The sequence below is a fragment of the Pinus tabuliformis genome, chromosome X (genome assembly GCF_031772625.1).
Source record: "Pinus tabuliformis cultivar Carrire ecotype Pingquan chromosome X, CPIR1, whole genome shotgun sequence".
NCBI lineage: Eukaryota > Viridiplantae > Streptophyta > Pinopsida > Pinales > Pinaceae > Pinus > Pinus tabuliformis.
In genome coordinates this window covers 671,259,792-671,548,149 of record NC_142308.1, presented here as the reverse complement: position 1 = coordinate 671,548,149, position 288,358 = coordinate 671,259,792, and the positions used below count along the sequence as shown (strand labels likewise).

Genomic DNA, 288,358 nt, shown 5'->3' with positions numbered 1-288,358 from the left:
TAATTTTGACTTTATGTTTTCTTCCCAAAATCATTTTTTGACATCTCATTGAATATTTCATAATTGAAATTTCAAATCAATCTAGAACCAAAATTGAAACCCGCATGAGAAAAATAATATAAAACTAGAAGAATTCCAACCAAGTATAGAAGCTTTATGTCCATTTATAATTTTTATGAAACCATTTTTTCAAAGAAAACATATGCCCTTTTGTATATAACAATTTTCCTTATACAGTGGGAAAACCTACCATAACTCAGTTGTCAAACCAATGTGAGGATAGCCATCACTAGTTGTTATCCACTAATGTAGGTTGACTCATCACAATTATTCAAGGAAAACCACACCACCTATAATTACCCATTGGTGTTCTATAACAAGGTAGGCTTTCACTCCTGCTAGGTGCCTTTGGGCCTTGGGTCGTTAACATATTTCCTTGCATCCGAGGAAGATGATCTCTTAGCCAAAAAAATTTCATTTTAAGGCATACTCCAAACCAAACAATTTTAATTAACTATAGAAAATATATAATAATTTATGCATTATTAAAAGATTATTGATAATTTAAATATTTACTTTATTTAACTAACATAGATAACAACTAGTTTATTAGTCCCTTCCCTTCATTGACATAGAAGGACTATAGTAATTAGTTTATCATTTAACTATTAGTCTTGCACATAAACTAATAACTTTTCAATGTTTTAGCCTGAGGATTTGGAAAATTCATGCAATTTTTCCACACATTTCATTTTTTTAGCCTGGATTTTAAGTTTGAGGTTTTTTTTACCTCTTCTAGAGGCATAGCCCCACATTCTCCACCAACATATTAATTAATGCACACATTTTCATAGAAATTTTCCCAAATCACGGAATCTTAGTCCATATGCCACTTGCTCTTGAATTTCCACCTACACCACAATGAAAATATCGATGCATACATATGTAAGGGATAAGCAAAGCCCTACCTACATTCGTTTCGAGGACACCATATCTAGTCGATCACTTTGCCCCACCCTTCGTGAATTGATTGGCCTTCTTCTAGCATAAAGAGATGTCCCGACATCTCTCGCTTTGCGTTCAGTCCAATCTTTGTTCTAGTTTGATCAATTAAAGCCAGCAAGGTTAATCAATCCTTTATATTTGCATAATTTTTAAGCTATTGGTAAATTTAGGAGTACAAAGAATGTTAAATTTACTTTTCTTGTCTCATATTTCATTTCTATGCTTTGTAATCATGATAAGGAGTTACTAGTGACATTTTTAGTTTCCTATGGTTTTCCTAAGTAAGTTACACCATATTCATGAGTTGAGCTACTAGTTGAGGCATTTGTCCTTGATTTCTATCTCATTTCTCTCTAGCATACCATAATATTCAACTAGCTAAGTTCAAATAAATGAACCCTCCAATCCCCTAATCTCATGATGGAAAAAAATTGGATGAGAAATATTTGGGTAGTTAACTTTTTGGCAAGTTTTGTAAAAGGAATAGGATGACTGATTCTAAGGAAGGTGAGCCATTATTGAACAGAGAGGCCCATTCCACAACCCAATATGAGGGGGTGTGTAATTTTGTTTGTGCTCAATGTGGAGTTGACACATAAAATAATGTCAGTTATAATCAAAATAAAAAACAATATACAGATTTGGTTTGTTTTACTTGAGAGTATGGTAAAAAATAGTACCACTCTAACTGTGCTTGCTTTAGTGGTTGTTGATATTACAACCCAATACAAAGGAGATATGGTAAAAATATTTAATTCTTACCCTCAATTATAAATAAAATATTTCCATATCTATATGAAACAAGGGTTGCATTCAGCATAGTGCCAAATAATTTTGAATATAAAAAAGTTGAAATGCATGTTAATGATTTGAAAATATCTATAAACTTATTATGAAATATATATATATATCATTTAATAAGAAGTTAAGTATATATTAAATAATAGCAATTAATAATATTAATTGATAACAAAATAATGTATCATAATTAGTATTATTAATTAACAACAAAATATCTAGAAATTACCAATAAATATTAAAACAAATTATATCCAAAATCATAATAACATATTGAAATGGAAAAGTTATAAATATTATTCAATACACATTATTAACATAGACTAATAACAACTAAGCAATTCCATTGATAATATTCTAAATCCAAAATTATTTATATAACAACTATTTAATATTAACAAGAGGAAAATAAATATAATATTAATTAAAATAAATAAATAAAATTGGTTCATAAAACTTCACTCAACTATGGTAACAACTACATAGTATGTGGCTAAATGTCAAAATATGAATTATAGTTAGCTACATGATAGCATTTAGGGAAGCAACACGAAAATCATTAACAATCTATGGAAATTCCTTGGTTTTAAGAGCTCAAGGAGTAGTGTCGTTGCTCAAAAAAATATTTCTCTACATTTATCGATCTGATGATGAAATGGGAGACTTTTCATTAAATTGATAATCTACATTCCATAAACCAAATTAGAAATCTTCATTCAAATAAACAGAATGCAAATGTTTTTCAATCAGTGAAAAAAACATATAATAATAATATCTCTAAGTTCAAACGTTGGTGATTCATATTGTTTTGAGATAGTTCTTTAGGAATAATCACACCGTCAAAAATATCTCAAAATAATAATATTAGTTTAACCTAATTAATATAATAAAATGGTTTCCTTGGAAAATAAATAAAATGGTTTCCATACTAACAAATAAAATATTTTTTTAATAAAAAAATAATTTTATTCCAATACAAATTATCAATGTGGAAGGAATTTGCAAATACACAATCCAAATCTGATATACACAATCTGCATGGAAAGAATTTATAGATAGCAATGCATATGGGAAGCCCTTCTCGTATGCCAAATTTGATAGAAGAAAACACCTCCTTTCTCATGTACGACATGGACAATGGGCTTTCAGGATTTCACCTGCTACTCCTTCCATATTCCAAGTGTATTTGGATACCTGTCGATGCAGTTACACATTTCATCATCGAATAACTTAGAATCTTAGGCATATTTAAGATAAATAATATCAAGACTACGAACGTAAATTATATATTTGTAATTCTTTATATAATATCGGAAAAAAATCTAATTTTCCACTCTCTATATCAAGTCTATGAATGTACAGTATATACTTGTAATTCTTCATATAATCTTTGAAAAAATATAATATTTCACTCTCTATATGTGTTATATGCTCTACCCTTAAGCAGTATCTCATATGGCAACAACTTTTGCAATGAGAAAGCTTCTGATTCAACAAGTACAAAACCTAAAAGCAATGCTCAACATGCATGTTCTCGGCCTAATGGATAAGAACAACCATACTCTAACCTGTAGTTATTCCCATGTAGTCAGGTCAATTATGGGATAACCAGGAAACTATTACAATGTCTTGCTTCGATCCTAAAGCACACCCTGCATTGCCAACCTTTTCTCTTGTTGACTGCCCTACTCTGGCCAACAATTAGCCAATTCAAGGCCCCAACTTGTTCCTATTTCCTTGCACAATCCTCGAGGAAATTAACTCCTAAATGATAGGAATTTTCTCCTATTTTCTTACACAATTCCCAAGGAATGATTTACCTACTGAACGATCAAGCCTATACATTCAACTAGTATACAATTGATAATTACAATGTACCTTTTCCTGCACTCCAGCTAGGCAATTCGAATTTCATGCATGTTTGGGCTATTTTTAGTTGATTGACTCGTTTAACTAAGAGATCACTGAGTTAACAATAGTTCTACTACTCAACTGACACAACTAGTTACTTGAGCTCAGTTAATTGAGTCAAACTGAAACTAATTGAAATAGATTGCTAAATTTTAGCAATCACTACATGCACAACTCTACTTCTAGACTATAACTCAAATTTACAGAGTAAACTAGTAGACAAATCCATGTCACACAATTTAACTACAATCCAAATCATCCTACTGATTTGGAAAATCGAATTACTAAATTTTACTAAGGCACAAGTCAAATTTATCCTTTCTTGCTACAATTTCTGACACCCCCTCTTAGCAAGAAATGGATTTTGCGCCACCCCTATCCTGCACTTATGGAATTTTAATTTTCCTCTTCACAATGCCTTTGTCAAGATATATGCATCCTTATCGTTAGTTGGAATGTACTGTAGCATTATAATTCTCCTCTGAACAAAATCCCACAAGTGATGGTACCCGATATTAATGTGCTTGGACCTATAATGAAATACTGGATTCTCAGAGAGCTTGATACAACTCTGATTATCACAATAAATCATTGTTGGATCCATCTCCTCACTGAAAATACCATCAAGTATTTTCCTCATCCATATGGCCTCACATGTTGCTTGAATTGTAGCCCTGTATTCACCCGCTACTAAGTTGAGTGCCACAAACCTCTTTTTCCTACTATACCATGAAATAGCTACAAACCCAACACTGAAGATAGAACCTGAAGTACTTTTCTTGTTTGATGGACTCCCTACCTAATCTGCATCGGTGAAGCCTTGGAGCTTCACTTCCTTTATCCTCATGTACCATAACCTATAATCGCTTGTGCCTCTAAGGTATCTCAACACATGCTTTGCTTCCTTCCAATACAACTTGGTAGGATTCACTATGGCTTAACTCAACTGATTAACTGCATAGCATATTTCGGTCTTTGTGTTCACCAAATACATCAAGGATCCCACAAGTTATCTATAGACAGAAACATCTACTACCTCTCCTGAAGAAGCGCTCTACTTCCTCTAGTTTGTAGCTAGAGGTGTGTCCATAGGCTTGCAGTTCTCCATGTGAAACCTCTGAAGTATTTCAAAGAAGTAATTCCCTTGACTCACAAAAAACTCACCATCACCCAGCCATACTTCCGACCCAAGGAAGTAATGCGTCAAGCCCATGTCTTTCATCTCAAATTCTCTTGCAAGGTCCTACTTGCAAGAGTGGATAAACTGCTCATCCCCTGTAAGTATCAAGTCATCAACATAAAAAACCAAGATAAGAAATTTTCATCTACCACAATGTGATAGAGATTGGCATCTACTTTACTTTGGTGAATCCCAATCCACTAAGATATGTGTTGATCCAAGTGTACCATGCTTGTGGCACCTATTTGATACCATACAGGTCTATATTCAGACTACACACATGTTTCTCCCTATCATATGTCTCAAATCACTCTGGTTTCTTTATGTAAATTTCTTCCTCAACAACACCATTGAGAAAGGCAGCCTTCACATCCATCTGGTGGATCTTCCAACCCATCTATGCAGTTAATGCTAGAATGGTTCTGATCGAGGAATATCTTGACACTGGGTCAAATGTTTCCTCATAGTCCACTCCCTATACTTGAGAGAAGTATTTTGCCACAAATATGGCCTTATACTTCTTGATGCTCCCATCAGCTGCATGCTTCACTTTGTAGATCCATCTGGAACCAACCAGTGACTTGTTCTCTGGTCTCGACACCACCTCCCGTAGATTTTTCTTCATGATGGATTCATACTCCTCCAACATGGCATCAAGCCACACTAGTTAAGAAACTTCTTCCTCAATTGAAGAAGGCTCTAACTCAATGAGTATGCCATGAAAGCCATTTACCCAGTGTACCTATATGTTCAGAAATGGCAACAAGAAATTCCAGTTTAATTTGTCCTTGAATTAAACTGAGAATTAAAATTGGATTCTATTCTCACATCAACTTGTAAATAGCTAATTAAGTTTAATTAACTTAATTAGCTTAGGAATTTCAAGTTGGAAGTCTTTCTGAAGTCATGTATATGTTCTCCCTAAATTTTAGGGGTCCAGTATGAGTTTAAATTGAGTTGGAAATAAGATCACTCAGTTTGTTGAGTTAAGTTCAGTTAAACTAGTTCCAAATTGTTTGAGGAACTAATAGAGATCTAAAATTCAATTGGTGCACTAGTGCATCCACTAGTGCTACTCTAGTTAACTGAATATTCCCTCATGAGAAACTCATGCATGTCAGTTCAGAGAAAGACCCGGTTGAGACTAGAGTGTAGGGACAGTGTACAATCAATTGTATTATTTACTGGAGTGTAAATATCATGCATGCATCATAGATTGATCCTATGTTTGGATTGCACAATTTTGGAAGCATGAATTCCCTTTAAATACATGTCATTCATCCTAGGATTTACACAAGAGATTAGGGGCTTGGAAAGCTGCATAATTGGCTAAGTGTTGGCAAAGAGCTTGCTTGTGAGCTAAGAGAGTTGAGCATACTTGTTCCAGATTGTTCTAGTGAGAACAAGCTTTGTATATTCACTCATATTTCTAATATATGAAATACAAATAGCGAGGTTTTGAGCAGTGATTTTCCCCAGATACATCTTGTGTTATGTGCCATTGATTTATCTTCTTCTTGTTCATATTGTTTTCATCAATCTATTGGCTTCATCTAGTTGAAAGTAGAAGTAGATTCTTGTCATGTGCTTTAGTAAATTGCATGAGCTTGTGAATCTACAAGAAAATTCTACATGGTATCGGAGTTGAGAACAGTATACTAGAGGAGATTTCGAAGTTTTGAGTTTTGGGTTACAGGTGAAATTCGAATTTGCAATACATACTTCAAATGGCGTTCTACGGTTTGCGGCTCGAGTATGCCTTGGAAGGAAGCTCAAATTTTATAGCTTGGAGGGACAGAATGGAGGTTGTGCTAGAGGATAATGGCTTGAAGGAATTTGTTGATCTAGAAATTCCTAAGCCAACAACATCATATGCACAAAATTTGGCCGAATGGAAGAAGCATGTGGTGAAGGCGAGGCGGATAATCCTTGCGGGAGTTCTAGACCGCATTGTCTCAAGTCTCCATGGAAAGGAAACTCTGAATGCTATGTGGAAAACATTGATAGAATTGTATCAGAACAACAGTGAACAAAGGAAATTGGCACTGAAGGACAAACTTCAAAAAATCAAAATGGAGAAAGGCGAGACGATTCCAAAATACTTGACCAAGTTCACTCAATGTCGTGATGAACTTGGAAGTGTTGGAATCATGGTTTTTGAGGATGATATGGTGAGTCTTTCTCTTCTAGGACTCCTAAAGGGTTGGCATAGTTATCAGGATTCTGTTAATGGTCAGGAGAAGCTGCCAGATTGGGAACAACTGTGGTCAGATTTGATGCAAGAGGAGATCAGGAGGAACACCAAGGATGGCTCTTCATCAAAGGTTAATGATGAAGAGAATTGTGCCTTAGTGATTAAGGCGAAGAAGGGGAAGAGGAAATATTCCCATTCCAAATCGTATTCTTGTCATGGAGGTAAGAAGAAATACATGTCGAAAGTTAAGTGCTTTCATTGTCATGAACTAGGCCATTTTGCTACAAATTTTCCACTCAAGAAGTCCAAGAAGAAGTCCTCAGGAGGAGCGGTGAGTGAGGCTTTGGCCTCTCAATTCGAATTGGACTTTTCCCTCATTGCATGCATGGTGTCATAAATGATGGGAAGTGTATGGTACTTAGAAAATGGAGCTTCATTCCACATGACTAGCGACAAAGAGTTATTCAGTGACCTAGAGGAGAAAGATATCCATATGCATAACGAGATGGGTGACGACGGGAAGTATAGTGTTACTGGATTGGGCACGATTAATTTTCAGAGGGATCATGGGGCTCCACTCACCTTGAAGAATTTTATGTATGTGCTCAAGCTGAAGAAGAACTTGGTATCCATTGCCATGCTTGAGGATAGAGGCTACGATGTGATCTTCTCGAAAGGAAAGGCATTCCTTCGACACATAGCCACGAGTCAAGTAAAGAAGATAGGGATTCAAGTGAAGAATCTATATAAGTTGGAGGTAGAGGAGTGTGCTTCTTTGAGCACAAAAGTAGAAAGGGTGCAGAGCCGAGACATTGGAAACTTGTGGCACGGGCGATTGGGCCACTTGCATCATGGGGCTTTGAAGATATTGTAACAGATCTCTACCGGTCTTCCCAAAGGTACACTTGAGCAAGTTGATACATGCAAGGGGTGTACTTGGGAAAATACACCAAGTCTTACTTTCACAACAGAGAAAGTCGAGCAAATTCTATTATAGAGAGAGTCCATTTAGATGTGTGTGGACCATTCTCGACAGCATCCACTTCCAAACACGGGTATTATGTTATATTTGTTGATGGCTATTCTCGTAAATGTTGGATATTTTTCATGCAGAAAAAGGATAAAACTTTCACAAAGTTTTGTGAGTTTAAAGAATTAGTGGAGAAAGAATTAGGCAAGAAGGTTAAAGCTCTACTGAGTGATAATGGTGGTGAGTATGTCTCAAACGAGTTTAAGAACTTATGTGCAACGGAAGATATTAAACGGGAGTTGACAACACCCCGTAAAGCTCATCGGAATGGGGTGGCTGAGAGGAAGGACATAAGCATAGTAGGGGAAACAAGGGTGATGTTGCATGAGCAGGGCCTCCCACTACACTTGTGGGATGAGGCATGAAACACATAGGTTTATGTTCAGAACTATAGCCCACATCAGATACTTGATATGAAGACACCAGAGGAGGCTTATTCCGGTAAGAGGCCAGATGTTGGTCGCTTCAGGATTTTTGGGTCATCGGTATATTTCCATGTGACCAAAGATGAACGAAAGAAGCTTGAGCCTACGATAGAGTTGGGGATATTTGTGGGGTACACTAATACACCTCATAACTATCGGGTGTACTTGTCGACCAACAAGAAGACTGTGGTTCACAGGATGTCAGATTCGATGAGGAGAAGGCCATGCGAGTTTCCCTTGAGAGGGAGCTTGAGCTACATGCAGATGAGTAGCTTTTAGCTCCTAAGGTTGAGGAGCCTAAGACTGATGTGAAGCAGCCACATGTAGAGGATTCGGGAGTGTAGACATCCACTCAAGCAGAGTCTTCCAGAGAGGGAAGAGAGCACACCCGAGAGGCTAACAAATTGTTGGATGATGCATGGGACAATGTGGGAGTGCCCACTTCTCAACGCAGGCAGAGGAGGTCACCTGAGAGGTACACTGGATACATGGATCTTATGGGTGAATGTGTTATGACAAATCCATCTTCCTTTAAGGAAGTAGTGGAGGAGTATGACTCCATAGTTTGTAACAATGTTTGGGATGTGGTCCTGAGACCGGAGGACAAGTCAGTGGTGAGCTCTCATTGGCTTTACAAGGTAAAAAAAGCTACAGATGGTAGTGTGGAGAAGCATAAGGGTAGATTTGTGTCATGTGGATTTTCACAGGTAGAGGGGATTAAATATGATGATACCTTTGCTCCTGTTGCAAGGTACTCGTTGATCAGATCTATATTAGCACTATCAACTCAAATGGGTTGGAAGATACGTCAGATGGATGTAAATACAACCTTCCTTAATGGCATGATTGAGGAAGAGGTGTACATAGAGAAACTTGAAGGTTTTTAGACCTTTGACCATGAGTCGCATGTGTGCCAGCTCAAGGGAGCATTGTATGGGCTGAACCAAGCACCTCGTGCTTGGTACACCAGGATAGATAGCTACTTCACTGGGTTTGGCTTCACGAAGAGTGAAGCGGATTCGAACCGGTACCACATAGTGGTGGAAGGTAAGAAAATTTATCATTGTACTTTATGTTGATGATCTCATACTGACAAGTGATGATTAGTTGATCAAGTCTTGCAAGGAGGACCTTGCAAGAGAGTTTGAGATGAAGGAAATGGGGCTCATGCATTACTTTCTTGGCATGGAGGTATGTCAGGGAGATGGGGAGTTGTTTGTGTCTTAAGGCAAGTATGCCAACGAGATAATCAAGAGATTTCACATGGAGAGAAACAAACCCATGGAGACTCCTCTAACAGGTAACTGTAGGAAGGAGGATGCTACTTTAGGGAAAGTAGTGGAAGCTATTGTTTACAGGAAACTTGTTGGTTCACTCATGTACTTGGTGAACACATGACCATATATGTGTTATGCAGTTAACCAGCTTAGTCAAGTGATGGTTAGGCCTACCAAGATGTATTAGAAGGTGGCAAAGCATGTGTTGAGATACCTCGGGGACACTTCTCTGTATGGATTATGGTACAGACATACAAAGGGAGTGAAGCTTCAAGGCTTCATCGATGCAGATTGGGCAGGGAGTCCATCCGACCGGAAATCACATAAGGAGGGATCTTCAGTATTGGGCTAGTGATAGTTTCTTGGTACAACAAGAAATAGAGATCGGCTGCACTCAGTTCGGAAGAGGCAGAGTACATGGTTGCAAGTTAGGAAGCATGTGAGGCCATCTGGATGAGGAAAATCCTGGTTGGTTTGTTTGGTCAGCAGATGGATCTAACTGTGATTTATTACGATAATCAGAGTTGTATCAAACTCTCTGAAAATCCAGTTTTTCATGATCGGTCCAAGAATATTGATATCCGATATCATCATCTCAGAGATTGTGTATTGAGGCAGATTATGTTGTTAGAGTACATTCCCATGGAGGAGCAAGATGCTGACATTTTTACAAAGGCATTATCAAGATGTAAATTTGAGTTTCACAGAGATGGGATCGGGGTAGCTGATAATCCTTTTCTTGTTGAGAGGGAGTGTTGAGAAACGACAACAAGAAATTCTAGTTTAATTTGTCCTTGAATTAAATTGAGAATTAAAATCGGATTCTATTCTCATAGCAACTTGTAAATAGTTAATTAAGTTTAATTAACTTAATTATCTTAGGAATTTTGAGTTGGAAGTCTTTCTAAAGTCATGTATATGTTCTCCCTAAATTTTAGGGGTCCAGTATGATTTTAAATTGAGTTGGAAATTAGATCACTATGTTTACTGAGTTAAGTTCAGTTAAATTAGTTCCAAATTGTTTGAGGAACTAATAGAGGACTAACAGTCAATTGGTGCAATATTGCATCCACTAGTGCTACTCCAGTTAACTGAATATTCCCTCATGAGAAACTCATGCATGTCAGTTCAAAGAAAGACCCAGTTGAGACTAGAGTGCAAGGACAATGTACTATCAGTTGTATTAATTACTAGAGTGTAAATATCATGCATGCATCAAAGATTGATCCTATGTTTGGATTGTGCAATTTTGGAAGAATGAATTCCCTTTAAATACAGACTATTCATCCTAGGAATTACGCAAGAGATTAGGGGCTTTGAGAGCTACAGAATTGGCTAAGTGTTGGCCAAGAGCTTGCTTGTGAGCTGAGAGAGTTAAGCATACTTGTGTGGAATTGTTCTAGTGAGAACAAGCTTTGTATCTTCACTCATATTTCTAATATATGCAATACATATAGCGAGGTTTTGAGCAATGGCTTTCCCATGATACATCTTGTGTTATGTTTCATTGATTTATCTTCTTCTTGTTCATATTGTTTTCATCGATCTATTGGATTCTGCTGGTTGAAAGTAGAAATAGATTCTTGTCCTGTGCTTTAGTAAATTGCATGAGCTTTTGAAACTATAAGATTTTCTACATTATATAATGACCTCCTCTTCCTGCGTTGAGATGTAGGAGCTCCCACATGCTACCGTTCATCCTGTACCAATATGGCATCTTCTTTGGTTCTCTTCCTCCCCTCTCTGGAGGATTCTAGTTGAGTGGGTGCCTCCAGTCAGGCTCCTGTGTGCTCCTCCATTTGTGGCTACTCTACAACATCCTGAAGCTCTATCTGAGGCTCCTCCTTAGGAACTAGAAGCTCCTCCTCTGGTGGGATACTCAACTCACTCTAGAGAGAATCTCATAGCCTTCTCCTCATCAAAATTGACGTCTCTCTTCACAACTCTCACCCTGAGTGAGGGTAAATACACCATATAGTTATGAGGAGTCTCTGTGTATCCTACAAAGATACCCATATCATTTTTAGGCTCCTGTTTCTTCCTGTTATCCTTGGATACATGACAATACACAATAGCTCCAAAAATTCAAAAATGAGATACATCTGGCTTCCTCCTAGAGAAAGATTCTTCAGGTGTGATCATGCCAAGTATTCTATGAGGACTCTGGTTCTGTAAATAAATTGCGGTGGTGCATGCTTCTTCCCATAGATGCAATGAAAGCCCCTGATCATGCAACATGGATCTTATTGCTCCCACTACACTTCTATTCTTCCTTTCAATCACCCAATTTTATTGTGGGTTATGGGGTGTTATCAATTCTCTTCTAATCCCCTCTTTGGCACAAAAGTCCTTGAAGGTGTTAGAAACAAATTCTCCTCCATTATCACTTCTTAGGGCTTTCAATTTCTAACCAGACTCCTTTTCAACCAATGCTTTGAATTCAAAAAAATTTAGAAACTTCATCCTTCTTCCACATGAAGAAGATCTAGCATTTTCTTGAAAAGTCATAAGCAAAAATCACATAATACCTGTTTTTTGCTGTAGAGGTTGTAGAAAATGGTCCACATACATCAGAGTGGACTCTCTACAAGATTTCTCCAGCTTTTCTATCTCGTCCCTAAAAGGTAGATTTGACATATTTCCTGAATGTGCATCCCTTGTAGACATCATGTTGGTCAAGGGTGCATTTCAGGAGACCGATGGTAATCTGCTGAATGATTTTTAAGGCTCCGCGGTGTAAGTGTCCCATGCGCCTATGCCAGAGTTCTCCAACATCCTCACTCTGCACTTCTCCTACCTTGTTGCTTAGTGTAGCATAAGATTCCACCTCAAGTTTATAGAGATTATTCACTCGAACTTCAATTTTTTTTCACTTGCCCAGTAGCTACATGTCTCTAAAAGGATTTCCCATTACTGAAAATAATATCATAGCCATGATCCTCTAATACAACTATAGATATCAAGTTCTTCTTAAACCTAGGTACATACATGACATCTTTCAGATGAAGGTGGGAGTTTAACTCCCTCTTAAATTATATGGTACCAATTCCTTTGGTACTGTACCGCCAATCATCCCCAAGTTATATGTGCATCTAGAGATCCTTCTCCTTTAGGCTTCTGAAGAATTCTTTGCATCATGTCATATGGAATGAGGAACTTGAATCTAGATACCACACACTCCCCATTATAGTGTTGGCCATGCATGCAATCAAGGTGAAGTCTAATTCGAATTCTGAGGCAAGTTCTTCACCTCCTGCTCCTCCTGAAGGATTCTTGTTATACTTCTTGTGCAAACACTTTATTGTATAGTGCCTAAATTTGTGGCAATGAAAACATTTTATCTTGCTCAAATCCTTCTTCTTGACATTGTTCTAGCTAGACTTTGGTTTGCTTTGGGCCTTCTTGCCCTTGCCTTTCTTTCCCTTCCTAACCAAGGCAAAATACTCTTCCTCATCAGATTTGGATGTTACTCCATCTCTAGTGTTCTGCCATATTTTTTCTTGCACCAGATTGGACCAAAGTCCCTCCCAATTTAGCAATTTATCCCTTCCATTTACAGAGTCCTGGAAGTTATGCCAGGTTTTGGATAGCCTAGGAGAACTATGATCACTAATTCTGAAGATGGAATATTTTCTCCAATCCCTCTAAGCTCATCTCGACATGGAGTGAAACTGGAAAGGTAATGTGGAATGGTTTCTCCTATTTGCATGCAGATGTTTCTAAGCTTGTCCCTCAATGCCAATTTCTTGGCATCACTACCATTTTCGAATAGCTCAGTGAAGGTATTCCACATAGTAAAGGGAGTTTCATTGCCATGTAGATTTGAGACTATGTGGTCTCTCACACCCTCCAGGATGATCCTCTTCAATTTTGCAGTATCCTTCTTCCACTAGGCTAACTGTTTTGCATTTGATACTGTTGTTTTTGGAATGTTAGGTTTGGTGTGCTCCAACACACCATTATCATCAAGCATTGGTTCCATCATGTCCTTCCAGGCTATGAAAGTCAAGGTTACCTCACAGGCATACTACGACCTTAATCCTTTGAAATGCATTTTCAAGCACGGAAGAAAAACTGCTTCACTGAAATTGAAAATCAAAATCTTTGAAGGAGAGGATCTATAGACTAGTTTCTAGTGTGATTTCTGCTCTGATACCATGTAGAAATTAATAGAAATTTGTTACTACTAATGAAATCGAACTGAAATAAAGAGATTAAAAATTTCCTCTACTATTATGTGGAATGGAAATCACAATTTAGAAACAAATACAATGACATGCAACCATTAAAACACCAGAAGAAAATAATGATTTATAGGGGAACCCAACATGGAAAAACCCCTCCACTACTTTTCATTAATTAGATGAGAATGAGAAACTACTAAAATGTCTTGCTTCAATCCTGAAGCACACCCTGCACTGTACCTATTGACTGTCCTGCTTTGGCCAATAGTTAGTCAATTGAAGGTCCCATCTTGCTCCTATTTCCTTGCACAATCCTGAAGCAAATTAGCTCCTGAAAGATAGGAATTTTCTCCTATTTTCTTGCACAATTCCCAAGGAGTTATCCATCTGCTTAACTTCCAAGCATGTACACGCAACTAGTTTACAATTGATAATTACAATGTGCCTTTTCCTCCAATCTAGCTAGGCAATTAGAATTCCATGCATTTTTGGGTTATTTTTAGCTAATTGAGTAGTTTAACTGAGAGATCATTGAGTTAACAACAATTCTACTACCCAACTGACCTTCAAGTGACTCAACTAGTTACTTGAGCTTATTTGACTAAGTCAAACTGAAAATGACTAAGCTGGATTGCTAAATTTGGAGTTGTCTACGAAGGAGAAGGAATTGCCCGGACAGCCAAAAGTGGCCTGAATCCGGGCAAAAAATTTTCAAAAAATCTTGTAGATGCAATGATTGAATCATGTTTTTGATGGTGGAAATGGATTCAGCACCATCAAAAACTTCTAGGGCATCTAAAATTATGAATTTTGACAGCTTTTACTTGGATTTACAAAAATCCCTGCTGATTTTTTTTCAAAATATAGTCGGAATTTCCATAACTTGCAGGGCAAAAAAACATAATTTTTAGACTATGGCGCTAAATTTTAGCAATCACTACATGCACAACTCTACTTCTAGCTTATAACTCGAATTTATTGAGTAAACTAGTAGACAAAGCTATGTCACACAAGTTAACTACAATCTAAGTCATCCTGCTATGTGGAAAATCGAAATTTTACTAAAGCACAAGTCAAATTTAGCCTTTCTTGCTACAATTTCTAACAAGTCCCTGCCACTTAAGTGGAAATTATGTTGTCATAAAAATTGCAAATTGATATATAAAATGGAAAAAATAATTGTCAACTAAGGAGCAAGGAGTTGCATAAATTTTGGTGGGTAGTAACCACTAGTAAGTCGTCATATTTACATTTTTACTCCTACTTATTAATGTGCTAAAGAGACGTAAATAATGGTGTGTTGTATCTCCTCGTAAGTATATTTATTACATCTTGTTACTTTCCATTTTTTATGCAAATACTTGCTAAATTTTTCAAAGAATTTAATTTGGTTGGTTTTCCTACGAAGCTTAACAATGAAAAATCACTACACAAATATATGAGATTCATGGCATAAATATTGCAAGTGCATCCAAAATTATGGTAGAAAAATCTGAGTGAGTTGTCCACATGGCCCAAAGGCTACAATAAGACCTTCAAGTTTATAGTTCAATCAAAAATTTGAAAAGTAATTTTTGCAATAATATTGAAAAGTAAATATTTGCTTTTCAAAGTTAAACATTATAAGTTGTATTGGTCAATGCTAGATGATTTTATACCAACTTTTAAAATTATTGTAAAGTAATTAAAACGAAAAAAATAATGTTTATATTATTTATATTTTCATATTTCAATTGGATAAGTAAATAAACCATTTTAATATCCATGATAACTAATTTATTTTAATATCAACTTTAAAAAAATCATAAACATATATATGAATCGCAATAAAATATATTGAAAGTAACATTGAAATGTACTTGAAAATATATTAATAGGTAAAAAAAAAAAAAAAAAAAAAACAAACAAACAAACAAAGAAACAAACTTTACTGTGGACAATGTAATCCATAAATAAAATATCTCAATGCTAAATTATTTCAATTTCAACCCTTTACATATTATATATGAATTATAATAATAATATGTCTATATATTATATAAAATAATTGGAAAATTAAATTCTTATTGTTGTATCATTTCATGTATCATTATTTTACATTTTGACCCTTTTATTAAGTGTTAATTTTGAATGGAGCAAATATTTGTTGGAATTGGATGTTTAAGCCATTTATTCAAGGGGATTGAATTCATTTATGCATTCAAAAATGAATATATATATATATAAAGAAAAATTCATCTTAACCATCATCTGTCAAGTCTCTAGAGGGATGCAATCTTTGGAGGTATAATTTTTTTAAGTTTTGCATTATAAAAAGGGTTTTCACCTCAAGAGATTTGATCCCTCTCGACTTTTGCTAGTTCCGTTGTTGAGATGGATCTATACTGGTATGTTCAACAAAGTAAACATAGAGTTAGCATGCTTCACGCTTGTCGTACACTACACTAGAAGGACAACAAAAAATAGACTAGTAAACCTGTAATTCTTTGTAATTTTTTAGAAAACAATAATTTGCAAGTTGTAGAGAGATGCCACATGCAATGTGCAACCATCTTTTTTTTAGACTTGAACATGTTGCTTAGAATCTAGCTTAGATTAGTTAATCATGCAATAAATTGTGCATTCTCATGATTGATTTTTTGGAGTAATAATTCTCACTTGCAAGTGTTGAATGGTTGTTGTAGGCTCTCCCATCCTCCAAGTTAGGAGGAAATTTTATATATTTTTCTTATAACCTTTTTTATCACATTATGGTAGCTTTCACACACATTCTATGCTACAAAACAAAAAAAAATATTATTAATTGATAGGCATTATGATATATAAATCTTGAAAGAAAGAACAAATCTATAAACATGATATGTTGTCTCTTGTCAAAACACTTTCATAACCATCCTAAAATGTATTGTCATTGAAAGACAAAATATGTGCCAAAGATACCACTGCTCTTTTTCTTGCTTAAAATTGTAAATTCCAACTCTTTTTTCATATAGATGTATACAGGTTTTATAACATCAATTATGGTCATTGCAAATGGGTCAAGGAAGAGTAGCAAGGTAATTGCAAAATAGGCCTCTAATCCCTAAGAAATAAAGCAATGGAAACTCAAGAAAACTATGTTAGTTAATGTGGAAATCGAGATAAAGAAGAATAGGCAACAACAAAACCTTGTTCACAACACACCCACCCACCAAAATTTCAAATGAGAAAAATCCTAACTATTGTCTTCTAATATTTGTTTGTTTTCTTCCCAATTCTTAGTACATAAGCCTATTTGTTTTTTTTTTTAACTTTTTGTAAATGGCCATGAACGTCATTGATTTCCTAAAGAAGTGTATGGGTTTAAGTTACCATAATCTAACCTAGCTCGTGTATGGGTTTAAGTTACCATAATCTAACCTAGCTCTCTTACCATATTTCAGACTCTTTAAATATTAATCATATGGTATTCCCCAAGTTTATAACTATTGAGACCACAACCCTTCAATGATGAAGGTAAAGCTTCATGACATCTAGAGCAACCACTAATAAAAAATGGCAATAATAGTGGCCTATTGCAGTCTCTATGGCTAGGTTGGTATTTATGTACATACCATAAATTCAACAAATAACAATAATGTTACATTTCTTCCTCTATTGCAAAGTCAAAATTTACATATAACATGAATTGACCTCAATTGAATTTAACCCAAAAAAAAAAAATTGTTTTCCAACTATATGAGAATTATTTGTTATTGTCCTTGCCACAAGGTAAGGTATAGTACATTCAGAAATACGTCGACCCTCTATTAATTGAACTTGACCAAAAATTGAATAACAATTTATAAAGTTAACCTTACAAATGAAATTAAATATTTTTTTATTTTTATTTTTAATTTCATTTATTTGAATTTTGATGGGTGGAATAAGCTTCACTCTTATTTATTATGTAATGATGAGTTTACATCAGATGTCGTCCAAACTTTGTACTTGTAATACCACGGCAGATCTATTTTGTGCAGAAAATCTCAGAAAATCCTCAGTTTGCTCAACGTTTGCTTTCTTCACCTTGCAAATGACACACTCTCCCTCACGTATGTTGAGGAAGATTCAGATTTTCAACTTAGTAATGAAAATAAGTAAAAACAGGCTAAGGTAGACGACACCTTTAGAGTAATAGCCACTTAAAATTAGGTGAGCTTCTCATATCACCTCAACTTCATTACTTTTGCATTACCTTTGAGCTTGCCCAGCGGAGTCAAAGGTGCATGTGAAATCTCATTTTATTCAATTTACAATTTAAAAAGTATATGATATCGTTTGAACATCCCATTTGAATTGTTTCCCTTCTTCAAATGACTAATTCAAAATAAAAATAGAAACTTATATAATGTGGTGTCATTATTAAAGGGTTTTTATTTAAGTTTTATTTATTTTTTTAATGAAAATTTAATTTTGTTACAAAATAAAAAGGATTAAAAAAAAGTATTGTTTGATTTAAAAAAGGAAGGGGCGTTGTTTTTAAAGTGATTTTTTTAGTCTTGGAAAAAAGGCAATAAAAAAGGCACATGTTAGTCCTTATACTACTAGTGTAAACTCTTATTGTTATTAGTACAAACTTCTTTATTATATTGTTGTGCCCATGTAGTCCCCATATTGTTATTATTGTGCCCCATAGAAGCCCACTATTGTTATTATTGTGCCCTTACATTATTATTGTTATGTCGGCTCTGATTATATTATGAACCCTTAGACTCCTATATATAGAAAGAAGGTCTTGTCATTTGTATCATCAAAGAATTGTTCATTTGTGTAATGTAAAGGAGGTTGCCCCCTTGAAGAGGCTTATTTCTAAGGTGTTCATCTATCTTTTCTATCTTTTTGTGAGCCGGTTTCATAACATTTGGTATCAGAGCTTTGGATTCTAGGGTTTTGCTACTACAAACAGGTCATCGTGGCATTTTCGCAATAACGTTTTTTCCGTGAAGTTCCAGAAGCTAAAAAAAATCCATTTGAGACGAAATCTCGCTAAACCTCGGGTCCGAATTTCAGATCTTGTCTCGCTATATTTTAGGATATATGATCGAGGAAGTTAGGGTTTTTGCAAGCTCTAGAATTTCATCTAAAGCAGGTCATCGTGGAATTTTCGCTATAACTTTTTCGCTACGAAGTTTCAGAACATAAAATAAAAACCCATTTGTCAGAGACTGGTTTTTCCTTGTTTGCGTGGTCTGCTCCCTCTTCTTGGCATTCCCCTCATTTTCTTCTGGTCTCCCTTTCCATCTTTTCTATCCCCTCTCCCTGCTTCTGCTCTGCATCCCCTTCCCCAACAGCTCCCCAGATATGGCTGAGATCCCGGAAAACAGAGCGAATGATGAGAACCCGGAAAACAGAGAGCATCCCGAGAATCCGCTGGACAGAGTGATTGCAAACAGCAGCTGCACGTTATGTAAAGCCCATTGCTTTATGATAGCAAGGTTCGTCAAACATTTCAATGAGCTCAAAGAGGACTTCCAGGCAGATAGCAGATCAAAGAGAAAGAAGTTGGAAAAACAAAAAGCAGAGATAGAAAGCCTAAAGGAAAAATGCAACCACATGGAGGAGGCTATCGCCCACATTAAATCTATCACTCAGAGTATGCAAGCTGAGACCTCAACCAGAGCAAGTGTTAAGAAAGAACCACAGATCGATGACTCTGTCAATCAGCTTTAGTAATCTGCCTAATGACTAGTAAATTTTGTCTTCTCGCAGGTCTGTTTGTAAGGCTATACAGCCGATTTCTTTTTCAATCTGTGCTACTCAAGTTTACTTATAAGAAGTTAGGGTTTGCGAACCCATTTTGGACTTCTCCTTATCTATTTCTCCCAACATATGTAACAGGACTTGGCTCCTAGCAGGTTTTATAATATATAAGTACCCGATCATGTTAAAAAATAAAAATAAAAACCCATTTGAGAATAAATTTGTTGGAACCTCGGGTCCAAATTTCAGCTCTTGTTTCTCTATATTTTCGGAGATACCGTCCAAGACATTTAGGGTTTTTGCAGGCTCCCGAATTACATCCAAAACAGCTGACCTGGGGAAAATAGTCATAATTATCTGTCTGAGCATCAGATTGAAATTTTGTAAGAAGTTACAAAAAGAGGACGGACTGTAGTTTCCTGTGTATATTTTTCAGATCCGAAGGTCAAAACAGTGACACGTGGCACTTCATACAAGTTCTCTCTTCTGAAAAGGTCTATAATTAGGTCATCACGGGAGATTGGGAATAAATCTTTCTTCAGGAATCCAATTGCAATCAGACTTGCGGAGTTAGAAAGAGGACTCAGAGGGCTATTACAAACCCAAATTTCAGAACTTAAAGATCTGAAAGTACAGAGTTACAGTCATTTCAAGATCGAGCTCCTAAAATCAAGAAAAATCGAGATGAGGAAGTTTGATGGCAAGGATCCGGTAAATTGGATACTACAGATGGAGAAATATTTTGATCTACATGGTGTACCACTATTACAAAAGATATGTATTGCATCTTCATATTTAGAACAAGATCAATTTTTATGGTATAGAGGGCTTTGTTCTCGTAAACCACATGTTACGCGGTCAATTTTCACAGAGGAAATTATAGCACATTATGAGGATACAAAGAGCAACACCTTCTTTAGAGCAACACCACAACAATTGGAAGAAAAAAGAGCAAAAGAGCTTTGTTACAAAGTGGAAAGAAAAATTATGGCAACATGGAAGTCTACCCCTCAGAACTATAAAGATGGAAGTGTTGTTTCTCCTAGCCTTCCACAACCTACAAGGGTTACACCAAAACAATTGGAAGAAAAAAGAGAAAAAGGGCTTTGTTACAATTGTGATAGTAAATGCACTAAAGGTCATAAGTGTGCTGAGAAGAAATTATTTTACATAGATTATGAAGAGGAGGAAGAAAAGGATCAAGAAACATCAAAAGAAGAGGATATACACCAGGAACCTACCCCAGAGAAAGAAGAAATGAATCTGACCAAATCTTGTAAAGCATTAACAAGAATTACCACTCTTCAAACTCTCAAAATAGAAGGACATATCAAGAAGAAAAAGGTTCAAGAAGTGAGAGATCACGTTGAGAAAGAAGAAATGAATCCAACCATATCTTGTAATGCATTGGCCGGAATTACCACTCCTCAAACTATCAAGATAGAAGGACATATCAAGAAGAAAAAGGTTCAAGCAGTGAGAGATCACATCGAGCATCAACAACAATTTCTCCAATTTTTAAAGGATAACGTCACTTTGGTGCAGAATCGAATGAAGCAATAGGTAGATCAACATCGCAGTGAAAAAAGTTTTGATGTAGGTGATTGGGTATTTTTATGGCTACATCTCAAGCAAGATATTGATGAGAAGGAAACGTTGGCAATACTACATGCACTTAAGAAATGGCGACCTTACCTAATGGGAAGACACTTCAAGGTAAAACTGGATCATGATAGTCTAAAATAATTTTTAGAACAAAGATTATCTTTAGAAGAAAATAAAAAATAGGTCACAAATATGTTGGGTTATGATTTTGAAATCATCTACAAAAAAGGGAAGCAAAATGTTGTTGCATATGCACTCTCAAGAAAGGATGAGGATGTGGAAGCATTGCTTTGTGCTATTTCTATTATACAACCAGATTGGATAAACGAAGGAAGGGATGAATGGAAGAAGGACGAAGAAGTGTGGCCACTCATTCAAAAGTTGTAGAAGATCCCAGTTCAAACAATATTTCCAGAACTTGACGAGGAAGGAAAAATCATAATGGAGCCTAGAGCAGTCACAGAACCGAGAAATCAAAAGCTATGAAATAGATCAATTTCAGAGTATCTCATCAAGTAGAATAACTTACCCGCTGAAGATTCCACATGGGAGGACAAGAATTTATACAAAATCATCAAGAACTACTCAAGCATTGAGGACAACACTTTTTGAAGGAGAGGGGCATGTTAGGTCCCTATATTATTAGTGTAACCCTTATTGTTATTAGTACAACCCCCTTATTATATTGTTGTGCCCATGTAGTCCCCATATTGTTATTATTGTGCCCCATAGAAGCCCACTATTGTTATTATTGTGCCCTTACATTATTATTGTTATGTCGGCTCTGATTATATTATGAACCCTTAGACTCCTATATATAGAAAGGAGGTCTTGTCATTTGTATCATCCAAGAATTGTTCATTTATGTAATGTAAAGGAGGTTTCCCCCTCGAAGAGGCTTATTTCTTAGGTGTTCATTTATCTTTTCTATCTTTTTGTGAGCTGGTTTCATAACAACGCACATATCTGTGTTTGAAGAAATGGCTTTCTCTAACTCGTTGTCACAGACCCCTATTCTGCTTGGCAAAAAATACGAGTTTTGATCATTAAGAATGAATTCATTTCTGCAAGCCCAAGAGTGTTGGGATACACTTCAAAACGCCTATGTAGAGCCGACCCAAGAAGCATGGGCAACCATGACCAATAATTAGAGGAATGCAACTATTGAACTCAGAAAGAAAGAGCATAGAGCCAAATGTTGGATAAAAAACTCAGTCAATGAATCTATCTTCGACAAGATAACGAGTGCATCCACAACAAAAGAAGCTTGGGAAATCTTGAAATTTGCGTATCAAGGTAATGATACAGTGAAGATTGTTAAATTGAAAACATCGAGAGCTCGGTTTGAAACCATGTGGACCATTTCATGACTAGAGTCATGGGAATAGTCAATCAGATTAAACTCATTGGTGGAACCATTACAGATCAAAAGATTGTTGAAAAATTCCTTCGAAGCCTGCCCAAGAAAACTTGTGTGCATAGGCCCATTGTAATTGTTGACGTGGAAGACAATGAAATATTAGAGTGCCTTGCACTCATCTTTTTTGGGATATGTTCATTTACTCTCTTTTAATTAATTTAATTTAAAGTGATGTGTAATGTGAAACATTAGGTATAGAATAACATTGTTTTTAAGTTAAAAATAAAATAAAATGATATTTGATTGATGGATATAATAGTTAGAGGTAAAGATTCTCCATAACGAATCTTAATTCACAATTTGCAGATCCCAGTTCTGTTATTATAAATTTATGTTAGGTTACTTTATATAGTTTTTATTATAAACTAAATTAGCAAAAATAATTTATATATTAAATTATCATGATATAGAAAAAAATGATGAATACATAACACTTTAGCAAATATTTTTATCAAATTTCTTATTTCTTAGGTGATGTTTCATTTTAATTAACTAATTTATATTTGCAAAATGGAATTAAAATATTTATTAAATATTTTACAATGTTTTAATGGTCGTGATTTATTTTTTTAATTAATTCTTAAAACTCAAAAATATTGTTTTACGTTTTATAAAACTACAAGATTCTCAAATAAAAATAAAATAAATAAATAAAATAAAATAAAATTGATATTTGATTGATGGATATAGTAGTTAGAGGTAAAGATTCACAATTTGCAGATCCCAGTTCTGTTATTATAAATTTATGTTAGGTTACTTTATATAGTTTTTATTATAAACTAAATTAGCAAAAATAATTTATATACTAAATTATCATGATATAGAAAAAAATGATGAATACATAACACTTTAGTAAATATTTTGATCAAATTTCTTATTTCTTAGGTATGTTTCATTTTAATTAACTAATTTATATTTGCAAAATGGAATTAAAATATTTATTAAATATTTTACAATGTTTTAATGGTCGTGATTTATTTTTTTAATTAATTCTTAAAACTCAAAAATATTGTTCTATGTTTTATAAAACTACAAGATTCTCAAATATAACAAAAATAAAAACAAAAACAAAAAAAAACACTCAAATTTTGAGATTAGTATGTTTCCCAATTTATATTTTAAGTAAAATTTATATTGATCATCAAATAAGAAATAAACTTATAATTTATATTCAATCTTAAGAACATATATTCAATATTAAACGATTATACTAGAGTTGTGTATGGAAAATAAAGTTGTATTGATACCTCACATTTTTGGAAATGTAATAGAATTGAGTTAATAATGATTTTAATTTGAGATTTCCAAGTGTACCAAACACAAATAATAGACATCTAGAGGCTAATGTGATAGGAAACTTATAAATTCAATAATAAATATGCAAACAAATAAAACTATGCTCTTCATAACCTATTAATAAAAAAATTATTCCATTATTGTTTTTACTTTAATTTAACTATATTCAAATTAAGCAACGGTTTAAATATGGCAGTTGGTTTATACATTTCAAAATTCAATAATTAAACTAAGTGGCAGGGAATGCTAGCTATGTGGCCTTGTTTAATTTTTGTTTTCCAATTATATGAGAATTATTTTGTTATTTTTATTTCTAGATTTATTCATCCTACAAGGTTTGAATAAACATTTCATCTTCAAATGGTTAATGGTTAAAGTAATATACACTACAAATATTTACAATGGAATAGTTTTAAGTGCAATTTTTTGGAGTTTCTGAAGGATTTTTGACCTTAATCCAGCAAAAAAATTGTGGCCAAATCTAGACAAACTAGATTATAAAATAAACCAAAAAACTTTCCAAAAAAATCACACTCAAAGATACTCTATTCCCAAAAATTAGAATTAACTGCAATCTCCACCCAAAAATGAAATTAAGCACATTTTCTTTTAAAGTCACCCAAAAGATAAACGGAACAAAACGTGCATTGCACTTCTCCATCCAAAACACAATAGACTTGATAATAATCACAGTGTTGGATATGTAACCCCTACCAAGCAAACATGTATAACACCTGGGATCACAAGCACATAGTCCCACTTGGAAACGCTTTTAAAATTTCTTTAATAATTTTCAACTCAAGAAATTGTCAAAAGACAATTTTTTATAATATATTTCGATGTAGCCAATATTTTATATTATTATTATATTATTTAGATAGAAATAACGGCATCCAGGAATTATATTTATTTATTTTCAAGGGAATAAGAGAAATAAAGATTCGTATTATTTATTTTTATGTAAAAAAAATAATTTTGGAATCAATTGAATAAATATTTGTTATAGATAGTTTTCAAGCTCATAGTATTGGGTGGTACATAGTATTTGATGTGATAAAGTATATTTAAACGTTAAATTATAGATAGTTTTCAAGTTTATGACATTAGATTATCTATGGTATTTTCATCCATGGTATTTGATAAATTTGGAATCGGTTTATTTTTAAGCAAAGGGGACAGAATTATAGATAGTTTTCAAGTTTATGGCATTAGATTACATATGGTATTTTTATCCATGGTATTTGATAAATTTGGAATGGGTCTATTTTTAAGCAAAGGGGACATTTGTTTGCTATAGATAGTTTTCAAGCCCATGCTATTGGGTAGTCCATTGTATTTGATGTGATCAAGACTATTTAAAACTTTGATATACTCTATTGTAAGATGCTTCAAGTGGCAATATTGGTTTTTGAGAATGAAATTATCTTGTATGTTTTGTCATCACACTTTGTGTTAAAAGAGATTTACAAAATTGCTTTCCTTAAAATATCAAGGCATTAGCATTATATATTTTTTGTTCTTTAATAATTTAAAACAAAATTGAGGAAATATCATAATGGTATTACAGAGGTTATAAAAAATTATTAAAATATTTTAATATCTTAATAGTTCTAGAAAATAATAATAATATGGAGATATAATTTAAATGGTTCAATATATAATAAGAAATGCATTTTAACTTTAGGTTTTGTATTTGTTGTACCGAGTTAATTTTACTTGAAAAAATAATGTTATTTCTAATAGAAAAAATTTATTTTTAATTAGCTAATATCTAATATAAATAGATTTATATTTTTAAGATTTATAAATAGATATGGTGAAAATTAAATTTATATGAACTTTTATAATTTTAGTAGAGAGAAATTTAATCATTTAATATATCATGATTGTATTACAATAATTAATGGTTTTAGCATGTGGCTTTAATGATAAATTATCTAGTAAAATCTCAAATGCTTACAAAGAGGTTGGTAATGACTTTTTGTTTTACAAAGATTGTTATAAAATGAATTGAAGGATATGTGTTGTAGCTTCAAGAGTGAATGTGTTTATATACCAATATAGATCCATCTTAACTACGGATTTAGCAAGAGTCGAGAGAGATAAAATCTCTTGAGGTGCAAACCCTTTTTATAGTGCATGTAACATCCCCCGGTAAACTCACATGAAAACTCATGGAGTTAGAATTTTTTTACACAAGTTACCCCCAAGTAACTATCCAAATTACTATTCGAGATTCCTCATTAACTCTTAGAAAGAATCTTCATCATTACATACAGTAACTCTAATAAAGGAATGGTAAGTTGTATAACCATTAACAACAATTGTTGAAGCATATTAGCATAAATTGTATGATGTAATCTTGCATCATTTTCATGATTCCTATAACTAGATTAGTTAATCACATACTTGATATTATAAATGTCACATCATGCAAGGAATCAACATCATCAAACTGACACAATAAGAAATCACATCATTGAACACTGATATACCCTAGAAACCCCATAGGGTGAAAACCAACAAATGTTTAATTGTATTATTAAATGCTCGTGATGGTGTTCATCCCTCACTCAATGGCCTATAAGGGAGTCCATCCCTTAATCATTGTCATAAAATATTACAAGGAAATATCATTTAAATACAACATATCTAGTTACAATCATAATGATAACATTTACCCACAAATATTCAATATCTTTGTGGCTTCACGGTTCCTTCAGTGGACCATCTTGCAACTCGCACTCATGTGCAAGAACTATTAGTTTTTTTACCTGCCACAATATTAAACATAATCTATCTTTTACACAAGTCGTAATCCTTTCTTTCCATTGTTATCGTTAGCATACGTTGATAACATGATTACATAAAGTATTAATAACCAATAATCAATCTTTAATAGTGATTCTTTAACATCTACTCATGTGCATACATGAAATGTAAATATAATATCACAACATGCTTCTTCTAACAACATTGCTCATGCATTAATTATAAGCAAATAATTATCAAAGCATGTCAAAATAAATAATACCTTCACATAAACATACATTCCTTTTCAAAGGAAAACCACTATAATCATCCATTTTCATTTAAATGATACTAACAACTTAGTTTTGTTTTCCGTACATGTAATTAGATAAAAACTTATTCAAAGAAAGTTAGCCCCCCAACTTATTCTTTGTTCATGTAACTAAGTAATATTTTCAATACAATAGATATTATTATTACTATTACTATTATGCATGCAAATGCATGTCCCCTTCTAAGGGAAATCTAACATAATAGATACTATTATCATGCATGCAAATGCAAGCTCTTTTCCAAAAGAATATTTCCCAAAATAGAGCTATTTACAAAGTCTATTATACATGCAAATACATGCTCTCCTTTTCTTTTTTTGGCAAAAGAAAAGAAATGCATTTATTACATGCAATTACTTGTTTTCCTTTTCAAGGTCTACCATAATACTTATTATTTCCGTGCATATTTGTTTTCAAAGAATCCAACATCATAGTTGTACTTTTGATGGTTGCAAAGATCATGTTTCCTTTTAAGAGATCAAACACAACATTTCTATTTTTCGTGCAAGAAAATAACACATTTCCTCTTAAGAAATATCAAACACAATATTTCTATATCATGTAGGCAGATAAATTATTTCCTCTCAAGAAATATCAAGCATAGTAGTTCTATTTTGTGCACATAAATAACTTATTTCCTCTCAAGAAATATCCAACACAATAGTTCTATTTTGGTGCATGCAAGGAACTTATTCAAGAAATATCAAACATAATAATTACTTTTTGTGCAAACAATTAACTTATTCATTTCACCATAACTAAATACCAAACAACGCATTCCTTTTCAAATGATAACACAATAATTATCTATCTTTGCATGCAATACAAATTCTTATCCAAAGAATACTAGCATAATAGTTGCCTTTTTTGTTGTTGTATAAAAACACAAATTTCCTGCAACCTTTTCAAAATAACAACTTGGGTAACTTATGTTTTCCATGCATAAAGATTTATGGTTTATTTGCAAGAAATTAATCTAATTAATTTTCTTTGGTTCACAACCTATGAAAACTTATCAAAAGTTACATTGGTTAACTTATAGTTGAAGTCATGGAAGTATTGTCAAGAATTAATCTAAAAAGTTCAAATAGAATATTATTTTCTTTTCTCAAGAAACTTCTATATCATATTTTATAATTTATGTATATATGTAAGTATGTTTTCTGTCCACAAATATAGTGTAGGGAAACAATGCAAATACTAATAACATATCCCTAGCTTTCCACATAAATTATTTTATGTGTAAATTTCTCAAGCATTCTTTTCCCAAGAACATAACATCATTAAAATCCTCTATATGCATAATATATATAAACTCTCCTTTTTAGGAAAATAATGTAGTAACTTATATTTTCAAAAGACACACAAATACTCATATATTTTTCCACATTCCTCACTGCATGCGATTATGTATATATATTATATATATTTTCTAAGAAATATTTCCAAAGATACCCAATTAAACACATATTTTCCTTCAAGAAAATGGACAAATTACTTATCTTAACCATTGTTATAGTGAATTAGCCAATCCATAAATGACTCCATAAAAGCAATGTGAATGGTCTCTTGCTCTCTCCATATCTTTTTCAAGCCTGAAGCACGATTTTTATTCAACCATTGTGAGTGGAAATGGCAAGCACTCCTATTGCAGGAAGGAGTGATCTCGCTGGCAGCACACCAGAAAGTAGTAAACTCGCTCAAGGAGAAATGGGTTGAGAAGGATTTGGCATAAAAATGGGAAAGAAGAGGGAAAGAGGCAGCGATGAAAAGGAAAGAAGATCAGTTACAGTTGTTACGGGATCAGGTTCGGGATTTAACAAATGACAAACACAAGCTCCATGAAGTTGCCCTAAATCTATTAGGGTGTAGAAGACCCTCTCCGGCCTACCAAAATTTTTTGTGGGAATGATTTTTCTTGTTTCAATTGAATGTGGTCTATGAAAATAGACCTTATTTGGGTAATTCCACCCGAACTTTTTTGGATGTTTTTTGTGCTTGCAACTTCTAGAATCAAAGCTTGCTTTGTGAGATTTTTCTTCATAACATGATCTGTGAACATGTTAGTATGCACATGATTTCGAACATTATTTCTTACATGGGATATTTGCAGTTGCGTGCCTTCATTTCTTTTATGAAAAATTAGATAGATTGGCATATGGCTATGAAGTCGCTGGACACGAATGAAGAAAAGGCAACACTGATGATCCGAACCGAACCAGGCACGGTTGCAAAATTAAGACGACACTTTAGGAAATTTTTGAGTTTTTCATCTGTCAAGGAGCAGGCAGCTATCTACAAGAGGAGGATTGTGAAGATTTTCCTCAACCTTTTTGTGCAAATGAAGAGTCGTGCACTAACAGGGTGCTAAAAACGCACAGAGGTTAATAGTGCAGGATTGCAGGAAAGCGACCCGTTTGGTTTTCAAAATTTTGTGGTTGTTATTTCATGGGTCCCAGAATATGCCCAAATTGTAGACTTATTAGGTGCCTTTTGGATAGGACTTAGATTCAAATATCCTCTAATTTGGTTACCAATGGAGGAGTACCAACCTTAGTATCAACTCTGTGATTACGAGGAGGAATCTTAGCCACATCAATTGACAGTTAGTCAACGGTACAGGGTTGTTGAGGAAGATATCGCTAATGCTTATAATCTGACAGAGTTGCATATGAAGTATAACAGCAGACTTTGAAGTATTTTGCATGAGGACATGTAATTGCTTTAGCTTGGGGGATATGTTGGGTGCAAGATTTGTGCATATTTTGGATACATTTTTCCCCTATCCTTGACCATTTCAATTCCCTACTCTTGCGGTAAAGTTTATATAGGGGAAACAGGGAGATCCTTTGGAATAAGATTAAAAGAACACATTAATGATATTTCTAGAAATAGGTCAGATAAATCAGGTCTTGCAGAGCATGCTTGTTCCTCTTCTCACTATATATGTATGGAACAAGCTAAATTAATCCATAAAGAAGACCACTATTTAAAAAGAAGAATTAAAGAGGCAATCGAAATTGAGAAATCCTCTAATAACATGAATAGGGATGATGGTCTTAAACTAAGTAGCACCTGGAAACCCTTATTAAATAAAATGAAAAAAAATAAATCTTAAGCTAATCCATTTCATCCTTATGTCTACATTTGACAATTCATTATTTGGTTAATTAATTATATAAATTAATGCATACAATAATCCCTTCTTCTTAAATCATTTCTAAGTATAGATCTCACTTACACAGCATATCACATAATTTAAAAAAAAAAAAAAAAAAACATATAATATAATATATTGATGAAATTAATTAATTTAATCCAATTTTTATTAATTTAATTTTCTCCAATTAAAATTAGTTCAAAACAAACATCTCATTTATATCATATCTCACATAATATGGAGGAAAAAAAAAAAAAACAAAATAAATAATAAAAAACATTAAATAAAATTAGATATATATAAGTCTTTTAAATAAAAAAAAAAAAAAAATTATTAACTGCAATTTAATAAAATAAAATAAATAATAATATTAATAATAATAATAAATAAATAAATAAGTGGAATATAATAAATAAAAGAAAAATAAATAAATAAACAATATAAATAAAAATTAAATTAAATTAATTTATTAACTTATTCCATATTTTATGTTAGTTTAAATTTCTTCATTTGCAATTATTTCAAAACAATTAACATTATTAGGTATAACATAAAAACATGTACATATAAGTCTCTTAAATAATACTTAATTATTACTTATCTCAATTTTGAAATTTTAAAATAATATAAATATATAAATATATATAAACAAATAAAAATAAATTAATAAATGAATAAACAAATTAATAAATAAATAAATAATTTTCACATAACTTTTTAAAAATAAATAAAAATAAGATATAATATAATATATTGATGAAATTAATTAATTTATTAATTTAATCCAATTTTTATTAATTTAATTTTCTCCAATTAAAATTAGTTCAAAACAAACATCTCATTTATATTATATCTCACATAATATGAAAAAAACAAAATTAATAATATAAAACATTAAATAAAATTAGATATATATAAGTCTTTTAAATAAAAAATTATTTACTAAGTGCAATTTAATAAAATAAAATAAATAATAATTTTAATAATAATAATAAATAAATAAATAAATGGAATATAATAAGCAAAAGAAAAATAAATAAATAAACAATATAAATAAAAATTAAATTAAATTAATTTATTAACTTATTCCATATTTTATGTTAGTTTAAATTTTCTCATTTGCATTTATCTCAAAACAAATAACATTATTAGGTATAACATCAAAATATTTACATATAAGTCTGTTTAAATAAAACCTAATTATTAACTTATCTCAATTTTGAAATTTAAATTAAAATAAATATATAAATATATATAAACAAATAAAAATAAATTAATAAATGAATAAATGAAAAAAAAAAAAAAAAATTAAAAATTAAATTATTGAAATTAAATTGAATTAATTAATTTATAAATGTAAATCTTCCAGCCGACTGTACAAGCTAAGAGATATCTTTCGATTCTTCTATTAATAGCTTAGTTTCACGACTCTCTCTTCTCATAATTCAGATCTCATTGCCCTGATGATGGACTCACCTAGCTAGTCCGAAACGTCGGTTTCCTAAATTGCTCATAGGTTTTCCATTAACAAAAAAAAAAAAAAAAATACCTTTTTCTCGGTTATAAGTGTTCATTTTTGTTATGACATATTATTTTTCCATTTTTGTTAAATATGAATGAGATGATATCTTTTTTTATGGCTAACCAAGGCAATTGTGGACAAAAGGATCTATGGCTCTATTTATTTTAGGTGGTGCTTCCAAAACCACAAGCCAAAGGACGAACATCGGAATCTGAGCACTTGTTGTTACACCTTAGGTGTTGTTGTTACACCTCAACATTGTTGTTACACCTTAGGCGTTGTTGTTACACTATGAATTGTTGTTACACCGCGGGACATTGACCACTCCACAACTGTCTAAGGCTGTGGGTACTATTCCACAGGACAGTTGTCGTGAAGACTATATTGTTTATGGATGGCTACAGAATCAAGACAGTTGTGATTTTGAGAAATGATGTAACAACAATAAGCCTTGTATTTATAACTTGTTGTAACAATTTCTATTTTCTCTCGATATTGATCAACATGAGAATCGTGAGATTCTCATGACTGATCTGTTTCTTATTTTGGACATGTCAATCTTATAAATGGAACTCAGTTCCATGTAACAAAGGACAAGTATCGTTATTTTTCTCCTGTAATTCATAATCATTTCTTAATACAAAGAGTAGTGTTGTTGATGCTTTCACAACTGTGGTGTTGAAGTTTTATTAATTCGTAATTCATCCCTGCGCCCTGCTAGGGAGGAAGGGCCCTCCTCTTTAGCAGGGATTGCAGTAGCAGCAATAGCGTAGTGGTAGATAAATTATTGTTCCTTTCTGTAAGTGTGAAATTATTCCCGTCACCATGTAATTTGCAGAATGGGTTTATTTCTATTTCCAGATTTATGATATGTTGTCACACAGGATTGGGTTGAACATAATATTCAGTTAGTCAGCTTAGTTATTGGTGTGGTGTGTGGCACACCTTTCCTTTGGTAACATGAAGTGTGGTTTCATCTCTGTAGAATGTTTTTTTTATTTCTACATGAGTGTTACTTTCTGCGATTAGATTCAACGACACAGTTTTTCCTTTTAATTTTACTCTTGGCTAAAGTGTACCAACACAGACAGTGCATACTCCTTTGAAATAAATAGACCTACCCTGGTGTTGTAGCGGCAACCACCCTCCAAAATTTTCCCTTAGCTTCGTTTTGGAGCCTCCCTACCAACTTTTCACAGCAGCTTGTCTTGCTTTGCCAAGTTCACAAGCTTCAATGTTTTGCTTACACAAAGGTAGCCTGTCAATCACAGCTCGATGCATTCCCCTCATAGGCTGGTCACTCGAACTTAGTCCAGCTATAGGTTGAGCAGCTCCCTGAAGAAATTGCGCAATTTTGGAGGGCAACCAACCTTCCCTCCAAAAATAGCGCAATCCTGACTGGCAACCTGTTGGGCTCCAGAATTGCACAATTCTTCCAGTCAACACTCACAGTGAAAATTGCACAATTTTCCCCAGCAGGGCTGCTCAGCCCAGAATTTGCGCAAATTTAGGCAGTAGTCAGCTGCTCTGCCCAGAAATTGTGCAAATCTCCTGGGCAGCCAGTCCAACTCCCAGCCAGAAATGCGCATTTTCTCCAAGCAGTTGAACAACCTCTTGCATGTGCAGCTAAGTTGATTGATTCCCTCTGGGACCAAACAAAACAGACTTGCATGCATGGGTTGCTTCTCCCAAGGCAGCATGCAAAGGCATCCCTTGTTTCAGGGATCTATGTTTAGCAGTTGGAGGTTACATGCAAGGATCATTTCAGAAACCTCCCACCAAGTGTTGCTTTCCCTAGATTTGTGGCGCATCACAACCTTGATGTTATCAAAACTCATCAACCAGTCTCTGCAGAGCTCATTCCTCGCATCAACCTTGCAGCTTTGATATATACCACATCACATCTAGGAGCAGTCGGCACATTTAGCTCAGTTGTTTTGGGGTAAGCCCGCTTTCCATGCCTTGTGTTGCATTTTTATTGCTTTTTGTGTTTTCACTTGTGTGAGTATTGTTTGCTTGATTTCTTTGAAAACTTGCTGTCATTTACATGTATATTAGCTTTTCTTAGCACTGTTTCAGTTTTCGTTGCTATCTCACTACTGTTGCATGCATGAAGTTTTTTTTCATGAACGGTCGTCGATTCGACGACTTGCCTCACCCACATGCATTTTGTTTCATTTTCTGAATCTGTCATTTACCATTTTCATGTGTGATCTTTCACTTATGCTTACACTCAATATCACCATGCATTTTCACTCACATTCAAGTTCAGTTTCCCGTTGACGAGTCTGGGCAACCTCGGCTCAGACTCTGCCTTCATTGAGACAATATTGCGTAATCCGGGGAAGGAAGGCTCTATCTTCCTCCCCATAAATGTGCATTTCTACCTAGGCACTGTCCTCCAGGACCGTTTTGCGCATTTCTGAGGGACAGTGACTGCTGGCCCAGAAAATTACACAATGCAGTCACTGAGCCTGTAGTCATTGCCAGCTGAAATTGTGCATTACGCAATTCCAGCAGTTAGGCTGGACTATGCATTACGCAGTTCCAGCAGTCAGTCAGTCTCCCAGCAGCCCAGACTGTGCCTTGTGCATTCTTGGCAATCAGTCTCCCGACCTCCCAACCAAAATTACACAACCTTCATGATCAGTCACACAGGTATGTTGCAAGTCAATTCTCAAGTTCATTTTGGTTTTCGACTAACATATTGCTTTCCATGAGTGTTTCCATGTCTTCAGGTATTGCAGGTGTTCATCTGCCTCTCAGTAGTGCTGGTACAATTGTTTCCAAGAGAGCAGAGTTGAAGACATCGTTCATATCACACCTAGAGATGCAGTCGATCAAATGTCTATGAGCTTGCCTGATCACGAAGATATCAAGTTGTCCGTAGACAAGGACATCAAGATATGACAACAACAACATCACATCGAGCAGCAGCATGAATAGCAGCTGATGGAAGCATACCGAATGCAACAAATGCAAGAGGAATGTTGTTGGCAACATAGAGGTGGACCAAAGTTGCAAGATCAAGAAAATCCACTGATGATGAAAGAAACTTTGGAGACTCAGTCTATGAGGTGACAGCGTGACATGAAGATCGCGCAAAGACAGAGAATGGAACAATGAAGGAGTTGCATGTGTTGAAGTAGCAACTCAAGAAAGAACATGAAGCTGCACAGATAGACAAAAGAGTTGCATCAAGAACAGGAACAATAGTGGGTGCAACATGCACTCACAGATGAAACTGCGCTTGCACAAGTTAGAGATCCATCCCAGCAGCTAGCACGGAGTATAAATGGTGAGAAATGTTGTTGATCACATGCAAGGGATTCAGCAGCATGCATGTCATTGTGCGCATGCATGCAATCCAACCCATTCATCACACTCACCAAGACGAAGACAAGAAGCAAGTCCAACTAGAGCTGAACATGTACTTCGGCAAGTTGATGCGCATGACCACCAACACACACTTAAAGATTAACACAGACACTATGCATCAGTGTGTTGTCGGTTCAGCTGCACCCAAGAAGACCATGTGCATGTTAGCAGACGAGTTGGATGAAAAATCCAAACCAATGCACCAGTTGCAACGGAGGCAAGAGTTCGCTTCAGCAAGATGTCACCATGAGGTGCATGCACACCATCATGGATGACCAAGCTTGGCATCAGATCACCACCTTCACCATCACAAGCATGCCAAAGATTTGGTCTCATCACAACGGACCAAGTGTCAGTGATGTCTTGCATTGCTTGCTCAAGCCATGTTGTCTCACATGAGTACATGTGCATTGTAATGTAATATCATGTCAAGTGTAAGTCAAGTGTCAATAGTTGGATGTACTAGTCATAGAGTAGATGAAGAGTCATGAGGGTAGATGAACTGTCACAAAGGGGAATGTCAAGGGTCACCCCAACCTTTGCTATAAATAGTCCCTCATAATTCATTGTATAGGCTTTTGGTCAGCTAACCTTCCGATAAGACTATCTTGGAGAGAGCTTGGATAGTATTGTAACGCGCCTTGGCTTCTCCACTATACGGAGCTAGTTCATCTCTTTGGAGGAGCAGGCAGATGTGGCTGTAACGTTCCACTATTGGGGCTAGCGGGTTTACATGGATGTATTGTATGATTGGAACTTACACTTCTTTATATAATAAGATCCAGCATGTTTTCATGCATATGTTGTTATTGTAGTTGGACTGTTCCGGTGTTGTAGCAATGTATGTTATTTAACTTACATAGTTGTGTATGAACTGTTTTGTATGCAATTATATGAATCTTATTGTAGATGTGTTGTTGGTTTAACCATCACTTTGGATTGCCGATTGACTTGCTTTCCATCTTGTGATGCATCTTCGCTCATGTGTTCCCTTCCCAACTGAGTATTGTTACAGGTTTCCAAGGGGCGCACTCACCACTTGTGTTAGAACCTCTCATGCACCTTCCTTGACTCACTGCAGCGGTCACACCCTTGCTACTGACAGAGTTATCTTACTTGCCTCTATGCGACATCACGGTCAAGGCATTGCCTTACGACCCACTATTGGGACTCCTACACCAAATGTTCTGAGGTCTAATTGGGACTTCTTACTGAGTAGATCCCCTTGACATGTTCGTGGGTCCAACACCATCAAGATTTCTGGCACTAGAAGGAGGGATAGATGACAAGATGTGTCCTCTCATCCAGTTTTGCACCTTTGTATACCTTTCATGGATTCTTGCACTCTTCTCCCTCTGCGATGTTTTTCGAATCGTGAAGATGTCTCCATGATGGGGGAGTTTTTCGATCTCTTGTCCAATTACATGTATGATGGTGAAGGCAAAGTGGCCTGGCCTGAGTACTTACATGACTTTCTTTCCATGCTTCATGAGGTAGATGGGTGTTCTAATGAGTAGGCTAGCTTGCTGCTTGCACACACACTTCATGAATCTCCACATTGTTGGTTGCTCAGCCTACTAGCTGACAACGTGCACTCACTTGAGCACTTCTGTGATCTCATTGAAGACACTTTCTATCATTTTTATCTAGACTATCTTGACCAAAAACTGTTACAGCAATGGAAGGCTCCGCATGAATCGGTTATTGATTTTTGGCAGTGCTTCCGTGACTTGCAGTTTCAAGCTTTGAGGAGCCAGATGAAATTTGCCTATCTTTGGGACCGGTTCGAGTATTGCCTTAAGAAATTTTCTTGTCCCAATAAGAAGCTTGAGATCAAGCCTCGCTCAACATTCTTCATTGATGGAGCTGCACAATCTCATGTGGATGCGGGCACTGTCTTGGCTGATTGTCCGCCTTCCCCTCATTCAACAGCTCCACCACTACCAAGTGATGCTGAGGATCATGCTCACACACCTGTTCATCTTTCACATCCTCCCAACATCACTTCACTTAATTTTCGCGTAGATTTGGTTGTGATTCCTTTGAGTTCTCATATGCATTATGTTCTACGACCTCCATCTTTGCACTCGAGTATTCTTTTGGATGATGTTGTCTTGTGTTTGTCCATTCTGGACTCTTCACTTGTTGTGAATGAGGAACAACCCATTGACGGAGTTGGTGTTACACAACCAACATGTGCTATCATTCATGAAGAGTATGAGTGGGAGCTTGAGCATCAACACTCGGCGAAGGATGACTCCCTTCCGTCCGAGCCCCCTCCGTTCCTTCCTAACATCTTCGATGAACCTATCATCCATGATTTTGCATGTGTGTCTTCATCCACGGATCCACCCATTGTTGATCACTTGCAGGATTCATTGGATGTTGGTCCATCATTCGACAACGGAGAGGATAAGTTATTCGTTGAAAATCCACTTGATCTTTCATCTATCTTTTCCAGAAGCACAGAGGATGAGTTTGTTCGCTTTTCATCTAACCCACTGTTTGATTCATCTGATCATGAGGATGTCGATGAAATCATTGATTTTTATGATCGTGGTGGTCATGATCCATTTACTGCCATATTTTATCATGATCATGAATCTATCACAGTTGATCTTTCGAAGCCACCGATTTATGATGATCTACCTGATGATGAAGTTGAAACACCTAAGACTGTCGAGGCAATTCAGTCCGAGCTAATGGTTATGTCAGGTCCTCACTCTCTTGGGGTTAGTCTCACTTCCGATCATGAAACTGTTCAATCACCCAAGGCTCCTCATCACTCATTTGTATGCATTGAAGATCAATCTCACACACAAATCATAATTCCTCCACTTGAACTGCATGATCCCATCGCTCTTGCATTGGAGGAATCTTACATTGCAAACACTCATGCGCGACGCAAGTTATATTTGATTCTTTCATTTTCTTGCATGTCACAATCAAGAGTGTGTGTATGCCTCAAAATTGCACGCAGTGTCACACATCACCATGATAAGTCCACGGACTGCTCGTCATGCACTTGCACTCACTTATGTCCCATGGGCATTGTCAAACACGAAGTGTGGTTGTCTTCATTGTTATATATTTCTTGTTTTCTGGTTCGCACAACTGGTTTGATCATGGACCAAGACTTCACCAACATGGGTCAATCAATGCGCCGATGGATGCATTGGAAATATCACTTCACGTGATCAGGCCCATGCACCGTTAGTGTACGAGTAGGAGTAGTGTTTTCTTTCAGTTGTTTGTTTGTGTGCTTGTTTTCTTACTCGCTTTATTTGTCTATTTGTTTGCTTACTTGCTTTGCTTTCGTTCTTTGATTCTGCTCTTGCTTTGCTTTGTTGTTTGTTAGTTTCACTTGTTTCGTTCGTAGGTTAGTTTCGCATGAAACCATGTATTACTCTTGAAACGAGTTGGGTGAAGTACAAAAGGGCTTGTGTGGCTATCACTACTTGGTTATCTATCATCTTGCCTATGTATGATGAGCTTGTTACTTTTAGTCCATGATACATCGAAGGAAAATATGTATTGTTCGAAGTGAACCTTGGTGAAAACACAACGCTTGCGCACTTATTAGTGTCACCTTCTATAGTCGGTTGTTTTTGGGTTAACCCTTGTCAGCTCAGTCATGTAGAGTAAGGTGAGGGGGAAAAACCTTAACAAGCACGCTGGAGATACAATAAACTACTTCTCTGTTGGAACAACCTCTTCTGCTCTCAATAAGTCGATATCCCTCTTCTGCCTCTAAAATGAATAAGTGTTATGCACAGTTGAAAAATAAATAAAAATTGAGAAGTGAAAGAATTCAAAACAAAAAATGAATAAGCAGAAAGAAGAGAAAGGCTTCCTGCGCAAGGAGGTGATGCAAGTAACTCTGTCAGGGTACTGACCAGGCTCGTTGGCAGTGGAGCCATGCTTGTGTTCCTATGTGACTCCGCTGGGGTATTGTCCAGGCTTGTTGGCAGCGAAACAACACCGAAGATGAAACCAAGACTCTGACGACTATACTGCATGTGCAACTATATACCCCTCAGCCCCAATCAAAACAATTGTGTTGCCTTGGCTTGGAATGTGTGTCAATCGACCAAGAGCTCGGCAGATGCTACATCTTACAATCAAGCTAGCATGAAACCAAGATGAGATGAGAACTGAACAATACTTCCGGAGGTGTTAGACTTGCTTTTCACGAACAAGGTTCATTCAAAGAGCTAGAGTTCTACCAGTGTGTCGCCAAGTGTTGTAGTGGCTACAACCACCCTCCAAAATTTTTCCTTAGCTTGGTTTTGGAGCCACCCTAACAACTTTTCACAACTACTTGTATTGCTTCATTAATTTCACAAGCTTCAGTGTTTTTCTTGCACAAAAGCAGCCTGTCGATCATAGCTCGATGCATTCCCCTCACAGGCTAATCACTCGGACTTGGTCCAGCTACAAGCTGAGAAACTTCCCCAAGAAATTGCGTAATTCTAGAGGGAAACCAACCTTCCCTCCAGAAATTGCACAATTCTAACTGGCAACTTGCTCAGCTCTAGAATTGTGCAATCTGCCAGTCAACACTCGCACTGAAAATTGTGCAATTTTCCCCAACAGGGCTACTCAATCCAGAATTTGTGCAAATCTGGGCAGCAGTCAGCTACTTTGCCCAGAAATTGCACAAATCTCCTAGGCAGCCAACCCAGCTCCCAGCCAGAAATGTGCATTTTCTCCCAGCAGTCGAACAACCTCTTGCATGTGCAGTTGAGTTGACCGGTTCCCTCCGGGACTGAGAAAAATAGACTTGCATGCATGGAATGCTTCTCCCAAGGCAGCTTGCAAAGACATCCCTTGTTTCAGGGATCTATGTTTAGCAGTTGGAGGTTACATGCAAGGATCATTTCAGAAACCTCCCACCAAGTGTCACATTCCCTAGATTTATGGCATGTGCATCACAACTTCGATGTTATCAAAACTCATCAATCGTACATGACAGAGATCATTCCTCACATCAATTTTACAGCTCTGACATCCCACATCACATCTAGGAGAAGTCGGCACATTCAACTCAGTTGTTTTGGGGTAAGCCCGCTTTCCATGCCCTGTGTTGCATTTTTGTCGCTTTTTGTGTTTTCTCTTGTGTGAGTATTGTTTGCTTGATTTCTTTTAACACTTGCTATCATTTGTATGTATACTAGCTTGTCCTAGCATTGTTTCAGTTTTCGTTGCTATCTCACTATTGTCGCATGCATGAAGTTGTTTTTCACGAACGATCACTGATTCAGCGACTCGCCTCACCCACATGCATGTTGTTCCATTTTCTGAATCTATCATTTAATATTTGCATGTGTGATCTTTCACGTATGCTTACACTCAGTATCACCATGCATTCACACTCACATTCATGTTTAGTTGCTCGTCAGTGAGTCTGGGCAACCTTGGCCCAAACTCTGTCTTCACTGAGACAACATTGCGCAATCCGGAGAAGGAAGACTCTGTCTTCCTCTCCAGAAATATGCATTTCTACCCAGGCACTGTCCTCCAAGACCGTTTTTCACATTTCTCAGGGACAGTGAGTATTGGCTCAAAAAATTGCACAATGCAATCACTGAGCCTGCAGTCATTTCCAGCTGTAATCGCACATTGTGCAATTCCAACAGTCAGCAGTCAAGCTGGACTGTGCATTGCGCAGTTCTAGCATTCAGTCAGTCTCCCAGCAACCCAGACTATGCCTTGCGCAGTCTTGGCAGTCATTTTCCCAACCTCCCGCCCGAAATTGCGCAACCTTCATGATTAGTCACACAAGTATGTTGCAAGTCAGTTCTCAAGTTCATTTTGGTTTTCGACTGAAAGATTGCTTGCCATGAGTGTTTCCATGTCTCCAGGTATTGCGGTTGTTCATCTGCCTCTCAGTAGTGTAGGTACAATGGTTTCCAACAAAGCAGAGTCAAAGACACCATTCGGAGCACACCTGGAGATGCAGTCGATCAAATGTCTATGAGCTTTCCAACTCACGAAGATATCAAGTTGTTCCTAGACAAGGACATCAAGATATGACAGCAGCATCATCATAGCGAACAGCATCATGAACAACAGCTGACGGTAGCATACCTAATGCACCAAATGCATCAAGTGCAACAAATGCAAGAGGAAGGTTGTTGGTAACACAAAGGTGGAACAAAGTTGCAAGATCAAGCAGATCCACTGATGATGAAAGAAACTTTGGAGACTCAGTCTATGAGGTGACAGCGCGACATGAAGATCGCATGAAGACAAAGAAGGAGTTGCATGTGCTGAAGCAGCAACTCAGGGAACAACATGAAGCTGCATAGACAGACGAATGAGTTGCAGCAGGAACAGGAACAGCAGTGGGCGCAACATGCACTCACAGATGAAACTACGCCTGTACAAGTTAGAGATCCATCCCATCAGTTGGCACAAAGCATACATGGTGAGTAGTGTTGTTGATCACATGCAAGGGATTCAGCAACATGCATGTCATTGTGCGCATGCATGCAATCCAACCCATTCAACACACTCACCAAGGCGAAGACAAGAAGCAAGTCCAACTAGAGCTGAACATGTACTTCAGCAAGTTGATGCGCATGACCACCAGCACACGCTTGAAGATCAGCACGGACACTATGCATTAGTGTGTTGCCGATTTAGCCGCACCCAAGAAGACCATGCGCATGTTAGCAGATGAGTTGGACGAAAAAGCCAAACCAATGCACCGGTTGTAACGGAGGCAAGAGTTCGCTTCAACAAGATGTCACCATGAGGTGCATCCACACCATCACAGACGACCAAGCTTGGCATCAGATCACCACCTTCACCATCACAAGCATGCCAAAGAGTTGGTCTCATCACAACGGACCAAGTGTCGGTGATGTCTTGCATGGCTTTCTCAAGCCATGTTGTCTCACATGAATATATGTGCATTTTAATGTAATGTCATGTCAAGTGTAAGTCAAGTGTCAATAGTTGGATGTAACAGTCATAGAGTAGATGAAGAGTCATGAGGGTAGATGAACTATCACAAAACGAAATGTCAAGGGTCACCCCACCCTTTGCTATAAATAGTCCCTCATAACTCATTGTATAGGATTTTGGTCAGCCAAGCTTCTGATAAGACTCTCTTGGAGAGAGCTTGGACAATATTGTAACGCAGCTTGGCTTCTCCACTGCACGGAGCTAGTTCATCTCTTTGGAGGAGTGTGGATGTAACGTTCCCCTATTGGGGCTAGCGGGTTTACATGGATGTATTGTATGATTGGAACTTACACTTATTTATTTAATAAGAGCCATCACGTTTTCATTCATATGTTGTTATCGTAGTTGGACTATTCCGATTGCTGTAGAAATGTATGTTGTTTAACTTACATAGTTGTGTATGAAATGTTTTGTATGCAATTATATGAATCTTGTTGTAGATGTGCTATTGGTTTAACCATCACTTTGGATTGTCGGCTGACTTGATTTCCATCTTGTGATGCATCTTCGCTCATGTGTTCCCTTCCCAGCTGAGTATTGTTACAGGTTGCCAAGGGGCACACTCACCTCAACCCACCTATGTTAGAACCTCTCATGCACCTTCCTTGACTCACTGCAGCGATCACACCCTTGTTGCTGATAGAGTTATCTTACTTGCCTCTATGTGACATCACAGTCAAGGCATTGCTTTACGACCCACTTCTAGGACTCCTACACCAAACGGTTTGAGGTCTATTTGGGACTTCTTATCGAGGAGATCCCCTTGACATGTTGGTGGGTCCAACACCATCAACACCTAGGTTGACAATTAATGGTTGTGATTCAGTCATATTTACAATGATTAAATCAGCTCAATGGTCAAGATGAACCTTGCAGTACCTTAGAGAAGGCTAAAGGGATTATTCCTAGGCTATACCCGCCAGAGGAAGGAGCAGGTATAGTATCAAGAAAGGGAAATGGCCAGGGACAAACATAGAGGATGACCCTAGATAAGTAGTGGTGGAAAGGATTTTTTTTGTGAGGGTGCCACCGCAGAGGGGGGAAATGTGGCAACCACCCTTTTGCTTGTTTTAAAATATCCAGATCAATTATACTCCTTGATCATCCATATGGATGTTGTACCAGAAGAATGAATGCAACCTCAGTAACAATGAAGGATTACCAAATCCATGGGGATAAAAGGTGGACTAAGTGGCTCAAGACGAACCACATTTTTTCATTGGGGGCATGTTGGAGCCCAAAATATTTTTTGTTTAGTTTTGTTAAGTGTGGGACCATGGCAGAGGATTGAAGAGTGTAGAAGGTATGGATGGTGCACAACATAGGGCTGGTGCACAACATAGGTCTGGTGCAGGAGGCAAGACATGGCGCAGGTGGATGACACGCATGAATGAAGTAGTGGTGCCTAAGCATAGGAGGAATATATAAGGAAATAGAAACGATTAGGATTTTGTAACAAGATGGAATTGACAAAGGATGGTGTGGAAAGAAGGAGGTTATAGATATTTTGTATGATAAGGAGGTATAGAAGAGTGGAGCATTTCGACAGGAATATATTTCAAAGTGTCATTAGTATGCATGGGCCAAATTAAATATGAGATCAAGAAATATCCCAATGGTTTGCAGGATATCTGGAGCGATCAAGAAAAGGGTCGAGAATATTCAAAAGGCTTCTATGCAAGGATAACAAGGAACGTTGAAGACAAAACGGGGATTGGACAAAGGAAAGAGCGGAACTGTTGAGCTTATTCTTGGTTATGTAATGTTTTTGTCTATATGTCTGTAAACATAGGAATGTTTGTTAGAGTCTAAAGTTATTGGGAAGCTCTATTGTAATATTCATGCTTATATATATATATCTGGGTTTTTCATTATGAGTTTTGCTCCATGTCTGTACATGGCGTGTATCTGAAAGGCTAGTGAACCTGTTGGTCCTGTGGTGGTATCACAACGTGTAATGTTTGTTTCCTTTATAATAATATAATATGATGGAAGGTTGAGTTTCCCCCTCTATGTTTCATGATGATATATGAATGTATGATGTTGATTATGTCATATGGGATTTTTGTATGCTAAGTAGTTTATTACAGTTTCGAATACTTGTGAATGTATTTAATGGTACGGATGTTTATAGGGCAGTTAATATTGTTAGATAGTGTTTTATGTCTATAAAGGGACCAATCTTCTATATTTTCATTATAACTATTAATGGTTGAAGGTGTGACTTACTGTGACCTCCCACACATTGTCACTTTTGACTTGTGTGTTTTTTGGTGAGTCGAGGGGCTTAAGGCACTGCACGACACACAATATTAGGGTGATGGTGAATTTCCTATATGGTGGGAGTCCATTGTATTAGGTCATAGATAGTCCTATCAGACTGCGGAAATATGGTTATGATAGTCACCCATTAGCATCTCAGGTGAGACTTCACCCACCTCATGGGTGTTTCTGAAAGGGTTGATGTTATGCGGGTTTTTGTTTGCCACTATGTAAAATATCTTCGGTCTGTAAGAATCTCGCATGCCAACACCTTCCTCTCTAGTTATGGATTTAGAAGACCTTCACAACAATTGGAAATAAGTTGGTTACTTTCATTGGAGCAGATGACATATGGCAAGATAAATAGGACTGAAGAATTACATGCATACAAGTGGACATAAACCTCAGACTAGGGATTTTAGAAGATGTGGAGCTTCATTTTTAGGGCAGTCAGTATGGAATAATAGGGTCAACTCTTGGAAGTTTCCCTTCAGGTGCCATCAATGTTAAGGCACTGGTAATTTACTCAAAGGTTGCACCAAGAGCGGTCCCCTCAGCCTTAACAAGGATTTTTCTGGATTCATAAAGGAAAAGGATGACTCATATAAGTCAAGGTCTCAAGTGGAGCTGCATGTTGAGGATTGTGCATAGTATCCCTCTTCAACTAGATTTGAGCCTAGCATATCCCTTTCTGGTGAGAACTCTTCTTCCCCCTATTTATATAAATTTCATCCTTCATCCCCCTCCCCCACCTTTTGTCACCCTCAAAATGATGAGCCTCCCCTATCTTTCCTGGTTGTTCTCATTGTTTCCCCTTCATCCTTTGGGATTTCCCCCCTAGCCAACTCTGGTCCTATTGTGCCTATGCCCCTTCCCCTTCATGCTAAGGTCTCTCCTCCCCCTTTGGCTCTTGTAGTGACCTAGGGTGAATCTAAAGGTTAGGCATTGATGCCTAGGAAATCTTCCCTTGATATCCCTCTTTCTATTGATGGCCTCACCATGAACACTCCCAATCCAAATTTGGTGGGTGGGAAATCAAAATTGCATAATTCTCAGGAAAAATCCAGAAGGAAATTAAGAGAGGAAGGAAAATTTTAATTGCTATGTCCCTTAGAGAAAATGAATCTCATCTGAAGTTGGCTTCATGACTATTCTCTCTTTTAATGCGAAGGGTTTAGAAAGTCCCCAAAAAACTTGCCCTAAAGCGATTGTTATATGTTTGTTGTCTAGATATCCTTATGTTTAGAGACAGTGTGTGCAAGCCTCAAGGATCATAAAATTCTATAAATAATTAAAAAATATTGGTCTTACTATCACTAAGATTTTGTTGGGTCTTAAAAGGGTCTTATTACTAAATGGATTAAGGAATGCAAAGCTCTTACTTCCTCTTTTTTCCCTTCTATGATCAAAGTTAAATTATCTTTCAAAGATCAAGTCAATTCTTTTTCATTACTTAATACCTATGGCCCTTACTTTGATAGAGAATTATATTGGGAAGGATTGGTTGATGAAGAAGCTTTTGAGGATCCATTCACCATTGTGGGAAAAGACCTAAATTTTACTCTGGGATTGTAGGAAGTGTGTGGATCTCATCCATGATTAGATCTGAAACATAGATTTTTTAGTGACAATATTATAAATAACCATCTCCTGGATGTGGAGCCAAAAAATATAATCCTAACATGGTTGAATGGGTGGTTGGAAGGGTTAGAAGTTTCAAAATGCCTAGAATGTTTTTTAAGCTCTAAACATTTTATAAATTTTGGGCTCTTATTCAAATAATTGGTGGGATTTGGAGGAGTCTCGAATCATCGACCAATTATTGCTAGTTTTGGACATAAAAATCCATAGAATAATTCCTTTTCATTTTCTCTCCTCTGGGTTCGAGGAGGAGGAGTATCATTCAATGGTGGCAGGCATATGGCATCATTTTCAACCCTTTGAATCCTCATCCTTTATGAATTAATTTTCTATCAATCTAGTGACTGTTAAGAAAGCAACCTATGAATGTGCCAAGGGATTCCAGTGGAGAAAAAGGATGAGGTTGATTGAAGTGGAGAATAATCTAGAGGAAATATTCTCTTTAACGGACCCAAATTGCATATTTGGGGAGCGATGGGAGTTGGTGAAGTCACTGGAGGTGGAGAGGCATGCTCTATTGGTAGAAGAAGATGAAAGATGGTGATTAAAATCCAGGAAATATGACTATCTTCGGGGAAAACAACACCATTTTTCCCATAATTATGCTAATTGGAGAAAACAAGCCAATATAATATGGAGTATTACAGGCCTGTCCAACAAAACAATGTTCTCCTTCAAGGACAAAGCCGAGGAGGGAGTAAGATATTTCTAGAATATTTTCTCAACTCCTTTAGGATGCCCTATTTAGGAGATCTTACAAGTGGTCTCAAAATTCCCCCATGTTGTTAATGAAGAGATGAATGCATATATGTCTGAGGAAGCTACATAGCATTAAACATGGGCAACATTATCCTCTATTCAGAGGGGTAATATTCCTATCCATGATGGCTTCCCCGTGGAATTTTACTTCGGTTTTTATGATCTAATAAAGAATATTTACTCAAGGTAATGCAAGAATCACAAGCTTCTGGAAAAATCCGTGCCTCTTTAATTCGACCTACTTATGCCTCATCCCGAATTCATGGGATAGTTCATCCTTCGTGGAATATAGTCCTATCACATGTTATACAAATTAATTTCCAAAACTATCACTAGAAAAATTAAGTTGGTGCTCAATTCTTTTATGTCGGAGGACCAATTAGGATTTATGCATCACAAAAATATTCACAATGAGGCATTTGTAGCCGAGGAAGTTTCCCATTCAGTTAAGCAAGATAAACTAAAAGAAATTATCATGAAGTGAGGCCTAGAAAAATATTATGACAAGATAAACTAGATTTTCTCCATTTGGTCCTTATTTAGATGGGTTTTAATATTGCTACTGTTAATTGGATCATGGGTTGCATACAAAATGCATCATTTGCAATTATGATCAATGGCACTTCAACCCCCTTCCTCAATGCCAATGAGTGACATCTTCTAGGGATGCCCTCTATTACCCCTCTTTCTAATAGTTGTCGATACATTTTATCATCGATTGGCTGAGTTGCGGGCAAGGGATATTTTTAGAGGGGTGAAAATCTTGGTTTCTATTGTAATCTCCTATCTTGTGTTTGGGGATGACTTGTTCGCTTGTTCTTCTAGGAATCACATGGATCTTATTTCCTTGAAAAATGATTTGGATCTAATCTATAGAGAAACTAGTATGGAGCTAAATAGTCACAAATATTGTATATTAAATAACAACCTGTTCAAGGAGGCAGTAGCTTGGGTGTTGGACTTATTCCCCTTCTCTATCAAAGCATTAGAAGATGGCTTCAAATACATGGGTTTTATTTAAATCCTAACAAATACAAAAAATAAGATTTGTTTTAGATGATAAAGAAAATATAAGGATGCATTCAAGGATGGTCGAATCACTTTCTATCAAGAGGGGGGCTTGGTTATGGTCAAAGTAGTTTTGGAAAGTATTCCAATGTACTGGAATTCTATTATGTTCATTCCTAAAGTAGCACTTTAAAATATTCATAGCACAAATTTAAGGTTTTTGTGGATGGGTGTTTGAAATCATAAAGGATTTATATTGGCCTAAGGGAAGTGGATCATGGCTCCAAATGAGCTTGGAGGTTGGGGACTCAAGGAGATTCACATTTTTACTAAGGCACTAGCGTGAAGAAATCTGGGGCGGTAATTAATTGGGGAATTGTCCCTCTAGTACAAATTCATGGAGGCTAAGTATTTTTTATTTATGTCGATTATAAAATGTCTTAGATCTTTCAACAAATACAACACATGATAAATAGTATGGAAATCCCTGGTAAAAACCTTTCCTTTGGTTAGTCATTAGTTGGCATGGAGAGTGGGGAATGGAAGATCCATTAGACTTGGAGTCTATCCTTAGTATGGCAACATGAATAGTTATAGGAACTTTGACCCTCTTCATTAAGTATTGATACAAACAAATCTTTTGTTTTTGGTTGATGCAACATCTTAGTTACCTAAGGATAGAGGCAGGGAGGGTTGGAAGTTAGCCATAGAACTAGGGCTCACGGATGATCTAGTGATAAAATTGGTAAGGTATGTCAATATGTTACTATAATGAAAGGCTTAGTTACAAGAAGAAGAAGAATATTCAATTTATTGGTTGAAGAATCCCCAATCTAAAGAATTCACAACAAAATTGGAGTATAACTCATGGTTTGAAGAAAATGCTCCTGAAGCAAGTTCTTGGTGGTGCAAGGTCATATAGCATACCAAGGATTAGCTAAAACCCAAAATTTTCTTTTTTATATATTTTAACAAAAAATTCCTTACATGGGACAAATTGCAAAGAAGGAGTTGGTGTGGCCCTAATTGATGTCCCCTCTACAAGCTCCATGAGGAAACTCATGAACATATATTTATGTATTTCTGTTATATTAAGCAGATATGTAGACATCCAGGGGCAAAGTTAAAGTTGAATTGCAAGTGGATGGGATCAACACTTACAAACGTATGCAAAATATTGTGGAAAAATAAAGTTGTGGAGGCAATTTTCTGTTTACCTTGTTAGTTAACATCACATGTATGGTGGGCTCGGAATCAAAGTACATTTCATTCCTTCGGAGCTATGTGCATAAAAAAAAAAGGGTGTTGGCACAAGATTACAAACTAAATCCAAAGCTGACTCGCCCCAAGAATTTGATTATGTTGATGATAAAATTTGGCTATCCTTGGGACTTCTTTGATGGGGCAATTCAAGGACATATGCCACGATGCAGAGTGGGGGTGTTTCTCTATGTTAGTTAAGTTAATATAATTCACTATAGATATGCACAAGGCAGAGGATCCAACAACAAAGATGATTTTGTAGCACTATGGATGTTGTTGGAGTTGGCCACAGAAAAGGGGTTAAAATCATACAAGTTATGGGAGAGTCAAAGCTTGTGATAGATTGGGAAAATCACAAGGCATAGGTAAGAATCCTTGGTATAGAAACTCTTCTTTCCAACATCCAAGAGTCTGCAAATTATTTTGAACTCATATCCTTCTATCACATCCTTCAGGAACTGAACGTTGAAGCAAATGCCTTGTCCAAAGAATCCCTTGAGTTACATATTGGTTCAGCTAATTACTATGTATTTCTGGTTCGAGAGGAGGTTGAGTCCATGGGGACAAACCTCTCTTACTATATTTTTCAGTATTAATTGTCTTTTTAGGTTTGTATGTATTTGATAACTCTTTTTTTTTCTTTAGTAAGGATAAGTATGAGGCCCCTCAAGGCTAGTAGATGCAGTCAAGATATTGACTCTAAGGTTGAAAAAGAATGGAAAATATGAAGTAGACAATATATGTATTATTTTTTCCTATAAATATATACGATTATTTTTTATGAAAAAAATAATTAGAAAATTTCACTAAACAATGTTTCCAATAAGGAATTATTTGCATAGTTGGTATATTTTTCCATGAAGATTGATGTTTCATCTGTCTTGAAATGGACATTAAATACAATAGTTGTCTCCCTTTATAAACTCTATGATAAATATCACACCCTTAAGTTTTTTTTTGTATAGTTCATATACACAAACTATAAAAATTAGATAGACTCATAAGAAGGTAAGACAGATGAATATTCGTTTCGAAAAAGACATGGGGGCATCTTCACCTACTAGGTTGGATTTGTTTCTAAGAAATCGGGTTGAAAATATTTAAAGCCATGAATTTTGTATATAAGTTGGAATTTTTTGTAAAGAATTGGATTAAAAATAAAGCATTTTAAAATTAAAATGAAAATGATTATTTTGAAAACTTTTTTTTGGTATATATATAGAGAGAGAGGGGGGGGAGGTAAATTTTGGAAAATATATGCCAAGAGAATTTGTATGTAGTTGTATAAAATTGAGTTAGATAATTGGATTAAAATTAATTAATTTGTTTAATATAAATCGAACTTTAAGTTTTGCATGTGGATCTAAAAGTCACATTGTAATGTCTCTTTTCTAGATATCTGCCAAAAAATTCACAAAATTCTTGCTTACACATTCAAACAGTTTAAAGTCAATCAAGAGAAACTTTTTTTCCATAAGAACATTTCATCAAACATGTTGTGTACAAATTGAATAGTATGCCCTCATATAATAAAATGAACAATGAAAATCCAAATGAGCATCAAATAATAACTCAACCAACTTATTATTAATTCTATGCAAGAATGTATGGGTTAATTTATTAATTGTTTGCTACAAAATAACTAGTGTTTAGAACTTGTAGTAGCTCTTCCAAATGGTGCAAATCTAGTTGTAGCTAAAGTGTTGAAATAAAGTAATGTTGGGAATGTAAATGTACAACCTTCTTAAGTGATATCCAACACCTTTATCATTAGTACTTTGGATTGCTAAATTAAAGTGAAGTTAGCCTCTTCACTGGTTGAATTTATTCCTGCAAAATAAGTGGAAGACAACTAGAAAAGGATGGATCTTAGTCTCAGAGGATACAAATATTGCCCTACTTTGTACTACGAAATAGATGGATACTTAACCTCTGTTTGAAATGAATAGGCCTATAAGAAAAGGCTAATTTTGGGTCTATGTAGAATGCTTATACAACTTGCAAAGATGTGGTTACATAGCTTGTAGATGTAACAACACTTTGTCTATCACTAAAGGGAAAATCGGTCTTCCAAAAGGTGAAGTCAATCCAATGTAATATGTTGCAGCCTATAGATCGATGCCCTCAAATGATATTGGCCCAAAGTACAAAATTCTAGTCCCAAACAATTGGTTTGACCTCCACAAAATGATGGATCTCTGCCTCAAACCAAAAAAAAAAAAACTTCTTCCCAACCTACAACAAATGATGAATTTGGCCCTTCATAAGAAATTACCTTGGCTTCCTTTCCAGCTCCCTTCAGTTATATCATGCAATATTTGTATTCCTCTACATGTCACAATAATGTTGTCACACACAATCCTTCAATTAAACTTAAACAAATACATTCCTCATTGAATGTATCAGTGAGGAATCTGAATGATCCCTCCAAATGACTAGCTAGGATGTATCGTTGCATCACTGAAACCAATATTGATCACTAGGGTGGATATTTTCACCACTGAAGATGATCCACACTCAAGGTTACAAACCCTCACACAAATCTCTACAAGCCCACAAATCAATTTACCAAAACATACAATCACATATCCAGTAATAATATCCTACTTTCTTTAATAGATATCGTTATCTGAATACCATGGGTCAATATCATGGATCACCATTTTCTCTTTTTAATAAGTGAAATTGTAATATTTTTTTTCTTAGCCACTTTTTTAATTAATTATTCCCTGATATTTCACAATTATTTTAATTTGTAGCATATGGGAATTGGCCAGGCTACAGAGATGGTCTCCATTCGGAAAAGGGGACATTACAATCCTCGCTTCTCAAAATTTCTTGTCCTCAAGCAATCCATAGTCCAATACCGAGATCCCAAAAAAGTTTGCAAAATGTTTTAGCACATAATTGTTGTTTCATCTTGGTGCTAGTAAACTCAACATCATTATCACACTCTGCCTTGTTTAAAAGAAATCTATAGAAATGAAACCCATCCCTTGTAAGAATTCCTCGTGATTTTGCAAAATACTCAATAGAATATTCCCCAACCTCCTGCGAGATAGAGTTGGTCAGAGATACCACTTCTATATCATGTTATGGAAGATAAATTTTTATGAGAAGCAAGATAATTGTTTCTAAATACTCACCCTTTTCTATTGAATATCCACAAGGTGATCTAAGCATCAGAATTGTATCAAAAATAAGTTTGGATACCTGTGAAAATAAAGTGTTAACACAATTAGCTTCTATGGGCCTAAGTTTCTACCACATGATTCTGCATACTCCATTGATATTAATAAGAGAAGGGATTATATAATGGTCCTTGAACCCCAAAGCATTAGCATGGCTCACATTTTTCTCCTTTCTTCCACCGATGCTATGACCCTACTAACCTTTTTGTTGTTGTATGATTGGACCAAGGTCACATTCAGGTGATGACACCATGGAAAAATACCTCATTCACCTAGAAAATTGGCTAGCAATGTAGATGGAAACAATATACCTCTATGTTTTGTCTGCCATCCAATGCTCCCTCCATGAATTAATCTTCTCTGAAAGCTCCTCCCATAAATCCTCCATTCGATAGGGTACCAACTCATAATATCCCTCCAATCTTCTCTAAAAGCTCCTCCCATAAATCCTCCATTCGATAGGGTACCAACTCATAATATCCTTCCAATCTAATTTCCATGTGTTTCTATCATAGGATATACAAATCGTAACAATAATACTCGTGGATTCCATGGTCTCCTGGAAAATGTTTCTCATGCTAGTCATCATCAATCTTTGGAAAAAACCATCATGCTAGTGTTGCACTACTCTAATCGAAAGTTAGATATTCTAATCTTGTATCCCAATATGCTTGTCCTCATGTACAAACAACCTACAAGATTATGTTCTTGCTTCCCCTTTGATCCCAATCTTATGTGTCATCCCTTCATCTTTATGAGGGTTGAAAAATCATTCATATGGATGTATGGTGTTGCAAGCCTTGTCTATGTATTTCTAAAGAGGGTTTCTCCACAAATAAAAAGTGGAGTTGTGTTGATTCCTCCTTAGAAATTTTATTTGTCCCTCAACCTTGGAAAGGTTAGTAGTTGTCCTCACATTTCTATCTCCTAAGGCTTCGAGTTGATTGTCTTGTTGTAATATTGTGTCCTTTAGAATCTTGGTTCTCCCTTCATTTCTAAACTCCCTTTGTAAGATTTTTAATATTTTCTTGAGTATGTTCCTGGTGAATATCATTTGAAATCCATATAGCCACGATGGATGTATCCATACTTTCTTGCACTTCATTGATGGTTGGTCCATAATGTGAATGGTCAACCATCTCATCCAGTATTTTCATTTGAGCCTTTAATGAGTTCTCTTGAAGAGGTAATTCATGAATATTTTGTTTGAAACTATACCTCTCCTCAAGTCCCTACAAATATGAATATTTTTCATACCTAATCACCATAATAGGCTCACCCAAAAAATCTTGAGTGTCAATACTACTATCATTCTCCTATGTTATGGCATATGTAGATGACAAGAAATTTGCTTCATCAACCCTTTATTCTTCTATTGGTTCTTCATTAACTAACATATTATCTTCTTGAAGTAAGGCATTATTTCCATGCTCCATAGTCACAATTTCTCCTTTTTCTTCAACATTGTTTGGCTGCTCTCCACCAAAGTGACTAGTTGTTCATATTTCTTGACATGATAGACAATTTTGCTTCCTTCTTATTTGGTTCTTACCCTTTTTGGAATATCTTGGGACCTACAACCTCATTGAAATTAGTTATTTTTCAGTCAGCTACCCTTTGAACCTTTTTATGTCTTTCTAGACCAATATTTTTGAGAATTCATGAGCAACATGCAAAACAACCTGCTCCTTCTTCCAAATAGCCAACAACTTTGGTCGCAACTACTTGCAAATGGCTAAAATAAAAAACAAAATAATTTCCATATTGGTTTTAACAATGTATGGATGATGCTCTCTAATGTTGGTGAAGAAGCATTGAAACATTTGAATAATCAAACCATCGCACTCTAGTTCAAGCATAGTGGCACACAATCTAATTCTTGCAATAATTTATAATATGTTGAGCCTCTTAACAAAGGTAAGGCTCTCAATATCACACAATCCATTAAATCTCTCTACAATTAGCTATGGAACATTTCTTAACATGTCATCATTGTAGGGGGTGCAAGAGTAGTTATCCTTATGATCTCACTGAGGCAAGAAGCAACTGCAAGCATTACCTCTTAACGAGGGTGTTCCAAAAACCTATGTTGGATCAAGGAAAGCATCGATGGTTTTAAATACCAACTTAAAATCTTCCAATCAGATTGGTCTACCTCAGACAAACATGAGTCTAACTCCTCCAATTTAGAGAGGACAACTCCTGACTTCAGTAACTTCAAATTTGATCCAAGCATGAAGAGCCAATTTCCCACTTCCTATTCTTTTTGTATATTCCTTCATTGTTTGTGTTGAAGAGTGGCATAGAATCCTTTTGAGAAATATTCGTTGTTTTGCTTTGTTCTTTTCTCCATGAAAACATTGTTGTCAATGAACCAACTTCCGTACTTTATAATGATTTAGGAAGAGTGTTGGTTGTTTGATAAAACTTCATCATTCATTGTTAATACCATCAAGCTGGTAGGATGCAGAGATCTGATACCACTGTAATCTCCCTTTTTAAAATATGTTCCGAAAATTCACAAAATTATCTCTTACACATTCAAACACTTTAAATGCAATCAATAGAAACGTTTTTCCATAGGAAAATGTCATCAAACATGTTGTATACAAATTGAATAGTAAACCCTCATACAATAAAATGCACAATAAAAATCCAAATGAGAAACAAATAATAACTCATCCAACTTATTATTAATTATGGGCAAGAAAGTATAAGCTAATTTATTAATTATTTGCTGCAAAATATCGTGTTTAGAACCTGTAGTAGCTATGCCAATTAGTGTAAATATGGCTATAGCTAAAGTGTTGAAATAAAGTATTGTTGGGAGTGTAATTGTACAACCTTATCAAGTGATATTTGACCCCTTTATCACCAACAATTAAGCCTGCTAAAGTCAAGTGAAGTCAACATCTTCACAGGTTGAATATTTCCTGCAAAATAAGTGGAACACAGCCAAAAAAAGGATGGGTCTCAATCTCATATGATAGAGATATTTCCCTTCTTTTTATTGTCAAATAGATGGATACTTGGACTCTATTTGAACTGAATTTTCCTATAAGAAAAGGTTGATTTTTGGTCAAGTATCGAATGCTTATGTGACTGCAAGGACATGGTTACAAAGCTTGTAGATATAAAAACACTCAATCTATCAATAAGGGGAAAATTGGACTTCTAGAAGGTGAAACCAATCCACTGTAATGGATTTTGCAACCAGTAGATCGATGCCATAAAATGATCTTGTCCCAAAGTAAAAAATTCTAGTCTAAAACATCAAGGTTCAACCTCCACGAAATGATGGATCTTGGCATCAATAAAAAATAAATAATAATAATAATTGTGCTCCTCGACCTCCAGTAAATGATGAATTCGGCCTTGCATAAGAAATAAACTTGGCCTCCTTGCCAAGTTCCATTTAGTTGTAACATGAAATATTCTTATTCATCACCTATCACAACAATGTTGTCACACACAATCTTCTAGTTAAACTCCAACAAATAAATTCCTCAGTGAATGTACCAGTGAGGATTCTGAAAGATCTCTCCAAATGAATAGCTAGGGTGTATTTTTGTGACACCAAAACCAATATCAATCACTGGGGTGGATATTTTCACCACCAAATATGATCCACACTCAAGGTTACAAACCATCTCGCAAAGATCTTGAGCCCACAAATAAATTTACCAAAACATCCAATCACATATCCATGAATTAGCTCCTGCTTTTTTTGATATAGATGGCTATCCGAATAACGTGGGTCGTCCGAATACCATGGGTCATTGTTTTCTCTTTTTAATAAGAGAATTTATAATATTATTTTTCCTTAGTCACTTTTTTAATTAATTATTCCCCGGCATTTCACAATTAATTTTAATTTGTAGCCTATGGGAATTGGATAGGCTACTGAGATGGTCTCCATTCCCTACATCCATAAAAATGGACATTAAACACATTACTATTGGAGATTATGTGAAGTTTTTCTCATTACTATTAGAGAATAGGCAAGCCAAAAAATTGGCAATCATAACTAGCTCTTGACTTCCTTTCATGATGTTCTATACGGAAAGTTGAGTAAAGTCATCAAATAGAATATCAAAGTAGTTATCATCCCAAAAACAACAAGTATTCATGTACCAGACATCACAAACATCATCTAAACCATACTAGGCATATCTTTCTTGGTTATACTCTTCACTGATAAAAGGATATGTGATATTGATAATATAAGTCTCCTCAAATTTACCAAGAGTATTTTTCATATGTTTGTATCCCTTATACAGATCCTAGAGATATTTTTTTCACCAATATTCATTCCTTCCATCGCATGTTCCACTACATTTTCATTCTTCACTTATGTTAGGATTTGAGAGAAAAAAATCACAAGGGTTGTAGCACACTTGATATTGATTGGAAGCATAAAATACTATATATCAAATAAAAGCCCCAAAATTCCTATTTCCAATAATGTTAGTATGGTGACAAGATGATCACCTTGTTAAAAAATATATGCTCAGTAGTCGACACAACCATTATAGAAAAGTCCTAAAATAAATTTTATTAAATTGACAATATCTTCAGCTCTTGAAATATGATTTAGACAATTTTTTGCTTTTTAAAATGGGTTATTTTTAGGAGGAGTTCATATAAATATATAATTGGTTTCTTTATATTTTTCTCATAAAGCTACATGAATTAATTTAAATGTTGTGGCCCTTTTTTCCCTTTGAAAACCTACAAAATCGGGGAAAAAAATCCTTTTGGCCCAAGAAAGAGCTTTAATACCACTCGTTATGTACCTTGGATTTGAAAATGCTATCTCACACTAGATATCTAAGAACATCATAAAAAACCAACTTTAATTTATTAATCAAAATACCCTGAAAGTAGATGAACACCTTATAGTTGATCCTTTTATGGAAGAAAACCAATTATGCTCACTTTCCTCTTAAGCTTGGGATACATCTTAATGATTTAAGCTCCAAATATAATAAGTTTGACATCTCACATAACAAAAACTTCATCCTTATTTATAACTAACAAGAGAATCATAATCATAATAACCTCCTAACTACTTAGTGGACCTTCCTTTTTTCGACAGAAACAAAATTTATATTACTTCAAAAGACAGTTACATTCAGGCTGACAACATTTACATTCACCATAATCTTGAAATTGCACCAAAACTATACATGTTTCCAGATAATCTACTGTATCTATTAATATTTGTTCCAAATAGGATCTCCAAGTATTTCTATGTATAGTTGGTTTCACAAATTGACACAAAATACAAACTATTTGAAAATACATTCAAAACAAGTCATGGTTGGGAATTGGATAAAGATTCCTACCTTTGTGTGATGGAAGCATTGATCCTCAATCTCCATTGGTTTTATGCTTTGATGAATAGATTCATCCTTTGTAAATTTATATGTAAGGAATTACCAATATCAAGGTCATTGGAAGCAAAAGAAAGAGAATCCATGTTGAGTGAGTATCAAGGATCTAAGACAATTCACTCAGCTTCCAAGGAATCAATTCACTACTTATGCATAAGAAAGAGGTTCGTGATATTCCCATTGTTAGTGGTGTTATCCTATTGAAGCTCTACAAGTTTGGAGGAAACTACCATTAAGGAACTACTATTGGCCTAGTTTATCTCCTCATGGCCTTTGAAGCACCTTGTGGACTTCCTTCAAATAAGGGCTATCCATTCCTATCCTTCAAGATTATTCACTCCAAGGAAAACAAAGCTAAAACTAGAAACACAACATATATTCACAACCACATAGAACCCAAATAATGAAATTTTCTCAGAGTTTAAAGATGAAAATAATTGTAGGGTAATTTAAATTGACACTAACAAATAAACCATTGGGAAAAATGGAAACCAAGGGAAAGTGCAAAGGAATTGGGAATTACCTAGCCAACATAATGGAATTTACATGCATGGAGGACCTAACTCGACCTGGGAGTATCTTAGTCAAATTCTTCTGCTCAAACAAATCAAGAGACTCAAAGTTTCAACTCTCAAGGACGAAAATCACCCTTGCACTACTGTAATACTCAATCCTTGTTACCAACCTCCATATAAGCCATGTCAATTCTACCAGTGAAAATAACTAGATGAGCCAAGGAGACAATGTTGTCCCATGTTTCTTGCATAAATTTGAATTGCCACATTGATTGACCGCAAGTGAGATAATCCAAAGCATTTGTGGGAGTTGGTAACCACATCCCATTAGTCATCTTGTATTTCCTCCAACTATTGGGTTGAATTGTGTGCCTGTTGATGTGAGGGATGTTTGATAATTCGATTGACATTATCTCAAGGGATTAAACTAATTCCATGGATCCCATTTTTAATTAATATACCAAGCTCAAGGAGGAAGCCACCTTGGCCCAATGATCCACTTTGTTGTTCAACTCTCATTTAATGTGGTAGAATGAGACCCACTCAAAACGTATGAGGATTTGCTTGATTCTACATATAATGGAGTTCAATTTATTTCCCCAAGGGTTGGTTATGTCAACCATAACTTTGATTACTAGGATCAAATCCCATAGAACTTCCTTAGCAACCAAACTACCTGCACCCAACAACAATAGCAAATGACTTGTTGTAATGAAAAACAAACCAGGAGAGAAAATATCTGTCAATTCCACACTCTAGCATAAAATAAAATCTAACACAATTTTCTCAAGAGTCACATAAAAAATAAAATGAACAAAACATGCTTGGCACTTTTTGATCCAAAATAAAATAAACTTCCCATTAGTCGAGAGTAGCTCTACACTTTGGCCAGGAATAAAACCTAGCAACATTTTTTTTTAATTTCTTAAAAAATAAATTGAACAAAATATATATGTTACATTTTAATCCAAAATAGAATAAACCAGACATTTTAATATATATGTTATATAGTATAACTCCGGTGTGAATTTCAGAACATAAACCAGACGCGCTTATATGTACACACCTGAGATCACAAACACCTAATTACACCCTCTTGGAAACACTTCAATAACTTTCCGCCCAAGAAATATCACAATATTCAATCTAATAAATAAATATTTGAAAATAGAAACATACTACCCTATGACTCTACTTATTATTTTAAAATTAATATTCACAACATACAAAAAAAAATGAAAGAGGGCATAAATTCAATGAAAATATATTTATCTATACATATAGGTCGTATAGACAAAATATAATTAGATATATACATAAGAAAGTTAAAAGGATGATTAACCGTTTGGGAAAAGGAATAAAGTCGTCTTCAACTACTATGTTGGGATTTGTTTCTAAGAAATTAGATTAAATTTCTTATATAAGTTGGAATTCTGGGTAAAGAATTGGATTAAAAATAATGATTTAGAGAATTAGAAAATATATTTTTGGATAATTTATATATTTATAAAGAAAGAGAAAATAATTTATATTTGAAATTAGATTTTGAAAATTATATATTAAAAAAATTGATATGAAATTATATACCATTAAATTAGATAATTGAATTTTTTTTTAAATACAAATTAAATTTTAAGTTTTAGATGTGAATTGGGAAGGTATATTATTATTTGAGAATAAACACACTAGTATTTATAATTGGATATTTATTTCCCTTCATGATGTGTTTTACATAAAGTAAATTAATGTCATTAAGGTGAAAGCAATTGTTATCTCATAAATAAAAATTATCGATGTATTAATCATCACAAGCACCCCCAAATTATATCTAGCATATCTTTCTTAGCTATACTCTTTATTGATGAAAGGATATGTGGAACTGATAATATCAGTCTCATATTTATTAAGTATATTTGTCATAGCGTGTCTCCCTTATACAAATCCTAGAGAGATTATTTTCACTAAAATTCATTCCTCCCATGACATGTTCCACTGCGTTGTCATTCTTCACTTACGTTATGGTTTAAGAGTGAAAATACACAACGGTTTTGGTGCACTATATATTGACTGGAAGTATAACATGAAATATCTCAAATAAAAGCCCTAAAAATCTTCTTTCCAATAATGTTGGTCTGGTGGAAATATGAACACCTTGAGGAAAAATATATGCTCAGTAATCCACATCATCATTATGATAAAACTGTAGAATAACTTATTGTAGAGCAACAATATCTTCACTTCTTTTTTCCTTCAAAAAAAATCGTGCTTCCTTTCATATTTGAAAGAAAATATGTTTAATATTTTCTTAATAGCTAGCCGTTACCTTAATAGCTGTTGGAGTCTCTGCACGCTCTATTTATTCAAGCTTTGCCAGTTTGGTTCTTCAACTTGTCCTGACGATGAACCACACTAGTTGGTTCGAAACGCGTCGACAAAAGTTTGATTATGTGATTTTGCCGAAGGTTTTCTAAACAGAAAATATGTTATTCATATACACACTAGATGTGTGCATAACTAGGAATCTACCTAGATCCTTATGTGGTGAACATAGAAAAATATCAAAATAACTAGTTTATATGTGCTTACATCTTTTGCACATCAAAACAAGTTTATATAATCATTGTATTGGCAACTAACAACAAACTCTAAAACCAGTCACAAAAAGAGCTAATATATACATATAAAATATGTTGAGAAGCATCCATAATATGAGTTTTTTAAGAGAACCAAAAAGAGGAAACTAAATAGGAACATCATAAGGAGGATCATCCATAAATGGCCTATGAAAATACTAGAAGTGATCAGTGCCCACCATCTCGGTCACTTGCCATAACCCTCAATCCAAAATCAGACCTTCCTTAGAAAGTATGTCAGTGACCCCATTCCTCTCCTTGTATACATGAAAACATGAAAAGGAAGTAAATAAATGTTTTATCCTTTGAATATCCTCCACTAATATGATCAAGTGTTATATTTTGGCACCATTGATTCTCATTGACTCAGTTAACTTACCAACAAAGGGTCACCATAACACTGAAGATGTTCACAATCATTTTCCTATGCAAAAGCAATAAGAGATTTGCATGCTAAAATTTGAACACATTTATTTGTGCCTCTACTCAAACCCATTTTAACATGAAAAGAATGATTAACTAATAAGTGTAGCACAAAACCACCCCCACAAAAGAATAATTCCCCTTGTGAAGCCCCATCGAAATAACCCCAAGGAATGTTGACATTTGGATTGCCCATGAGCACTATTATGCCACCCAAGGGAATCTTGGACTAGGGATAGTGGGAGAGAATGGCTAAACCTTTAGCTACAATATTTTTTAGATAGGATGAAGAGTTTTGAAAATTTTCCTTGTTTCTTGCCAACCATATACCCCAACTAAGAATGATTGGGAGAGCCGTGAAAGATTTTGTGGCCCTATTCTCATTCCAGACTTTCCAGATCTCTTCGAATGAGATACATTCCCACATACATTCCTAACTAAACTTTGAACAACAAGCCAACTAGACCTGTTTTGTGAAGGAACAATGAAAAAATAGATGTTTGGTTGCTTCCTTGTTACCCTTGAAAAACACACACCATCCAAGCCCTATTTTATTTCTTCATTGCATAACATCCCAAGTGGGGACTTTTCTCTCCATAATGCATCAGACAAGTAGATGATATTTGGAGGGGAAATATGACTCTCATAGGACCCTCCACCACCAAGCGACCTCCATATTTTGAACAAGAACAATGAGGTGGATGTATCCCAACTTAGGAGTATAACTACCATGTGGAGTGAGAGCCTAGACCAACTTATCGTCATTTCCATTAATTTTGATATGGATGGAATGTAGAGCATCTAAAAAACTAGACCATTCCTCCCAAAAAAAATTGGAAGGTTTAAGTCAGTAGCAGATAGTCAATTGTGTTGCCAGATTGTAGTTTGGAATGACTATTTATTGGGAAAACCAAGAGAAATCTTGGTCTCTCAAATGGTGAATAAGAGCTTGAGAGATTTTGCGTTTATCCCCACACCTTGGCCAAGGATCATACCCCAACCTATCCCTGATCCCATTCCCAATCTTCCATGCCAGACCTGAAGCCACCAACCCGAAATAATTTTGTACAACCCTCCAAACTACCGAGATGTTTTGTCTTGGTCGATTTGAAAGCCTCATCCAATATTCTAGGGAATATGGAACAATATACTTATGAACAACCATTGTTTTCCAGAGATTGTGCGAGGATAGAAGTCGCGGCCTGTTGGAGAATCAAGTAGGGAAGTTATTTAAACAATTCTCCTTATCCTTAATATTGCTTGTGAAAATTAGTTAGCTTCTTATTATTCTTTCTTAGATTCTTTAATCAAACAATTATCAATATCATAACCAGTAAAGACAATAGACACAAGAAGTAGGCTCAAAGCCAAGGGAAACCCCCTCCAAGTGGAAAACCCAATAATAATCTCTTCTCTTCTTATAGAATCAATTCAAATGAGAAATCCAAGACCCAAAGACCAAAGTCAAGACCTCCTCCAAGAACACCAAGCCAACCCTCCAAGAAATCCCCATTCAATGAGTCAAAGTCAACTTAAGTCAAACCCTTCAAATCTACTTCAAACTCAGATTTTTGGCCCCCAATAACATAATTTCAGACCTGTAGTGATTTTAGAAATTGCAACCCCTACATCAACTTCCAAGAAACCTTAATTTCATACGTGTGGGAGAGAAATAGATTAAAAACTCAAACTCTTAGTTATTCCTTAATTTTGACTTCCTTCTTTGACTTTCGCTCTCCTTTTCTCCCTTTTCTTGCTTGAGTTGAATTTTTGAAGTGTGTGCTATTCAGGTCGAAGCTCCTTCTATATATATGATTTTGATGAGGTCGAATAGCCCTTTATTAGGCCAAATTTTTATTGGTAGGGGTGACTTAGTTTTGGAGGTCATTTTGACTTTATAGACTCAAAAATAAATTATTTTACATGTTTCAATTTTCCCAAATGGGTCTTATACAAATGACATTGACTCTCTTGACTCATGATAATTAGTCTTGTGTTTTGGGGGTGGTAGGAGGGGGAGGGATTCTCATTAATCCCGAAGGAATAATTGTGGATCGTTATGCTTGGGGCTTGGGACGGAAGACCAATAATCAAGTGGAAGCCTATGGTTTATATATTGGCCTCATTTTAGATCATCAAAAAGGAATTAAGGAAATGAAAATTATGGGTGATTCATTCTTGGTCATAAAGCACATGAACTCCTGTTCTTCAGCCCTTAATAACAAGCTCAATTAGAGTCTACAAAGAGCCCTTGTCATGCTTCCTCCTTTTGAGAAATTGCAATTTTTTGATATTCTAAGAAGACTAAATGAAGAAGCGGATACACAAGCCAACAAGGCTTTCCGAATGACAGAAGGTCATAGCATGGGAAATGAAATTGAAGGATTTTTACCCATCCCTTAATGTTTACAAATGCAAGTCTCAAATTCTATGTTAAAGTTTTGCTCCTCCTCCAAGGTAATTGTCATAAAGTCACTAAGCATGATGAAAAGGGATTATATAATTCAACAGTCTTGCCCTCCTTCCCTTTGGGTGTGCTCCTCCGATTTTCTCATCATCCTCCCCCTCACTCCCCTTCGTGGTCTCCCCCTCACCTTCCCTCTCCCCCCTACCTCCACATCACCCTCCACCTCACCCCCCCTCCCAGCCTCCCCCTCACCTTCCCTCCACGCCTCCATCTTGTTGTAGCATGCATTTTTTGTTACCTTTAATATTGATGTTTCATTCAAAAATCACTTGAAAATATCTTTAAAAAGAGATAAAAGCAAGATGAAGAAGTGACATAGCAGAATCGAAACAAGAAAGAAATAAAGAAATATATCGGATTTACAAAGGAAACAAGCGTTGAAGTGTTAACACCGGACCCGAAATATATATGTTGCATTTAAAAGTTCGGCGAGTCTGCAATGATTATGGATGATTGGTTCGGCAGCGATTTGTGATTGGGTTTTGGACCCAATATTATATATGCCATGTTTTATAATGTCGGAAAGTCACTAAGCATGATGAAAAGGGATTATATAATTCAACAGTCTTGCCCTCCTTCCCTTTGGGTGTGATCCTTTGATTTTCTCATCATCCTCCCCCTCACTCCCCTTCGTGGTCTCCCCCTCACCTTCCCTCTCCCCCCCTGCCTCCACAGCACCCTCCACCTCACCCCCCCCAGCCTCCCCCTCACCTTCCCTCCAAGCCTCCATCTTGTTGTAGCATGCATTTTTTGTTACCATTAATATTCATGTTTCATTCAAAAATCACTTGAAAATATATTTAAAAAGAGATAAAAGCAAGATGAAGAAGTGACATAGCAGAATCGCTACAAGAATTGTAAAATAATTGGCCTCGAAGTAGCCAAAGTTGTTATACAAACAAAACAAGTCATTATATAAATGGTTATATGGAGCTAGACCCGATATATATATATATATACATACATACAGATATATATATATATATATATATATATATATATATATATATATATATATATATATATATATATATATATATATATAGATATATATATATACATACATACATACATATATATATATATATATATATATACACACACACACACACACACACACATATATATATAAGTGCATATCGAAACAAGAAAGAAATAAAGAAATATATCGGATTTACAAAGGAAACAAGCGTTAAAGTGTTAACACCGGACCCGAAATATATATGTTGTGTTTAAAAGTTCGGCGAGTCTGAAATGATTATGGACGATTGGTTTGGCGGCGATTTGCGATTGGGTTTTGGACCCAATATTATATATGCCATGTTTTATAATGTCGTCGAGTCCGAAATAACACAGAGCGCTTATTATATATGTATGTGATCCCGCTGATCGTGATTTGCGATAAGGGCCGGACCCGAATATATATATAATGTGTTTAATAACTCCGGCAGGTCCGCAAAGCCTTTTATGCATGTATGTTCGTTCCTTTGCCAATTGCGATGAGCAATGGGGATTCCGGACCCGATAGTTTATATGCTATATTTTATAACTCAGCGCGTCCGTCTTATCGCGGGTTGTAAAGGTTTTTATTGATATATCATTTGAAATGGGCCGATTACGATTTGTGATGGGAAGTCAGAAGGCTATTGAAAAGGCGGATTTATTAAACAAAGTTAATTCCTTTCAGTTCCGTTTGGCGTGTTTTGTGATGATTTCACTGTGTAAGCGGAAAAATTAGTGTTAAAGCCGAATTTGAAGAAAATGCAATTGGTCAGGTTTCTTGGTGTTTTGGCCAATTAAAATGCATCTGATACATGTGTAAGCCCAGGTTTATACAAGCCAAACAGAGTTCACTATGGTAAAAGCAGATTAATTATTATTAAAGCGTTTACAGAGGAACTCGGCAGCAGATTAACAGAGCAAGCCAGCAGTTATCATCCTCTTCCAAATTCAGTTATGTTCCTATTATTTTATGATCTTTGAAATGTTTTTACCCTTTGTGTAATATTTTGTAATAATTCTTACTTCAGATAGTTAGAGAAACAGTTTTAGTAGTTTCACCATTTTAGAGATCATCAACTGTTTCACAATGTATAAAAAGAGGAAAATTTACAGAGAAAGGGTTGGTGGTTCGAATTTTGGAGAACCCAGAGACTAGGCCACTGTATTCGTGATATAATTGTTGATTAATGAAAGAATCAGAAGTTTCCATGAATTTTTGGGTATAATTTTGTAACCCTCTCTGTTATGTGTCATCTTATGTTTTCTTCTTTCAAGTATAGTAACGAATCTGCAGGTATTTATTTGCTTATGTAGATAAAGTTAAAATTCCTTAAAAGACTGCTCCTATACTTGAAGTTTTCACCTTATTTTCTAAGTTATAGATAATAGTTTCTGTGAAAGATCAGCATATTATCTTTAACTTCTCCAAGAGTCATAGATAGTAGTTTCTGTGTTAAGCAGCATATTGTCTGTGATTCAGTTCTCATTTTCATAATTCTTATGTTACAGATAGTAGTTTCTGTGAAAGACCAGCATATTATCTTTAACTTCCCCTTCAATCTTTCTTCATTCATCATTTGTATCTAGCAATAAATGGAATTCTAAGATGTTATGGTCATACATGTATTAAGGGTTAAAGACCAAGTTTTCCAGGTCCTTCATTTGAGAACACAACAAACAATAAAGTGACAAATAAGTGACAACAAACAATAATCATTAATGTCTTAAGCACAACTTCTCCACAGCCAGGAAATTGGTTTCTTAAGGAACAACACATCTCACCATCCCTCCCCACCTCTTATATGTTCCCTCCCTCCCCTATCCCATCTGAAATCATTTGATTTCCTCCATCCCTCAGACTTTGACACAAGGCTGCAGGGCATGCAAAAACACTTGGCGTGGTGGATGGTTTAAGTGTGGGAATGCCTCAGTCTGTCCCTCATATCTGGTTCCATTACCTAAAACATCAAGAAAACTCCATGCGAAACCCCTCAGAGAACAAGCCGCATTTACTCATGGTTTAGAACAGATGGTTTGCTCGCTTGAAGGCTTGAATGTGTGAGGTAAAGCTTGTTTCAAATAACAGGATAATAATGAAAATTAATTGGGATCCTGGAGGCAAGTAAGCTGCCTCTCAGCATCACACAAGGCTCTTGTTCATCTTAGCCTATAAAATGTGGAATATATGTTTGAATCTATGCATGGCGAAGGTGTCTAGCCCTATCTAGAGGGTTGTAGGTGATAGGTTGTTTTGGCAGGGTCTGTGTGGCCAGTGGATGGTCTCAGTGGTTGGGGGAAGCTCCAACCCCTAGTCTAGTGAGAGTGACTCGTGGGTAATTATGGTAATTCCCATTTTGTCAATGGTCTATCTGTGTTGTATATTAAGCAAGAGGCAAGGTGTTTCACTGCGCCAATTGTCTCGTTGTGTCAATTATCTCACTGTGTCAAGTGACATGGTTAGTGGCTCTTTGGGATGGCATCACTCACACTCAAGCAAGATGGCAGGTTGAGCTCATCCTAAATGGGAAAATATCACTCCGCTGGCCTCTTTCTCCCCTCCCGCATGTGGAATTTGTGAAAGGGAACACACTTAATTGAGAGCTGGGATGGCTGAATTGCGAAAGTATCTTCAACAACAGAGGATTGAGGCATACAAAATTCAGGAGTGGAATGTTGAGAAGAGCAATAAAATTCAGCAGCTCAAAGACAAAGTCGATGCACCCATAATCAAGATTGATGAGCTCCAAATTTAGCATGTTATGGAGGACACCCAGCCAGCAGAAGAAAGCACGAGAATTGATCTCAACCATCCAATTGACCCAGATGATCAGTCTGCTTCAATGTTTGTTTGAATGAGTTTTAAATGCATTTTGTTACTATTGCAATACTGTAAAGTTTACACTATTATATCAGTGTCCGCTTAGTCAACTTTTGTAATTTTGAAGAAAAATTGGGCATAATTTGACAGTCTACCCTGGCAGTTTAGGAATCCCATCAATGACAATGTATTGAAAATGTAAATCTCTCATTTTTTAGCCATGAATGCGCGCAAATTAATATATATACAATACTCTTTCGTGTTAATATATCTATATATATATATATATATTCTTGTGTTTTGACAAACCCTAGGAGCATGAAATGCATCCTTGACCTAGTTGACCTTTTAAATGGATCATAAAACCCATGCTTGAAAATAATATTGTTCTTTCTTCTTTTTCTTGTTACATAAGATATACATAATGACATGAGTACAATGACAATTATGAACCTAAACTAGTTTCATTTTCCAACACTCCCTCTTAACTAGGGATGTATTCATAATTGTACAACTACTACAAGGATACTCTCAAACTGAAGAGTTCTCATAAGAAGAGTCGAAACGATAACCCATCTTTAAGCATAAACATCATAACCAACCATGTCAACATAGTAAGGCCTTTAAATGATAAGCTCATTTTATTTCATAGCATAATGTTGGGAGCCTTTATTGGAGACACCACACTACCTCTAAGGCACATATTGCTTCCCTAACTCTAAGGAACATACTGCATTCGAATATTCACTAGGTATGTCCTTTTAGGACTGTTCTTATCTTGGAATACACATCCTCAAATAATATTAGTCCTCTTTGATCACTCTTGTCTTGGATACCTATCCAATCCTCAAAGAGCTTCGTTCAACTTCCTATCTTGGATTCTTTATCCTTAAGGAGTATGAATCGCAAATGCTTATCCGATCATCCATTCTCCTTCCTAGTGCCTTCACTAATACTTATGTTTGTTAGTCCTGATCTAGTGCATGACACATGGAAAATATGATGTCTAATATCACTCCCTCTCATCGAGAGAGGAGATCCTCATTCCCTCTTGATTATGGAATAGATCCTTGCTCCTTCTTTAATAGTTAAGGAGAATCTTTACTCCCTCTTAAGAATTGAGTAGATTTCTATCTTCCTTTAAATTTTTGAACTTAACCTTTTAGTGTGTCTTCATCAATACATCAACTACTTCATGGATACCTCTAAGTAGCTACATGGCTTCTCCTTCCCTTTTTCATCTCATCATATTGATATCTTGTAATGGAGCCAAAATTTCTTGTGATAGGGCTTGGGCCATCAACCTTTCATATCACTTTTCTCTTGTCATCATAAAAAAAGGCATTAAGTGTGCTAATCAAAGTAGAGTTAATCATAGCTTCTTTTAATCATGAAAGTGATCTTCATTGTCATCAAAACATCAGGTTATCTTTTTGTATGGCTACCTTTCAATCCTTAGATGATGTAGACATCTTGATCACATAACCCTCTAAGGATTACCAAAACCATCCACTCAATCCATGTATTATTTGAATTGAGTTTAAAATAGTTGTAAATATGTATGCATTTATGCAACATCCTTCCAAGTAGCAAAACCATATCAACCAGATAACTAATACCAAAAGATCAATATTATAATTACCTTAACATGATGGCCTCTATTTGAAATATCATATATGCTTTGAGATCAACATCCTTCTACATGGTCCATCTTCATATGTACAAAAATCCTTCTCTATGCTTTCACTTCTAATCAAAGTACCTATGGAACGAACTAATCAGCAAGCTACAATGTTTATCAATATCATATTATGTCATCTTGTGGAAGAGTCTTTATCATTAACCATTCCAAATCATACTAAACTCCATCTTCCAAGTATCGAGTAACCTCATCGAAGACTTCTGAGCACATTCTTATGACCAACTCTTTCTGCAAGATTGTTGTAGATATGAGTTCTACCTTCTAGAGAATATTTACTAAAGACATGCATACCTTTTTCTTTCATATAACCATCTAACCATACTTCCTTTGAATGATATTTCTTCTTATCCTTATCAAAGATAGGTTTCCTTCTCTACGAGGATAAATACTTCAATTTTGTCTCTCAAACTGCAACTTAACCATCATCATCCCTTCATGCTTCAAGATCATTGATTACATACTTAAATGGAATATAATCAAGCCATAATGCTTCTAAATATTAAACAACCTTCCTTGAATGATGGTTCTTATTGGAGGATCTTGATTATCCTTTCTACAAGATGACTACCTCTAACATTATATTAGAAAATACTTGGATGAACTATGATGTGAAAAATGGTCCTTATCTTCTTATTCTTATCAGCTAGATGACTTCTTCCAAAGTGGTTTGATTATGTAGACTCTAAATATTCTACTATAATATGCTTCCTTTTATAATTCCATGCTTCACACAAACCAAGACTTCTTCTAGAGAATGCAACTATGCATGCTTACTCTAACTTCTACTTTCTAATAAAAGAAAGACAAACTGCAAATGAACCTGATAGAGATGGAGCTTTCTTCAATAGTATAGATTCTTGGGATCTTCTCCTTTTCGATTCTTCTCATGTTATTCCTTTTCTTCAAATATGTGAGCTCCACTTCTCTCCTTCCTTTTTTTGTTTTTCTTGTTTTGAGGATTGTTTGGATAATCCCTCTTAAAATGTCCATATGCAGTGCATTCATAGCATTGTATTTTGGACATATCTTGTTTTCCTTAGGACTTTTCAAACTTCCCTTTCTTCTTCTTGTATTTTACAATAAAGGATTGATACTTTTCATTTGATTCGGTGTCATCCTTTAACTTTATCCTTGTATCTTCCAAGATACATTGAGCCCATAGTTCATCAAAGGGAGTAGTATATTTTCTTGAGTAGACACTAGTTACAAAATTGTTCCATTTGAGTGGCAAATCATTTAGTAGACAAATAGTCATCTCTGAATCAGAAATGAATTCCCCAAACCCTTGCAACTAATCCCTCAATTGTGAGATCCTCATAATATATGAGGACATATCTTCATCCTTTGAAATCAATGTTTTATATATTTGATTCCTTAAGGATATTTTCTGACTTGATGCCCTTATAAAGTAAAATTTCACTAATTTATCATATATTTCTTTAGATATAGTCAAATTAGAAAAAAAGGGAATGAGATGATCCTTTATGGATTCAATAAGAGTATTTTGTGCCATCACCTATCCCTTCGTGTATTTAGCTAATTCTTGATTCTTCTCTTGATCTTGTTGAGTAACTTCTCCAAGAACATATTCCATGACATCATTTTCTGTGAGCACCAAATAAATCATCTTCTTCCATGCTAGGAAGTTTTCTAGTCCAACGAACTTGTTTCTTTCCTTGCAAATGAAGACATTTGATTTGTAGGTTGAGACACAAAGAATAATATGGTACTTACTTGTTAAACAAGTGTCCTTCTTGATGATGCCTTCAAGAACCTTTAAGAGACATCAAAGATGTCCTTTAACAACAAATAGTCTTTAAGAGCGATAAATATAGATGTCCTTTATTAAGATGATGAGACCTTCAATGAGATCTTGATGCAATAACCTTCCTTCCTTCAATGAGAGTTTGATCCTTCTTAAGATGATGAGGTCTTATTCTTTATGTACTTCCTTGTGTCTTTAGCAAATAATTCCCTTTGACAAGCAACCTTATGTTATGCCAACAATATGATCTCCAAGTTGCCTTCTCTTCACCTTAGCTTTGATACCATGTTGGAGAATCAAGTAGGGAAGATATTTAAACAATTCTCCTTTCCTTAATAATTGCTTGTGAATTTTAGTTCGACTTTTATTATTCTTTATTAGATTCTTTCATCAAACAATTATCAAGAGCATAAAAAATAAAAACAATAGACACAAGTAGGCTCCAAACCATGGCAAAACCGCTCTAAGAGGAATACCTACTAAGAATCTCTTCTCTTCTTATGGAATCAATTCATATGAAAAATCCAAGACCCAAAGACCAAAGTCAAGACCTCCTCCAAGCACCAAGTCAGCCCTCCAAGAAATCCTCGTTCAATGAGTCAAAGTCAACTTAAGTCAAACCTTTCAAATTTGCTTCAAACTCAAATTTTCAGCCCCCAACCACAGAATTTTAGACATGCAGTGAATTCAAAAATCTTGTCCCTTGCAGCAGCTTCCCATAAACCCTAATTTCGCACATATGAGAGATAAATAGATCAAAAACTCAAATTCTTGTTTCTTCCTTGATTTTGACTTTCACTCTTATTTTCTCCTTCTTGTTTGAGATCGAACTATTGAAGTGTGTATTAATGAGGTCGAAGCTACTTCTATATATATATGCTTCTGATGAGGCCAAATAACCCATTCTTAGGCCAACTTTTTACTAGTAAGCTTGACTTGGTCTTGGAGGTCATTTTGACTTTCTAAAATCAAAAATAAATTATTTTACATGTTACAATTTTCCCAAATGGTTCTTATACAAATGATATTGACTTCTTGACTCGTGACACTTATTCTTGAGACTTGAAAAACCCTAGGACCATGAAATACATGCTTGACCTAGATGACCATTTAAATGGAGCATGAAATCCATGCTTGAACATTATATTTTTCTTTCTTCTTTTACTTCTTACATAAGATATACATAATGGCATGAGTACAATGACAATTATGAATACTAAAACTAGTTACATTTTCCAACACCACCCACACTTGGAAATGAGTGCTTTGGAGAACATAAAAATATTTTTAAGTCCCCACCCTCCCATCATCTTTGGCACTTCCATGTGATTCCACCTTACCCATAGAAGGATAAAATGGTCCTGAGAACCTTCCCATGAAAACTCAAAACATATTCTTTTGCATTTCTCTAAAACACCCTTTGGAATACAGGCCAAAGACATCTAATAGACTGGAAAGGCTTCAAGGATTGATTTGATTAAGACCAATATGTCAGATCTAGAGAGCCACTTGAAGCTCCAGCATGATAGTATTTTTTCCAACTTAGACAACAACCACTACCAATCTTATCTTTTGTTGTAGTTTGGTTTCAGATGGGAACCCAAATATTTTAATCCAAATTTTAGATCAGAAATCAAAAAAGGAAAAATAAATTAAATATACCTGATATCCTGCTCTTTTTAGTTATGGATAGCTATGGTATATTTTCTTTCGTTTATAACCATACTTGTTTCTTTCTCGAACAAAGACAAAATATCAAACAAATTTTTCATACCTCTAGCCGATCCATTACATAAAATAACATGGTAATGCATGTGTAATCACCATGCCTTTAAAATCCCTTCTTCACTTTGCCTCCATTAGCATGCAGTTAAGGCCTTCAGCAACAAGCACAAAGAGGAGAGGAGACAAAGGACATCATTTTTTCAGTCCTCTCTTAGCATGAAAAAATGACAAAGATGATCCATTAATTAGAACAATGAAAGATAGAGATGTCAGACAAATCATAACCCAATTGAGGAACTAAATGCCAAATCCCACATGAGTGAGAAGAAGTTTGATAAATGGCCAATTGACATGATCATAAGCATTAGAAATGTCTATTTTAAACATTGTGCCCTTTATCTTCTGAGTTTTTATGCTATGTAACCCTTCCTTAACAACTCCAATAGCCTCATGGATATGTCTGTTGGCATTATGACACAGGTGTTGTCCTTGATGGCAACTCACTCAGATGACAGATCACAGTTCAGCAGGTTAATAGCACAGAGTTATAGATCAGATTTCACAGAATTAAGAAAGAGAGGTATACGCAGGTTCACCATTGGCCAAGCTGCGTATACACGCGGGTTCACTGTATACAAGTCGCGTATACGTACACACGCACTTTCACAGAAGGAAAGGTGTGTATACCTTGGAAAACTAAATTTTTGGTCCATGGTATTTTGATCCATGGTATTGGTCCAAGGTATCTGGTCCGAGGTATTGACCCTAGGTATTTGGTCCAAGGTATTGGTCCTAAATGGCTTTGGTCCATGGTATTGAGAAAGGCCTAAAACTATAAAAGGAGGAGAAGATCATTAGGCCAAGGTGTGCAAGTATTGAATATCTGATGAAGTGTAAGATCTAGTATGTAGGTTATTGGGTTATGGTGCATAGCTGGATCTGAACCAAGGATGAACCTTAGCTAATGATGAGGAATCAGATCTAATGATGAATCGGGATCTTAAGGTGTAAAATGAACTATCTTTTGTGTTGAAGCTCATGTATATTCTAGATCTGAACACTGACACATATTTTATTATGTAAATGATATGATCTGGGTGTAACAAAAGTCTGGAATAGCAATAGAACTCTAAATTTATGTTTGCAGATGCATACGTTGGTTGGCTTTGAGAAAAGCGTGTGTACATGCTAGTTTGACACATGGAAGTAGCATATACCTTATAAAATATGCTTTAGTTGCTGCTGTTTGTTATTGTAGAGTTCTGGGTTCTAGCTTGGGTTCTGGTTACAGCATTCTGAAATTGAAGGATTGTCAAAGTGATTGATTTATTCGGTTGTGGTTGGTTCAAAGGAGATTGGTTGATGCAGATATATTTGATGATTGAATGATGTTATTGATGGATCCAGTCTGAAAATTTATGAAACGTGGTCCCTGGAAGGAAAGAGAAGGTCGTAGCCTTCTGTAGGTCGACACATATGTACTAGTAAACATATCAACTAGTACAAGAGCTAGGGGGTTGTAGCTCCCTTCCAGTGAAGCTGGAGAACGAGAGAAGGTTGTAGCCTTCTGCAGGTAGAAGCCTGCGTACTAGTATAAGGCTGCACCAGTACAAAAATTGTAAATAGAATTCTCTTATTATTAAAAGAAGACAGAGACGATTGCAGTAGGTGGTTTTCACCCACATTGGGTTTCCACCTTATATCTTGGTGCCTATGTGTGTTGCTTATGTGTGATGCTTTATTCTTCTTTTACTGCACTGTCTAATGAATTTATGATATACTGATTAAAGTTCACTACATGATAATTCGGGTAAATCAAAAGATCTTTGCATATAAGCTGGTTTCATTAAGCATAGTTGCGTATACACACTAGTTCACTGAGCTGAAGTAGCGCATACAGATCAATTTTGAAAATTAAATTATTGATCTGATAATATTGATTCACCCCCCTCTTAGTATTATTTCCAACAAGTGGTATCAGAGCAGGTCCTTTAGAAGAAGCTTGATCACTTGAAGGAAGATCCATCATCATGAGTATTCAAGAAAGCGGGGGATCCATTAGACCGCGGAAGCAACTTTGTTTATTGGAAGGTAAGAACCACAACCTATCTTTAATCTCTTGGAATAGATGACTGGGAAATCCTGGAAGGAGGATATACATTTCCATCAGCAATTCCTACAGATACGATAGGTAAAAAGCAATATGAAACCAATGTCAAGGTTGTCAATACATTGTTGGGAAGTCTGTCACAATCAGAGTTTGTCAAAGTTCAACAGCTCAAATCTGCCAAAGAAATATGGGACAAAATCGTTCTAAGCTACAAAGGAGACTCTTAGGTAAAATGTGTTAAACTGCAAACTCTCAGAATTCAATATGAAACTCTCAAGATGCACAATGATGAAAGTGTAGCTAGATACTTCTTTCATATAGATGATATTGTTAATTTCATGAAGAATCTGGGTGAAGAGATAAAGGAAGTTACTTTAGTTGAAAAAGTTTTAAGATCCTTGTTTGCTAAGTTTGAATCAAAAGTATCTGCCATAGAAGAAAAGTAGGATCTACAGACTATTACTATGACACAGTTGCACGGAATCTTAACTGCCTTTGAGATGAGACAAGGAGGTCCATCAGATATGAGAGAAGCCACATTTAAAGCTTTAGCAAAAGGAAAAGAATAAATCAATGAATCAGGACATCTTTCAGAAGAAGAAGAGGAAGTAGACTTTGTCAAGAATCTTCAACGGGGTTCCGAAAGATTCAGAGGTAAACTACCTTTCAAATGTTTTTCTTATGGAAGAGTCGGTCATTATGTTGCCAAATGTCCTCATAAAGATAAATTTTATAAAGGGAAGGAATCTGCAAAATGGAATAGAGAACAAAGTGTAAGTAAGAAGAGCTGCTATACTCATGAAGATAGTGATGGTTTATCAATTAGTGATGAAGATGAAAATAATAATGACTATAGACCTCTGATGGCTTATGAAGATGATGATTTCTTGGATGCTTTAGATGAAGATGACCTTTATGAAGAAATCTCTAAACTCAAAATCTGTTCAGAAGAAAAGAATATGATTATAGATATTTTGACATTCCAACTTGCTGAAAGAGAAAAACACAATGAAAAACTAGAATGTGAAATTGTGGGTCTATGAAAGGATCTTGAGAAAACTAAAGCTCTCAATCTTAGATTTGCTAAAGGATCAGAAACCTTAAATGAAATTATCAAAGTGCAGCGTTCTCCTCTGATAAAGACATGTCTTGGATATACTAAAGAAGCATCTCAAGCACAGAAGTCATCAACCTCCACTAAAAGCTATCTTGATGCAGCAAAGAGCAGTGAACAGTTTGACAATCGTCAATAAAGGCATAAAGCAAATCACCAGGTAAATCAGGCTCAATTTACTTCAAGGATGAACAGAAGCCACAACCAACCTCAGGTAAATCATACTCAATCTGCTTCAAGGATGAATATCAATAGAAACTACAATCACCAGGTCAGTAGATTCGATAATTGCAGGAACTTCTTTAATGGCCAATGTTTTCATATCATAACTTTGGACACAAAGTTGCTCAATGCGTTGCTTACAAGACCATCATGACTAGAGAAGCACGAAATCAAAGGAATGTGACAGGGATCATGAAAAGGTCCTACAATAACTTTTCTCTTCTTGAAAATGAAATAGAATGCTCTATCTGCAACAACTTCGGTCATGAAGAATCTGAATGCAAGAGTAAATTTTGGAAAATATCTCGAAAGGAGAAAACTCCATTAATACCCAAAATATGAAGAAAGAAAGAAACACAAATAGAAAGATGTGGCATAGCCTTATATGCAAAAGGACAAGAAAATCAGTGGTACATCGACAGTGGATGCTCAAAACACATGATAGGTGACAAAGAAAAACTTCACTCATATAATGCCTTAGAAAAGGAAAAGAAGGTCTCATTTGGAAATGACACTCCCGCTATCATAAAAAGTAAATGCTCTGTTTTCTTAAAAGAAAAGGTTAAAGCTAGGAATGTTAGGTATGTTGATGGTCTAAAGCATAACCTGTTGAGTGTCAGTCAAATGTGTGATCAAGGAAATGAAGTAGTATTTCAATCAAACGGATGTGTTGTTCATGAGCTTGATACAGGAGAAACCGTGATCAAAGGTACAAGAACTCCAAACAACTTATACATACTCAAGGGAGGACAACAACAGTGCTATCTAAGAAAAAATGATGAACACTGGCTATGGCATAGAAGATTGGGGCATCTACATTTTCCTCAAATAAGAAAAGCATGCAGATTCCACGTTGTTCGTGATCTTCCTGATATCAGCATTCCTGAAAATACAGTATGCAAATCATGTCAATTCGGTAAGCAAACTAGATCGCACTTCCCTGAAAAGGAAGGATCAGCTAGGAAGCCTCTTGAAATTGTTCATACTGATTTATGTGGAACATCAAGGAAAAAGTCACCTCGTGGAGAAGAATACTTTATATTGTTCATTGATGATTTTTCCAGAATGTGTTGGATAGGTCTTCTAAAGCATAAAGATGAAGCATTTGAAAAGTTCAAAGCCTTCAAAGCTTTGGTTGAAAATGAATCAGATCGCAAAATCAAATGCCTCAGATCTGATCGAGGAGGGGAATTTACCTCGGATGAATTCTTTTACTTTTGTGAACAACATGGAATAAAAAGGCAATTCTCCACCGCAAGGACTTCTCAGCAAAATGGAGTGGTAGAAAGGATGAACAGAACTATTCAAAAAATGGCCCGTGCTATGTTAGCTGAGTCTGGAACTCCTGCAACCTTCTGGGGTGAAGCTGCATTTGTTGCCATCACTATTCTCAACCAAGCAAATATTCGAGTAAACAGCACTCAAACTCCACATGAACTTTGGTATGGTAAGACTCCTACTGTAAAATACTTCAAAGTTTTTGGAAGAAAATGTTACATCAAAAGGATTGATGAAAAACTTGGTAAGTTTGAACCCAGAGCAGATGAAGGTATTCTTCTTGGTTACTCTTCCCGAAGTAAAGGATATAAATGTTATAATAAAAGACTTGGGAAAATTATTTAAAGTATTGATGTTGTGGTTGATGAAGCATGCAAAAATCCAAAACAGATAAAAACTGAATACTGTGAAGAAGATGAGGATTATCTTCCCACATCAAATCACACCAATTCTAAAGAAGAAATCAATGAGGAACCAAAAGAAGAGATAACAGTAGAAGAAAAGACTCTGTCCAAGTATGTTTAGAAAAATCATCCAGAAACTCAAATTTTGGGACAGAAAGAGGCATGTGTGCAGACAAGAAGAACTATTACAGAAGCTTCAAGTTGTCTAGCATTACTATCTTCCTCCAAACCTCACAATGTAAATGAATCATGCAAAGATGAATGTTGGGTCAACGCCATGAATGAAGAACTTGAGCAAATTGAAAAGAATAATACTTGGGAATTAGTTCCTAGACCTCATGATAAGAATATCATAGGAACTAAATGGATATTCAAAAACAAGTTGAATGAAAATGGAGAAGTTATTAGAAACAAGGCCAGACTTGTTTGTAAAGGATATGCTCAACAAGAAGGTATATATTTTGAAGAAACTTTTGCACCTGTTGCTAGACTTGAAGCCATAAGAATGTTTCTTTCTCTTTCTAGTTTTCAGAAATTCAAAGTATACCAAATGGATGTAAAATCTGCCTTTCTTAATGGAGACTTAGAAGAAGAAGTCTATATTGAGCAACCAGACGGATTCATTCTTGGAAATGATGCAAAACTTGTATGCAGACTCAGAAAGGCTCTCTATGGTCTAAAACAAGCTCCAAGGGCCTGGTATTACCGTCTTGACAAATATCTCCACCAACAAGGTTTTTCAAAGGGATCAGTTGATAGCAATCTATATACAAAGATTGACAATAATAAATTGCTAATACTTGTTGTTTATGTTGATGATATCATTTTTGGTAGCAATGAAGAATCCATGAGTCGGAATTTTGCTTCAGTAATGCAGCAAGAATTTGAAATGTCCCTACTTGGTGAGCTTACATATTTTCTTGGTCTACAAGTTCAACAGAATAAAGATGGTATTTTTCTGTCACAAACCAAATATCTCAAACAAATCTTGAAAAAATACGACATGGAAGACTCTAAACCAGTATGCACCCCAATGGTAACAGGATGCAGTCTCAGCTCAAATGATGAATCAACAGCAGTACATCAACCAACTTACAGATCCATGATTGGCAGTCTGCTTTATCTAACAAGTAACCGACCGGACATCATGCATGCAGTAGGAATAGTTGGAAGATTCCAAGCAAATCCAAAGGAATCACACCTTCAAGCAGTCAAAAGGATTTTGAAATATCTTCAAGGAACACAGAACTTTGGTTTATGGTATCCTAGAAATACATATCTTACACTTCATGCATATACAGATGCAGATTGGGCAGGAAGCGTTGATGACAGAAAAAGCACTAGTGGTGGTGCATTCTATATGGGTTCCAGGTTAGTGTCTTGGTTCAGCACGAAACAAAGTTCAATTGCATTATCTACAGCTGAAACAGAATATGTGGCTACTGCATCTTGCTGCACACAACTACTGTGGATGATGCAAACATTGCAAGACATTCAAATCACATGTACTCCACCCATCTCCATTCTATGTGATAATACAAAAGCCATTAGTATTTAAAAGAATCCAGTCATGCATTCCAAGACCAAGCACATACCCATCAAATATCATTTTCTACGTGAACAAGTTCTTGAACAAAAGGTCAAAATTGGAGTATGTTCCCTCCAAAGAACAGGTTGTTGATATATTCACTAAACCACTGCCCAGAGAGACATTTGAATATCTCAGATAGAAGCTGGGAGTAATTGCTGCATCATCCTGTTGTTAAATCCTATCTTTTTCAGAGAAAGGTGGTTATACGCGAGTTTCATGAAGTGTAGTCACATACATACGCTGGTTTCTATGGGTACAATTGTGTATATGTTGGTTTGAGGAAAAGTAATGGGCCAGACTCCGGAAGAAAGGGGTCTGATATGGTTCAGTGAATTATCTGCTCTACTTGATGATGGTTACAATCTGTTGATGACATGTGGAAATATGTTAGCTCTTGTTGATAACTTGTGTATCGATGATGCTGTGATAACTCTTCTATTATATATGATCAGATCTGACAGTGAATGTCTGGCACAAGTTCAGGGGGAGCATATAATGCATTTGTTGGAATTATTTTAGAATATTTTGGTACAGATTCACATAGTTGTTTTTGTTTCAGGTGGAATAGGTTCAGGGGGAGAACATGGTTGTTGGTCCGGATGTTGATTGATAGATGTTGCTGATGATAGTTGTTGATGACTATTATGGTCTTGTTTAAGATATTTGGTCTCTGTTATATATGTCATGTATATCATTTAATGTAAAGGTCATGAAAAGACCTAATGTGTAACCCCACTATGCATGGGACGGATGATGTAATGTTTCTTGTATAAATAACTGGTATATCCCCATTTGATTGGGAGATGGATATATGTATGTGTCTTTAGTGATAGGAAGTTCATTCATGATGTATGTATAGAGTCATGTTATCTTTTTTCAGACCTTTCTTGTGCTCAGGGGGAGCATGGACTCAATCATAGGAGCTCAATCAGCACACTTCAGCATATCAGAGAATTCAACATGTACTCAGGGAGAGTATGACCCTTTGCCCTTAATGACAAAGGGGGAGAATGACTTGGTGTTTCCATAAAATCCAAAGGGGGAGATTATTGGCATTATGACACAGGTGTTGTCCTTGATGGCAACTCACTCAGATGACAGATCATAGTTTAGCAGGTTAACAGCACAGAGTTACAGATCAAATTTCGCAGGATGAAGAAAGAGAGGTATACGCAGGTTCACCATTGGCCAAGCCGCGTATACACGCGGGTTCACTATATACAAGTCGCGTATACGTACACATGCACTTTCACAGAAGGAAAGGCGCATATACCTTGTAAAACTAAATTTTTGGTCCAAAGTATTTGGTCCATGGTATTGGTCCAAGGTATCTGGTCTGAGGTATTAACCCTAGGTATTTGGTCCAAGGTATTGGTCCTAAGTGGCTTTGGTCCATGGTATTGAGAAAGGCCTAAAACTATAAAAGGAGGAGAAGATCATTAGGCCAAGGTGTGCAAGTATCGAATATCTGATGAAGTGTAAGGTCTAGTACGCAGGTTATTGGTTTATGGTGCATAGCTGGATCTGAACCAAGGATGAACCTTAGCTAATGATGAGGAATCAGATCTAATGATGAATCAGGATATTAAGGTGTAAAATGAACTATCTTTTGTGTTGTAGCTCATGTATATTCTAGATCTGAACACTGACGCATATTTTATTCTGTAAATGATATGATCTGGGTATAACAAAAGTCTAGAATAGCAGCAGAACTTTGAATTTATGTTTGCATATGTATACGCTGGTTGGATTTGAGAAAAGCTCGTGTACACACCGGTTTGACACATGGAAGTAGCATATACCTTATAAAATATGCTTTAGTTGTTGTTGTTTGTTATTGCAGAGTTCGGGGTTCTGGCTTGGGTTCTGGTTACTATTTTCTGGTTACAACATTCTAAAATTGAAGGATTGTCAAAGTGATTGATTGATTCGGTTGTGGTTGGTTCAAAGGAGATTGGTTGATGCAGATATATTTGATGATTGAATGATGTTATTGATGGATCCAGTCTGAAAATTTATGAAACGTGGTCCCTGGAAGAAAAGAGAAGTTCGTAGCCTTCTGTAGGCTGGCACCTACGTACTAGTAAACGTATCAGCTAGTACAAGAGCTAGGGGGTTGTAGCTCCCTTCCAGTAGAATCTGGAGAACGAGAGGAGGTTGTAGCCTTTTGTAGGTAGAAGCCTGCATACTGGTATAAGGTTGCACCAGTACAAAAATTGTAGACAGAATTCTCTTATTATTAAAAGAAGACAGAGATGATTGTAGTAGGTGGTTTTCACCCACATTGGGTTTCCACCTTATATCTTGGTGTCTATGTGTGTTGCTTATGTGTGATGCTTTATTATGCTTTTACTGCACTGTCTAATGAATTCCTAATATACTGATTAAAGTTCACTACACGATCATTTGGGTAAATCAAAAGATCTCTGCATATACGCTGGTTTCATTAAGCATAGTTGTGTATACACGCTAGTTCACTAAGCTGAAATAACGTATACAAATCAGTTTTGAAAATTAAATTATTGATCTAATAATATTGATTCAGCCCCCCTCTCAGTATTATTTCCAACAATGTCTCCCATCAAGAAACCTGAATTGTTCTTGATAAATGGCCTTTGAAATGATTGGCTTGATTCTTCAGGAAATCACCTTAGAGAAGACCTTGTACATAGTTTCAAAGAAATATCGACTGAAAGTCGTCAAAATAAATCGGGTTATCCACCTTAGGAATTAGGGCTACGAATGTAGAGTTGAAAGCTGGAAGAACTTTACCTTCACTGACTCATTAACAACCTTTAACAAATCTTTTCCAATAGGAAATATAGTGGAGAAAAATTCCACATCCCATCCATTAGGCCCCAGACTCTTATCTTGTTGAAAGCTAGAAAGAGCAACCTTTAATTCATATTCAATGTAATGCACCCCCTTATCTAACATGATAACCAGAGGTGATTACTAGGCTAACCCAAGCCTCAATGTGTAGTTATGAGAATAGGGTATACACTTTTTCACTCTTGTTCAAATTCCTCAATGTCAAAAACAGATGACACCATTGCCCTCATCTCGTTAATATGATTTCATTAACATAAAATATCGCCTAAATTGGGCTTTGGAAACAAAAGTTGTGACAATTTAAATTCATCTCATATCACTTTACGATGATGCCTCATCATGCCATGTGGATCCCACACAGTTTCCATGTGGCAAATTTCTTTAGCACCATCTCATCACAATGGCCCCCTTAACGGTACCATGGCATGCTTAAGCGGCATACAATTCCCCCTTGGTTCATATTGGCAAGTATCATGGTTGAGCTAGGTAATCCCCTTACTCCCTCCCCTTTGTATGGCACTTACACTATAGGGCTAAACCCTCCATGGTTCTTCCTAACTAACTATATAGCCCTATACTTATATAGGACAACCAATACGTATAAATTTGCATTGTAGTCCCTTTGTGGGACCCCCTACTTCCATCATATAAATATGCATATATTCACGTATCATATCTTACTACCACCATGGTCCCATTTTTACCACTTAAATACTTATGTATATATTATAGCATGGCACCTTTGTGGAGCTCTTATTGATGTAACTATAATGTTTCTAACTTTCCACGCATGGTCAACATTTTGTTGGTTCCTCATGGCTTACGACTATATACAGATGACATATATGTGCTTTATATCACGACTAATAAACCGATACTCCACAAGCCCCACATTCCATCTAAATGCAGTTATATAACTTGATCCAATGGCGGTGAGGAATGACCCACTTACCAATAGTTGTATGACATAGGGGTAACCCACTTTCCCAATATAGAAAGTGGGACCCCACTTTATAAGAACCGTATTATATAAATGTGATATATCTATATTACAAAATAACTTGCGTGAGTATATCTATCTATCTATCTATATATATATATATATATATATATATATATATATATATATATATATATATATATATATATATATATATATATATATATGAACCATGCTCATTATTTGGACCCTTATAACAAATTGATGGCGACAACAAATTGAAGGTATAAGCCAGCGGTCTTCCACCACCCGATGTAACACCGGTGAACACATATATATACAGTTATATAACTTGATCCAATGGTGGTGAGGAATTACCCACTTACCAATACCTGTATGACATAGGGGTAACCCACTTTCCCAATATAGAAAGTGGGACCCCACTTTATAAGAACCGTATTATATGAATGTTATATATCTATATTACAAAATAATGTGCGTGGGTATATATATATATGAACCATGCTCATTATTTGGACCCTTATAACAAATTGATGGCGACAACAAATTGAAGGTATAAGCCAACAGTCTTCCACCACCTGATGTAACACCGATGAACACATATACATATATATACATTGTAAGCTCTTGATGATACATCCCTACGCAGGGACATATATATATGAACTATCTATACATTACATGCCCAACGTGTATATTTGTGCTTACTTAAATAATCACAACCTTAGCGGAATTGTATTATAACGACCCACTAAACAAAAACATAGTTCTTGCACAAAACCTTAACTCCACAAAACCATTTTCAACATATGACTAAACTATAAACAACACATACCCAAAGTCCTTGTTGATGCACGTGGATACTAACACAGGTTTTTGGACCATAATTTAATCAAACAACAGATGGGTGGAGGATTGGTAGTCTACACATTCGATGGCTACCATACCATTGTGGACCCTATAAACCTATAAGAATGCATTCATCACATAGTTTGGAACTGCAAGCCCCTCCTTTCTCCCTACGGCAACAACGAAAAGAAAAAATCGACAAATTGGTTTTATTGCGTTGGTCTGCAGGCCTACATGCCCACCATATATTCATTAGTTGATCTCTGATGTTGATTTTTGCTCCATTATAACGCTGCACCCAATCATATGTTACATGCGAACTTTCCTCCCAATAATTGGAGCCGCAAGGGGTGCATCATTCCATTGAAATCATGTTTCCGATCATATGCACCATATGACCTTCCATTTGACATTTATGAATGGAAGGGTAAGCCCCTCTCACATTCAGCCCTTAAACCAAATGTGATAGCTCATTTCGACAAACTTGGGGAGCCTTTGATTTCCTCCCTCTTGGTCATATTATTCATCGTGTGACCGAGGCAATGAACTTAGGATGCCTATGCCCCATGCAAGTGCAACGTTGCTGGACTGTGCACGTTAAAAGTGCACTTTACCAATGACACGAGTTTCCCTAGATAAAACTTGAATATATATATATCTAGATATATATTCATTTCGTTATAATGGACAATTTCAATGCATGTTGATTGGTATATTGTTCTTTCATTCAACCTGTAGAACGAACTCAGACCTGTACACTACCTAGACAACATTTGGTCGAGTATTAAGACCGGTTTGGATAACTTACAAGGGTACTCACTCGATTAAACATATATACACTTGTAGTAAAGCATTTAGGATCTTTAATCTATATGTTGTACAAGGTATCTAGAAAACATTGAGGAGATCATGTCGGAGAATCGGAGGGAACCCTTGCACCTACAACAATCTCTTCAGTTATTTGATTCTTTTCAACCTAGTCATTTTGCAATTGTGATTGCTTTCATTACAACCTATAGGATTCCATATTTTGATGTATAAATGTGTTTATTAATATATGAATACTTCTTGAGAATACAGTGGTTCCATCGTTATTGCACAAGGGTCCCATTCACTCATCTCATCGCAAAAGGGCATAGACTATCCATGTAACCACCCCCCTCCCACATTTATCTAAGCTAACATGTCCACTGGGGTAAATATGTGATGAAAAGTTACTATGATATGATTCAAATCCCCATGTACAGTTAAGGAAGTGGAATTGACATGATAAGACCAATCTGACCTTCCTCGGAAGCTACATAACCTTCAGGAGCCAACCAACCCCTTTAGGTGTCCAACCCCTAATAGAACTTTCTTTTTCACTGACCTAGAGCCTCATTTTCTCCCATGACAAGGCATGTATGTGACTGGAACCCTCTAGTCACTTTCATAGCAAGGCATCCATTCGACTGTGGCCTTTTTCAAATAGTTCAGTGTCAGCGACCCCGAATTATATCCCACTTTTTCAAGGCCAGGACTTAGGCCACAACCCAAAACTTCAAGAAACTTCTAGAAATGATAAATAACATTGAAACAAGGTTACTAATGCAAACAATTTAACAAGGACTTGATCTGACCCCTATTAGCCACGATAGGAATTTTGCCAAACATATCATAAATAGGTAATCTACAAGTCACAACAACATATCTGAGCATAGGAATCTCATACTTATCTGAGAATCGTCAAAGAGGACTGGTATCTCCTCATAATAGTTGCATTGTTATCTTTTAGGTCATTCATTAATAAACATTTCATATACTAACCAAAACATGATGAGAGCCATACATCATAACTGTCATAAAACATGCTTATAACCAACAAATAATCAGACTCTATATCAATGAGGAAACATCCATTAAAGTCACATAATAGAAAGCACATTTACTCATAGAATACCAAAGGAAAAGGAGCTCTTATTAATATATGAAAATCCAACCAAGTCAAGGACTTCCATGTACCACCTGACCATAGATTGGGTTGAACCAAATCTCTCTTTCATCCAATCACCCTCGCGCCATATTCCAACCGTGAATGTGGGATCTCATGAAGCAAATCAAACAAAACCAAACGAGGGATTCCAGAGGCCAGACCACCTCAACCTTAAACTAGTGATTCCACCTCATGGTCATACATCACTAACCATCAGTAGATCAGTCTGTACCCAAGTTATTCAAGGCTCCAGAGTGTTTGTTCCAACCAAGGCTTCAAGGACTAGTAACTCAACCCATTGTTGTTGTTGGGCTCCATATCATTTGTCCAACTAAGGTTTCCATAACTAGTAAATCAACCCACCAAGGGCTCCAAAGAATTTTTCCAACCAAGGCTTCTAGGACTAGTAACTTAGCCCAAGTTGTTACAGGGCTTCTAGAGTGTTTGTCCAACCAAGGCTCCAAGAACTAGTAACTCAACCCACAACCAAAGGAACATGAGAACCAACCAGAAAATAAGAGGAAATAAACCCACAAAACCATGGCTATCCGGGAAATGGAAAGGTTATGCAAAACCACTATCAATCGAGGCAGTCCTCCATGCCAATGACAGATCATAACCAAGAAACCAAATGTGTGGTCCATGAATGCCAAAACTAGCAAGGAAACCATACATGTAACTCGTTACTTGCAACCAAAACCACTTGTAGTTGTTGATCCTAATGTCCTCTTGTGCTTTCCTAATATTCCTTTTCCTTCTTGCTCCAAATACCAAGTATGCTACACTCCTCCAAGAGTGCTCCAAGAAAACTCTAAGTGTCCAAGAGTATGAGAGAGAGAGAATAGAAAAAGGAGAGCTCCAAAATTGAACTGACAAAAAGCTACAAATTGATCCTCAGAATCCTTTTTATTAATGAGGCCTTTACTTTCTTCATTTTCCATTATTTTTCCTTCATTTTCCTCCTCACATGCAACTTGTGACCTTCCACCTCTCTTTTCTCCTATTTTCCATTATTTTCATAAATAAAGTTCCAAATAATGCCTCATGTTTTTCCAAAGCCTCTGCAATTTCCTTTTCCAATTTCCATAGCCATTAATTAATCACAAGTGATCCCCATCACTATGTTTTTGCTCAACATTCAGCTTGGAATACGTGTCCCATGACCTTGGTTATTATTTTTCCTTTATTAACTTTATTACATGGATTTTTTACCATGGTTGTTATAGAACCCTCCCCCCTAGGGGAACACTGTCCTTGGTGTTCAATGACACCTACAACCAACAAGGATATTGAAAAGAAAAACATACTTCCCATGGAGATTTAAAACTTAGCTCATTGTAGTGTTTACAATGATCATCCTAGTGAGAAGTAAACCAACATGAGAAACATAACAACATGACAACCATAACAACATGACACCCATACCGCTTATTGGACCTTTATAACACAGCTCATGGCAGTATTTACATCCATATACATATATACACATACCAAAACATCACACCAAAATATATGCCAAAATAATTCACTCAACCAGCAAATAGAGAATGACACATAGCCCGCATCTGATCAGCCATCTCCCATGTATATTCATCTGGCCCAAAGTGATTCAACTGCACTTTAACCTACTTGATTGCTTGGTTCTAGAGCATGAGAATATTTCTCTGCAAAATGCATTGAGGTTCCAATTGGAATTATCCTTCTGGCTCCACCTCCAATACAGACCATTCAATCACTCGATCAACATATTTAACATACTTCTTAAGCAATGAAACATGGAAAACATCATGGAATTTCACTTTTAGAAGCAATGCAAGTTGATAAGATACTGGTTCAATCCTCTCAAGGATCTTGAAAGGTCCACAAAAACCAAGGTGCCATCTTGGCACATGATCCAATCCTCAAGGAGCTCTTCTTGGGCTTGATGAGCAAGTACACTTGTTCCCCAACCTAAAACTCCTTAAACATCTTCTTCTGATCTTCATAACTTTTATGTATGTCTTTTCCTACCTTCAAATTCTTCTTGATTACATACATTTCTTGTTCCATCTCTACCAACATGTTTGGTCCTATCAACACCCTGTTAACTGGATCACTCCAAATGATGGAAGTATTACAAATCCGCCCATACAGTGCCTCGAATGGAATCATCCTCAATGACTCCTAAAACCCATTGTTGTAAGCAAACTTAACCAGTGGAAGATACTCTTCCCACCTCCGTTGATGATGCATCACATTCATCCTCAACATGTCCTCCAAAACCCTATTGACCCTCTCTATTTTTCCATCTGTCTACGGATGATAAGTTGTACTGAAGGCCAACACCATACCCAAACCTGTAAATAACTCTTTCCAGAATCTAGAAGTGAGCTTGGCATCCGTTTCTAGCACAATATTCTTTGGAACACCATGCAACCTCGCTATATCTTTAATGAAGACATGTGATACATCATTAGCTGAATAAGTAGACTTCACTGGAATGAAGTGAGCTACCTTAGTCTGCCTTTCCACTACAACCATAATAGAATCATGTTTTCTACATGTCCTCAACACACCTGTAATGAAATCCATGGAAATGACCTCCCATTTCCACTCTGGAATCGAAATTATTTGTAGTAATCCACCTGGAGTATTACAATCTACTTTTACTTGTTGACAATCCAAGCACCTAGCCACAAACTCTGCCAATTGCTTCTTCGAATTTAGCCAATGACAAAACTTCTTCACCATTGTAAATGTATTATGATATCCTAGGTGACATGAATATGGATTAGCTTGAAATTCCCTCAAGATAAGGTTCTTGAGCTCATTATTGTCCAACACATATATCTTGTCCCTAAATCTGACAAAACCCTATGTTCTGAAATGATAGTCCACATCCTGATCACCTGTACATGTCATCCTGCTATCCTGCCTACAAGATCTTATCCTTTAAATATGTCTCGTAGGAGCTCGTAGTTGCTATGTGATTTACTTATACTCTTCTTCTAAGAGAATCTGCAAACATGTTCTCTTTCCCCTCAATTTATTTGATCTCAAAGACAAATTCATTGATCGTGTCCAACCATATCGCTTGCCTGGAATTCAGATTCAATTGGTTAAATAGATACCTCATTCCACTGTGATCACTCATCAGTACAAACCTCCTACCAAGAAGATAGTGTCTCCACATATTCAATCCATGGACGATCATTGGCAACTCAAGATCATGTGTCAGATAATTTTTCTTGTGCTCATTTAGTTTCCTTGATTCATAGCATACTACCTATCCTTCCTCCATAAGAACTCCACCAAGTCTTCTCTTGCAAGCATTTGTACATACCACAAACTATTTGTCTAGATATGAAATCTTTAAAACTAGATCATTTGTCAACAACTGCTTCAAGTGCTCGAAAATGGATGCACATTCCTTCATCCATTCAATTTTCTTACATTTTCTTTGCAACGATTTAATAAGAATAAATTTGTGAGAAGTTCCTTATGAACCTCCTGTAATAAGCTTCTAATCCCATGAATGATCTTACCTCATCCACATTCCTAGGAGATTCCCACTCCATGATAGCCCTTATCTTTTTCAGATCCACTACTATGCCTTCCTTGCAAACCACATGTCCCAAGTAATGTACCTCTGTTTGAAAGAAACTGCATTTATTGAGCTTAGCATACAATTTATGCTTTCTTAGAAATTTCAATATTGTTGCTAAGTGTTTGGCATGTTCTTCCTCATTCCTATAATATACCAATATATCATAAATAAATACAATAACAAATTTGTCCAAATAAGGATGCAATACATTATTCATCAAGCACATAAAAGTAGTTGGATCATTATTCAAACCAAATGGAACTATAACTAACTCATAATTCCCATACCTAGTCCGGAAAACAATATTGTATATGTCCTCTTCCTTAATGCATACCTGATGGTATCCTGATCTCATATCAATATTTGAGAACACTGCTACTCCCTTCAATTGATCAAACAAGTCATCATCCTTCTTCTTCACAAACAACACTGGTTCACCCCAAGGCAATGCATTTGGCCTAATGTATCCCTTGTCAAGCATTTCCTTCAACTGCAACTTCAATTCCACTAACTCTGGTGTGCTCATCCTATATGGTGCTTTTCCCCTGGTACCAACTCAATAGAAAGTCCACTTCCTTGTGAGGCAGAAACTCTGAAATCTCTATCAAGAACACATCCTGGAACTGTTGTAAAATCGGATACCTCCTCAAGATATCCACATCCTCAACTTCTTTACCTTTTTCACTAGAAATATTCACTACAAATAACACACACCCTTTTTTTTCACTACTCTTTGCCTACATAGATGTCACCATTCTAAGTGATGTTTCCTTCTTTTTACCCTGCGAGATTATTTATTCCCCATTTTCATCCAAGCACTCAATATCATTGTCATAACAATCCACTTTGATCCTATGAAGATACAACCAGTCCATACCCAAAAGCATACTATATGATCCTAATGGAATTACATTCAAATGTGTTGATGTAGGAATACCATTCAACTCAAATACACAAGCTCTTACCCAATGATGAACTCTTTTCTTGGTACGTGTAGCCAATTGTACTAATAGATATTATGCATGAATTTCTTTATTCAAACCACACTTATCCACCAGGTCAGGATTAACATAACTATAATTAGATCTTGGTTCAATCAAAATAGAAACAACTTGATCACAAATCTTACCGTCCATCTCGATAATAGACGCCTAGTGATCTTCCTGCCTGTTATTGAGCGTTGCATAAATCCAATGAATACTCTTTCCAATATACCCAATTTTCCGTACATCTTATGCACTGTAAATCTAAGACCTACCACCCTAATTATATGAACAATATCTTCTACGATGCTCTCCTCCACAATTCCAACATTGCAAGGGCTTCCTGCCATCACCCTTGTTCTACTCGTCAGATTGAAATCCTTGTCCTCTATCAAATGCAATGAACTTATTAGGTGGTGCTGCATTCTCTTTGTTACATGTGTCATGAGGTCTTGTTTGCTTCTTATCCCATTTCCCTTTATTCTTATCATTACCTTTCTAGTCCCGCTTAGTCTCAGATCTACGCTTTGATTTCTCATAACAATGCTTAGCTTCTGGATGGCCTCCTCCAAACATCTAGGCTCATCAAATTCAATCATGTCCTTGAATTCTACCGACAACCCAGTGATGAATCTCTTAATATTTTCCTTCTCCTCCTTAAGATAGGGCATATACCTCAATAACTCCAAGAACATGCTAGTGTACTCCTCATCAGTCATAGATCCCATCTTCAGCTCTTAGAATTCTTTTGTTCTATTGTCATGGTATCTCTTTGATAGATACTTCCTCCTTAATAGTCTCTCGAACTCACTTCAGTTCAACTCCTCTTCATGAATACCTCTAACATTATTTACATCTTCCCACTAGATGTTTGCTTTGCCTTTAATATTGAATGTAGCTATTTTGGCCTTCATGTTCGTTGAGTAATCATGCAATCTAAAGAACGTATTCATCCCAAGCAACCATGTTTTGGAATCCTGTGACTTCTTCATTTCCCCATCAAATGTAGGTGGCTATTAGGCCCCTATACTACTAGTGTAACCCCTTATTGTTATTATTATAACCCACTTATTATATTGATGTACCCATGTAGTGCCCATATTGTTACTATTGTGCCCCATAGAAGCCCACTATTGTTATTATTGTGCCCTTACATTATTATTGTTATGTCGGCTCTGATTATGTTATGACCCCTTAGACTCCTATATATAGAAAGGAGGTCTTTTCATTTGTATCATCCAAGAATTGTTCATTTATGTAATGTAAAGGAGGTTGCCCCCTCGAAGAGGCTGAATTTTAAGGCGTTGATCTATATTTTCTATCTTTTTCTTGAGCTGGTTTCATAACATTTGGTATTAGAGCTTTGGATTCTAGGGTTTCGCTGCTCCAAACAGGTCATCGTGGAATTTTCTCTATAACTTTTTTTCTGTGATGTTTCAGAAGTTGCAAAAAAAACCCATTTGAGAAGAAATCGCGCTAAACCTCGGATCCGAATTTCAGAGCTTTTCACGCTATATTTGCGGAGATATGATATGAGGAAGTTGGTATTTTTGCAGACTCCTGAATTACATTCCAAACAGGTGACCTGGGGAAAATCGTCATAACTTTCTCTCTGGGGATCAGATTGAAATTTTGTAAGAAGGTACAGAAAGAAGACAGAATGTAGTTTCTTGTATGAATTTTTCAGATCCAAAGGTCTAAACAGTGATTGCATACATCAACAAAGTCATCATCATCAGAATGGTTGTTACCTAAGGCTATGGATTGATCAGAAGAATTGGTTGCATTTGATCCACTACCGAGAGTAGCAGATTGAAAATAATCCAAGAATGGAAGTGCATCATCTTGACATGAGGTACTTTGAAAAAGGGAAGAGATATCAAAAGTATCTTCACTTTCCTCTTCCTCTACCAGTGTAATGTGACTGCCTTGTATTTGATCACAATTTGAACTAGAAACTCAAAAATAAGCTTAGCGAGAAGGGCTAGTTGATGGAGCAGATAGATCACATGGATCATGATATGGAGACTCATGACATGTAGATGATAGAGGATGAAAGATGCCCCTGGAAGAAGTAACACTTTCATTGGAACCATATTTAAGATTGACATTAAGAGTGCCAATGTCATCTTCATGAATGAAGGGATTAACCTTCACCCTAGGCTCCATGAGCCATTTTGGGGTTTCTTTCATTAGATCTAAATTATGGGAAGCAAAAGGAGGATGAAGAGATGGATTAGGAATTTGATTTGTGGATTTCCCAACTTTATTATCATCGCAAGAAGACACCCACATCGGGACTGGAAAAGGAGAGGACAAGGAACAAAAGGATTAGTAGGTCCCTGCTCTAAAATTCAAGGTGTCCCATAATTTACAAGAGTCGAGGAGGTAAAAGCATCGGGGGTTCAGATTCACCGTGCAAATAGATATGAACAAAATGCTTAAAATTTTGTTTAAATAAATCCCAATCTGTGTCTTCTCCTGGAAATTCATAACAAAGGTGAAGGAATCCATCGAAAAAATACTCAACTGATTCATTATGACTCATTATTAGTTGATTAATTTCCTTAAGAACATTCTGATAATCATACCTGTCAAATGATTTATGAAGCTCCTTCGCAAGTTGGTCGAATGAATGGATAGAAGCAATGGATAATGTATGACACCATCGACTAATATGATCTTCAAATGTGAGGGTGAGTAATCTAGCCATGACATCCTTGCAATGTATTCCATTATAAAAGAAAAACAAACAACTTGAAATAGATGTTCATGAAGATTTAATTCACCCTCGCCATCAAACTTAAATTGGGATAGGTTATGGAAAACGTTTGTAGGGATGATAAGATTAAGCTCTTTACAAAAACATCCTAGGATTATGATTTGGGAAGAGCCATTTAGAAAAAGACATTCAAAGCAGGCTCACCGGGCACATCCTATTGTTTAGCCCTCCTTCTAACGCCATTTATTTACGGCGTTGGAAATTCAATGACCAAGGGGGTCTCCACAATGTGAAGTCCCAATTAGACCTCACACCATTTGGATTAGGAGCCCCATCCAGAATATCGGTTCGGTTGCTATGTATTCTTATATATTTTCCTTTGCTTTAGCTATCAGTAAGAGAGAGAAGCGTGTATGTGACTTTGCGGAAAGCAAGTAAGTGTGCCTAGTGAATGTTTGGTTGCAGATGTATCAAGGTTCTTCTACTGCAGAGGGAGGGGAATTGAGCCTCTTACAAGAGAGGTAATCTTACCACCCTAGTAGAGGCACACATAAGCAAAAAAGAGAATCGCTTAACATTAAGCAGAATAGTCGACATAGATTCGGAAATTGTTACAACCATTACAACACATTTTCAATAAGATAAGCACTAAAATAACCAAAATAGTTCAACTACTTTAGCACAGGTGAAAACAAACATGAATCATAAAAATTCACATAACAGTCTTACAAATATTCACAATCCATGCATGAAAACATGTTGGCCATCAGGTTTCAAGTATTAAGTAAAAGTCCTAAGATACATGTATACAATGAACATCACTAGCTCCAATAGTGGAGCATTGGAGCCATGACTTTCTCCCCAAAAGTATTGACTTTGTCTCTTTGATGCCTTATCGAAGAAGCCAAGGTGAAAAGTCCTTTTCTCATACAATGAGGGTGTATATATAACCAATGGGGTGTTGCTTCACCTCCCTTGTGACTCTTTGACTACCCTCATGACTATTTGACTTCCTATGGATTTTTTACTTTACATGACTCTTCATCTTTTGTACATGTCCTTTGGATTTCCACTTTATAATACATTTCCGAATAAGAAATTAGATAATCCACAAGAATGATGTGGCATATGACGACTCATGACATTACATAACATGACACTGTTGAAATGGACTTCTTGATGACATGGAAATGTTAAGCCATTCTTTGTTCTCCTTGTTATGTGTCTTCTTGGGGATTCTCTTTTGTCCACCTCCATATGGCTTAGAGGTAAGGAGTCTTTAGTGATATCAAGTCTTGAGTTGCAGTCACAAACTAGTGTTTTTTTTCTTTCTCTTGATTGATCATCTTGCATAATCAGTTACAAAGATGTCTTCCAACATGTTGCCCTTCTCCATCTCCTTCTTCATCATCCTTTCCTGGTATGATAGAGTACCTGCATCCGCAATTCACTCATGAAAAGACGACATCAGTCCGACAAACCCCTGGTCTAAGATGTTCCATGTTGATTCACTTTCTTAGCCAAAACTGGATGGCAGGCTGAGGGAGAGGCTTAGTGATTGCACAACTCAGGAAATCAAAGGTGAAGTTTGAGCCTTGAGACTGCACAACGCATAGTTCAGGTTTGACTGAGCAAGCAAATTGCACAATTTTGGAGCTTAGTGAACCAGGCTAAAGGGTTGAGGAGTAATTCTACCTATTGCTCAGTTCTGGAGGGCAAAGCAGGCTAGATGATTGTGCAATTGCACAGCTCAAGAGCTCAAGGGCTGAGCTTGAGGTCAGACACTGTGCAAGGCGCATTTGAGGCCAGGATGAAGGGATGAATTGCATAATTTTAGAGGCCGAGGTTTGGGCTTGAGCATTAAAACTACACAATGCACAATCTTGGGAGGAAAGAACTGCACATTGCATAGTGTCAAGAGGCAGGTTTGCAGCTAGAGGGTTGAGACTGTGCAATGTGCAATTCAAGAGGGCCGGATGAGGCTAAGTTTCTTTGTCAGAGAGATTTCAGAATTTGGCTAAGTGTGGGATCGATGAAGCTAATGTGAACAATGATAAGACTCGACTATGATCGCACGCTTAGAACACTTGACGACACAACGATATCGATCATCCAGGACACATGAACAACATACTTCCCTTAGTGCGACGACTCATGACAAGTGCGACACTAAAGATACACTTTGCGACGACCATGATGACCCTTGTGCGACAATGCTTACAACTTTGGAAATGAGTGTGAAAAATGTTTACATGGTAAGATCAACTCATTTACACCAAGGTAACCCCTTGAAACCACTAAAACAAGCTCATATAAATTGTGTGACACTTAACATGCCAAAAGACGACATTTTGCTTTTCTTGCAAAAGGGACCAAAATACTTAGAGAAAACACATATAATGGATTTCAATGTTTGCGACGACAATATGCAAGATCAAGGCAGGCTTCGAAATTTGGTGCAAGCCAAAATTTTGGAGGGTGTTGTAGCAGCGAAAACAGAAGGATTACATTTGGATTTGAGAGAAATCATTACATGCAGACTATAATATAATCGAATACCTAGATATAACTGCAATTCAAACATAAATTTGGATCTAGGAAAAACACAAGTGTGCAACGTTTTAACATCTCAAATGTTTGAATCCTATATGTGTTTCATGAGAACCTTATCCATATTGAGATCTTTATATAATACAATGGTATTCATAATACTCCAATAATGCATCATTTTATATTTTCAATATTTGCATCTAAACAAAACCTTAATATTCTATTTTGAAACCTTTGGGAATATCCAATATCATATGCATTTTTCCCATCAATCATATTAGTGTTTGGGTTAAACAACATTGATATTTTCTTTGCTTTGAATACACCTAGATATAAGATATGTTTCTATTCATCACACACGCTAAAGAGTTGCATGTGAATCAAACATCCACTATTAGCTTTCCTGGAAAATGCTGATGAATTTTGAAATTTTGCATCATTGCATCAATTCAAACATTAAACAAAATCTATAGCTATCAACTTAAAATAGTTCAACCATAAAAATTTATAATTTTTCGCATTTCTACATATTTTTCTGTTATCATTGAGGGGTTTTCTTTCACTTTATATAGTGGCTATTGACTTCGAAGATCTGTTTAAAAGATGAATTATTTTCTAGTTGAAATCTTTGGTCATAGTATATTCTAGTAAGAATGTCCTTTTGTTTGTTTCCTAACACTGGAAATTGTTGTGTAATTTCAAACAAGGCTTTATAATTTTGTTTAAACTTATTTTTTTGTAGAAATGATGTTGAGAAAAAGAAAATAAAAGCAATTTAAATCTCCTAAACCTAAATAAAAGTGAAAATAGTGTTGGTTATTCAATCAAGAAAGAAATGAAATGAAATTAGGAAACTGAATCAAACACACAATGTAACACAAATAATTTTATGTGGTAAAACCTTGACAGTGTGTCAAGGAAACCTCCACGGGGCAAGGGATTGGAAATCTTATTGCTCAAGAATGTTTCTCCAACTTACAATGAGGCTCTTAGGAAATCACCAATAAATATGAGCTATTTCGTTACATAACTTATTTTCATTACAAGAACTGACTGAACAGTAAAACATAGATTTACCCACAATTACATTATTTACATAATTGTTGTCATTAGTTCAATAATCTCCACCTTGACAACAATTTTCCTAATCCCTTGCCCATGCCCATTCATCATCTCTTCTGCAAGCCAAGAGAAGCCAAACACCATTGCAACTTCTCTACTGAAACTAGCTTCGTGAATATGTCTGCACGATTCTCTTGTGTATGGACCTTCTTGAGAGCTACTTTTCCACCATCGATCACATGTCTCACAAAATGGTACCTTACATCAATGTGCTTGGTCTTGTTGTGATAAGCTAGATTTGTATCCAAATGAATAACACTATGACTGTCACAGAATAAATTCACTTTCTCCTATGTCCTTCCAACCTCATCAAGTAGACCTTTCAACCTGATTGCTTCTTTACTGGCATCTAACGCAGTTATGTACTCTGCTTAAGTAGTGGACAAAGTAACTGTTTCTTGAAGCTTTGACATCGAGTTAATTGCTCCACCTGTAAGAGTAAAGACATATCCTGTAGTAGACCTCCTCTTGTCCAAATCACCTACATAATCATCATCCACATATCTGCAGACTGAAACTTCACTACAGTTAAAGGTGATGCAATGGTAACTTGTACCTTGCAAATATTGAAGCACCCATTTCACAACTCGCCAATGTTCTTCTCCTAGATTTTCCATGAACCTATTGACAACTCCAACTACATGTGAAATGGTAGGTATTGTAGATACAATCACATACATTAAGTTTCCTGCCACATTTTCATATGGTACACAAGACATATACTCATTTTCTTCATCAGTTCTAGGACTCAAAACCGAAGAAAGCTTAAAATGGGAAGCTAATGGAACATTAATAGGTTTCACATTATTCATACAAAACATTTTAAGTACTCTTTCCACATACTTCTATTGTGATAACCAAAGATTTCAATTTTTCCTGTCTCTGTGTATCTCCATGCCCAAGAAATATTTTGCCCCTCCAAGATCCTTCATATCAAACATACTACAGACTTGAGCCTTTGACCCATTGATATCTTCTATGCTTTTGCTCGTAATAATAATATCATCAACATACAAGACCGAGATAATGAATATTCCATTGAAACTTTTAAAGTACAAACAATGATCATACTCACTTCTAGTAAAGTTCTCGCTCATAATGAAGGAGCCAAACTTCTTGTACCATTGCCTAGGAGACTGCCTCAAGCCATACAATGATTTCGTGAGCTTCTAAACTAATCTTCTGTTGTAATCTTTTACAAAACCTTCTGGTTTTTCCATATAAATTTCTTCATCCAAATCTCCATGAAGAAAAGTTATTTTAACATCTAACTATCCTAACTCATGATCAAGTAATGCAGTTAGTGCAAACACAGTACAAATAGAAACAAGTTTTACGAATCGTGAAAAAATATCATGAAAGTCAATACCTTCAATCTAAGAATACCCTTTTGCTACCAACCTCGCCTTATACTTTCAGTACTTCCGTCAACATCTCACTTTAATTTGAAGGCCCATTTACATTTGAAAACACTTCTCCCTTCAGGAAGTTCTACAAGATCCCAGGTTTTGTTCTTGGCTAAGGAAGCCATTTCTTCGTCCATGCCCTTTTCCACTTTTTTCTATCTGCATCATCCATTGCCTCCTGATAACAAGAAGGTTCCCCATCTTCAGTAATCAATGCAATAGATGAAGCAGGAACTTCATACCTTTTGGGTGTTTTTCTTTCCCTTGTAGACCATCTTAGAGTGACTCGTTGTTGAACTGGTTCTGGAACTTCAACAGTTTCCTTTGCATCTTCTTCACCTTTTTCTTTAGAAGTCTCTCTTTCCTTTTGACTTTTTAAAAAATGTTTAGCCTCCAACTGAATTTGTTGATTCGAAGATACCTGTTCTTGTTCAACTTTTTCAACATCTGATTTTAAAAGAGAAGATTTATCAAATGTTACATCTCTACTAATGATTATATTGCATGAAGAAGGATCCCACAACCTGTATCCTCTCACTGCATAATCATACCCAACAAAGACATAACATTTTGTGTTTGGGTCTAACTTAGAACGTTGATTCTTTGGAATAAGAGCATAGGTATCACAACCAAAAATCCTTAAATGTGAATAATCACAATATTGACCCAACCAAACTTCTTCAGGAATTTTACAATTAATGGCAACTGAAGGTGATCTGTTAACTAAATAACAAGCAGTAGATATTGCTTCTGCCCACAACTCCTTTTGCATGTTAGCATTTTTTATCATGCTTTTGTTTCTTTCCATAAGAGTCTGATTCATACGTTCAACAATGCCATTTAGATGAGGAGTATAAACAACAGTTTTATGTCTAACAATCCGTTCATCCTTACAATATTATTCGAATTCTAGGGAAGTAAATTCACTGCCATTGTTAGTTCTTAAACATTTAATTGATTTGCCTATTTTCTTTTCCACCATAGCTTTAAATTGTTTAAAAACATTAAATACATCAGCTTTTCTTTTCAACATATAGACCCAAACTTTCCTGGAGAAATCATCAATAAATGTTAAGAAGTATAATGCACCTCCATAAGATATAATAGGAGATGGTCCCCAAAGATCAGAATGAATATAGTCTAAAATTTATTTACTATTATGACTTCTAGTTTTAAATTTGTTTACATGTTTTCCATACACACAATGTTTACAAAAATCCAACCTCAAGGATTTAAAATCAGGAAGCAACTTGCAATTCATTAGTACTTGAATACCCTTCTCGCTCATCTGACCCAGTCGCTGATGCCATAGGTGAGTACCTTCTTCTGCCTTCTCAGGTACAGTCGTTGCCTCACTAACCTGGGTACTTCCTTTGATTCTGTCAAGGTTTCTAATCTTCTCTGCCTTCATAACAACAAGAGCGCATTTTGAAACTTTCATCACTCCATTTCGACTTGTAAACTTATAACCTTCTGAGTCCAACACTCCCAAAAAAATCAAAAATTCCCTCAACTCAGGTATATGTCTAACATCAGTTAATGTTCTAACTGTATCATCATACATTTTAATTTTGATATTTCCCATCCCAACAGTCTAACAAGATACATTATTACCCATAAACACACAACTACCATTCACATCTTCATAAGAAGTGAACCAATTTCTGTGCAGACTAATGTGATGAGAAGCACCAGAATCTAACATCCAATTTTCATAATTATGAGTAGCATTGTAAACATGTAAAGCTTCATCTACCATACGTAATTTAGTAGATAAAAATTAATCAATCATACCTAAATCAACTTGATTTTCTTCCTTCTTTGGGTTTTCAGGCTCCTTTCGTTTCTAACAATCTTTCTTGAGGTGTCCTATTTTGTTGCAGTACCATCATTTGGCTTTACACTTATTTCCTTTTGATTTTGATCTAGAAGAACTCCTTTCTTTCTCCCCTCTTTCCTTTGACCGACCTTTGGTTACCATGGCTTCTAGGGTGGAAGTTTCAATGTTGGACCTCCTCAGTACTTCTTCAGATAAGAGAGCTCCCACAACTGAATCAACTTTCAAGGATTCGGTTGTGCTCAAAATGATATAAGTTATAAAGTGATCCCAAGACTCAGGCAAGGAACACAACAAGGTAATAACTTTGTCTTCTTCCTTTAATTTAACTTCCATATATGATAACTGGAAAATAAGTGTATTAAAAACATTTAAGTGTTCAGGAATTTTAGTACCCTCCTTCATCTGAAGGCTATACAGTTGCCTCTTCAAATAAACTATGTTGGTTAATGATTTGGTCATATAAAAAGTTTCTAATTTTACCCATAAACCAGATGTTGAGGTTTCTTCAACAATTTTGAAGAGAACTTAATCTACTAGGCACAACCTAATGGTACTAAGAGCTCGAGCATCCAATTCCTCCCAATCCAAAGTTTCCATGCCAACAAGTTTCTTTTTAACCCCATCTAATGCTCTGTGCAACCCTTGTTGCACCAACAGATCCCTAACTTTCAATTTCCACAATACAAAATTGTTCTTCGCGGTGAAATTATCCACCTCAAACTTAACATTCGTCATTTTTTTCCTTTTCTTCCTACAAGGTTAAAAAATTAGGTTTCTAAGTTTCCCTTATAATAGCTAGGGTTTTCAACTAGGGCTTTCTCTCTTTAAATTTCTGCTTCTTAATAATTTCAGAATTTTCAAATATTTTTCCTTCTTAAAACCCTTCTACAAAATCAAACCCAACAATTTTGATAAACCCCACTTCAATCTTTCAACAACTTCTTCTTTTTTTTCAATGGGAAAAAAATAAATTCTTCATAGAAAACCTTAGAAATAGTATTTGAACTCTGAATAATTTTCACCCAAAAGAAATAAATAAATAAATTACCCGGTGATGGCAACCTCTACAAAGATAAACCAGCAGTTCTGAAAAGATCGCATCCTTTCCCTTTTTCTTTTCGGCGGTTGCGGGCAGGGTCTCTTTCAACAATCCCTTAGCAACTTCCTCTGGTCTCAATTGCGACAGCTACTTCAACGACCTGGATTCCTGCTGCAGGTTACAGTCAACCAATGAGCAATTGCTTTTTCTTCAACTTCAGCTCCTTCTTTCTGGGCTCTGCATACTTTCCTTCAACTTTGGTTCCTTCTTCTCGGGCTCTGTAGATTCAGCATACCAAACTCACTGGTGTCGAGCGACTTTGTAACGACCCCTCAAAAAAAAATTGCTCTCTTAACTTCAACGAAAATGGCGGCCTTGATTCTTTCTCTCCTACGACGATGACTTGATTGGATTCCCCTTCTTTCCAGTGTTCTCTCGAGCTTGAACACCATCAATCGTTACACCTTGGTAACAACTCTGCAGGACTCGAATCGGTCCACGATGATGAGGAAAAACATGTATAAGCAAAAAAAAAAACTAATTTATTCGCAATAACCCAAGATGGGAAGAAACCCTCAAATCCAAAATCTGCCCCAATTTATTCAAAGTACAATGCGTAAGGAAAGTAATTAGCCTGGAAAACGATACAATCTTGGCCCTCTGATTCTTCCTCTATTCATAATAACCCAAGATGGGAAGAAACCCTCAAATCCAAAATCTGCCCCAATTTTTTCAAAGCACAATGTGTAAGGAAAGTAATTAGCTTGGAAAACGATACAATCTTGGCCCTCTGATTCTTCCTTTGGGCCGTCAAACATCAAATCTTCCATCACGGAGAGTCCACATATGTTGAGATTATTGATATGAACTTTCGAGCCAAAGGTTGGAAAGTTGCCATGGCTCAGTCAAAATAATTGGAGTGTTGTTCAAGCTCTGATACCGCTTGTTGGTTTTAGAGCCATTATCATTCAATCAATAAAGAAATGAAATGAAATTAGGAAACTAAATCAAACACATAATGTAACACAAAGAATTTTATGTGGTAAAACCTTGACAATGTGTCAAGGAAACCTCCACGGGGCAAGGGATTGGAAATCTTATTGCTCAAGAATGTTTCCCCAACTTACAATGAGCATCTCGGGCAATCACCAATAAATATGAGTTATTTCGTTACATAACTTCTTTTCATTACAAGAACTAACTGAACGGTAAAACATAGATTTACACACAATTACATTATTTACATAATTATTGTCATTAATTCAACAAATAGTTGAGAATTGAAGACCCATAAGATAAGGTTTTTAGTGAAGAATAGGATCCTAATGTGGAGTTTTACTCTGGTGCCACTTATAAAACTAGAATGAGTGGCTTTCCTTAGATGAAATATATCAATATGTAGAAGCAATAAATTTTCAAGAAGAATTTTAATAAGATGAAGATGATTTTAAAGACATTAAAAAGCATGATTTGCACAAAGCAGTGACAAGGACAACCATCCTTCCCTACTATGATATGGTATGATGGATTCTAACTCATATTGATCTCAATAATTTCCATCGTTCTCCACCATAGTAACAGATTCATAGGTTCTTTTAGACCTGAGGACCTTTCAAAGATGTAGAAATTTGATACTCTTAAAATGTACCTTAATAGATCAAGAAATTGAAGAAAATAAACTAAAATCCAAACAAAGTGAAATGGCAGTCTTGATCAAATATTTATGTCACGACCTAAATTCATTTGAAGTTAAACAACACATGCTTTACCGAATTCACTTATTCAAAAGACCACATATTATGGAGACCACCATGATATTTAGAATCTATGGAGAGAATAACCCTCAATAGTTTAAGCTTGAGTGGGTCCCTTTATTGCATTGAGTAGATAGAAAAGGGAAAAATTTCAACTGGGCACAAATACTTTCATCAAATATTCAGCATGTAATTAGGAAATCAATAGATAATTCTACTTGGTTTGAAGTGGAAATTTTCATGTTTTCATACTTAGTTGACCATATATGTGCTACAACTCCATTTCCTCTATTGATTTGATAATGGAGGAGGTGTTCACTTCCCTTTTCTCCACAATCAAACAATATAAAAATAGGACCGTTTTGACGCTTTGCAAGGTAAAATGGATCTTGTCGCAAATCAGGTTTTTCCAATGTCTCTTCAGGTTATGAGTTAGTATTGACATGTAAACTTATCATAAGCAACATAATAGCATATAACTCATACAAGCATAAGGAAGAGCATAACAAAATATTTTTTTACGGAGTTCACCCCTCTTGGGCTACATCTCCAAACCTGCCAACATAACTAGACCACTCATATATTCAGTAGAAAAAGGAAGTACATAAATGTTTGTTGATGGAAACATGTGGCTATTACCCCTAAAAGGTAATGTTCTCCTACAAAGAACTATCACATACAACAGAACACAAAACATCCCCTACAAAGATTCCATACTCCAACTAAAATGAGCTAAAATGAGCATGTGAGCACTTCAATTCCACATTGAAGTACATAAACAAAACTTCCCTCAACATAACATAATGATAAAAGTAAACCTGAGTTGAACCCTGCAAGTAACAGTTGTTGTAGTAGACTTCTAAAGGTGAGAAACCCCTACAAGCCCTTCTCCATGCTCAAACACCTTTCATAACTGCTTCCAAACCCTGATTGATCCATACACCCTTAGTCTCAAACCTGCAAAAAGGCTACTTAGATGTGCTCAAATAAGAAATTAGAGGTCACCAATGGATTCAAAACATCCAAAAACCCCTAAGTGGACTCTTTCTAAGCTCAATTTGGCCAAAAAATGAGAAATATATGGCTCTCCAAGCTCTCATATGAGTTTTATTGTTAACTATACTACAAATCAGACCAACAATCTAATTGTCCTACAAATATGGCCCTGTTTTTCGCTAACCGAGTGACAAATTCGCCCTCCACCGGTGCAATTTATTGGAACTTTAATTTCGCCAATAACCCTTAAGTCCATAAAATAGGGTCACATCGGCACATAAGGCTGTGGGCTGGACCTTAACGCTCACCCCTGTTGGCCTTGCGCCTAAATCTTCGGCGTGTGGTCACATATGGTGCCACGGGTCCAAGGGTTGGGCTAACTGTTCGCCCTTCCTGCCGATCCCCTTAAACATTGGTGCACGATCACCTTGGGGTCCAAAGGACTTGGGGCTAGGTCCTCTGTCGTAGCGCTCCCTGTGGTTATGTCGGTGGTCTCGTGATGCCTTGTGACTAGGGGTCGGGGCTGGCAGCCCAACCCTTTCCTCCATTGAGCACTAAAAAAAAACTTAAATATAAGTTTGGTTTGTTGTTTGTTAAGATCCAATGTTGCGCCTATCGATAGAGCGTTGGAGTTGTGGGCATGAGGTCCTCTGTTGGGGTGCCACGTGGCAGCCCATCACTGGGCCACAGGCACCACTTCATTGGTCCACCACACACCAATATGAACCAATCAAATGTGCCCACATTCGAATGAACCATAGGATGACACTTGGCAACCTATAATTGTTTCATAGCCTGCACAGTCACCCTGCTGACTCACTGTACAGTCAACCTAGTTAACAAACTTGCTCAAAAAATAGTTGTTGGGCCAAACGGTCAGCACACAATAACTTGAGCATATAGTTTCGGATTGAGGTGAAACAAATGTCGTTGGATTCAGAACAACAAGCACTTAGAATTGACATTGATTTCAAGACTTTCTAGGCACTTTCATTTTGGATCTAAAAATTGATCACCTGATCATTTATTGCGTTAGTGTTGGACACCAAAAAATAACCCATTCATCTCTATTGTTCCATTAAGTGGAACAAAATGATCAATAACCATTTTTATGATATATGTGATTTTTTTATGACTCCACTGTATGAAATGTTCTTTGATGAACCCACTCCAAGTGTTTCTAAAGGAATTCACAATGCTTTGAAAAACAAAGGAAACTATTTTACAACTGAATTATTTTCCTATTTTAGAAAATTTGGGTGTGGAGATGGTCTTCATCTACTTCCAAAATTTATACCAAATATATTGGCAATAAGGGAAATTGCTTATCAAATAGCCATCATAGGGATAATAAATAGTTAAGCCATAATTCTTAAGGCCCTCTTTTTCTATATAGCATATATTGTCTTCATTATTACATCTTAAAAATGCAAGAAATAAAGAAAAAATGTTGGAAGAAGTTTGGTTGTATAGTATATGTTTATATAAGCATGATTGTTATGATATAGTGAATGTGCATTTGAAATCAATGATGTATAACAAATTTTTTTGTTGTCAGGTTGTCTATGATCCTCTAGGCTTGACCTGTGGCTTGAGAAACTGCGAATCAAGGGCATCTAATCCGTCAAAGTCACCAGGGGATCGCACCCGGCCTAGGCCACACCAACCCTAAATTGATTGGATTTTTTCAGCATGTCTCCTCCCCCTAGCATAGGCACAACCACCTCCATGACGTTTTGATCTTGGTTGGCCTTGCTAATGAGGCCCATCCTTAACCGGTTTTACTAGTGGGACTTGACATAATGGTTTTTTTTTTGTCAAGTGGTTTGAGTTGATTACATTAGGCTTGACATGTGGCTTGAGAAACCCTGACCCATGGGCATCACACCTAGCCTGGGCCACAACAACTCTTAACATGAGTGTATTTTTTCCCACAGAGTTTCAAACCAGTGACCTTCACATAACGGAGTGACTTAACAATACACCCCATCACTGTCTATTCTACACCCCATGGGTTGTATAGAAAATTGTATATATATATATATATATATATATATATATATATATATCCTTTTGATTTTATATTTGAAAGAAAAGTTGATTATGAAGAGGCATCTTTTGAATGACATTCCAAACAAACAAGATATATATAAAATTATCATTTTCCAAAATGAAAGATCTAAAGCCTTCGTAGAAGAAAGATGTATTTTAATAGGTAGATGATCCGGATTTAAACAGGAACACAACAAATTACAAAGATAACAATAAACATAGAGATGTAGCAGAAATAATACTTCATTTCATTAATGTAAAATTCTGAAATATGCTTAAAAACAACAATGGAATTAAACCAGCTAGGGCGACGGTAGCTTATCTCTTAGAAGAGATGTGGCGGCTACATGCCTATGAACTGTGTTACAATGAGGCTAGAAGGCCTATTTATTGTTGAGAAACAATGGAAAACCCTAAACATCCAAAAACCTAACCCTAGAATATGAAACGCTAAACTATGGGCCCTGTTTAGGTAAATTGGTACATCAACTTCCCGGGGCCGTAACTTTGGCATACGATCTCTGTTTGACACGCAAAATATCTCGTTAGAAAGATCTATCCGAGAACTACAACTTTGGGAAGAGCAACATCAGTCCATGGACCCATGTTTCTCCAAGTTTTCCCAAAAAACGTCGTTTAGGGCCTCAAAACCGCTCCGGAAGTTCAGGACCTGAAAAATTGTGAAAAATAGTAAACTGTGCTACAATTAAGGAAACTGAAAAAAGCTGAAAGAGAAAGTTGTGGGGGTCCAGGTGGGATAGGTGGGTCTCCACCAACATCCACCTGGATCATTCCTCCCCCCTTATGAAGCAATGGTCCTCATTGCGTTGAGTTCCTCCATGAGATGAGGAAACTTCTGCTCAACTTGGTCCCTCGTGAACTGTTCTGCAACCTCTGATGTAACCAGTAATGGTGGGAAGCATGGTCGAGGGCAATCCACATTGAACACTCGGTGTAAGCGAAGGAATGGAGGAATGTTATTCTCTAGAGCAGTGTTTCCCATAGCCTTGGTAATGCTGTAAGGAACATGTCGGAGTGGTCTGAGCTTCTGATGGGCTCTTGTAAGGCGTTCTTTCTGCGGATGTAACCAAACTTTGTCGCCCACCTGAAACTTGTGTGGTACCCCTGTGGGTGAGGAGAAGTTGTTCCTGTGTTTTGTCATGACCATATCCCTTTGTTGTTGCTGCTGCGTGGAGGAACCCTTTGCGGGGGTCATGGATGTGGCGACAATCTTCCCCTTACTTTGGGAGCAGACCAGACAGAAAATAAATTTCCTAGTCTGGGAGACGATCTTGCTGCATTTCTTAGTAGAGATCAAAGAGGTGGCGATAGGTGGGGCTACCTCCGGTATCCTGTATAATGAATTACCCAAAGAAATAATGACAGCGTGAGGCCTTGACTCATACACAGCATGTTGCCTCCATAAGTATGGCTAGCCTAATCATACATCACAAACATCTAGTGGTGCAACATCACACGATACCTCGTTTGTGAAAGGTTTGATGTTGTAGGGAAGGCGACATTGCTGGCGGACTCAGAGATCTAGTCCTTCATGAAGCCACCCAATACTGTATAGCTGCGGGTGTGGTGTAGTCGGTAAGCCCAACCGCTTCATGACCTCTGCTGAAATGAGGTTCTTTTGGCTGCCACTGTCAACAATGAATTGCAGTGGCGAACCCTTCACCCACATCTGTGAGTGGAAAAGACGCTCTCCCTCCTCTGGATCTTTGGGTTCATTCTTCTAGACCTTGGTGGTGGCAACAGTGGCGCTGGGCTCCGCATCAATGATTTGCTTCCCTTTTTCATTCCCCTTGTCGGGTTCTGACTCAGGGTCGGAACATGCATCTGATTCTGAAGCCTTCAACTCGGCCACCAGCGACTGCTTGGTCTGACACTCACTTGTGTTGTGAGTGGGGCTCTTATGGAACTCACACCACTTTCCTGTGTCCTTCTTCGACTTCGTGGTGTTGTTCTTTTCTTGCGGCTTCGACAGGTTGTCTTAGGTCACCCTGTCTTGGCTTTGTCCTTTGGTCTTCGGATTTGCAGATCGAAAGTCTGACTTCTTCTGTTGAACTTCTGCTCAATTTTGACAGCGTATCGGTATGTCGTGCCAAGCGAGGAGATGTTCAAGAAGTCCATCTCTTCCTGGATGTATCTGTGTAGGCAGCCACGGTATTTGAGTACCAGATGCAACTCAAAATCTTGATACCCAACTGTGTGCAAAGGGTATGAAAAATATTGGTGAACTCCGGCATATCTTGGTCCCTTCCCTGCCGCAGCGTGGTCCACTTTATGTATTTGTCCTCATAGCTTTTGACAGGGTAATACTGCTCCTTAATGGCATCCCGGAATGAATTCTAAGTGGGTGCGGCTGAAAATAATGAGCTCGTACTTTCATCCTTTTGCTCGTAGTAGGTTTCCCACCTGTCCTTGACGTGGGGGGTTGCTTTGAGAAGAGCGAAAACAATCTCTTCCCAACTCGAAAATTCATGAACAGAAAAATGCCCTTCTAGCATATTTAACCATTTATCTACGACATCTGCATCAATCTAACCCTCGAATATGGGTATTTCAAAATTAATTTGTACCTTAAATGGTGTGGCGTTTCCAGAGTAGCTATTGGAAGCCAATGCATCGCCTCTGGGTAGCCACTAAAGGATCTGGGCAAATTTGTCCATCATCGCGTTCCTTTGCCGCTCGAGGGCTTCTTTGAGCAAGATTTTGATTGGATCTCCTACCCCCTCGTCTTTCTTTTCATCCGCCATGGGAGGCCATCGGGATTTTCGAGGCTAGTCTTGCAAAGGTTCGACCAGTTCAAGCCCTATCTCCTTATATCCCGACCTCGTTGGGGACATGCAAAGAAAAACAGAGAAAAAGCATACCACTCTGATACCACTGATCCGGAATTAAACAGGAACGCAAAAAATTACAGAGATAACCATAAACACAGAGATGCAGTGGAAATAATACTTCATTTCATTAATGTAAAATACTGAAATATGCTTACAAACAACAATGGAATTAAACCAGCTAGGGCGATGGTAGCTTATCTCTGAGAAGAGATGTGGCGGCTACATGCCCTTGAACTGTGTTACAATGAGGCTCGAACGCCTATTTCTTGTTGAGAAACAATGGAAAGCCCTAAACATCCAAAAACCTAACCCTAGAAGATGAAACACCAAACTGTGGGCCCCGTTTGGGTAAATTGGTACATCAACTTCCCAGGGTTGTAACTTTGGCATACGATCTTTGTTTGACACGCATAGTATCTCGTTAGAAATATTTATCCGAGAACTACAAATTTGGGAAGAGAAACATTGGTCCATGTTCCCATGTTGCTCTTAGTTTTCCAAAAAAATGTCATTTAGGGCCTCAAAACCGCTCTGGAAGTTCAGGACCCAAAAAACTGTGAAAAATAGTAAATTGTGCTACAATTAAGGAAACTGAAAAAAGTTGAAAGAGACAGTTGTGGGGGTCCAAGTGGGATAGGTGGGTGGCCACCAACATCCACCTAGATCATTCCTCCCCCCTTAGGAAGCAATGGTCCCCATTGCGTTGAATTCCTCCATGAGATGAGGAAACTTCTGCTGAACTTGGTCCCCAGTGAGCTGTCCCGCAACCTCTGATGTAACCAGTAATGGTGGGAAGCATGGTCGAGGGTGGTCCACATTGAACACTCGGTGTAAGCGAAGGAATGGAGGAATTTTTTTCTCCAGAGCATTGTTTCCCATAGCCTTGGTAATGTTGTAAGGACCATGTCGGAGTGGTCTGAGATTCTAATGGGCTCTTGTAAGGCGTTCTTTCTGTGGATGTAACCAAACTTTGTCGCCCACTTGAAACTTGTGTGGCACCCCTATGGGTGAAGAGAAGTTGTTCCTATGTTTTGTCATGACCGTATCCCTTTGTTGTTGCTGCTGCGTGGAGGAACCCTTTGCGGGGTTCATGGATGTGACGACGATCTTCCCCTTACTTTGGGAGCAGACATTATAGAAAATAAATTTCCTAGTCTAGGAGATGATCTTGCTGCATTTCTTAGCAAAGATCAAAGAGGTGGCGGTAGGTGGGGCTACCTCCGGTATCCTGTATAATGAATTACCCAAAGAAATAATGACAACGCGAGGCCTTGACTCATACATAACATGTCGCCTCCACAAGTATGGCTGGCCTAATAATACATTACAAACATCCAAAGATGCAACATCACACGATACCTCGTCTATGAAAGGTTTGATGTTGTAGGGAAGGTGGCATTGCTGGTGGACTCAGAGATCTCGTCCTTCGTGAAGCCACCAGATATTATATGGCTGCAGGTGTGGTGTAGTCGGTAGGCCCAACTGCTTCACTACCTCTACTGAAATGAGGTTCTTTTGGCTGCCACTGTCGACAATGAATTGCAGCGGCAAACCCTTTACCCACATCTGTGATTGGAAAAGATGCTCCCACTCCTCTAGATCTTCATGCTCATTCTTTTGGACCTTGGCAGTGGCAACAGCAGCGTTGGGATCCACATCAATAATCTAATTCCCTTTGCCATTCGCCTTGTCAGGTTTTGACTCAGGGTCGGAACATGCATCTGATTCTGAAGCCTTCAACTCGGCCACCAACGACTGCTTGGTCTGACACTCACTTATGTTGTGAGTAGGGCTCATATGGAACTCGCACCACTTTCCTGTGTCCTTCTTCGACTTCGTGGTGTTGTTATTTTCTTGCGACTTCGATGGGTTGTCTTGGGTCACCCCGCCTTGGCTTTGTCCTTTGGTCTTCGGATTCACAGATCCAAAGTCTCGCTTCTTCTGTTTGAACTTCTGCTCAATTTTGACAGCGTATTGGTATGCTGTGCCGAGCGAGGAGATGTTCAGGAACTCCATCTCTTCCTGGATGTATCTATGTAGGCAGCCGTGGTATTTGAGTACCAGATGCAACTCAAAATCTTTGATACCCAATTGTGTGTGAAGGGTATGAAAAATTTTGGTGAACTCTGACACATCTTGGTCCCTTCCTTGCCGCAGCGTGGTCCACTTTATGTATTTGTCCTCATAGCTTTTGACAGGGTAATACTGCTCCTTAATGGCATCCTGGAATGAATTCCAAGTGGTTGCGGCTAAAAATAGTGAGCCCGTACTTTCATCCTTCTGCTCACAGTAGGTTTCCCACCAATCCTTGACGTGGGGGGCTGCTTTGAGAAGAGCGAAAACAATCTTTTCCCGATTTGAAAATTCATGAATAGAAAAATACCCTTCTAGCAGATTTAACCATTTATCTATGACATCTGCATCTATCTGACCCTCAAATATGGGTATTTCAAAATTAACTTGTACCTTAAACGATGTGGCATTTCCAGAGTAGTTGTTGGAAGCCGATGTGTCGCCTATGGGTAGCTGCTGAAGGATCTTGGCAAAGTTGTCCATCATCGCATTTTACAGCTCGAGGGTTTATTCAAGCAAGATTTTGATAGGATCTCCTGCCCCCTCATCTTTCTTTTCATCCACCATGGGAGGCCGTCGGGATTTGCGAGGCCGGTCTTGCAAAGGTTCGACCAGTTCAAGCCCTAACTACTTATATCCGACCTCATTGGGGACATGCAAAGAAAAACAGAGAAAAAGCAGACCGCTATGATACCGTTGATCTAGATTTAAACAGGAACACAACAAATTACAGAGATAACCATAAAAACAGAGATGCAGCGGAAATAATACTTCATTTCATTAATGTAAAATATTGAAATATGCTTACAAACAACAATGTAATTAAACTAGCTAGGGCGATGGTAGCTTATCTCTGAGAAGAGATGTGGCGGCTACATGCCTCTGAACTGTGTTACAATGAGGCTAGAAGGCCTATTTATTGTTGAGAAACAATGGAAAACCCTAACCCTAGAAGATGAAACACCAAAATGTGGGCCCTGTTTGGGTAAATTGGTACATCAATTTCTTGGGGTCGTAACTTTGGTATACGATCTCCATTTGACATGCACAATATCTTGTTAGAAAGATCTATCTGAGAACTACAATTTTGGCAAGAGAAACAACAGTCCATGTACCCATATGATCTCCATTTGACGTGCACAATATCTTGTTAGAAAGATCTATCCGAGAACTACAACTTTGGAAAGAGAAACAACAGTCCATGGACCCATGTTGCTCCAAGTTTTCCCAAAAAACGTCGTTTAGGCCCTCAAAACGACTCCGGAAGTTCAGGACTCGGAAAACTGCTAAAAATAGTAAACTGTGCTACAATTAAGGAAACTGAAAAAAGCTGAAAGAGATAGTTGTGGGGGTCCAAGTGGGATAGGTGGGTGGCCACCAACATCCTAGATCAGTAGACTATTAGATAGTCTATTAAAAATGGGAAGGGATGAGGAGATCAAGAAGTACAAAGAGAAAAGGCAATTCATAGAGGAACATATTCAAGAAATAGGCATACAAGACACATTATTTCATCAAGAACAAACATCAGAAAAAAGATAAGTATATTCCCACAACATGGAAATCTAGAGAAGAAAATGTTGATTATGCAACACCAACCAATGAAGAAATTATTAATAACCAAGAAGTTCATAGTATTCAATAGATTCAATAAATAGATGGAAAAATTGAGTAGTATATGCATATATTAGTTAATATTGAAACTGAAGAAGCAAGTCAAAAAGTTGAACAAATTATTTATGAGCAAGAGAAAACTCCCCAACCTTGGTTGTTCAATCAGAGATCTCAACCAATCTTGATAATGTTATTTCATAGGGTATTTCCACTAAGATTATTGTTACTAAATTATTTGACATGGTGTTTCCCATAAGAATTACCATGAGTGGTAGCCCAACCCCTTTTGTTTTAAACTTGGATCAATTAGGTCATGTCAAAGAGATTGTGATTTCTTTGGGAGAATATTCCTTCAGTGAATAAAAGAAAGTAATAGTTAAGAGAAGATCCAGGAAAATAAAAATAGGTGCTCTACACGAGGAGTCATCTTAGCAATATTTGCTTTAGAATGCAGCTAATAGATTACCAGATGAAGTAAAGCAAGAAATTTCATCCACCCTAGGGGATTTTCCAAATGAAAATGCATGGTTTGTAAATGAATTAATCTCTAAATTGGAATAGTACAAATCTCATCTTGCAATGTCTTGGAAAGATTCAATTAGTCAAAAGGAAGAACTAGAAAAAGGATACTAAAGACAAATTGATTAATTAAAAAAAAAAAATTTCTCTTATTACCATGGAGGTAAAGCTCAAGCATAAACAAGAGATAGAGGCCAATAAAATAGAATATACTAAGGAAATGGAAATAAAGAAAATAGAAAATGAAATATATTTGGAAACGATATCTATTTTTTTCCAACAACAAATAAATACTCTCCAGGAATAAATAAGACAACTTCAAATTGAAAAAGGATATTAAGTTTTTCAAAAAGGAAGTTGTTGCAATTAATTCTCATTTGAAAATCATCCATGAGAAATTATTTTATAAGGTGAGTAAAATCCATCACCTTTATCATCAAATTTTGATATCTACAAATCAAACTGAACTACATGTTGATGACATGAAATCCACTTAGGAATAATTTGATCAAATCATCACATGGAAAATAAAAAGAAGTCTAGTTGAGATAAATAAAATTACCAAAGAAAAGAAATTTCAAATTTAGGTATTCTTATGGAGTTTATTAAATGCTCAAATGTGAATGATTAGGCAATTGAAGCAAATCATTGGTGTTAAAAATTATGGAAAATGGCTTTGGATCATGGAATATTACAATATTCCATATTTGGTCCTATTAGACAAGCCCTATCATTCCAATTGGCTTTGGCAGGGCTTGAAGACAAGTGAAATGAAAGTACATAAAAGATTCTAAAGATATATTAGTGGAACAGTGAGTTAACTAAGAAATCCTTATCTCAGCCTACAAAATGTTGTAAATCCATCACAACTTTCTATTTTGGATATAAGAAAAATAAGTCGAAAATCCATCACAACATTGGCAAATCTCAATCCGCTACATGTTGTCTTAATAATTGATCTCTATAATCAATGAGAGAGATATATCAAAAGAGAGAATGATGGAAAAAAATGGTAGCCTCTTATTGACAAACTTTTTTGGGACAAACACTCTTTCCTAGGAAACAAAGATAAAGGCAAATCACTTGAAGCAAGGAAGAGGAATCATCTATATAAACAAACTCTACAAAGTAAATAAGGGATGGACTCTTCGGCTAAAGAGATTAGAGTTTTTTGTGTATTTTTGAAGAGTCTTTCCAAAGACCATATTTCCTTAAACGAAGTAATATTCTTCTTGCTTTTGACTAGATTTTATTTTCTAATATTGTCTTTGTATGTTAATTTGGAATGATGTATTTTTATGAGGTTTTTAATTGAATTATGAAGTGAAACATCTTTTGAAGCATAAACTTGATATATATATATATATATATATATAGAGAGAGAGAGAGAGAGAGAGAGAGAGAGAGAGAGAGAGAGAGAGAGAGAGATCATGATATGGAGCCAAATCTAAATCGGTGGAGAGGACCCTCTCCTATGTTGCAATTGTGATGTAAAAAAGGCCCGGATCAACGACCCAGGTTAAATAAGCTCGGATCAACGACCTGGATCAACAACCCAGGTTAAATAAGCTCGGATCAATGGCCCAGATCAACAAACGTTAAAGTATCTATTCCGCTTCCGCTCCTTGAGAAAGCGGGGGTGTTTTTCGGTGTTTCTTCAATAGCATGGTCATTAAACAAAGCGCGAAGAATACGGGGCAACGAGACATAGAGACAGCGAGGCATTTTCAACACATTTCAACAACAAACAACAAAGCATATTCGAAGAGTCAGATGTTCGAGTTTCCACCAATACAGTGCCACACTTTAAATTATTGTAACAATTCATACGACTCCCATTTGTATTTGAACTTTGTTGTAACAGAAAATCCCTTAGAAGGCTCAAGGTTTTATTAGATCTCATAGTTGTTGATTGAATCTAGCCCAGGTGGCAGATTATGTAAAGAGATCTTTCTTTATAAATAGGTAGATTTTCGACTCTGCAAAAGGGGGGGTCGATGATGTGAGAACCACTGTTTGATTATTTTAAGTTAATAGAAATATCAGTTGCAACATCTTTTGTTTTTAGCTTGAGATTAATTTCGATTTTAGTCTTATTCTATCATGCTCCTTTGTTATTAGTTTTCTTAGTTTATTGATTACTTGGAAATTTGTCAAACAGCTCCAACTTCCTTCAATTTGCTACGATTACTGTGAATGACCTTATCCACCTTAGTAAACCAAAGATGCCTCAGTTTACATAAAACATCATTGATAATTGTTGTTTTTCTTTGACTAACTCCATGCCCAATGATGGTTGCCCTCACACTCTTTCACCCAAAAAGTTAACTAGAAAACCAGAGTTAGCCATCTGCATTCTTAAAAATATTGATAGATCCCTATCAGATTGGAAGGGCTAACCTCCAATTAAAAGTTGGTTTGAAATAGTTACGTTGGGCTGAAGGGTTGACACATCCCGACCCCCATCAACCCAATTGATAAAATTTTGGTGCGTCTGTCGGGAGCCGAAAAGCTCCTTTTCCCGGATTTTCTCAAGTCTCTTCTTTATGATTCCCAAGGGTAACAGGAAATCATAAGTTCTAAAGGTTGTGATATTACCCTAGCATCTCCACTCTTAAAGAATTTTGAAGATCGAAGTTTCATGGTGACTCCACTGCTTGCAGATCAATGGCTTGAAGATTTTCAAGATGAGTTCTACCGCAAGTCTATTCCAGTCATCGGTGAAGGTGAAGTCTCTTCCATTTACAAGCTCAGGTGATCATTTCAGTTTTTATTCTGAGTTTCCCATATATGATCCACTACTTATTTTGTTCAAGCATAGTCAAGCAACCCAAGTGTCGAATCTGCTGTTTAACTGACTATACTAGAGATTTTATAATACTTGAATTAAACAGGTGGATTTTCAGATGTTAGAGTAGGACATAAATAAGCTTGTTGGGAAAGTATTTCCTTCAGCTTTAGATTACATGTTGCAGTTTTCTTTTCAGTTTGGTGAAGTGGGTTTGAATGCAGTCTTCAGATGAGATCAGCCCAATGGTCAGGAAACTAGTCTGTTGGTTCTTTGTTGCACCACAGGGGCACAACATCCCCATTGGAGCCAATGTTATCCATGATAACTCACTAAAATAAATTTTAGTTTTATTAGTCAAGGTTTTCCACCAATGATCTTTATATCTATCTGTTGTTTTTCTGAAAGAGGTTGATGTGCTTCGCATTTGGAGATTAAAGAAGGAAGGACAGGTCTATTCTAATTGTTTTGGAGAAATTCCAATATTCCCATATTCTCATCCCATTTCATCTTGTCTTTCAACTCTAGCCATAACCCATTCCAACTCTAGTCGTAACGCATTTCTAACTCTAGCTGCATTTCCAACTCTAACCGTAATCCTTTTCCAAACTCTAGCCGTGACCCATCCCCTTCGAAATACTTTATAATATGTCGTATTCCTTTTATAAGGATGGACCCGCAAATCGTATCGCTATCGGCCCTTCCCTATTTCCTTTGCATATATCTCTGCCCATCCCACTTCCCAATTGCGATTGCAATATCGTATTATCGAAATATCCCTTCTCGCCGATTATCATATCCAAATCCTCCTCAGCTGGCTGATTGTGATATTACGTTCTCCACCGATATCGCAAAGCGCAAAACTTTCTCGCCTCTCATAATAAAGTTCTTCTCCCCCCCCCCCCCCCGCAAATTGTGATATCATAGTTCTCTGCCGATATCGCATATCGCAAAACCCTTTGCTGATATCACATATCACCACATCCCCACCGATTATGATATTGTTCCACTCATCGATTGCGATATTCCTCCTCTCCACTGATTGCGATAGCCCTTCTCCCGCCGATTGCGATATCACAATCGACGATTGCATAGTCAAAGTTCCTGCTCCTCGAAATCCTTTCCAACTTGCGATTGCGATTTGCGAGAACCCTCCCCGGATGCGATTTTTTATCCGATGTGTTTTATAAACCGTAATGTCCGGAAAATAGGGAAATTACTACGAATCAGTGTTAAGAGGACCCTCTCCTGTGTTGCGATTGCAATGTAAAAAAGGCCCGGATCAATGACCCAGGTTAAATCAACTCGGATCAACGAACGTTAAAGTATCTATTCGGCTTCCGCTTCCTGAGACAACGAGGGTGTTTTCCGGAATTCTTCAATAGCATGGTCATTCAACAGAGGTTGAAGAATATAGGGCAACAAGACACAGAGACGACGAGGCATTTTCAGCACGTTCCAACAACAAACATCACAACAGATTCGAAGAGCCAGATGTTCGAGTTTCCACTAATATAGTTTCGTGCTTTAAATTATTGTAACACTTCATACGACTCCCATTTGTATATGAACTCTGTTGTAACATACAATCCCTTAGAAGGCTCAAGATTTTATTAGATCTCATAGTTGTTGATTGAATCTAGCCCATGTGGCAGATTATGTAAAGAGATATTTCTCTATAAATAAGTAGATTTTCTACTCTGCAAAAGTGGGGATCGATGATGTGAGAACCACTGTTGTATTGTTTTCAGTTAATAGAAATATCAGTTGCAACATCTTCTGTTTTAACCTGAGATTCATTTCGGTTTCAGTCTTATTCTATCATGCTCCTTTGTTATTAGTTTTCATAGTTTATTGATTACTTGGAAATCTGTCAAACAACTCCAACTTCCTTCAATTTGTTGTGATTACTGTGAATGCCCTTATCCACCTTAGTAAACCAAAGATGCCTCAGTTTCCATAAAACACCATTGTTCATTGTTGTTTTTATTTGACTGAATCCATGCCCAATGGTGGCTGCCCTCACACTCTTTCACCCAAAAAATCAAATAGAAAACCAGAGTTAGCCATCTGCATTCTTAAAAATATTGAGAGAGCCCTCTCAGATTGGAAGGGCTAACTTCCAATTAAAAACTGGTTTCAAATAATTACGCTGGGTTGAAGGGTTGACACAACCTGACCCCCACCAGCCCGGTTGATAACATGAGCAAAGTCGAGGACAAATTCAGGTCAGTAAGTTGTAAGTCAGACATGACAAAGGCACATACTCGAAGTTGTAAATGACCTAGAAGAGAATAACAATGTTTGAATGTTATTGTAATTGGGTCACTATCACTGGTATGAGAGCCCAAGAGTCTTTGTTGTATATTTTTATTATAAAGGATAATAAGGTGATGCTAGGCAAGGAAGTTGTAGCTTCCTTTAGGAGGTTGTCACCTTCTTCCAGTGGGAGATGGTAAACCAGGGGTTGTAGCCCTTCTAGTTGTAGCTGGTAAAGCTAGAGGTTGTAAGGATTCCTTCATAAGTAAAATAATTTGTTAATATAAATCTTGTCTCCTTTTGATGTGATGTGATTGGTCAATGTTTTGTGATACTAAATAGTAAGAAAATTGAAACACGGATTCACCCTCCTCAGTATTTCCAACAACTACATTTTGGGCAGAAATTGCAACAATAGTAAGGAAAAGTCACAACATAGACATCATGTTTCATTGTTAGAGTGCAACAACGGTGTTGTGGACTGGAATTGCAACAACAGGTGTTGTAGCAATGAGAATTGCAACAATTGTGTTTGGTTTTCGAATTGCAATAAAAGTGCTAAGCATAGTTGTAGCTAATATAGTTCGTTGGTTGGAATTGAAACAACAAGCATTCGATAGAGTTATGACAACAAGAGTTGCAACAATTGGAAATCAACATCGCCCCTTCCTGCATATCCTAAAGATCAATTTATTAACTGAAAAAAGGAATGGAAACAGAAGGAACTTGACATAACCATCGCAAAGTCACAAAGTGCCCTTTTGATTTTATTCATCTTTATTTGTTTATTTTTTCTTTTATTTTTTCAACAAGTTGGTTTTCACATGAGATGTCCCAAGCACGCCCCTAAGGGTTTTCAAACATGGGATTTTATTCTTGATTTTTTTTTAATAGAAAGGAAATAACAACAAAATGAACTACCTAACATAAATTTCTCCTTCGTAATCTAGCTCCAGATCACTATCAGGTCATCCATTTGTAATATTTTAAAAAAAGGATTCCTTGGATAAAGTTGGTGATATAATTGAAGCTTATGCTCGTTGGCCATCAAAGAGGTTTTAACCTCTTATCTTATTTGTAATTTTATGGCTTCATTGTCATATAATGCGTCGATCTCATATGGACCAAGCCATCTGATATGGAAGTTCCCCCTAAAGCCTTTGAACTTGGAATAAAATAACAAAACCTAGTCTCTTTCTTTGAACTTCTTCTTCTTGATGAATTTGTCATGCCACCTAACCCTTTAATGTTGTATCATTGTGGCTTGATGTAGGGCAGCTTGACGTAACTCATTAATTTGATGAAGCCTCTATTTCTGAGCTTATGATAGATCCATCCCAAGTTGGATTATTGTGCACAGTGTATGGATTTCCATATATATTGGAAAAATCACCCTCTTTCCATACATCAATTCATAAGGTGTGCATCCAGTGGTAGTTCTCTAAGTTGTTATGTAGGCCCATAAATATTCGGGAGTCTATAGGCCAAATCCTTGATGTGCAACCTCACTATTTTAGTGATGATGGTCTTGAGGATTTTATTAATACCCTCTATTTTTCCATTTGTTTGTCGAGGATATGGTGTTGTTACTCTGTGTTAGATTTTGTATTTTCCATTAACTCTTCAACAAGCCTTTATGTGAATTGAATTCCTCTTTCAGTCACTATTTCTTGTAGGATCTCAAACCTTATGAAGATCTATTGGTGAAGAAATTCCACAACTTCTTGTTCGGTTGTCGCTGACAATGCTTTGGCTTCCATCCACTTCATCACATAGTCTATATAAATAATGATGTAGGAATTCCGATAGAAAAGGGGTATTTATTGGCCTCCCAAAGTTAATAGCCTATTTTTCGAAGGGTTCCAACACCATTTGTGGTTGTAGCGACATTTCATCTAACTGTACACACTTGTTGAAATAATCCTTAGTTGGTAGGCACTTCAATAAGCCATTGTACCTTACCTTTGAGCATTTCCCATCGATAACACTTGCTTGAGACCAACCTACCCATACATTGGAAACTTTCACGCCTCTTTACATATTCTTTGGCATCCTTGAAGAATGTGGGCCAATAGTACCCTTGATGAAGCACCTTATACCCAGGCCTTTTGTCGGCAAAATGCCCCCCCGCATGGACCATCATGACAAACCTTTAATTTCTCATAAACTTTGTCTTCTCGCACACATATTATAATAATGAGATTAAGCCCTATGCAGAAAAGGAAACCATCAATCCATGAGAATCTTTCAATCTGTCTGATGATTCTATATCGTTCTTTCAGAGTCATATGATGTGATAGCTTTCTTGTAGCCAAATAGTTAGCAATATTTGCAAACCTTGGTGAGTCAATAGATATTGCAAAAAGGTTCTCATTTATAAATGAATCTTCAACATGTGGCTCATTTTTGTTAGTTCTTATTATGGAAACAAAATCAACAACTACATTATCCTTTCGTGGTTTATTTAAGATGGTAATATCAAATTCTTACAATAAAAGCAACCATCTAGTAATCATGTGATTTATAGTAGAATCGTTCATCAAATACTTAATAGCAATATGATCTGTATGTAAAACAATTGGATACCATGTAATGTAATGTATAAACTTATTGATAGCGTGTATGATTGCGAGAAACTCTTTTCCTGTTACCATGTAATTTAATTCCTCTAGAGAGAGGTTTTTGCCTATAAAGTGGATTGTGTACGAGTTATTTCTCTTATTGTTTCCCTAATACAACTCTAATGGCAGTATCTGACGCATCCATAAATATATGGAAGAGAAGGGACCAATTAGGCCCTCTCAATATAAGAGCTTGTAACACTTGGGAACTAAGATATTCAAAGGCATGTTATCAACTATCTATCCACACAAACTCAATTTTCTTTATAAATAATGCAAACAATGGACGAGCTACATGTGAGAAATCTTCAATAAAATGGCAGTAATATCCAACATGTCCTGGGAAAATTTGCACATCCTTTAGTGATCAAGGAACAAGTAGGTCAAGTATCACCTTGATTTTAGACGGATCCACCTGTATCCATTTTTTCTAAGATATGGTGCCCTAGTACAATTTTATCAATTGGCATTAGAAAACATTTTTCATTACTAAGAGAAACATTATTTTATTTACATCATATTAAGGTTCTCTCCAAATTGGTGAGTGCTTCATCAAATTCACCACCATAGGTTGTGAAATCATCCATGTAGATTTCCACATATTTGTGAACAAGATAAAAAAGGTTCAATCACGGTTCTTTAGAATGTAGCTGGGGTGTTACAAAACCCAAATGGTAATAAAAGATAGGAAAATGTCCCTCATGGATAGGTAAATGTAATTTTGTCATGTTCCTCTGGAGCAATTTGGATTTGGTTATGTCCTTTGAATCCATCAAGGAAAGAAACATATTTTTTCCCTGCAAGTGAATCCAAGACTTGGACAATAAATGGGAGAGGAAAGTGGTCATTTTGCATGGATTTGTTCAACTCTATGTAGTCTACACAAATCCTCCACTTCCCATTCTTTTTCAGAACTAAAACTAAGGGTGAGAGCCACTGGTTGTCAAAAATTGGATATATGAAGTTAGTTGTAAGCAACTTATACCTCTTCTTTCACTATATCTCTCATTGTAGGGTTCATCCTACGTTGAGATTGTCTAATGGATTGTGATCCTTCCTTGATGTAAATATTATCTGTGCATATATCAGGATGGATCCCTTTCATATTCACATAGGTCCATGCAAAAACATCATTATGATTTTGCAACAATTTGACCAATTGATCCTTTTACTCTTATGTAGCCCTCAATTTGTTTTCAAGGTTTTCCCAGGGCTTATTTTGATAGCTTCTGAGTTGGGCACTTGGTCTTCCTCAGTTGAGAACTCATGTTTAGGTAATGAAGCACTAGTCGAAGCTAGATAGGCTTGTATAATGAGTTGCATAATAGTTTCAAGAGTGTGCGTTTTTATGTATGAGGAGAAGGAGGCATTGAAATCAATGATTTCTTCATCCTCCATCTTGTTTCTATGATCCAATTTATGTAGGAACGAAATGAAATACATATATGAACATAAACACAAAGATATAGGGAAAACAAAACTTCAATTAATTAATAACGAAGTACTAAAAATTGTTACATGTATAATGGAAACAAACTAGCTCAGGCGATGGTAGCTTATCTCTGAGAAGAGATGTGGTCGCTACATGCCTTCTGAATTGTGTTACAATGAGGCTCAGAGGCATTTTTATCAGTAATAAACAATGAGAAACCCTAAACATCCAAAAACCTAACCCTAGGAGATGAAGCACCAAAAGCTTGTGGGTCCCGTTGGGATTAGTTGGAACGTCAACTTCCTGGGGTTGTAACTTTGGCATATGATCTTTGTTTGGTTATCATAATACCTCGTTTCGAAGATCTCTAAGAAGAGATTGAAAAAAGCCCAAAAAATTGGTCTTTTACCATTTTTATCTCTCCATTTTCGCTAAAAATAAATAAATAAATAAAAATAAAATAAAAATCAAAAATAAAAATGTCATTTAGGCCCTCAAAACGACTCCAAAATTTTAGGACCCGAAAAACTGCCAAAAATAGTAAGTTGTGCTACAATTAAGGAAATTGAAAGAAGCAACGATGGGGGTCTAGGTGGAATAGGAGGGTGGCCACTAGTATCTGCCTAGATCATTCTAGTAGGAAGATACTGCTCTATGGTAAGAACTTGATGGGCGACTTCATATCCATCACTGTCCTCCCCATTGTCCAAAGATGTGCTTCAAAATCCACACTAGGTTTAGTGAGAGGATATAAAGTCAATTGTTTGGTGGAATTGCCATGGGAGATTGTCATACTCTTGTGTAGGGGTCCAAGTGGAATAGGAGGGTGGCCACTAGTATCCACCTAGATCATTCTAGTAGGAAGATACTGCTCTATGGTAAGGACTTGATGGGCGACTTCATATCCATCACTGTCCTCCCCATTGTCCAAAGATGTGCTTCAAAATCCACACTAGGTTTAGCGAGAGGATATAAAGTCAATTGTTTGGTGTAAGTGCCATGGGAGATTGTCATACTCTTGTACCTACACTCGATATATGCCTATGCAATGGCCAACCACGGTCGTCCAAGGATAAGAGGATACCCCCCCATAGATGATTTAGGCTGGAGGACCATCGACACCAAGTTAGGCCTTGAATGTTAAATCATCTACAAGAAGGGAAATAAGAATGTCTCAGTTGGTGCCTAATCTTAGAATTATGGGAAAGAAGTGTTCTCATTGGCTTTATCCTTGTTGATGTTGGATTTGACAATAGAGGTGTATAAGGGATGCTTGGTTATTGCCAAGGTCACTCAATTTCTTAAATAGTGATGACAAGTCCCAAAACCCCTATTAGCTAACTTGGCATAGTGACACATTATGATATAAATATATTTTTGGTGTAGAATTATGTTTTAAAATGAAGGGTATTAAAAGGATTTGCATTCATCTCTCACAACAAATCATTATGGAAGGGAATCAGAGGAAATGCATTCATCTACCACAAGAAGTCATTATGATTTTCAAGAAAACAAATGAATAGGCTAAACATTCAATCTTTTTGGGCGAAACATTTAATCCTTTTGGATGACACAAAGAATGGCATTGTTTCCCTTATGGACAAATGTGACATTTTTCAAAGAAACAAGGGTGAAATAGTGAAGCCACTCAATATGTTGCAGCCTCTACTAATACTTGTAACAATTTGGGCTGGAATTTCCATGAATTTTATCGCTGGACTGCCTAAAATAGGAAATACATATGCCATCATGGTGGTAGTTGATGACCTTTTCAAATATGCCCACCTTTGGGCCCTACAAGACCCAATTAAGCCATCCACAATAACACAAGTCTTCATGGATCACATTGTAGAATTATCCTTGTGATGGGTCATGGTCCTACATTCACCAATAATATCTAGCATGACTTGTTTAAACTACCACACACCTGATTGTAAATGAGCATGGAATATGACCCCCAAATAAATGGTCAGGGAGAGGTGGTCAATAAGTGCTTGGAAAAGTCTTATTTGTGATGTTTTGCTTCAAACTTATGGGGTTAGATGGTTACTTCCTATAAAATGATGGTACAATACCATTTATCATGGTGCTACCAAAATGTCCCACTTGTGAGGCTATCTATCGATAAAACCCCTCATATAACTTCTTACTTATCAAGCACATCCAAGGTTTAAGCAATGCACATAAATATTAACACAAGCATTGATAATTTATGTACACACAAGGATAATTTGGTCTTGGTGCAAAATTAAATGAAGTAATAGGCATATCAACATTACTTAAAGTGCCACATTATAGAAGGTGGTCATGTGTTTCTTCATCTCTAGCCCTAGAAGTAGACATCTCTTTAGTAGAAAAGGCACTCGAAGCTAGCACCCAAGTTATATGGCTCCTATTCAATACTAAAGTGAATTGGTTGAAGTTGCTTAGATATTGGTTTTCTTAGCCCACTCCAAGATCCACCTAGTGTTTCATATGCCACGTTTGAGGAAAGTGATCAAGCCAAATTTTAGATTTCATACCATCCTCCCCAAACTTCATGAAGATGGTTTCATTTGGTTACATCTCAAGGGAGTATTGGACAAAATAGAGCACTGTCTACATAGGCATGTTATCAAAAAGCCTTGATACAATGGAAATATATGCAGTCCAAAGATGCCACCTAGGAACCAATTTATAGTAGTTACCATATCTCTACCCTCAAAGTCAATCCTACTTTAAAGAGGAAAGGCATGTTAGGTTACTACCCTAACCCCTCTAGTTATAGCCACTTAAGTAGTTAAGAAGTTAGTTAATTAATGCACAATGGTCATTAATTACTTAATATATGGGCGCTGCCTTCTTTGAATAAGGCCCACTAAATGGTTAGTGTATGATTAGTGAACCTAAATGGCCATTCTTTTTGAATAAGGCTTGCTAGGTGGTTGCTGCTCATTAATGGATGTAATTTATTCATTAATGTAGGGGCCACTAGTTTTTAGAATTTGAGATAGATAAGAACTATTCATAATGGTAGACAACTATGTAATAATTTATTAAGAATAACTAATTATCTGTCAAGAATCATTATTGTATTAGAGCTCTGATCATTTGGATGTTGCACATGAATATTGTTGACCTTTTCAAATATCAATAAAGGGTTACTTATTCTAAACGGCCAATACTCTATTTTTGTTTTATTTACTTTCCATAATTTGAACTTTTTTAAGATATCATTCTCGATTCTTTGATTTTGCTATATAAGTGCATATTGTTTCGGATTCTTTGTTTTTGCTATATAAGTGCATTACCCTAACGATACACATTTCAAATCTTACCCCAAATTTTGTCCATAGCTCCCAGTGGTGGTTGCTCTAATGCCTTATTATAAGCTTGTATGATAGTAACATTTGCAATCAATAGCTCCCAATGGTGGTTGCCCTAATGCCTTATTATAAGCTTGTATAATAGTAACATTCGCAATAGATTAAGCTATGATAATTGTTGTGTGGGAGGGGTTAGTTTGGTTTTCTAAACTAGCCCAAATTTATTTAAGACAATGCTCTTCCATCTTACATGTGAGTTCTCAAAACAACATATCTAAATTTTTTTTTTTTATTAACTGCAACTTTGACTCCACCTAATTCCAATAATAAATTAAAAGAAGAATCTGGAGAAAATAAATTTCTATATTAAAAATAAAAATAAAAAATTCTCATATCCTTCTTTCATTACAAATTGTAATAGAATATCTACGCAAATCATAAAAGCTTTTTATTTATTTTGATAAACCAACCGTATACACTTTACAACTAATATTAAATATTATATAAGTTAAAATATATATTTTTATATTTGAAACCCAGTAAAACAAAATAATAAATAATGTACAGACTAAGATATAAACCACCATTGCTTCTGAATTTAGATCCAGCTACATTATCATTTTAAATTATTACAACTTAGTTTTAAGTATTTTCAAAAAGCATATTTATAAACAAATATTCCATGGGTGGAAACACATGGAAAATAGAATATACCATTGCATCTTTAGATCTAGCCATATAGAAGAAGAAGAAATTATTTTAACGTCCACGAGGCTAAAGATAGCCTATGGGACAGATTGCTTTTTCATCTGCTTGATGTATTCGGCCCTTTTTTTGTGAAGCTTCACAATAAATGCTCCCGTCTTCTCGACAAACCCCTCGTTAAATAGATTATCCCAAGAGTTAGCTGCCAGCGTATCTGCGTAACTTTCCTGTTGTCTTTGAAGGCCTCACATTCTAAAATAAAATGTTTTTCCATAAAGCACATTGATAAACAAAGTATTCCACAAATATTCCAACACATGGAAACATGATAAACAAAGTATTCCACAAATATGGAAACACATGGAAACATAATATTGGACTTGTTGAGACTCACTCACAACTAGAGTTGAGCTCGCAGATTAAATATTCCCATAGGCGATAAGTGATAAAAATAAAAACTCCATTTTTATAAAACTATTGACCATCTGAATTTGGGTCCCCATGCTTTATTTCTAGCAGCTAAATGCAAACATCACGAGTTACGACTGCCACGACTTGGGCAGTGTGCCGTTGATTCGCAGCAGCCTCAAACTGAAGTCATCTGTCTGTTCCTTGTTTTGCTCATAAAAATAGAGTAGTGTACTATTTTAACATTGTCTTTTTACAACATTAAGTCATCACAGGGCTGGATCCAGCGAGTGGAATGGACCGAGAAACACCTTGCAATATTTGATGCTGGCCCGGGCATAATTGGTTACTCCACTTAAAAAACTGGTGAGAGTTGAGAGATAAATTGATTGAAGGGGTTAAACCCATATTTGTGGCTTCTTGTTTTTATGAATACAGAGTAGCGTAGTACTTTTGATCACCCTTAAATTATTAAAAAAGGGACGAAGACAATCTACTGAGCGCTTTTGTCCGGAACTGTCCGGAACTCAACAGTTTGCAGGGTCCCTAGACAGTGTGAAGGGAGGAACGTGGGAGAAACGTAAACCGAACGCCGTGGTTCACAACTTTGCCAGCCCCTTTGGTTCACAACTTTGCATGGTTATCGCTGCAAAACCGCCCCTCCAAAACCAGACTGGTTTTGAATTTCCATCCATATAGGTAGATCTGCAAACAAAGTTCGAAGATGACAACTCAAAAAAGCTAACCTCGCCATTGTTTCTCCTATTATTACGGTGTCGGTGACCCCTTTGAGTTGAGAATTGAATCCCTTCTTTAAGTATTTTGTGCCATACAATCCTAATATTTCGGTTTATAATTTTTTCTATGGAATTTAGAGTTATCTTTTTCGAATTATGGATATTCTCAGAGCCGAATGTGTTTGTTTCAGGTGAAATCTAGTGATTTCGGCACTGTTACTTAAATTCAGCTTAATTCAAGTAGCTGACGGACTGTAAGTGAAATTTATTAAACATTATTGGCTCTGGGATTCGACCCTGGTGCAACAGGTGATGAAACTTTTCCAGATCTCTGTTTTCAGGTGGAGGAGATCCTTCGTTGAAATAGTAAGTCAATTTAGTATAAGAGATGTCGATTGGTGATAGAAAGTCCGTTGCTGTCATCATGGTTGGAGGTCCAACTAAAGGTAAGTTGTCAAAATCCATATGGTTTTAGACAAGGCAGAAGAAGAAGAAAGAAAGTAAAATCACTTGTGGATAGCAAGATCTCATTTCTCTGACTTAGATAGGAAGAGCTTTCAATGAATGAATTGCTATTGGCCATGGCATTCTGAATATCGTGGGCTTTTTTATGTTTTTAGGCACTCGCTTTCGGCCTTTGTCATTGAATCTGGCTAAACCTCTCTTTCCGTTAGCTGGACAGCCTATGGTGCATCATCCAATTCTGGCCTGCAAAAAGGTTGGAATTCCATTTTAGATTGACTCAATTGGTCGATTTTGTTTACAATGCAGGTTGCACTTTATAATAATTCATTTCATTCATCGTGTATCATAGTTCAAGTCTTCAAGATACCAAACAGGACAGTAGATAGGGATAAGGCAATTCTAGATCTGACTGGATCTAACTCACATAAACCTGCCCATTCTTTGTTGCAGATACCAAATTTGGCTCACATTTATCTTATAGGCTTTTACGAGGAGCGGGAATTTGCTCTCTATGTTTCATCGATTTCAAATGAACTCAAGATTCCTGTCAGGTAATTTTCAGTGCTCCTCCAGCTACGCTGTTCTAGGGTAACTAGGGGAATTGGGTGGGTAGAGAGGGACATTAGATCGGCTAAATGCGGTTCCAGGCTGGAAGGGCCATAGTTCATTTTACTTGTGATGAAGATTAGAATCAGTTCACTAAGAGTTCTGCTGGATTGAAGGGTTCCTATAAAATTTCTTGACATTGTGGATACCATAAATTATTGACTTGCATTCTTAATGTTCAGGTACCTGAGAGAAGATAAGCCACATGGTTCTGCAGGTGGACTTTACCATTTCAAAGACTTGATTATGGAGGACGATCCAGTCGGTTTATATTCTCTTAACTTTTACAACTCCATTTCGTTTCATCAATAGAACTTTGTAAAATATTAGTCAGCAAGTCGGAATAAGATTTTTTGTCCAGCAACTTAAAGTTTGAAGTTTATATCTACCCGTTTTTCTTTTATATATGACCCAAAGGGAACCATGTCTGCTGCAGGCAAATATATTTTTGCTGAATTGTGATGTTTGCTGCAGCTTTCCTCTTGCAGATATGCTTGGTGGGTGTTACTTGACTTTAATTCCATTTTTTGCTACTGCTGTATTTTCTGCTTTACGTTATTTTTAATGGTTTGGTGCTATTTAATTCGTTTTAATTTCAACTCAGTTACTGCCCCCTGCTTTCTAAGTTGTGTTTCTCGAGTAGTCCCACTATTAAGTAATCTGTGTTGATAAGCACCACAGTGAAAGACTCTAGGTGTTGTATTCACTGAGTTTGCTTATCTATTGGTTTGGTACTGATCATTTCGAAATTGACTAACATTTTTCAATCCACATTTTGGCAGAGGCCCATTGCAGATATGGTGGAATGGGAACAATCTTAGTGATTAAGGCAAGTGGCTATGAGTTGACAGAAATCATAACTTCATTTCAGCCAAGTTACTTCATAAGTAGTCCCTTTATAGAATGAGAATTACATATTCTTGAATTCTCTTTCTGTTATATGTCTGTTAATTTGGTCTGATAGTGGTCCTATAGTTGTCACAACTTTATATCATTCTTTGAACTTTCTAATCAGGCATCAATCTTTTGGGCTACACCATTACAAACTTCGTTTTCTGGATTAAGATACAAAATTTATGTAGGCAGTGCCATTGAGAGATTCTTGCTAGCTTCAAGTACCACTTCCTCAATCTTGTAACTTGTTCCTTCTGTCACAAGTGAAACGGGTGTAGTTTAGCTTTGCCATTGCCTGGGACTATTGCATCCATTTGCATTGATTGATGGCCATATGCTGTTATCTCACAGTCCAGCTCTTGGTTCAGTTTCTAAATATTGTGAACAGGCCAAGTCATTGATCTCATGATTGAGTGGAAGTGCTTATTGTGGTCTCCTGGTCATGGGTTCAACTATGCATAGATCCTATTGTCCTGTATGCTAATTTTTCTAAGTATATAATATAGAACCGTAGCCTCAATTACTTCATGCCCATTTGTATTTAATATATATGTTATATTAATCCCTGGGCTGCCTAATGTCATCTCTCTGTATCTGGACATTTACTGAAGACACAAGTATGAACAATTCATATTGTTTATTTTGATCTCCAACTACTGGGGTTACAATGGCCATGTCTTGTCTTAGAATTGTTGTTTGTTTCACAGGTGTCTGCTGAATCGGCCAACCAGTTTGGTGAATTGGTTGCAGATTCTGTCACTGGTGAACTACTGCACTATGCAGAGAAGCCAGAGACTTTTGTAAGTCTACAAAACTCTTTTACTTGCATATTACGTTGTTTATACATGAGAAAACCAAATGGCATGCCATTTGCATAAATCTGTTGCTTGGTCAATTTTCTAAAATTCCAATGATTTTGTAACGATCCTTAATTGTCTATTTTACTTATTGTGAAATTGCTGCTATCATCATCCTTTCTTTTGGAATTTCTGTAGGTAAGTGACCGAATCAACTGTGGTGTCTATGTTTTCACCCCGGACATATTTTTGGGAATACAGGATGTTTCAACCCAGCGAAAGGATAGAGGTTGGTATTTAATGTTATATGAATTTCAATGTTCCTGCTCAAAATATATGTTGATACTTATCTGGCAACTTCTTAAAGACAAAACAGGCTTGATCTATATGATAACAAGTAAATACTAAATAACATTTGTCCAGCTGAAACTAAAATAGTGTAACAATGGTCTGGCAAATCATAATGCAATGTCTAAATTCAAAAAGGTAACGTGTCATGTTGGTTGTCTCTGAGAGATATGATTTGGTCCAAAGAAACTTTATTGAGCCCAACTCTTCAACACTCAAACTTACATATATTTTCTGCTATTTCAGGGTCGTAAGTTGTTTGTTAATTGATAAAGCTAGTGGTTAGGTCTTTCTAGGACGGAAAATGTAAGCATCTTGTATGTACCACCCATTTGTAATTTGGTTCTCATTTTCATCTTCTGCAATCAATGAATGCATACTTCCTCCTAAATGGACAGATCCAATCCCTTATGCTCTATTGCTTTGTATTGTGGAATGTGTCCTTATTATGTTTGGGCCAGTCTATTTGATTAGAACTATGTGATATGTTTGTGAAACAATCCGTTGACAGTTCTATCTTTTACACTGCATCTTCCCATTTATAACACTTATTCTTGAAAGGGTCCAGGTTCTTAACAAGGAAAAACTTGAACCACATGCTTACATTTATAGGGTTTAATCCACTTTCTGTGTCTACCCCCATAGTCATATTGACAAAATGTTGATCTTGCTCTCCGTTTGCCTTATCTTTCTTGGAACTGTACCATCTACATGATGTTCCTATGCTTATTTTTTCCCACTTGAACTTTTGAAAGGTAGTCACAGAGGGCAAGATTCTTGTTAATAATGTTCTAATTACGAACCATTGCGTGGGAATTGCCAATTTTCTAATGTTCCACTTCACCAATTTAAGATATTTTTTAATGGTTTGGTGGCATTCTCCATTGGGACATCTCCTAAGAGGCGGTAGATAATCAGCATAATTCATCATTTTTTCACAACAACGGTTATAATTCATATTAGAAAATGCTGTGGCCAAACCAGACAACCTTGTAATACAAAAAAAGAATAAAGATGGTTGTGGCTGAATGTCCAAAATGCAAACCTGCTTATTCAATTTATGCAGATATGCTGGCAGCTAGCTCTTGGGATAATCTATTTAGCGAGGGGTTTGTCGAGAAGCTGGGAGCATTTATTTTGAAGCTTCACAGAAAAAGGGCCGAATACATCAAGTAGATGAAGAAGCAATCTGTCCCATAGGCTATCTTTAGCCTCGTGGACGTTAAAATAATTTCTTTCTTTCTTTCTATCTTTCTTATTCCAGTATTTTGTGGCTCGGGAGCTCTATTGCCTTACAAATTGATTAAGCAAAAGTATTTTATAACAAAATATAAAAAAAAGAACTTGTAAAGAAAAATACTATTTTCCAAGTCTATACTGGTGCCAACTTGCATATTCTCCTATGGCTCTGCCCCAGCGTCATCCAGGTGCTTCTCCTTCTTAAATTCAGCTGCAGGGTTGACCTCATCCGTGCCATAGTCTAGACTCTAGTTCCATGTCTTGAAAGCACAACATGAGCCAATTGGCCTCTGAGGTTTGAGGAGAAACCACAGGGATGGATACTCTTGATGACTTAGCATTGTTGCACACATTTTGTCACAAGTCCAAGGAAGCAGTTGTACCAAAATTTTCAAAGTTTAGAATCATCAACCAACACTTTCATATGTCATTGTAAATCCAAATTCTGCATTTTATAATGTAAATGATGCTAGTACAACCGTTTAATTATGTAACAACCTAGGTAAGCCTATTATTTTGGCAACAAATTTCATCCTAGGAGGTTTTTCATCTCACTGGATTATGTGTGTTTCTAAACACAAATAATCGACAGAGTTTTTCCCTTCAGCTTAAACCCCAAGGCTAGGGTGGAATTTATTGACAAAGGCTTAGGTGAGTCCTAATGTTTTTAGTCGAGTCTATTGTAAACGTGATTTGGGAATAATTTAAGCTATTTGGCTAAATTATTCTATTATAAGTCACTTGGTCTACTAGATCATATTGTGTCGTAGAATTTGGTAAAAATTATGAGGGTCTATAAGGAATGGGTATTCCCCCTTTGAGGGTTGACTTTGTAATTATCTGATGTAAAAAAATGTTTTGGTGCATGGTCCCAAGCAATCAGACACCATGGCTAATGTATTTGAGGGTGGAAAAAATAATTAATCCCCTCAAGTGTCAATTAATTAATTTTTCTGGCAAAATAACAATTAAATTTTAAGCTAGAAAATTAATTTATGTAGAGTCAAAAAATTAAATTTTAGAGAAATTAATTTTTCCAAGTAGAAAATGACCAAAAATTCATAGGCCAAAAAAACTAATTTTTGGAGGTCCCACACAAAGGCAAAAATGGATTTTTTAAGAAAAATAAACTCTTGGACCTTGGTGGTTAGGTCGAAGTCAAATTTTTGAGGAAATTAATCCAAAATACTCATTTTTGGATTAATAAAAAATGGTTTTAATGAGAAATTCGAAAATTCCTCAAAAATAAATATTTTCGATGGCAGAGATTAAAAATGATCGAGATCGAGATTAAAAGACGATCGGGATTATTTTGATGAGGATCAAGCCAACTAGCTGTATTTTTCATTTGGAGGGATTTCTCTATAAATAGAAGACATTTTGCTTTTAATGATGAAATCTTTGGCTGATGTAATTTTGTAAATGTTGGTGTGAAGCCACTGTTCTGCTGGGAACGTTTGAAACTCATAATCAAAGACATTGGGGTATAGTTCATGGTGTCTTTGTCTCATTGATTTGTGGTATGTGCTGGGTATGTGCTTGCGTATATTAGACTTAAATTTTTTATCAGCTTGTTTATTCATTAAATGGCGATAAGAACATTTTATTGGTAGATTTTGCGTCTATCTTAGGTGATCTAATTCGCCATATGTCTAACAAGTTTTCTTGAAGAAAATATATAGAGTTTGCAGTTTCCTCGACCCTTGGTGTAAGGACCTGCAGTCCGAGAACTCACCGCCGGTGCAAAGTGCGATGGAGAACGCACGAACGACTTGGAAGAATAATGTGAAAGTGTGAGCGGTCACCTATGTTTATATGATGATTGAGCGTGGGCGTTCATGGAGTAAAGTCGACGGTTGGAAGTGATGGTTGAGGGCGTTGGTCGACGGGTCGACCAAGCCACAAGCATGGACAAACGCGTTGGTTGATAAGTTAAACGGGTCGGCCAAGGGAATGGCATAATCGTGGACAGCGTATAAGTTAGTCATGCGATGGCTCATTTGAACCATCGCTCAACAAGCATCTTCGCTCATCTAACAAAAGGAGAAGTGCGTGGGAATAAGAGGTGGCCGCAACAATATAAGGAGGTCGCATAAGGTGATGCGCCCAACCTTGGGTGAGGCTACAAGAAGGAGAAATTTGCTGTCTTAATCTTGGGTGAGGGCGCGGGTAGAGGTCGCCCGCCGGACGAAGTGTAGGGCGTGCACGGGTGTGTGGCACCCGGGTTGTGCGAAGGAGCGCCCGACGGTGAACAAGGGCGTGGGTGCCCGGTTTGTGCGACGACTTGGCACGGGTTCTTGGGTGACTCGGGTGAGCGCCCGCCCATCGTGCAAGTGTGCATGGTGTGACTTGGTGAAGTGTTGAGATTGTGAACAAAGGTGTGTCTCGGGCAGAGGCGCCCGTGTGTGGCGACTTGGAGGCGCGCCCAAGTTGGGCAAACAACACAATCGTGCGACGAGGTGAACAAAGGGTTGGTGAGTCGTGCGGCGACCGTGCGGAGGTGCCGACGAGCTGGGCAACCGAGTTTGCTGAAGTTGAAAATTGGCTAAGTGTAAATTTGAGGTTTCCCAAGATTTAACTTGTAAAGCTTTGTAACATTGAATATTGTATAATATATTGATACGGGCAGACTCATATTGCAGGGAGTTGCCCCTCCCTTTATACTGTTGTGCATTTATCTTGTATGATGCTGTTTGTGTGAATGTTATGGGCTTCCACTTGTATAAAGGAACACATAATAATACTTGGTAACGAAAATAAGACGAAGTATGGAATGTTAGGCGTAGTCTACAATCGTAATTATTGGTGAAAAGAAAACGATTGGTAGTGCCGCACCTCGCTATAAGCGGTTGAAAGATTACCGCAGGTGTAGGGGCGTGACAGTTGGTATCAGAGCTAGTGCTGGGGAGCTGGTGCTGGTGGACTGAATCAAGGAGCTGATTCTACGAAGACCGAAGACTTGAAAGGGAGTTCAAGTTTTGCAGGTGACAGGTGGAATATCAGGGTGATTCAGTTAAATGGTGAAACAGGTTTAGTAGAGGTGAAGCATCGTGCTTGGACCAAGCTGAACGACAAGATATGGCAGGTTTGGAAGAATGCGAAGGGAAGCTCTTGCTTACCTTATGTAGGTTGAAGCGGATGAAAGAAGAGAATCCCCGGATTCGAGATAAGCTTGAGGTCTTGGAAAAGAATGTTGAAGACGAACTTCTTCAACTTGGTTGGACAATGGAGCAAGACGAAGTTGCAGATTGTGCTAACAAGGAAGACGAAGTCATGATGATTGAGGATGTTGCAGATGTGACAACAATGGAGGATGAACTTGAGATCGATCAAGTTGGACCAGGATCGTGCAGTTTGTAGACATGGATGGATGGGGATACTCACATGGAGGAGCCTCATGATGATGAAGTAAGTATTGATACTTGTGTTTCATTTGGGCATTTGATGGATGGACCATATGCAGGGAAGAGCAAAATCAGTTTGCTGATGCTAGGGAGGATCTTACCATGGATGTCTATGATGAGACCTTGTATGGAGAAGCAAGGATTGTTGACTGTTGCGGGACTTGTTGGAGTTGTTTGTGACCTGATGGTAGGAGGTACAAAGGCCTGCGACAAGGGAGGAACATGATGATCATTGCGAAGGATGGGTCGTGCTTTAGCCACATGGAGAATTGGCTAAGTGCCCGACATGACTCATGGGCAGATTGAGGAGGGCACACACTTAGATATGATGATACTTGGGTGGACTTCTCATGGCCGAGACCAAGAGATAGTCTTGGTGGAACCTTCAGTGGGGGAGCTATGATGGAAGGGACTCATGATGTGATGATGATATGGTTAGGTGACCAAGTTCACTAGACCGAAGATTGCAGACTTGGATGAGGATGACCGATTGTTGTGATGGGTCTACTTGGTTGGACTTCATGGGCAACTTAGTCATGGACATCAGGTTGGAGACATGGAGCATGGCAGTCTTATGCAGGTACATGATGCAGGAGCACTTATAGAGGTGTCATATGGGCATCCAATGGGGAGTGCCAAGGCAGGGATGTTGTGCAGATGGATTTGCTAGTGTGACATGGAGATGTTTTACTTATGAGCCGATGGAGAGGTTATGCACTCTTGTACAACAAGGCCATGGACTTGGATGGAGTTGTGAGCAGACTAAGGAGCATTCCTACTACATGGAGAGCTGAGGCATCTTGCAGAGACCTTTGTACCGAGACTTGCATGCTTGCTGAGATGTTGGTTGGAGATGACTCATGGAGCTCAGGATGACATGAGGTTGTGACTTTTAGGGACTTCATATATGGTGGACTTAGAGGATCTGATGCATTGAGGAGCTGAGGTTAGAGACTTTGATGCAGGATGGGGTGCATACTTTCGAGTACATGTATGGGAATGGCTTGAAAGAGTGACTTGATGTGGAGGATCGATATGAGACACTTTGGAGTGATGGAGTTACAACGATGATGATGCCTTGGTGGCAACACTTGGGCATGGGTTGAGCCGAGACTTAACCACTTTGGACACATGGGAGCTGATTGATCTATGATCATGGGCAGCACATGGGAGATGAGACAAGTGGATACTTGTTTCTATGGCAGACTTGAGGGATGGCACATTGCAGATATGATGGAGGTTGCTTCATGGACCTAGATGTGGCACATCGAGAGTCGAAGTTTGATGAGATGGTCTCTTCATATTGAGGAGGCACACATATGGATGATGATGTTGGGGTAGATGTGACTGATTTTATGCGGCACATTAGTACCAGACATCATGGACAACATGTTGCAGACGAGATGAGGACTACTTCATGGACCTAGGCATGGCTTACACTTGTATGGAGATGGATTCTTGATCGAGTTGAGGATGTGACAGGATGTTCTGAGAAACAGCTGATGATGGCATGAGGATGTGCATTCTCATGGTTTGAGCGTGACAGTTGGACTGATCACCCGACTAGTTCAAACATGGGGGAGCTCAATGTGCAGAGATGTGTTAGGATTTGTTGGAGTATCACGGCAGCAGTTCACATGAGGACGACACATGATGAGGTCCACACGAGATGTTGCAGGAAGCATGTAGCTTGAGATAGAGGGACTAGCCTTCCACGATGGGGAGCAGCATGTGGAGATAGCGATGAGATGGTCGATGGGATTGAGATGATTTCCGGTGTACGACATACCGATGGGGTGTATACCTTGGTATGGTGATCTTGGTGACAGATGGTTGCTGGGATGACACATGATGGAGACGGGAGTTCTAAATATGTTGCAGAGATGGTTGCAGTATGTGGAGGAGTTGACACCATGGGTGAGACAGTTGTTGATAATCTTGGTGGATGGCTACCAGGATGGTATGTTGTCGAGGACGACAACGACTTCAGGTGGAGGAGGATGTAAGGACCTGCGGTCCGAGAACTCACCGCCGGTGCAAAGTGCGATGGAGAACGCACGAACGACTTGGAAGAATAATGCGAAAGTGTGAGCGGTCACGTATGTTTATACGATGGTTGAGCGTGGGCGTTCATGGAGTAAAGCCGACGGTTGGAAGTGATGGTTGAGGGCGTTGGTCGACGGGCCGACCAAGCCACAAGCATGGACAAACGCGTTGGTTGATAAGTTAAACGGGTCGGCCAAGGGAATGGCATAACCGTGGACAGCGTATAAGTTAGTCATGCGATGGCTCATTTGAACCATCGCTCAACAAGCATCTTCGCTCATCCAACAAAAGGAGAAGTGCGTGGGAATAAGAGGTGGCTGCAGCAATATAAGGAGGTCGCATAAGGTGATGCACCCAACCTTGGGCGAGGCTACACGAAGGAGAAACGTGCTGTCTTAATCTTGGGTGAGGGCGCGGGCAGAGGTCGCCCGCCGGACGAAGTGTAGGGCATGCACGGGTGTGTGGCGCCCGGGTTGTGCGAAGGAGCGCCTGATGGTGAACAAGGGCGTGGGCGCCCGGTTTGTGTGACGACTTGGCACGGGTTCTTGGGTGACTCGGGTGAGCGCCTGCCCGTCGTGCAAGTGTGCACAGTGTGACTTGGTGAAGTGTTGAGATTGTGAACAAAGGTGTGTCTCGGGCAGAAGCACCTGTGTGTGGCGACTTGGAGGCGCTCCCAAGTTGGGCAAACAACACGATCGTGCGACGAGGTGAACAAAGGGTTGGTGAGTCGTGCGGCGACCGTGCGGAGGCGCCGACGAGCTGGGCAACCGAGTTTGCCGAAGTTGAAAATTGGCTAAGTGTAAATTTGAGGTTTCCTAAGATTTAACTTGTAAAGCTTTGTAACATTGAAGATTGTATAATATATTGATACGAGTAGACTCATATTGCAGGGAGTTGCCCCTCCCTTTATATTGTTGTGCATTTCTCTTGTATAACGCTGTTTGTGTGAATGTTATGGGCTTCCACTTGTATAAAGGAACACATAATAATACTTGGTAACGAAAATAAGACTAAGTATGGAATGTTAGGCGTAGTCTACAATCGTAAGTATTGGTGAAAAGAAAACGATTGGTAGTGCCGCACTTCGCTATAAGCGGTTGAAAGACTACCGCAGGTGTAGGGGCGTGACACTTGGCTTCGAAGTTCACAGATTGTGGGCACATGCTGACCTCGTTTGGACTTAAAGAAATTTATGTGATTTTCTTACTTTGCTAAGACTGTGGTTAAATATCTATCTTTTGAAATACATCAAGCCATTGTCATTATTATCAAAATTATTCTTCCAAAAATCTCTCAAGCATTGTATATTTGTATATATTTTGTAAATTATTTTTTGTAGAATAATTTTTTCGAACCCTGGTTTTGCAGCTATTTGAAGAAGATTTGTTGGGGTTTGAGCTAGATCTAGGCCCTTGAGGGTAACATCTAGTCTCCAATTTTTTTGCAGGACCAACATCAAATATTTTGCAGTGAAATTGAGCAATATTGAAGATCTGAAGCAATTCTGAAATTTTGGCAAGGGTTTCAAATTTTTTAGGGCCTCCAGGCCCAACGTCCTCTTCCTAGCCTATTCATTCCCCTAGGTTAGCCTAGCCGTAGCCTTTAAGGGCCATGACTCCCCTGATTTTTCCTTGTCGTGAGGCTTAGAGGCCTCGACCTCCCCTTCAAGCTTGAAAGTAGCCCTTTTAGGGCTTACCGTAGGCTTTTTCAGGCCCCTAAGGCTTGGTCACAAGCCTTTCCCTGCCTCTCCAGCCCTCTGCTGCCCCTTCTCTTCTGCGTCTTGCTTTCAGTCTGCCCTAATCCCCTCTCTATCCTCCTTTTCTACCCTCGACCTACCCTCTTTAGCCTTGCCACAGGCCAAAAGAGGTCTCGACCTCCTCTTTTCCTTGACGATAGCCCTTGAAGGGCTTGCCGTGAGCCCTTGTGGCTCCTTTCCTTGAGTCGCAGGCCCATTAGGGCCTCTTCCTCCTTGCCGTGAGCCCTTGGCATCCCTCTTTCTCTAGGTGCTAGCCTTATTAGGCTAGGCATTGCCTTGCCTTGGCTTCTAGCCCTCTTCCTTGGCCCTAGCCTTGCTTCATTTGCTCTTGTTTCATCTCTGCAGTTAGGCACTTGATTTCTAAAGCTAATTCATGGTGTGCTTTGCAGAGAAATGGGGTAAAAATTTGTGTTCTCAGGTGGCATAGATATTGGAGAAAATTTGGGCTAGAAGACTAGCCATCTCCAATCCCAAAGGGCTCAAGGGTTTGATCTCTAAACACTCTAATTCTCACTATTTTGCTATAGCAAGATTAAATCTTTCATAACAGTGGTAAAAGATACATTGGATCAACATAAAATTAACTCACACATGCTCTAAATACATTGGTAAATCATTGCATGAATTGGGTTTTCATTTGATTGGCTTATTTCATGATAATTGGGTGACTGTCATAAGTTCTCTGAAGTCTGATATAAACAGTGGCATTTGCATCATAAGAGGGCTAACTCATTCATAAATCTAGTCTTGGCAAAGTGCTTTTGGTAGTGGTTTGTTTCTCTTGCATTCGACATCTCATTTTGCATCTAAAAGTGCTTTAAAACACAAGTAAACAACTGCTGTCAAAAAGCTCCATTATTGCTCATTTGGATAACATCGGAACATAAGTAACATTCTATTGTTCATGCTCTAATAATTGATTGTGGGAAAGAATTGTTTCATTGTCTAAAGTGCTATTGGATAAGAACACTACTGTTTGTTGTCTTGTGAAAGTTCCATAATCCTAATTGTGCAATAATAAGCTTGCTCTTTGAAGCACTTTAATCTTTTGACATTGTTATTTGGGCATCTTGTGTTACATCACTTGTCTTTTGAGATCTAATTGTTTCTATCACTCTAATTGGCATTAAAATGTTTTGTTCCAATTGTGTTTAAAGAATATCATTGAATGTCCCTTGAGCAAAATTTATGATCTTCGCTAATCGAGAATCTAATTGGTAATCATTGTGATATTTAAGATCTAAGGATTGGTGCATCTAATTGCACATTTCTTACTAATTGTTTTGTTAACATTGAAGAGGCTAATCGTTGAGAAATATTGGCTAAGAGCATTTACAATCTCATAGTCTCTTTTGATAATTGTCATTGGCATCTCATATTGTCTCATTGGCTAATTGTTATAAGTGGATAAGTGCTCTATTGTTTATCTATTGTGGATCTTTGGTTATTGAACATTTGTATCGTGGATATATCTTGTATCTTGTTGGCACTATAATATTGAGCACATTTCATCTTGTGTTAAGATCATCATTAATTTGTTATTAAGTAATCTTCATCATAAGACAAAGTATAACTAAGTACTTAACATAAACAATCTTAACTCAAGAAGCACTCAATACTCTCGCATTACGCATCCTAAGATTAGTCTGGCATTAATAACTTACCTCAAAGCATAAGCTTGGTTGATAGAGAATAGGACCACTTTTCTCATCTAACTTGAGGAGCCTAGCACCTCTTTAGTGGTTAACACGGTGACCTTGCAGTCGTCAGAGCCACAGTCTCTGCAGCGCCGGAGGCATCGGGTGGTTAGTACCTAAGAGGAGGTATCATTAATCAAGCCTTTGCTTGCTTACCTTTGGCCTCTTTCTCACAACCTACTATAGAGACTAGCTTCGAAATAGTTAAGAGGAAGGATACACCTAGAATAGGCATATAATTAAAATAAACCAAGATCTTGCATCTCACCTAAGTCGTAGAATTTGCATCTCATCTAGTATAATTAAGTATTCATTAAGTAACAGTTGTTCATTCGGTCATTTGGTCCTTAATTTATATAAAGCAAGTTGATTCCATTAGGCACTGGTCTCATTAAGAATTGAATCTAATCTCTAAAAGCTTGCTAAATCAACCAAGTGGCTAGGCCATTCCATCGTGTCTCCTGGATTCGTTGGTTTCTAACTTGTCCTTGATTTCCATCTTCCATAGGGACTACCCCCCATAGCGTGTTGTTGGGAGACAATTAGAACAAAGAGGTCGGGGATCAGAGTGACAACCCTTGATTTGAGTCGTTTTCGCACCGTGCCTGTACCATTTGAGCGACAACAAGCATCATCAGCAGGGGATGATAATACAATATATAGAGGAAGGTCGTGGTGGGTCACTATTCTACCAACCCGTAGCTGCAAAGTTTTTACTTCACTAAGCCCCATGTACTTCTCTCGATGAATCTCCCTGAAGGCATCCACCTCTTTTTCCCATTCTTGAATTTCAAAGATATGTTTTGCTGTGTCGACTGCACAAGCATCCTTGGCAGAGTTTTCCCTTTGATTATTTTTCTCAAATTTCTTCCTTCCACTTATTCAAGCGGATGGTCCAGTTCATGATGCTACATTGTGCTTTTGCAGTGTCCTCACATTGCTTTAGGCCTCATTTCATAGCCCTAAGTTGACACAGCACACAAAGCCTCTTTTGTAATGGAAGTGAACCATTGGAGCCTCCTTGTTTGTTGACTATTTGAATGGAATATGACCCTACAACCTTCCAACTATGACTTATTTTTGTGAATATTTGCTCAACTTCTGGGAGCAGGGTAGCCTCAATACGAATTATACACTATATACCCATTTCCAATTACTAGTTGTTTGCCACTTCTACTTAGCAAATCCCTGGTTTGAGTTGATGGTAAGGGAGGCCGACCCAACAACAAATAATCCAAGCCAAGGCTTATTTTCCATACAAATGCATTGATACCATTGTCATCTGTGCCTGAAGAGAAAGCCATAGTTTGCAACTATGGCAAACAATTCATCCCAAACTGGAATTGAAAGCTAATTAAACCCACATGTATCCCTTGTCACCTTCAGCGTGCCATTCTTTAACTTTGGCACCAATCGATTGTGATATGAGATATGAGGATGATCCTGATCAAATAACTCTCCATCCTTTTGGTTTTATATGCTAGAATAGATGTTGGTGTTATAGAGTCCCGTCATTTATATCATAAGCATCATGGATGGGAGAAGATAGTAATCCCCCTATTTAAATCACATATGCCCGTTGTTAGTTTATGGTAGCATTGAACAGGTGTTCTATGTTGAAAATGATAGCGAGAAAGGGTTCCTTGATTTGTGCCTTAATCAAAGGGACCTCAACGAGTTCTTCCTTAGCATGCTCGAGTTCCTATAAGTTAGGAACCAATTCCTATAAGTTAGGAGCTAATTCCTATAAGTTAGGACAAATTCCTAAGATTTAGGATAAGTCCCTACAAATTAGGACAAGTTCCTATAATTTAGGATCAATTCCTAAAAGTTAGGAGGAGTTATGAAGCAGTTAACTAATGTGTTAAAGTGGAAGGCTGAGTTATTAGTCTTCTAGTGCGAGTTAATTGAGGAAAAGAACGTGTGTTTGAGTCTCAAGTCCTTGATTTGAGATAGGATGAGTTGCATGAGTAGTTAACTCATGCTAACTCAATCAATCACAAAAGAAAACTCCTTAATTAGAAGCTCACTAAGCTTGGCCATTCGAAATTCCTTTAAAAGGAGGAACAAAGGGACAAATTTGATCATTGTCTTGTGAGCACGAGTTGGTGAGACAAGACAATAGAGCTCACGGGTTTGTGAGAAGGTTGCACAGTTTTATGTGTGGAGTTTGTGAGAGAGATGTGCCAAGAGAAGCTTGTGTACATAAATTTAGGAGGCAAGGATCAACAATCTTGCAAGGGTTTCAACCTTGGTTCAAGGCAGGGAAACAAGGTTGTTTTTAGATTGAAACAAGTTGTATTTTTAAGAGATCTTCTAAAATTTCTTCGATAAAATTATCAAGCAAGCAAAGGGTTTTTCCAGTTGGGTTCCCTAGAAAAACAATGTGTTTTTATTATGTGATTGTCTTATTTTTGTTAAAATTATTTCGCTGCAAAATAACTAGATAAATTCTTTGTTTATATGAAAAGAAATTATATTTCAGATTGTTCATATTAGCAGTTGCAGGATTTCTTGGATTTTCTATATTCTAGTCTTAGAAGATGCTAAGAGGCTAAGGAACGCGAGATCTACAAAACTCAGAAAAGGTTTCACAATAAGCTTGTGAAACACCTTAATTAAATTAATTTGCCATAATTAAAATAATTCCCAAGTCTAACTTAGGAAAACTGGTAAATTAAAGCTAATTAATTAAGGATGTTCGAGATTGCTCTAGAGACTTCTATTGATGAAGTCTAATTGATCTTAGCCGTTGATGGAGATTTAATCATGGTCGTTGAAGATGCAATGAGAGATTATAAGAGCAGATCAAAGGGGTGGAGAGAGATACATTGAGCATCGGTTATCTTGGCAGATCGAGCCACCCAATTCGCAGATTTAATGAGGCCGCAGTTCGAGCTAGAGGGAGAACATTGAAGAGAGGGAGCAACAAATAATTTGGGAGCAGGATTACAGAGAGTTTCCTAGTTATTTTGCAGTGCTATAGTGGCAGGAAAAGGGAGGCCAAAATTCATCTGCAGGGAGGCCGTACAAGTAGTGTGAATAGCCAAAAACCCTTGAGCTAGTTGTCAGAAGAGGGTTGATTCAGTTGTTGGAGGCCAGATTAGCTTTCAGGAGACATAGTGAGTCACTTCTAGTGGCAGGATGACTCACTTTGAGCCAGTTTCAAGGTAATGTGAGTTATCCAGAGCCAACAATGCGAGTTCCAAGCTATAGTGCAAGTAGCCAGTTTGGGGTTTGGGCAAGCTAGAGAAGGCCAAGTTGATTAGCAGAGGAGATCCTTGATCTCCAGATTATTTGGACAATATATTTGCCGGAGGATAGCTAGTTGGGCATCTAGTTGTAATAATTCCCAAATTGTTGCATAATAAAATAAACCCTCTTCTGCTGCATTGGTTTTCCCTTCAGGGTTTTTCCGGGGATGTTTAGTCCAAAAAAATTGGTGTTTATTTTTTATGCGTTTGCATCTATTTTTCAGTTCCTGATTTTATATCCCACAACGCATTTTTTATTGTGAAGAATGCATTAGTGATTTATTCGTTATTTGTCGTAAACAAATAAACTGCTAATCAGTTAGAAGAATAAACTCCAGTTGATGCATTTAAGGAAATTTCACATGGTATCAGTGCACTGTTGATCAAATCGGAGGCTTAGAATCGAAGGAAGCAATTTTGTGCAGTTTCAGAGGGAGATTTGAATCACATTATGTCAGATCTACGCAGACTAGCCAGGTAGTGTGAATTGCTGGGGAGAAAAATCGATTTCAAGAATCAATGAGGAGGTAAAGTTCGATTTGTTCAGTAGCAGTTCCAGCTGATAGTGGATTTGTTGGAGAGAGGGTTCCAGTGAGCAGATTAGTTGAGTAGATCTGAGCGCAAATATTTGCAGCAAGGGTTTGTAGTTGCAGATCCATGTAGGGCAGGAAGAGAAAATCACATAGAGAGTGAATTTCCAGAATATTTCTTAGAGGATTTCCAGTTTCTAGTTTCCAGGAGGAGATTTGTGATTTCTAGTAGCAAAAGGCCATAGTAGACTTGCCAGTTGAGCCAGTGTGTGCCTCAGGAGCAACAATACGTGTGCTAGAATCTGGAGAAGGACTTCTTGAAGGTAGAGCGAGTTGCCCAATGGAGGAGTAGCAGGTAGTGCGAGTGTTAGAGAAGGATTTTCGGAGGCAAGTGAGAGCAGATTTGCACATTCTAGAGGGAGTGAGAGTAGTAGAAGGAACGCCGAGCAAGAAGGAGGAGGAGACTTCCAGCAGTGGTCTCCAGTTTATTTGTGTTTCGCAAAGATGGCCAGAACAAGAGTCAGAGATTAGGACATGTTGAGAAATCTATTAGGGCAACATATAAGGGTGATTTCTCTTTACTTTGATAACTGCTTGTGATTATTATTAGAATTTTTCTTCTTATTGCGTTCTTTTCATCAAACAATTATCAAACCATAAATAATGAAGATCACAAGAGAACAAATAGACACAAGATATAGGCTCCATGCTAGGGAAAAACCCCACTAAGGGGAAAAACCCATAAATAATTCTCTTCTTATAGAATTAGATCAAATTAGACATCCACGACCCTTGACCAAGACCCAAGACCTTCTCCAATCACTAAGCCAACCCTTCAATAATTCCTCCTTTAAGTCAACAAAAGTCAACAAAAGTCAAGCTTCTGCAATTTGGTTAAATCAGAATTTTGTCCTTTTGTAATTTTCAGTCCTACAACTTTCGGCCTCTAGCAGAATTCCAGAAACCCTAGCTTCGCATGTGTGAGAGATTCCAAGCATAAAAATTCAAGTTTTTTGCCCGCCCTTTGACTTTCATACTTTTTTCTTCTTATTGTAGATTGAATGGCTGAATTGATTGAGTGACAAGGAGGTCGAATTCATCATCTATATGTAGCCTTCTTCAATGGTTAAATAACCCTCTTCTAGGCCGACTTCTCTTGGGCAAGACCGACTTGGTTATGGAGGTCTTTTAGACTATCTTGACACAAAATACATTTTTATTTTATGATACAAATACCCAAGAAGGGTCTTATACATATAATAAGGACTCTTTTGACTCAAGTAAATCCTAGAAGCATGAAGAACATGCTTGACCTAGATGACAAATAAAAAAGAGCATGAAACCCATGCTTCAAAAATAATCTTCTTTTTCATTTTTACAATAAATATATAATGATACAAATATAATAGCAATTATGAAGACCGAGCATAATTACATTTCTCAACACTCCTCTTCACTACGAAGGTATTCATAATTGTACAAATGGTACAAGGATGACCTCAAGTTGAAATGTTCTAAGAAGAGTATCAACAAACACAATGCTAGAGATCTTGATGCCATCTAGGCTAACTGTCAAGGTATCAACCCATGAAGGGATCTAGGTGCCATCTGGGCGACTTGCCAATGCACCAAACCAACAGGAATCTAGGTGTCATCTAGGCTACCTGCCAAGACACCAACTCGACAAGGATCCAAGTGTCATCTAGGCAACTTGCCAAGACACCAACTTAATCAGGATCTAGGTGTCATCTAGGCTACCTACCAAGACACCAACTCAACAAGGATCTAGGTGTCATCTAGGCTACCTGCCAAGATGCTAACTCAATCAAGGATCTAGGTGTCATCTAGGCTACCTGCCAAGACACCAACTCAACAAGGATCCATATGTCATCTAAGCTACCTGCCATGGCACCAACTCAATCAATATCTAGGTGTCATCTAGGCTACCTGCCAAGACACCAACAAGGATCTTGGTACTATCTAGGCCACCTGCCAAGGTACCAACCCTAATAGGGATCTAGGTATCATCTAGGCTACCTACCAAGATACCAACCCTAACAGATCTTGGTACCATCTAGACCATTTGCCAAGGTACCAATATAGAGCTTTAGCTAAAGCTTCCCCTGTCCATGATTCTCGCATCCAACAATCCCTTGTGCCACATGTTACTTTAATGATAATGTCATCAATTTAATTCAAATATTATTCTATCATCTGCATTTCTACAATATTTCCTTTCAGATAGCAAAACTATGTTCTCCCAATATCTGTCCAACAATGTCAAGTCAATACGATAGCCTCTACTGCTGCTTGCCTCTTTGGAGGTCAACGATTCGAATAGAGCTCAACTTCACATCGATCTAGAGATCTTGATCCTGCATGAATTAATCATCATGTTCTTGGAACAAACTAGTTAGCAAGCTTCAAATACCTTAATCCAAGAGGGAATATATATCTTCTATGGAATGGTCTTTTCTTCCTCTCTTGAAGAATCTATAACCAATATCAACAAGCTTATTTTATAGCTCCCTCTTTTGATCATGCTTATTATCTTCCATAGAGTTATCAACAGGCATGAATACTTTTATTCTTCTTGTCTTGCTTCAGCCCTTTATTATGTACCTCAATTATTAGCACAACCAAGCATGATGTCAATTCTGTTAGTCTAGGATTTCTGCTTACAGTGGAAACATTTGGTCCTAGCGTCCTAAGATCCATCTTCATCCCAACCTTAGGTAGGGTTTAGTGCATACCTTAGAACCCTACTTTATTAGGGTTTCAAGATACTTATTAAAGAAACATTCAGTGAGCAAACCTTAGATACCATATCCCAAGAACTAGGGATTCATGGAGGTAACAATCAACTAGGGTTAGGATTTTTGTTTTCTAGGGTTTACTTCTACCTAGAATCCAGAAATACTAAATACCAGCAAACCATAAATTCAAGATTTACAAAATAGCTTCAAAAACCTCTACATAAATATTTTCAAATAATTGCAAAGTCATAATATAGAAAACAATTCCATTTTAGTGGTTGATTCTTGTGATCCTTATGATGCCATAATATTGCTACATAAAGTGATCTAGATGCCTTGCTAGATGATTGCTTCTAACAAAGATGCCATAACTTCTTTTATCGATGCATCTGCATGTGTAATTTTAATTGCTAATTTTAAAACTTGAGAGTTGAACTGCTCCCTTTGAATCTAGTCATAATCTTTTGACTTCATTTACCTGCAATCCTTTCCATGGGGATCATAAAAGAAAAGGTTATAATCAAGTGATAATAAAGTCAGATATACTTGAGTAAGTCAATAACAATGTAATGAAAGAAAAAAAAATAGAATACTTATCTTTTTGTGAATAGCAACGGCTCCCTTTTGATCTTGAATTGATCTAGATATGATTGAGGTATTTCTTTATTCATTCATTTTAATTAGAGTGCCCATGGATCGAGCTTGATTACCAAGCTATAGTATGTTCCTTGGAGTTGTCATTGTTAACTTCCTTTCTTTCTTCTGGAGATTTTGTTTTTCATACAATCATCAATGGACTTGTTAGAATCATTTTTCCTTTGGGGCCCTTACAGTTGCTTCCTAATCTTGCTTCCTTTATGTTCCTTCCTGCAGCCTTAACTCATCCTTTCTTGCAAAGGACTAGTCTCTAGTTGACTTCGATAGAAAGAGACTGCTTTTCAAGGATAGAGTCTTGATTTCATTGTTAAAGTTGTACTTCCTTCAAAATTGTCTTTAAGAGAGGTTTCTAAAGATGTCAAAACAAGATGCTCTTCTTAACTGTTGCTTCTCTTGAATTTTGGTTAGGGTAAGCTGTAGATGTTACTATAGATCCTCAAACTAGACTCCTACTATTGGTCCTTGTTTCAAATGAACTTTATCAACCCTTCCTTACTTCGCTATTCTTGATGATAGATCTGTAAATGAAACGTGTGCCATCATTCTGCAATTTCGGCCCTCTGGTTAGGGTTTATCACAGTCATTGTAAGAACTTTGAGACTAGGCTTAAAATGCCTCTCCAATCTGAGGTCTAGCATCTTCTTCAAGTTGTTTCACTTTGCTGGACTGAAGGGCTACTTCTATACCATTGTAGGCCTCCCAACCTGAAGTTTGCAAAACTCGCCTTTCTTGACAAGGAAGACATGCCTCTTTCAATATCTTAGAACCCACGACCTTCATGCTTTGTATTGCGGCCTTGAGATGGTCTCCTTATGATGACCTTTTCTGTTTTAGAACCCACAAATTTCTTATATAGGAATTTAGACTATTTCTAAGGGCTTATACTTACTGTAACAATGACCCATAATTGTTCTATTCTAACTCGGCTCTTCTTTGGTCCTCAAGGAGAACATAAACAATCCCTTCTTCTTGTCTTAGAAATCCTCAACAGTGGTCTTGCAGCTGCCTTTTGTTGAGAAATCAATGCTAGTAAAATTAGGGTTAGATTTATCTTTCTTGATAATTACGTTGGCTTCTTTTACTTCTTTGTTACATTATCTTTCATCACGCATTTACCAAATTATGTGCGTATGAAGATCACAAAAACACAAAAAACAAGATGTAGGCACTTTGCCAGGGAAAAACCCCTATCTAGGGGAAAAACCCAGTCAACAATTCTTCCGTCAATAGTTTCTTGAGATAATCCAAGACTATTGTCCTAGACAAAGACTTCCTTCACACCAAGTCAACCCTCAATCCTTCTTGCAGATGATAACCCTTCAATAGCACTTCGACCTAGCAACATCAACTTGTAGTAGCAACTTCGACCCAAAAACTGGTAGTAGCAGCAACAACAACAACTTCGACTAGACAAAGAAAAACTTTGATCTCCCTAGATACTCCTCCTGAGTGAGAGATATATGGCCCAAAATTTCAATCTTGATGACTTCTTCTTGCCTCAAAAATTTTGCACTATTTTACAGCCCTTTCCAGCTCTTCTTCAACTTCGCATTTCCCAGCGTCCAGCTTCAGGATATCTAACCATGTGAAAGAGAGTGAATTTGCTCCAAATGAATTCGAACTGCCTTGTATATGTATCCTTCTAGTGAGGTTGAATTACACTTCTTGAGGCCGACTTGGTGTGGAGGAGACTAAATTAATTTTTGACTAAAAAATAATTCTTTTTACATGATTCAAAAGCCCAAGAAGTGTCTCTTTTAATGGATAACGACTCTAATGACAAAATAAATCCTAGAAGTCCTCAATGGGGACTTTGACCTAAAACAAGATGACCCAAGCAAGAAACCCATGCTTTAATAAGTCATAATAATCATAAAAAAAATATTTTCTTCATTTTTTTGATAAGTACATTTCAAATACATTTATGAAGACCGAACCTAGTTACATATTTCAACATTCCCTCTTAACTAGGGAGGTATTCACAAGTACAAGGAAGATCTCAGAACACATGAACCCTGAAGAATTTAGGCACTGAAATGCCATGGACTAGATTCCTAACCAGAGCAATCTATCCAAGGTCCTCCAACAGTTTTAGGCACCATAATGCCATGGACTAGATTCTTGACTAGGGCAATCTATTCAATTGGGACTAAGATGGACTAAAGCTTTCAACCTCTCTAGGTACCATCAGGCTTACTTACTAACCATCAACCCAGGGATCTAGGTGCATATCCAAGGTCAGAGCTCCATGACCAACGCCACCCTCCCTACTTCGGGAACTAGACATCAACACAAAGTGCCAACCAGATGTCCTCCTAGGCAATGTGTCTTACACACAAAGCCTCAACACTCTTGATTATTCCAATCAGTAACAAATCCTCCCTGATCAAACAGATTGGTAACAAATCTCTCCAATCAAACTGAACGACAATAATAAGCATGTAAAACATCTATCAAATTTATGAGAGATTTACCTGTACAAACACAACCCCAATCAGTAACAAACTTTCAAATGCAAATAAATAAATGCAAACCTCTGGGGTCTTTCAACTAGATGTTGCTTCTCAATTTATCACAGTAGGAATTTCAAACGAATCTTGACAAAAGATTCCTTAATCATACATTTTCCATTCCTACTTCACATGCAACAACATATTCTATACATAGATCCAGATTTCTCATTTCAACAGCCCCTCAAAATACATTCTCCAATTTCTTCTTTCAAGGTGTCCATCATGACTATAGTATGCCCTCCCTCTCAAATCGGGACTTGTTTCCATGAAGACAAGAGTGATCTGTTCTTCTCTCAATTATGGCCTTCACTAAGACTTACAACTATTAGTCCTGGTCTAGTGCATGACACATGAAGTAGAGAACCATATCCACCACTTCCTCTTAACCAGGGAGGATCTAATCATTCCTATACAAGGAATATACCCAAGCTCCTTCTTAACCTAGGAAGATCAACTTTTCTACGACATCGGAGAACCTTTCATGGCTTCCATACTTCTCATTAGAGTTATCATGGCCATCATCATTCACGCTTATCATATCAACTTTACTTATGAACATCTTCACCATCTTGAAGATTATGTACCTGCGCAACTTAGATAACAAGTACAACCAAATCTATAGAAGCATGAAATTAACCATATCAGAGTCATATAAGAATGGAAGCATTTACTTTAGACATCAAATACCTGAACTTAGTTACAAACAAGAGATACATACTCTTCAAATTCTTGCTAGGGTTTTTGTCATAAACCCTAGACTATGTCATCAAGACTTTGAGCATTTCATAACAACGTTCATTACATCTAGGGTTTCAATGTTTCTTCTAGATGTATGACATACCCTACTACATCATATTGCAAACCCTAGAAGCAATTCAAACAAATATAGATTTACAATGTATCTAACAACTTTGGAATTCATATGTTAGACTTCCTACTAGGATTTAGTGCGAAACCCTAGATTTCATGATTTTTAACAATCAAAACTGATCATAGCTCAAAGTAACAACATGATTACCTTCCACTATTGTTTGTTGTAAACCCTATATTTTTCTTAACAACCATCAATCATAACTCAAATTCAGATTTCAACAATCTTACACAAATCTCACATTATCTTATTGTCATCATCTATCAGAGATTTGGAATTCTAGGTACAAAACCCTAGAATTCACAAATACTATCATCCTAGAGAATCAAACTTTGACTAGGGCTTAGTTCCAAACCCTAGGACTCATGACCATCAACAATTAGGTCAACTCATACATCTAGGATTCCATCATCATGCACAAGCATATCATAACATGTGTTAGTCAAACCCAAAGACACAAATATCAATAAAATTTAGACATATAACAAACTTGATCAGACTAGGGTTTGATCAGAGAAACACACACATGCCAAGGATTTCATTTTTAGGACATTATAAGGGTCTTGCTTATACACCCTACCAAACCCTAATGATTTAAGGTTTCAATATAAAACATAGCGAACCCTAAATTACCAGTACTTCAAAGGCTCGAGATTTCAGACATTATCATTCAAACCTAACAGGTTAGGATTTTCATACCCATACCAAAACCCCAAACATGACATCATCAAAGCATCAAACAATTTCTTTTGACTTCAACAATAACCCTAAGTAAGCTAGGGTTTCACACATTATCATCGACATACCCTTAAGTTAGGGTTTTCATAGAGAACCTTTCTAGGGTTCACAAGAGTAATCAAAGATATGAGGAGGGTAGATTTATCTAATGATGAATCACCCAATCAAGAATCCTTATGATTTAGGAGAGCTATACACAATGATGTTAGTAATAGTTTATAAAAAATGAATATCATGAAGAGAGCAAAAACTTATAGTTTAAGACATACCTTTGTTTCTTAACAAATCTTGTATTTCCAATGCTTTGTCTTGGGAAGCCTTCTTCCATGTTCCTTGAGTATTCAACAAGTCTTTCGTAAACAAGGAAAATATGAATATAAATGTGATTAGTATTTAATGCAAACAAACTTAGATAAGTAAGGAAAACTAAAAAATGAAAAGGTAATAAGATACTTATCTTTGGAAGTTGGTAAGGGCTCCCTCCAAGCTTGAGGGATACTTAGAGTAGAAGGATATGCAAGGGATAGAGTCCCTAAGAGTTCCTAGCAAATAGGTCCTTGACTTTAGGTCCTTCCATCATGTTCTTCTTTGGTTAAACTTTTTTTTTTTTTTTTTGTGGCAAAGTTTGCTTGATCCTTGTCCCTTATTTCTTGGCCCTTTAGACTTCTTGATTTTGTAGACTTCTTCACTTTTCCTTTTACTAGATCCAAGACTTTATTCTTTTCGAGGATGAGATCTATCCTCTTCTTCCAAGCATTGTAATTGGATGCTCCTTCTAATTTGTTCTCTCCCTTTATTGTGTTAGACATTGTCCTTGAAGATAGTAAGCTTCTTTCCTTATAAGGTCTCCTTATATGATCCTTTAATCAACTTCTTGAGGTTCCTTAGATTCCTTTCAATAGATCCTTAAACCGTCTTTTTCCTCTTTCTTCACCTTAGCTCCATTCTCCAGCTTCAATGATGTTGATCCCAGGCCTTTAATAGCATAGCTTTTGTTGTCTCCCAATTCCATTGCATGAGAAGATGATTCCTTTGATAGAGTGTGAAGTTGTTTACTCTTCCCTGTCATATGCCTAAACACTTCATTGTCAATAATCCATGCATTATCATTATTAAGTGAAACTATAAGTGCAGTCAAGAACCCTTGACTTTTGACTTTGTTGAATAAGTAGTAGAAGATCTTTTTGATACAACTTCCTGCAGTATTGAATCCCATTCTTATCATAGAGGGAGTAATCATTTTCCTTTAAGACAACGAAGTGATCTTCAATCTTCTTTGACCTTAGCTCTGATACCATGTTGAGAAATCAATGCTAGTAGAATTAGGGTTAGATTTCTCTTTCTTGATAATTACTTGTGAATTATGTTGGCTTCTTTTACTTCTTTGTTATATTATCTTTCATCAAACAATTACCAAATTATGTGTGTATGAAGATCACAAAAACACAAGACATAAGATGTAGGCACTTTGCGAGGGCAAAACCCCTATCTAAGGGAAAAAAGCTGTCAACAATTCTTCCTTCAATAGTTTCTCGAGATAATCCAAGACTCTTGACCTACACAAATACTTCCTCCACACCAAGTCAGCCCTCAATTCTTCTTGCAGATGATAACCCTTCAATAGAAACTTCGACCTAGCAGCATCAACTTGTAGTAGCAGCGTCGACCCAGCAACTGGTAGCACCAGCAACAACAACAACTTTGACTAGACAAAGAAAAACTCCGATCTCCCTAGATACTGCTCCTGAATGAGAGATAGATGGCCCAAAATTTCGATCTTGATAACTTCTTCTTACCTCCAAAATTTCACACTCTTTTACAACCCCTTTCTAGCTCTTTTTCAACTTCGCATTTCCCAACTTCGAGCTTTAGGATATCAAACTATGTGAGAGAGAGTGAACTTGCTCCAAATGAATTAAAATTGCCTTGTATATAGCCTTCTAGTGAGGTCAAATTACCCTTCTTGAGGCCGACTTGGTGTGGAGGAGACTAAATTCATTTTTGATTCAAAAATAATTCTTCTTACATGATGAAGCCCAAGAAGGGTCTCTTTTAATGGACAAGGACTCTAATGACTCAGAATAAATCCTAGAAGTCCTCAATGGAGACTTTGATCTAAAACAAGATGACCCAAGCATGAAACCCATGCTTTAATAAGTCATAATAATAGTAATATTTTTTTTTGATAAGTACATTTCAAATACATTTATGAAGACCGAACCTAGTTACATATTTCAACACCTTTTACCTTGTCCTTAGATTTGATACCATGTTGAGAAACCTATTAGGGCAACATATAAGGGTGATTTCTCTTTACTTTTATACCTGCTTGTGATTATTATTAGAGTTTTTCTTCTTATTATTATGTTCTGTTCATCAAACAATTTTCAAACCATAAATAATGAAGATCACAAGAGAACAAACAGACACAATATATAGGCTCCATGCCAGGGCAAAACCCCACCAAGGGGGAAAACCCAAAAATAATTCTTCTCTTATAGAATCAGATCAAATAAGACATCCAAGACCCTTGACCAAGACCTAAGGCCTTCTCCAATCACCAAGCCAGCCCTTCAACAATTCCTCCTTCATGTCAACAAAAGTCAACAAAATTCAAGTTGCTGCAAATTGGTCAAATAAGAATTTCAACCTTCTATAATTTTAGGTATTGCAATTTTCGGCCTCTAGAAGAATTTCAGAAACCCTATCTTCGCATGTGTGAGAGATTCTAACCATTAAAAATCAGGTTTTCATCCGTCCTTTGACTTTTCTTCTTCTTTGACTTTCACACTTCTTTCTTCTTCTTATTGCAGATCGAATAGGTGAATTGAGTGAGTGACAAGGAGGTTGAATTCATCATCTATATGTAGCCTTCTTCAATGGTCGAATAGGCCTCTTCTAGGCCGACTTCTCTTGGGCAAGGCCGACTTGGTGATGGAGGTCTTTTAGACTATCTTGACACAATAATTTTTTCTTTTATGATACAAATGCCCAAGAAGGGTCTTATACATATAATAAGGACTTTTTTGACTCAAGTAAATCCTAGAAGCATGAAGAACATGCTTGACCTAGATGACAAATAAAAAGGAGCATGAAACCCATGCTTCAAAAATAATCTTCTTTTTCATTTTTACAATAAATATATAATGATACAAATATAATAACAATTATGAAGACTAGGCATAGTTACTTTTCTCAATAGGACAGACTTGACGAAGCCTCTAATTTTGGCGTCTGGAAAGCCATAATGCAATTCCTATTAGATGAACATGGCTTGAAGGAGTTTGTGACAAATGTCATGGCAGAACCAACAAATCCATAATAGCTGGCAACCTTCAAGAAAGAGATGGTCAAAACTAAGAGGATGGTCCTAGACAGGGTCTAGGATGACATCCTCCCACATATTGCAGACAAGAATATGGCAAAGGACATGTGGGATGTCGTCTTGAAGCTGTACCAGGATGCATCAGAGAATTCAAAAATGATTCTCAAGGAGAAGATGAGGAGAGTTAAAATGCAGAAGGGCGAGGATGTTACTTCCTACCTCACCAAGATTCAAGCAATCAGAGATGAACTTGCAGTGGTAGGAGAGAAACCAATAGACAACGAGCTCATGCACACGAGTTTCAGTGGGTTCTCCAAGGAGTGGTGTACATTTGTCCAAGTCATTTCTGGGTGAGACACACTTTTAGGATGGGAGCGCCTATGGAGTGAATTCATTCAGGGGGAGCTAAGGATCAACCTCACAGAAGGTACTATCAACAATAGTAGTAAGGGACCTAAGGTGGAAAAGGAAGAGGAGAACGTAGCCCTTGTAGATAAAGGAATGGTGAAGAAGGGTCCCAGTTTGCGACATGACTCAAAACGAGGAGAGAAGAAGAAGGACCTGTCGAAGGTCAAATGCTTTGGATGTGGTGAATTTGGTCACTACGTCACCCAGTGTCCAAAGAGGAAGAAGAACAAGAAGGGGTAGCAACAGAAAACAGGTTCAACGAGATTGACGAGTTGACCTCTAGATTGGAGAAATTGACATTGATAGCAGCAATACCTCTAGATGGAGGAGGATCATGATGCCTCAAATGCTAGATCGGGCAGGGTCCATGGAAGAGCAGTAGTTGCTGTAAGTTATTCACATGGATCAGTACCTTTGCTACAGGAGCCCACAGTAAAGTAGCAGGAAGATCGAGGTGTCAGAAGGTGCAGTCAAATTGAGGGACAGTGCAAAGCTAGTTGTTGTCAAATATTCGTGCGACATTAGCAAAGCCAGTTGGGCGCAGTTAGGTTCTCAGTAGACAGTGCAAAGCTAGTTGTTGTCAGACTAGGTAGTAACTCCTCAAAAACAATTTATTCATATTCATTCAGGTTGGTCTTTATTATATACACGAGGGAGACACTGTTCACTTCATCTCCCGGTGACTATTCATATTTCTTATTATTTATTTACATCAGTTACACTTATTCACCCAATCCTAATGATTAGGTGTCAACATTCCCCCCCTTAATCTGAAGGGATGTTGGTGAGTCCAAGCATCGTTCTGAATCGTTCAAGCTTTTCTCTTCCAAGCGCTTTGGTGAAGATGCCTGCAATTTGCTCATTAGTGGAACAATGGCGGAGATGGATGGTTATGGCCTCAACATGATGTCGAATCAGATGATATTTAGTATTGATGTGCTTCATTCGATCATGGAACTTTGGGTTCTTGGCCAACTTTATTGCCGAGGTATTGTCAATCATGAGTGGAGTCGATTGTACTTGTTTTACCTGCAAATCTTCAAGAATTTTTTTGAGCCACACAATTTCTTTTGTTGCCTCAGCTGCTGCCACATATTATGCTTCTGTTGTGGAATCTGCTGGAACTGATTGTTTGCGTGATCTCCAGGAGACAGCTCCTGATCCAAGACTCATAGCATAACCTGAAGTAGATACCCCAGTTTCTTTGTCTCCATCGAAGTCTGAATCAGAGTATCCAATCAAGCTGAAGTCGTCCACCTGTGTATACTTGATTCCAAAGTCTTGAGTTCCCTCCAAGTACCTTAGAACTCTTCTTGCAGCAGACCAATGTCCCTCACGAGGCTTTTGCATAAACCTGGAGAGGATTCCAACAACAAACGAAATGTTTGGTCTGGTAGTAGTTAGGTAGTTGAGACTTCCTACAAGCTGTCTATACTTTGTTGCATCCTCAAATTCTTTTCCTTCAATGGATGTGAGCTTTAAGTTTTGTTCCATTGGAGTAGTAAGAGGATTGCATTATGTCATGCCAAACCTGTTCAACAGATCTCCAATGTACTTCTTTTGAGAAAGAAATATGGACTTCGGATGTTGAGTTAATTCAATACCAAGATAGTAATGAACATAGCCCAAATCAGTCATTTCAAAACCTTTCCTCAATTCCTTCTTTATGGATGCAATGTAGCTTTCATTGTTCCCTGTCATCAAAAGATCATCTACATATACCACAAGATATACAACTGTTTTGCCAACTTTCTTGACAAATAAAGTTGCATCATCAAGATCATAATGTTTGAAATTGAGTTTCAGAAGATGCTTAGTTCGTTTTTCATACCAGGCTTGTGGTGCTTGTTTGAGACCATAAAAGGATTTCACAAGTTTGCATACTTTATGTTCATGTCCTTTCACAGTAAATCCTTCAGGCCGGGACATAAAAACATTCTCTTTTAGATTTCCATTCAAGAAAGCAGTTTTTACATCCATTTGATGGACTTTCCAACCGTTCTGAGCTGCTAGGGCAAAGAGTGTCCGGATGGTAGCCCATTTTGCTGTGGGGGCAAAAGTCTCCTCATAATCGACCCCTTCCTTCTGTGCAAAACCTTTTGCCACAAGCCTGGCTTTGTGCTTGTCAAGTGAGCCATCAGCTTTATACTTGTTCTTGTAGACCCACTTGTAGCCAATTGGTTTGGTTCCTAATGGAGGATCAACCAGCTTCCAAGTGCCATTCTTTATCAGGGCATCATACTCCTTTTGCATCACTTCTTTCCATTCATCATGAGAAGCAGCTTCTTTGAAGGAAGTTGGTTCGAAATCTGTAGACAAATTCAATTCACAATCATAAGAAACATCCATATCAACAGGTGAATCAGAGTCATCTACATCACCTCCATTTTGTCGGTTTGAATTTCTAGTTCCTGTCTTTCCAACCTCATCAGGATGAACACTTTCAAGTGTCTTTGTCAGCCACTTTGGGGGACCTTTCTCAGATGGTCCAGGCTGCTCCGTTGATTGAGTTGGGACTGAATCAAGATTGAGTCTCCCAATTCTATCAATCACATCACTTAAAGTATCATCCGTTGTTGGAGTTTCATGCGGGGGAGAGAGTTCTTCAGAAGAAGATTCCACATGTTGATCTAGTATAGGAATCCCCCCTTCAAGATGTGGAATCTGATTATCAAATTCTTGAAATGATTTTGCATTTGCGAATCTATCCAAGCAATCAAGTTGCCGCTCAACAACATTGTCAGTTTTGGATGATTCAAGAAAGATTACATCTCTAGATACAACAAACTTTTTATTGACTTCATCATAGAGACGGTATGCTTTGGAGGAGTTTGAATACTCTAGGAAGATACACTTACGACTTCTTCTACCAAGTTTGTTTCTATGTACCTTTGGTATCAAGGCATAATTGGTGGAACCAAAGACCTTGAGATGCTTTACTGAAGAAATGTGCCCATACCACATTTCATATGGAGTCTTGTTTCTAATAGCATTAGATGGACATCTATTCTTTATATATACAACACATAGAACTGCATAAGCCCAAAACATCAATTTTACATTTTTGAAAAACATCATGGAGCGCACCATATTTAAGATTGTCCTATTCATTCTTTCAGCTACACCATTCTGTTGGGGATTATAAGGCACAATTGTTTGATGTTTGATCCCATGTTGGCGAAGATAGTTTTCAAATTCATTTGAAGTGTATTATTTTCCATTATCAGTGCGAATATAGCCAATATGAGTTTGTGCATCATTTTCAATCCATGTATGAAAGTTCTTGAATGTTTGAAAAACATCAGATTTGTTCTTCAATAAATAAACCCAACACATTCTGGTGTAGTCATCAATAAATGTCATCATATATTTGTTTCCATTTGCAGAAGGAACAGGCATTGGACCACATAAATCTGAATGAATGAGTTCAAGTTTTCTATGTGCTCTTGAATGTGAATCATGAAAAGACTGTTTGCTATGCTTTCCTAGAATACAAGCATCACATTGCTTAAGTTTCCTAGGAATTGTAGGCAAACCAGCAACACCATTTTTCTTCAACAAGCGAAGGCTGTCATAGTTCAAATGTCCAAATCTAGCATGCCATAATAAACTTGATGGAAGTGTACCTTCTTCATAATGAGAGTTGTATGAGAAATGTTGTGCACGAGCAGAGGTACCTTGCAGCTTGAGAAGCCTTTCTTCTTCTATCCCCCTCATGACAAGTGAGTGGTCAGATGCTTTTCTCACCTCAAGCTTGCCATCAAACATATGAATGGAGTGACCTTGCTGGCGGATGTGGACCAAGGACAACAAGTTTCTCTTCAGTTGTGGGAGATATAGAACATGATGCAGAAGAAAGTCTGGAAGACCAGGCAATTTGACCCTGATTGTGCCAAGCCCTGATGGCTTGAGTTTTGATTGGTCTGCAAAGTATACTGCTCCATCAACATTGTCAGTAAATTCTTCAAAAAAATATTTTCTATGAGTCATGTGGCAAGTTGCTCCTGAATCAAGCAACCAATCATTTTTCCAAGAAGCAAGTGAAGCATTAAATAAGTCTTCATTTACTCCAATATTACATTGTGCCACAACATAATGAGCGGATTCAGGTGCTTTAGCTTTGTCTGTGTCATTAGTTTTACCTTTGGGTTGGTTTCTTTGCTGCTCAATTTTGTCCCAAGGTAACTTGCATGTGGAGACATCATGTGATCCATTTCTTTTGTAGCGTATGCAGTGCAAATCTGCCTTTTCTCCTTGAGAGTGTCTGCCCCCCACCTCTGAAATATCTTCCTCTTCCTCTTCGACCACCTCTTCCTCTGGAAGAATCTTGGGCAAGATTCTTTTCTTTATGAGCAAGGCACACAACTTCTTCAGAAGATTCAGGGGCTGTCTTCTTTCCAAAAGCTTTCTCTCTTTCAACAAATTTTTTCACAAGAGAGTCAAAGGTAATATCTTTGAGATTTCCATTTGCTTGCAATGACTCAAGATAATTGGAGTAAGTAGGATAAAGTGCCTTGAGAAAAGCAATAAGAGGAATATCCAATTCAACCTTAGTGGCATTGATATCATGCATTATAGATTTTACTTCGGATGCAAGAGCAAGAGGATCATTCTTTTGTAATTCAAGAGTGAAGAGTTTAATCATGAGTTGAACAACTTCAAGTGCAGAATGTGAGTCATAGAGTTCTTTCAGCTTTTGTAAGGCTTCGAAAGCAGTTGAAAATGGTGAAATATGGCGACTCACCTCTTCACTTACAGATGCTGCAATTAATGCATAGGCTTTGCTGTTCTTATTTTCCCAGATGGCTAACTCTTTGTCTGAGGTAGGCTGTTCTGGCTCTTTGTCTCCGTCTCCAACACATACTCCTTTCCACAACTCATTGAAAATGAGGGTGTGTTTTATCATCCAGGACCACTCAGGATAGTTCTCCTTGCCAGTGAGAACTATTCCCACAATAGATATGATTGAATGCATTATAAAATCTGAGTGCTGTAAAAATACTTCTGCTCGTAAAAAAATGTGCTTTTGTGGAGGAAAAAAACTTCTGCTGCTAAAAGAAAACGATTCTGATAGAGGTATTAGAGCGGATATCAAAGTGCATTTGAATACCCACTGCGTTTCATTATAATACTATATTTCAATATAGTATTGTCATACCATGTCATAAAAACAATGTCAGAGAACTGGTGGTATGTGTAATATTACACCACAGTTATATTAAAAAAACACTCGTAGCATGGTAATATTCTAGACCAGCGTATATATGAAAACAACATTCAATTTACCAAATGAATCCCTTCAAAAATCCAATGTATTTGAGTTTACCAAATGAATCCCTTCAAAAAAATCCAATGTATTTGAGTTTACCAAATGAATCCCTTCAAAAAAAATTCTGCTGCTTCACGTCAGTGCACAGAGTTCAGAGTGGCACACCATTTCGCACCTCCCATTCCAGATTCAACATTGTAGGCCGTATGCGTTCATCTCCACATCTGTTATGATACCAACAACGTTACAACATTCAACATACCAGGAGTATTAAAACGAATGTGGACAGAGGATAGTGTAGTATTTTGGGAATGAGACAGCGTAGTATTTTGGGGAATGAGACCGCATAGCAGATAGGTGTGATGTCGCGCGAGGATGGTAGTATATGGGCAGTAACGCAAGGGAGCACTGTTACGCTGCAACATACCAGTCAAGACAGTATTGAACATAGTGAGCCATCGCTCTCAGTTTATCAGCACACCGAGGCAACATGGAATTGAGCACAGTTAGCCACCACTTAATGCTCATCGCACCACATTCTTTACCAAAATTTTCATGCTCAGACATCGTTCACTAGGACCACGACCATGTACAGGCTGGTTCTTTAAGTGCATCAAACGCTGGAGTTGAGTAAGGCAGCAAATGAAAGTGCGTATGAGAGCAGATAGCAGTGCGTATGGCGTATGGTGTGGAGCAGATAGCAGGAGGAGCAACGTTTTTATGAGAACGCATATGATACCATGTCAGAGCAGAGGTGTGAGTTCATCAAAATAGGTAGAACATAGGCAGAATAGGGAGTTACAAAGCAGGTGGAGGCCAAAATGGCGCTGGCTCTGATACCATGTCAGACCAGGGAGTAACTCCTCAAAAACAATTTATTCATATTCATTCAGGTTGGTCTTTGTTATATACATGAGGGAGAGACTGTTCACTTCATCTCCCAGTGACTATTCATATTTCTTATTATTTATTTACATCAGTTACACTTATTCACCCAATCCTGATGATTAGGTGTTAACAGTGGCAGTCAAAGGACTCAAGATACAGTTGTAGAGCTAGTTGCAGGGGCACAGTAGCTCAGCAAAGATCGATTTTCCAGTTGTAGTTGTAGGAAATTTGTGTGATTGGAGGAGGCAGTGTGAATTGCCCAATTGCAGGTTGCAGGTGCGGTTCCAGCCAGAGTGAGACACCATGTAGGAGTTGTCATCCAGGAGAGATTTCTTAGTTCTGTTTCATAAGGAGATCAAGTGAGATCTGACTCACTATTGCAGTAGTTGTAGCAACAATGTGAGGTGGATAAGAGTATGCACAGTGGTTGATGGACAATGTTTTCCAGATTGACTTCTTCATAGTGATTTCTAGTGATAGGGAATTAGATCGGTGTGAGATGTGAAGAAAGGAGGTGTAACAGATGTCAGGCATCAACAACGTGTTCATTCCTGCTACATGATATAGAGGAGTATGATGGAGAGAACACCTTCCTCGCTAAGAGCGAGTGTTAGTTTATGGTGGCATCGAATAGACGTTCTAGTCTCAAAAGATGCTAAGAGGCTAAGGAACACGAAATCTCCAAAACCCAAAAAAGGTTTTGCGAGATAAGCTTGGGAAACACCTTGATTAAATTAATTTGCCATAATTAAAATATTTCGTAAGTCTAACTTAGGAAAAGTGGTAAATTAAAGTTAATCAATAAAGGATGTTCGAAATTGCTCTAGAGACTTCTATTGATGAAGTCTTATTGATCTTAGTCGTTGATGGAGATTTAATCATGGCCATTTAAGACTCAAAAAGAGATTATAAGAGTAGCTTGATTCTTGAAGGGATGGAAAGAGATACATTGAGCATTAGTTATCTTGGCAGATTGAGCTACCCAGTTTACAGATTTAGTGAGGGCGTAGTTCGAGCTAGAGGGAGAGCATCGGAGAGAGGGAGTAACAAATAATTTGGGAGCAGGATTCTAGAGAGATTCCCAGTGATTTCCCATTGCCGGAGTGGCAGGAAAAGGGAGGCTGAAATTCACCTACAAGGAGGTTGTATAAGTAGTGCGAATAACTAGAAACTCTTAAGTGAGTTGCTGAAAGAGGGTTGATTCAGTTTCCAGAGGCCAAATTAACTTCTAAGAGGTAGAGCGAGTCACTTCCAGAGGCAAAGGGTGGCATGACAACTCACTTTGAGCCAGTTTCTAGGCAGGTTGAGTTATCCAGAGCTAGCAGTGCAAGTAGCCAGTGTGGGGTTTGAACAGGCTAGAGGAGGCTGGGTTGATTAGTAGAGGAGATCCTTGATCTCCAAATTATTTGGCCAATATATTTGTCGGAGGATAGCCAGTTTTGCATCCAATTGTTATAATTCCCAAATTTTTGCATCCAGTTTTGCCTCCTCTGCCACCTGCGTCCACTCAAAAGCTCCCCTCTTCGTCAAATCCGTGAGAGGTGTTGCAAGCTGTGAGAACCCTCTCACAAATCTCCTGTAATACGTACAAATGCCCAGGAACCCCCTCAACTCCGTCACGTTCCTGGGTGTGGGCCAATCCAGTATAGCCCGAATCTTCTCCTGATGCACCTTCACTCCATCCTCCCCAATCACATGCCCCAAGTACAACATCTCTGTTAGTCCAAACTCACATTTGGACAACTTTGCATACAATTGCTGCTCCTCAAGTATGCGAAGCACTTCCTCCAAGTGCTGAAGGTGCTCCTCCCATGTCCTGCTGTAAATGAGTATGTCATCAAAGAAAACCAAGACAAAGCGCCTCAGCTGCCCATGGAACACGTGGTTCATACAAGACTGGAAAGTAGCTGGAGCATTGGTTAGCCCAAAGGGCATCACCAAGAACTCAAAGTGTCCATAGTGGCAGCGAAAAGCAGTCTTTGGAATGTCCTGCTCCCTCATGCGAATCTGGTGATACCCCGAACACAGATCTATCTTAGAGAAGTATTTAGCTCCCCTAAGCTCATCCATCAACTCATCGATGCGTGGAATGGGATATCTGTTCTTCAAGGTCTTCTTATTGAGAGCTCAATAGTCAATACACATGCGCAACGTCCCATCTTTCTTCTTCACCAACACCATGGAAGAAGCAAATGGACTCGAGCTAGGCCTGATGTGTCCCAATCTCAACAACTCCTGAATGGCCTGCTCTATCTCATCCTTATAGGCCTTTGGGTGCCTATAAGGGGTGGTGATGACTGCGTTCACCCCCTCCTCCAGCTCGATGGTGTGCTCAAATCCACGGTTTGGCGGCCTACCTGGTGGAACATCCCCAAAAACCCCTTGGTGCCTCTCCAATAAGGCTAGTATGTCTGGATGTGTGGCCGTGGCTTGCGCCCATGTCCCCGACTCAGAAATCTGCAACTCAACTGCCCACTCCACATCCCCATGTCGTAAATCTGCCTCCATCTGGTGGGATGAAACTGTCTGAGGGGGATAAGAGTGCATTCCCCTCAGCATTACCGGCTTCCCATCCGGCCCCTTGAACTCCATCTCTAGCTTCTGCCAATCAATAGTGACCTTCCCCAATGCATACAACCACTGGACACCCAACACCACATTGGTGTCTGGGACATCAACCACGAAGAAATGGTCAATGAGTGAGTAGTTCCCCATCTTCAAGGTCAGCCCGGGTACATACTTAGTACACTGCATGGTCCAGTCTCCGGGTACCAAAACTGAGAACCCCTCAAATGTAGCTGTTTGGATGCCCCTACGCTCCACCATCTGGGCATCAATGAAATTGTGGGTGGCCCCATTATCAACTAGGACTGACACATGCTGTCCCTGTATAGTCCCCCTAATCTTGAGTGTCAAATACTTCGACACACCCTGAAGTGAAGCAAGGACTCCCCCGGTTGGGGCAAACATCCCTCCTCTAGGTGGTGGTGGTGGTGGTGGTGGCCCTCTTGATGATGGTCCTCCCTCATCTCCCGACTCCTCTACTGCCTTGGCCTCCTCCTCCTCAGGCTCACTATCTGAGAACACCTCGATGAAATGGGCTTTGCCCTTGGTGCACTTGTGCCCCGGTGCCCAAGGCTCCTGGCACGTGAAACACAACCTCCTCCTCCTGAGGTCCCTTTGGGTGTCATCATCCAACTAGCTACGTCCTCCATCTCTTTGTGGTGGCCTCACATCTTTGTTCCCCTGTGGGGCTGTGGGTCTCATGGGAACAAAGGCCTGGTTCTTGGGCACTGCATCGATCATGTCCCGGGTCCTAGAAATAGCATCCTGTAGTGATGTGGGCTTGTAAGCCCTCACCCATCCATGCAGAGGCTCAACAAGCGCCTCTACAAACAACATGATCAACCGTGCCTCCGAAATATCTGTCACCATCACTGCGAGTCTCTGGAACTTCGTAATGTAGGCCTCTGCGCTGCTAGTCTGTCTCAAGTGGGCTAGCTCTCTGAAGTGTAGCTCCGGGTCCTTCCTCTCAAATCTCTCCAACAATCTCCTAGTGAACTCTGTATAAGTGGTGATGTGAAGGTGCCCCAACATGATCAGTCCGTGGTACCACCACTCCTGTGCATCCCCTTCCAAGTGAAGGGTGGCGAAACGTATGGCATCAACTTCCCTCATGGGATTCAAGTGAAGATATGTATCAAGTTTTTGGATCCATGCCCTGGCTGAGCTCTTTGCTGACCCATCGAAGTTCGGAAGTGTGACCTTCCCTGCTAGCTTCTGCACATCTTTGTTGGATGCTCCTCCCCTATAGTGGCCTCCAGCCCCAGTAGTGCGCCTCTCCTTGAGGTGGATGTACTCTCCAAAGGACATCACCCTCTTGATCCGGCCATCCAACCCCTCATACTCATCAATGCCCGATGCAACAGAATGTACCAAGTCCGCAACCGGGTCCGGCTCTCTCTCTGGCTCAGCCTCCTCCATGAAATGAGGCATTGTGGGGCGACCAGCTTGCCCACGCTGTGGGGTGTGTGGAAGTTGATAGGTACGACTGCCTCCTCCCACTCTGGAACCCCCATCACCTTGAGGTTCTCCCTCCGGTCTTCCACCCATTTGCAAGCCCATCACCTGTTGCATCATGTCCATCATCAGTTGCCCTTGCCTCATCATCTGTCGGTTTGTCCTTAATAACTCTTCTAAGACTTGGTCTGTGTTCCTCTGCCTGGGCTGCTCATTCTCTTCTTGGTTCTCCATCCTGCCTCTAATATTTTCCACCTCAGTGTTTGAAAATGGGTCTGGCCCCTCTTCTCTACCTCGACTCTTGCCTCTGCCTCTACCACGGCTTCTCTGGAAAACCAGTCCTTGGTATCTCGGTGGCAGAACCCGCTCTTGTTCCCCACCTTAGCCGAGAACATATTCTGATACCACTGTAATATTTCTAATGGAAAATTTGTAGTGATAACAAAGACATGAAATAATTTTCAAAATAAAATGCCCTGGCCAAGCTCTTTGCTGACCCATCGAAGTTCGGAAGTGTGACCTTCCCTACTAACTTCTGTACATCTTTGTTGGATGCTCCTCCCCTATAGTGGCCTCCAACCCCAGTAGTGCGCCTCTCCTTGAGGTGGATGTACTCTCCAAAGGACATCACCCTCTTGATCCGGCCATCCAACCCCTCATACTCATCAATGCCTGATGCAACAGAATGTACCAAGTCCGCAACCGTGTCCGACTCTCTCTTTGGCTCAACCTCCTCCATGAAATGAGGCATTGTGGGGCGGCCAGCTTGCCCACGCTGTGGGGTGTGTGGAAGATGATAGGTACGACTACCTCCTCCCGCTCTGGAACCCCCGTCACCTTGAGGTTCTCCCTCCAGTCTTCCACCCATTTGCAGGCCCATCACCTGCTGCATCATGTCCATCATCAGCTGCCCTTGCCTCATCATCTGTTGGTTTGTCCTTAGCAGCTCTTCTAAGACCTGGTCCGTGTTCCTCTGCCTGGGCTGCTCATTCTCTTCTTGGTTCTCCATCTTGCCTTTGATATTTTCCACTTCAGTGTCTGAAAATGGGTCTGGCCCCTCTTCTCTACCTCGACCCTTGCCTCTGCCTCTACCACGACCTCTCTGGAAAACCAGTCCTTGGTATCTCGGTGGCATCACCCACTCTTGTTCCCCACCCTGGCCAAGAACATGCTCTGATACCACTGTAATATTCCTAATGGAAAATTTGCAGTGATAACAAAGACATGAAATAATTTTCAAAACAAAATGTACTCAACAATTGACACAAACAAAAATTTCTTCATCAAACACCTAACTGGCTCATTTTCATTAATAAATTATGCTGGAGTACAATAGAAGATGGATGAGGTGCACTTGGGCCTGCACAAGCCAAGCTACAAGCCACAGGTGATCAATACAAAAGAGCCCAATTGCTGTAGAAGTGCTGCTCTCCAGAAAACTTCGATGTCCCTCCAAATCTACACTGTTGGCTAACTTCAAGGTCTAATTTCTCCCCTCAAAACAACCCAGAAATTTCTGTAAATTTAGGAGTGTACTCCTTGCCAAAAACCTAGAAAAGCCTAGAAAGGGTTTTCCCTGGTTTTGACCCTTCAATTTCGGCCTCCTAAAGCTTGGCCCTCCTCCAACACTGGGAATCTACACTTGTAGTTGGAACTGCTGTATCCTGCTCCCAAAATATCAAGGAACCTCCCAAATCAGCGTCCCAACAAATCCCCCACAACCTAGCTCCTCAATCCTTTGAGTAAAACTCCCTCCAAACAACCCCCTGTAGTGACTGTGCAGTCTTGGGTGACGATGACGCAGTCCCTTGCACCAAAAACTCGACCTAGGTGATTGGCTCCTCCTCCTGCTGTAATATCGCTCCTCTGAGATGAAAACCTGATAAGAATGCCTCCAACAACCACTTCACTCCCAAATCCCGACTCTACTGCTCCACACAAACACGCAGTCTCTCCCACTGCGTCCCTGCTGCTCCCACTGCGTCCTTGCTGAGCCAAGGCAACACAATCCTCTGATGGTGGTCACTCTCTTTGTCTCCAACTGCAAGGAAAGGCCCTCCTAGGGTGGCACTCGAGGTCCACCGAAGAAAGGGGTGAGCTTCACTCCTTGGGAAGCTCTTGTGCTAAACAACACGTTGTAGCTTAGCTGAACAACCAAAGCGACAATGAATTCTCAAATCAGCAAAAGGCCCCAAATGTTGCTCCTCTCCTTCTATTTATGCTTGCTCCCTTGGGCCCCACGTGGGTCCCATCAAATATTTCGACCCCCAACTTAGGAAAATCGAGCTGCCTCCAAGGGGTGCGTATTTTTGGTGGGTGAGTGGCCCCCACAATCCACTAAAGGCATATCGACCCCCTTTTCTCCTAAGTTCTTCCACCAAAAATGCATTAAGCCAAAAATAACAAAATTGCCAAAATTGTTTTTCCTCTCCTTGGGAGAACAATTAGGAAGGGACATTACAGGTTCTTCAAAGAGGTCTTTAGGCTCCATGGGCTACAAATGAACATAGTCAGCGATCGCGATAGTAGATTTATGGGTGCATTTTGGCAGGAGATTTTCAGGTTAGCGAGAACATAATTGATCCCTAGCACTAGCTATCACCCACAAACTGACAGTCAAATAGAGATTGTGAATAAGTGGATTGAAATTTATCTGCGCAACTATGTGACAGGTCAAAAAAAGGCATGGATTAAGTGGTTGTATCTTAGGGAACATTGTTACAACACCACCTACCACTTATCCATTGGATGACACCCTTCAAAGCTCTATATGGATATGATGCACCATCCTTCATTGAAAGAGTTTTTGGCGACAACAAAGCGCCCCTTGCCAAAGACTGAATATAGGCGAGTTAGGACATTCTCAGGGTGTTGATTTTTTGTAGCTTGGGAGGTACTCCAAGCCATAGGGTTTGGGGTTTGGAGGTTGGAGCACCACAAAAGTGCTTTGTGGACTTGGAACCAAAGGTGTGGGATTTGCACCCAAGCTCGTGGGTGTGAATCCGTGAGGAGTTTTGGACATGTGATGATTTGAGATGATAGAGGATCCCGAGAGCAATCGGGAGCAACGAAAATCACTCAAATCTAAGTTGTCTATCATGAGATATAGATTTTTTATTGTTGTGGTGGGTTTTGTGGCACCTAGAGCAGGTTGGCCTAGTGTATTTGAGTGCCACAAGACAATTGTAGCACACCACATGAAGCCCTTGTATTTGTGTATAAATATAAGGTGATTTGCGATCATTTCCTCACATCCCATGTGCATTCAAGCATAGAAAATATACTTGTCAGAGATAGCGAAGCTACAAGAGGAAGAGGACAAGAGTTTGGGACTGTATTTGTGGTTTGTTTCCCTTACAGTTCCAAGTTTGGAGCAGAGGCTGTTGCTTTGCATGAGAGCTGATCTGATGGTGTTTTGGGCATGATCCTTGTGGTGAATCTCTCCTAGAAGCATGCCACACTAGATTGGGACACCTACAGCGAGGCCTCAAGCCTTGAATACCTTGTTCAGGAGGCTGAGAAGCGACAACTAGGAGGCCACAGTCTGTTCTGCTTGAACAAGATGTTGTGTGGTTCATTTTTGAGGCCTAAAAGAAGGCTAGAAGGTAGCGAGTTGTTGGAGGGACTGTTTGAAGGGAGGCTGTAGTCAATAGAAGGTATGACGGGTGTTGTAGCAGATTGTGTTTATTCCCTAACCAGTGACCTGAATTGCAGAGAAGGAGACACAAACCCTTGGAGCATGCAAAGGTATGTAATTTGGTATATTTGTGTTGTTTGGATGCTACGTGGATGTAGGTCCTAAATAGGACATTTGTAGGACTTTAGAAGCCAAGAGGTAAGGTTGACGTGGCATGTTAGAAGCCCTAACTAGTGGGAAGATGCTACAGTGGTGATTGGGTGCCTAGATTTGCGTAATAGCCCCTCTATTGCAGAGCAAAGGGCAGATCTTCAGAACTCTAGTTGGATGATGTTTGAGGAGATCTGAAGGATGTGTTTGTTAGTGTTGGATTGGGCATTTGAGGTCTTTTGGAGGGCAGCGTGAGAGTGATCAAGTGTGGAAGCCTAAGTAGCTCCTTGATGGACTAAGGAGGCTACTAGAGGAGGCAAATTGGAGCTCAAGGTTTGGCCAGCCAAAGGAGCAGATTGTTGTTGCATGTGTTTATCATTGGAGAAGCGACATTTGATGGTGATAGGTGGGAACCCTCCTGCCCTATGTTAGTCTTCATTGGAGCAACACGGAAGACTATAGTGGGAAGAAGTCTGTGAGTAGCTGAGGAGCAACATTGGGTAATTGCGAGTTGTTCACAAGCAGAGTTGTGAGAAACTCGATAGGAGTCTCGATATGTTGATGCATTGATGGATTAATGATCAATGAGAGAGAAGATTAGATAGTTGAGATTCAGTGGCCAGATGGACTTGGAGCATTGATAGAGGTAGATGTTGCAGAACAAAATCAAAGGACTTGCAGGGGTACAGGATATGACAAGGAAGCTGTGATCGTCGACTGCATCAGCTAGACCATCAGATTATCTTGTATTTTGTATTCTTGTACTTATGGATATTTGAGGGCCATTATCCCTGTTACGGGAGCTCTAGACTATTGTATTATTTAATTGGATTAATATAACAAAGATTGGGTTATTGTACAAAATAGTGTAAAAAGTTGTGTATATTTTGTGCACTAGTATATTTACCGTTGTATATTGTTCTGTTGTGCAAAGTAGCTTCATTGTGATTCTTGGTTTGGTAGCGTCAGTGATTTAAGATTCTATCCTGGACACCGGGATCATGGAAAAACAACACATGGTACTCAAAGCAAATATACAAGTTGCTTAGAATTGACAAAAGTTGTACGTAGACCAACATCGAACGAAATGCAACTTCGAGGTAGGAGATCTCATTTTCTTGCAATTGCAACCCAACAAACAATCTACACTCAAAAAGAGTGGCGCAGAAAAATTGAAGCCGAGGTTTAATGGGCCCTACAAAGTTCTTCGTAGGGTTGGCGAAGTGGCATATGAGTTGGAGCTACCTAGCGACAATAGAATCCACAACGTATTCCATGTATCATGCCTCAAGAAGGCTGTGGGGCAGTAGGTCACCACCTCCATCAAGTTACCACCATTAGATGAAGAGGGACAACTGGAATTGATTCTGGAGACGATCATGGCAGTACAGGAAAAGAAGTTAAGAGGAAGAGTAATTATGGAATACCTCATTAAATGGAAGAATTTACCGGAGGAGGATGCAATGTGGGAAGGAGAACGAATTTTGCAGCACTCGAATTTGCAATTGCTTGAGGGCAAGCAATTTCGGGTAGGGGGGAATATAATGTCCTCCACGAATTAAAGGCGAATGGACTTAGAGCCTATTTGTCCCTGTAGGCTATAGTCCTATATAAAGTGGATAAGAACCCAAAATACCCACCGTTGGGCAAGTTTTGGGTCAGCTGGGGTTTTGAGTAAGATACACTCAATCAATTAAGAAGATGAGGCCCTTCAAGGAAGTCTATAAATAAAGTAGGATTGAATTCATTTAGATCATGAAGTGTGGATCATTTTCATTCTGTTTTGAGCTTAGCTCTAAGGGTTTTAAGACCCCCTTTCTCCTTGCCAATTTTTGGTGGTGAAAGATTCTGCCCTAGTTGACCAATTTATTTGCATCTTCATTTTGTTTGGCACAAGAATATATCTAGAAAAGGAAGCGAATTCTTTGGTTCATGATTTTGTTTTGAAACATTATCTGGATTGGGTATGCGAATTCCTTGGGTTCTTTGACCTTGTTTGGCATAGGAAGTTTCATTTGAGAAGACAACACCTTTTTTTATTGGTTTATTGGACTGGCATCGAGATACATGTGAATAGGGCAGTGCGTTTGACGACCTTGGAATATAGTGCATTCCCCTATCGGTTGGTCCCTTGAGGACACGGGAGCATTATTTGAAAAATTCGCATGAGTTTCTATTGGGTCGTGGGGTTGGAACATGTTACGAAGGAAGCATTATCGACACCCTTCCAAAAAGACCAAATCGAATGCGAGTCCTTATTGTGGAGTGAGGTCTGTAAGAAAGAACAACGAAGACTCAACTATGCCATTGTGTTAAGCGTAGTCTACTCCAAAAATGGTCTCTAAGCAGGGTGGTTAAGCACACAAATTGCTTATGTCTAGGTCGAAATCTCTTTGGAACCTTGGAGTGAAATCCTTTGCAGGAGCGCGAACCTTTTTGTCGGCACAGGTTTCCCTAACCGTGAACAGGACACATCCAGAATTTGCCTGGCAAGGTTTCCTGTCAGTGATAATGATTGAACAAGTGCAAACTATTTTTGGGTTGCGGGGGTTAGTAATTGGTCAGACCTATGAAGTATATCACATCGGAATGACTTCAAGACCTTGACATGCAGTAGACAATTCATTGAGGGGCGACGTTAATCCAGAAAAATAGGCTAGAGACATCCTTGAATCCGAGACGGGCCTTTGCGTAGGTTAGTGCGTGGCTTGCGGTGTTGATTCCAGGAGATGACGTTCGTTTGAGCATGGTTTGTTCTTAGTCGATGCCTCAGATAAGTCGACCTTGGAACTTGATAAATATAAGAATTACGCTTCTTACTCTATAGTGAATGATCTAAGTATCAGTTGGTTGATGGTATATTGCCATCTGGCATATTCGGGAAATTGTATATTAGTGGGACAGTGCGTTGTCAATATAGCATGAATTGAATCTTGGATTTATAAAATATTATTTGCTTTGGTCACACTATTAAAAGGGTTGTCCAATTTGTCACATTGTTAAAGGAAGTTTTATTAATTACATTTGAAATAAGTTGTGCACTGGGAAAAGTATGGAATTTTGTGCAAATTAATTACCTTAACATATTACATGGAGGTTATGAAGCCAAAGTTGCTAAATTTGGAATCTTGCAAGTGCCAACAACAATAGTAAATGGTGGTGGCATCTCTATTGCATGATCATTGTCATGAATCCCATTAGCCAAAATTTCAACCTTCAAACTGAAGCTATGGATCCATCCTCCAAATTACCTTCCTTTGGATTATTGTCCCAAGTTGTATATGTTCTATCATTTTTCGCTGACTCACAACAATGGGACAACACCTCTAGTTGTAGTGTTCATAAACTGAGGTTTTTTGGTCTACATTTTATTGTTTTTTTCACACCGTGGATGAAATTGTAGGTGCTCCAACTCCTCTCTATGGAAGAAGTGTTCACAACTTTTGAAAGCACTCTCATCACTAGTTTATGCAAACCATTCTATAGGATTCTTCCTATCTTGATCTTAAATGCCTGAATAGATCCAAAGTTTCCATGGCCATTGATGTAAAAGCTTAATTTACTTCATACTTGGTCACTCTCAGCGTCTTCACATATTAGTTTGCTCAATGCACTCATATACCCATTTGGAACCTTAGATTCCTGTGTGGTTTCTGTTATCCCCACTCATAGATGTTGGTTGGGCCAACCACAATGCAAGATAATGTTTTGCTGTCAAGACATATGCTAAGGCATGGAGTGAAACATACAGATTATCCGAGCATTTGACCATCTATTGACAGTTATAATAATACAAGATTGCATCTTTTGGCTCTACATTGTCTTTGATCTGGCTTAGCATGTGGTCCATCTGCTTGTACAATTGCCAACCCCCTCGCCCCCCCAAAAAAATCATTCGCAAATCCGAATATGCAAAGCAAATAATATTGTAAATGAGATTGATGATCTGCAAAACATATCTAATCTGTGCACAGAATTGACCATCAAGTACAATTTCCTTCAACCCTTGAAATTCCTCTCTATCAAATGCAGTTGCCATACCTCATCCAAACCTTGCCTTGAATCACTCACCACAATAGTAGTCAGTGCCTCTCTTACCTTAAGAAAGTGCCTGAAGGTGAGGTACTAACTAGCAAATATGGTCTTTGCAAGCTTCAATGGTCGCAACTCAGTGATTGTGGAAAATGAAGTGGATGATTCTTGATAAATTTTACCATCTTCTCCCCTTTCTTGTACATGCCAGCAATACATCTATAATTAGGCTCCTCCAACTTAATAATATCTCGCCTCAAGAAGTTCAATGTGTGCACCAAACAAACAAACCAAAATATGTTAGGATTTACATCATTAATTAATAATTATTGCTCCCATTTCCTCACAATTAGTGACATTATCTATAATAAATGGAATGGCATTGTTAGATCCAATTTCCTAAATGGTTTTCAGTAAAGGATTTGCAAATTTAGTACCGATCTTGTAATGATTTGAGTAGTAATGGGCTGCAAGAAAGACCACACCACTAGCATATAACCAAGAACATTTATTAATGACTTGTCTTTAACATTTGTGTAGTCATTAGATACAATGGATACCCCATAATCAGTGCAATAATTTGTAAATTCTCCAGGAACATTATGGATTTTGGCTTTTCCCTGAAGAAATTTCAACCCCCTCTCCGGTTATCAGTTTTCCTTATCACTCCATGCATTTAGTTTTAGATCCAAGCATGATAAAAATTCTAAAATCTGGAAATGACAATATTTTTTGAAAACACAAATTTAGAGATTTCACAACTGCTGAAATTGCAGAAATAAAACACAACAAAATTATGACAACCACACAGAAAATAACACAGTTATTTTTGGTCAATGTGACCCTAGAAAAACCCCCTACAACTCTTGGGGAAAACCAGTTTGAGAGCTCTTATTTATTTCTGAAAATGATTTTACAGAGAAACTGAAATACACAGTAAAAATTCTAGCAACCACAAATTACAACTTATATTGATTTCCGTGCTTGAACTCCACCTCTAAAATCGTACCAATCAGAAAACAACCAAAACATAAATATTTCCAGCAATAAAACAACATTAAACGTTGTATGGCTTGCCTTGAAAAACATGCCCAGAACCTGTTGTACGGACTATATGGAATGTATGGATTTCAGCAGTACGGCTGCCTCGAAATTCATGCCCAAATTTGCCTCGAAAGTCAAGCCCTTGTTGCTGTCCCTCTTCCTCGATTTCTGTGCCTTTCTCCTGCTGTACGATTTTGCCTTGGGATGCGTGCCAATAAATGTTGCTACCCAGATTTGCCGAAATGTCTTCTTGCTGCCCTCCTTCACTTCCTCACTGCTCAAAAATTTTCTCCTTACTCTCTCTTCTCTTTCTCTCAAATGCTCATGAAAGAATGAATAATCTTTTCCTCTTCTCTTCTCCTTTTATTCGCTAAATGATCTTTTTGGTTACCCTAAGATCTAATGATTGAGATTCATTTATTTCTAGGGATGAGAATAAATGTGCATTTAAAAATTTCACTTTCTATTTTTTTAACTCACCCACTTAAATAAAGACCTACTTAGCGTTTTATTTCCATAGTCACTTTTTCACTTTCTAATTCTTCATTGACTTTAAGAAAGTCACCTTTAAATTAGAATGTAACTTTACCACTTATAAAGTCACTTTTGAATTAGAATGTAACTTTACCACTTATAAAGTCACTTTTAAATTAAACTGACTTTACCACTTATAAAGTCACTTTAGGAGAAAAGTACAAATAAATTTGGACACTTTTCCCTAGGCCAAAGATCAAAGCCTTAGGGAACCACTTGTCCTCCAGTACCCAAATTTTAACACTCCCTCTTATCGAGGAAAGTGTTCCTCACCACTCCCATCTTGTCTCTGAACTTGACATGCTTGCCCCATGGTAAGGCTTTGGTGAAAATGTCTGCTACCTGCTCATTTGTGGAAATGTACTCAAGCTTGACAACTCCCTTTTGGACATAGTCTCTAATGAAGTGATACTTGATCTCAATATGCTTTGACCTATCATGAAAAACTGGATTCTCCGTGAGTTTTATGCAACTCTGATTATCACAGTAAATTACTGAAGGTCTCAATGCCTGACCAAATAGACCAAACAACATCTTGCGAAGCCATATGGCCTCACAACTAGCCAAACTAGTAGCCATATACTCTGCCTCAGCTGAGCTCAATGCAACTGACTATTGTTTCCGGCTGATCCACGACACAACTGCCGAACCCAACCCAAAACAACACTCGGAAGTACTCTTCCTATCTAAAGCACAACCTGCCCAATTTGAATCCGTGTACCCTGCCAGTCTCTCTCCATCACCCTGTCTATAATACAGACCGAAATCCATAGTCCCTTGCAAGTAACGAAGAATGTGTTTTGCAGCCACCTAGTGCACTCTCCTGGGCTCACACATGAACTGACTCATAGTGTTAACTGCAAAACATATATCTGGTTGAGTGTTGACCAAACACATCAAACAACCAATGAGCTGTTTGTATAGAGTAGGATCCACCAACTCGGAATCAGAAGCGTGAAGCTTCTTCCAGTTAGTGATCATAGGTGTAGAAATGGGTTTGCAGTCCTCCATGTGAAATCTGCTAAGAATATCCACAATGTACTTCCCTTGTCCCAGGAAGAAGTGCCCCTCCTCCTGCCACACCTCCAATCCCAGAAAATAATGCATCAAGCCGATATCCTTCATCTCAAACTCTGAAGCAAGATCTCTCTTGTAGCCCTCAATGAGTCTCTCGGCACCAGTGATGATCAAGTCATCAACATACAACACCAAAATCAGAGGCTCCTCACCCACTACAATGAAGTATAGGTTCGGATCAGCCTCACTCTTTGTGAAACCCAACTGCTACAAGTATGTATAAATCCTTGAGTACCAAGCTCTCGGAGCTTGCTTCAGGCCATAGAGTGCTTTTTTCAATCTGCATACATGGGACTCCTTCCCATGCACCTCAAAGCCCTACGACTGCTCATTATAAACCTCCTCTTGAATGAAGCCATTGAGAAATGCGGTCTTCACATCCATCTGGTGGATCTTCCAACCCATCTTTGCTGCAATCGATATAATGGAGCGAATAGATGTATACCGAGCTACGGGAGTGAAGGTCTCCTCATTGTCAACTCCCTCTACCTGTGAGAACCCTATTGCCACAAATCGAGCTTTGAACTTCTCGATGCTGCCATCTGCAACATGCTTTATCTTGTAGAGCCATCTGGAAGTAACAACTGATTTACCTTCAGGCCTCGGCACTACCTCCCAAACATCGTTCTTCATAATAGAAGAATACTCCTCCATCATGGCCTCTCTCCAGACCTGCTGGCTGGCTGCCTCCTCATAATTAGAATGCTCGGAGTCAACAATGCTTGTTACCAATGCCATGTAACTACAGAACGCTCAGGTGGTTTACTCTCTCTAACCTGTCTCTTTGGCCTAGCAACTGATGTGGCCTCGTGCAAGGTATCTTGAAGCCACTTGGGCTTCCTCTTCCCTGAGCATACTTCTCCCACCGGAGTGAAAGAATCCTCATCATCATCAGAAGCCTGAACTCCTGAAGGCTTGCCAACTGATCTCATGCCTGAATCGGTGCCTGTAGATGCTGAAGTACCGTGCGAACTGTCCATTAGTGGACTACCCTGTGAAATGCTTTGCGGACTGCCCTGCATGTTGCCTGAAGAACCACCCACCTGACTCTGAGAGCCATTGCTCACTGATGGACTTGACACTGTAATCAATGTACCTCCTGATCCCTGACCACTGGATACCTGTGACTGACTCAGCTGCTCCTTAGGGTCTAGTGACTCTGGATAGTCTAACTCCCAGGACCTCCTGAAAGCTCTCTCCTCCTCGAACTTCACATCCCGCCTGACAACCACTTTCCTCTACATAGGAATATAAATTCGATAAGATTTCGAGGTCTCGCTGTAACCCACAAAGATGCCCTTGTCTGGAGTGGGCTCTAGCCTTGTCCTGTTCTCCTTGGGGACATAGGAATATGTAAGGCATCCAAAGATACGAAAGTGCCCAACATCAGGCTTCTTCCTAGAAAAAGCCTCCCCCAGAGTCACATTCCCTAAGGCACGATGTGGACTCCTGTTCTGCAAGTACACAGCAGTGTTGCAGGCCTTTGCCCACAAAAATAAAGGTAACCCCTGATCATGAAGCATGGGTTTGGCAGTCCCTGCAATGGATTTGTTCTTCCTCTCTGCAACCCCATTCTGCTGGGGGTTGTAAGGAACTGTGAACTCCCTTGTAATCCTTGCCTCAACACAAAAATCAACAAACTCACCAAGGGTATACTCCCCTCCATTGTTTGACCCGAGGACCTTGATCTTCCTACTTGTCTGGGTCTCCTCAAGAGCTTTGAACTCTTGAAACCGCTTGAAGACCTCACTCTTGGTCTTCACGAAATAAATCTAGGTCTTCCTCGAGTGGTCATCAATGAATAAAACATAGTACTCATAGCCACTCAAGGATACATGAGACATCCGACCACTCACATCGGTATGAATCAAGTCAAGGATCCCGGTCACTCTGTTGTCACTGCTGGGAAAAGGGGATCTGGCAAACTTCCCCATAGCACATCCTTTGCATACATCAAGGTGATCAAAACTGAAATCTGGCACACCAGTGGTGATCTCCCGCAATGTACTCAAGGCCCCATGATACATGTGCCCCATCCTGCGGTGCCAAATCTCACACAACTCTGAACTGCTAGATTTGTTGTCGGTCCTGTCTCGGGTGCTGCTACTCAATGCCATTAGGGGCTGGAATGAGAACTTGTACACCTTGGCATGGCGCACACCAATCTCTCTAGCTGAAGAAGCTGGAGTTCCCCTAGGATATATAAGCACCTGCCCTCTCCTGAACAACACATCATACCCTCTGTCCTCAAGTGCTGAGACGAATATCAGGTTCTTCCTCATTCCAGACACATATAGAACATCTAACACTTTCAAGGGAGGTTTGGGTCCCCTATCAAATGTCAATGTCCCCACACCGACTACTCTAACAATGTTGTCATCACCAAGTACTACCTCCATATCAGTATCACCCTCTGAAAGCTCTGAGAAGTACTCTCTGACTCCTGTCATGTGGCGGGAAGTGCCATTGTAAACATACCAAATGCTAGAAGATGCTCTGCTAGTAGCGGGGAATGCACACTACCTCTGAACTTGTATGGAAGGTGATCCTGCACTAGTGGCCTCACAAGCTATGAACCCAAACTCCCGATCAAAGCTCTCTGAGAAGCTCTCTATCTCTGCAGAAGCTGCCATGGGTTTGTCTTTCCCTTTCTTCTTCTTCTTCGGACACATAACAGCGTACTGTCCCAACTTTTGACAATTCCAACATTTGACTTTGGAATAGTCCTTCTCCTTGTTCTGCTGCTTGCCTTTACCTTTGCCTTTGCCTCCACTGTTGGAAGCTTGCTTCTTTGCTCTGCCCTTCTTGCCTCTTGCTAACAATGCCACATTGTCATCCTCCTCCACCTGTTTGGTTGCCCCAAGATAGTTTTTTCTGATCTCATTCTGAATGCAATCATTCCACAACCTCTCCTAATTGGGAAGGGTTTCCCGTGCAACAATGCCATCCACAAAATTCTCCCAAGTCTTGAGAAGTCCATTCAAAGCAATCCTCGCCAACTCAGTGGGTGCAATGATCTCACCTACGACTGCCAACTCATCTCTCATTGAAGTGATCTTTGTGAGGTATGCTGTAGCACTGTCAGTCTTAACCATTTCAATGGCCTTCAATTTCTCCTTTAGGACCATTTTTTTGTTTTCATTTGAGCTATGGTAAAGACTGGTCAAGGTTGTCCACATCTCATGTGCATAAGTCTTTCCTCTCACATGAGAAATGACATGGTCTTTGATTCCTTCCAGAATCAATCTTTTTGCCTTAGCATTCTTTTTGTTAAACTTTGCCAACTGTACAGGGTCAGCAGGTACTACTACTGGGTTCTGTGTGGTATTTACCATAATGCCCCAGACTTCTACTTCCTCAAAGATGCTCTGGATTCTCTCCTTCCATGCACTGTAGTTGTTTTGCCCATCCAACCTGTCTTCAACTCTCAAACCCAAAGACATGTTTCACTGTCCTACCAAACTGAAATTTTCAAATCTGTGGTAAAGGTTCTGTTTTTTGTGTAAAAATCAACTTGCTGTAATTTTCACTTTGCTGTCCCAAACTGCACTTTTCAGCCAACCAAGCTCCGATACCATGAAGAAATTTCAACCCCCACTCCGGTTATCAGTTTTCCTTATCACTCCATGCATTTAGTTTTAAATCCAAGCATGATAAAATTTCTAAAATCTGGAAATGACAATATTTTCTGAAAACACAAATTTAGAGATTTCACAACTGTTGAAATTGCAGAAATAAAACACAGCAAAATTATGATAGTCACACAAAAAATAACACAGGGATTTTTGGTCAATGTGATCCTCGAAAACCCCCCTACAACTATTGGGGAAAACCAGTTTGAGAGCTCTTCTTTATTTCTAAAAATGCTTTTACAGAGAAACTGAAATACACTGTAAAAATTCCAGCAACCACAAATTACAACTTATCTTGATTTCCGTGCTTGAACTCCACCTCGAAAATCGTGCCAATCCGTAAACAACCAAAACATAATTTTTTCTAGCAATAAAACAACATTAAATGTTGTACGACTTGCCTCGAAAAATGTTCCCAGAACCTGTTGTACAGACTGTATGGATTTCAGCAGTACGGTTGCCTCGAAAATCATGCCCAAATCTGCCTCGAAATTTGTGCCCTTGTTGCTGTCCCTCTTCCTCGATTTCTATGCCTTTCTCCCGCTGTATGATTTTGCCTTGGGATGCATGCCCATAAATGCTGCTGCCCAGATTTGCTGAAATGTCTTCTTGTTGCTCTCCTTCACTTTCTCATTGTTCAGAAATTTTCTACTTGCTCTCTCTTCTCTTTCTCTCAAATGCTCATGAAAGAATGAATGACCTTTTCCTCCTCTTCTCCTTTTATTCTCTAAATGACCTTTTGAGTTACCCTAAGATCTAATGATCGAGATTTATTTAGATCTAGGGATGAGAATAAATGTGTATTTATTTCTCACTTTCTATTTTTTCAACTCACCCACTTAAATAAAGACCCACTTAGCCTTTTATTTCCATAGTCACTTTTTCACTTTCTAATTCTTCATTGACTTTAATAAAGTCATCTTTAAATTAGAATGTAACTTTACCACTTATAAAGTCACTTTTAAATTAGAATGTAACTTTACCACTTATAAAGTCACTTTTAAATTAAATTGACTTTACCACTTATAAAGTCACTTTAGGAGAAAAGTACAAATAAATTTGGACACTTTTCCCTAGGCCAAAGATCAAAGCTTTAGGGAACCACTTGTCCTCTGGTACCCAAATTTTAACATTCCCTTGTTGACTGCTATGGTTATGGGTTTGTCATACCCAAGGCTCCTATATCATTTAGGGACATTGTTAATGATAGTGAGTCAGTGACTGTCATGCCAATATGGTGAATGAAGAACATTGAACCATACGTAGATAAAACTACTCACTTTTGCATTTACATTGCCCCTCCCACACTGTTCAAGGAAATTTGCTATTGTTCTGTGCCTCGTATGCATGGGTGTGAATCCACTAGCATGGGGTCTAGGGGATTGGCTGCTAAACATTCTATATGAGGCATTAGATTGAGTCTCTGTTTTTTATTATTTATTTAATGCTTCCAACTCTTCCCTGGTGTACTTTGGTGTAGGTTATGATTCCTATGTTCTTGGTATCATCACCTGACAATAACCTACAAAGATGTTTCTTCACACATGTATGTGAACTTTTGTTAGTTGTCTTATAATGTCTTACAAGGGTTCCTGCAAATTTAGTTGTTCCTCTTGCTTTGCCTCCCTCGAGCCTTACCACATGCTTCCACAAGGGTCGTAAATTATTTTTCTTATATTTTTACCAACACTTTCAAGTTTCAACATCATCCCCTTCTAGTTCTTCCTTTCCATAGTATGGGCCATACTCACCATGAAGATTCTCATATTCGAAACCCATCATTGATATTGCCCATCAACACCATAAAAAATGGAAGCATACACCACATAAACATCTTGCTTCTTGAGAAAACCTTGCAATAGAATGGGGCAAAAATATAAATGGAAAAGAGTAGGAGAAGAGAACTTTCAACCTTGAAAACATACAACACAAAGTGGAAAGAAAAACAAAGTGAGAATGGACGTATAGGTTACCTCTTTAGCTCTTGAGGAACTACTGAATCTTACTATGGCAATGTTTGATTCAATTATTCCTCCAAGCTCTGATAAATTTGCTCCTCCATAACTAGCAAGAAGCCCACTCAAAACTCTCCCAGACACGAATGAAATGAGTGATAGAATGAGAGAAAATGGAGTGAAACAGGGTTTTAATTTGCCTATAAACCCTAGCCATGAGTTGTGAGGCCTTCCCTTTGGTTCCATATGCATTAAAATATGATGGCCCAAGAAGTCAAATTCTGCTGGAGCATTTTGCTGGGACATGGGAGTGTTTTTAGATTTCCACGAATGCTAAGGATTTGAATTTGGAATCATTGAAGGTTGCATTTGGGGGTGAGTTAAGAGCTATTTAGGAGCGTGTTGGGGACAGGCAACAAGTGTTTTTATTTTCCCTAGAGCAGATTATGAAAAGTGATATTGGGCAGGGTTGATCTGGGAGTGTGCTTTCAAAGGAACTTTGGTGGTGTTCTTGCTCGAAGTGCACTTCAAGAGTAGGGGCATGATGGGGGGACAGGGGGTGGCGGGTTTCTTTTCCCTATAGCAGACTCTGGAAAATGATCTTGGTCAGGGTTGATCTGGGAGTGTGCTTTAGTGGTGTTCTTGCTTGAAGTGCACTTTGAGAGTAGGGGCATGATGGCAGGGGGGAGGTACTTCAAAGTTTGACGTAATCTTACTTCCCACTTATGCAAACTAAAATCCTCTTCACTTTCCTTTTCTTAAGTTGTATGACTTAATAATTGGTCTAAGGCCTTTAGTAGGAGCTTATCAGTGCCATAATGCCTAACAATGATTCTTGTGTTCATATAACCATGATATGAATTGTTCACAGTGAGACCTAAATGTCCTAGTGGCAAGTTATGTCTCTCCCATATGCTGATTTGCCTAAGATCTGATAGCATATCGAATTATAAACACACAGTACAAAGTTGTGCAGATAGAGAGAAAGAGAGTCATCTAGATTATTCAATACGAAGCTGGGATACAAAAGTCACATGTCTCATGTGTCTCATGAGAGAGACAATCCCATGCACAACCAGCTGGTATTTTGTTAAGACATAATTAAAGCCTAATGAACACATTGTATGTCACAACCTTATTACTGTGACATGTGATTTTATTACATTGTGTCCAAACCTACTTTATTATCCAATACTAACACCTAACAACATATTGATAGGACCATTAGACCATGCTAAGTCTTTGAAATGTTTAATAAGATTGAAACTTTTTCAGATCCGTTGAATGAAAAAATGCATAAGACAGTTTCATGGTACATCCTGCCAAAAAGAGTTGAAAATTGGCATTATTAATACATATAAACATTTTGGGCAACATATTTGTAAACTTTTGCTGACTTATTAATAGTTTATAACACATCCTCCACAATTCCAGTCTATGCTGTTGTTTTTTGGTGGACTAGTTAACTGTAGATGCTAATTGTTTATTTTTATCTACCTGTATAACAGCAACCATGCGGCGTGTATCTAGTTTTGAGGCTCTTCAGTCTGCAACAAAGTAAGTTCTCATTACCTATGGAAGGATGTATCTCATAATTCTTACTTAAGCAATGGTCCCCACTTCAAGCTTAGTCTGAGGCTATACAATTTCAAATTCTGATTAAGGTAACAGCTTGGGTTATCCTCCAAAAATCATGCTCAGTAATGCAATATATGACTTCATCCATTCTCAGGGCATCTTATCTCCTAGTTTTATGTTATTTCATATTGGATTCAAAACACTTGGATGAGATTAACAGTGAAGCTTCAGTAATGCAGTTTTAAAGTGTAATGTCATATTGTATATAATCTGTAACTCTATTACAATTGTTGATCTGTTGATTTCCAAGACGAACAGCATGGGAGATAAGGTAAAGAACACACTTTGGTTAGTGACCTCTTGTTAAAACTGACAAATATATCTCTTTCCTTCCGTGTGTGATTTTAAGCTCCGTAGGACTATAATATAAAATTTAATACAAGTTACGGCCTATTTTATCCCCACATATCCCTATATTAGGGAAAAATAATTTCAATTAAACATCAGGCCAATTGCAAATTATTAGTAGCTATTAACAACAAAAGTCAGTAATAAGGTAATTGGGTGGCTATCTTTCCCACAAATCATTTTATCCTGAAGATGAACCCAAGTGTGGTTCAAAATATTGATATAAAATTAATGAATGCAGCTTTCCCGAAACTTATCCCCCAAAAAAATCTTACTGTGGAAGCTGGAAATCACAGAAAATAACATTAGCTAGGCAGAAGTGGGAAAGAACATTACTTCTCAACTTGAGAAATGTGTCATTTCTAATTATAAATGTGGTGGAAATTAATGAACTGAAGGCGGTTGCTAAGCATTAAAAACCAACATCTATGATTGTAAACCTAATTAGTCAAAGGATTGAATCCATAAAACACCCTTCATGGGATCTTGGAAAAGGATTATTGGATGAACAGAAGTGGAGGAATATGATACCTACATTAAATCTTTGGAAGGTAAAAATTTAAAGCAAGGATTGCAAGAACTTGATGAAATATTGGAGGCCTTGACATTGGATTATTTTCAATAAAACCAAAGTTTCTGTTTTTTTGTGTTGTGTGGAAATCAGCATCTTCATAAGTTTGAAGGCTGTGTAAAAGACTATATAATGGAGTATTGGGATAAGCTCTAAGACAGGCGAGAAACAATGTTTCATATTTAGATGGATAAACTTCATCCAAACCTTTGTGTTATATAATATATTTGAAACGGTTCATATATTTTAGAGCTGCAATCATGTTTTTATAAAAGCTTCTAGCTTAATTGGCATCATTATGAGCGTTGTCATATACATTATTAGCAATATTGCTCAATCATACCGAAGTTGACTGGGCAGGGTGTAGAAGGGCATTTAACCATGGAAAAAATCTCAATATGAGAATGCTTGTAATTATATGCTGCAAAGTCTTGCTGCCCTCTCTAGGGCTAGACGTGTCTTACTAACCAAAAGGCCAATTTGGTCAACTCAGATTCAATATATAAGAGACTTGTTGGTGTCGTGCTCTTCCAGTACCCAAATATTGGTAACTGTATGCTCGAACATGGATATCCTAAGTGTTAAAAAATGTATAGTGGAGCTTGAGGTGTTGTTATGCATGTGTTTCTTGCTGTGACTGTCCTTTTTCTGCATCCACTAGCTGTCATCCACTAGCTGTCCCTTTGATTAGCTGGCATGTGCTGGTCAGTATTGGTGATGCTTCCTGCCACAGAGCCTCTTGAGGTGTACTGTGATATAATGAAAATGACCTTGATGAAATTTCTACTCATACTTTTGTTTCAATATGAGGTTTTGTTTTATGAGTACAAGCAACACACACTCGTAGGGTACTTTGGTCACAGCCCTTCAAAGGCCATGATTGATTGAAGCCTAGATGCAGTGGGGCTTGGGAGCCACATGGATGGAAATGCCAGAGTACTAGGAGCTTGACTAATGTATTTTTCCTATTTTCTTTTCTCAAAGAGATTGCATGTGGAGCTATTGCTTCTTGTGGCCCTCAGGTTTACAAAAATAGTTTTGTTTTCTCTCGTTAGTGTGAGAATTTTTCGTTTGAGCAGAGTGCACAACTTTTGTTGCCCTATGTCGGTATAGTTTACTAGCATGCCCATGCAATTATGGTTTTTCTCATTTCTCAAACAAGCCTCTCCGCGACTTCATTTGCCATGTGTAGATGTTCTTCAGTCACCTTAGGAGAAAATAGGCAAATCCAACCTACGGGGAAGGTGTAGGAAGACCACTTTCCAACCTAGGAGGCCAACCAACCCTATGACATGGGCAGGAAAGGGAAGAGGACAGCTCCTAGGGTAGCAAGCCATCTCCCTACCAAACAAAGTGAGCCTAGCTAGGATTTTATCTAGGTGAAGGTTGAGTAGAAACTTGGTTTTTCTGAAGGGAAAGGACTACTAAGTTACTTAGGATTTTAATAAACCTAATGCCCTATGGCTGTTAGGGTTTTATATTGGAGTTGTCTTAAAGTAATTTACAGCAGAAAAATATTCTAAAAGAACTAAAAAGGACAAGAAGTAAAAGAGATACAAAACAAAGAAAATTATCTTTAAACTTTCATTGATCTACTTAAGCTACGAGACTTGAAAAGTAAATATGAAAATCTGAAAATTAACCTTTAAATTACCCTCAGAGCCCAATGCAAACAACAAATAACAAGAATTAGGGTTGGTTACTAATAGGTTTTGGTGTTCAAGCAATTGAGCGGGAGAGAAAAGGGGGAATTGATTCCATTGGTGGGATAGAGCCCCAAATCATGTTCACTAAACTAACAATACTCTTGAATTCTTGTAAGAGAAAGTAAGCAAACAAGCATCAAATAAAGAGAGGTTTAGACTTCCTTGGTGTATTTGGTTTTCTATACTCCTCTTGCAAAACCAATCGGTTTCCCTGATCTCCACATATATATATATATATATATATATATATATATATATATATATATAAAGGAAATGAAACAAGCAAGCAATGCATAAACAATCTACATTGCCAACTATGTAAGAAAAGGAAAGATTGATGTGCGTGTGATCTTAATACACTTAATTCCCTATGGCTGTTAGGGGTTTATATTGGAGTTGTCTTAGAGTAATCTAGAGCAGAAAATTATTCTAAAACAAATAAAAAGGACAAGAAGTAAAAGAGATACAAAACAAAGAAAGTTATCTTTAAACTTTCATTGATCTACTTAAGCTATGAGACTTGAAAAGTAAATATGAAAATCTGAAAATGAACCTTTAAATTACCCTAAGAGTTCAATGCAAACAACAAATAGCAAGAATTAGGGTTGGTTGCTAATAGGTTTTGGTGTTCAAGCAATTGAGAGAGAGAGAAAAGGGTAAATTGATTCCATTGGTGGGATAGAGCCCCAAACCATGTTGTTAAAATTGACAACTAGGGCCAAACTTCGTGTGGGTCACCTTATTCATGGCTGATTATATTTTTATTAGATTCCTCTCGTCGAGAGGTGTAGGATTGATCTAAAGATCATCCGATTCCGATAAGTATTTATGGAGATATGAATTTATTTTGATTATGGATTAATTGTCAAAGTCGGCTAGCAACTTATGTAGGCTCAGAAGCCCAACAGACGCATCTATTCATCATCAAAATTTGCATATAAATACAGGACATCTCCTCATTTGGACATACACTTCTCATCATCTCTCTCTCTTCTGCGCAGAAAAGAGTCTCTTCTCTCTCCTGCGCAGAAAAGACTCTATCTCTCACACGTGTGGAAAAGGGACGCAGATTTTAGGGCTGCAACTGCAGATCGGAACTTTGACCAGCGTTGACCAGCATTCTCTCTCTCTGGACTGCGCAGTAGGTGAAGCTGACTCTCCTTGGAAGGCCGCATTTTTTGGCACATGAATCAAGGTGATCTGACCTCCGTTTTGACAGATATTGACTGCCCTAGTTTAGGGCTGATGCCGCTGATGCTGCTGATATAAATCAAACTTTTGTACTATTTCTCTCTGCTGAATTATTGAAGATAAAAGAAGATTTGATCAAAAGGGCTTCCCCATATTGGGGTTTGTCCCTGGCTAGCCGCCACATCTTGTGTCCCTTGTCTTGGCTTGTTTTCCGTTGATCATTTAAATGTTCTATCTGCACTTTACTTAATGTACATGTGATTGCTAATCTGTGGATAATAAAAAGAAAGATAAGTAAACTGCTCTAAGCATAGAACATACCATAATTTAACATGGTATCAGAGCTGAGGTGAAGACAAAGCCCAAGCAAGAGCAAGAGCAATCACCGAAGACAAGGCTATCTAAAAAGAACTATGGGGTCCTCAACACACTTCCCTGCTGAAGACAAACTCTGTGAGAAGTCTGACTACCACGGATGGAAGATGTCTCTCGATCTAACATTAGAAGAACAAGAAGTGTTGGACCATGTGAGAGGCGGAGTTGTCGAGCCTCCATCAAATGCATCCGCTGCTGCCAGGAACAAATGGACCAAGGGAGAAGTCAAAGCAAAGAAGATCATCCGGGACTCTATCGACAAGCGCTTGGTGGCCTATGTTTCTGAGCTGAACACCTCCAAGGAAATCTACGATAGATTGGTGAGTTTATTTAAAGTTAATGATGCAAATCATGTTTTGTTTCTTAGAAATAAGCTGAAGGAAATTAAGAAGGGCAAAGATGAAAATATGCAAGCATATTTCTTAAGGATCACCGAGATCAAGAACAATCTCCTATCTATTGGGGAAGTAATTCCTGACAGGGAAATGGCACTCACAACTCTTGGAGGATTACCATCTGAATGGTATATTTTCAGGACTACTCTCCTCAACAATAATGTAATTCCTGGATTTGAGGAATTAATGGCTAGATGCATTCAAGAAGAAGCAAGAATGGAAGAACAGGAAATGCCCACACTTAAAGGTCATCCCACTGCCTTTTCTTCTCATGCTAAAAGAAGAAACAATTCCGAGGCTAAATCCAAAAGGAACGCTGGACCAAAGGGCGGAAAAGGACGATGTTACCATTGCAATAAACCAGGTCATTATGCAAGGGAGTGTCCTGATAAAAGGAACTCACTCCGAGATGATGATCAAAATCCCTCTCAAGGCAATCAAAGAAGTGGTAGGTCAAATGGTCGACGTAAAAGGAGTGCTGGAAATCAAGGAAGAGGACAACCATTCAAGAAGGCAAGAAATTCCAGGTATGAATCTAACACTGTTGACAATAAGCAAGATGAGTACTGTCTACCAGCTACTCTATCTACCACTGCTCCCCCGGACTCGCTGGGAAATTGGCTTATTGATAGTGGTGCCTCTAGGCACTTCATTGGTTATAAAGAAGCTCTCTATAATATGGTAGAGAAAGAAACCAACCTGGAAATTGTTCTTGGAGACAATTCAAAATATCCCGTGAAAGGCATAGGAAATGTCACTCTTCAATTGAATCAGGGTAATACCATCCACTTACAAGATGTATTATATGTACCTGATCTAAAAAAGAACCTGGTGTCCATTTCAGCAATGGAAGACAAAGGCTACAAGGTGGCTTTCAGCGATGGCAAGGTACATGTATGGAAAAAGGACTATAAAGATGCTTTTACCCTTCGGTTTCGAGTTGATTCATTATATCAGGTCGGAGGAAGTCCACTGGGTGTCATGACTTGTGACACATCTCTTCAGTGCGAACTATGGCATTGGAGGTTTGCTCACCTTCATTATAAAGCTCTACCTGATGTAAGAAAAATGGTGATTGGGATGCCCGAGTTCAGATTAGAGCAAGAAGGTGTATGTCTAGGATGTGCCGAAGGAAAGCTAAAAAGGGGACCATTCCCCTCAATCCAAAGCAAGGCCTCTGATATATTGCAGTTAGTTCACTTAGACATATCCGGTATGATGCCTGTGAACTCCTTGGGAGGATATTTATATTACCTCACTTTTACAAATGATTATTCTCGCAAGACTTGGATATATTTCTTGAAAAAGAAGGATGAAGTGTTCTACTGGTTTCGACACTTCAAAGCCTTGATCGAGAATCAAACCAAAAAGAAGATCAAGATCCTAAGGACTTATAATGGGACTGAATATGAATCCAATGAATTTCATGACTTTTGCAAAGAGGCTGGCATTAAGAGGGAGACCACTACACCCTATACTCTTGAGCAAAATGGTGTGGCGGAAAGGAAGAACCATACGATTGTGGAAACTATCTGTGCTATGCTCCATGATCAAAGACTTCCGAAGTTTCTATGGGCCGCAGCTGCAAACACCGCCATATATGTACAAAACCGATGCCCTCATCAAGCATTGGGTTCCAAAACTTCTGAAGAAATGTTCATTGGTAAGAAACCTGACGTATCTCATTTTAGAATTTTTGGAAGCCCTGTATATTTTCATGTGTCGAAAGAGAAAATAAATAAATTGGGTGCATTTGGAAGGAAAGGAATCTTCGTGGGCTATAGCGAAAATACTAAGGGCTATAGAATCTATGTAGCTGGTCAAAGGGAAGTCGAGATTAGTCATGATGTCACCTTTGATGAAGATATGGCTCTTAGCAAAGTAGACAATCTTCCTACTTTAAGGGGATCTAAAGAAGCTGACACCAGGGAACCGAAGGAAAAGGAAGATGAGACAATGCCCGATGTAGAAGAACCTATGGATCCTATTGATCCTCCACCACCTGAGCCTTCCTCTTTAAGGAAGAGGCCTTCATGGCTTAGGGGGACACTTGATGATGCTAAAGGACACACAGCTCCCCGTGGAACCTTCTGTGAAAGTAAGAAGCCGAACAGGTATTAGGGATACCTGACTATCATGAGCACGATCATCCAAAATGAGCCTTCATCATTCACAGATGCCGTCAAGCATCAAGTATGGAAGGATGCTATGACCGAAGAATATGAGTCTATTATGAAGAATGATGTCTGGGATGTGGTCCCCAGACCCCAGGACAAGACAGTTGTCACTTCTAAATGGCTTTACAAGATAAAGCATGCAGTTGATGGAAGTACGGAAAAGTATAAGGCTCGTTTTGTCGCTCGAGGCTTCTCCCAGAAGGAAGGTATAGACTATGACGAGATATTTGCACCTGTTGCCCGATATACCACTATCCGCTCGATCATAGCCCTTGCTGCTTCGCAAGGATGGAACCTACATCAGATGGATGTCAAGACTGCATTCTTACATGGTTCGATCAAAGAGGAGGTCTATGTGGAGCAACCCAAAGGATTTGAGATTTATGATCGAGAATCTCATGTGTGCAGGTTGAAGAAGGCCCTCTATGGGCTAAAGCAAGCACCCCGAGCATGGTATGAGAGGATCGATAGCTACTTGATGAAGCTGGGATTCACTAGGAGTGAAGCCAACCTTAACCTTTACTTCAAGGTTATAGATGACAAGCCTCTCATACTGGTGCTTTATGTTGACGACCTATTCCTAACACGTGCAGACCCTCTCATTCACAAATGTAAGAGGGAGCTGGCTTCTGAATTCGAGATGAAAGATCTAGGACTCATGCATTATTTCCTAGGACTCGAAGTCTGGCAGAAACCAGGGGAGATTTTCCTATCTCAAGGAAAGTATGTGGTAAAGATACTAGAAAGATTCGGCATGGTGGACTGCAAGCCCGTAACTACCTCGATGGAGCTTAACTTTAAGAAGTTAAGTGGTAGTGCTGCCGGACCCGTTTTACGAAATGCTACTGAGTATCGACAACTCGTCGGAGCATTGATGTTCTTGGTGAACTCCCGTCCGGATATATGCTTTGCAGTCAACACTTTGAGCCAACATATGGTTGAGCCTCGTCACTCACATTGGATTGGTGCCAAGAATCTGCTGAGATATCTTCGTGGCACAATCACTCATGGATTAAGATACACTGCCGAAAATGTGAGACTACTTGGGTATACTGATGCTGATTGGGCAGGCAATGTGGAGGATCAAAAGAGCACATCTGGGTGCTGTTTCTCTTTGGGATCTGCCTCGATATCCTGGATGAGCAGGAAGCAGAAGTTGGTGGCTCTGAGCACCGCCGAGGCAGAATACATTGCTGCTAGCATGGCCTCCTGTGAGGCAGTCTGGTTGCGAAAGATCTTCAGTGAGCTGTTTGGATTTACATTGGATACCACCGTAATTCTATGTGACAGCCAGAGCGGGATCCGTTTATCAGAAAATCCCATATTTCATGACCACTCCAAGCATATCGATATCAGGTACCACTATATTCGAGATATGGTGCAGAGAGGAGTAATAAGGCTCCAACATATCGGTACAAATGAACAGGTCGCTGACATTCTAAAAACGCCCCTAGGAAAGATCAAATTCCTGATTTTCTGAGAACGACTTGGTGTTGTTCAGAGACCCTTTGATGAGGGTCAAGTATGATGTACTAAGCTTTGGGAGCTCCAGGGTGGCGCGGGGTACTTCTTGGAGTGACATATGACCAGAGGGTGACTCACCATCCCCTATTGGTGCACTTTGTACAGGGTAAAAGCTTCAACCTTCCCCTATGACACCCCATGGTGACTATGGAACAGGATGATTAGTTCTCCTGTGGGCCTGGATGATGTGTTCTCCATGGCGATTTGGAACAGGATGATTTGTTCTCCTGTAGGCCAGGATGATTAGTTCTCCGTGGCATCCACTGGACATGATGATTCGCTCTCCTGTGGACAGGATGATTAGTTCTCTTATCGAGGCATCCTACCCATGCAGTCTGAGACTCATGGGAAGTACCTCTCATCTGATCAATGAGCAAGGAAATGAGGATAGGGACCATAGTAGTACTGATGGACGCATCGTTGTATCTACCATACTCCCTATGCTAGGATGACCTTCATTGATCTGGGATCAATGATACTGGTTTGGGACCAGTGAGAGTGGTACACACTCTGAGACTGACTTCGGGTCAGTGGAGGATGGTATGATACATCCTCGATCATTTCTTCTTCTTCATAATTCGAGCAAAGCAGAGCAGAACCGAGCAGAGCAAAGCAAAGCAGAGCAGAAGGGTCAAGCCACACCGAACAATGCATTTGATGGATGGACAACAGTGACAGTTCGACAGATTGCAGATGAAGTTCTCCCTAGTTGAGAGGGAGTGTTAAAATTGGAAACTAGGGCCAAACTTCATGTGGGTCACCTTATTCATGGCTGATAATATTTTTATTAGATTCCTCTCGTTGAGAGGTGTAGGATTGATCTAAAGATCATCCGATTCCGATAAGTATTTATGGAGATATGAATTTATTTCGATTATGGACTAATTGTCAAAGTCGGCCAGCGACTTATCTAGGCTCAAAAGCCCAACAGACGCATCTGTTCATCATCAACATTTACATATAAATACAGGATGTCTCCTCATTTGGACACACACTTCTCATCATCATCTCTCTCTCCTGCGCAGAAAAGACTCTATCTCTCACACGTGTGGAAAAGGGACGCAAATTTTAGGGCTGCAACTGTAGGTCGGCACTTTGACCAGCGTTGACCAGCATTCTCTCTCTCTGGACTGCGCAGTAGGTGAAGCTGACTCTCCTTGGTAGGCCACATTTTCTGGAACAGGAATGAAGGTGATCCGACCTCCGGTTTGACAGATATTGACTGCCCTAGTTTAGGGCTGATGTTGCTGATATAAATCAGACTTTTGTACTATTTCTCTCTGCTGAATTATTGAAGATAAAAGAAGATTTGATCAAAGGGTTCCCCATATTGGGGTTTGTCCCTGGCTAGCCGCCACATCTTGTGTCTCTTATCTTGGCTTGTTTTCTGTTGATTGTTTAAATGTTCTATCTGCACTTTACTTAATGTACATGTGATTGCTAATCTGTGGATAATAAAAAGAAAGATAAGTAAACTTCTCTAAGCATAGAACATACCATAATTTAACACATGTTCTTTAGACTAACAATACTCTTCAATTCTTGTAAGAGAAAGTAAGCAAACAAGCATCAAATAAAGAGAGGTTTAGACTTCCTTGGTGTTTTTGGTTTGCTATACTCTTGCAAAACCAATCGGTTTCCCTGACCTCCACACACACACACACACACACACATATAAAGGAAATGAAACAAGCAAGCAATGCATAAACAATCAACATTACCAACTATGAAAGAAAAGGAAAGGTTGATGTGCGTGTGATCTGAATAAACTTAATGCCCTATGGCTGTTAGGGTTTTATATTGGAGTTGTCTTAAAGTAATCTACAACAGAAAATTATTCTAAAACAACTAAAAAGGACGAAGTAAAAGAGATACAAAAGAAAGAAAAATACCTTTAAACTTTCTTTGATCTACTTAAGCTATGAGACTTGAAAAGTAAATATGAAAATCGGAAAATCAACCTTTAAATTGTTTAAGGAAATGTAACTAGGCTAGGTCTTCATAAATGTAATTTTGATATTTGTATTTATTCAAGAAAAGAGAAATTATTTTTGTAATATTTGTCAATGAGTTTCTTGCTCATTGAAAATAGGTCAAGCACATTTTAAAGTGCTTCTAGAAAGTCAAAGTCAAAATGTAATTATGATAAGACCCTTTGAGGGCATGTTACATCAAGTATGTCAATGTACAAGGTCATGGGAACACCTCCAAGATAAGTCAAATCCTCTCCTAGCATCAACGAAGTCTCCAAGCAGCAAAACGATGAATAAAAGTTGAATTATAGTGCAAACTGTAAGTCGGCCTAATGGATAGTCATGTCGGCTTGAAGAGGAGGGACATACCTCTATTTATAGAGGTTGTCCACTCCTCAAAAGGACAAGGAACTCACTCTGAAATCCGCACACAAGAAGAGGTCTGGACAGGACGAAGAAAAGACAAGAGGGCTACAAGGGCAGCGTAATAAGAAGACAGAACAACGAAGTAAAGGAGGACATTTTTGAAGCAACTACAGTCACACGTTGAGGTCAAGGAAGGTTTGACTGCGGCCTTAGCAGCAGAAATGAATAGTTCAAGTATCATCACTATTTGGGTTGGAATTTAAGGTCTACAAGGCTTTCCTCTAAAGCGAAGGAGAGACCCTCACAAACGAAGGAAGAATAGAGAAAGCTGAGGAAGAAGAGGAGGTCTACAAGGCTTCCCTCTAAAGCGAAGGAGAGACCCTCACAAACGAAGGAAGAATAGAGAAAGCCGAGGAAGAAGAGGACTGTTTCTAGGGCTAGAAACAGTCACACGTGCGAGGTGCAGTAAGGGTATGACAACAACTAACAGTTCTTTGTTTGGGTGAGAGATCAAGCCTCCAAGGACTCACAAGCCTAGTGAAGGAGCCCATCATTCTAAAGTAAAAAGGACTCTAATTGGAAGATGAAGTGCTGAAAGACAAAGCGCCGGAAGATGTGCTGGAAGTGATAGTGCAAAAAAGGAAGGATTTGACTTATACTTGGAGGATATCCTAGTCAAGGCTCTAGGGTTTGGCAATTGTTCAAATAAGAAGCTTCAATAAGAGAAAACTTACCAGGGGTTTTCCTCTCAAGAGTGGAGAGGTTTTGTCCCTAGCAGAGAGCCAAACTTTGTGTTCTTGTTATTTTGTTTTGGTAGCAGTTTGATGAAGTACACACATATGCACTAATAATAATAAGAAGAAGCATAAGCTAACAAGAAAAGTAAAAAGACTCCACAAATTATTATCAAGTAACGAAGAATCACACTACACTACTTTGCCCTAGATTCTTCAACATGGTATCAGAGCGTTAGGTGACACATCAAGGAAAGGGAAACTCAAGAACACTCATCAAGGGGAAGCATCTACAAGGTTGAAGCATCAAGCCTAGAAGTCTCAATCACTTCAAGGACAAGAAGGGTCTACAATCCATCATTCATCAAGGAAGTCTACAAAGCTAGAAGAAGAGCCTTATATAAAGGCACCTACAAAGAAGAACAGATTGAAGCAGAACCTACATCAAGCTACAGGCAAACCTCATCACCAAGCAAGTCCACTTGACAGGGAAGACAAGCCATCAAGCTTTCAAGGAGGAAGAAAATCCATTACATCTCAAAATCTATCAAGTAAGTACATGCCCCTTTCTGAATATACATCAATGTCTTTTTGCAAGGAAAGCAATAAATTGGTAGGTACCAATAACTTTCTTGCATGGAAGAAGAGGACTGATCTACTACTTAAGGAGAATGAACTTCTAGAGCATGTCAAAGGGAATATCACTATCCTTGCTAAGGATCAGACTCAAGCCTTAGCCAAGTACAATAAGGATGAGACAAGAGCTCAAAGGATTCTGATAGAATCAATCAGAGACTCTCTCATTCCTTATGTCTCCAAGTTTGAGACATCCCAAGAAATTTATGATAAGCTAGTAAGCTATTCTCGGTATCCACAACTGGAGAGGTAATATCTCTAAGAAATGAGTTGTACAAGATGAAGATAACAAAGGAAGGAATAGCTCCCTACTTCATGAAAATCTCTGAAATGAGAGATCAACTTCAAGAGCTTGGGGAAGTCATGTCTGAAAGAGAAATGACAACTGTTGTACTCAGTGCTCTACTTGAAGAGTGGGAAACTTCACATCAAACATATATTCCAAGAAGGAAGCAACCACTCTCAGTGAAATGTGGTCTCTATGCAGAACATAGGAAACCAGAGTTAAGGCAAAAGAAGATGTGGGATCAAAGGAGCAAACATTTGCTAGCATGGCCAAAAGAAAGGGTAAATTTGGCAAGTTTGGTCCACGAAGAACAAACAACAAAGACATGTCCAAGATCCAATGTTTTGGATGCCAAGAATATGGACACTTCAAAAGGAATTGTCCTAAGCTTGAGGACAACAATAACAAAAGGAAGACAAAAGAAGCTCACATAACTCAAGAGATGAAAGAAGAAGGAAAGAAACAAAAGAAGGAAGATCCTCCAGATCTCTACTATGACTAGGTCAAACTCTTTACTTCTAGACTTCTTTCAAAGTTTTGAGTAGAATATAGGAGCATGTAGGAATAAATTAAATTGCATGGCTAGAATCACCCTCTAGAATCTAGCAACATGATAGAGTTCTAGACACTCATGTAGATGTAGCATTTATGAGAAGAACAAAAATGCATAAGTAGAAATATCTTCTAGAATATAGGAGCATGGCAGATATAGCTCAAGATATTCATGTAGAAGAAGCATACCTAGTATAGGACCTCATATATGATGAAAGAAAATTGATCATGATAAGAATCTTAGAAAACCTACTTCATCAAAAGAAAGGAAACATTTGTAAGGCAAGGATCTTTAAGATCCTATGATGGAATCTTCAAAAGAAGGTTCATGAACCAAGGCAGATGTCTCATTGGGAATCCCATTCATGGGATTCAAGAAAAGGGATGATATGCAGGGAAGCTAAGATGAAGCAAGAAGGGCCACACCAAGGTCAATCAAATGAAGCAAGGATGATCAAAGGAGAATCAAGATGAGGTATGTATGCATCAAAGTTTAAGTCATGTTATCATTTGTATATTATTGAGTCATGGGTATAACATGATCAAGCATGAAAGAATCTCTTTCACCAAGGACATGCTCGAAGGCATGCACTACAATGCGATGAAGGTCAACAAAAGAATATGCTCACATAAGGAGCATAAGATTGCTGACTAAGAAGCAAGAAGAAATGCTGACAAGTCCAGAAAGCAAGCAATGAAGGAATTCTCTCACAAGAAGCATTAGATGGTTGACCTATCTATTTGAGAAGCAAATGAAGAAAAGAGATCAAGCATGTGAAGAACACCATGATCACTGAGAATCACTATCTGACAAAGGCCTTTAAGATATCTCCCAAAAGAAGGCATGACAACTCTGATAAAGAAAGGACCCTTGACACCTATGAAGGTCTTGAAGATACAAAAGGTGCAGATAACTAATTCTACTCTATAGAGATGTCGTGATGAAGAAGTCATCCAACAAAAGAAAAAGCAATGTTGAAGCAATATCAGGATGAAGTCATGATGGGCTACTAGGTCAAGGCATGTAACCTGGCAGGTACTATGAAGCATCCATGAGAAGAGTATTCCAAAGCATGGACAAGATGACAAAGGAGTAGCCACGATGACAAGAAAACCTGATAGTCACTTTCCACGAAGCAATGACATGACAAACTAGGAAGAAAAGTGATTAATGGATGGTGCCCTACCTAGAAGAAGTTCGAACAAAGACTTAATGACATCAAGAAAGAAAGGAGATCAAGCAACTGAAGGACCAACGAAGAAGAAGTTGCTGATGAAGGAAAGAGTCTCCAGTTAAGAGGGAGCTCTGATAGGTCCCTGATCAAGAGGAGGTTTTTGGATCACCCCTAATTACAAAGGAGTGACAATTGTGTTTTCCATTTCATGGGTCATGCACTAGACCAGGACTAACAACTGTAAGTCTAGATGAAGGCCATGGATGGAAATGTAGACACAAGACAGACACAACATTCTTGTTTTCACTTGGGAAGAAAGAATGGGAGGATTAGGTAATCATCTGGCATCCGATAATCTTTGAGGATGTGTAGGGCATCCAAGACAAGAGTAGGTTGTTGACTTGGGTTAGCATCGGATCTTCTCTAGCCATGAAAATTGGTGGAGAGGCTAAAGAACATGAGATCTCCAAGACCCAGAAATGGTTTGGACAAATTGTACCCGGTTTGGGAGATATTAAAATACTTAATATTTTTAATGGAGTTCCTAAGTCTAAACTTAGGAAAAATAAAATATTAAAGGGTGTTAATATAAAATTGGGTTAGAAGGTTCCAAAAGTCACGGATCAAGCCAAATCTAATCTTAGCCGTTGATTAGAGATTTAATCTCGACTGTTGGAGGACCAACGAGAAAAGTATAAGAAGAGGCTTGAGGGTCAGTTGGAGGACACACCAAAGTGATCAGTCATTCGATTTACTAGAGCGGGGTTTGCTAAGTAAAGTCGAATTAGTGATCAGCAACGAGGGGCAATGAGCACTGGGCAGAGAGGCAGAGATAGTGCCGAGCAACCAGTGCAGAAGCAGAGAGGCAAACACAGAAGCTAGAGCAGACCATGCAAATCCCAGCAGAGACAGCGCAGAGGCCAGAGGGCCTGTGTCATCCACACAGAAGGCAGCAAGAGTGACGCAAAGGGTCCTAGAGGCTGCGTAATGCCTCAGAGGGCTGACGCAGAGGGTTTTGAGGCTGACGCAGAGGCCAGGTGGGCTGACGCAGTGCTTCAGTGTTGCTGGAGAGGATTTCGTGGGGAAGGTTTTCTGAATACCTGCTTCCGAATAGAGAGGTATTACTACCGGTTGTTTTTCTCTGTCGGGTGAGCCAGTTTGGCACCTAGTTGTACTCAAGGAAATACTGCATAGTAATAAACCCTCAGAATAGTTGCACCGGTTTTTCCGCATTGGGTTTTTTCGGGGACGAGTTGTCCAAAAATAACGGTGTCACTTGTGTGTTTTCTATGTCTTTCAGTTGTTGATCTGTAAATGGTTGAGACTGTATTGTGTTTATTTCGATGTTTATATGTTTAAATAACTTGTTCGTAATCAACAAGTAGGAGAAATAAACCAGAAGAATACAGATAAAATTTCTAACGGTTAGACTCAGAAATTTCGACATAGGCAAGAGGATCGATATTCTTTGAGGGCTGGGAACCCAAGATAAGAATAGTCCTAGAAGGTCATACTCGGAGAACACCCGGGTGGGTATGTACCTTGAGAGACAATGATGAAGGTGTCTATAAATCATTGGTCTTGCCAGCATTGTAGCTCATGGTCTCGTAAAGAGATGGAGCTGTTAGTCAAGGCCTTGCACTATGACAATGCTGATGGATATGATGCTATAACAGATGGATTGCAAATCTGGTTTCTCTTATGTGAATTCTTCAAGATTGAAAATTGCCAAACACCTTGTAATATTGTATGAATACCTCCCTAGTTAAGAGGGAGTGTTGAAGGAAATGTAACTAGGCTAGGTCTTCATAAATGTAATTTTGATATTTGTATTTATTCAAGAAAAGAAAAAATATTTTTGTAATATTTGTCAGTAAGTTTCTTGCTCATTGAAAATAGGTCAAACACATTTTAAAGTGCTTCTAGAAAGTCAAAGTCAAAATGTAATTATGATAAGACCCTTTGAGGGCATGTTACATCAAGTATGTCAATGTACAAGGTCATGGGAACACCTCCAAGATAAGTCAAATCCTCTCCTAGCATCAATGAAGTCTCCAATCAACAAAACGATGAACAAAAGTTGAATTGTAGTGCAAACTGTAAGTTGGCCTAATGGACAATCATGTTGGCTTGAAGAGGAGGGACATACCTCTATTTATAGAGGCTGTCCACTCCTCAAAAGGACAAGGAACTCACTCTGAAATCCAGACACAAGAAGAGGGCTGGACAGGACGAAGAAAAGACAAGGAAGAGGGCTACAAGGGCAGCGTAATATGAAGACAGAACAATGAAGTAAATGAGGACATTTCTTAAGCAACTATAGTCACATGTGCGAGGTCAAGGAATGTTTGACTACGACCATAGCAGCAGAAAAGAATAGTTCAAGTATCATCACTGTTTGGGTTGGAATTTAAGGTCTATAAGGCCTCCCTCTAAAGCGAAGGAGAGACCCTCACAAATGAAGGAAGAATAGAGAAAACTGAGGAAGAAGAGGACTGTTTCTAGGGCTAGAAATAGTCACACGTGCGAGGTGCAATAAGGGTATGACAACAACTAACAATTCTTTGTTTGGGTGAGAGATCAAGCCTCCAAGGACTCACAAGTCTAGTGAAGGAGCCGATCATTCTAAAGTAAAAAGGACTCTAAGTGGAAGACGAAGTGTTGGAAGACAAAGTGTCGGAAGAAGTGCCAGAAGATGTGCCAGAAGTGATAGTGCAGGAAAAAGAAGGATTTGACTTATACTTGGAGGATATCCTAGTCAAGGCTCTAGGGTTTGCCAGTTGTTCAAATAAGAAGCTTCAATAAGAGCAAACTTACCAAGGGTTTTCCTCTCAAGAGTGCAGAGGTTTTGTCCCTAGCAGAGAGCCAAACTTTGTGTTCTTGTTATTTTGTTTTGGTAGCAATTTGATGAAGTACACACATATGCACTAATAATAAGAAGAAGAAGCATGAGCTAACAAGAAAAGTAAAAAGACTCCACAAATTGTTATCAAGTAACGAAGAATCACACTAGACTACTTTGCCCTAGATTCTTCAACATAAATTACCCTCAAAGCCCAATGCAAACAACAAATAACAAGAATTAGGGTTGGTTGCTAATAGGTTTTGGTGTTCAAGCAATTGAGCGAGAGAAAAAAGGGCGAATTGATTCCATTGGTGGGATAGAGCCCCAAACCATGTTCTTTAAACTAACAATACTCTTCAATTCTTGTAAGAGAAAGTAAGAAAACAAGCATCAAATAAAGAAAGGTTTAGACTTCCTTGGTGTATTTGGTTTGCTATACTCCTCTTGCAAAACAATTGGTTTCCTTGATCTCCACAAATATATAAAGGAAATGGAACAAGCAAGCAATGCATAAACAATCTATATTACCAACTATGAAAGAAAAGGAAAGATTGATGTGCGTGTGCCCTTAGTAGAAGGAAGCTTCTTACCTCACAAGTGTTGGCATTATGAATTAGATTTGACACAGGTGTTGTCCTTGATGGCAACTCACTCAGATGTCAGAGTACAGTTCAACAGGTTAACAACGCAAAGTTACAGATCAGACTTCACAGAATGAGGAAAGAGAAGTATACATAGGTTCACCTTGACAAAGTAGCGTATACACGCGGGTTAACAGATCAAAAAGTTCGTATAACGTACACACGTAGTTTCACAAAAGGAAAGGCGCGTACATGTTGGAAATCCAAGTTTTGGTCCGTGGTATTTGGCCCATGGTATTTTGATCCATGGTATTGATCCGAAGTATTGATCCCAGATATTGGTCCTAAGTGGTTTTGGACCATGGTATTGAGAAAGGCCTAACACTATATAAGGAGGAGAAGATCATTAGGCCAAGGCACTCAAGTATTGAATATCTGATGATGAGCAAGATCTAGTGCACGGGTTATTGGGTTATGGTGCATAGCTGGATCTGAACCAAGGACGAACCTTAGTGCTTGATGAAGGATAAGATCTAATGAGGGGTCAAGACCTTAAGGCTTGAAATCTGTTAAACACACATGGACAGCACAAACATATGAAAGATAAATCAGTGAGTGTATTTTTATTAACATAAGATACACATTTATAGTACAATAGGTGACTCTTGGGATTCAGATCCCAAGGTCTCTTGGACTGCTTTTGTCCATTCGAATTCCACACTAACCCTTTAGGATTAGGTGTCCAACATTCCCCCCCTTAATCCGAAGGGTTATGTATGAGTCCAAGAAGAGAGCTGTAATACAAAATGTGCAAAAAATGCATGGCAGCACTAGGCTGAATGTGCTCTATGAAATGTTGGTAAAAAAAGGGCGGTGGTTTAAGGATGACCACCAACACTGGAACGCTTAGTGCAGTTCCCGGAACTCTTCCAAAACTGGCAAGAAACTGAAGTTTTCTGCTAGAGGAAGTGATCCTATTGTTTTAAAGAGGGAAACCTTCAACCATAAAAGGGAGGTCTCACCCCACATAAAAGGTAAAACTTCAACCTGAAAAGGGAAGTCTCAACCTGTGATGGTTTAAGGATAACCAACAACTCTGGAATGCTTAATGCAATTCCTGGAACTCTTCCAAAGCTGGCAAGAAGCTGGAGTCTTCTGCTAGAGGAAGTGTTCTCAATCTGTGTTCACGGGCATCTTTGTCTCTGGCTGCAACTCTGAAACTGGTGTGGCAGGTTGTGGCTCAGGCTCGCTTGATGTGACTTTGAAGCTTGTAGATGACCATCATTTCCCCCCTTGTCAGATACAAGGTGAGAAGATGGAGAAAACTCAACTGCAAGACTATTCAATATTCTGGAACAAGTTCTGATATGTGTTTGGAATATCTTCTTGGCTGTTGATGCCCATTGCCAAGAAGCGATCCATCCAAGATGAATCTTTGTTCTTGCAGGACATTTGTTTCTGAAGCATCTGTTTGAAGAATGGCTGGTTTTATGACAGTGCTCACATGGATGAAGACCAAAACAGTGATCTTTCAGATGGCCAACTCGGTCACAGTGTTGGCATTTCACGATCTGTTGTTTTTGTTGTTGTTGTTGTTGTTGCTGTAGAAGAGGGGCAGAGTCTGGAACAGCTGAAGCTGCACTGTCATGAGGAGCAGCTGAACTGTCATAAATGAATCCAACACTCTGAAACTGAATGGGCTTGGCATAGTCTGGAATATGAAAGGACAAGTCCTTGTCATATCCAAGACCAGTTCTGTGCTTGTTGTGGACAAGCTGTTCCCAAGGTCTGATGATGGGCTTGGGAAGTGCAGACTGAACCTCTGCATCTGCATGTAACTTTGCTGCTTTATCTGAATGAACTGTAACATTATTGACTTGCTGTTTATGGGAGTCTGCTTCATTGTTCTGAACAGAAACAGGTTCAGAATGATGACTCCACTGGTGTAATTCTTCCTGCTGTAGCTTTGTTTCAAGCTGCAAAAACTCAATATTCTCATGTGCAGTTTGCAGAGAGGTTTGGATGTCAAAGAGAGTTTCTTTGTTAACTTTGACCATCTCATCAACAGTGGAATGAATTAGGATATTCAATAACTTTAATGCATCTTCAAGTCTGGCCATTTTTCTTCAATGTCACTTAAAGAACACAACTGAGGCAACAGCAACAGAAAAATAATATTGTACTCTTACTACAAGATATTGTAAGGGCTTATCAAGTGGCAACAATGTCGCGAAAATGGTTGATGGAGCAGGACCTGAGTAAGCTGGATGTTACCAAGTTAAACTACAATAAACATTTCTCGTCAAGCTACAATAAACATTGGTACAATTGGGCACATGGTAAATCAACAGTGCACAGTTCGTTTCAAGAATGAACTGGAGCATAACATCACCAATGCAAAAAAAATATATAAATGTGAAGATGAGCGCTGTCCTCGACGTCAAACTTCAGAGCATCTAGCTGCTAAGGAAATCATGCAAAATCTCTACAAGAAACTGCTCCAAAATCTCTACAAGAAACTGCAAAAAAATGACTTCAAAAAATGTCTTCAAAAATGCTTCAAATTCACTTCACAATGCTGATCACTTCTCCACGAATCACTTCACTCAGAGGTTGTTTCAAATTGTTCCATGGACAACACCAAATCTGCTTCGAGGTGGCTTCAATACTGCTCTTAAAATCTGCTTGAGCATGTGCCAAGTCATAAAAAATTTGACTTACAAATCATCTATCAGTGTTAACTCCAGTTATACTACATTCACCATTCAACAATACAACTGCAACGAGGCACATCCATTTGTCTATAAGCGAAAGCTTGTACACAGTATCAAATTAAACAGACATGCATGTAGATAGCCAAATCCAGTGACTAGGAGTGACCTTTCAATCTGGAATTTCTGCTTCAATGCAACAACCTCTGAGTTGTGCAAGATGATGATGAGATCAGTTGGACCTTACACAAAGTTTTCAGGCCCAATAAATGCAACGAAACCACTGTTGACTGTGGAAATGGACCCACGCAGATCTGAACAAGTGACTATGAGAAGAATTCAGAATTAACCCTCGAAATTCTTGTGCCAATGAAACAGCCACGCTATCAGTGAAAAGCATTCCAGCATTCTAGCATCCACCTTCTGCGTTCAGCTCCAAACAATGTATCTCCCATCGATGCAGTACATTCTTTTATATATCACTGTCGGTAACCAAATAACACTATGAGAGTCGCTTCCACCACAAATCTGTAACGGACATCGTTCTATTTCCACCAAAGTGTATCAGTGCAGCTTCAGAAGAGCAGGGCGCAGGTACAGCGCATGGATGGCAGAATTAATGGAGCGTTACAGAAGACTAGGCCAGCTCTAGTCAGCACTATTCAAGGCAACTCAGACCAGTTGGTCAGGGAAAACAGGCCACTCATCATGGCTTTGATACCATGTTAAACACACATGGACAGCACAAACATATGAAAGATAAATCAGTGAGTGTATTTTTATTAACATAAGATACACATTTATAGTACAATAGGTGACTCTTGGGATTCAGATCCCAAGGTCTCTTCGACTGCTTTTGTCCATTCGAATTCCACACTAACCCTTTAGGATTAGGTGTCCAACAAAATCTATACGCAGGTTCACTTTAGAAAAGGTGCGTATACACGTTGGTTTTGCATATCAAAACAACGTATACATCTTAAGTTTGATTTACAGATCTGTACGCAGGTTCTTCTTGAGAAAGGTGCATACGCGTGCAAGTTCGACACAGGGAAGTAGCGTATAACTTGTAAAATATGTTTTAGCTGCTTCTGTTTGCTGTTGCAGTGTTCTGGGTTCTGGCTTGGGTTTCGGTTACTATGCTCTGGTTACAGTGTTCTGAAAGATCTGATTGAAGGGTTGTCAAAGTGGTTGATTGGTTTAGTTGCGAAAAGGAGATTGGTTGATGCTGATATATTTTGATTGAATGATGTTATTGATGGATCCAGTATGAAAATTTATGAAACATGGTCCCTAGAAGAAAAGAGAAGGTTACAGCCTTCTGTAGGCCGGCACCTACGTACTAGTAAACATATCAGCTAGTACAAGAGCTAGGGGGTTGTAGCTCCCTTCCAGGAGAAGCTGGAGAACGAGAGAAGGTTGTAGCCTTCTGTAGGTAGAAGCTTGCGTACTGGTATAAGTCTGCACCAGTACAAAAATTGTAAAAAGAAGTTTCTTATTATTAAAAAGATAGAGACGATTGCAGCAGGTGGTTTTCACCCACATTGGGTTTCCACCTTATATCTTGTGTTCATATGTGTGATTATCTGTTTTGTTTTTACTGCACCTGGTTACTGTTTATATGGCTCTGATGCATTGATTAAAGATCAACATTTGATGAATTAACTGAATCATAAGTTTGCAGGATATACGCTAGTTGCCTTAAACACAGTTGCGTATACACGCGAGTTCCATTAACTGAAGTAGCGTATATAAATCTGATTTTGGAAATGAAAAATAATTGACTTGCTAATACTGATTCACCCCCCCCCTCAGTATTATTTCCAACAATTGGTATCAAAGCAGGTCCTTCAGAAGAAGCTTGATCGCTTGAAGGAAGATCCACCATCATGAGTAATCAAGAAAGAGAGGGATCCATCAGACCACCGATCTTTGATGGAAGCAACTTTGTTTATTGGAAGGTAAGAACCACAACCTATCTTCAGTGTCTTGGAACAGATGTCTGGGAAATCATGGAAGGAGGATATACATTTCCATCAACAATTCCTATAGATGCGACAGGTAAAAAGCAATATGAAACCAATGCCAATGCTGTTACTACATTATTGGGAAGTCTGTCACAATCAAAATTTGTCAAAGTTATGCAACTCAAATCTGCCAAAGAAATATGGGACAAAATCGTTCTAAGCTATGAAGGAGACTCTCAGGTAAAACGTGCAAAACTTCAATCTCTCAGAATTCAATATGAAACTCTCAAAATGTACAATGATGAAAGTATAGCTAGTTTCTTCTTACGTATAGATGAGATTGTTAATTGCATGAAGAATTTGGGTGAAGAGATAAAAGAAGTTACTTGAGTTGAAAAGGTTTTAAGATCCTTGTCTACTAGGTTTGAATCAAAAGTATCTGCAATAGAAGAAAAGTAGGATCTTCAGACTATTATTATGACACAGTTGCACGGAATCTTAATTGCTTTCGAGATGAGAAAAGGAGGTCCATCAGATATGAGAGAAGCCGCATTCAAAGCTTCAAGAAAAGAAGAACTCAATGAATCAGAAGGAGAAGAAGAAGCAAACTTTGTCAAGAACCTTCAACAGGGTTCCAGAAGATTTAGAGGTAAACTACCTTTCAAATGTTTTGCTTGTGGAAGAGTCGGTCATTATGCTGCCAAATGTCCTCATAAAGATAAGGTTGATAAAGGTAAGGAATCTGCAAAATGGAATAGAAAACAAAGTGTAAGTAAGAAGAGCTACTATACGCATGAAGATAGTGATGGTTTATCAAATAGTGATGAAGATGAAAATAGTAATGACTATAGACTTCTGATGGCTTTTGAAGATGATGATTTCTTGGATGCTTTAGATGAAGATGACCTTTATGAAGAAATCTCTAAACTCAAAATCTATTTAGAAGAAAAGAATATGATTATAGATACTTTGACAGTCCAACTTGCTGAAAAAGAAAAACACAACGAAAAACTAGAATGTGAAATTGTGGGTCTAAGAAAGGATATTGAGAAAACAAAATCTCTCAATCTTAGATTTACTAAAGGATCAGAAACCTTAAATGAAATCATCAAAGTGCAATGTTCTCCTCTGATAAAGATAGGTCTTGGATATACTGAAGAAGCATCTCAAGCACAGAAGCCGTCAACCTCCACTAAAAGCTATCTTGATGCAGCAAAGAGCAGTGAACAGTTTGACAAGCAAAGGCATAAAGCAGATCACCAGGTAAATCGGGTTCAATCTACTTCAAGGATGAACAGAAGCTACAACCAACCTCAGGTAAATCATACTCAATCTGCTTCAAGAATGAATATCAATAGAAACTACAATCACCAGGTCAGTAGATTCGATAATCGCAGGAACTTCTTTAATGGCCAATGTTTTTCATGTCATAACTTTGGACACAAAGCTGCTCAATGTGTTGCTTACAAAACCATCATGACTAGAGAAGCACGAAATCAAAGGAATGTGACAGGGATCATGAAAAGGACCTACAATAACTTTTCTCTTCTTGAAAATGAAATAGAATGCTCTATTTGTAACAACTTCGGTCATGAAGAATCTGAATGTAGGAGTAAATTTCGGCAAACATCTCAGAAGGAGCAAACTTCATTAAGTCCCAAAATATGGAGAAAGAAAGAACCGCAAACAGAAAGATGTGGTATAGCATTATATGCAGAAGGACAAGAAAATTAGTGGTACATCGACAGTGGATGCTCAAAACACATGACAGGTGACAAAGAAAAACTTCATTCATATAATGCCTTAGAAAAGGAAAAGAAGGTCTCATTTGGAAATGACACTCCTGCTGTCATAAAAGGTAAAGGCTCTGTTCTCTTAAAAGAAAAAGTTAAAGCTGGGAATGTTATGTATGTTGATGGTCTAAAGCATAACCTGTTGAGTGTCAGTCAAATGTGTGATCAAGGAAATGAAGTAGTATTTCGATCAAATGGATGTGTTGTTCGTGAGCTTGATACAGGAGAAACAATGATCAAAGGTATAAGAACTCCAAACAACTTATACATACTCAAGGGAGGACAACAACAATGCTATCTAAGCAAAAATGATGAACATTGGCTATGGCATAGAAGATTGGGGCATATAAGCTTCCCTCAAATAAGAAAAGCATGCAGATTCCAGGTTGTTCGTGATCTTCCTGATATCGACATTCTAGAAAATACAATATGCAAATCATGTCAATTTGGTAAGCAAACCAGAACACATTTCCCTGAAAAGGAAGGATCAACTAGTAAGCCTCTTGAACTTGTTCATACTGATTTATGTGGACCATCAAGGAAAAAGTCACCTTGTGGAGAAGAATACTTTATATTGTTCATAGCCGATTTTTCCAGAATGTGTTGGATAGGACTTCTAAAGCATAAAGATGAAGCATTTGAAAAGTTCAAAGCCTTCAAAGCTTTGGTTGAAAATGAATCAGATCGCAAAATCAAATGCCTCAGATCTGATCGAGGAGGGGAATTTACCTCGGATGAATTCTTCGACTTTTGTGAAGAACATGGAATAAAAAGGGAATTCTCCACCGCAAGGACTCCTCAACAAAATGGAGTGGTAGAAAGGATGAACATAACTGTTCAACAAATGGCTCGTGCTATGCTAGATGAGTCTGGAACTCCTGCAACCTTCTGGGGTGAAGCTGCATTCGCTGCCATCACTATTCTCAACAAAGCAAATGTTTGGGTAAACAACACTCAAACTCCACATGAACTTTGGTATGGTAAGACTCCTATTGTAAAATACTTCAAAGTTTTTGGAAGCAAATGTTACATCAAAAGGACTGATGAAAAACTTGGTAAGTTTGAGCCTAGAGCAGATGAAGGTATTCTCCTTGGTTACTCTTCCCGAAGTAAAGGATATAAATGTTATAATAAAAGACTTGGGAAAATCATTGAAAGTATTGATGTTGTGGTTGATGAAGCATGCAAAAATCCAAAACAAATAAAAATCGAAGATTATGAAGAAGATGAGGATTATCCTCCCACATCAAATCAGACTAATTCTGAAGAAGAAACCAATGAAGCACCAGAAGAAGAGATAACGGTAGAAGAAAAGACTCCATCCAGGTATGTCTAGAAAAATCATCTAGAAGCTCAAATCTTAGGTGAAAAAGGGGCAGGTGTGCAGACTATAAGAACCATTGCCGAAGATTCAAGCTACCTAGCATTACTATCTTCCACTGCGTGTGCATACTAGAAGAACCATTGCCGAAGATTCAAGCTACCTAGCATTACTATCTTCCACTGAACCTCAAAATGTAAATGAAGCATGCAGAGATGAATGTTGGGTCAAAGCGATGAATGAAGAACTTGAACAAATTGAAAAGAATAATACTTGGGAATTAGTTCCTAGGCCTCATGATAAGAATATCATAGGAACTAAATGGATATTCAAAAACAAGTTGAAAGAAAATGGAGAAGTTATTAGAAACAAGGCTAGACTTGTTTGTAAAGGATATGCTCGACAAGAAGGTATAGACTTTGAAGAAACTTTTGCACCTGTTGCTAGACTTGAAGCTATCAGAATGTTCCTTGCTCTTTCTAGTTTTCAGAAATTCAAAGTATACCAAATGGATGTAAAATCTGCCTTTCTTAATGGAGACTTAGAAGAAGAAGTCTATATTGAGCAACCAGATGGATTCATTCTTGGAAATGATGCAAAACTTGTATGCAGACTCAGAAAGGCTCTCTATGGTCTAAAACAAACTCCAAGGGCCTGGTATTATCATCTTGAAAAATATATCCATCAACAAGGTTTTTCAAAGGGATCAGCTGATAGCAATTTATACACAAAGATTGACAATAATAAATTGCTAATACTTGTTGTGTATGTTGATGATATCATTTTTGGTAGCAATGAAGAAGCCATGAGTCGAAATTTTGCTTCAATAATGCAGCAAGAATTTGAAATGTCCCTACTTGGTGAGCTTACATATTTTCTTGGTCTACAAGTTCAACAAAACAAAGATGGTATTTTTCTGTCACAAACCAAATATCTCAAACAGATCCTGAAAAAGTACGGCATGGAAGATTCTAAACCAGTATGTACTCCAATGGTAACAGGATGCAGTCTCAGCTCAAATGATGAATCAACAATGGTTCATCAACCAACTTACAGATCCATGATTGGCAGCTTGCTTTATCTAACAGGTACCCGACCGGACATCATGCATGCAGTAGGAATAGTTGGAAGATTCCAAGCAAATCCAAAGGAATCACATCTTCAGGCAGTGAAAAGGATATTCAAATATCTTCAAGGAACACAGAACTTTGGTTTATGGTATCCTAGAGATACAGATCTTACACTTCATGCATATACAGATGCAGATTGGGCAGGAAGCGTTGATGACAGAAAAAGCACTAGTGGTGGTGCATTTTATATGGGTTCCAGATTAGTGTCTTGGTTCAGCAAGAAACAAAGCTCAATTGCATTATCTACAGTTGAAGTAGAATATGTGGCTGCCTGCATCTTGTTGCACACAACTCCTTTGGATGATGCAAACATTGCAAGACATACAGATCACATGTACTCCACCCATTCCCATTCTATGTGATAATACAAGTGCCATCAGTATTTCAAAGAATCTAGTCATGCATTCCAAGACCAAGCACATAACCATCAAATATCATTTTCTACGTGAACAAGTGCTTGAAAAAAAGGTCAAATTGGAGTATGTTCCCTCCAAAGAACAGGTTGTTGATATATTCACCAAACCACTGCCCAGAGAGACATTTGAATATCTCAGACAGAAGCTGGGAGTAGTTGATGCATCATCCTGTTGTTAAAACTTATATGTTTAAGAGAAAAGTGGTTATATGCGAGTTTCATGAAGCGTAGTCGTGTACATACGCGGGTTTCTGTGGAGACAGTCGCGTATCTGTTGGTTTGAAGAAATGGGCCAGACTCAGGTTGAAAGGAGTCTGATATGGGTCTGACAGTGATCATCTGGCACAAGTTCAGGGGGAGCATATACTTCTAATAATGCATTGTTAGCATTATCTTAGAAGATCTTGGTACAAATTCACAGTTGTTGTTGATTCAGGTGGAATAGGTTCAGGGGGAGAACATGGTTGCTGGTCTCGATGCTGATTGACAGATGTTGTTGATGATAGTTGCTGATGACTATCATGGTCTTGTTTCAGATTTTTGGTCTCTATTATATATGTCATGTATATCTTTTAATGTAAAGGTCATGAAACGACCTATTTTGTTACCCCACTATGCATGGGATGGATGATGTAATGTTCTTGTTTTGACATGTATAAACAATTGGTATATCCTCACTTGATTGGGTGGATGAGTCAAACCTGGTATATCCCCACTTGGTTGGGAGATGGATGTATGTATGAGCCATTGGTGATAGGAAGGTCATTTATGATGCACGTATAGAGTCTTGTTCTTCTTTTAGAACATCTTTTTGCAGACCTTGCTTATATTCAGGGGGAGCATGGAGCTCATTCAACACACTCCAGCATATCAGAGAATTCAACATGTACTCAGGGGGAGCATGACCCTTTGCCCTTGATGACAAAGGGGGAGAGTGACTTGGGGTTGCCATCAAGTCCAAAGGGGGAGATTGTTGGCATTATGACTCAAATTTGACACAGGTGTTGTCCTTGATGGCAACTCACTCAGATGTCAGAGTACAGTTCAACAGGTTAACAGCTCAGAGTTACAGATCAGACTTCACAGAATGAGGAAAGAGAAGTATACGCAGGTTCACCTTGACAAAGTAGCGTATACACGCGGGTTAACAGATCAAAAAGTGCGTATAACGTACACACGCAGTTTCACAGAAGGAAAGGCGCGTACATGTTGGAAATCCAAGTTTTGGTCCGTGGTATCTGGTCCAAAGTATTGATCCCAGGTATTGGTCCTAAGTGGTTTTGGACCATGGTATTGAGAAAGGCCTAACACTATATAAGGAGGAGAAGATCATTAGGCCAAGGCACTCAAGTATTGAATATCTGATGATGAGCAAGATCTAGTGCACGAGTTATTGGGTTATGGTGCATAGCTGGATCTAAACCAAGGACGGACCTTAGCGCTTGATGAAGGATAAGATCTAATGAGGGGTCAAGACCTTAAGGCTTGAAAGCTGTATGCAGGTTCACTTTAGAAAAGGTGCGTATACACGCTGGTTCTGCATATCAAAACAACGTATACATCTTAAGTTTGATTTGCAGATTTGTACGCAAGTTCGTCTTGAGAAAGGTGCGTATGCACGCAGGTTCGACACAGGGAAGTAGCGTATAACTTGTAAAATATGTTTTAGCTGCTTCTGTTTGCTGTTGCAGTGTTCTGGGTTCTGGCTTGGGTTCTGGTTACTGTGTTCTGGTTACAGTATTCTGAAAGATCTGATTGAAGGGTTGTCAAAGTGGTTGATTGGTTCAATTGTGAAAAGGAGATTGGTTGATGCAGATATATTTTGATTGAATGATGTTATTGATGGATCCAGTCTGAAAATTTATGAAACATGGTCCCTGGAAGAAAAGAGAAGGTTGTAGCCTTCTGTAGGCCGGCACCTACGTACTAGTAAACATATCAGCTAGTACAAGAGCTAAGGGATTGTAGCTCCCTTTTAGGAGAAGTTGGAGAATGAGAGAAGGTTATATCCTTCTGTAGGTAGAAGCCTGCGTACTGGTATAAGTCTGCACTAGTACAAAACTTGTAAAAAGAAGTTTCTTATTATTAAAAAGATAGAGACGATTGCAGCAGGTGGTTTTCACCCACATTGGGTTTCCACCTTATATCTTGTGTTCATATGTGTGATTGTCTGTTCTGTTTTTACTGCACCTGGTTACTGTTTATATGGCTCTGATGCACTGATTAAAGATCAACATTTGATGAATTAACTGAATCATAAGTTTGCAGGATATACGCTAGTTGCCTTAAACACAGTTGTGTATACACGCGAGTTCCATTAATTGAAGTAGCGTATATAAATCTGATTTTGGAAATGAAAAATAATTGACTTGCTAATACTGATTCACCTCCCCCCCCCCTCCTCTCAGTGTTATTTCCAACAACAAGATGACTATTGAAGAAACACGTTGAGGTGTAGGAAAGAGACCGAGTGAAGTGTGGGAAGAGGGATGCTCCAAACAATTGCAAGTCCCATTATCCGAGTCCAAAAGCACAAAAGAAGACTCAAATGAATGAGTGAAGGTTGTGGACAACAACTACACAAAGTCCTTGAGCAAGGAGGGTGACAATAACAAAGAATTGATGCAGATCAAAGAGCATGTAAGACATATTGCACTCTAATATACAAAGAGAGATTAGAGAGTTTTGAGAGCGAATTTTGAAGGAGCAAATGAGAAATAGGAGCAGCCTATTTATACACATCTACTCATTGGGATGTGATGTCATTGTGATCCATAATTCATGCATACAGAATAAATCTTATAATAGTTAAATGTGTGTGTTGACTCCTTGATTGTAGGGGAAAGAGAACCTCCTATTCATGTTAAGGGAAAAACGAGCCCTTTGTTTTGTAGTTATAATGGACAATCAACATAAATAGTAGGGACAAACACAATAAGAACATAACCACTCATGGTAATTAGGCCAAGACAAGAGACCAAAGAAAGCACCAAAGTTTTCCAAGTTTGAGTCATAATTAGAGTGTGCTTGCCAAAGATGGGGGTTTCTTGTGGTCCCAAAGGTGATTTTCTAACAAACTTGGGAAATATTATGGGTACAGGGAGGACCAACAATTCCCATATAAGTTAGAGACAACCCAAATGGGGATCTATGTGGTCAAAAGTGAACAAATTAGGGATTAGACCATGACAAAGACCATAAGAGACCACCTAATGAATTGAAAGTAATCAAGTAAGGCACTGAGGCTAGGCTTGGGACCCCAATCATCTATTTATATCATATGAGGGACATGGAAGAGGGCATACTTCAATGCTTATATGTTCACCATATCACAGTGTAGGAACTTTTATGGTCATCCTAGGGTTGATATTGGTATAGCTAATGCACAATGCAAAAAATCTATACTAGAGGACTTTCTGCATGGCTAATACACAACACAAATCTATAGAGGGATATGTGTTAGGTCTTTTGTTGCTTTATGCATGTTTTCAATTGATTTCCTTCATCTCCTAAAAATTAATGTTTCCTAGTTTTTAGGAGCTTCTATTTTTAGTCTATTGATGGATTATTGATTAGCCATCATTTCTTTCATTTCCTATTTTTTAAGAAATTTCAATTTTTAGACTATCTGTGTTTAGCAATGCTATTTTTAGAATGTAGTTGACAACTTGACTAGTGATTACTTATCAATCAATTATTTCCATTTAGTAATGAGTTGAGTCACAAGTGCTTTAATTCATGAGAATATTCTTTGCAAGCCTCTTTGGGATCTATATCAATGAGTTAGAGTCTTTACTCCATGAGCATATCTAGGAGGGGAATCATTGTATTCTACATCAGGTGTTGATTTCCTTGCTATTCATTGATGACTTGGTCTTGTTGGCCTCTACTCTTGGGGTTTTACAAAGATAGATCGATGCATTGGCTTGTTTTTGTGACCTCCGACAACTGACAATTAACTCGAGTAAAATCAAGGTTTTGAATCGTGATCTTCATTGCATCAAAGAACTCTCTTACAAACTTACATTTCTACTATCGAGGGACAAAGATTGAGATCACCACAACTTACAATTACTTGGGAGTATAGTTCATGGGACCTTGCTTTGGTTTGCAGTAGGTCCTCTAACTTCAACTCAATAAAGGGTAGGGTTCCTTGGTCCTCATTGAGAGATAGTGCTTCCAGGGGCAGTTTTAGAACATCTTGACTAAACCATATCTCATGGAGGAAATTATCAGACCAGCAGTTCTTTATGGCTCCATGATCTGGGGATTGTGGTTGTTGCAAACAAACTCGACTAGGCTGGAGAGAGTATAGACCTTGCTTCTAAGGCACATTATTTGATGTAAGAAGGCAATTTTGTGACCCATCATCTAGGAAGAGTTCGACATCCACCCTTGTTGCCTCAAGGTCATTTTCCTTTTGGTTTCTTTCCTTATAGAGTCCAATCTCTCATAAACTTTTCCACTGGGTTGAGAGATATCCCTACCTTGCATGTTGCTTCTTGGGGGTTCTCACTTCAAATCCTTCCTTAAGCTAGGCACAAAGTTGGTTCTCGTAGGCTTCTAAGCTTCTCCAGTTGATTACTGTCTCCCTAGAGTGCTTTCTCCCGTTAGGACTATCCCTTGACGCTCTAAGCCATCTCTTGCTAACTAGATAGGTACTAAATCAAGCTATAAAAGAGGATATCTACAGATTGTACATTTAGGTCACATGGACCTCATCTTCTATGAGCTTGAGCTCAAAGGTGTACATTAGGACACATTTTCAGAGCATTAGAGAGATCAAACCCAAATGGATTAAGAGTAGAGCACCTCTCACCTATCAAACTTACCTCCAAAACCTAGAGGAGCAACTAGAGATCCATTTAGAGTTTCCTTATTTCAACCTCGGATGCTAGGAATATACCTCGCTTGTATGTTGCCCCCAGGATCATACAGTTAAACTCCTAGATGATTCTAGAGGACTCTGATAGCGAGCTAGTACCCTATTCATCTCCCTTGTCCTCGACCGTGAAACTCAAGAGTGAAAATTCCTTGAAAAGCAACAATTGTAAATTTTTTCTTCAAACTGATTAATTATGCAGTTTATTTGCTATGGAAAACAACGAATAAATCATACTGCAATTCTTCACAATAAAATTACGCTGTGGAAAATAAACTGGAATTGAGAAAATAGATGCACACACAATAAAAATGACACCAATATTTTTGGACAAAGGTCCTCAGAAAAACCCAACTGGGAAAATCAGTGTAGCAGATGAGGGTTTATTTTATTAGCAACATCAAAATATGAGTACAATATATGGATGCCAATTTGGCAATCCTCTATCAAGATACTCTGGCCAAAAATAATAGCGAGACAATTTGTCTCACCCAACATTGATCCCAGCTCCAAATTTGGCTTTGTCTGGGCCACTCAAAAGCCCCTGCGTTAGCCTCTACACAGGCTCTACTCACACTACCCGAGGAACTGCTTCAAAACTGTCATTCTACCTGTCTCAATTTCTGGAGATGATTCGCTTGACCTTTTGGAAATTTTCTCAACCACCAACAACTGAATCAACCAACTCTCTAGCTGAATCGAACTCCCTTTGAAGCCGCCTACACTGCCTCTGTGCGACCTCACTGAGGAAATATGCAGCCCTCCTGTTGCTGAATCTCCAACACTGAAACTTCATCAGAAATCACTGCTTCTGCTCCCTTTTGCTTCTACTTCCTTTTGGGTTGAACTCTGCTTTTGGATAGGTCGATCTACAAGGAATTTTGCTCTACCCATGTTTCACTGCTATTGATCAAATGTGTCTTCTTCATCCCCATCGACCCACTCTTATAATCTCTCGTTGGATCACCAATGGCCATGATTAAATCGTAATCAACAACTAAGATCATATCAAACTCAATCCGTATGAGTTTCTAGTGTTTTCTCACCTTTCCTTAATTAATTACACTATTAATTAACCACTTTTCCTAAGTTAGACTTACACAAAATTTAAATGATGGCTAATTAATTTAATTAAGGCATTTTGTAAGTTTATCTTGCGAAACCTTTTATGGGTTTTGAAGATACCTGTGTTCCTTAGTCTCCTAGACACAAATCAAGACTAAAACACCTGCCTTATGCTACAAAAACTAACACTTCGTCTTAGCAAGGAAGGTGTTCTGTCTTCTCCCATAGCATCTTCCCTCACGCTGCTGATGTCTCACATTTGTAACACCTTGTCACTATCCACCAAGCCACTGCGCATACTCTGATTCATCTGCTAACCTTGTAGCTGAACCACCCTACATCTGCGTTGTCGTTGACACTGCGTTCTGCCATCCTACATTGCTGTCAACACTTCCCTACGCTGCAACTGATCTCATGTTGTTGTTGCTGCTGCAACTACTGCAACTGAGGAATAACCTACCGATCCGTTGTTTCTCTGTTCTGGCTTTGCAACTCTCTCCTAAGTCGCTAACTGCAACTAGCATCTGCACTATCTATTGAGTAACTGTTTGTGCCCCCGTAGTAACTGACTACAACTAGTCTCTGTACTGTTTCTCAAGATCTGACAACGCCTACTGATACTGATCCTATACTATGGGCCCCTATTGTAGGGGTAGTGATCCATGAGAAGAGTATACTGCAACTGTTGCTCCTCTTCTATGGACCCTGCCCAAACTTGCAACTTTGAAGCCTCAAGCTCCTCCTCCATATGGAGGCATAATTGCTACAATGCAAATTCCTCCATCATGGAGGTTAATTCATCTATCTCTGTCGAAGTTGCTGTCCACTGCTCTCCCTTGTCCTTCTTCTTCTTGGGACACTGGGTACTGTAATGACCAAACTCACCACTCTTGAACCATTTGATCTTCGACAGATCTTTCTTCTTCTTCTCTCCTCCCTTTGAGCCTTGTCCCTAACTGGGACCTTTCTTCTCCTTCCCTTTGGTTGCAAGGGCCACGTTTTCCTCATCCTTCTCTTCTTTCGATGTCTTGCTGTCATTGTTGGTACCATTTACAAGACTAAGTCTCATCTCTTCCTGAGTGAAATCACTCCATAGACGATCCCAACTAGGTAGCATATCTCGTCCAGAAATAACTTGGACAAAAGTATGCCACTCCTTGGTGAAACCATTGAGAGTTGTTCTGACTAGCTCATTATCTACTGGTTTTTCTCCAACGGTGGCAAGCTCATCTCTAACACTCTGAATCCTGAGGGATAGGATGTAATGCCTTCACCTTTATGCATTTTTGTAGTACTCAACTTCTCCTATAAAAACATTTTCTGGTTCTCAGAAGTATCCTGATAAAGCTTTGCGATGGCATCCCACATTTCCTTTGTCGTATTCTTATCTGCAACATGTGGAATGATATGATCTCGAACTCCATCGAGAATCATCCTCTTAGCTTTGGCCATCTCCTTGTTATAGTTCGCTAACTACTGTTGATCTGTAGGTACGACTACAGTGTTCTCTGCATACGTCTTCAGACCATGCTCATCTAGCAGGAAGGTCATCCTGGCCTTCTAGATGCCATAGTTAGAGGCTCCATCAAGCCTATCCTGATCACAGAGTCCTACTGTGGCCATCCCCGCGAAACTCAAAACTGGGAAAATAAATCCGGAAGCTCCCTCTCTTCCTTGCGGCCCTATTGCTGCTACTTGCACTCCTTGAGGAATGCACAAATCTGCTTCTACTTGCCTCCGAATATCCTTCTCCGACCAATGTACTGCCTTCAACTGCTCACAGAGACTACTCGCTCAGCCTTCCAGATGTCCTTCTTTGGGAATTGGCACATGATATGTAATCTCAACAACTCGAATTGGTTACTTTGGCAAACTCGCACGACTTGCTGCAACTGGAATTTGTGGATTTCCTCCTGAACTGGATCTGGAAACCCTCTGAGAAAATTGGAAGTTTCCTCACATGTGTGATTTTTCTTCCACTCAGTGCTAATCTATTGCTGCAAATCAACTGCACCCAGATCTGCTCAGCGAATTCACTGATCTGCTCATCGGAACCCTCTATCTAGGAAATCCACAACCAACAAATTTCTGCCATTGAGGCTGATCGAATTTTTTGTTGGTTGCAACTGAAAATTGAACCCCTGCTCTGCAATTCACACTTCCTGGTGGCTTGCGCAGATCTAGGAAAATTCGCTCAAAACTCCTTTTGAACTGCGAAATTTTCTCCTCGATACTGAGCCTTTGAGTTGTTCTTCAAACTCGCTTTAATACCATGTGAAAATTCCTTGAAATGTAGCAACTAGAAATTTATTCTTCTAACTGATTAATTATGCAGTTTATTTGCTACGACAAACAACGAATAAATCACACTGCAATTCTTCACAATAAAATTACGCCGCGGAAAATAAACTGGAACTGAGAAAATAGATGCACACAATACAAATGACACCAATATTTTTGGACAAAAGTCCCCGAAAAAGCCCAACTGGGAAAACCAGTGTAGAAGATGAGGGTTTATTTTATTATATGCAGCAACAAAATCTGAGTACAATACCAAAAAAATTTGTGTACAATATCTGGATGCCAATCTGGCAATCCTCCAGCGAGATAATCTGGCCGAAAATAATAACGAGACAATTTGTCTCACCTAACACTGATCCCAACTCCAATTTGGCTCTGTCTGGGCCATTTGAAAGCCCCTACATTAGCTTCTGCGCTAGCTCTTCGTAGGCTCTTCTCGCACTACCTGAGGAACTGCTTGGAAACTATCGTTTTGCCTATCTCAGTCTTTGGAGATGATTCACTTGGCCTTCTGGGAATTTTCCCGGCCACTAGCAACTGAATCAACCTCCTCTCCAGCTGAATCGAACTCCCTCTGAAGTTCCCTGTGGTGCCTCTGCGTAGCCTCACTGAGGAAATATGCGGCCCTCCTACTGTTGACTCTCCAACACTGAAACTTCACTAGAAATCACTGCTTTTGCTCCCTCTTGCTTTTGCTTCCTTTTGGCTCAAACTTTTCTTTTGGATAGATTGATCTGCCAAGGAATTTCACTCTCCCTGTGTCTCACTGCTACTACTCAAGTGTGTCTTCTTCATCTCATCGATTTGCTCTTATAATTTCTCGTTGGATCACCAATGACCATGATTAAATCGTTATCAATGGCTAAGATCATCTCAAACTCAATCCGTGTGAGTTTCTAGAGCTTTCTTACATTTCCTTAATTAACTACTATTAATTAACCAATTTTTATAAGTTACACTCAGGAAAAATTTAAGTGATGGATAATTAATTTAATTAATGCATTTCACAAGCTTATCTCGTGAAACCTTTTTTGAGTTTTGAAGATCTCGTGTTTTAGTCTCTTAGATACAAATTGAGACTAGAACACTTGTTCGATGCTACAAAAACTAGCAAATAGAACTCAACATCATCAGTCTCATTGTTCGATCTCTCTCTCTTTTAACAAGTTCTTGAGTTGTCCAAACTCACTTAGTATTTTATATGACCATACATTTGTCATAGTTTTATACTTATGTTTTGATATTATACTTATGTAGGTTTGTTTCTGTATATTGTTTTCGACATTTCTAGGAGTTGTGCTTGCACTCCCACATTGTATTCATACGCGTACTCTTCAATCCCATAGACCTACTTTTGTGGTCATTCATGAGACATTAATATAATTATCTTATCTTATATTTTTCTTCCCTAGTGCACCTCATTCCTCATGCACAAGTGCACCTTATCTAGAGAGGAATAGGAAGATCTGTTTCTTATTCCTTTAATGCATGTTAGTAAAACTTCAGTGAGACACTCTTATCTATTGACCTGCTTTTGTAGTCATTCATCAGTCATTAATATAATTATCTTATTTTATATTATCTCCCCTAGCGCACCTTATTCCCCATGGACAAGTGCACCTTATCTAGAGAGGAATAGGAAGATCTGCTTCCTATTCCTTCAATGCATGTTAGTAAAACTTCAGCAAGACACTCTTATGTGGGCCAGTCTACCCAGTGTTCCACGAGGTCGCGTCCCCCCACATGGGGGTCGAGTTTCCTAGCTCCCTCGCGCTCTCGGGACTTGGGGACGAGAGGGGGACGTTTCCCCACGCTCCCAAAAAACAAGGTACGCGAGTAAACTTGAAACGGGTCGTGTCCTCCATTTTTGGGGTCATTTCCTAGGCGAAAGGGGTCTGAAAGGGTCTTGAGGGGTTGTTTCCATAGAAAAAAATTCGCAATGTTTTTATGAAACAAAAAAATCATAATTTTTAATATTTGTTGACCAACCGGGAAAGGTTTACATTATGTTCATTTCACATTTCATTTTCTGTTTGCTCCTTCATTGAATTGAACACTGCCGCCATCGCCAAGCAGCCTTCTGTCTACTCCTTCGTTGAACGGAACGTTGCCGTTGATGTATCAGACTTGACTTTTATATTATTCAATATTCAATGTTCATAGTTGGAAGTGGAACATCAATATGGTTTAAAGTTTAAAGTTTAAAACTTTAAACATTTATAATTTTATAATTTATTTTCATTGTGCATTGTTAGTAAGTTAGTAGACTAGTAGTTACACTGTACAGTTACAAAATTACATGTATGATGTATGATTATAATTTATATGATAATGATATCAATGATCATGCTTTTCGTTTTAAATTTGTTTCAGTTATATGATTCCTCGATTTATATTTTATATTTATAAGTTTTTAAGACCCCAACGTCCCCCCACGTTTCCTAAAAATTGGTGGGGAGCTTTTGCATAGGCCGCTCCTGCGTATCCCCGCTCCCTCGCCTCCTCGTCTCTGAAACTTTGTGGAACATTGAGTCTACCTAGTATATAGCTAGTATGTAACCTTAGGAGAGTTAAGTGTGGTTTTTGTTCTCTTCTTTATTTGCTGGTGGTCTTCTTCCAACACTTGGTTGCTTGAGATTAGCACGTGGTAGGTTAGTATTTGAAAGATTGTGTAATTTTCACAAAAGGGCATGACTAAATTCTATTTATAATAATTATTGTGTATGTGTGTTGCTAGGGTTTGTCTTAATCTGACCTAGTCAATACGCTGTTATTAGATTCCTAGGTGGTTAACACTGATCTAGACCTCATGTGGGCCCATAATTTATAACCCCTTTTGGGGAGGGAACCCTGTCTCTTGAGTAATGTATAAATACACAGTTGAAAAATATGATCAATCTTTTGCCACATATGGATCCTTGATAAAAGATGAATTTACTAAACAAGTGTGCTTCCCATTCTTCATTTTCATTGTCATGATCTAAGATGAGATAAAATGTCACAACAAAGAGAGAGAACATTAAGAAAGAAAGCAATGTTACCAGATCCATCTATTTGGATCTGCTTGGGATATGTTTTTGATTAGCAAGCACTAGAAGATTTGCTCAAGATCTATTTTCAATCAAGTTGGTAGAGCCTTTGGAAAAAGCGTTAAAAAAACCATAAAAAATAAAAAGTTAAAAAAGGCAAAGCGTGGGGCTCTAAAATGCTAAACTTCTCCCTATAAAATACTAAAATAACCGTTCCCCCCATCCAAAAAAACACAACTTTGAGTGTTTTTTTATAGTGGTCAACAATTTTTAGTTTGTGACAATGATTTCAAGCAAAATATATTTGGAGATCTGAAGCTTCTATGTTCCAGGTTCATGTTTTTTTTGACAAAATACCTAATCTGAATATAGACACATCCATTTGTGAGGACTGAGGAGCATTTTTACCAGTGGGCAAGGTTGAATTCCCATGATAGCTTTTATTTGCGGCCATGGGATCACCTTGATGTAGTGGTCAAACATGTGGCTGCACCCAAAGAGATTATATTAAATGATCTTCTGACCCATCTGCAGATTAGTGGATTAAAGGCCAACTCCAAGTTCTTCAATTTAGAAGCCCCAGTGTTTGGCTCAATTAGTTGGACCATCCATCAAAGGCATGTTTTTGATGGGGACACCGTAGGTCTCAAGTTTTAATCAGTTGAGTCCCTTGAGTTACCAGCTGCTCTTGCAGGTAGCAGTTGACATTGCCCTCCATCTAAATATTCTGGCAAAGAGTGGGGAATCCAATGTTGGAAAAAGTAACTATGTTTGGTTTTCAATAATGTACTTGAGTCATTAGGTAATGTACTTGTCAAAAGAATAAAGAAAATAATTTTTATTATTGTAACAATGACTTATTAAAGCATGGGTTTCATGCTTGGGTCATCATTATATTAGTCAAAGTCCCCATTGTGGACTCCTAGGATTAATATTGAGTTTATAGAGTCATTGTACATTCGAAGAGACCCTTCTTGGGCTTTCGGATCATGTAAAATGGTTTTGTATCAAGTCAAATATGAATTATGTGTCCTCCACATCATGTCGGCCTAAGGACCCCCATTCGACCCACAAGAAGCCTATATATTGAAGGAGGTCGAAGTCATTTGGAGCACTCACTCTCAAGCAAGTTCGATATCTCAAGAAGAGCTGGAGAAGTGCGAAGTTTGTTGCCGGGAGGACAAAAGAAGTGCGAGTTTGGGGGAGTCTCTAGAGAAGAGGAAAATCGAACTTTTGGTGCCTCTCTCTCTCTCTGTTTCGTGGTTTGGATTGGGAGATCGAAGTCTCCTAAGATTTCGTTGTTGCCGTAAGCTGCATGTTGCTGGAAGCTGCTGCCTAGTCGAAGTTGTTGGAAGGGGTCGAAGATCTTGGAGGCTAACATGGTGTGGAGGGAAAGTCTGGTCTTGGTCTAGGGTGAAGAGTCTCAAAGAATACTATTGAAAGGAAGAATTATCTTGATTGGGTTTTCCCCTCGAGGGGGGTTTTTCCCTGGCATGTGCCTATATTTTGTGTCTCTTGTTTTGTGATCTTCATGTATGTATAATTGCTTGATGAAATATAAGATAATAAAGAAGTAAAAGAAGCCAACACACTCACATGTAATTATCAAGAAAGGAGAATCAAACCCTAATATAATATCTTTGATTTTCCAACATGGGATCAGAGCTAAGGTCAAGAGAAGTCGAAGATCACTTTGTTGGCATGGATTCTCCCTCTATGGTGAACTACATAAGTTTGGGTTTCAACTCTGCTGGAAGATGGATCAAGAAGATCATCTACTACCTATTCAACAAAGTCAAGAGTCATGGATTCTTCACTGCCCTTACAGGATCTCTTACTGATGACAATGCATGGATCATTGATAGTGGAGCATCGAGACACATGTCAGGTGAAAGTAGGCAACTACACACTATCGAAGGAGTCATCCTCTCATGTAGTGGAATTGGGTGACAACAAAAGCTATGCTGTTAGAGGCCTGGGATCTACATCATTAAAGCTGGACAATGGATTGAAGCTACATCTCAACAACATTCTCTATGTTCCAGGTTTGAAAAAGAATTTACTTTCTATTTCTTGTTTAGAAGATAAAGGGGAAAGAATTGCTTTTGTTGATGGAAAAGTATTGGTTTGGGGAAATAGCTCTAGTATTGACAAAGCTAGGGTTATTGGAGTTTGTGAAGGAAGTCTTTATCAGGATATCACTCCATCTCCTCAAGCTCTCATTCATATGGAAATAAGTCCCATTGAACTATGGCATCAAAGGTATGGCCATCTTCATTATAGAGTCATCCCTACTCTTAGCCAATTGGTTCATGGTATCCCTGATATGAAGTTAGACCATGAAGGTGTCTGCAAAGGATGTTCTTTGGGGAAGCATACTAGAAAGTCATTTCATCATAGTGAATCTAGATCTAAAGAAATATTAGATCTCATCCATTCTGATGTATGTGGGCCCATGTCTGACAAGACACTTGGAGGTCATCTCTACTATGTAACATTCATTGATGACCATTCGAGGAAGACATGGCTCTACCTACTCAAAACTAAAGATGAAGTATTTGATAAGTTCAAGGAGTTTAGGGCTGAGGTGGAAACCTTAACCGAAAAGAAGATAAAGACTCTAAGGTTTGACAATGGTGGGGAATACACCTCTAAAGAGTTAATTGCATATTGTAAGGACACAGGTATTAAAAGGGAGCTCATTGTTCCCTACTATCCCAAACAAAATGGATTGGCCGAAAGAAAGAATAGGCCAATTGAAGAAGGCATTAGAACTATGCTCCTTGATTAAGATTGTTGAAATTTCTAAGTCTAACATGCCAGAAATTATTCCTGCGTTATCTGGTTTATTTCACCTACTTGTTTATTCCTTAACAAATTATTTAACCATATAAATACTAAAAATAAACACAAATGCAGTCTCACTGAAATAACATACAAATACACAAGGGACACTGTTATTTTTGGACAATCGTCCCCGAAAAAAACCCAACTTGGGAAAACCGGTGCAATAGTTTTGAGGGTTTTATTATTAAGCAACTTTCTTGAGTACAACTAGGGTGCCAAACTGGCTCACCCAACAGAGATATCTATCTAGTAGTAATACCTCTCTTCGAAAGCAGATATTCAGCAAGTCTGTTCCATGAAAATCCTTCCAATGCTTCTTTGAGGCTCTGCGTCAACTTTCCTGGCCTCTGCATAGCCTCCTTAATCACCGCGCTGGCCCTCCGGCACTATCTCTGCCTCTCTGCTATGCACTCACTGCCACTCGGTGCAACTTGATCACTTGTTCAAATTTTCTCAGCAAACCCCGCTCCAAAAAATCGAATTGATTGATCAATCTTGGTGTATCTCCAACTGACCCTCAAGCCTCCTCTTATACTTTTTCTGTTGAGTCTTCAACGACCGAGATTAAATCTCTAATCAACGGCTAAGATTAGATTTGGCTTGATCCATGTCATTTAGAACATTCTCACCCTGTTTTATATCAATACCCATTAATATTTTAATTTTCCTAAGTTTAGACTTAGGAACTCCATTAAAAATATTAATTATTTTAATATCTCTCTAACCGGGTGGAATTTCCCCAAACCATTTCTGGGTCTTGGAGATCTCATTTGCTTTATCCTATCCACCAATTTCCATGGCTAGAGCACATCCGATGCTACCCCAAATCAACACTCTCTCTTAGCGAGGAATGTGCTCTAGTAATGCTCCACCACTGAATATCACCTTGATCATTCGACACTGGTACCTGTGCTGATGCTTGGCATGCTGCCCAACATCCTCTTTACTGCTGCCTCCGGTACTGTTGCCCATGGCTCTGCCACTGCTACATCTGTACTGCAGCTCCCTCTGCATCCATGCTGCTGCTAGTCCTTCCTCCCAACACTGCATCTGCACTGCAACTCCCTCTCATCATGTTGGATCGTGTTACCCATAGCACTACCACTGCTAATTGCTGCACTGCAACTCAGTTACTGAGAAGTAAGTAATTGATCTACCCAACTTCTGATGTTGAAGCTACCTCTGCTGCTATCCTGTGCTCCCTCTACTGCCTCTGCGCTGCTGCAACATCTTTGTGCCTCTCGCATTGCTGCAACCACCTCTGTGCCTTTCTGCACTGCTGCAACCACCTTTGTGCTTCTCGCACTGTTGTAACCCTAACTGCGCTGCCAGAGACGACTACACTCTAGCACTGCCTTGTTGCTCCATCCACATCTTTCTTCTACTGACATCTGTCATCCTGCTACTGTCTCTCGGGGCTTCTGTAGCCGGATATGATCCAAGAGTTTGGGTACCTCAAGGATCCTTCCCCTCATCTTTTGTAGTCCTCCTAACTACAACTCGATGTCTCCCCACCTCTTCTCTAGAGGTGCATGAGCACTCATGGCACAGTCATCATCCGTCTTGACTTCTTTCTTCGCCTTAGCCAGAGCTGCCTTGGAGTCAGAAGCCTCTCCCTTATTCTTCTTCCTGGGACACTGGGTTGCATAATGACCCAGCTCCCCACAATGGATGCACTTTTTCTTGGAGATGTCCTTCTTCTTTCTCTTCCTCTGCTGTCCTGCAGATGCCAGAGCTGCATCCTCCTCCTCTTTTTTGATTCGACCTCCTTTGCTGCTACTCCCTGCCTTGGTCAGCCGTCTGATCTCTTCTTGGCGAAGAGCTGCCCACATCTCTTCCCATCTTGGAAGAGTTGCTTTGCCCAAACTGCTTTGGACAAATGTCTCCCAATCCTCGGAGATTACATTCAGGGCGGTCCTCACCATGAACTCCTGATTCGGTGTGGCCCCTATGGAAGTAAGTTGGTCTTGAATCTCTTGCAACCTACTGAGGTATAGATCTATCTGCTCCCCCTTCTGCATCTGATACGACCGCAACTGATTCTCCAGTAGCATCTTCCTCTGCACGAAAGTGCCCTGATACAATGTCGTCAAGGTATCCCACATCTCCTTTGCCGTGTTCTTCTCGGCAATATGCTGTACTACATGATCCTTGACCCCATCAAGGATTATGCACTTTGCCTTGGCCATTGCATCCTCATACCTTTCATTATCAGCTAGGTCGACTGGGATAGCCACGGTTCTCAAGGCGAAGCCCTTGATGCGATGTCTATCCAAAACAGACAGGATCTTGGCCTTCCAGATGACAAAGTTGGAGGCCCCGTCCAACTTGTCCTGATCCCTCAGTCCGTTCATTGTCATCTCCGCTCTTCTTCTTGACTCCCTCTGAGTCTCGACTTCCCTCCTAGAAGTTTTCTCCTAGACTCCTTATGAGCCTCGATTTCCCTCCTGGAAATCCTCCTGCCAACTGTCGAACTTCTCCTCTCGGATCCTCTATGCACTTGCAACACAGATCTGGATTTCTTGGCTAGAAATCCCTCAAAGCAGCGACTCCCTCTACCTTGGTTCTGTCCCATTAGGTACTATTCTGCATCGACAACAACAACACCCCACCAACTTCCCAATCCATAATCTGCCCACAGCTCCCTAGGCCCCAACAGCTGAAGAAACTGAGCCTCTTAACTCTGTGTAATCCCAGCAAGGTTGAATCGCTCCTTTGGCCAACTGCGTCAAGCGTACTTGACTGAGTAGGATGACGTGGCTCTTCGTGAGCCTCTTCTAAGTTTTGCCTCTCTCTGCCTCTGTGTTGGCCCTCTATCTGGCTCGAAATGATGATGCAGGCCCTCTGCGTCACCCCTTGTCTGTTGCCTTCTGCTTATGAACAACTCTGTCTCTCTAGTGCCTTCAACTCTCCTGTGATTTGCAATGCTCTGATACCGTGTTGAAATTTCTAAGTCTAACACTTCAAAAATTATTGCTGCATTATTTGGTTTATTCCACCTACTTGTTTATTCCTTAACAAGTTGTTTAACCATATAAATACTGAAAATAAACACAAATGCAGTCGCAACTCATCTACAGATCATCAACTGAAATAACAGACAAACACACAAGGGACATTGTTATTTTTGGACAATCGTCCCCGGAAAAACCCAACTTGGGAAAACCGGTGCAACAGTTCTGAGGGTTTTATTATTAAACATCTTTCTTGAGTACAACTAGGGTGCCAAACTAGTTCACCCAACATAGATATCTTTCTGGCAGTAATGCCTCTCTTCGGAAGTAGATACTCAGCGAGTCTGCTCAACGAAAATCCTTCCAACGCTTCTTCGAGGCTCTGCGTCATCCCTCCTGGCCTCTACATAGCCTCCTCAATCACTGCGCTGGCCCTCTGGCACTATCTCTCTCTCTCTGCTATGCACTCACTGCCCCTCGCTGCAACTCAGATCACTTGTTTGAATTTTCTCAGCGAACCCTGCTCTAGAAAATCGAACGACTGATCAATCTTGGTGTATCTCCAATTCACCCGCAAGCCTCCTCTTATACTTTTCTGTTGAGTTTTCAACGATCGAGATTAAATCTCTAATCAACGGCTAAGATTAGATTTGGCTTGATCCATGTCATTTAGAACATTCTCACCCAGTTTTATATTAATACCCATTAATATTTTAATTTTCCTAAGTTTAAACTTAGGAACTCCATTAAAAATATTAATTATTTTACTATTTCTCTAACCGGGTGGAATTTCCCCAAACCATTTTTGAGTCTTGGAGATCTCATGTCCTTTAGCCTACCCACCAATTTTCATGGCTAGAGCACATCCGATGCTACCCCAAATCAACAAAGATTTAGCGAAGTTCTTATGGGGTGAAGTAGTAATGACTGCTGTATACGTTCAAAATAGAAGTCCTCATAAGAGTCTTGATAATACTACACCCGAAGGAGTATTCACAAGAAAGAAGCTGAGTGTGGATCATTTCCGCATATTTGGAAGTCCAGCATATGTCCATGTTCCGAAAGACAAGCGAAAGAAGTTGGACTCGACAAGCATCAAGGGAATATTCGTTGGTTATAGTCTTTCCTCAAAAGCATATAGAATCTACATAAAGGAGGGAAGATACATTGAAGTAAGCAGGGATGTCATATTTGATGAGAATCAAACTTATAAGAAATCAAAGGATATTCCTATTGATTCTGATGACGAAGAAGTTCCTGTATTTGAAGAAGATGAAGTTCATGAGAACTCTACTGCAAATGATGAAGAAGAAGGACCAAGTGAGCCTATTCAATCGGTGGTTATCCCAACCACAAGGAAGAGGCCAAATTGGTTGAAAGCTACATTAGAAGATGCTGAAGGACATGAAGCTGCGAAAGGGTCCTCTAGGGAAAGTAAGAAACTGAAAAGGTATTCTGGTTATGCTGCATATATGACAAAATTGATTGAAGCCGAACCATCTACATTCCAAGAAGTTGAGCATGAAGAGGTTTGGAAGAAAGCTATGTAGGAAGAATATCAATCCATCATGAAGAATGGGGTTTGGGAAATCGTTCCTAGACCTAGTGACAAATTGGTTGTCACATCGAAGTGGATCTATAAGATCAAACATGCTGTTGATGGAAGTATAGACAAGTAAAAAGCAAGGTTCGTTGCAAGGGGTTTCTCTAAAAAAGAAGGCATTGTCTATGAAGAAACATTTGCACCTACTGCAAGATACACTACCATTAGATCGTTGGTTTCACTGGCTGCTACAATGGGGTGGAATATCCATCAAATGGATGTTAAGACCACATTTCTGAATGGGACCATTGATGAGGAAGTGTACATCAAACAACCTGAAGGATTTGAAGTGAATAGCAGGGACTCTCATGTTTGCAGACTCAAGAAGGCTCTATATGGCTTGAAGCAAGCACCAAGGGCATGGTATGCAAGAATGGATGCATATCTTCTCAAGATTGGGTTCGTGAAGAGTACTATTGATCTGAATCTATATATTAAGGTCGTGAATAATGAGCCAGCCATTATTGTACTATATGTGGATGATCTATTCATCACTCGTGTAGAACGAAGAATTCAAGAATGCAAGAAAATGTTGGCAGTTGAATTTGAAATGAAGGATCTAGGGCTGATGCATTACTACCTAGGTCTAGAAGTATGGCAGAGATCTGGGGAAATATATTTGGGGCAAGGAAAGTACATCACCAAGTTATTACAAAAATTTGGGATGATGAACTCCAAGCCGATGGTTACTCCTATGATCACCAACCTCAAGAAGTTGAGAAGCTCAACTCGAGTCTTGTGCATCCTACCTCATATCGTCAGTTGGTGAGTTCCCTGATGTATTTGGTAAATACTAAGCTAGATATATGTTTTGCAGTAAACATTCTTAGTCAGTTTCAGTTGGAGCCTCGTCATGATCATTGGATAGCTGCCAAACATATATTGAGGTATCTTCGTGGCACTATACATCACTGCCTAAAGTATGATAGTAAGGAAGTCAAGCTAATTGGCTTCATAGACTCTGATTGGGGTGGCAGTGAGACCGATGGAAGGAGCACTACCGAAGGATGCTTTAGTCTGGGAGCTGCTATGATCTCATGGATGAGTAGGAAGCAAGATCCCGTTGCATTGAGTAGTGTTGAGGCAGAATATGTGGTTGCATGTGAAGTAGGAAAAGAGGTTGTTTGGTTAAGGAAGCTTCTGACAGACTTGTTTGAAAAGTCTTTGGGTCCTACTGTGATTAACTGTGATAATCAAATTTGTATCAAGATGTTTGGAGATCTCGTGTTTCATTCAAGGACGAAACATATCAATAATAAGTTCTACTTTATTAGGAATTTAGTGCAGGATGGGATTGTGAAGTTAGAATATGTTTCAACAGACAAACAGGTAGCAAACATATTGACAAAGGGTTTTCCTAATAAGAAGTTCGAATATCTAAGGAACCTGCTAGGTTTGGTAGATATTGGTGATTGTATTGATGATAAAGAAATGGAAGATATTTGTTGAGGTCTTGCAAGTGAAACATTGCTTGGGGAGACATCAGTCCGACACTCTGTGTTGATGTTAGGAATCCCAAAATTGAAAAGGTGGTGTTGTTTATTGAGCTCGATTTTGGATACACACCTGTATGTTTGGGTTGGTGGTTAGCAAGTAAGCCTGATGGTACCTAGAGGGGCTGAAAGATTGATTCCACCTTAGTCCCACTTGGATAGATTGCTCTGGTCAGGAATCTAGTCCATGGCATTGCAATGCCTAAATTGTTGAGTGACTGGTTTGATAGATTGCCCTGGTCAGAAATCTAGTCCTTGGCATTGCGGTGTATAAAGGTTCTTCATGTTTTTATATAGTTTGTGATCTTCCATTGTATTTGTACATTATGAATACCTCCCTAGTTAAGAGGGAGTGTTGGAAAAAGTAACTATGTTCAGTCTTCAATAATGTACTTGTGTGATTATGTAATGTACTTGTCAAAAGAATAAAGAAAAGAATCTTTATTATTGTAACAATAACTTATTAAAGCATGGGTTTCATGCTTGGGTCACCATTATATTAGTCAAAGTCCCCATTGTGGACTCCTAGGATTAATATGAGTTTATAGAGTCATTGTACATTCGAAGAGACCCTTCTTGGGCTTTCGGATCATGTAAAAAGGTTTTGTATCAAGTCAAATATGAATTTTGTGTCCTCCACATCATGTCGGCCTAAGGAAGATCAAGTCAGCCTAAGGGCCTCCATTCGACCCACAAGAAGCCTATTTATTGAAGGAGGTGGAAGTCATTTGGAGCATTCACTCTCAAGCAAGTTCAATATCTCAAGAAGAGTTGGAGAAGTGCGAATTCTGTTGTCGGTAGGATGAAAGAAGTGCGAGTTTGGGGGAGTCTCTAGAGAAGAGGAAAATCGAACTTTTGGTGCCTCTTGCTTTGTTTCATGGTCTGGATTGGGAGCTTGAAGTCTCCTAAGATTTAGTTGTTGTCGTAAGCTGCTGCCTAATCGTAGTTGCTGGAAGGGGTTGAAGATCTTGGAGGCTGACATTGTGTGGAGGGAAAGTCTGGTCTTGGTCTAGGGTGAAAAGCCTCAAAGAATACTATTGAAAGGAAGAATTATCTTGACTGGGTTTTCCCATCGAGGGCAGTTTTCCCTTGGCATGTGCCTATATCTTGTGTCTCTTGTTTTGTGATCTTCATGTATGTATAATTGCTTGATGAAAGATAAGATAACAAAGAAGTAAAAGAAGCCAACACAGTCACAAGTAATTATCAAGAAAGGAGAATCAAACCCTAATATAATATCCTTGATTTTCCAACATCTGGTGAAGTGTTCTTTGAATATATATACACATACGCATGGAAATAACTCCTTGGGAAAGTCCCAGGCACTTCTGCCCATTCTAAGGATGGTACCCATTGTAAAGCAGGCAGCATAGACTTAGTGCACCTAACCTTGTGACTCGTGAGCATCGAGCTGAGTCCCTGCACAAATTGGATTGCCAACAATGCCATGGCAGTAGTGGCAACAACTGATTAGCTCTTTGGGGCTGTGTGTGTGTGTGTCCTTTCACTATATTTGGATCCTGACTTTTCAAAAAATCTAGTGTGTCCATATTTGGATCTAGATCTGGATCTGTTATAAAGTTAAAAGGTTGATTATCCCCTACCCCCTCGCACCCACAAATAAAAAAATCTATGATGTTTTCTACGAAAATTGTTTTTCCTTTATATTAAACATTTAAATTTTACAAATTTTAGCCCAAGCAATTTTTCATATTATCTTAAGAATGCTGCCATAACTTATGTAAGAGAGTCAGAGAGTTTCCGCCTGATTTTAGAAATGGCATCAGAATTAGTCTTTGAAGTTTTCAATCCACACCAAAGAGACTAATATTTTGATACAATTGAGATTGACAAGGAGAACCAACTTGTTTGTGGGGTCCGTGCAATGAAAGAGAAGGTGAATTAATACTTGTGTAAGCTGAGATTTGGTCTGCTACTGTGGGAGTGATGAGATAATTTTATTTATGCCCACCCATGACCCAAAGATAAGTCAATGGGACTAGAGAAACAAGAAGTTACAATTATGATGTGGGAGTGCCAAAAGGAAAAGAAATACAAGCGAAAAGAAAATTAGTGAGTAAGAGGGATAAACCAAATAGGTAAATACTAGAAAAGAGAGAAGCACTACTCTCTAGAACTGGAGGGATGTGTAGAGGAGGGAGTAGAGCTATGCTTGTCCTTATCAACCATTATGAAGGTACGGATAGTAATCCTTATAATGCCCCTTGTGGAAATCAGTTCCATGGGGACTGAATGAACGTTTAGGCAAGGATTGTCTATTAGTAGAGAGAGCCACGAATTAATTCTCAACAATGAAATACTCAAGCAAACCAAAGAAACTATATTTAATTAATCAGAGATGCAGGGAACGTAGTCTGACATAATCTCAGTGTGCATCTTGTGCCAAGGGACTGGAGGGGAGTTAGTCAAAGGGTCCTCTAGACCTGGTCAATACATGGAAATATTCACTGCTGCTCATAAACTCAGATTAATAGAGAAGAATAAGAGAGATCGTTTGCAGTAAAACTTTGTAATGAAGAACACTGGAAAATGATGATTTTCTTTTTCTCTTGCTCCTTATATGCTAGAAGATCTTGTTTAATTCTGAAATCTGGTTCCAAAGTTGGCTTGTTTCTTCTCCAACAATATTCCATATGCTTTTCTTGAACTTCGCACAAAAGAAACCTCTATCTTTAGTACAAAAGCAAACTGATCTACATGCTGGATTCAGGACCTAAAAACAGTGCTAAACTGGGAAGAAGAATAGTGTCCTCCCACTGCTAAAGATAGTTCAAGGTTACATCAAAGGGAGCGCCCTCTTTGTTAGTTTGCCTGCTGATTTCTCATAGGAAATGCTGCTTGCATGAATAGAAATACTCCCGGTATTGCTAGTAAAGTATAGCATGAAACATGTTGTAAATCTGCAAGAAAATACCTAGATTTTTCCAAGGTTAGTGCACCCCTCCTTAGTGGTGTCCATCCTGAGTTGGCAGCAAAGAACAGTTCATGAAGTCAACCATAACCCAGCACTCCAGCTGCTGGTTGCTTGTGAATATTCATCATAAAATAAGCACTTCTCATGCATGCAAGTCATGTCTAAAAATAGCACCTTACACATGCACAATAAACACCAAATACGGACCTAACACTTGCATAGTAGTCAAAAACAAATCTCTGTTTCGTGTAATAGATCACAAGATAAGTGTGAAAACAAGATAAGGATGAAGATGCCCTTCTCACTGAAGATAAATCAAAGAAAGTGCCAAGTAAAACACCCATGACAGTGCCCAAGTTTGATGAAAGATCTCCTTAAAAGTTATGCCCTAACTTGCATGTGTAGCAGCTCAAGTGTAACACCTCCCTTTGATGAATTGTCATGAAGCGCTTTCATCTCCACTGATTACATGAACTTGATTGTGCTAATAAAAACACTGCTATTGATGGAGTCCTCATGCTGATTCGGTCTCCACATCATCTCTGATCCTTTCAAGAGACCGCTATGATCTAACTCAAACTAACTTTGAACAGCAAAGTATTTGTGGGTTAAGGCTGTCCTGAATGATGCAAAGTATGACTTGCTTGCTCTTCAAGCAACATCTGGAATGATTTACAATAAATATCTGACTTGCTTTGGAGTCAGGCAACCTCAATATGAACTTAATATGTTCAATATACAGCCTGAAAAACAAGTAAACATTGTCTCTTCATATCAGCAATCATCCACAGTAAACTTCTTGGGAGTTTTGTTCAAGATATCACCATGAAATGCACTTATTCGGAGCATGTACAGACTTGAAACCCATTCATTTGAACCTCTGATTTGATTTGCAGGTAACATCTCCGGCTTAATTGTGAAAATTCGGAAAACCCTGAATCATATTGCAACAATTGATTAAGTTTCTTCTATTTGTTAAATAAACTGAACAAATTATTCACTGTGTTCGACGGTAAACATCGAATCTAATACATTGCAGCCTTCACAAATAAAATACTGCAGAAGAAAATTAACTCTAGAAGAATAGATGCACACATAGACACACAAATACACAGTTATTTTTGGACTAAGTCCCCGGAAAAACCCAACTCGGGAAAACCGGTGCAGCAGCTGAGGGTTTTAATTATTACGCAATAGTAAATCTGAGTACAAAACTATGGATGCTAAAATCTAGCAATCAATACAGAGAAATGACTGACAGCAAGTCTAGTGAGAAAAATCTCACTCCCACTGGCGATCCGACACTGACCTTGGCTCAAGATGAGTTGCTCTCTGCTGCCTCTATGCAGTCCTTGTGTCAGCGTATGCAACACTGCATCCCACAACTCAGACCAGCGTCTCTCTCACTAACTGATCAACAACTGTCTGGAAGATCGATTCTCCTGGCCTCCGGGCTCCCACTCTGGCTTTTGGCACTGAATCACTGCCTCTTCATAGCAAAATACGGATTCCCCTCTAAAGCACTGCATTGCCTCTTTGCGATGCACTCACCGGATTGGAAAATCTCCCTCCAGCCTTACTATCCCTGCCCCTCTCTCATTGCTTCGAGCTCACTATCTCTCTCTCTGGCAACTCAACGCTGCTACTTTGGAGTTCGATCTGCCAGTAAATTCGAACTGCTGGTGGCTCAAGTGTGTTCTCCAACCCCCATCGAATTTCTTCTTATAATTTCTCGTTGAGACATCAACGACCAAGATTAAAACATAATCGATGACTAAGATTAACTAGAACTCGATCCATGTCTTCTTCTAGAAGATTTTCACCATGAATTAATTAATACCCTTTAATTAATCAGTTTTCCTAAGTTTAGACTTAGGAACCATTAAAAAAAAGATTAATTATTTTAATTAAGTCGTCTCTAGGTGGAATTTCCAGAAACAATTTCTGGGTTTTGGAGAATACATGTATTCTAGCCTCTCCACCAAATTTTGTGGCTAGAACACATCTGATGCTACAAAAACTAACACTCCCTCTTAGCAAGGAATGTGTTCTAGCGCTGCAACCCACTGAAGCAACACCCTGTCTTTGCACCACCTCCTATCACGTTGTTGATGTCTGGCTGTTGCTGCCCATCAACTACTGTGCAACTCTGATATACGCTGCATATGTGATGCTGCCGGCCTTGCTGAACTGCTGCCAACACTGCATCTGCATAGCAACTCCCTCTTCATATGCTGCTGCTGCAACTGCAACAACTGCAATTGAAAAGCATCTAAAATACTGAACCAACTATGGTTAGTATGATGCATCTGTCACCCGAGTCCTGATTGCTGCTAAACTCTGCTCTGTCACTGAAGCCTCTGCACTGCTGCTGACTCTGCACTGTGCCAACTCTGCTTTGCGCTGCTCTGTATCTGACTGCTACTAGCCACTTCATCTATCACTTTGGCATCTGACTGCACCATTTGCCACTGATCCATCCTGCTATTGCATGCTGTGGGCTCCCATAGCAAGGTATTGATTCACGAGGTGGACCTCCTCAAGATACTTGCCCATTGGTAAAATTGGCAACTAGGACCAAACTCCATGTGGGTCATCTTATTCATGGCTGATAATATTTTTATTAGATTCCTCTCGTCAAGAGGTGTAGGATTGATCTAAAGATCATCCGATTCCAATAAGTATTTATGGAGATATGAATTTATTTTGATTATGGAATTATTATCAAGCCGACCTACAACTCATGTAGGCTCAGAAGCCCAACAGTCGCATCTATTCAAACATCAACAATTGTGTATAAATACAGGAGGACTTTTCCTCATTTGCACTCACTCATCTCATCACATCTCTCTCTCTCTCCTGTGCAGAAAAGAGGCTCTTCTCTACTACGCAGAAAAGAGACTCTCTCTCACACATGTGGAAGGAAGCTGTTGAACTTGAAGCTGCAACTGCAGATCCAAACTTTGACCAGCGTTGACCATCAAACCTCCTCTTTTGAACTGCGCTGTAGGTCCATCTGGACCTCCTCTGAAGGCCGCATTTTTTGGTGGTGGAATCAAGCCGATCCGACAGTCGGTTTGCGAGATATCGACTGCCCTAGTTTTGATGATGAAGCCGCTAATGCTGATGTTGCTAATCTAGGGTTTGCTACTGCTGATATAAATCAGATTTATTGTACTATTTCTCTCTGCTGAATTATTAAAGATAAAAGAAGATTTGATCAAAGGGTTTCCCCAAACATTGTGGGGTTTGTCCCTGGCTAGCTACCACATCTTGTGTCTCTTGTCTTGGCTTGTTTTCTGTTGATCGTTTAATTTTCTATCTGCACTTTACTTATGCACATGTGATTGCTAATCTATGAATAATAATAAGAAAGAAAAGTAAATTGCTCTAAGCATAGAACATACCATAACTTAACATGGTATTAGAGCTGAGGCAAAGACAATGCCCAAGCAAGAGTGAAAGAGCAATCATTGAAGACAGTTGGGACAAGACAAAAGGATCAATGGGTTCCTCATAATTCACCTAGGGTGAAGTCGAAGCAGAAAATATTATCAGACTGGCGTAGCAGAAGTTTCTGATGACCCATCTAAAGATCACTTCATTGGGAAGTTTCGATCTAAGGGTGGAAGGAACAAGGAACCCCAAATCACTTTTATGTACATGATTTCAAGAAGAACCTGGTGTCCATCTCGGAAATGGAAGTCAAAGGTTTCAGGGTGGCACTCATCGATGGAAAGGTACGTGTTTGGAAATAGAATTTTCAAAGATGTTTTTGAGTTCAGGGTTGTATCAAATTGCAGGAAGTCCACTGGGGACCACGTCCATTGACACGAGGTCTGTGAGTCAGATGGTGACAGGGAAGCCTGAATTCAAAAAGAGCATGAAAGTACATGTCTAAGATGTACCGAAGGAAAATCTTACAAGGGGAACATTCCCCTCATGTAGCTAGTCCACAGGTTTGAAACAACCCGTGGAGTTTTTGAGATTCATGAACGAGAATCTCATGTATTCAGGGGGAAGAAAGCCCTCTATGGCTTGAAGCAAAACACCCTGGGCGTAGTATGAGAGGACTGATAGCTGTTTGATGAAGCTGAGATTCACTAGGAGTGAAACCGATCCAAACCATTATCCGAAGGTTGTGGATGATAGACCTCTCATACCGGCACCTTATGCGGACGAACTATTTCTGACAAATGTAGACCCTCTCACTTGCAGAAGTAAGAGGGATTGGATTCCGGATGTGAAATGATAAACTGCAAGACTGTGACTACCTTGTAGAAGTTATACAGTAGTGATGTCGGACCAAACATGGGAAAGTTCTTGGTGAACTTCTGTCCGGACATATGTTTTGCAGTTAGCACGGGGAGCTCATATTTGGTTGAGCCTCACTAGATTGGTGCCAAGAATCTTCTGAGATGTCTTTAGGGCACAATCACTCATGGATTGAGATACACTGTCGGAAATATGAAACTGCATGATTATTCGAATGCTGATTGGGCAGACAGTGTGGAGGACCACTGGAGCACTTCTTAGTGCTGTTTCTCTTTAGATTCTACTTCGATATCATGGATGAGCAGGAAGCAAAAATCGGTTGTTGTAAGCATCGCTGAGACCGGATAGATATCTACGAGTATGAAGCTCCCTGGTTGGGGAAGCTCTTTAGTGAGCTGTTTGTACACATGATGAATACCACTGTGATTCTCTGTAACAGCCAGAGGTGGGATTCGGTTATTGAGGAATCCCGTATTCAACAATTGCTCCAGTAGATAGACATTAGATACTGCCCTATCTGGGATATAGCAAGTCGATGAGCAAGGAGGCTCCATTGCATTAGGATGATGTACAGGTCGATACGCTTTGTCAAAGCCACGGGGAAAGATCAAATCTGTGATTTTCCTAAACGACTTGGAGTCGTCAAGAGACCCTTGTCCAAGAGTCCTGCATGTTGTATACATTGAGCTCTGGGAGCTCTGGGGGCTTGTGGTTCTTATTGGAGCAACATACGACCACAGGGTGACTCACCCTCCCCTGGTGGTGTGCATTGGGACAGGATGATTCGCTCTTCTGTGGACAGGATGATTCGCTTTCCTGTGGTCAAGATGATTCGCTCTCTTGTGGAACAAGATGATTTGCTCTCTTGTGGGACAAGATGATTCGCTCTCCTGTGTAGCAGGATGATTAGTTCTCCTGTGAGGTCTGGATGATGTGTTCTCCATGACAAATTGTAGCAGGATGATTAGTTCTCCTGTGAGGACGAGATTGATTAAGTTCTCCTGTCAAGGCATCCTACCCATGCAGTCTGGGACTCATGGGAAGTACCTCTCATCTGATCAATGAGCAAGGAAATGAGGATAGGGACCATAATAGTATCGATGGACGCATCGCTGTATCTACTGTACTCCCTACGCTAGGATGACCTTAATTGATCTGGGATCAATGATATTGGTCTGGGACTAGTGGTAGGAGTTGTACCTACTATGACGCTGACTTCGGGTTGGTCGAGACTGGTCTGGGACCAGTGGTACATACTCTTGAGACTGACTTCATGTCAGTGCAGGACTGGTCTGGGACTAGTGAGAGTGGTACATACTATGATGCTGACTTCGGGTCAGTTGAGACTGGTTTGGGACCAGTGGTACACTCTCTGAGACTGCGATACTGGTCTGGGACCAGTGGTAGGAGTGGTACATACTATGACGCTGACTTCAGGTCGGTTGAGACTGGTCTGGGACCAGTGGTACGCACTCTGAGACTGACTTTGAGTCAGTGGAGGATGATACTGGTCTGGGACCAGTGGTAGGAGTTGTACTCACTATGACGCTGACTTCGGGTTGGTTGAGACTGGTCTGGGACCAGTGGTACATACTCTGAGACTGACTTTGAGTCAGTATGATGCATCCTTGATCATTTCTTCTTCTTCATAATTCGGACAAAAGCAGAGCAGAACAGAACAAAGCAAAGTAGAGTAGAATAGAGCAGAGCAGAGCAGATCAGAACAGGGCAGAACATAATAGAGCAGTGTAGGAAGAACAGAGCAGAGCAGGTAGGATAGAGCAGAGCAGAGCAGAGCAGGGGTCAGGCTGTACAGGGCAGTACATTTGATGGATGAATAGTAGCGACCAACAGACAAATTGCAGATGGAGTTCTCCCTAGTTGAGAGGGAGTGTTAAATTTGGAAACTAGGGCCAAACTCCACGTGGGTCATCTTATTCATGGCTGATAATATTTTTATTAGATTCCTCTCGTCGAGAGGTGTAGGATTGATCTAAAGATCAGCTAATTCCGATAAGTATTTATGGAGATATGAATTTATTTTGATTATGGAATTATTATCAAGCCGACCTACAACTCATGTAGGCTCAGAAGCCCAACAGTTGCATCTATTCAAACATCAACAGTTGTGTATAAATACAGGAGGACTTTTCCTCATTTGCACTCACTCATCTTATGACATCTCTCTCTCTCTCTTCTGCGTAGAAAAGAGGCTCTTCTCTACTGTGCAGAAAAGAGACTCTCTCACACGTGGAAGGAAGCTGCTGAACTTGAAGCTGCAACTGCAGATCCAAACTTTGACCAGCGTTGACCATCAAACCTCCTCTTCTGAATTGCGTTGTAGGTCCATCTGGACCTCCTCTAAAGGCCGCATTTTTTGGTGGTGGAATCAAGCCGATCTGACGGTCGGTTTACGAGATATCGACTGCCCTAGTTTTGATGATGAAGCCGCTAATGTTGATGCTACTGATCTAGGGTTTGCTACTACTGATATAAATCAGATTTATTGTACTATTTCTCTTTGTTGAATTATTGAAGATAAAAGAAGATTTGAACAAAGGGTTTCCCCACACATTGTGGGGTTTGTCCCTGGCTAGCCGCCACATCTTGTGTCTCTTGTCTTGGCTTGTTTTCAGTTGATCATTTAATGTTCTATCTGCACTTTACTTATGCACATGTGATTGCTAATCTATGAATAATAATAAGAAAGAAAAGTAAATTGCTCTAAGCATAGAACATACCATAACTTAACACCCATCCTGTAGCTCTCTAGGGCTACACAACCAAATCAACCCACCTCACTCCTGGAGGTATATCGGTGATCATGGCAAACTCTTCCTCCAATCTGGAGGACAACTTGTCGATCTCTGCAAATGCACCCTGCGGATCCTGCTTCTCCTCTTTGTCCTTCTTTCTGAGAGGACATTGAGTGCTATAGTGGCCAAGCTCACCACATCTAAAGCATTTCACCTTGGAAATGTCCTTCTTCCTCCTGTGCTGCTCCTGCTACCCCTTTGATGCGAGGGCCACATATTTTTCTTCCTTCACTTGCTTCGTCCCACTGCTGTTGCTGGTGCTCTTCACCAAATCTCACCTCATCTCCTGCTGCTGCAGATCAACCCACATTCAATCCCAATCTGGCAACTTTTCTCTACCCAGAATACTTTGGATGAAGACCTGCCATTCTTCGGAAATGCTGTTTAGAGCTAACCACACCAATTCTGTAGGCTGGGGCACTGACCCTACTGCAGACAACTGGTCTTGGATATCCTGAAGTTTAGTGAGGAAGGGGTCTCTATGCTCCCCTTTCTGCATCCTTGTGCATCTCAGCTTCTCCTCAAGTTACATCTTTTGTTGATCGAAAGATCCCTCATATAGCGTAGCAAGAGCCTCCTACATCTGTCAGGCAGTATCTTTGCCAGCTATGTGAGACACCACATGATCTCGAACCCCATTAAGAATCAACCTCTTTGCTTTCGCCATCTCCTTCTTGTAGGCCTTCAACGGATCTGCATCTGTGGGTACAACTACCACACTATTGATGTAAGTTTTGAGATCATATTCATCTAGAAGACAAGAAATTCTTGCCTTCCAGATCACATAGTTGGAGGCTCCCTCCAACCGATCTTGATCTCTCAACCCTGCTGATGCCATCTCTGAAGAAAGTCGAATTCCTCCTCTTCTCCTTTGCGCAGTTGCTGACTGGCTCTATGCACTCCTTGCTGGAGTGGGCAAATTGGCTCACAATTACTGCTGCTCTGCTACGAAAAATCAAACTTCTGGGCTAGAAGTTCCTTGAGGAAAGAATTCCCTCAGTGTATGCTCTTCTTTCCTTTTGACGCTATTTTGCACTAGCAAACTGTTGCAAAATAACTGTGTCCTAGCTGAAGATCTGCTCTGCAAGGAAAATACTGCTGCTCCCTCTACCTCTGGTAATCTTTGATCTAGAAATTTTATTCTCTGTCGACTCTCTCAGAGAAATAAAATTTTCCTCAAAAATCGACCTTTCGGCCAAGAACTGCGTTGCCTATGAGGGTTTCAAACTGCTACCTCTGCAGAGATTCTGAATTCCTCTTCCCTTCTGCTACTGAGCTCTCTGGCTTACGATCTGTGCTATGATACCATGTGAAAATTCGGAAAACCCTGAATCCTACTGCAACAACTGATTAAGTTTCTAACTTTCTTCTATTTGTTAAATAAATTGAACAAATTATTTATTGTGTTCGACAGTAAATATCGAAATTAATACATTGCAGCCTTGACAAATAAAATACTGCAGAAGAAAAATAACTCTAGAAGAATAGATGCACACACACACAAATACATAGTTATTTTTGGACCAAGTCCCCAGAAAAACCCAATTCGGGAAAACCGGTGCAACAGTTGAGGGTTTTAATTATTACGCAATAGTAAATCTGAGTACAAAACTATGGATGCTAAAATCTAGCAATCCATACAGAGAAATGACTGACAGAAAGTCTAGTGAGAAAAATCTCACTCCCACTGGCGATCCGACACTGACCTTGGCTCAAGATGAGCTTCTCTCTGTTGCCTCTGCATAGTCCCTGCGTCCCACAACTCGGACCAGCGTCTCTCTCAATAATTGATCAGTTGTTGTTTGGAAGATCGATTATCCTGGCCTCCGGGCTCCCACTCCGACTTCTGGCATTGAATCACTGCTTCTTCCCAGCAAAATACGGATTCCCCTCTGAAGCATTGCACTGCCTCTCCGTGGTACTCATTGCCTCTCTGCTATGCACTCACCGGACTGGAAAATATCCCCCCGACCTTACTATCCCTGCCCCTCTCTCACTACTTCGAGCTCACTAGCTCTCTCCGGCAACTTAGTGTTGCTACTCTGGAGTTCGATCTGCTAGTGAATTCGAACTGCTGGTGGCTCAAGTGTGTTCTCCAACTCCCATTGAATTTCTTCTTATAATCTCTCATTGAGACATCAACGACCAAGATTAAAACATAATCGATGGCTAAGATTAACTAGAACTTGATCCATGTCTTCTTCTAGAAGATTCTGATCATGATTTAATTAATACCCTTTAATTAATCAGTTTTCCTATGTTTAGACTTAGGAACCATTAAAAAAAGATTAATTATTATAGTTAAGTCGTCTCTAGGTGGAATTTCCAAAAACGATTTCTAAGTTTTGGAGAATACATGTATTCTAGACTCTCCACCAAATTTCGTTGCTAGAACACATCTGATGCTACAAAAACTAACATTAATGTCATTTGCATCCATCGTTGGGATTTGCATGGCACTTATCACCTTCTTTTGCAGTGATAGGTAGGAAGAAGGAAGTGATCAACTTGGTGGGGCAGGGCCTGGCTGAGTCCCATAAGGTCTTTTGTTTGAGTGATCACCTCCCGTATAAAGAGAGCCAGACACTTCTAATCTAAATAGAAAAACAAGGCAGCCAGGGACCCTCCTTAATAACAATATAGATAATGATATCCGCCTCAAGTATCATAAGATATTTGACGCTTGAAGATGAAGTGCTTCTTGGTCTTTGTATCTTGCACATGGCACAACTGACAAATACTCCGCCCATGGGATGTGATGATTAGACTCTGTGCGTAATTGGTGAGAGCAAACCCTCAACTGGGTGAGTAAAATCTTGAGGCCATGTGGATGACTCAAAACTTAAATGTAGTCAAGAAAAACAATGAGAGCATTGTTTAGTTGCATAAAATGTGTTGAGAAATCAATGCTTAAGGTTTGATTCCTCTTTCTTGATAATTACTTGTGATTATGTTGGTTTATTTTACTTCTTTATTAGTTTATCTTTCATCAAGCAATTACCAAATAAAATGTATATGAAGACCACAAGAACAAGAGACACAAGATGTAGCACTCAGCCAGGGAAAAATCCCTCCAAAGGGAAAACCCAGTCCAACTCTTCCACTGGTAGATTCAAATCAAGATGAGACAATCCAAGACCCTTTAGACTTAGACAAAGATCTCCTCCAATCACCAAGTTAGCCCTTCCTTCTTGTAGATGACCCTTGCCAAAGTCTCCAAGTGTCAGCTTCTTAGATGCAGCTTCAATCTAGAATTTCGGACCTACAGTGAGTTCAGAATTTCAGCCCCAGCTTCAGCCTAGAAACTTCGCACGTGTGAGAGAGAGAGATTACCAAAGAACTTGATTTAGGTCTTCCCAGCTTCTTCCTTCCTTCTCCTGCAACTTCTCTCTTCTTTTCTACTTCTTTCTCTTGTAGATTGAACTTGTTGAGTGAGTGCTTCAAATAGGTCGAGCTGCCTCTCTATATATACCCTTTTTGCTAGGTCGAATAGCCCTAATCCAGGCCGACTTCATGAGGACAGGGCTGACTTGGTGTGGAGGTGACAAATGACTCTTTTGACTCAAAAATAATTCTTTTTACATGATACAAAAACCCAAGAAGGGTCTAATAAAAGTGACAATGACTCTATTGACTCATGACAAAACCTAGAAGCTTTCAATGGAGGCTTTGACCTAGTAAATAAATAAAAGAGCATGAAACCCATGCCTCAAAATAATTTTCCTTTTACAATAAATTTCTTTTCTCTTTCTTTTCATCAAATACAATTATGAAGACCAACACTAGTTACATTCTTCAACAAAATGCTCATCATAGAAGACCATCTTCGGGCCAAGTGCCTTGGGTTGAGGTGGGAGGTGAGGGTTGGCACTTGGGCGTGAAGATCCAATTGATCCAAAAAACTGCTGTTAGATGTGTTCTTCCACTACTCTACTTGGTATCAATCTCCCTTTTTGGAGAGAGGAGGTGGCTAGGGCATTCAAAGGATAACTAAATAAAGGGAGGCACTTGATAGAGATGCTAATGCACTGAAGAAGTGAAAAATCCTTTGGGAGACAGCATCACCTATGCCTTGAGGGGTCGAGGCCAAGTAATCACTATATGTTGTACGACTTAGGGAGCTTTTAGTGGAAGAGCTAGAGGTCTGGGCTAGTTGAGCGATTGTATTCTAGTTCCTTAACAAGATAGTAAAGAGAAATGCATCATTGAGAGGAAGTAATTTACGAGGATCTGCAATGGCACATAGAATATGGATGGTTAAAGAAACATTCAGTAAAATACACTTTAGGAAGAAGTATGTGCAAAACTTACTGAACTCATTGATCAAGTTCTGAAAGAGTTAAGGGAAATCAATCTGAGTAGGTCCTTGTTTAGGTAAATGTTAAAACCACGCTTTCTCATAAGTGGTAAATGTGTAAACATATAGGAATAAGGTCATTCAATGCATAGCTTGAAATTCAAAAAGGATGACCTTGATTCAAGCTATCGATGAACAAGACTTTGTAAAAGTAGATGAGGATTCTTTCCATGCCTGTGACAGACTTTGAGGAATCTACTAAGCATAACTTTTTGAAAACACATCTTTGAAAGGCCCTAGTTACAAAATTCCATATGTAAGTCAATTATGGTGATTGAAAAGTGTCATTAACTGCCACTTGTACACGTACATTTCTTTATTAAAATCCCTTTGTATGTGCATTTGGAGTGAAAGTGCTATATGGTATATAGTAGCCAGAGTCCTATTGATAAATGTGTTGACAAAGTTTTCAATGACTAGTTGTGATGGACTAATTCTGGTTTGAGTCCTTGTTATTTAATTTAGTTGTGCTAATTTCTACTATAAGTATAAACACAAGCTGTATAGTGTTTCTTTATGTTGTTTCATCTGAAGTAGGTTACCATATCTAGGACAGGAAGTACTGTAGCCAAGCATGCACCAGTTTTGACTTTTCTGAAGGTCCTTTTTGTGAATAGCATTTGCTTTGGTCAATAATTTTGACAGGTTTTATAATCATTTGGAAAAAAAGCTTACTTCCATCTTAATTTAATTGATATCTGCATTCCTGATCTATGCATGGTTATTTTGATGTCTGATACATAATAATTATTTTTTCAGTATGTTCATTTCCTTCCCCACAGTATTAATCATTTTGGTGTTTAATATGTTGCAACTTGCTGGGTATGTTATTTTTGAAATTTTGAAATAATCCATGCATTTGTTTGTGTTGTTAAACTTGCTTTGTGATGTATTCTTAGATGCATCTGTTGCTTTTGGTCCCATTTAATCAAATGCACTCTTGAACAATGCTAGTTATTATCTCAAGTAGACTGTCTACTTGTCATTTAGGATATGCAGTTTAACTTTAAACTTTTATGCCCTTTCACTGTCTTGTTTCTGGGTGACCGTTCTAGATGCTAATCGATATAACCTCTGTTCCATCTTTAATAATTGAATTTTTCAGAGTCTGTCTTCCATTTGAATAATTCACTCATACTGGGAGAGCATTTACATGCAGTGAATATTTATCTTAAATTTGAAACTTAACATGTGACATTGTGGAAAGATTTAAAGAATAACTGAGAGCTCGTATAATTTCAGATATATTGCAACTAAAGTACTTGTTGCTTGTGATTCTCATCTGTCTTTGTGCCTTTGATAGGGCCCTGCCAACAGACTTTGTCAGGTTAGACCAAGACATATTGACCCCTCTTGCTGGGAAGAAGAAATTGTACACATATGAGACATCGGATTTCTGGGAGCAGATCAAGACTCCAGGGTAATATGAGTACACATGTAAATAAACTGTTGCAAGAATTCCATATTGTGCCCAAGGAATCACCAGTTGTTTCTTTATTTCCAGAATGTCTCTGAGATGCTCTTCACTATACCTTTCACAATATCGACTTACTAGTCCTGAACTCTTAGCAAAAAGCGATGGTGGTAGGACTGCTACTATTGTTGGTGATGTTTATATTCATCCTTCAGCAAAAGTGCATCCAACAGCAAAGGTGGGAGACATGCCTAGTGCTTGTTTTGTGTTTCTTTCTTGGAAAAATTCTAAAATGCTTTCTAATCATTGTTTGCTGGAGCAGATTGGGCCAAATGTCTCTATTTCGGCAAATGCTCGTATTGGGGCAGGGGTTAGATTGATTGGTTGCATAATTCTTGATGATGTAGAACTGAAGGTAAAAAAACTTTTTGGATGTTCATTTTCATTTTGGAGGTTTTCTTATTTATTTGATTTCTTTTGAACTACTCTAACCCAAGTGCGCTCAACTGCAGAGTTCTGATGGATCCAGTGTATAAGGTTTTCTTATTTTAACAATTTGTCTTTTTGCCTTGTGTGGCAGGAGAATTCAATTGTGATGCACTCCATTGTTGGCTGGAAGTCATCAATAGGAAGATGGTCGAGAGTTCAGGCAAGTCTTTGATTCCAACAAATAAATTGGTTGAAAAATATACAAATAAGTTTTCGTATGTTATAAACTTTTATGTTCTTTTCTTCTCTAACACACTTCTGTCTTACAGGGTGAGGCAAATTATACGTCAAAACTTGGAATTACAATTCTTGGTAAGCAGTAACGTTCATGAAGCTAGGACTTGTCAATGCTTTCTTTTCCTCTCAAATGTTATATTCACCTTGCTTTGGTTTACCAGGTGAGGACGTGACTGTTGAAGATGAAGTAGTTGTGGCTAACTGTATTGTACTTCCCCATAAGATGCTCAATATGAGTGTACAAGAGGAAATAATTTTGTAACTTGTGCTCATTTTTATTTTTCTTTCTTGTGGCTAACGGTATTGTACTTCCCCATAAGATGCTCAATATGAGTGTACAAGAGGAAATAATTTTGTAACTTGCGCTCATTTTTATTTTTCTTTCTTAACACATTTGAGAACATGGCTAGCCATTTTAGGCTCGATACTGTATCAATTTCAGAGCATATTCAGAAGTGTTTTATGGATTCAACCCATAGCGAGATTAAATTAATTGTAAGAGAAACTCCATAGCAAGATTAAATTATTTGTACTAGAATTTCGTGAGTGTAATATAATATTTGATGAGATTGTGTCTGAGCATTATATTAACAGTTGGTTTTGGACGTAATTGAAAACTTTGATTTCATGGCTTCCAGCAATTGATAACATTGATTTTGTGTTCAGTAATTGATAACTTCAATTTTATTGTGGTCAATAGTTGATAAGTTTTATTTCATGATGTTCAGTTGGGTGAAGTTCAATTTCATGGTGTTCAATATCCAACACCATTGGTGTAATGTCAAGTGCATGAGAGAACAAGCTTGGTTGTTCTTCTCATCCTTCATGTTATATGCCTTTTTCTTTCGCTAAAAGCTCTTTATTGTCTACCATTTTGTTTGGTTAGTTTCTCGTCGTAGTGTTTGATATTTGTAGATATAAGATACCTGAAGTAGCCCTCCCCTTAATTTCCTGTCACCTTGAGCAGTATCAGAAGATGGGTTAGGAAGTTCTTTATTCTATTTGTACATTTACAATAAAGCCTGTGATTTTGTGTCAAAGTAAGAAGCATCAGTGCATTCATACTCGAGTCCTCTCGGTGCATGTTTATTGGCAATACCTCTTCAAGAACATATGCAAAATTCTATTAATTGGTATATCTTAACTATTCAATCTTGTACAACATTTTGCTCAGGTATTCCGTCAAAGAATAAAATCAGTCAATTGAAAAAAAATACATTATGCAAAATTCTATTAATTGGTATATCTTAACTATCCAATCTTGTACAACATTTTTCTCAGGTATTCCGTCGAAGAATAAAGTCAGTCAATTGAAAAAAAAAAAAAGAATGTAGTCGGAATATATTTCAGTAAACAAGTAACTGTGATTTACTTGGAGAATTTTATTTATAGTAGATTTTGGTATATTACACCAAGGGCCACTTCCTTATCTTTCATATATCAAGATAAATTGTAAGTCTTCTCTAATTTATGTATTCCTCAGGATTAGATATTTTAACAAAAATCTGTGTTTTAGACATGTCATGAGTTCTTAAGGCAATACCAAATCTAGCTAAAAAAATGGTTAATATAACTCACTTGGAGGTATAAGGTGTAGGCAAAGTGACCTTGATGCTAGTTAATTTTCATAATATCAACCAGGAAAAGTGGTCCTTACTCTTTATCCCTACTGTCAAACTTTATTGGTGGGTATTTTGTCTTTGAGGTTTCTACGAGTTTCATGATTATGTAGATTATCTTCCGGATGCATCGCATTAGGTTTCTTTTTTATTGATGTTTCGAACTAGCAACGGTGGTTCAGGATGTGGTTGGTGGGCTTCAGCGATCGATTGTTGATTGTTTAAATTTTGGTTTCGTCACAATGTTCTTGTTGAAAAGTGTAACTAGGCTCGGTCTTCATAATGACGTGTAATTATTATTTTATGTGTTTGATGAAAAGAAGAAAAATAAAATTATTATTGTAGTGCTTGTCCCATGGGTTTCATGAGCAAGGAATTTTATTTTAGTAATGGCTCCCATTGTGAGCCTTTAGGATTTGTCATCTAGTCATAAAAGTCAATTTGAATCTATGTCATGTATGAAGGACCCTTCTTGGGCATATTACACTTATGTAAGAGTTAATAGAAATATTAGGTAGCCCTCCAAGACAAGCACAAGGCATCCCTCTTCAAGTCGTCTTCAAATGGAATTAATTAACTCCAAACAATCATGTCGGCTCACACTATTCAAGTCGGCCTATTTTAGAGGCAACCCACTATAAATAGGGTCGTCCGAATTTAAGTTAGACACAAAATTTCGGTGATCAAGTCTAAAACAGATAGTGCGAAGTATAGCAAAAGGAGTCGAGAAAGAGCAATCAAGAAAGTACGAAGTCTGAACCTGAGTTGCAGTAGAAGGGGCTGAGAAAGAGCAGCTGAAGAAAGTGCGAAGTCTGAAGCTGAGTTGCAGCAGAAGGGGCCGAGAGAGAGCAACTGAAGAAAGTGCGAAGTCTGAAGCTTAGTTGCAGCAAAAGGACCCGAGAAAGGGTAGCACTCCTCCTAGCCGAGTTGGAGAGAAGGTCGAATCTAGAAGGGAGGCCAAAGGTTTGAAGCTGAAAGAAGGTCGAAGTGGAAGAGGAGCCGAGTGTTGAAGAATTTAGGGCAATCAAAATTAATGAGATTCTTCTTAGCATGATAACAATTTGTGAAGTGTTTTTGCAATTTTATCTTAGCTTGATCTTCTTATTATTATTAGTGTGTGTGTTTGCTTCATCAAACTGCTATAAAAAACAAAGAGACAAGAACACAAGATGTTTGGCTTTCTACTAGGGCCAAGACCTCTCCCTCTTGGAGAGGAAAACCTGCACAAAATTCTTCTTATAGAGATTCCAATTGACCATGGCCCTTGACCTATTCTGCCACTCCAAGACCAAGACACCAATCCTCTTCTCTGTTACTGTTGAGATCATCATCATCACTGCTGCTATACTGAGGTCATCATCATTGCATCACTGATGTCATCACAGTTGCACCACTGCTGCACCTTCACTGAAATCATCCTTGTTGCTCCTTCACCGAGATCATCATTGTTGTACCTTCATTGAGGTCACCATTGTTGTACCTTTATTGAGATCATAACAACGAGGTCTTTATGATAGCTACACCGAGATAGGGATCAGGACCTTGTCTTCATCATAACCAAGATCATGATCATGACCTTGTCTTCATAAAAGAACAAGATCATGACTTCTATTTCACCAAGACCTTCACTGTGTCTAGAATGCCAAAATGTATAATTGTGAGGTCACAATCATGTTGAGATTGTGACTGTGTAATGCTAAGAGTGCATCTCCTTGCTTTAGGATCTTTTCCTTCAATTATGCCGAGACTATTTGTGCTACAGTGGGATCCCTGAGGTCATCTTCATCACCAAAGCTATGACTGTGATGTTATCCTTCCACCGAAATTAGTTCCATCGAGCTACCACCGAGGAGGATATTGTGATTTGCACTGAGATCTGTGCTACCGAGAACGAGGTCCCATAATTGCTTACCGTCATCACTATCGAGATTACAAAGGTATCCGAGATTCCCATACCCATCTGAAGTTTCAAGGATACTTGTTTTCCTGTAATGCGGATTTTAGACCCATACCATCCAATTACTTCAGAGAAGAATGCGATTTCTTCTTCCTACACCTTATGCCCATTCGAAGATGCAGACAAATATGAGTTCTATGCTTTTTTCACTAACCTTGATTGGGTATTTATAGTGGTTTGTCCATGTATGCAAGCCGACCTGATAGTGTGAAACGACATGTCTATTTATTGAGCCGACGTGACTGCCATTTAGCTATTTAATTCAATTTTGAGGTCGACATGATGTTCTCCTTATCGTTTTGCTTGCAGACTTCTCTGTGCTTTCTTTGGAGGATTGAGCTTGGTATTGGAGGGCTGCTCTAGGCTTGAATACATTTTACATAGGCTCATGAAGAGCTTCTTCATACATGACATGACTCTTTGACATTATGACAAATCCTAAAGACATCAAGAAGGAGTCTTTGACCTATGACACTTCTTGTTCATGAAACCCATGCAGCAAGGCATACAAAAAAATAAATTTATTCTCTTTTATTATATCATTTACATTAGTCATAATTACATGTCATTATGAAGACCGAACTTAGTTACACTTTTCTTCAACACCGAGAAACGGAAAGGAGCAGAAGGTTGACTGTCGTTGTCAAAGGATCTCATCAAGAGAACTTGTGTCTCGGTATTGGAGTGGCAAACAGGTCAAGGGTCGTGATCTTGGCATTCATCAATTTGAATCTTTGTAAGAAGAAGAATTTGTTCGGGTTTTCCTCTCAAAGAGTGAGAGGTTTTGGCCTTGGTTGATAGCCTATCCCTTGTTTCTCTTGTCTCTTTATGGTTTATGCATTGGTAGCTGTTTGATGAAAAAGAACACTAATAACCTAAATAAAAGAAGATCATAATCTAAAGAAGTAAAAATCACTCACAAGTAGTTACTAATAGAAGAAAAATCACCTAATTTCTATGCCCGAGATTTCTCAACATAGTATCAGAGCTAAGGTGACAAAGTCAAGGAAGGCCATCTTATCAAGGGACACTCAAGGATCAAATCTCGAGGAAGGCATCAAAGCAAATATCATCTTTAAGACAAGATTTACAAATGAAGCATTATAACCCTAGATCAAAGAAGGAGTCTACAAAAAAGGTCTTGGGATCATCATCAAGAAAAGAAGGCCAAGTTGAAGAGATCTATGAATCAAGGCCCTTACCATTAAAGACATCACCAAGAAGTCATCATTGATCTTCATCAAAGGATACAAAGAGATCTCACTCTCTATGGGATCAAGGATCACTCTTGAAGAAAACTTTCATCATCAAGGAGAAGTTTTCTACTATCTGTATCATTATCAACATCAAGAAAGCAATGAGGAGAAAGGAACATCCTATCAAGTGAGTATATGACCTTATTTGGATCTGTCAAAATGTCTGTTTGGAAGGAAAACAACAAATTGGTTGGGTCTTCAAACTATCTTGCATGGAAGAAAATGACAAATCTAAATCTCATTGAAAATGAGGTCATGGATCATGTCAAAGGATCTATTGCCAAACCAGGAGAAAAAGATGCTCAAGAACTTGCAAAGTACATGAAAGGGGAAATTAGGGCTCAAAGGATTCTTATTGAATCCATCAAGGATCTCCTCATCCCATATGTATCTAAACTCGAAACTTCAAAAGACATGGATAATAAATTGGTAGAGTTGTATTCCGTAAGCACTACTGGAAAAATCATCTCATTAAGGCAAGAACTCTACAAGTTGAAGATGTCTAGGGAAGATGGAATAGCCTCATACTTTATGAGGATATCTGAGATCCGGGATCAACTACAAGATCTGGGAGAAGTCATGTCTGATAGTGAAATGACTACAGTTGTATTAAATGCACTACCGGAGGAGTGGGGTAACTTTACTTCAAGTATTTATGGGAAGAAAGAAGCTACTCCATTCTAGGATCTATGGTCACTATGCAAGATTGAAGAATCTAGACTAAAGGCCAAATCTGATGTGGGAGCAGGTGAGCAAAATCAAGCTTATGCTGCAATGACAAGAAGAAAGGGACAATTTGGAAAGTTTGGTCCTCAGAAAAAGAAAAAGAACATGGCTAAAATCCAATGCTATGGGTGTCAAGAATATGGACACTACAAAAGAGACTGTCCTAAGATCAAGAAGGACAATAACGAAGGAAGAAGAGAAGAAGCTCATATCACCAAAGAAGTGAAGGACGCTGAAAAGAAGTCCAAGATAAAGGAAGTAAGAAATATCTACTATGACTGAGATAGTCTTCCTCACCTAAGTTCTTTTCAAATCCCTGAGTCTTCTGTTGTAAGATATGGTTATCATAATTCACTAAATGGGATGCATCAAGGCATCATATAAGCATTGAAAGAAAGTGCTCGAGAAATCATCATAGAGAAGCATGAAAGATGGTTAGAATCTATGGAAGTCAAGGGTATAGCTCTTGGGAATCTCATTGGAAACTTAAGTGGCAAGGTCATCTAGTACAAGGTTCATCATACATCTGACAAAAGGAAACATTTACTGATGGGAATACTTTAGATCCTCAAGATTCTCTAATGGAATCTTCATTGAAAGGTTCATCGATCACGAGGAGAAGCAAGTGTTTCATCAAGAACTCCAATCTTGTGGAATTCATGGGATGATGATGTGATGACATAAAAGTGAAGCAGATCAAGGGATTGAAGCTCTTTCAATCAAGGAAGGTGTTGTAGGAAGTCTAGATGACCCAAAGGAAAAATGAGGTATCTATGCTTACATTTGATATTATGGAAATCATGTCATATGCTTGCAGGTAACATGGATCAATGCTCTATCTTGAGAGCATGAGTAAAAGAAAGGATCTCCTCCCTCAAAGGAATGCAGGAATGCATGGGTCACATATTCACTAGATGAAATCAACATAATATGTCCTCATATGAAGTATGAGGTGGTTGACTGCAATTGAGGAACTCTGATTGGAAGCTCTTGGGAATGTAATGTGCGAAGAAAGGAAGGAAGGGATCATGGAATATGCAACCATGGTAAAGAAAATAAACATACAAAAGACCAAGAAGATTTGACTAGGATATCTCTATGGAAGATATGAAGACTTTGATGGAGTATGAAAAGGAAGAGACCTTTGAAAATATATATCTTCAGGAGATGTGTCGATATGTATGCAGGGTGCCGATGCAAACTAGAAGATGTCAAGATGAAAGACCATCACAAAGGAAATGTTGATTTTAATGTTCATTCCTTTATTTTTGAACAAATATCTAAATGAGTTTATGTAGGGCTGCTGAGGGAAGATCTATGGATATCTTCCACCACCAATGCACATGTAGTAGGATGAAAGATCCTTAAGTAAACATAGCATGAATAAAGCAACATGGCATGAAGGAAGTCCAGATATGGACTGATGGATCACTTTCCAATGATGACATGGCTGACTCATGGATGAAAGTGATGGATGGTCGGTGCCCTACGTAGAAGTCCTAAACATGAAGACTCCTAGATAACGAAAAGAAGTTAATGACATCATGAGGAGGAGTTTTTCAAGCAGCTGGTTGTCCCATTATCTCCACCTGCGGAGCTGCTATAGGTCCCTAATTAAGAGGGAGTCTGGAAACAAGTTTCTTACTTGGAAGAAACTTGGAAATTCCTAAGCCAAGAGGGAGCTTAGGTACATTCATTTTGTAGGAATGAGTACATTCCTTTGTTGGAATAGATATGTCCTCCCTAGTTAAGAGGGAGAGATAGACACATCATTCGTGTCTTCACTTGGGAAGACAGAATGGAAGATTGGGTAAGCATTTGGCATCCGATGCTCTTTGAGGATGCATTAGGGCATCCAAGATAAGAGTAGTCGTTGAGGACCAATATTCTTTGAGGACTGAGAATCCAAAATAAGAATAGTCCTTGTGGAACACACCCTGAGAACCCGGGTGGGTGATGTTCCGAGAGAGACAATGATAAGGGTGTCTATACATCATTGGTCTCACCAACATTGTGCTCGGATATCGTGGAGAAATAGAGCTGTTAGTTAAGGCCTTGCTATGTGACAATGCTAGTTGATATGATGCTATACAGATGGGTTACCAATCCGACTCTTCTTATGAGAAATTATTCAAATTGAGAATGACCAAGTACCATTATGAATACCTCCCTAGTTAAGAGGGGGTGTTGAAAAGTGTAACTAGGTTCGGTCTTCATAATGACATGTGTAATTATGATTCTATGTATTTGATGAAAAGAAGAAAAATAAAATTATTATTGTAGTGATTTTTTCATGGGTTTCATGAACAAGGAATTTTATTTTAGTAGTGGCTCCCATTGTCAGCCTTTAGAATTTTTCATCTAGTCATAAAAGTCAATTTGAATCTATGTCATGTATGAAGGACTCTTCTTGGGCATACTACACTTATGTAAGAGTCAATAGAAATATCATGTAGCCCTCCAAGACAAGCACAAGGCATCCCTCTTCAAGTCATCTTCAAATGGAATTAATTAACTGCTCCAAACAGTCATGTCAGCTCACACTATTCAAGTCGGCTTATTATAGAGGCAAACCATATAAATAGGGTCGTCCGTATTTCAGCTAGACACAAAATTTTGGTGATCAAGTCTGAAACAGAAAGTGCGAAGTACAATAGAAGGAGCCGAGAAAGAGCAGCTGAGAAAGTGCGAAGTCTGAAGCTGAGTTGCAGCAGAAGGGGTCGAGAAAGAGCAGTTGAAGAAAGTGCAAAGTTTGAAGCTGAGTTGCAGCAGAAGGGGCTGGAAAGAGCAGATGAAGAAAGTGCGAAGTCTGAGGCTTAGTTGTAGCAAAAGGAGCTGAGAAAGGGTAGCACAACTCCTAGCCGAGTTGGAGAGAAGGTCGAATCTAGAAGGGAGGTCGAGACAAGAATTAGAAGAAGGCAAAGTCTAGAAGGAAGGCCTAAATAAGATGAAGATCAAGTCTTGAAGGGAGGCCGAAGGTTTGAAGCTGAAAGAAGGTCGAAGTGGAAGAGGAGCCGAGAAAAGGAAAGGAGCAGAAGGCTGACTGTCGTTGTCAAAGGATCTCACTAAGAGAACTTGTGTCTTGGTCATGGAGTGGAAAATAGGTCAAAGGTCGTGGTCTTGGTATTCGTCAATTGGAATCTCTATAAGAAGAAGAATTTGTTCGAGTTTTCCTCACAAAGAGTGAGGTTTTTGATAGCCTATCCCCTGTGTCTCTTGCCTCTTTATGGTTTATGCATTGGTAGCTGTTTGATGAAGAAGAACACTAATAAACTAAATAAAAGAAGATCCTAATCTAAAGAAGTAAAAAACACTCATAAGCAGTGACTAATAAAAGAGAAATCACTTAATTGCTATGCCCTAGATTCCTCAACAGTTCTTTGAAAGGAACATACCGTGACACCACTGGTGTATATGCATGTAATGGTACACACTGGCACTAGAAGCAAAGAGACTACAACATTGTTTTCATGCTTGTGCACATTGTTTGTTGATTAAGTAAAACTGTTCTATTATGCAGATCATTATGCAACAGTTTCCTTTTGGGACCCTACATGCTGTGAGCGATTCCGAATTATCAGAACTTATAAAAAATGAGCACCTTATAAACCAACTCAAACATCCTCAGTTATCGTCCTGTTAAGTCACCTCTAGAAGTATATTATACCATACAAGACATGCATAGTGTACAGTACCAGATAATAAAAAACCATGACAAAAAGGTGGCACTAGAAGCAAAGAGACTACAACATTGTTTTCATGCTTGTGCACATTGTTTGTTGATTAAGTAAAACTGCTCTATTATGCAGATCATTATGCAACAGTTTCCTTTTGGGACCCTACATGCTGTGAGTGATTCCGAATTATCAGAACTAATAAAAAATGAGCACCTTATAGACCAACTCAAACATCCTCAGTTATCGTCCTGTTAAGTCACCTCTAGAAGTATATTATACCATACAAGACATGCATAGTGTACAGTACCAGATAATAAAAAAACATGACAAAAAGGAGGCCTTCGCACTATGACTGGCCACTACAGGAGTGGCACCACCTGTTTTCAACTGTCTCTTTAATTGCTACCAATTCAAGCTCATTCTGAAGGCCATCTAAGTCTTCTTCCAGTCTCTGCAATTACATTAGCCATCTGGTTGCTGCTTTCCCCTTCCTGAGTGTACAGAATTATCACCTTTACTGCCCATGCAAACTGCTCCTTAACGTAGGAGAATCCCTCTACCATTCCTTTCAACAGTAAGTCATTACCCAACATTTGCATGAAAGCAAATAAAAACACCGACTTATCATCTAACTCTGCAAAATGTAAATAGAAAATTAATGGCATTCAAAAGGTTGGCACAAATTGCTTTTGAGTGGACATTAGTTTTTACTCGAGAAACATTAAGATAGTCTGCTTTCTTCTTTATACTAGAGTTTGGAAGTTATTTAAATATGTCAGTTTGACTCTTGCTTATACGCTTGATGTGTTGGTCACACTTGAGATTTGTATTGTGTAAACATGAAGTGTGAATATCCTAAGAATGATAGGACTTTATCATTGATTTAGGTTTAGGAACTCTGGCTGGCCTCATATTGCATGTTTAAATTTATATTGCATTACACAGTACTTCTACACCATTTTTTCTCATACAAGTACATCCAACTTTATTGGAGGATGTCCTTATTGAAAGATGGTTGGTAGATTAATCAAATAGGTTTTTAAATTTCTTTTCACTCTGTTTTATTTCCAAACTAAACCATCAAACATCATTTCATACAACCATTGATATTTTACCTATGATTGTTTTGATTCATTTCCATGACTTTTCGTAGTCATGGTAATTAGTTTTCTTTCTTTGCTTCCTATTGTTGATATTATGAAAATTTTGACAAAATTAAGTAGAATGAAGCAATTAGAGTATGTGAAAATATAAAGTTTAAAATTTAATAAAAAAAATTAGATATTAGAATTTAATAAAATTTTCTTGGTTACAATCTGCTACTTATAGCATATAAAATTATATGGTTACATTTAAGTTGGAAGTTCGATATAAGTGTATATAGGTTAATGATTGGTTAGTCATCAAAAGTGATTTCGGTGACTGCACGATTGCATAGATTTAAGAAGAGATTGCAAGTTGTCATGGGTATAATATGTTATTGGAATTTCTATTTAGGGCCTTTGCTGACAAAAAAATTAACAACTAACCTAAATTTTTAGTAATGAAAGGTTATCTCCTCTCTTTGATTAAGTAACCAAGCAATTCAATATATCTTAACTTGGCGTTTTTTACTGGAAAAAAGTTAGCAATTAACCTAAATGTTTAGTAATGAAAGGTTATCCCCTCCCCTTGATCAAGTAACAAAGAAACTCAATATATCCTAACTTGGCAATATTTATTGGTCGATAAATAAATTGATGCAATACTAATTATGTATACCTAGCTGCTAAATAATATTGTGAAAATAATGACAATATTGCAGGTTTGTGGTTTCTTGTTAAGATAGTCATAAAGTGAAAATATCACTACATATTGCGCTTCTAATTGCAGTTTTCTCACAAGAGGACTGACAGTTTTTAAAACTGGTTTTTTTTTTTCCTCAACTTTTTGGAATATTGAATTTAGTGGCATCATATAAGTTCAAAAAATTTCAAATGTTTCATGTTCTCATAAAGATGGCATAAACAAGAAAAAAAATGTATCAAGTTTATTTGCATCAAAAGTTACAAGGCCTCCATTTTCATGTTTTTACATAAATAATCATTATTTTAAAAAATATTAAGTTTTTTCCTATATTTGATATAATAATTTTTCTATTACCTAGATTATTAAAGTTTTGTAAGATTTCTGGATTTTGAATTGCGATATATCTAAAACATTCCCAATGTTTTGAGAGGATACTCTATTCATCATCAAGTGATTAGATTGTATCATTTATATAAAATGAAGAATGAGTCAATGGTGACATACAAGATAAAATAATCAATAATGACCATCCAAAAGAATTGGTTAAAAAAATGTAATATATAATAAGTTAAATTAATTAAAGAAAAAACTATTAAAATTCATAGTTAAAATTAGGTTCCAAACATAAAAAAAATGACCAAGTAATTGGTAATGGGATAAAATTGTATACTCTCAATTATAAAAATGGGATGAAAGAATTTATAAAGGGGTCAAATTAGTAGATGAACATGGATTAAGAAATAAAAATGAATTAAATTGATAAAAAATAGATAATTATAGTTAAAGCAAATATTAATTTATAATAGTCAATTAATTATTAGACTTGAGTATTAATAAAACCAACATAGATCCATGTTAATTTTGGATGTACCCATAGGGATCAAATCTCTCAAGGTGCAAACTATTTTTAGTGCAAAAACTTGAAGAAAAGTTTGCACCTCGAAAGATTTGATTCAATTCTGTACTTGGTAGATCTAGAGTTAATATGGATTTATGTTAGTTCTTAATAATATTATTTATATTTATATATATAGATTTCACATCGCTATATTTTTTAAAATATTTTTAATTTTAATTTTAATAAAACCCTCATGATCCACATAATTATGTGTATATATATATATATATATATATATATATATATATATATATATATATATATATATATATATGTTTCATTTTACGGAAACTACAACATATCTCCTTGAGTCAACATTAAATGTCTACACTCATTTATGGATACTACAACATCTTCCCCATTAGAGCGCCTTTTGGCACAATCAATTTGACTATAGGTTCTTTTATGTTTTTATGTTTGATTTCATTTTATTGTGTTTCTTAGCCTATCCACTGTCATAAATTGGATAAATTGGATTGACTTGACTTGCTTGTATTTTATAGAAGAAAGCTTTCGCTTTCTCATTATGTAATACAATATAGAGAACTCTTTCAAGTTTTCTCAGTTCCTTTATGTGTGTGTGTGTGTTTTTGTAATATAGCCTAAGAGCTTTGGTAGAACTAGCATATCACATTGAATATGGATGAATTGAAGAATTTCTAGCATGACACATTGAAGAGACGAAGAGTTTCATTGAAACTAGGTTGCATTTTGTTTTTTTTGTTTTTTTATTTCAAAGCAAGGTCAATTTTTTTAAAATTGGAACTTGATTTTTAGTCATGTAATGACAAATCTTAGTTGTATAATAAAGTAGTATAATCATGTAGTCATAGAATCCATATGGAATTGCATAGAATTGCTTAGCAAAGAATTGTAAAAAATGATTTACAGTCCATATTAATTATATTTCGTAGTTTTTTACAGTATAGACTAATTGTAATCAAACTAATTTTTGTTTTCCTATTTTGTTTCCCAGATTTTCATTTTTGGAAGTTTTTGTTGTTGATATGTTATTTTTTAGTAGATGCAAGGAGAATTTTATTTTTTTGGTGCTATTTATTAATAAATTTGAATGAGGTTGAGATGGTGGTGAGCAATTTTGCCTATACCTATGTGCTTTTCAATGGGTTGAGAGTAGATTTGAGTTTTATTTGGCCATTAATGAGCATATTTGTCTAGATCTATGTCTTTGGGTTGTTTGTGGGCATATTTATTATAAAACTGTAGGTTTTTCCTCATATCACTATGTTCTTAGGTTATTTTTAACCTTCACCTATAGCCTTTTTGCCAAATGTCATGTTGGAAGGGAATAAGAGGTTCATAAGAAAGAACTACAACACCTGGAAGTAATGAACGTTGACATTTTTTAGTATAAATACCTAGTGGATATTGTCATTGGTAAAGTTACCTGACCTATAGTTGTGGTGAAGACTAGGATACGTTTGACGAGAAAGACAGAGGAACTGTGACGTTGGTGAAGTTGTTTGTGATTGATGAGAAGCTTTTAGAGATCTAGACATATACGACTTCCTCATTGATCTCGAAACATTTGAAAGATTTACATGAGACATTGGGTAAGGGTAGAGCCTTATTTTTTAAGAACATGTTATTTTCGATGATGATGGATGAGCAAGCATCCCTTTAGGATGAATTTCTCAACATTAAAGATATTCAAGAATAGTTGTTGGTTGTTGGTCAAAATATGGAGGAAGACATGATGGTATTCACACTAAAATTTTTACCACGTACTTACAAACACTTTATTGACACCTTCAACATCACTTCTAGGGATTATGATCTAAAGTTTGATGAGCTTTGCAGTAAGGTCTTACAATAGGATAGATGGAAGAAACAATTTGGTAGTAATAGTGAGATAGAGGGCTTTGTAGGTCTTAGTTGCCAAATTAAAGGACAAAGACAAATGGGAAAATAAGAATTGACAAAACAATGGTGAGGATGTCACCAAGGATCAAAACACCATCCAATGTCATTATTATGACAAGGTGGGCCACATGAAGAAATAATGTAGAAAGAGGTTTGTTGACTACAAAACCAACTAGGAAGTGCCTTAGCAATAGGCTCATGTTGTAGAGCATACATGGGAGGAGTCAGTCTTCTATGCTTTTACGGTCATGATACATAGATCAATGCTTGTCATCTTCTTGGTTCATTGATTTAATTCCATCACATCATTTCACCAACAAGGAGCATTGGTCCATAGAGTACATGCCTTTTTCTTCCAAGTATTCAATGATCTTTGGTGGTGTGGAGGAGTATATAATTGTTGGCAAAGGAAATGTGCTTATTTCCTTTAGAGGAAAAATGCAAATCTTCTTGTGTATATTATGTGCTAAGTATGGAGCTTAATATGCTTTCGGTTAGTTAGATTAGGTGACATTGCACCCAACTAGATGTCAACTTTAGCAGTCACAAATGATACATATTTGACAAGCAGACCAAGAAGACTATTGCTCTTGGTTTCAAGGACCATACCTTGTTCATATTGGTGGATATTAAATAGGTTAGAGGGAATACACTAAAGAGTGCATCATATATAAATATGCTATGGCATCAAAGGTATGGTGACCTCAACTTAACCTACCTCTCTCAGTTGGCACAAGAGAATCTGGTAGATGTAATTTCGTACATTTAGTAATAGATCTAGGGAGTTTGTGGAGCTTGCTAGGCAAAGAAGCAACACATATCTTATGAAAGACAAGCATGGAGGTCACAAAGAGTCTTTCAACTAGTTCATGTAGACATTTGTGGACCAATGAATACAGTTTCAATCATTGGTACCAAGTATTTCCTTATGTATGTTGATGATAATAGTAGGAAAATGTGGGCGTATTTTTTTGAAATCTAAATATGAAGTGTTTAATGAATTTCAAAAGTTCAAAGCCTTAGTAGGAAAAGAGCCAAGTTGTTACATTACCTTTCTTAGGTTTGATAATGATGGTGAATTATGTTGCAAAGAACTCAATAACTTTTGTACTAAAAATGGGATTGAAAAACAATTCACTACACTTTACACTCTAGAGCATAATGGAGTGGGTGAAAGGTGGAATTGCACTATTACATGGGTGGATAGGTGTATGTTGCAAAATAAGTGTGTTGATAGCAATATACTTGTTAAATAGATCTCCAATGAAGATGTTGAAGCAAAAGATTCTAGAGGAAGCATGGTTTAGAAGAAAGCCCAAAGTTAGCAATTTTAAAATATTTGGTTCTACTACCTACACTTGAATTTCAAATGAAAAGAGAACCAAATTAGATCCAAAGAGAAACACAATGATGATCATAAGGTACACAATGATAATCATAAAGCCTACAAATTGATTGATATTAACATCAATAAGGTGAACTTTAGTAGAGATTTTGTTGTTGACGAGGAAGTTGGACCTTTCCACACTTCCCCTGAATTTAGAAATATTGAGCAATGAGTAGAGGCTTAGGATTTAGATGTCAAGCTTCAAGCAACTCCACTTGAAGATGGGGAAAATTCTAAGCATGAAGAGTATTCTAGGAAAGAAATTTATAATGTAAAACACATCTATTGGGGGGGGAGGGCGGAGGGGGGGGATGAGGAGGACACCAAGAAGAGACTTGGGTGGTGGCACAACACCATTGGATATATTTTTATATGTGAAATGATCAAGAGGAAAGAGAAAAAAAAAATTATTCATGGTCAACTTTTCTCTGAAGACTAATATATAGGAAATTTATGAGTTACCACTGTTTGAGGAGGAATAAGGGAGACTTGAATAGGAAAAGACCATTATAGCTGAACATGAGAGTTTGATGAAAAATCAGATTTGGGACCATAGATCTCTTCCATTAGGGACGAATCCCATTAGCTTCAAATGGTTGTACAAGGTCAAGTAGAAGGAATATGGTACACTTGACAAGTAAAAAACATGATTGGTTGCAAAAAGGTTATGTTAGGGAAAAGGTATTGACTATGATGATACCTACACAACTAAAAATATGAGAAACATTTGATCTTTGTTCCAGCCATGATAAGACATTTTGGCTAGTATGTCAATCAGATGGGTGTGAATAGTTCCTTCCTTAATGGAGTTTTGCAGGAAGAGGCCTACATGTATTAACTACAATATTTTTAGGTTTCAAGGAAGGACATCTAATATGAAAATTAAAAAAGAATCTATATGGTCTAAAGTAAGGACATAGAGCATGATACACAAAAATTCATATATACTTGGATGAACAAGGTTTCCAATAGAGTCCTTCATATTCTAATATGTATGTCTAAAGAGTTAGTAATACTATCATCCTTTTGGTCATATATGTAGATGATATTATTATTATAAATGGCAAGGAAAGTGTTATAGAACAAATTCAAATCCAATTTCAACAAAATTTTGGCATCACTAATCTAACACTCCTACACCATTGTTTAGATGTATAAGTCTGGAAAAAGGGAGCAACATTTTTGTTTCTCAAACAAAATATTCCGAGAGTTTCCTCGGTAGGTTTAAGATAACAAATTTAAAAAAAAATTCTACTCATATGGAGAAATGTTTGAAACTTTAAGCTAAGATCAACTCTAAGACAGTGAAGGAGTCAATATACAAGCAACTAGTGGGTAGCTTGATATATCTTACAACCAATAAACCTAATTTGATTTTCTCTGTGAGCTTCATTTACAAATTCATGACAACACCAAAGGTAGAGCACTAGACTGCAATGAAGCGAGTGTTGAGATATGCAACAAGGACACTTGACTTTGGCACTCTATAAATCAAAGGCAATTTCCATCAACTATGTGGGTATACAAACTTAGATTGGGAAAGTTTTGTTGATGATTGAGAATTTATATATGTATATGTTTTCAACCTTGGAACAAGTACAATCACATGGGCCAACAAGAAGTAATATGCAATAGCCCTTCCATTAATATAATTAGATATCAATGAATAGTGAAAGGAGCATGTGAAACAATTTGGCTTCGAAGGATGCTTTCAAATATGCAAATGAAACAGAGAAAGCCAACACCCCTGTTATGTGACATTGATGCAACATCCTACTTCTAAAGTCAAATACACTTAACTAGATCTAAGGGGTTTTCATTTACTAAGGGAGTTGGTTCCCTAATTAAAGTTTAATTGTTTGATTTGTAGAAATTCCTATGTTTCTAAAGGAATTTTAGGATGCCTATATGAGTGGATTGAATTAGTTAAATGATTGTGATTAGAGATATCTTAGGATCAGTTAGATCTCTTTAGAGATATGTGGATCTATAGGGTCATAAAGATAAGAATGTCGTTGAGACTATAATGGATCTGAACTAATTCTAGTTCAAAATTTTCTTATATAATATTGTGAGCCTACAAGAAGCATAAGGGGGCAAAGAGGAGAAGAGTGTAGAGTGTGAAGAGAAGGCCCAGGGTTGCCTACCCATGTCGTAAATCAAACCAAATATTGTGTATATTTGAATTTGGTGGATACATGGCATTTGTATATGCACTTTGGTTATGTTCATCCTCGTATATTATTAATATGATGAGTGATTGTCTTTGCATGAGTCATAATGAATTGATTAAGTTAATGTCTGGAAAATTTAGAAATTACACATGATTATGTGATGGGACGATAAATGCACGAAATCGATATTGGAACAAGAACTTCAAGTAGTTAGTGGAGTACAGGAATAAAAAATTCTTATTGGTTGTGTTCAGGATGACGATGTTGTTATTGCACCATGTTAAGCGAAGTTGACACTTTCAAATGTCATTGAATGTACAAAATTTCTTAATGACCAAGATGTGGTCAAGCTGGAGAGAACTGGAGGTCTCTTTTGAGACACTATTGGTTGGTAGTTTGTGTTAGTTTTTGTAGCATCATACAGATGTTCTAGTCTCGACTTTGATCAAAGAGGCTAAGAAACACCCAAAACCCAGAAAAAGTTTCAGTAAAAAAACACTTAAAGATGGCTCAGTTAAGTTAATTAATCACTAATTAAATATTTCCTAAGTCTAACTTAGGAAAACTGATTAATTAATAGGAATTAATTGAGAAAGGTGAGATCTTTCTAGAAATTCACATGGATTGACTTAGAGATTATGTTAGTTGTTGATGGGGATCTAATCATTGTCGTTGGTGAGCCAACGAGAGATTATGAGAGGAGGTCAATGGGGTTGGAGATAGATACACTTAGAGGTCAAGTTCTTTGGAAGAAATCGAGCTATCCAACAACAACAACTAAGCAAGGAAGAAGAGTTCGAGCCAGAAGGGACACATAGACAGAGAGGGAGCAAAGATAGAGATTATGGAGGAGATCTTAGTTCCGAAGAGTTAGTTTCAGGAGGGTCGAGTTTTCCTCAATGAGGTTGCACAACTTTAGAGAAGGAGTTTGATTTAGCTGAAGATAGGGTTGATTAAGTTGCTGGCGGTCGGGAGAAATTCCAAAAGGTTTAGCGAGTCACTTTCAAAGGCTGAACTGGGTTAGACGTATTGATCAGAGCATCATCTAGGCAGTGCGAATTTGGCTAGCGGAGAGGCTGATGCAGGGGCAGATCAAACAACTAGTTTGTGCCAGATTTGGAGTTGGATCAATGTCTCACTAATTTTTTGCTAAATTATCTTGTAGAGGATTTCTATTTCTGGGCATCCAGATTATACTCAAAATTTCATTGTTGCATATAATAATACAACCCTGATCTATTGCACTGATTTTTCTGCATTGGATTTTTTTAGGGACATTTGTCCTAAATAACTATGTCAAAATTATTGAGTGTGCTCTATATTTCTCAGTTCCAACATTTTATTTTCCACAACATTTTTATTTGTGAAGAATTGTAATGTGATTTATTCATTATTTGTTGTAGCAAGTAAACTACATAATTAATAAGTCAGAATAATAAATTTCCAATTGCTACAATTTCAAGAAAATTTCACAGTTTGCTTGCATAGCAAAGGAGTTCAATATGTACAAACCGAGGTAGCACTCTACACACATGAATTGACTATGTGTAAATCGTGATGATACTCTGCGTGGGCAATTGGTGTCAAGTTGATGACATTTAATAGTGAATTTATGAATTATTATTTGTGAGTAGATAAGGCGTTCATGCTTTATGGATCGACTGGGAAGATCACTCTTAGAAGCGTGTTGAATGGTGCCTGACAGATTGGAGTCGGCATGGTAGCGTCATCGAGCTTAAAATGAATCAAAACTTGAATGTATAAAAAGGGGTCGATCTCGAGTAGGTCGATTATCCCGATTAAGCAAGTAGTGCCGACCCCGATGAAATGAGCATCGAATGGGATCGACCTCCGACCTGTTTGAACTCAGCTCAGTTGTGACTCGAAACTTGCCCGTAGTTAATTTCATATAACGATAGAGTTGTTAACGTTTGTTTCCTATAGCGAGCACCAAATTCTATAATCATACCATACCTTATGAGTCATTCAAGGTTAAGGTTTTAAATTCTTGACATTAAGAGAATCCGAGTTTAAACAAACTGTAATAGTGGTTTTGTTTTAAATTGTTTTGAACTTCCTAGGTGACAAAACTTGAGTTTAAACGACCCGGGTGTGAAAGTATAAAGTTATGGATATTATGGTAGATTGAGGATTAAGAGGTGATAAACTTGTCAATAATCTAATATTTTATGAGCATATTAAATATTATTGTTCAAATGTAGTCGTTACCTGAAATTTTGGTGCCATGGTCTTCCTCTTCATATGGTCGTGATGATGAACCACACTTGTTGGTTCAAAACGTGCCGGCTAAAAATTTCTCTTATGTGATTTCTACCGAAATACTTTGCTTAATTTGTTATGGATCACAGAAGCCTGAATACAAAACATACTAAACATGTTAATGTACATTACCACTTTGTTAAACAATATGTAGAGGACAGATTTTGAAATGCTACATTGTCTCACATAGGACTAAACTATAGACATTCTCACCAAGTCTTTGGATCTTGGAAAATATGTAAAACTTTGAAATTAAAGAAAGGTGTTAAAGTAAATATCGGCATATAATGGTCAACTAGGTATTACACTCGTGCATTTTTTTTGTAAAAGCAGATTTATATTACTTCTTAGAAGAACTTAATTACAACTTTGATATGTTTCTCTGGTCTACAACGGAGGAGACCAGACACTGAGAGCTTAAGCCAGAGTCCTTGCTTTATATATACAAAATTACATTTACAAAAAGACTTAAGTACATTGTGAGACCATGTATTCAGCATCTCCCATCGTACAATTTCACCTGAAACCATTAAGACCGCACGTCGCCTAGAGTTGGGATGACGACAGCGGGTTGGCCATACAGGTTGCCAAGTGTAGCTAGCCTGCCACCCTTGCTTATGACATTTCAATTCTATTGTCAGCGAGTTGTCAGGGAGATTCGCACTCTCTATGGGGAATATTAGACTTAGGTATTAATAAAGTCAATTTGATTGTTGTTGTATGCTTTTGTGTTTTTTTTGGTCTTATTCCACATTCATAAAGTGGTTTGACTCACTTGTTGTCAAAATCCTATTTAAGAAAGTTTTGGCTTTCTTATTAAGAAATGAGATACAATATTTTTTACAGAGTTATTTTGGTTTCTTTTATATATTTGATTTTCATAATGATTATATTTTCACTTATGAAGTTAGAACAAGGGGAAAGGATAAGGGGAAAAAGAATTAATAAATAAAAATAATAAGATAAATGAAGTTAGGATAAGGGGAAGAAGAATTAATAAATAAAAATAATAAGATAAATGAAGTTAGGATAAGGGGAAGAAGAATTAATAAATAAAATTAATAAAATAAATGAGATTAAGATAAGGGGAAGAAGAATTAATAAATAAAATTAATAAGATATAAATGAAAAAGGTGAAAAAATTAATTATAACTATACATTAATAGAAATTAAGAATTCACAAAAGATAATACAAGCTTAAATAAAAAAGTATATTCATTCTTCTTTATTAACAAAAAAGTATAATACAATACAATCTCACAAATGTTACTTAATTGAGGAGAAATGTTATTTATCTCTAACTTACTAACTCAATAACTTTAATTTTGATCCATTAATATCATTGATTTCAACTCCTAACCATGAATATGACCTCAATGACCCATTATCTTATGTCCTGCTAACACATTAACTCAAAACACCAATGGCTATCCACTAATTGACTGCATTAACCCAAAACACCAATGCCTATCCACTAATTGGCTGCATTAAACCAAAACACCAATGTCTATCCACTACATTAACCCAAAACACCAATGTCTATCCACTAATTGGCTGCATTAACCCAAAACACCAATGTCTATCCACTACATTAACCCAAAACACCAATGCATATCCACTAATTGACTACATTAACCCAAAGCACCAATGCCTATGCTAACACAGTAACCGAAAACACCAATGCCTATCCACTAATTGACTAACCCACCATGTAGCATTGTTATGCCCAAAATGATAATACAAATAGAAAATTCACATATTATATTTCTAATTATAAGGACAAAGAATATAAAAATTCTTAATAAACAAATGAAATATCTAAAATTACTTAATCATAAAAACAAGATCTTTGAAATTATTTTTGTTTTTTTCCATGAAAAATGGTAATTATATTGATCCCAAAATAATTTCAGTTGCAATTGGGTAATCCATATATGGTGAGATAACTATATAAGATCATCTAATATTGATCATAAAAGTTTATTATTTTTTTTAAAATACATTTTTATTTTTATTTTAACAAGTTGTTTTAAAAGATAATTTATTTGATAAAATATATATGTCAATGAAAATGATGGTTCTAAAAAAAAAAAAAAAAAGAGACTGAAACTTGTTTCAACGAATGCCAACTATGGCAACTCCTTTCAACTAGAACGTGTTATCTTCATCTCAAGGGATTGTGGCGCTTCCATTTGCTCATGTTCATTGCACCTCTATGCTACTATGTTATTGACAACTTAATAGGGAGATCATTCAATTCGTTGTGCTCAATAGCTTGGATTTCACAAATATATTCTTCCAATTTCCTTAGGGAATATTTTGTTTGTGCGAAGCCTACTCTATTGTCAAACTTTTTTGCTCCATTGTTGTCTTCCCAACCATAATATAATCACTCATTATATTCAGTTGTGACTTAACAAAATCCACTTCATTATCCATACCGTTAAGTCCCTTGTGCAATTCAACATAGTCAATAAGGAGCGTAGGGAACCTAAGGTAGTGCTTCATGGTGTTCCCACACTTAAAATTTGACAAGAAACAGAAATAAAACTCAATCTTGAGATGACTTGAAAGGTAAAGGCTTCACAAAATTCACCCTTAATCGCTCTTAGTTAATTCCACAATGAAACCAAGAGAGAAATCCAAATACCATATAATGTAGAGCATATGCATGAGAGGCATGTCCAAGCCCTCATGCTTCAATGTAGGATGAGGTAGTGAATTACCTCTTCTAATCGTACATGAAGACTTATTGTCCTTGCTATACTTAACAAAGGCTCTTGAATGAGCTTTGAATAGATTTAACTTGCCTCACATTATATTGAAATTTAGAACCCCACATGAAAAGGCAACTCCATACACCACCTAAAATAATTTTTGGAATCCAATTATCATTGGTGGAACTTGGAAGTAGTTATGTATTCCTTTGTGGATCATCATGAGCTTGCTTGAGGTTCTAATGCCTCTTTGTTTTCCATCATTATAGTTTCAATGTTCTAATGTTTTTGGATATGAAAGAATTAAATGAAGATGTAGGAATTTAGCATGAGAAAAACCCGATTAAGGTGCATGAAAGAGATAGAAAGGAATGTATTATTTTTAAGTTACTTATTGTGGATAAGTTTTATCTCTACTTCTAAATTACCCATGTCACTCATTGGAAGATTACTATTGCCTCTGTTTTATTTTATTTTGCATAGCCTAACCCTAAACAAAGTATTTTTTTCATTTTATTTTTACTTTTTTAAGGATCAAAGAAATGCTTTCTCCTTGAGTTTCCTTTGAAAGATCATCAAAAAACATAGTCAATTCACTTTGGCATTCCAGGCAATGGGCTATGCCTTTTCTTGGATTTAAATTAATGACTTTTAGCCCTCTTCTTCCTAGATTTTAGTTGGGGGTAAACACTAGTGGTATTTGTTATTAATACCTTAGATATTCATTATTTGAATGAGAGGGTTTTGGGTTGGGCTTCTCATCTTTAGAGTAGCCTTAGTTTTACCTTTAAATATGGATTATTATAGAGAAATTTTGTGTCTGACTTAGTCATGACTTTAAAATTAGATTATGAATATTTTAAATTTGACAACATTGTCTATATTAATTTTAGACTGCCTCTTACCCTGGACTAAGTCTAGATATTGAGTTGACCAAGCTATGAGAAATTGTATCTAGTCTAATGAGAAAGTTATCCCATTGGTTACCTGCCTCCTCATTGGACATAAGAAACAAGTGTTCACTAGTCTCTTCTTAGGAGCGAAACTGAAAACATCCTACTCCTTTGTCATTGCAGAGAGGAGCTTAATATGCACCATTTTTTTTTAGGTTTGTATTTTAACCATGGTGAATAGATAAATGGTTGGAGTAATCTGGGGGAGGTCATGATCAAATATTTGGGCTGCCAACATAACACCAAGAGTATATCCAGCCACTTCAAGCTATATATACTAGTAATTAATGACTTAGCAAGAACCGAGACATTGTGTGGGTTCTCTTGGAATTGAACCTGGGTAGAGAAGATAACAAATTGTGCTCCTAAACACCCAAGATACTAACTTAGGAAAACCTTACTATGGACTATTTTAGGGACACCATCCTCATGGAAAAGATAGATCCATGGTGTTAAAGGTGGGAGGTAGAGCTGCTTGTTGATCGATCAATGCATCAAATCCATTTTTTACTATTACAAGCGCCACTTGGTACCCACAATGTGGTATGCTTCACTTCTCTAGTACGCATTAGGAATTACTACCAATACGAGTACAAATGGCTGGGGACTTAGTAAGAAATGAAGAATTAAAGGAATTTTAATGATGTCCACAAGACCTAATGGTCTAAAGGATATAGAACTCCAAACCAAACAAAACAACACATTCTCAAGTTATCCTAAAAAAAACCCTTTTTCCATGAATCGTGATCAAGAAATTCATAGTTTTGTGAAGCCTTTCTTCCTCAAATATCTTGCTCAAATTGTCCACCTTCATATCTCTTTCAAACTGATTACAATTGTCCTCATAAGCCAAACTTTCCATGATGAAGTTCCATTCGGTTTCAACTGTTTCTTTCCTACAAAAGACACAAGTTCTTTCTTACCACTCTTCCTTGGGGGTTACCCATCTACCTGTTTCACACCTAAGATGGTGAGATGTGGTCCTCATATGTGCTATTAAAATTTTAGCCTTTCCCTTGATTGCAACACTCAAATAAGTCTTTTCATCATGCACCTATGTTGGGTTGAGATTTTTGACATATAATATTTTTTTCGGTCAACCTGTTTTTCCCATATGGGAGTCTTGAATTTTTCAAGCACCCAATTTTTTTATCTCCTCTTTAGAATTAGTACAATCTTGCCAATTAATTCCCCATTTTCTCATCCACTTGTCATTTTGCATCCTCCAAGTTTTCTTCTTATGCTTTAGTTGCTTTGCAACAATCATCTTGGGCCAATGATGCTCATCCATGCTTTCCACCTTTTTAAATAACTTAACAAACAAATGATTGTTGAAGCCTCCATCAGGAACATACTATCCTAAGCTAGTAGGATCTCATATGGGACTATTGACTTGACTTTGAGGTTACTAATGATTAAGTGTTTTTGGATTCTTTCTAGTTGTCTCCGCTTGTGATTTGACATGTTACTCCCCCAAAATTCACATCCATAGAGGACAATCAGGGTAACCAATTCTCTAAAAATAGTTTTCTTGGTTTTCCAGTCCCATAATTTTTCTTTCGCGCATCTGTTTTGAAGAAGGTAAGAATCTCACCATATCCCATGAATCCTTTTATTTATGCATGTCTCCCAACTAAGCTTGTTGTGAAAAATAATTCCTAGGTACTTGTACTCTTCCACTATCTCCAATGAATTTTCCTCAAATATAATATAAGAGGATTCTCATAAATCCATCTTTGAGACACATCTTGAGCTCATTAGGAGAGTCCTTGCGAAGATAACCGAGGGAACAATAGGTTATCGAAAGCAAGCCTTGAAAGAGGGGGTGGTTGTTTATTCTATCATCCCAAATTGAGAATTGAGCTCCTTTTCTAGGGCTCCATGAGAGTAGGGGAGAGGATTTTATTATTGTGCAGGGACCAGTAGTTGTTATAATACTGGTCCCTCACATCCATAAAAAATGATAATAAAACATCCATAAATTGCACATGAATATTTAATATTGAGTTATATAAGTTATTAACTTATGTCCAAAATGGGCTCATATGTTGATTGGGCCAACAAATGTCAAACACTAGCCTTTAACATAAAAATTTGACAAGAAATCTTGTCCCAAGTACCTCTAGATTTGAAAAACTGAACAAGTCAAAACACACTAAAAATAATTCCATTAACTTCTATCCAACATTACACCTATCCCATCAAACAATCACCCATGGATCTCCACTAAAGAAACACTTCCCATGGTTGGGTAATACCTGCGCAAGAATAGGTGAAATGTGTGTCAACCATATCTACATGTATGTTCAACCATTCAAGCTAATGAAGGAAATAAATGTCACAATTCAACCACTGAATGTAATTCAACTACCAACCCTTTCAATTAAGGAATTAAACACACCAAAGCACAAGGATCAACCCTGAAAGTTTATCATCCATTGGATCTTGTACAAATCAATCCAGAACACACATTTGAATTTGGGAGACGACAAACCATGCCAATATTCCTTACCAATCAAATTCAACATCAAAAAACTATAAAACAACTTCAACCTTCACTGAGTGTGTGCACAGTGTTATCAGGTTTGAACATTTTCTTTTATGTTTTCCTATTTCTAGTGTAATTAGGTATGAACATTCTATTTTATGTTTTCCTATTTCTACTATAATCAAGATAAAATAAAATATACCACGATTATTCATAGGATAAATTAACTATAACTTAACAAGTTACAGCTATGCCAAGACAAATACTCTTTAGCCCAATAAAATTGCAGTGTCCACAAATGATAAATTGTCATACAATCACTGAAAGGTTCCAGCTTTGCAAATGAAACAATTGAAGTATTAGATACATACAACTTCAATCTCCTAAAATTAAAATTAGGCTATTACTATTGCTGCTTTATGCTTTGAATAACACATTTATTTTTGTTGTAAAAAAGGTAACACTTACATTTGAAGGAACACTATCATTTTTAGGAGAAATTTCATTTATGTTTGCTCGAAAAAATGAACACTTTCAACGACATGCCCAATTACACATACACTGTTCACCAATTACCATTGCAAACAATATATATTGATACAAAAGAAGACTGAGCAAAAAAAAAAAAAATCAGAATTTCGTGGTAAATCTACAGGTTGTTGTAGCCATGCCAAGAGTTACTATTGCAGCTCGTACAAGGTACAAGAGGAGGCAAGGGACGAGGGGTGCCCAACTGCAATGTAGTTCATCAGATGAGGACAAGGGGGATGATGTGAATGCTCACAATGCTCTCAACAATGTCATTGAGAATGATATGTGGTGGCAGATCATGTTGTCCCACCATCAACCATAGAACCTATAATACCTTCCTCCCACATCTACCCAAGTAACTAGAAAACCGGGGTAAACATGTGACAATAGGCTACTATTATTAGATTCAACCTCCTATGTGACCTTAAGGAAGTGGAATCGATGGAAACACAACATATAGACCTTCCACATCAGCTATAAGACTCCCAGGAACCATCCCAACTACTTAGGTAGCTAGCCCCTGGGTCCCACTGAGGTTTTAGACCACTTGACCCTCGGAAGCTCCCATGATATAGACCTAATAGTGTCCAAGAGGCTCTAGACACTCATGCCAGCATCTAGGGACTACTTTTCTCAGTGATGTGCCAAAGTACCTAGGATTTGAGCCACTTTTTTAGGCCTGGAGCCCAGGTCACTGCCCATAATTGAATGACACCTTCAGAACAGAAAGATAACAAGGAAACAATGATGCAAATGTAAATACTTGAACAATCCCTTAACCAGACCCCTACTAGCCATGACAGGCATTTCGTCAAACATATCATGAATATGTAATCTACAGGTGTAAACAACATATTTAAGCATAAGGGTCTCATACTTATCTGAGAATCACTATGAAGCATTGTTCCCTTATATCATTTGTTGCATTATCATCTATTAGGTCATAGATACATTGTTCATTCATTTACAAGTAAAAACATGATGAGATCCATACATAGCCACTATCATAAAACATATACATAACCAACATAATAGCAACATAAATACCAAGGAAATCATAGCCATATGATCCACATATAAACCAGTATAATACTCATAGAATTACAAGGAGAAATAACCTCATATTGATGATGCAAAATCCAAACCTAGGATGGGACTACCATGCCCCATCCGACCATAGAATAATTGAGCCAAATCTCTCTTCAGCCATTCACCCTTGTGCCATATTCCAAGCATGAATGTGGGACTCAAACCAAAAGAACCAACCAGGGCATTCCGAGGCTAAACCACCTCACCCTCATCAATAAAAATCATGCTTTACCGTAATCCATCCCAGATCACTAGGCCAACACAATAAACATGTAATAAAAAGATTTACCATGATCTCCACCCAATCACTAGGACAAACAAGCATGGATGCCACTATATCTCTCCACCTACACGGTGAGGAATTTTCCTATCTCCCAGTCTCTCAGGCTTTACTGAAATCCACACCAGATCACTAGGCCCTAAACCGAGACCCACTCTCCAGGATTTACTGCATATCCCAACCCAAGATTACTAGGCCCGACGAAGAGCAATCCACCTCTTTGCTTTACCATATATCATGCCATTCACGAGTAAGGATTCTTAGGCCGACCGAGGCATCACAATCTGACTTTACCACAACTCATAGTGTGGCTAAGGAGTTACTAGGCCAGTGGTTTTACCATGATCCACAGTTCGGTTTAGCGACCACTAGGCCATGTGCTCTATCATTCGGAGGTCCAACTCACTTAACTTCGAATCCATCCGACAATCCAGCTCAACAAAAACATAAGAACCCCATCACACCATGTCTATTTGAAAATGGCAAGGCTAGGCTGAAAACATTGTCACACCTAGCAAAACCCATGCCATAATAGCAAAAGAACCACATGCAATATCATGCATGCCAAATCTAGCAAGGAAAATACACATGCAAATTGATACCTGCAAATAATATTGATGTAGCTGCTTTATCCTGCTCTTCCTTGCTTGCTCCTTCCTTCCTCTTACCTTATTTTCCTTTCTTGACCGAAAGCCAAAATTCTCTAAGAAAATAAGTGTCCAAGAGTGAGAGTGAGAGAGAGTAATGAGAGAGCTTCAAAACTGAACTGAAAAAAGGTTACAAACTGATCCTCAGAAGCCTTTTTATCAAGTAGGCCTCTATTTTCTTCATTTTCCATTATTTTCCTTCATTTTCTTCCTCACATGCAACCTGTGACCTTTCACCTTCCTTTTCTCCTAATTTTCATTATTTTCATAAATAAATGTGCCAAAAATGCCATTTTGCCTTTGCAAAGCCTTAGCCATTGCTTTTGCCAATTTCCTTAGCCATAATAAACCAAATGAACACACACACCAGGATGTCTTGCCCAACATTCAACTTGGAATAAGTGTCCCATCAATGGTGGTTATTATTTTTCCTTTATTAACTTTTATTACATGGAATTTTCGTTGTCGGAGGCAGTACAAGTCGATATGCTATTGGTCTGATCCTCTTAATAATCCTAAAATGTCCACAAAAACGTGGTGCCAACTTGGCACATGATCCAAGCCATAAGGAGCTCTTCTTCGGTTTGATGCACAAGTACACCTATTCCCCAACCTGGAATTCTTTGAACAACCTATTCTAATCTGCATAGCTCTTCTGCCTATCCTATGTTTCTTTCAAATTATTTTTTATAACCTGCATTTCCTGTTCCATTTCTACCAACATCTCCGGTCCAATCAACACGTTCTTCACCTGATCAATCCAACTAATAGGAGTATTGAAACTCTGCCCATACAATGTCTCAAATAGAATCATCTTCAAATATTCTTGATACCCATTGTTGTAAGCGAACTCTATTAGTGGAAGATACTCTTCCTACTTTCACTACTGATGCATCACGTACTTCCTTAACATGTCCTCCAATATCTTGTTGACCCTCTTAGTATGTCCATCTGTTTGCAGATGATAAGTTGTACTAAAGGTCAACTTTGTGCCCAAACCTGCAAACAACTCCTTCCAAAAATTGGAAGTGAACTTTGCATCCTTGTCTGAAGCAATCTTATTTAGAAATCCATGCAATCTGACCACATCTCTAATGAATAATTGCGCTAGATCGCTAGCTTAGAATGTAGACTTCACTGGAATGAAGTGCGCTACCTTTGTCAACTTGTCCACAACAACTATGATGGAATCTTGTTGTCTCACTGTCCCCAACAAACCTATGATAAAGTCCATGGAAATGACATCCCATTTACATTCTGGAATTACAATCGGTTGTAGCAGTCCACTTGGATGCTTATATTATGCCTTCACACGCTAACAATCAAAACATCTAAGCCAAACTCTGCTACATCTTCAGCTTCGGCCAATAATAAAAATTTCTTCAGTGTGGTCAATGTCTTTTGATAGCCTAGGTGACCTGAATATGGTTTCACATGAAACTACCTCAAGATCACCTTCTTGAGCTCACTGTTGTCTAACACATATACCCTGTCCCTAAATCTAACCAATTCATCTGCTGTAAGACAATAATACACATTCTGTGCACCTGCACCTGTACCTATACATTTACCTATACCACTACTTGTACATATACATGTACTACCACATGTACATGTACCTGTACCTGCACTCTGTTGCAACCTGTGCACAATCTCCATATACTTGATAGCTTGCTGACCTGCCTACAAGATCCCATCCTGTAAGTCTGTCCCACAGGAGCTCATAGTTTCTAAGTGATTTATCTGTACCCACCTGCTAAGAGCATCTACCAACTTGTTCTCCTTTACTTGGATGTACCTGATCTCGAAGTCAAACTCACTGATTGTGGCCAACCGTCTATCTTGTCAGGCATTCAGATTCAGTTGGTCAAACAAATACCTCAACCCAATGTGATCACTCATAAGTACAAACCTCCTACCAAGAAGGTAGTGCCTCCACATCTTCAATGCATGTATGATCACTACTAACTCAAAATCATGTGTCGGGTGGTTCTACTTGTGGTTGTTTAGTTTTCATGACTCATACTATAATACATGTCCATCCCTCATAAGGACTCCACCAAGTCCTCTCTTTCAAGCATTTGTACATACCACAAAATATTTTTCTGGATTTGAAATCTTTAACACTAGAGCATGTGTCAACAAATACTTAAGCTGCTCAAAACTAGCCTCAGACTCCTCAATCCAGTTAAACTTCTTACCTTTCCTTTGCAATGATAGGATAAGAAATCTGCGAGAAGTTCCTGATGAACCTCCTATAATAACCTGCCAACCCCATGAAAGATCTCACCTTATCCACATTTCTAGGAGATACCCACTCCATGATGGCCTTTATCTTTTATGGATCCATTTCTATACCCTCCTTGAAAACAATGTGTGCGAAGTAATGTACCTCAGTCTGAAAGAAACTGCACTTGCTGAGCTTAGCATAGAACTGATGCTCTCTCAACAACCTCTTCACTACGACCAAATTCTTGGCATGCTCTTCCTCATTTTTAGAATATACCAATATGTCATCCAATGAACACAATAAGAAACTTATCCAAATACAAATGCAACACACTATTCATCAAGCACATAAATGTAGCTGGAGCATTGGTCAAACTGAATGGAACTACAACAAACTCATAATTCCCATACTTAGTCCGGAAAGTTCTCTTGTAAATTTCCTCCTCTTTGACGCGTACCTGGTCATATCCTGATCTCAAATCAATCTTCGAGAACACTATTGCTCCCTTCAACTGATCGAACAAGTCATCAATCCTTGACAATGGATACCTGTTCTTGATAGTCACTTTGTTCAACTACCTATAGTCAATGCATAATCTGAGTGTACCATCCTTTTTCTTCATAAACAATACCGGTGCGCCCCAAGGTGATACACTTAGCCTAATGTATCCCTTGTCCAACATTTCCTTCAACTGCAACTTCAAATCTACCAATTTAGGTGTTCTCATCTTGTAAGGTGATTTTGATGTTGGAGCTACCCTGACACTAACTCAATAGAAAATTATAATTCCCTGTGAGGTGGCAACTCTGAAATCTCCTGAGGGAATACATCCTGAAATTTTTTTTAAACTGGTACCTTCTCAAAACATCTTCATCCTCAACCTCCTTACCTTTGTACCTAGAAATATGCACTACAAATAACATACACCCTTTCCTGCGACTGCGCTTTTCGTGCATAGTTGTCACCATCCTAAGTAATGTGGCTTTCTGCTTTCCCTGTAAGACTCTTAGTTCCCCATTGTCATCCACACATTCAATTTCTTTGTCATAACAATCCACGTTGGTTCCATGAAGATACAACCAATCCATGCCCAACAACGTACTTTATGATCACAATGGTAATACATTCAAATGTGTTGTGGTAGCCATACCATTCAAATCAAATGCATAAGCTCTTACCCAATGATGAACTCGCTGCTTTGTACTTGTATTCAACTACAATATTTTGCATGCATTTCCTTATTCAAACCACACTTATCCACCAAGCCAGGACTAACATAGCTATAATTAGATCTAGGGTCAATCAAAATATAAATAACTTGATCATAAAGCTTACTGTCCATCTCAATGATAGATTCTTGATGATTTGCCTGTTTGTTATCCAATGTTGCATAAAAATGAGGAACGCTCTGACCAATATCCCCAACAATTTGTGCCTCATGTGCACTATATATCTGAGGCCTACCACCCCGATTCTATGGAAAATCTCTCTTAAGGTGCTCCTTAACGCATGTCCAACACTCCAACTGACCAATACCATCACCTATATGCCGTTGTTGTGACCCATGGCCTTGTCTAGCTGCATTGAACCTCTTTTGCAGTGCCACAATCTCTTTCTCATCTGCATTATGAGGCCTTTCTCTTTTCGGTTGCCATTTACCTTTACCTTTGTCTTTCCCTTTCCATCCTTGTTGAGATTCATTCTATGCTTTGACTATTCATAGCAATGCTTCAATTTCCCCCTAACTTCCTCAAGTGACTGAGGTTCATCATACTCAATCTGATCTCTAAATGCTAATGGAAATCCATTGACAAATCATTGAACTTTAGCCTTCTCATCTTTAACATACGGTACATACCTCAATAGCTCCAAGAACTTAGTCGTGTACTCTTCATCTGTCATTGATCCCATCTTTAGCTCATAGAATTCTTTGGCCTTACTATTGTATTACCTTTCTGACAAGTACTTCTTCCAGAAAATCCTTTGGAACTCGTGCGAAGTCAAGTCATCTGTCCCAATGTTTCTAACCTGCTTCACATCTTCCCACTAGATGTCTGCTTTAATTCTTAGTCTGAAACAATTATGGCCTTCATTTTTTCTGTGTACTCATGCAACTCAAAGAATTTGTTCATCCCAAGTATCCAAGCCTCTGCATCTTCTGGCTTCTTCACATCTCCATAAAAATTAGGTGGTTTTTCCTTCTTAAACTCATCTATAAAGTATCCCCTATCACTCCTCATGTAAGGATGATAACGATGATGATCATGATGCCTATCAGAACCAGAACTAGAATAGTACTTGTATCCATCACCTCTCCTATATGGAGTATCCAACAATCTGCCATCTCTAATCGTGTCATCTCTATCCGACTTGTAACCACCATGAGACCTACTGCCATATGCCCCATTAGTTATGTCCTCCTATCCATGGTTGATCCAAAGTGGCCCTTGTCACTGCAATTCTGACAAACTTTGAAGAAGTATTGCATTAACCTCTGCTTGTTTCTCTTATTTCTGCATGATTATGTCATTGTCTACCTTACAACTCCTTATTTCTTCCTTCAATCTTCTCAATGTGTCTACCAAATCAGAAGAGTTCCCAACACCACGTTATTCATCTGATTCATAGGGAGAGTCTTTGTAGTCTACCATATTGCTAGTCATTTTGATCTCTTTCCTGTAAAGGCATACTATCTTAGCTAAATAAATCCCAATAAACCAATGTACCTTAGCATAATCAGGGAGGATATCTCATTTGCAAGATCATCAAGTCAACATGATACATGCATAAACATAATCATAATAGCATATATACATATAATACATAAGCAAATAATCATGTAACCATTAGTCTAGCTAGAGTCCAATCATCAATGCATAACCATATCAACTCACATACCATCACCTCATGCATGACAACAACAACCATACCAACGTACACATACAATACACAAGCATAAAAAATATGTAACCAATCATACACTCATGACGGCACACTTTACATCAACAAGATTCTCTTTCACATGGCGACATCATTACAACCATGATTGACACCATGCATATGAAACAAGCACATAGACCACAAGAATGATTAACACACGTGCCAACAACATGAATGCATGACCAACACATTTCCCATCCAGTCCGAGGGGTGAACCATGCTATGGTACCACTCTGTAACACCTTCCTCCCACATCTACCCAAGTAACTGGCCAACCGGGGTAAACATGTGACGAGAGGCTAATTGATTAGATTCAACCTCCTATGTGACCTTAAGGAAGTGTAATCGAAGGAAACAAAACATACAAACCTTCCAAATCATCTACAGGACTCCCAAGTACCATCCCAACCACTCGGGTAGCTAGCCCTTGGATCCCACTGAAGTTTTAGAAAACTTGGCCCTTGGATGCTCCCATGATATGGACCTGAAAGCGTACAGGAGGCTCTGGATGCTCTCATGCCAACGTCGAGGGACTATTTTTTCCAGTTTTGTGCCAGCGTCCCTGAGATTTGAGCTACTTCTTCAAGCCCAAAGCCTAGGTCAATGCCCAGAATTGAATGACACCTTCAGAATAGAAAGATAACAAGGAAACAATGATGCAAATGTAAATACTTGAACAAACCCTTAACCGAACCCATACTAGCCATGACAGGCATTTCGTCAAATATATCACGAATATATAATCATCAGGTGTAAACAACCGATTTAAGCGTAGGGGTCTCATACTTATCTGAGAATTTCTATGAAGCATTATTTTGTTATATCATTTGTTGCATTATCATCTATTAGGTCATAGATACATTTTTCATTCATTTACAAGTAAAAACATGATGAGATCCATACATATACACTGTCATAAAACATATACATAACCAACATAATAGCAACAAAAATACCAAGGAAATCACAACCATATGATCCACATATAAACCAATATAATACTCATAGAATTACAAGGAGAAATAACCTCATATTGATGATGCAAAATCCAAACCCAGGATGGGACTACCACGTTCCACCTGACCATAGAATGGCTGAGCCAAATCTCTCTTTAACCATTCACCCCCATGCCATATTCCAAGCATGAATGTGGGACTCAAACCAAAAGAACCAACCAGGGCATCCCGAGGCTAAACCACCTCACCCTCATCAATAGAAACTAGGCTTTATCATAATCCATCCTGGATCACTAGGCCAACACAATAAACATGTAATAACAAGATTTACCATGATATCCACCCCATCACTAGGCCAAACAAGCATGGATGCAACTGGATCTCTCCACCTACAATGTGAGGAATTTTCTTGTCTCCTAGTCTCCCAGGCTTTAACGCAATCCACACCAGATCATTAGGCCCTAAACCAAGACTGAATCTCCAGGCTTTACCGCATATCCCAACCCGGGATTACTAGGCTCGACAGAGAGAAATCCTCCTCTTGGCTTTACCGTATATCCTTCCATTCACTGGCAAGGATTCCTAGGCCCACCGAGGCAACACAATCTTGGCTTTACCACAACCCACAATCTAGCTCTGGGATTACTAGGCCAGTGGCTTTACTATGATCCACAGTCTAGTTTGGGGGCCACTAGGCCATGTGTTCTGTCATTCTTTGATCCACCTCACTTAGCTTTGAATCCCTCCGACAATCCAGCTCAATTCAAAACATGAGAATCCCATCACACCATGGCTATCCAGAAATGGAAAGGCTAGGCTAAATTAATACCTGCAAAGAATATTAATGTAGTTGCTTGATCCTGCTCTTCCTTACTTACTCCTTCCTTCCTCTTTCCTTCTTTGCCTTTCTTGATCCAATGCCAAAATGCTCCAAGAAAACTCTAAGTGTCCAAGAGTGAAATAGAGAGTAATAAGAGAGCTCCAAAACTGAACTGAAAAAAGGTTACAAACTGATCCTTAGAAGCCTTTTTATCAATTAGGCCTCTATTTTCTTCATTTTCCATTATTTTCCTTCATTTTCCTTCTCACATGCAACATGTGACCTTTCACCTTCCTTTTCTCCTAATTTCCATTATTTTCATAAATAAATGTGCCAAAAACTCCATTTTGTCTTTCCAAATCCTTAGCCATTTTCTTTGCCAATTTCCATAGCCATAATAAACCGAATGAACACCCACACCAAGATGTCTTGCCCAACATTCAACTTGGAATAAGTGTCCCGTCAACTGTGGTTATTATTTTTTCATTTATTAATTTTTATTACATGGAATTTTCACTAGGGTTGTTCAAGAACCCTCCCCCTTGGGGGACACTGTCCTCGGTGTTCAACCACACCTATAACTCAACAAAGCCAATGAAAACAAGCATACTACCCATGGAGCTTTATAACATAGCCCAATGCAATATTTACAATGATCACCCTGTTGAGAAGCAAACCAACATGATAACATAACCACATGACAATATAAATGACATGACACCCATACCCCTTATTGGAGCTTTATAACAAAACACATGGTTGTATTTACATCCATATGCATATGTACATATATCAAAACATCACACCAAAACATATGCCAAAATATTTACCAAAACACCATACTAAAACAGGTTTGCCTCAACCAGAAAACAATGAAGGATTCATAGCCCGCATTTAATCCGCCATCTCCCATGTAGCTTCATCGGACCTAAAGTGCTTCCATCGCACTTTAACTTGCTTGATTACTCGGTTTCGGAGCGTGAGCAACTTTTTCTGCAATATACATTAAGGCTCCGTCTGGAATTCTCCATTTGGTTCCACCTGTAATATATACTAGTATATCACATGATCAACATCTTTAACATACTTCTTAAGCAATGACACATGGAAAGCATCATGGAATTTCACTGTCGGAGGTAGTGAAAGTCGATAGGCTATTGGCCTGATCCTCTCGATAATCTTGAAAGGTCCACAAAACTGTGGTGCCATCTTGGCACATGATCCAATCCGTAAGGAGCTCTTCTTTGGTTTGATGCACAAGTAAACCTGTTCCCCAACTTGGAACTAGTTGAACACCCTGTTCCGATCTGCATATCTCTTCTGCCTATCCTGTGTTGCTTTCAAATTCTTCTTTATAACTTGCATTTCCTATTCCATTTTTGCTAACATGTCTGATCCAATCAACACCTTGTTCACCAGGTCACTCCAATTGACGGGAGTATTGCAACTCCACCCATACAATGCCTCAAACAGACTCGTCTTCAAAGATTCTTGATACCCATTGTTGTAAGTGAACTCTACGAGTGTAAGATACTCTTCCCACTTTCGCTGCTGATGCATCATGTACATCCTCAACATGTCCTCCAATATCTGTTGACCATCTCAGTCCGTCCATCTATCTGTGGATGATAAGTTGTACGGAAGGCCAAATTTGTGCCCAAACCTGCAAACAAATCCTTCCAAAACTTGGAAGTGAAATTTGAAACCTTGTTTGACACAATCTTCTTTAGAAATCCATGCAGTCTGACCACATCTCTAGTAAATACTTGTGCTACATCGCTAGCTGAGAATGTAGACTTCACTGGAATGAAGTGCACTACCTTTGTCAACTTGTCCACAACAACCATGATGGAATCATGTTGTCTCACTGTCCTCGGAAAACCTGTGATTAATTCCATGGAAATGACCTCCCATTTCCATTCTGGAATTAAAATCGGCTATAGTAGTCCATGTGGATGCATACACTATGCCTTCACACACTAACAATAAAAAAACCTAGGCCAAACTCTGCTACATCCTTCTTCAGATTTGACCAATAATAAAATTTATTCACTATGGCCCATGTCTTTTGAAGGTGATGAGAAAGAGCAGCTAAAGAAAGTGCGAAGTCTGAATCTGAGTTGCAGCAGAAGGGGTCAAGAAAGAGCAACTGAAGAAAGTGCGAAGTTTGAAGCTTAGTTGCAGCAAAAGGAGCTGAGAAAGGGTAGCACTCCTCCTAGCCGATTTAGAGATAAGGTCGAATCTATAAGAGAAGTCGAGACAGTTATTAGAAGAAGGAAAAGTCTAAAAGAAAGGCCTAGATAAGAATAAGATCAAGTCTTGAAGGGAGGCTGAAGGTTTGAAGCTGCAAGAAGGTCGAAGTCGAAGAGGAGCCGAGAAAAGGAAAGGATCAGAAGGTTGATTGTTATTTTCAAAGGATCTCATTAAGAGAACTTGTGTCTTGGCCTTGGAGTGGAAAATAGGTCAAGGGTCATGGTGTTCATATTCGCAATTGAATCTCTATAAGAAGAAGAATTTGTTCAGGTTTTCCTCTCAAAGAGTGAGAGTTTTTGGCCTTGGATGATAGTTTATCCCCTATGTCTCTTGTCTCTTTATGGTTTATGCATTGGTAGTTATTAGATGAAGAAGAACACTAATAACCTAAATAAAAGAATATCCTAATCTAAGGAAGCAAAAAGCACTCACAAGTAGTTACTAATAGAAGAGAAATCACTTAATTGTTATGCCCTATATTTCTCAACATGGTATCAGAGCTAAGGTGACAAAGTCAAGGAAGAGTATCTTATCAAGGGATACTCAAGTAAGGCATCAAAGCAAAGATCATCTTTAATACGAGATCTACAAAGGAAGCATTATAACCCTAGATCGAAGAAGGAGTCTACAAATAATTCTTTGGATCATCATCAAGAAAAGAAGGCCAAGCTGAAGAGATCTATGAATCAAGGTCCTTACCATTAAAGGCATCACCAAGAAGTCATCATTTATCTTCATCAAAGGATCCAAAGAGATATTGCTCTCTGTTGGATCAAGGATCACTCTTGAAGAAAACTACCTTCATCAAGGAGAAGTTTTCTACTCTCTATATCATTATCAACATCAAGAAAGCAACAAGGAGAAAGGAGCATCCTATCAAGTAAGTATATGACCTTATCTGAATCTGTCAAAATGTCTTTTTGAAAGGAAAGCAACAAATTGGTTGGGGATTCAAACTATCTTGCATGGAAGAAAAGGACAGATCTAAATCTCATTGAAAATGAGGTCATGGATCATGTCAAAGGATCTATCACCAAACCAGGAGAAGAAGATGCTCAAGAAATTGCAAAGTATATGAAAGGGGAAATTAGGGCTCAAAGGATTCTCATTAAATCCATCAAGGATCCCCTCATCCCATATGTATCTAAACTCGAAACTTCAAAAGACATCTATAACAAACTAGTAGAGTTGTATCTTGTAAGCACTACTGAAGAAGTCATCCCATTAAGGAAATAACTCTACAAGTTGAATATGTCTAGCGAAGATGGAATTACCTCATACTTTATGAGGATATATGAGATCCAGGGTCAACTACAAGATCTGGGAAAAATCATGTTTGATAGTGAAATGACTACAGTTGTATTAAATGCACTACTGGAGGAGTGGGGTAACTTTACTTCAAGTATTTATGGGAAGAAAGAAGCTACTCCATTCCAGGATCTATGATCACTATGAAAGATTGAAGAATCTAGACTAAAGACCAAATCTGATGTGGGAGCAGGTGAGAAAAACCAAGCTTATGTTGCAATGACAATAAGAAAGGGAAAAATTGGAAAGTTTGGTCCTTAGAAAAATAAAAAGAATGTGGCTAAAATCCAATGCTATGGGTATAAAGAACATGGACGCTACAAAAGAGATTTTCCTAAGATCAAGAAGGACAATAACAAAAGAAGAAGAGAATAAGCTCATATCACCAAAGAAGTGGAGGAAGTTGAAAAGAGGAAGTATAAGATAGAGGAAGCAAGAGATCACTACTATGTTCAAGATAGTCTTCCTCACCTAATTTCTTTTCAAAATCCTACGTCTTCTGTTGTAAGATATGGCTATCATAATTCACTAAATAAGATGAATCAAGGCATCATAGAAGCATTGAAAGAAAGAGCTCAGGACATCATCGTAGAGAAACATGAAAGATAGTTAGAACATATGGAAGTCAAGGATATAGATCTTGGGAATCTCATTGGAAACATAAGTGGCAAGGTCATCTAGTACAAGGTTCATCATACATCTGACAAAAGGAAACATTTTATGATGGGGATACTTTAGATCCTCAAGATTCTTTGATGGAATCTTCATTGAAAGGTTCACCAATCATGAGGAGAAGCAAGTGTTTCATCAAGAACTCCAATCTTGTGGAATTCATGGGATGATGATGTGATGATATAAAAGTGAAGCAGATCAAGGGATTGAAGTTCTTTCCATCAAGGAAGCTATTGTAGGAATTCTGGTTGACCCAAAGGAAAAATGAGGTATCTATTCTTACATTTGATATTGTGGAAATCATGTCATATGGTTGCCGGTAACATGGATCAATGCTCTATCTTGAGAGCATTATCAAAAGAAAGGATCTCCTCCTTCAAATGTATGAAAGAATGTGTGGGTCACACATTCACTGGATGAAATCAACATAATATGTCCTCATATGAAGTATGAGGTGGTTGACTACATTTGAGGAAATTTGATTGGAAGCTCCTGGAATGTAATGTGTGAAGAAAGGAAGGAGGAGATCATGGAATATACAACCATGGCAAAGGAAATCAACATTCGAAATACCAAGAATATTTGACTAGGATATCTCCATGGAAGATATGAAGACTTTGATGGAGTCTGAAAAGGAAAGAGACTCTTAACAATATATATCTTTGGGAGAAGTGTCGATGTGTATGCAAGATGCTGATGCAAACTAGAAGATGTCATGATGAAAGACAATCACAAAGGTAATGTTGATTTTAATGTTCATTCCTTTATTTTTGAACAAATATCTATATGGGTTTATGCAGGGTTACCAAGGGAAGATCTATGGATATCTTCCACCACTGACGCACATGTAGTAGGATGAAATATCCTTAAGTAAACATGGCATGAATAAAGCAGCATGGCATGAAGGAAGGCCAAATATGGACTGATGGATCACTTTCCAATGATGACATGGCTGACTCATGGATGAAAGTGATGGATGGTCGGTGCCCTATGTAGAATTCCAAAAATTGAAGACTCCTATATAATGAAAATAAGTTCATGACATCGTGAGGAGGAGTTATTCAAGCAGTTGGTTGTCCAATTATCTCCAACTGAGGAGTTGCTATAGGTCCCTAATTAAGAGGGAGCCTGAAAGCAAGTTTCTTATTTGGAAGAAACTTGGAAATTCTTAAGCCAAGAGGGAGCTTAGGTACATTTCTTCTGTAGGAATGAGTACATTCTTTTATTGGAATAGATATGTGCTTCCTCATTAAGAGGGAGAGATAGACACATCATTATTATCTTCACTTGGGAAGATAGAATGGATGATTGGGTAAGCGTCTGACATTTTATGCTCTTTGATGATGTATTAGGGAATCCAAGATAAGAATAGTCGTTGAGGATCGATACTCTTTGAGCACTGGGAATCCAAGATAAGAATAGTCTTGGTGGAACACACCCTCAGAACCTGGGTGGGGTATGTTCTGAGAGAGACAATGATGAGGGTGTCTACACATCATTGGTCTCGCCAGCATTGTCCTTGGATCTCATGGAGAGATAAAGTTGTTAGTCGAGGCCTTGCTATGTGACAATGTTGGTTGATATGATTCTATACAGATGGGTTACCAATATGACTCTTCTTATGAGAAATTCTTCATATTGAGAATTACCAAGTACCATTATGAATACCTCCCTAGTTAAGAGGGAGTGTTGAAAAGTCTAACTAGGTTCAATATTCATAATGACATGTGTAATTATGATTTTATGTATTTT

At 38.1% G+C, this 288,358-nt stretch overlaps 1 protein-coding gene across 3 annotated transcripts; it reads left to right on the top strand.

The window, feature by feature from the left end:
- The first annotated feature begins 126,746 nt into the window (after positions 1 to 126,746).
- LOC149141747 (uncharacterized) lies at positions 126,747 to 247,661 on the top strand. 3 transcript variants are annotated; one of them, XM_089453247.1, is made up of 18 exons: positions 126,747 to 127,056; positions 127,225 to 127,389; positions 127,619 to 127,681; positions 127,769 to 127,873; positions 128,048 to 128,145; positions 128,343 to 128,443; positions 128,681 to 128,759; positions 128,935 to 128,995; positions 129,281 to 129,327; positions 130,100 to 130,192; positions 130,388 to 130,478; positions 183,478 to 183,526; positions 246,240 to 246,356; positions 246,441 to 246,588; positions 246,673 to 246,765; positions 246,931 to 246,999; positions 247,109 to 247,151; positions 247,238 to 247,661. In XM_089453247.1, exons 4-18 carry the CDS (start codon positions 127,816 to 127,818, stop codon positions 247,336 to 247,338), a joined length of 1,248 nt encoding a protein of 415 aa, XP_089309373.1. In that variant the 5' UTR covers positions 126,747 to 127,056; positions 127,225 to 127,389; positions 127,619 to 127,681; positions 127,769 to 127,815; the 3' UTR covers positions 247,339 to 247,661. The 3 variants fall into 3 exon arrangements, with proteins under 3 accessions (XP_089309373.1, XP_089309371.1, XP_089309372.1); XM_089453245.1 differs by having other exon boundaries at positions 127,225 to 127,482; XM_089453246.1 differs by lacking the exon at positions 126,747 to 127,056 and having other exon boundaries at positions 127,071 to 127,482.
- The last annotated feature ends 40,697 nt before the right edge of the window (positions 247,662 to 288,358 follow it).

Bases quoted from the DNA above. Each gene is read 5' to 3' on its own strand.
- LOC149141747 (XM_089453247.1), top strand. From the start codon at position 127,816: ATGTCGATTGGTGATAGAAAGTCCGTTGCTGTCATCATGGTTGGAGGT. The intron at 130,479-183,477 runs GTTGGTATTTAA...CCTGTATAACAG, and splicing joins AACCCAGCGAAAGGATAGAG to CAACCATGCGGCGTGTATCT. The intron at 246,357-246,440 runs GTAATATGAGTA...CTTTATTTCCAG, and splicing joins GAGCAGATCAAGACTCCAGG to AATGTCTCTGAGATGCTCTT.